Source organism: Nipponia nippon, unplaced genomic scaffold (genome assembly GCF_047370975.1).
Source record: "Nipponia nippon isolate SJK-2023a ecotype South Korea unplaced genomic scaffold, ASM4737097v1 scaffold_2, whole genome shotgun sequence".
Classification (NCBI taxonomy): Eukaryota; Metazoa; Chordata; class Aves; order Pelecaniformes; family Threskiornithidae; genus Nipponia; species Nipponia nippon.
In genome coordinates this window covers 53695319-53983676 of record NW_028262336.1, presented here as the reverse complement: position 1 = coordinate 53983676, position 288358 = coordinate 53695319, and the positions used below count along the sequence as shown (strand labels likewise).

General features: G+C 36.6%; 1 protein-coding gene across 3 annotated transcripts; it reads right to left on the bottom strand.

Moving 5' to 3' along the window:
• Positions 1-90679: 90679 nt before the first annotated feature.
• On the bottom strand, positions 90680-274446 carry NLGN4X (neuroligin 4 X-linked). 3 transcript variants are annotated; one of them, XM_087758100.1, is made up of 9 exons: positions 274249-274446; positions 247720-247899; positions 242902-242985; positions 218539-219384; positions 173691-173750; positions 169802-169954; positions 104936-105121; positions 102267-103056; positions 90680-94570 (listed from the first exon to the last, which is right to left on the bottom strand). In XM_087758100.1, exons 4-9 carry the CDS (start codon positions 219008-219010, stop codon positions 93721-93723), a joined length of 2511 nt encoding a protein of 836 aa, XP_087614226.1. In that variant the 5' UTR covers positions 219011-219384; positions 242902-242985; positions 247720-247899; positions 274249-274446; the 3' UTR covers positions 90680-93720. The 3 variants fall into 3 exon arrangements, with proteins under 3 accessions (XP_087614226.1, XP_009464865.1, XP_009464867.1); XM_009466590.2 differs by lacking the exon at positions 247720-247899; XM_009466592.2 differs by lacking the exons at positions 173691-173750; positions 247720-247899.
• Between the last annotated feature and the right edge of the window lie 13912 nt (positions 274447-288358).

The window sequence follows — 288358 nt, the reverse complement described above, 5'->3', positions numbered from 1 at the left end:
ATTTTCTCACCTTCTGCTGCTGAAGAGGGGGATTGAGTGAGCATCTGGGTGGGTGTTTGGCTGTGGGCCAAGGCTAACCCACCACCGGGAAAAAAAGCCCAGCATTGATACTAACAAAACAAGGAAGATAATCTTTGAAAAAGATCTATTTTTAAATGGTGTTTTAGACTCTACCCATAAAGATAGGATCTCACAAGGTGTCAATCAATCTACTTTCATTGGCTTCAATAGTCCCATACAATTTTAGAACACTCATCCAGCTTTTGCAAAATTCTGAACAATTGTACTTCAAAAGTGGAAAACAAAACAGAAAAATAAAATATTAGAGAATAAGTGCTACACTAGTAAATACAGAGTAAACTAACCTAGGCTAGCATTACACTGCCTATTTCTGATTCCAGTGGAAATCTACCCTCAGCACGATGAGGTTATCATTGACTAGAAAACCTGTGAAGACAGTAAATTAACCTCTGCTGAACTTTCTGCTGCCTTTATTAGATTGCAGTTGGCTCATAATCCATATAGTTTACAGTCCACTCAACTTTACATACATATTTTTGTGTGTGTATATATACACACGCATATACAAAATAAAAGCCCTTTTCTGTATTCCAAATATTTATTATTGCTAAACCTCCTTGTGAATTAAAATTAAATAGGTTGAGTTCAGTTAATTATTTAGTTACAAATATTTTTAGAAAGTGTATCTAAACTGTTTAGGAGATACTTTATGTATTAGATTAAAGTCTATAATTTGATTAAACTATGTAAAAGTTATTATTCTTATGTCTTAAGTTATGGATACCCTGTCCTTGAGATGAAAGCAAGTGTGTCAAAACTTCAGTATTTATACATTTTAAGCAATGCTGGTTTGACACAGTTTCCTGCCATTTTTTCCACTTCAGTAAATTCATTTCATTTCCATGTATAACCATGGAAGAAGTATATTCTGTGAAAGGTGAGAGACCTTCAGGCATCCCTGAAGATAAATCCATTGCAAAGCAGGCATATCTGGAATGTGCAATGATTCATTTTATAGTCCTCTTGCTAAAAATCAGGGTTGACTTGGTTTTCCCCTTATGATAGTATATACCTCAAAACTTTATTGATTGGAATAAATTGGCATTGCAGTCTTGTGCCTCTTTTGCTTTGTATTGTTTTCTTTGATGGAAACCAGCCGTTCTGAAGTAACCAAAGAGGTAGAACTGTAATCAACAATCCAGAGAATTTCAAACTGTTAAGGACCCTCCTAGCTTAAGAGCTTACCAACACACATTCCTTAAGCTCCTCTTTTATTCTCATGAAAAGTCATTAAGTGGATATTATTTCAAAGCCACTAAAAGAAGTCATTCAAATGTCCTCATACACAGAGATCAATCCAGTTACAAGAAAATACTCCAGACAGACAATATGAATGACTATAGGACAGAAAAGACTGAAGCCTTTGTTGTAGCAGTGGTAGCAGCTAAAGCAGGATCAAGCAAAGAGCAAGCTATTGCAATGTAAATAGAAATGACCTAAATACACAGTGAACCACAGTTTAGTAATATCGGCCTAAGCATATGATTTTTTAGTTATTTTTATGGTTGAACATCTCTTTATAGTTTGAAAATTGTGCTAAGGATTATTAGATGTTTTGTTAGCAGTTCTGTAGCACATTTCTGACTTCAGCTTACAGTATTCCAGTTTTCTCCAGAGGATGTTCACCTCACTCAGACAAATTAGGTAGTTAATTATCATACGAAATTTAATGTAAGAAATCGTTTTCCTCTTTTCTTATACTACAAACCACATTCTTTCCATTGTTTGGACTCCAGCACTCTAGCAAGAAAATGTATTCTCTCAGTATTTTTGAATCATGGAAACTGCAAATAATTGGGACTTGGGAAAATATGGGAACTCAGGACCCACAGAGTGATAATTATCCTCTTGGTTCTTCAGAGGGGGCATCTGCTGAAGATGGCAAGTTATCTGTTTACAGAGGAACAGTTTCCCACACATAAACATCTGTTGCCATTTGGCATGTTAAAGGTTACCTTAGACATTCATGAACTGTCACCGGGCACGTGCACACTGCCCTGGAGATCTTAAGTTACCCTGGATGTCTACTTAGGAGCAACTGAATTGAGCCCATTTGAAAACTGCAAGTTAGCACTCTAAAAGCATCGTTGGTATTCCTTAGCATTTGAGCAATATTGTGGTTATAACGTTCACAAGGAGAATTTGCCAAAAAAAAAATTATGAAAGTCCTTGACCCTCTATCTTCCTTAGAAAGAAGGATCTTTAAATCCTGTCCCCTGCCACTGCCTTCAGAGGTTAAATCAATTCCAGATTCAGACACTTAATTTCAGGTGTCTACAATAGAGGACTGGGATTGAGCTCAGTAATAAAGACATATAAGTGTGGGTATCTACAGATAAGATGGTGTCTAAGCCTATATTAGAGTCAATGTGGAGTAATTGGAGAAGTCAGCAGAGCTAATCAGAGGACCAAAAAAACCCCAAAACATCTGAACTGAAAAGCTGTCTGAATTCCCTGGGCTGGGAACATAGACTGTCATCTCCTTGGGCTGGGAATGTATACTACCATCTCAGGTAGACACACCTGGGGACATCTATGTCAGGGCACTGTGACGGCCTGCTGCTCTCAAGGGCAGTACACCAAGGGCAGCCATGGTAGGTCCTCCTTGTCCAGGGCCCTATCCCACAGCACCCAGCAAGCGAGCAGGGCTGGACTGGGCTGAGGGTGTTGACCAGGGCCAGTCCAGAGTCCAGTGCCTTCTTGGCAAGACCCATGGTGACAGGGCAGTGCCAAGGTCCAGGCAAGAAGTCATGTCCTTGAACTGGAACCAGGATCAACAGCACCCATGGCCAGAGCTAGATATGTAGCTATAAAATAGCTCAGATGGGGATTAAGCACAACAGACTCAACTTAAAATCTTCTCCAAATCAAAATGAGGGACACCCATTGGGGCTTCTTATCAGAGTTCTTCAAGGGGAGCCTCCACTGACAAGTCTTCCACCTCCTTCTTCAAAATAGCTTTTATCAGCTAGCTGCATTTGGGGTTAAATTCTATCCCAGATAACTTGGCTACACACTCCCTCATTCCTGTTGTTCAGCCAACACGCAGGCAGGAATGTAAAAGTCATAGCAGCAAGGGAGTGCAGGCTTACAAAATTCTAAATCTTGCCTAGGTGTTGGGGGATGAAAAGATGGGATTCTGATTTAAATATATTTTGTGTATTTTACGTTAAAATACTAAGCTTCCATCCACAATAATGGAAACATCTAATTTTCTTTCCAAGCCAGATACAAAGTACAGAGAGAAAAGAGTCACTCAGACAAACATGCATATATAACATTTTCTGTTGCCTCGGATTTGGGCTTCTTTCCCTTTACCACAGAAAAGCTTAGGCATTTATGTGAGCTGACATGGATTTTCTTGCTGGGACAAATGATTATATTTTAAATGATATTATGCCTTACTTTTTCTATACCTCACAAGAATTACATTCTCAAAGCAAAAAGGAAGAAACAAGTAGTATATTTTCATGTTTATCTTTAAGTATTTGCCTGAAAATCATTAAAATACCATATAATGAGAGATAACAAGAATTGCTTTGTATTGCAATTGAGCTGTATCTCCCTTTCAGTTTTCTACATCTTTGCCTCTGATGCCTTTGATTTGGGAGTAATGCAGTGTGACAAGATAGCCACCAGTCATGCCAAGCTAAGCTAGCAGTTTCAAATGGTAAAGTATTTTGCAAAACACATTTAAAAATGTATGCAAAGGTTCAGACACATTGTGCCACCTTTTATTGCTTGTAATCAAACTGCAGTGAGCAGAAGTGGCCTTCTATCCCCATATAACAGACTGCCATATTCCTCATAATAGCTTTTCATGCATCTATGTATAAGGCAGAAATGTCTTGTTCCGGAACCATTAATAAGTAGAAGATTGCCATTTCAAGATTTTAATCTTCAAGATCTTCATAATTTATAAACTTCATTTTTCTAACCCAGCAATCAGTGTGGATCCCATCTGGTGCTGTGGTCACAGATGGCCTTGACAGCGGCAGGTGCATGGAACAACAATGTGTGGTAGTTGAAGACAGCACTGCAGGTGCCCAGAACAGACATTGGCTCTTTTTTTTCTTTGCAAGATAATAGGCTCAGTGATTCCTATTGTAGTTGTGAGACAAAGATTAGGGTTTGCCTAATGCTTTCTTCTCATGTTCTTCAAATGCAATAAAGGTTGGTAGGGATATATAGTGGTGCTATTACCCTGCAACACTAAAGTTCTCTATTCTGAGTAAGTCCAAGAACACTCTCTGATCAGCATATCACAAAAGTTTTTAATAACCTTTTCCATTAGTCCTACCTAGTGGAACTTGTGCTTGGCTAAGGATTTAACCCTGAATCATACACTGTAGTCTTTATGTATATTATATTTAATATCTGGTTAGAATCAAACTTACATGAACATGTCCATAGGACAAAAAGTCCTCTAGCTTCTTTATTGCTGATAGCAATGTAATAAAACTGCTGTTGATATCTGTGTAAGAAAATAATGGATTAAAAAAAAATATACACAGTTCAAAATCTGATGCTGTATTTCATCTTGCTTCAAAACTCTCTGATATTGAGTAGGAAAATTCCATTCTTTCTTAAAACAAGCCTTTTCTGATTAAAACTTTTCACAGTTTAAGTTATTAAGTGAAAAAAAAAACAAACAAAGAAAAAAAACCAAACTAGAGTAATTTGGCTTATCAGACTGTAACTCATGTCTTTTCTTTGTCAGACTGCAACAGTTCAATACCACTAGTAATAGTGTTATGGTACACATTTACTTTCACTCGACAAAAAAACAGTTTTGCTTTGTAAAATAAACATTTATTCCTAATTATTTTTGTGGTGGGAAAGGCAACATTTCTTCACCACTCTGAGAGTGTTTACTTTTTCTTCAGACACTTAAACATTCATCAAGCAAAATCTAGTGCAACCAAGTCAGTCATACTCTAACATCAGCATGATGGCAAATGGTTTTATTCTCTGACATACTGTCACATTGCTCACAGCAATGAATTTAGTCAGCTTTGCAAATGGTTCTCCATAGAACATCTCCTACCCAACCAAAATTGACTGGTTTTGGGGGTAAGGGGAAGGAAAAAAAAATAAAAAACTATTTCCAAGAGTTGAAAATCAAAGATTTCAGCTGGTTTCTTTGTTTTCCAGTCTTTCTTGCCTGCAAAATTTACAGGAAAAGAGAGTTTTTTGTCTGTTACCACTGACAATTCTTTCTGTAAAATTTCTCTGTTTGTGATATTAGAACAACATCTAGAGAAAATAGAATGATCAGAATTTCAGAAAAAAAAAATAATTATAGCCTCACTAACCTATGTCCATGAAGATACAGTATTTATGAACTGATGGTTCAAATCAGTGACTGTGTGGGAAGTCTCAGTAAAACAAAATAATAAAGAGATTAACATTATAAATCACAAGTTTTAGAAGCCAGGCTGCCAAGGTTGCTGTGCATCCTCTTAGTTCCTTTGAAATACACAGCCTGTGTGCATGTAAAAACCGATATATTTTCTTGATAGCTTATATTCTTATATACTTATTATTTATTACCAAATGATTATTACTGATGCTAGAAAAGGGATGTCTTTGTCTGTATGTGTGTCTGTGTTGGGGAGCTTACATTTAGACCTCAGCTTGTGAAAATCTGAGAAGCATGGCTGACGATTTAAGCATTAAGAAATCAGATAGCCCCTCATTGTGCTCAGAGATGAAGAAGCAGTGTGCTTCTTCAGGTAAGAAGAATCAGTGGGAAAAAGAAAATGCAAAAGAGAATTTCATGTTGCTCTCCCTACTCCAAGTAGCAAAGGGTAGAAGAGCAAAATAGACAATGTGAAAATATTTCTAAACAAAATTATTTTCCTTTTTCTGTGCAAGCTCATTAATAATTACCTTACCTTTTTAAAAGCTTCCTGTAAAGAGATGTATTATATACATATGTTGGAATATTGACATTGCATAGCTGCAGATACCTCAGAATGTGTGTCCTAAGACACTTTACTAAGAAAATGGCAGTAGTTTTTCATAGAAACTTAGCCATTATTTTTAGACATTAAAGAATAACTTATTTTTAGCATACATCTACATTGTGTAAGGGTCTGAGTTTGATTATTCTATTCCTACATCTTCACTGACGAAGTCATACAGCATAATAAGAAAGACAGTCTAAGTTACAAACAAAAATCTGTAGGCACGCTGAACCTCATTTGATTCAGAAAATGTTGTTTAAAAAAGCTGAGCTGTTGAGAGAGTAAAGCCTCAAACTTCTACTAATCGGGAATTCAGCAGGAAAAAAAAAAGATAAATTAAACCTTAATTGATTGTTAAGAAGCTTCAACCTCAATGTAGCTAAAGATACTCAATAATTGTGAGAGCAGGAAGCTTGAAGAAACAAGTGTTAATGATTTAAGCTGGAAATGGCATACTGAGAGTGTGCTATGCACGTTATCTGAAATTTTGTATCAAATGTAACTAGTACTTTTTCATTTTACATCGGTCACGAGCGGTGTTCCCCAGGGCTCAGTGTTGGGGCCAGTCCTGTTCAACATCTTCATTGATGATCTGGATGAGGGGATTGAGTGCACCCTCAGTAAGTTTGCAGATGACACCAAGTTGGGTGGAAGTGTCGATCTGCTGGAGGGTAGGAAGGCCCTACAGAGGCACCTGGACAGGCTGGACCGATGGGCCGGGGCCAACTGTATGAGATTCAACAAGGCTAAGTGCCGGGTCCTGCACTTGGGTCACAACAACCCCATGCAACGCTACAGGCTTGGGGAACAGAGGCTGGAGAGCTGCCTGTTGGAAAAGGACCTGGGGGTGTTGGTCGACAGCTGGCTGAACATGAGCCAGCAGTGTGCCCAGGTGGCCAAGAGGGCCAATGGCATCCTGGCCTGTATCAAGAATAGTGTGGCCAGCAGGAGCAGGGAGGTGATAGTGCCCCTGTACTCAGCACTGGTGAGGCCACACCTCAAGTACTGTGTTCAGTTTTGGGCCCCTCACTACAAGAAGGACATTGAGGTGCTGGAGCATGTCCAAAGAAGGGCAAGGAAGTTGGTGAAGGGTCTAGAGCACATGTCTTATGAGGAGCGGCTGAGTGAGCTGAGGTTGATTAGCCTGGAGAAGAGGAGGCTGAGGGGAGACCTTCTTGCTCTCTACAGCTACCTGAAAGGAGGTTGTAGCAAGGTGGGGGTTGGTCTCTTCTCCCAGGCAGCAAGCAACAGGATGAGAGGAAATGGCCTCAAGTTGTGCCAGGGGAAATTTAGTTTAGATATTAGGAAAATTTTTTCCCAGAGAGAGTAGTTAGGCTTTAGAACAGGCTGCCCAGGGAAGTGGTTGAGTCTCCATCCCTGGAGGTATTTAAAAGATGGGTAGATGTGGTGCTTGAGGACATGGTTTAGTGGTGGACTTGGCAGTGATAGGTTAACAGTTGGACTCGATGATCTCAGAGGTCTTTTCCAACCTTAACAATTCTATCATTCTATGATTCAAACCTTACTGCAAAATATTGGGATAGTAGGTGATTTAGATGGATTTGTTACTTAAACTTTGTATGAATGTACTCTACCTTGAAAGTGGAAATAATTGACTAATCTGCCAGGAAAATCTATTTAAAACTAGACTGTGACATTTAGCTGCTCTTTCGGCAGTAAGTGGAAACATGCTCTGTTGATGTGAGACCATACCACAATCATGCACCTGTAAATTCTACATAATTGGGGCCACAGTCTGTATGTGGGTTGTTTTAAAATTGCTACATCACTAATCAGAAGTAGAAATTGGTTGGGTCTTGAAAGGTCAAAAAAATTTAGCATGAATTCACAATCTCTTTGTTCAGAAGAAAGCCAGGACATATCCATAACTCCACAGGTTTCTGGTTTAATTTTCTCTTTCAGTCCAATTGCTTTCCAAGGGGAATTGGCTTGTTGGAAAACCACAATCAGAAAGGGATGTAACCATTTAACACTACATTTAGATACTGCAAGACACTCCCACTTGGGCAATAAACCACCTGAAATGCAGAAAGCATTGTTCAGAAAAGGAATAGTAATTATATAACAAGGCAGAAAACATACCAAGGCCATGCTATATAAATCTTTATAGATACAGCTTAAATTGTATGTATTATTTTTGGTTGTGAGTCTAACCCTGTAATCATTTTTCTAGAGCATGTAACTATCTCTGGGTGGAGGATAGCAATAGAGATGGTACACAGTGTTTAGGACATGGGAAAAGGTGTGGGGGGATTGGAAGTCATGCCCCATAAGAAATTTATTATATGGCCTTAAACAACCACTTATAACTAAATTCTTAAAGATACTTGGGTACTACAACATCCAGATTTGAACCTTTAATATATAGTGCAGAGGTATTGAACCAGAAACCCAGAGGATGTTTGCAGCCTGATGAAATAATAATAATTTTCTCCCAGGGAATTTCTTTCCTTGGGAGAAGTAGATGGTTCTAGTATCAAGTATCCTACTTCCAGTTCCCTTGCATATAGCCTCACGTGAAATGTAGAAAAGAATGAAAACCTCCCCAAAAAAATGACAGCCAGCAGCAATTTGCACTCTCTGTGCCCTGTCTGTTTCTGAGGAGTGCCTGGGAGGATAAAACTGGGCTGGTCAATCAGTCTGTTAGTGACAGAGACAATCAGAAGGTTTTCAGACTGATTTTCTGCATATAAGCAGTGGTGTCATTGCATCTTTAAGGTAAATGTTACACTAGTCAGGTGTGGAGTTCTTACTGCCAGTAAGCGTGGAGAGTCCAGTCAAGCAGCTGGGGAAGGACAGCAACATTCACCCTTGGACAATGGTTGGAGAGATGTGTCTGCCTCCCCATAGAAATCAGGATTTCATTGATTCAAGAGAACCTGAACTGATAAGTCAGACATATGGTATTACTTGAAAATGCACAGAGATAGCATAGATTGCATTGCTGAGCGTTGCATTAAAATGGCAATGCTAACTGTTCACTTTTAATTTATATCTCTCACCAAGGAGAAAGGAATATATATTTCTGTCTTGATTTCTTATTTTCTTCTGGAGAAAATCAAACTCTCAGTTCCAGTAAGGATACAGACTTCTAATCAAAAGCCAGAAGGACTCTCAGATGCAGAAACAATCAGAAACATACATTAATATCAAAATAAAGTTCCTTGGTTTTAGTTGATATAAATTAAAAAAAAAAAAGAATCTGTCCATGAATAGTTAGCAAACAAGCAAAAGAAGCTTATTAAACATGTTCATTAAGAATGGATTGTGTATAATTCTTCCCATGGCTTAGAGATAAAAAAAGAAATGTATTAGTATATTATAGTAGAAGATCACTTCTGCTAATTGAAGTTTAGCTGTTGCTTTCCTCTGTTGTGTATGGTGAAAGAAGAGCTTCACTGAAAAGACACCAAAATTGCTAAGTTGGTTTTGGAATTTTTTGGATTTACGTTACCTCTTTCCTTTTAATAATTAAAAAAACCCATGTTTTTATCTCCTTTATCTGTATGAAGTTGTCCTACCTCCCAACATACAACTAACATAAAGTCTGAGCACCACTGAGGTGCTATCTAAACTGTTAAATTAGGGTTTAAGTGGCACTGATTTCCAGATCTTATGTACTCCCTCTGCACAGAGGGCGGGAAAGGGAAGACAATTTTACTCAGCGAGCTTAGAGTTTTACCCTGCTAATTAATTATTTCAAGATTAACAGACTTTTACTGCTGGCCACTAATCTTCCAACTGTGCAGCTTGCTTCTATGGCATTTGTCCTCTTTGCTGCTGTTTGTACAAATAAAATAATTTGAACTAATAATTCAAAATGTAGGAATGCATTTCCTACAGTATCTATACCTTATGTAGATCCAATGCAGTCTTCTGTTATATTCCAAGATTTTACACTGGAAGTTAAAAATTATGCAATGGACAAGAAAATGATGGGAATGATAAATTAGTCAGGATAGCTCTATATGGGGGGTAGCTCACTGTATAGAGCTCAGCGATGGTAATGATAAGGTTGAGTGCTTATGGGTAAAGATCAGAGGAAAGGACAACAAGGCAGATATCCTGGTGAGAGTCTGTTATAGACCACCCAACCAGGGTGAAGAAACAGGTGAAGCATTCTACAAGCATCTGGCTGAAGTCTCACGCTCGCTAGCCCTTGTTCTCGTGGGAGACTTCAACTTACCAGGTATCTGCTGGAAATACAACACAGCAGAGAGGAAACAGTCTCGGAGGTTCCTTGACTGTGTGGGAGATAACTTCCTGACGCAGCTGGTAAGCGAACCAACTAAGGGAGGTGCCCTGCTGGACCTGCTGTTTACGAACAGAGCAGGCCTGGTGGGTGATATGGTGGTCGGAGGCTGTCTTGGGCACAGCGACCATGAAATGATAGAGTTTTCGATTCTTGGAAAAGTAAAGAGGGGGGTCACAAAACCTCTACCCTGGACTTCCGGAGGGCAGACTTTGGCCTGTTTAGGAGCCTGGTTGAGAGAGTCCCTTGGGAGGCAGTCCTGAAGGGCAAAGAAGTCCACAAAGGCTGGACGTTTTTCAAGAAGGAAGTCTTAAAGGTGCAGGAGCAGGCCGTCCCCATGTGCCGAAAGACAAGCTGGCAGGGAAGAAGACCAGCCTGGCTGAACAGAAGGCTTTGGCTGGAACTCAGGAAGAAAAGGAGAGCTTACCATCTTCGGAAGAAGGGGCGGGCAACTCAGGAAGACTACAAGGATATTGTTAGGTTATGCAGGGAGAAAATTAGAAGGGCAAAGGCCCAGCCAGAACTTAAACTGACCACTGCAGTTAAAGATAACAAAAAATAATTTTACAAATATATCAGCAACAAAAGGAGGGCCAAGGAGACTCTCCATCCTTTATTAGATGTGGAGGGAAACATTGCCACAAAGAATGAGGAGAAGGCTGAGGTACTTAATGCCTCAGTCTTTAATAGTCAGACTAGTTGTCCTCAGGGTATTCAGGCCCCTGAGCTGGGAGATGGAGATAGGATGCAGAATAAAGCCCCAGTAATCCAAGAGGTAACAGTCAGCAACCTGCTTCTCCACCTGGATGCCCAGAAGTCTATGGGGCCAGACGGGATCCACCTGAGGATACTGAGGAAGCTGGCAGAGGAGCTCACCAAGCCACTTTCCATCATTTACCAGCAGTCCTGGTCAACCGGGGAGGTGCCAGCTGACTGGAAGTTGGCAAATGTGATGTCCCTCTACAAGAAGGGTCGGAAGGAGGATCTGGGGAACTACAGGCCTGTCAGCGTGACCTTGGTGCCAGGGAAGGTCATGGAGCAGATCGTCTTGAGTGCCATCACGTGGCACATGTGGGACCACCAGGGGATCAGTCCCAGCCAGCATGGGTTCATGAAGGGCAGATCCTGCTTGACTAACCCGATCTTCTATGACAAGGTGACCCTCTTGGTGGATGAGGGAAAGGCTGTGGATGTTGTCTACCTGGACTTTAGTAAAGCCTTTGACATTGTGTCCCACAGCATTCTCCTGGAGAAACTGGCTGCTCACGGCTTGGATGGGTGCACTCTACGCTGGGTTAAAAACTGGCTGGAGAGCTGAGCCCAGAGAGTGGTGGTGAATGGAGTCAAATCCAGTTGGCAACCGGTCATGAGTGGTGTTCCCCAGGGCTCAGTGTTGGGGCCAGTCCTGTTCAACATCTTCATTGATGATCTGGATGAGGGGATTGAGTGCACCCTCAGTAAGTTTGCAGATGACACCAAGTTGGGTGGAAGTGTCGATCTGCTGGAGGGTAGGAAGGCCCTAGAGAGGGACCTGCACAGGCTGGACCGATGGGCCGGGGCCAATTGCATGAGATTCAACAAGGCTAAGTGCCAGGTCCTGCACTTGGGTCACAACAACCCCATGCAACGCTACAGGCTGGGGGAGGAGTGGTTGGAGAGCTGCCTGTTGGAAAAGGACCTGGGGGTGTTGGTCGACAGCTGGCTGAACATGAGCCAGCAGTGTGCCCAGGTGGCCAAGAGGGCCAATGGCATCCTGGCCTGTATCAAGAATAGTGTAGCCAGCAGGAGCAGGGAGGTGATAGTGCCCCTGTACTCGGCACTGGTGAGGCCGCACCTCGAATACGGTGTTCCGTTTTGAGCCCCTCACTACAAGAAGGACATTGAGGTTCTGGAGCATGTCCAAAGAAGGGCAAGGAAGCTGGTGAAGGGTCTAGAGCACATGTCTTATGAGGAGCGGCTGGGGGAGCTGGGGTTGTTTAGTTTGGAGAAGAGGAGGCTGAGGGGAGACCTTCTTGCTCTCTACAGCTACCTGAAAGGAGGTTGTAGCAAGGTGGGGGGTTGGTCTCTTCTCCCAGGCAGCAAGCAACAGGACGAGAGGAAATGGCCTCAAGTTGTGCCAGGGGAGATTTAGTTTAGATATTAGGAAAATTTTTTCCCGGAGAGAGTAGTTAGGCATTGGAACAGACTGCCCAGGGAAGTGGTACAATCACAGTCCGTGGAGGTATTTAAAAGATGGGTAGACGTGGTGCTTGAGGACATGGTTTAGTGGTGGACCAGGCAGTTAGGTTAACAGTTGGACTCGATGATCTCAGAGTTTTTTTCCAACCTTAACAATTCTATGATTCTGTGATTCTAGGATGTCAGCCCACAAGGCGTGAACATACAAATGATCTTATTTTAGAACCTTGTAGGTTTTTTTAGATTGGTTTGTTAGCTGTAATTCAGGTGAGTTAGTATTTGCATCTGTGATGTCAGTTGTTCACTATATAGATATAAAAACAAAGATCTAGAGACACTGCTTGTATATAAACCCTTGTGAACTTTCTGCAAGTAGAGCACTTTATTTCAGTACATGGATGCCTTACTGCTGTCTCTGCACTGCACTGATCTGGACACTGCAAAACCATCCATTGTACTGTGGTGCACTCAAAACCAAAATGGACATAGGTAATTGTCAGCCAGGTTATAGGCGACAGAACAGAGGAAGTCATATCTACTTCCTCAGGGCACTAAAGGGTATACAGAAATTTTTCCTTTTATCTGTATATAAAATTTTTTAAGACCTTAAAGAACTTTGTGTTCAAAGTCATTGAAAGTGTTGAGATGAGGAGAGAAGAAATAACTTAGTGGTCCTGTTGTGTTATACAGCCTGGAAGTGGAATTATATATTTTTAAGCTTCCTTTCTTTGCTCACTGCACTTTTGAAAAAAATACCTAGATAGGTGGTATTCTGTCAAAAAAGCTAGGGATAAAACTTGATTTCTTCAACACATAACATCTGAATTTAAAGTTTTAGATAAAGCCTATTACCAAAGGAGGAATCCACCGTCCCATTATTGCTGCCACTCTGCTTCCTTGCTTCTGAACCTTACTCACCTCCTGCTGACTTTTCCCTAAGAGATATTAATTACATGCTGAAAGACTTCCTGAAAAGCTACCCACTGGGCTCTTCAGTTGGCCAGGTTTAGGTGGAGAGTCAAAGTAGGAAAAGTGGAAAGTGTAACTAAGCTTTCATTCATTCATCTCCTTTAAAAGGCTGTTGTGATGCTGAAACAAAAGATGGTAAATATGTACATTGCACATCCCAAGCAGTCAATAAAATATAAATGGCATTTTTTTTACATCTCATGAGTGAAAGGAAACTTAGGAATCATATATATTCTTGAGTGGCTGGGTTTTTTAATGTATTTCTCTCTTCCTGGTGCTCATAAAATGTAGGCAAGTCCATAGATTTTAAGGAGTCTGAACAGAGGTCTCTCTTCTGTTCTCCATTTGTCCCTGTTCTATCTGCCAGCCTGCTGGTGAGCAGTGGGACTATCAGCTCTCTTCCCTCATTTCATTGCTGTTCAGCCTAGCCTTCCAAGTAAATTTAAACAATAATGAAAGGGTTTTTTTCATCTTATCTTTTCCCACAGATTCATGTTTTATTTGATTAAGAGAACAAAACATAATAGGGGGTGTTGAACTCTGTAGAAGCAGGACAACAGCTGGCCTAACATTTTCCCTTACCTTATTTCAACTGAATTTTTTCTATTTGTTAGTCAATGAAATTTCACAATGAGAAATTCACCTCAGAATACTCAACAGCACAGCTCTGACTGAGAAGACCCAGTTTCAAAGCCACTTCCTACCTGATTAGGTCTTCCAATTTCAACACAATAGTTGTAATTCCTGGATTTCTGGCTTAAAACCAGAGCAACTATTCCTTGTTAAATCCAGGATAAGAAGTTAAATCTAGCCATTTGTTTTACGATTTGCTGTGCTTTTACTGAAAACAGAAAGAAAGGGAAAAAAACTTATTTTTATATTTCTCTTTAGGCAACCAAAATGAAAATTTTCAGATCAGGTGGATTTTTATCACACTGTAAATATCATTATTCGCACAATTCTGATTATGGAAAGAAAGTGTCTCTAACTTCTGTATCAAGTTGTAATTTAAAATTTTAATGTACTGGAGTATTCATTGCAAGAGAATAATAGGTTTGTCTATGTCCTGGTTTCAGCTGGGATAGAGTTAATTTTCTTCCTAGTAGCTGGTATAGTGCTGTGTTTTGGATTTAGCATGAGAATAATGTTGATAACACACTGATGTTTTGGTTGTTGCTAAGTAGTGCTTACACTACTCAAGGACTTTTTAGCATCCCATGCTCTGCCAGATGCACAAGAAGCTGGGAGGGGGCACAGCCAGGACAGCTGACCCCGACTGGCCAAAGGGCTATTCCATACCATACGACATCATGCTTAGTATATAAACTGAGGGAGTTGGCTGGGGGGCAGCAATCACTTCTCGGGGACATGCTGGGCATTGGTCGTTGGGTGGTGAGCAATTGTATAGTGTATCACTTGCTTTGTATATTATTATTACTACCACTGCTACTACTGCTACTACTACTACTACTACTATTCTATTTTATTTTACTTCAATTATTAAAGTGTTCTTATCTCAACCCATGAGTTTTCTCACTTTCACCCTTCCAGTTCTCTCCCCCACCCCACTGGGGCGGGGGAGTGAGCAAGCAGCTGTGTGGTACTTAGTTGCTGGCTGGGGTTAAACCATGACAGTCTAACAGATAGTATTCTTCCTTGTTAAGTAATTGTGCTCAGTTCCTATCTGAAATTGTCTAGTTTCGATTTGCAGCCAGTGGAATTTTTTTGCTGCATTGAAGATTCTTCTATTACTTTAATTCTGTTCTCTGAAAGTTATAATCTATGACTATAGCAACAAATAATCTTAGTCTGCTACCTTTTGTCAGCTTTTAAAAAGAGTATCAACATGTTTAGCTCTATCACTGAAGCTGACAGATGCAAAAGATGTAGAGAGTAACAAAATATATTTGAACTACATCCTTTCTGACAAACAAGCAAATCTCAGAAGAAAATTTTTTTAGTCTTCCGTGCTTAATTGTTCTGCTGAAAAAGGCAGAAAATAAGTTTTCTTACAATGCCTGTCTATTTATTTTCATTATTCCCTTTTTCTCCAAGAGCTGGAGAAGCCATCAGTATTTTTTAAGGAGAGACATCTTTTTGACATATTAACTTAGAGATCACATTTTCCTGTAAAAATGGAAAAGAATGGTATAGAAATATCACCAAAGTGAAGGTTCTTTTTGCCTTTACTGGTTTTGGTTGCATGTGTTGGAGACAATAGATTCATTCTGTCTTTTAACTATTATAATCTAATGAGGGAATTGGTTTGGACAATAAATGATGAAAAAATTTTAAACTGCTTTAAAAAAAAAGGGGGAAAAAAACCCCAGTGTGAGTGGAAACTGGTTTTGGGGAGAGGGACTCAGGATTAAAAGGATTGCCTGTTTATAGTGAGAGCAAATGGAAAAGAGGACCTTTACAGGTAGTCAAAGAGACCTGATAGAAATAAGCTGAATTGATGAAATCATTCCTGTTGACATTTTCCTATAGTTAAAGATTAATTGGTAAGAGACCACAAATGTAGTCCCACTGTATATCCTTTCTAGGACAACATACAATATTTTAAGGAAGATCTCTTTCAGTCTCTTCTGCCACGAATGTTTTACTTTTTTTGGAGTACTTAAGTGGTTACTAAGAGAGAAAACTGTTCTTTAGTGTAATGCATAGGTCATATGAGGTATAACAACAGGGCTCTTTTTTCTTCTCTGATGTCTATTCATGAAATGGGGAGTTTACAAGGCATTGTGACATGCACCTTCCTGTAGCTTCCAGAATATGGAATTAGAGCCTTAGTTATCAGGGTACTGCACTAAGGTTGTGACATTTGGCTTTCGGTCCCTACTTAAAGACTGCTTGCTCATCTACACAAAGTAACAGAGTAAAAAACCTTACTTGAGACAGCCTAAACTTAGGATATACTCTTAGACACTAGGAAATGCAGTATTAAGTCTCTTGATGCTGAGTTACATACTGAACTTCTTCCCCTTGTGTCCGTCCACTACCTGAAAAAAGAGAGTTTTTGCTTTCAACTTTGTGGATCTAATTTTTCATGCCCTTTGGATTTTTTCCAAGTATTTTAAGTTCAATATTTATTGCCAGGAAGAATGGAATGAACTATGATGGACAAAAGATTTTTTCAAGAAAAAAACCCAAACATCTGTCATCCTACATTATTTTCTCCTTAGCTTTATGATTTTGCAGTAAACTGAAAAGCAAGTTATTTTCAAGTAACAAAAATACTCTAATCCATTTTCTGTCTTACCAGTATGTTTCTTCTGCCACTGCTCAGAAGAAAAAAAACTAGAAGAAAAGCCAATACCTATTTTATGCCTCCCAGGTATCTCATCATAGCATAGCAATATGCAGCTAAAGGGGCATGACCAGTTTCTGCTTCCTTTCAACTGCTTTGGCACTGCAATGAGAAAACAGAGCTAGAAAATTGCACCTTCAGATGCATACTGAAATGGCTGTAATCCTCTCAGTACTATATTTTGGATTGTATTTTGTACTTTTTGTGATGATGTTCAGTATTTCTAAACATTTGGATATTAAATATCTAATATTAAAACATTATTTCCTGTGGATATTGTGATCTGGTTTATCTGGTTAATTGACCATGAAGACTTTATTGGAAATTGGATTTATTATAGATCTAAGTCCTTATGTGCGGTATGTTCAGGCCATGCTGTCTTTGTCTTGCATCTATCAAATCTATTGAATAATGAAGGGAATGATCAGTACTCAACTTGAAATATTTTTTTCCAAGGGCATGCCTTGAATTTCAGCCAGATTGAAATAGATGTATACAGTAGGTGGAACAAAGGGCAAAAACATTAATCATCAGCAAAGAAAATAATAGCACCACCACCCGCAAAAAAAAAAAGAAAAAAGAAAAAAAAAAAAAAAGGAGGAAGGTTCTCTTTCAATTCAATTCATAACAAAACCTGAAAGAACAGACACTGAAAGCAGCATAGCGATTCAACTTCTGTTTGAAGGTGGAAACATCCAAGTGTTGAAAAGCTGAAAAGCTCCTACTACCAACATATAACTATTAAGCTTATTAAGCTGCAGTTTTATGAGAAATACTTTTTTTAAACAATGTCTTTCTGTCCATCTTTATTTAGTTATGGTTACAGATGAATCTCCTCATTCAGTGTTATAATTTATGAATTATAGAAGAGAATTACCTCAGCAGCATGAGTCAAAAGATAGAAAATGAATATGATTCTGTTACAGGTTATTGCTGGTCAGTGTCTTTGTTCACTTTGATTTTTGTTTTCTAATTAGTGAAATGTGTAAATGTTTTCTGGGAGTTTTATCATGTTTAAAAATAACACAAGGCATACATAAAAGAACAAAGCAGCCTCACTTTCACAGATACAGTTTAGGATGTAATCAAACAGCAAGTTCTAAAAGAACACCTGCACTGAAACCTTGCCCACCTCCTCCTACTTATTCTTCTCTGGCAGCAAGCCTGATCTGGCCTGCCAGCTCTTCTCCACAAGCAAGGACAGCTGCAAGAGAGAAAGAAAGCTCATCTTCATCAAAACACTCTTTGAAGCTCTTCTGAGGATAAACATTCTTCATTTATTAACAGCTTAATGCTTTGATAAAAGCTCACTTTGTTAAGTAGTTTGGCTTTCAAGAACTGCTCACGTAGATATTTGCATGAAGTTTATAAGGACTTTCTGACAACATGGGATTGCTGGAAATATTGCTGAAGGCATAGAAATAAAAACAGAGACCATATTCCTGCTAAGAAAAGAGAGGAAAAATCAAAGGAAACGTATGTTCAGCAGGCTTTACCATTTTCTGAATTATCATAGTCCTCTCTTTATGAAAGTGTCATTATATGTAATGCTGAATAGCTTAGTGCTTGATTTTGAGTAAGTCAATGCAAAAGAAAGTTTAACGTGATGTATGCTGTCATAAGAAGGCAAAAATACAATGAAAATTTCAGACCTAGTGCAACTTAAAATCATGGTCACTTACATATGCAGGAGGAAAAGGAAGCAAAAGAAAAATTAATGCCTAGTCATAACTCATGTAACTAACTGGTTTAGGTCATAATTTCTCCTAACTACAGCAACAAGCGACTAAAATTCAGTACAATATGAATTCAGGAATAACAAAATCTTATATGTTATAAATCATTGATATATGTCTTCACAGTTGCCTTTAAAGTACTACTGCTGCCTTCTTATCAGAGTGAAGCTGAAAGGCTAAAACACCCCAAAGTGAGTATCCAATTGACTATCCAATGAGATATCCAACTGCATGAACTAAATCTTGTGATTTATCTTGATAGGAATTAGTTCCTAAATTTTTCATGGCAAACCCCCTTCACTCTTACCTGTACATTTCATGAAATATTTTATAGTGACACATTGCAAGAAAAAGCATTTATTTTGGTGGTAGACAGACTTTCTCATGTGAATCCAGATTAATTTTTTTTAATTGGAGCAATTTAGAATAACTCGTTTAGTGTATAGAAAATGCAGTGCCTAAAGTCTACAAGTTCCCAGGGATTTCAAGAAGCTTTCTTTGAAAGACATTCTGGTCTTGAGAAATGTTAATAAAAAAACATCCTTTTGGAAAAATTGATGTTACTTCTCCACAGCTGAAAAAAAAAAGAATTAAAAAAATTTCAGGACTAACTCTTTCTTTATATTTATTTAGTCATCTTCTATGCTTTTTTGCTTTAAGCTCTTTCTGACTGTATTTTTAAAACCTGTTTTAAAAATATAAGCATTTTAATCTTGGTCAGATTTTAGAAACTATTGACTGACAGCTATTCCTTTATATTCTAAGCTGGGTAACTGACCAAAGTAAGATCAGATAACAAAATACATGGCCTACCATTGAAAAAAACTGAGAAAATTAATTGAAGACCCACTATAACAACAGAAGAAATGGGTAAAAAATCTGTTGTAGTATTTTGCTAGAATGAGTCCACAGGAAGTCAGAGAAATTAGAGTCACAAAGATGATTAAGGACTGGAGCATCTTTCATGTGAGGAGAGACTGAGAAAGCTGGGACTGTTTAGTCTGGAGCGGAAAGGGCTTGATGTGGGGGGTTCTTTTTGATGTATATAAATTCCCAGTATTGGGGGGGGACAGTGAAGAATAGAAAGCCAGGCTCTTTCAGTGGTGCCCAGTGACAGAACCAGAGGCAATGGGCACAAACTGAAACGCAGGACATTCCCTCTGCACATCAGGAAACACTTTTTTACTGTGAGAGTGACTGAGTCCTGGCATAGGTTGCCCAGTGAGGTGGTGGAGTCTCCATCCTTGGAGGTAATCAAACTCCAGATGTGCACGATCCTGAGTAACCTTCTCTAGCTGACCTTGCTTGAGTGGGGAGTGGGACTGGATGATCTCAAGAGGTCCCTTCCAGCTTCAGCTATCCTCTGATTTTATGAAACACCTGGCATGAGAACAGTGGCTAAGGGCCAGGAAATGCTATCCATCCACCATAATAAAGACTGTTAATGGACTGAGTATCCATAGCAGTTGTTTCTGGGTGTTAGTACTTTGCTAATACTAGCATAAGTATGAATCATTTTGTGAGATTCAGCAATGTGATGAGTAAGTATTTACTTTTAGTTATAGTTTATTTATTTTATTGTATTTATTATTTTATTTATTTTATTTTGTTTTATTTATTATTTATTTTTATTTATTTCATTTATTTATTTATTTTATTCCCCCATCCTTGGAAACATTCAAGGACAGGCTGGATGGGGCTCTGAGCAACCTGATCTAGTTGAAGATGTCCCTGCCCATTGCAGGGGAGTTGGACTAGATCACCTTTAAAGGTCCCTTCCATCCCAAAGCATTCTATGATTCTATGATTTATTTCATCAGTGGGAACTATCTCAAATTTAAAAACAAATATATTGATTTGAAGAGATTTCTACAGAAATCCTCAAACAGATAAGACTTAGAACAGTTTATGACACCTAGGGTTTTCAAGATAAGAGATATTTTCAATTTATGTTGATGAAATTAATCTTGTCTAACCTTATACACGTTGCTGACAATTCCTGGTTAAATAACTCAATCACATCTTTTCAAGTATTTTAATAATGATTCTTTTTCTCTATTGAGTCAAATTAGAGTGATAGGTAATAGACAATAAAATAAAAAATTTATCCTGTTCCCTTCCCTCCCCTCCCCCATGCCCTTCCCCCAAAAAAACCATATTCACATTTTGTATATATGGAAAAAAGTGATCTTAGAACAGTTGTACCAAATTTACTTAGTTCCATAGATAGTAAACACTGCTAATGTCTGAAGTGTTAACATAATCTTCCTCGTAACTGAAGGATACTCACTGGGGTTGTAATAAGTATTGATATGAATGAAGCTTAAGTTTAAATTTTAACAGGCTAAACATTTTTTTTGAGAAAAAAAAAAAGAACTCATTAATTTCCTAGAAAGATTTCTTTATCTTTTTGTTACAAAATATAAATATTGATGAAGTATCTGATTTTCAAAACTACTACTACTAAAAAAAAAAAAAGTTTGTTTTATCAGCTAAAAGATACCCTCAGTGGAAAAATATACGGTGTCTTTTCATTCCTGGAAAGAAGTATCATACTTAATTTACAGCTCTCACTCTTAAAATATGAAATCTTGTTGATCCAGCATTTACACAGTTTTTGGGTCTACTACAGATGGAGTCAACTGTGTCAATAATTTAGCACACTACTTGTATTTTGTTAATGTAAGTTTTGGCATGAGTCCTGAGAGTTTCGTGTAACTGGGAAGAAAAATAAAGCTACTGAATTAATTTATATGGTAAAATTCTATAATCTATGTTTCCAGTCTGAAGGAAAAACTTGAAAAGTCTCAGACTTAATGCATTTTGCCCTGGAAGTAGTCAACATTTCTCACTAGACTACTATGTCTAATAATACTTTTAACTTTCTTTAAAATCATGTGGTCACAACAATTTTTGTTGTGTTTTATTTGTATTATAAGGACTGATGCAATTCAAAATTGGCAGTTCTGCTGTCAGTTACTTTGGGAGATGAGCTGGAGATATTTAGGTGTAAACAGCCAACCATTAAACTGTTAGGTATAACTATCTTCAACAAACACACAATCAACCCAGAAAAGATGTGTGAGGAAAGACCTTGAGCTATGTATTTTCACAAGATATTCCACCAAGTTAAGCTACAGTAAAAACCATCACCCTTTCCACAATATACTTCTTAAAGGGCAAGAAGTGTAAAAAATACTTGCCCTTTTTCAGATTTGCATCTCCCTGATCTTTTGGGCTCAGCTAACTACACAGATATGGGTTAATACCTTCTCATAATCATGACTCCTGATTCAGCATCAGGCTGCTTATGAAGACAAACCTACACAACAACCTTGTCTTTGTCACAAACAGAATTCTATAAGATAAGTATTTGAAAGCAGTGGGTTTTGAGGCATGGTAGCATGAAAAACTGTTTAATTGTACTTTATTTCATCAAAATCAAGATTTAATGAAAATTATAATTCTTCACAGTCTTTGAAACTAATACTGATTTTAGAAATAGACATGCACAGAGGTAAAAAGTAAATTTGGTGAGTCACCATTAGAATAAAAGCTTCCTACACAAGCTTAATGGGGAAACAATTGATGGAAATTGTTTAAAATCTGCTTAAAAATTAATTAATTAAAAAATTAAGCAGATTATAGCAAGCCCCTGAATTAAGAACAATCCCCTTATATCAAAAAACCCACAACCCAAACAAAACCAAAACCCAAATCTTTCAGTGTTTTACAGACTGGCTAGAAAACTGAATCTTTGAAATGTGGATATCCTCTGTGCACACTCCCAATATGTATGCATAGCACAATGTAACTTTCCAATAGCAGAAAAGGAGAGATTTTAATCCAAAAGAAAAGATATAAATATACTGCATAAACATTTCTATTCAAAATTTAAATGTTTAATTGTTTAGAATCCTAGTCATCATATTCTTTATCACCTCAAACCAACATATATTCCAAAGGTCAAAGCCTGTCATGTCACTTCCCTAATGTTTGCATTAATTGCAATTTTTAGCTTAAAAGTTTGCTTTTCAGATCATGTCACTTCAAAAAGAAAAGGAGCAGCTGTACCTTTAGAAAGTAGAAAGAGAAATATGAGAAATAAGAATGTTAGAAATAAAAAAAATACTTTAGATAGATAACAAGATACTTTTGCAATGCTCTAGAAGAATTAAATGAATGAGTTCTCTATACTAAACACTGATATTTCAGTAAGGAATACAGTGAGATGAATAAACAGACCTAATATTTATGTAGATACAGTTTAAACAAAATAAGAAATATCTCAAGAATTTTAATGTTCAAAAGACTGATGTAGCTGCAACCACAGGGTCAGACCTCTAAAATAACTGTACAAGCATCAGCTATCACTGTGATTGACCAGATTAATGATCCATGAGCCTGAATACTATACAGAATTGAAAAACAGAGTAATAATTATAAGACCATTCTGTGTATCTTTTCTATAAATATGAATTTTCATTATTTTTTAGCTATATTACTTTGAATTTTTTATATCTGTTATATAACTGAAATGGGATTTACAAAAAAGATACCTCATAAATTTAGAAAAAAAATATAATTTTTATTATCTATGAAGAATAGTCTGTACTATTCAAGTTAAACTTGAATTTGACTAAATAAGAGTGAGAGTGAGAGAAAGAGTAGAAATAAGACTGAGAACAACAGTATAATGATTACAGTAGTGTTTATGTTCTGTTCTAACTTCACTGAAATATTCCAAAGATCTCTCATTCATGTCCTTTCATACAAAATTTCATGGTCAACATTGCAAATGAAACTAGATTATGATACATAGGCTGTCTAATCTTGGTATTAAACAAAAAACCCAATTAATTCCTGTTACTTCCTGGTATTTATTTCTGTACACAAGGGGAGGGGGAGAGCAGAACAGGACTGGACCAGACAAGAAAGCAAAATGACAGTACAAGGATATTGATTTATAATTCAGTTAAGAGGATTATTTTTCACTCTATTTCTTTGAAATACAAGAAAGACTGGCTTGTGACCTTCATCCACACTGGACAGAGTATGTACATATTCAAAGAAATACAAAGGAAAAAAACTCATAGCCTAACTGAAAGCAAAGGAATTTTATTAATATATTTCTTTTTTCATTGTATTGCGGATGATCTTGGAAATCTCTTGGAAATCACTGTTACATGTACTTGCATCTAAATATTTCTGTTCTAAGTTTTTTCAGGTTTTTAAGTTTCCTAATTAACTTACGTCACTCTAGGAATCTTTTCATATCGTCTTTCTTCTGCCAAATCACTGCATCTGAAAATGTTATCAGTCAAGAAATTGCATAGATTCAACTTCAATTCAATTTTTAAAAATGCCTGTTTGATACAATATTTATATAGGAAATCTTAAATTGGTGAGATTTGCCTAGTTTTAGCAGCTCTGACATTCAATACATGAAATTCAGATAAAAATCTGCAGTAACCTCAGTTACTTGGGAACTGGGTTTGTATTAGTGAAGTAGAAACACAGAACAGTCAAAAAAATATTTAAAACATTCTTTTCTGCAGTGACATGCCTTGTAGAGTCTTAATAAATGTTTGAAGAGTCTTATATAACAATATTTTATTGCAATTGAAGAAAAAAGATGACATAATTTTTCATACAGTGTTAAGAAGTGATGAATACAAAAATAATAAAATACAGGTTTTGATAATGCCACCACATTTGACTTATCTTCCATGGAAAGGTCAGAGTCAGAGTATTTTGTAAGATTCAAATGAAGTCTCAAGACATATAGGGCAGAAAATTCAGTAGTTACTTGGTTATATTAAAAGGTTACTGGTTCATAGGCAGAAAACTTACCTTTAGCCTTGACATGCCGAGTGCACTGTCACAAGAGGTGTTCATATCTGAAGTTGCTCTTTTAACCTGTATTTTTTGTGGATGCATTAAGATAGGTAAATGCTATCAAGGAGATTAAAAAAAAGAAATAATTTTTAAAATATAAATAACTTCGAAAATATTTAAAATATAAAAAAGTTTTATAAATAAAGAAACAGGATGTTTTTTCAAGCCTTATATTTAAAAGTCATATTTCTGAAAGGTACTGTATCTATTCTTACCCATGTCTGACAACTGTAAGCTATGCAAGAACTGGAAAGTATGTTCAACCACTTGTTTATAAATATCTGTATTTTGAAATGTGGGATGTGAACTAACAATCAACCATTTAAATAGTAATTTTATAAGCATAAGTGTCAAATACATAATAAGATATTGGCCCTATAGGACTACAGTTAAATTAACTGAAAAATTAATTTTTTGAAATAAAAGCTGTTGAGTTTCTTATTATTAAAAATATTAAATATACATATTTTTAAAATTTACACAAAGGCAACCCCTGTTTATTTTTTTATTTTGCTTTGAAATAATTATTGTTTTTATTTAAGAAATGAACTGCTTCTACATCTATCTTGGGGATTTCTTCCTAAGCCCACAAATTGCTATAATGAGATAGAATTCTGATATAGTATTACTATAACATCAAGTAACAAAATCCCAAAGGAAACTAAATCTTATCTCTTATGACTAAAAGAGTAGCAAAGAAAAACCATGTAACGTATTTGTCATATGGTGTACAACATATAAAATTCACTTTTGTACATTGTGCCTGCAAGAACTTCATCATTCCTAAGTCTTAACACGGGGTCACACAAATATCTTTTTGCAGTTAGCACAAGAAACCTATTCCCCAATGTGAAGATTTGCACTGTACTACCCTGTCTGTTGTACTCTACAAGCCACTGCTTGGACTTTTAAGTTCAAGAAGGGATTCTGACATCCAGACAATGATGTCCCAGGAAGGAGTTTGGAGGTGAGTGAGGTGTTTCAGTCAATAGGGACAGAATTCAGCTGTGCAGACACAAAGTATCCCCTGCATTGGCACAGGATAGGCAAATGTGACGTGGGACCTGAGGAGTGCCATCTGAGATGCTCCAGCTACTGCTCCAGCAGAGTTTGGGTCTCTCACAGGCCCTATGCCATGTCTCTTAGCCCTAGAGGGAGATCTTCTATATCTAAGGTATCACATATGGGATGTGATATGTCATTTGTAGGCAGCTGAATCAAGTGCATGGAAACTAGAGATATCCAGCTCATCCAAAACACCTGTGCTTGATCAGCTGAGCAGATTTTGATACAACAATGGTGCTGACGTAGGCACATATACAACGTTAGGCACTTAACTCACACGTACATTGCTGACACATAATTTAAGTGTCAAAAAATTTAACTGAATACCATGATTCTAAGAAATCTGTATGGGAGAAGCTCAAAAGGAACTAGACAACAATAAATGTTTTCAGTGTAGGGTAATTTAAAGCAATCTATATGATAATTTTTTTTTTTATTTGTAGGGAAGAAACATCATGTCTGTATCCAAGATAGAATGGATATTTCACATAGCTTAAACCCAAGTTTTAACAGACTCAGACTTCAAAGGTCTAAGAGAAAAGCTTGTTGCTCTACAAAATTTTGTCAAGAATATTTGAAAACCTGGAAAACTTTCATCCTAAAAGCATTATATTAATTTTAAGGATGGTGTTTCTGTGTTTCTGCAATGTCCTGCAACACCCATATTGATGATTCTTGCCCTAGCTATTGGGACTCAGTAGATGCTTGCTAAAAAGCTAAAATAAAATGTTGTAATATGGCTGATGAGACATTTCAGTTGTCTCATTTCATGGCATTATGATATTAGGACACAAGATCTACTTCCCTGGATCAACAGCCTGGTCAAGTTTAGTTTCTGATACAGGATGTGTTTAATTGCTATAAAGGAAGATGTAGAAGTTATCGTATAACTGTTTTATCCTTGTCTCCACTTTGACCTTGAAAAACTAGTCAGAGCCTTAAGACATGAGGTTTTGTAGCCCTTATATATGTTATTGATTTAGCTCCTTATTGCAGCTGTAGATTTCCTTGATATTTATATAATACCTTTAAAATGTCATTAAATTCACAGTCGTGTCAAATTCCTGTGGTTTAACCATGCAATTATATGAATGAAATATTAATTTATTTCTAGTGATTTTGAATTTATTTTCTTGAAGCATCTCTTACCATTGTGTATGGAATAAAAAAAAATCATATGCATTCCCTGTTATATATTTGCTATTATGTGTATTTACAACATATCTTCCATGATTTGTCCAGCTTCTATGTCTCCTTTCAGTGCAAACAATTTCACAAATTTTTTTCAGTCTTTCTACAGGTCAAATATCAACAACTAGAAAGAGCTAGAAAATGAGAGAGAAGAATGCCAGAAAGAAAGTAGCAACAAGCCAATCACAAGCTATTACTCAAGGAAATCATACATCAATAAAATTATAGGCTTTTGCTCAACCAAAGCATATGCTGGTTTTGTGTACGAGAAATACTTGTAGCAAACAGCTTGATTTCATCTGATCTGACATTTCAGAGTCACTGGTAAAGTGCTTTCTAATCTGCCCAGCTCACTGGATACAGAACAGCATTGCAGAGAGAAGTAGGAGGCCAAAGCGGTTCCTTCACATCCCACGGTCTCTCCTTCCTCTTAACCACCCCACCCAAGGTAGCAGTGACCAGCAAATTAGTGACTGCAGTCAGAGCCAAGCAAATAGTCTTTCACTGACAGTGCCTAGAATTACCATAATAAGGCCAGTAGAAGTGACAGAGAAAAAAGTTGTCCTACTTCCCATTCCTCCAATAGTATTGTGATATGACAAGAAGTCAGAGGAGAAAGCTTCTCTCTTCTTCAGTTCCCGCTCATCTCTCATTTTTTTTCTCCTATTCCCACTAGAAAGCTATAAAACTACCAGTGGAATACTGTGCCTTGTACATATACCAGGTGGCTCTGGTGCCCATATCTCTGTCCCATTCCATTTAAGTGTTGGAAAATGTTATCCAGAGAAAAGCATTTATTGATCATACAAATCTGTGGTATGTTTAGTAGTACATTTGGTTTATACTATAGTCAAAACCATACATTGTTCTTTATGTTTGTTGGTTTTGTTGTATTTTATTCTTCTCTTATTAGAAAAAGATTTTTTTCTAATTGTTGAATTATTACTCACTCACCGTGGAATAGCTAAGGTTTACTAACTGTCCAACAGAAACAAAGAAACCAACCAACCACTGTATTGGAATCAAAGCTCTTTTCCATCATGAGATATATTCAGCCTACCATGGTAGTAGCTATTACTAGTACAGAGAGCTTCAAATCAGTTAGCCAGTTAATGAATTCTGGCAAAAAAGTAGACAAAATGCAATTCTGCATGTCAAAACCGCGTGACATAAGCACAGTCCCACTAATGGAAATCACCTTTTCTATTAGGGTCAAGAATTTGGAAAACTAAATTAATAGGAAATTTCAAGTCATGGAAGCCATAAAATGTGCCTGATATCAAACATTTTAGGAATAAGGAGTTTATGAATAATTGAACCACTAATAGCAATACAAAGGTTAATGCGGCTGGAAAGGTTAAACCAGACATTAAAAAATGGAACAGAGAGGGATTTTTACAGCATTCATTTCCTGAAGCTATAACAGAATAGACTATGTCAAAAGTCTGTAACATAGTTTTCCTTGTTCTGTGACAATGGAAAACAAACGGTTTGAATTTCATCTTCCTCATCTTAATATAAATCAGAAGCAACTGCATGTAGTCAATGGAATTTTTCTGGGGTAAAACCAGGAACACAATAATTATAGTCAAGCTGTTAATGATTCAGATGAAATGGCATAGTGGAGGGAAAAGATATTCAAGGAAGAAAAGAATTATGAATTTTGAATTGTAGGTAAGTGATTGTATACAAAAATAGTGGATGTCAAATAAAATTTAAAAGCATATTCTCATCGTATTTCCTGGTCATTTCTTTCATTATGCACTGGTCTTGTCTTTCTTCATTGAGTTATTTATTTTCTGTAGGGATTTATATGCACAGATCAGGATTTCTACTCCACAACACACATGTGCTGACTCCCACATACACTAGTGATGGCCCCTGCCCCTCTGCCACCACATAGACCCTGGGGAACTGGACGCTTACTCCAACCACTTGATATGCCAGGCCTAGCTGGGAGTCCAGCATTTGTGTAATGACTCCACTGCACTCGGTCTGCTGCACTGTGTCCAGTATACGGGGCTGTGTTTCTGCCCCACACCAAGGGAATATTTTTTTAAACTATTTTTTACTTTCTATATTAGACTGACGGCCTAAGCCAATGGTTTTTCTCATCACATAGCCCCAGGCCAATCTCTTTGACTTTCTCTATATCTAAAGCCAAAGAGCAGTTGTCACCAGGCTTTCTGTCACCCTCTGGTTTCCCTTCCCAAATTTGCTACAAAAGTATGAGGTTATGCATTGCACAATTTGTATGATGTGTCTTTGTTTTCCAGATCATCTAGATTAATATAGTCAGTTAGAGCTGGTAGGTGTAGTCAAGGTCTCCTTCACTGGGAATGTGGTTTTGGGTAAGCTTCACCCCATGATACTGTGACATTATGAATGGACCTTATACATACAGAAGAATTTGTGTTTGAAGTCTTCTGCAAAAAAAATACATAAATGCAGGTCTTTTCCTATTGCTTTTTACACATATAATTTACCCAGAATCCTTGTTTATAGTATTTTCTGTTCTCCACTCATCCAAAAATATTTAAAGAAAGAAAGTTCTATTCTGTTTGTAGCTTCTGTTAAAAATGCTTTTCTAAAAGTATTTTTAGCCTGAATTGCTTGATTTTTATATGAATAAATATATAGGAAGGAGAGGTACAATGTTTAACATGGATAAACTTCCTTCAAAATTAAGTTTCTATATTGCCCTTTCTGTATTTGCTTTAAATGAATCTCCCACCCTATTCCCACAAAAAAATGTTCTTGCAAATAAGAGAATAACACTTGGTTCATGATTTATGATACCCACTGATCATACTGTATAAACAGTGTGAATAGGCTACTTTCTACTACTCATTTATATGCATGTAAATTCCTATGGTACAGGTTAATTTGAAAATAACAGATTTAAGTATGATGATGTTATAAACTGCAGTTGGCTTTTCAAAATGTGTGCTATTCATCAGCATTTTGTGCATTCTGATAGCACTAAGGAGTCTTATAAAAGTTCATTTGCTACAATTATTTTTGGAAAGTTAACTCTTTTATAGTAGTAATTCAAAGGGGCTCATTCTCCTAATATATTTTCTTTTGAAAAAATTAAACTATGATTAACTGATAACCTTAAAAAAAAATCCAGCAAGCAAAAGCTATGACAAGAACAAATCTTTAAATTTGCTGTGGATACTGAGAAGATAGATCAAACATTCATGGAAATTTAAGGAATTAAAGGATATATTATAGAGATATATTATAGATATATTATAATATTATATATTATATTTTATATATATTATAATGTATATATTATATACATTATATCTAATGTCAGCTAATTTGAAAATGAGTGAATTTCTAATGTAGATTTCACTATAATTACAGGTTTGGGAAATACTGAATTTCACTTTGTACATATGTATCTACATATTTTATTATTTGTACTAACACAGCTATTGGTTCAAAAAAATTTTAATAATATAAAAAACCACAGGTCTAAATACTGAAAGGCACAATGAAAAAAAAGAAAAAAAAGACCCTTTTTAGTAGAAGAATATATGTATTCTACCCTCTGTCTGCTCTGTATTCTATCATCCTGAACAGAAAAGAAATAGTAGCAGAAAATACTCTAGTTAATCTACAAATAAATTATGCTATGGCTTTTCTATACTTACAATGAATAAGTGCTCCAGAGTACATGCTATATTAAGGAAGAAAGGTGGCAGCAACTGTCAAGGACATATTTTGTTTTCTATAAGCAAATGTTAATAATTTAAAATAGACATCAAAGCCTCCATTAATGCAGAGGTATCAGCAAGTGCCCTAGGAAAGCTAGAATAAAATATGCAATCAGGTAAGTCGCTACAGTAAGCACTGAAAGTTGAAGTCACAGAAAGAATGTGTCTCAGAAACAAGTGACAGCTAGGACCATACAAGCAACGTGCTTTGCCTCACTTGTTTCACTGATCTCGATTACACCAAAGGATTTCAAGCACTAACTCCCAAGTCATGACAGTCTGACTAGGTGATGTGACACTAGGTTCTCAAATAGGAACTCTTAATTCAAAGAACAGTTATGTGATCTATATGATAAGGTTAGCTTCTGAAGAGATCAAAAAGATACCAAAACCATGGGAGCTGAGGAAATCTGTTTTGGAGCAGAATTCTAAAGACTGCCAACCATCCTGGTGCTCTGAAACTTTTATAAACAGGGATGTTATCATCACTTGTTTTTTTGGCAAAATTATTGCTGACTTACATACTAAGACCTCCTTCAAAAGGACTTTTGCCATTAGAGGGAGCTGAAAGAAGACTTTGTTTCATCTCTATTATTACAAAGATGAGTAATGGACAAACAATACAGCGAGTGGTGAGTCATAACTTTTCATTTCATTCAAGATTATTTCCCTGGTGCTTCTAAAGAGGTATTCAGTGAAATTCCTAGGAAACTGCATGCCAGAGAATTAAAATATATGCTATTATACAAAGACTTCTGAACGTGCCGGAAGCAAACTTCTATCACTGAAATAATGCAGAAATATTTATCAGTAAAGCAGCTGAATAACTTGTTCATCAGTTCAGAGGCACTGACTGCTTTAAATATTTCATCTTACTTAGGCTGATGGAGGCCTAATAAGAACATGTATTCTATAAGCTTTGGGCTTTAATATCTAGAGGAATTAAGAAAATGCATGTGGTGCATGAGAAAGTTTTTCCTTTCTTTCTCTTCACGGTGCTTTGAAGAAATAAATTTGGTGCCACATATGCTCATTTTTCTATTATTTACCTTAACTTGCTTTCTTTGATCATACTCTGAATCAATGAAGTACATTTATTTAGTTTAATGGCTTCGAGATGTATTAATAAATAATATTTTATCTAGATTCCCACTTCAGCAAAATATTTCTCTCTGTTGTGTTAGATTCATTCAACCTCCATTTAGCTTGTGCAAAAGTTAAGAGACTACTATTATCACCTAGGCTTTCTCTTCAGTTCATGGAAAGAGTTATTGTCCTGGTGTCAGCTGGGATAGAGTTAATTTTCTTCCTAGTAGCTGGTATAGTGCTGTGTTTTGGATTTAGCATGAGAATAATGTTGATAACACACTGATGTTTTGGTTGTTGCTAAGTAGTGCTTACACTACTCAAGGACTTTTCAGCTTCCCACGCTCTGCCAGGTGCACAAGAAGCTGGGAGGGGGCACAGCCAGGACAGCTGACCCCGAATGGCCAAAGACCTATTCCATACCATATGACGTCATGCTCAGTATATAAACTGTGGGAGTTGGCCCTGGTGCAGCGACTGCTGCTCGGGGACATGCTGGGCATTGGTTGTTGGGTGGTGAGCAATTGTATAGTGTATCACTTGCTTTGTGTATTATTATGGTATATTATTATTATTATTATTATTATTATTATTATTACTACTACTACTACTACTACTACTACTGCCACTACCACTACCACTACCACTACCACTACCACTACTACTACCACCACTTTTCTATTTTATTTTACTTCAATTATTAAAGTGTTCTCAACCCATGAGTTTTCTCACTTTCAGCCTTCCAATTCTCTCCCCCATCCCACTGGGGCGAGGGAGTGAGTGAGCGGCTGTGTGGTACTTAGTTGCTGGCTGGGGTTAAGCCATGACAGTTATTCATCCACCTTACATTGAACACCTATTTTAGAAGAGGTGAGTGGTCACCACTGACTACAGAGAAAGAATAGGCTAAAAGATTAAAAACCTAACTTAAAAAGTTACCCAGATGGCTACACTTAGTTGGGAGATAAACAAAATTTGTTAACTTCAGCTGAAATACCTATCGTTGCTTTGCTGCATAAAACTACCTGCATATATTTCTATACCTTTGTCCCATAATATTTCAATGTTTATAATCTTTGATGTCACTAACAAATGCACAACAGAGTTTTCTGCTTTCTCAGTATCTGGTTACCACTCCCATAATTAGTAATAGATTATGATCCCAAATAGGCACAATCAATTGTAATATTCATAGAATCATAGAATGGTTTGGGTTGTAAGGGACATTCAGAGATCATCTAGTTCAACCCACCTGTCATGGGCAAGGACATCTTTCACAAGAAGTAATTTCCTAGTACAAAGACTATGAAAAATTCCATGGACACTCTTAAATGGCGATACAGGTTACAAGACCTTTGAAGCAATAGTAGAAACATTTTCTTAAACAAGCTTTCAAATATTAGCCAATTAGTTTCTTAAAGAATCATAGAATCATATAATTATGGAATGGTTTGGATTGGAAGGGTCCTATAAAGATCACCTAGTCCAACCCATCTGCCATGGGCAAGGACATCTTCCACAAGAACAGGTTGCTCAGAGCCCCATCCAACCTGACCTTGGACACTTCCAATGATGGGGCTTCCATAACTTCTCTGGGCAACATGTTCCAGTGCCTCACCACCCTCATAGTGAAGAATTTCTTCCTAATATCTAATCTAAATCTTCCCTCTTTCAGTTTAAAACTATTGCCCCTTTTCCTGTCACTACAGGCCCTAGTAAAAAGACTCACTCTATCTTTCTTATAAGCCCCCTTTATATCCTGAAAAGCCCCAATAAGGTCCCCTTGGAGCCTTCTCTTCTTCAGGTTGAACAACCCCAGCTTGCTCAGCCTTTCTTCAGAGGAGAGGTGTTCCAGCCCTCTGACCATTTTGTGACCTTCCTTTGGACCTGCTCCAACAGGTCCATGTCTTTCTGGTACAGGGGACCCCAGAGCTGGATGCAGTACTCCAGGTGGGGTCTCACAAGAGCAGAGTAGAAGGGGAGAATCACCTCCCTCGACCTCCTGGCCACCCTTCTTTTGATGCAGCCCAGGATACGATTGGCTTTCTGGGCTGCAAGCATGTATTGCTCTTTCATGTCCAAGTTTTCATCCACCAGTATCCCCAAGTTCTTCTCCATAGGGCTGCTCTCAATTTATTCCCTGGTCTGTATTGATACAGGGGGTTGCCCCAACCCAAGTGCAGGACCTTACACTTGGCCTTGTTGAAATTCATGAAGTTCACATGGGTCTACTCCTCAAGGGTGGGCACAATACACAGGTCATTCAAGGACCATTTCTCTGGCTGCTTTTCAACAAGCATATACGCCAAATAACAATGTCTGGCCATTGTATGTTTTGTGTTTGGAAGTACTTTGCAGACTACACAGAATACACACAGAAAAATATTCAGTCTTTTCCTTACGTTTTCTTAAGTTTAATTTGGGGGGGCAGGGGCAAGAATTTTCTTGTATTGAACAATACTATAGATTGGTATATTATTATTTTTTTAGCTAGAAGAACTATTATTTGTGATTTGGCAAAGGAGTTTTGATCAAGAAGATAAAAGAGCAGAATTTGGAGCTGAATATGTTTGAAGTGTTCCTCCAAGCTGTTCTTGACCTTCGTCTGTTTACTCATGTGTAAGGGATGAAGACTTCCATTGTTATTAGAATGGATTTCAGCACATATCTCAAATATCAACTGCCCATGATATACTCTTTTTGTTCCTGAATTTATAGCCTGTGTCACCATATTTTCTTTAATAACTTCTTCAATGGATGTGCTGTTACCAAAATATCATTTTTGAGCTTTGTACTTAACTGCTCAAATTGTATTTCAGATTACATCAGCCAGCTACACTGAAGGGGACTTCAACAGGGCATTAGACTAATCAGTTGTATTTTTCTATGAAATAGAGGAAAAATAATTATACCCTAAGAAACAGTTCTCTAAATCTCAAGTGGATGAAGAAAACACGTGAGTAGATGTTACTATATTTCAGATAACATGCAGTATTTTCAACCCAGGGCTTCTATTCATAAATATTCATACATATGTGCATGCTTGGGTCTGTCTCTAGGAGCATACAAGAAATCTATAAAAAAATGAATTTAGTTTTATTTTTAAATATGTATAAAATACAATCCCATATAACAATATATATATGCATGCACATGTACATGTGTATATCAGTATACACAGATGCACTTAAATGTACACATGGGCATATACCCTGCATACACATGCATTTGATATATGTATATTATATTAATATGTAGCATTACAGAAAACTGAATGAGCTCCTTAGAAACTCATTCTTCTCTCTGAACAGTGCTATTGTCCTAGAATGCCCTTGAAAATAGATGAAGAGATTTTCCATCTAAGATATAAAGTAAGAGATAAAAGGACATTCAAAAGAAAATCCAAACGATTTTGGGGGGTGAGGGGCAGCATTTGAAAAGAAAACTGATTCTGAATAAAATATGGATGAATTGTATCCATTTGAGTCTTCTAAAATAACATAAATAGCTCAGGAAGGGATGAAAAGCTTAACCTTTATTCTGACATGGTAAGGATCGGATTGGGAAATTCAGCTTGAATGCTACTCTTAATGCTAGAATCTCACCACTTGTTTGCTTTGTTTCACCAAAATGTTTAGAAAAAGAGGAAAGAATAAATGCTTTGGAAGCAGTCATTTCATATCTGTGCCTATACAGTGAAGGTATGAAATACAACAGCATAACCAACAGAAGGAGTTAGTTCAGATAATTGGAAGATATTTTTCCAAGGCTGATAGCAAATAAATATGATGGGTAGGAACAAAATTTTACCTGAGGTACACACCCTGAAAGAAATGAAGCTTTCCTCAGCCTAAGCTGACTAAAGAGGACAGCTCTGAGGAGGTAAAAACAGAAAGAGAAGTGCTGTATACCCTTTCATTTCTTAACGTGTCTTTGGTCTCAGAGGCAGCTCCAAATGAGCTTAACAAAGAGAAACCACAGGCAGCTGGATGCAATATTATCAAGGGATAAAGAAAGCAAGCACAAAAGCAACTGCAGGAATGAAGCAAGACCTTTTTGAATGTCTTGAATTGCCACTCACTGTAGCCATTTTAGGTCTTGTAAGTACTTTACAGTACTAAGTACAAAAATTTTATATTTTATCTTTGACTCCAGTAGTCCAGCATTGTTGTTCATCTAGAGTAGAAAAAGATTGACTATTTCATATTTATAGAAATGCCAATCACCTTTAATTAATTACAAGGAAGAAGAAATTAAAAAAAAAATCCCATATCACAAAGCAACACCTTCAGCAGTGCTCATGCTTCATGCTGCAAGCTAATTGTTTTCTCATGTTGTGGAGGAGACTTACTAGTACAGTGTGGTGGGAAATAGCTATTTATGACTATCAGATTTCAGCCTACAGAGTAATTGTACATTTCACAAATAGCAACACCAGAAAGTTAGTCTCCCCTCACCACTCAGTCAATGAATTTTTAAATAATTACTGAATACAAGGATTTAGAATAAATAAAAGGAAAGCTGAAAGGTGAATGAGAGATAAAAATGAAAGTGATAAGAGAATACATATTTCCTCTCCTAAACAACTATTAAGACATAAAGAGAGGGCTGAGGAAAAGATAAATATGGTAGCAGATGCAGAGCAGCATATATCTTATTAATAGTTCCTAGAAAAAAATTCTTCAAAGCTGAGTGTGCATTGCTATTTTCATACCAAAACTTGAAACAGAATGTTCTAATAATCCCCAAATCAAGCACTACCAAATCAGGAAAGACTCCAAATTAAGGTTCAGTTTAGGTCCAACTATGATCAGAGTGACAAGGGTTAATTTTCTCAGTTAATTGTCTCAGTCTTAGCTCCTTGCTCTAATAACATGGTATATATATATATAAAGTCTTTAACATATAAATTTGAAGTGTTGCTTAATTTTAAAAATATGAATGGATTTCTTATTATTTTTTTCCTCTCTTTTCAATATGTTAAAAATCCTGTGTTAAAATTCTTGTTGGTAACTACAGAGAGGTACTACATAATCCTTAAAACAACGTGTTCCTTTTTGATGGTTGTTCCCTTCTTACCAAACAACAGGCAAGAGTAGAGTGCCTTTGTGCTTCTCCAGGAGCTCTTTGGAACAGTCACTGAGAACCCAATGGAAACAGATAGCCCTCATGGAAATCCTACTCTACCAGTGATGAAACGTTCTTCTTTGCTGTGGAAACACAAAACAGAGCAAACTGTAACACCTTTAAAAAAAAATAAATTTAATGTTTTCCTAAACCATTTCCTAAACACCAAGTGGATAGCCTCAATCTGCCACATGTGAAATCAGAGGGAATTATCTATTATAAAGGGAATTCTCTGATGATAATTTTAATCCAGTTTCCTATCCCTCTGTACTTCAGAGAAATACATGAGGATCTTATCTAATTAGTGAATCTGATTCTGATTGTGCCGATTGTGTATATTCTTACATGATATAAGCTTTCCCTAATGAGAAAACCCACAAAATAATGTCAGGTTATAATGGGATTCATTCTCTGATGTTAGAGATTGAATCAGCTTTCCAATATTTTAACTGTATTTTTTCATTCCCCTCCTGAGGAGGAATATCTACTTCATATCTATTTATTTCAGACCTGAGCCTCAAAAAATGGTGGTGTAGCAGTATTTCTGTCACCCTCCATATGAATTATGAGAAGACAAGCTTCAGCTTCAGTGGATTGCAGGGCTTAGAGGAAGATTTCTGTAAAATAGTTAGGAGTTGGAAAAAATTTAGGTATCTGACAGAGACCTATAGCAAAATGTGAAAAAAAGGACAAGTTTAGAATAGAATGATGGCAAGTAGAGTATTAAAAATATCAAACCTCTCTTTTTTTCTACATTTTCTTCATGTATCTCCAGAGCTGTATAAAAATCACATTTTCATATGTTTTCTCAGAAACACCTATACTATTATGCTGCTTAGTGCTTTCATGGTTTAACCGTTTTAACTCCACTGATCAAAACTGTCTGGGCCTCATTTTCTGTGAAGAATTACTTTAAAACCATCTTGTAAATCTCAAATTTGTGCATATCCCTTAGTAAAATTAATCTGCAGTTAAAGACAAAAGATCATTTATCAGAATATTTGCAACAGTGAGCAAAGATTTCTATTAAATTGGCTTATATTTTATTTTGGTAAAATACGAACAGGAGAAGAGCTAATGTTGAATTTTGAGTAATTTTTCATTTAATTATGTATATTATAGTATTATAAACACACAAAGTACTAATGGTTTCTGCATATGCATTACTTGAAAGTAAAATGTTCTGCCCAGAGCAGATTGGTCAAGGGCTTATTTAATAATACTAAATTGTATTTATGAAGGATATATCTTTGTTCAGACATTCATTTAGCCAATGTTCCATTGCAAAGCAGACATGTTTCCTTCATGAACCTAATTAGATTATTTAACAGGCAAACAAAATCTCAGGCATAATAATGTTGTTGTCTTGAGCAACTAACTGTAACTCCTTAAACAGAGTGCATGGTGGCACCATACAATGCCAGCAGCTCATTACATTCCTACAGTCATTGCAGTGGGAACCACAGAGTTTGTTAACACCAAGTGCTAAAAGCACTTCTAGTAGGAAGGAGTGATTCTGCTTGAGAGGCATGAAAAGCAGTTTTGTGCAATGAAAGCACAGAAGCTGGACAGAGTCCTTCCTAAGAAATCGCTTGGAAGTATTTGGCCAGGGTCAACTCATGAAATTCAGCAGCAGTATGACATATTGACAGGTTGTGTCCTCTAGAGAGGGCATGTGAAAAATATGTAGAGAAAACATGCTTCATAATAAAAACAGAGAGTCTCAGAAGAGTGCTTCAATGGACTACTTATATGCTTTAATGCATGGTTAAGACTGTTGCTGAATAATGACCTTTACAAATGTATCCATAAGCAGGAGCTTAATATAGCTCAGTTTATGAATAGGAAGAAAACTTGGCACTGCTGCAATATGGGCTGGCCACTCAAAAGAAGGAAGAAAATAACTAGTACTCATTTCAATTTCATATAAGCAAAATCAATCCCGTTACATATTCTTGTGTTTAGACTCCATATTCATACACACTTTTCCAACTGATTTTTCACATAAATTTTGTACCTTGAAAAATTACCATTATGTTAGGACATTGAATACAACTGAGTTCCTTCCTCTTTACTGTACAGTCTGTCTTACACGTGGCACAGAACTCAAACAAAGGAAAAGGATTTTCATTTATATTATCAGACTTTGCAGCAAGCTGAAGAACTTTACAAATCCCTAACATTTTTACATTGTCTTTGTGAAGTGGGTTAGATCACCCTTGATATTTCTATTTCCTTCTAGTCCTGAAAGCTTCCTCAGTGTTGTTAAATATGAATTCATAGCTAAGAGCAGAACAATACAGATAAGGGAGCACACAGTCCTGATTTTGTAAGGTTAAATGCACTTACATAAAAAAATTAATTGAGCATCTCCTGTAGGAAGCTTTGAATGTCTCATACAATGTGTTCTGAGGAACACAAATTCTTGACAAGCAAAAAACCCAAAACAAAATCTGAATACTTGGGTAACTTTTTATCTGTTTTCATGAGCTTAAAACATAAGGGATAGACAAGCTTATCCTTTTTGGAATGGGATGATCACCTGTTTTGCTTTTTTTTCCTCCAAGGGACTGACAAAAAGAAAATATTGTATTTGTTTCCCTGGAGGAAGTCTATTTTTATGCACAGTACCAGTTAAGGAGACAGGCTTTATATGAAGCCTTCAAATTTGGGCTAATATGGGACATCAACAGGGGACAGTACTTAGGTTGGCTTTCTACATTAGTAGGAATTCTTCCCTTCTGAAACTGAATTGAAGAGCAACCAGAGTATAAATCCTAACATAGCGAGCCAGAGAATTTGTTTTAGACAAGCTTGGGATTTATATGTCTTTATTTGTTGACCTGTATTATATACCTTATGCTATCTCTCTAAAAGATGCTGGGTGATTCATAAATTTCCTTTGAGGAATCTTTGCCCTCATCATAAGACATATCTATCTGTGCAGAATGGTAAATCCCCTTGGTGGATGAATTGTTGAATTTTATGTTTTGGCATAAAATGACAAAAATTACCAGTTCTAATTACCCACTCACCTGAAAAGACGGCATCCTTAATTGGCAAGTTATATTAATCCATTTCTCATAAAATACGTGCACAAAACTTTTCTTAGATCATTTAAAAGGCACAACAAAACCAGCAAAGAAACAATTCAGAGCTGGATTTCCTAGGATGTAACTCTGCATAATGTAGGATTAATTTCAGTCTGGTTTTAACTGGTGACACATTCACATTGTCTAATCTTTTTTTTTTTTCTTTTTTCCCACATTCCACAAAAGAGCTTCTTTTTAATTTCTTGCTGTAGCCAGTAAATTGGAAATTTCCAGTAAAAATATTTGTGCTTAGGGAATAATAATTAAAGATCTATCCATGCTGGCAATCAGTTCCTAGGGTTGTTTTCATGGGGAGTTTTCTGTTGACAGAATGGCTCTAACTAGTTCTCTTCAATATATATAAGAATTGTTTATGAAGATGCTTAAGGAATTTATGTTTCCCTTATGAGCAGATATTCTACACAGCCTTCTTTTAGTTTATTTTAAAAAATTGTGGTGAATCCACAGTTTCTAAAGGTGTTTAAAGCAAAATTAAAAAAAAAAAAAAAGAGATATCATAGTGACTGTAATATGAGATCAACTGGATGGTTGAGTAATGTTTACTGCTTTACTTCTATGATTCTTCTTCCCCTTTATGAGGTAGCTCTGGCTGTAAGAGCCACAAGAACATCACTCCATAGCTTTGTGGTCCTGCCCATCTCCTTTTTTGGAGCACAGCAGGGCACAGAATTTGGCTAACAGTGTGCAAAACGATTCCAACAGGATAATGTAATGTTACTACAAAGGAAAGGTAAGAGATCAATGACAATCCTATTTCTTTTAAAAGTAAAGGATATGACTTTAGAACAGATTTGGTTAGTGACAATTTTGGTTTGATCCTGGGAAAAGGTGATCCAGCCTGGAGCTCCAGACTAAGCAAACCATATTAAGATTCGATATTCCAGTCGGAAAAATGCCTCCCAAAATGCTTCTAAAAGCAGTTCTACAGCACAGGGATGAACTGTAGCACATTGTTTTCACTCAGAGTGAACTCACTCTGGTCTGTCCAGATGCCTAGTCTGATCAGAGAAAAACAGATATTTAGCTAAATGGAGAAAGATGTTCTTACCATGTGGTCAGTCCTTCACAAACCACTCCAGCAACTCTAAGCCTTTTTCCTTCATAGGAAACCTATAGTCTACTTTTTTTTAATATCCTCTAGAAGGATCATGTTGTCCTTGATCGGACACAATCAGACGAGCTTTGCTGGAGCAGTTTTAAAAATAAATTTAGTCCTCAAAAAGTCATGATGAAATGTTTTTGCCACAGAAATGGATATAAAACCTGAGAAGGAAAGAAGAAATGTCCCCTCTGAAATAAGGCTAAGTAGTTATTTGGTGCACTGTTATGCAGGCATCCTAACTTCCCACACAAAAAGCACCTTGATATTAAATTTTCACATGTGAGCAATGAAGTAACTAAGTAACTAACTAACTAAATAAATAAATAAATAAATAAACAAATAGAAATATGCAGCTTTGATAACTTTCTATCCAGTAGAGGTAAACCCATTCTCTTTCTCAATTGCAGTCTACTGAAAAATGTTATAAACTCAGATGCAGCATGTCTATTGATGCCTACAGTTTTGTTTAGAAGGCACCCTGCAAACCTGGAACATACTTAATGGGCACTTCCGATGCAGAGCCAGTCCTTTGGCTTTGTGGATCAGCTAGTGAAAACAGGTGAAAATAACTACAAAATCTAGCAAAGTGTATAGGAAAAAAGAGCAATTAGAAAGCATGTCACCAACCATCTATTCTGCAGGTGCTAAATGCCACTCAGATGAAACCAAATGCAAACAAATTAAAGACAACAGTGTTTTCATTATCATAGAAGAGGCATTTACCTCATAACTGTACAGTGGAAACATAAAACATAAAAGCAAAAACAAATTTATTGTGATAAAAGATAAGAAATATAAATTTTCTGAACACCTTCCTCTATGACATCTGTTAAGTGATGGAAGAGCATGGCTCATACTCTTCTAAAGATATGTTCTAAAGTCACATATCCTTCTCCAGCAGCCCAGGACCTCTCCTGCCCGACTGCTGGAGACCAGCCCAGTGCCCAGGGACCCAGGGTCTCTGCCCAGGCTGGGGGATGTGGCTGCCACTTTCCCCTTTGCAGTTTCAACCAGTAACAAAGCAGAGCACATATCCCGGAGGCACAGACATGGATACACACACAGACACAGACACACAGACACAGCAAGGACATTGACACAGGTAGTTGCACAGACTGCCACAGACAAGGCACTGCCTTCAGCAGCACCTACATACAGGGCTCACATTAGACACAAGCACAGCCAACCACCTCCCATCTTCTTCTCTTTGGCTGGTAGAGACAGAAGGTCACTAGCACATGTGTGCCTGCCTTTTGGTCACAAGCAAACACTCACTCGTGGATGCCTTGAGTACTGGCATGGTCAGGTTTTATGCCTCTGTGTGTTTGTCCCTCTCCCTTTCATCATCATTCCAATTTGACAAGGTCCTTAGTCAGATAATCTTACTTTAAAAAATCAGCATTTCCACACTCCACATATCTTTACCAATTAGCACATCTGACCAGGTTTGTTCTCATCACTACCTCTCTTACCATCTCTTGGTCAGGTTTGTGCTTCTGTATGGTCTTGCTTATAGCTTCCTCTGTTTCTTATCATGCCTTTTTGCATTGAAAAGACCCTAGGCCATTTAGAAAGACTTTGACCAGATAGCCTTAAAGGAGCAGTCAGTCTCCTTCCACATACACTTACAGCATCCATCAATAACTTCGTGTACAAAATCCTTAAGTACAAATTTACACCTAAATACCTGAGTGCACATTTTACTGTATAGTAGACATTATCTATCTTATCCATTCACTCAGAGACCCAGCAGAGAGGAGGCAGTGCACTATCAATTTATATTCTATTGTATAACTCTCCTGGTTTAAGAAACGTAGTCACTTCCATTACATTATTCTTAGATGGAATTATCTTAAACAAGGACTACTACTATTTCAACATGTGAAAAAACTACACATGGAATATATCAAAACAGAATACATCTGCTGGCTAGCCCACATCCCTGAGATGTTACAAATTAGATAAACTGGAGTTCACTTTTGGATTCATCATCAAGCTGAAAGATTTAGTAAAGCCTGCCTTAAGGAAGCAAATCTACTAGATGCCACATTTCATGAAGCTGAAAATATATGCTTCCTTTAGTAAAGATCAGGAGTAGAAAAATATTCAATAAATTGTTTTTATTTCTTGCAATATAACAATTTCAAGTGCTGTTTTTCTTATGGAAATGGTTTCACAATTAGGAAAGGCAAGAACCAAGGTCAGTTAGCAGTTTGGTTGATCTTTAATTTAAGAGGGAGGGTTTTTTATCAACTCTTTACCTGATTTTACATTAGCTGACATGATAAGAGGAATTTATCATGAAGCTTCTTGCTTGGATCAATTTATTAGTATACATTTCTTACAAAATAACGTAAACAGAAATTATGTCGATCATCACTTTTTTCTGTGTAGCTATCTATGTTGACAAGAATCCAGGCAAGATATATGTTTATCCTCATTTTCCCTTACATACATTCATACATTCCTTTCTTTCTACAGAATGTCAGACTCAGGTTTTATTTTCTTTTCAACCATTCAGTGCTATAAATGTTACATGAACCACTACTGAAATAAAATAAATCATTATTATGTTAACATCAGATAAAGAGATTTGACATAATTGATCCTGCACTTCTATTAGCCTTAATTTAATGTTATACTATCACATTTACTCTCCATCCTTCTATCTCCAAATCAAATAATCTAAGCCTTTCCATCATTTCACTGTATAAAGCCCTTTATCCCATCCTCCTCACCAGTGAAAATTTGATTTATTATCTAAATTTTGTCTAGTTCTGAAATATCATTTTAAAATGTTAGATACAGCTTTTAACGTATGGATGAATTACTGACATAATAATGAAACTGTAATATTTTCCATAATACTGTGTGACATTTGTCTGTTTCTTAACATTGTCAACATCCTGATCATGCTTTCAATCAGTCTTGTTCACTGAATAGTGGTTTTCAATGGACTATTGTGGTACCTCTATTTTCTCTAGGAAGAATACAATCCCATCATTAGGTCTGAATGATTTAACTTGTTAGTGCCAATGTGCATAGACTGCTGGCTCATGTTATTGTAAGTGACCTTGTTCAGTGCAGAGCAATGAATTTATTTGTAAAGCATATTTCATTCAATCTTAGCATGTTTTTTCAGCAGTGGCTATATGCACCAAAACACAAAACGTTCTTGCCTAGATGTTCTAACAAACAATTCAGTTTAGAATTGCAAAAATTTTAACAATTCATATTAGTTGATATTTGGATTCTCTTTCAGGTAGGATTCTATTCTAGAGATGTTATTGCAATTCTGCTATAATTCAACTTTCTCACCAGGCCAAGGAACAAAATTGAGCCAAATAATTGCTGAGAAAATGAAATTACATATACGAACATGAAATTACATATAAGAACACTAAATTACATAAGAACACACATCTTTTTACTACTGTTGTGAATATCAATACATAATAGATATACATGATTCTACACAATATTTGATAACCAATTAATATCTGTACATATAAATGGAGGCAAGAGACAACTGATTGATTAAGGCACTATCATGAACAAGGTCTCTTTTGAATCTCCTCTCTGACCATTGACGGAATGTAAAGTATTTTGTGATCTCTGTAGATTACAAAAATCTCATCTATAATTTTAAAATAAACACTAAAGAATCATTTTAAACATTTCTGTTTTTTAGCCAGGGCATTAAAATCAGTATTTGTCTGATGTACTAACTTAAGAAAACAGGTAACTAAAATTGTCTGAATTTAAAGATTGTCTTTTTCTGTCCTTTTGTGCAAGTGCTACTTAAATGCATTAAAGTGTGTTCAATTCAGCTACAATCAAGAATGAGAGCAAAGCAAGAGTTTTTAAAGAATGCTTTTGAAAGTGGACCACAAATACCAAAATAAAACTTCTTTTTTTCAAATTTCAAACAGGTACAAAAAATAATAAGCACTTATGATATGAAAATAACCTACCTGCAAGACTGTTCTTTACTAAGTAGCATGAATCTATTTAATTACTTATTTACAATATTTCAAAAAATTATTCCTAAAGTGAAAGGAAAGGAAACATATTTATTTATGTTAAAATGGTAATTTAGACAGCAGTTTCCTTTTGTTGATAACAGCATGATTGCTTTGATTAAAGTAGTAAACCTCACCCTAATTAAGTAGTATTTGAAACATAAAGCTAGCCACAATCTTTTTTTAATAGCTGCAGGAATAGATATAGAGCCACATACAGACAAAGATCATGCTATAGCCTAAACAAAGATATTAAATGGATTAGTTTTGACTTATGCTTTGGTTTTATGTCAGAAAGAAATCCTGTCTATATGTATAAATAAGTATTTAGGAGTTTATTGTATTTTGTTAAAGTAAGTTCCTATCTTTAGAAGATCTTTGAAATTATGATTGATGAAAGAATCTGTTGTACTCTTTATTCTACAGTAGAAAGCTACTATGCCTAGTAGATTAAATCTTTACCTTTTCCTAACTACATCGTCATGTAGAATGCAGAAGAAAAAATTTGCTTTGCAATGCGTCCCTCCATTCTCTTGCTGGAGAAAATAATACTTTCCGGAACTTAGTTTTCTTTGATAACCAGAAGCAAATCCCTAAGTACATGTTATATTTTCATTTTTCTCTTTAAATGAGTAAAAATGTAAGTCCAAGTTTCTAAGTGATGATGTCTTTGTCTGACCAACCCAGATGTCTCAGAATACTTTTCAAATACACTTTTGCTTTTTTCTTCATTTTATGTTCTCTTAAAAATGTATTAAAATAGTCATAGCACATGCCTTCTGAATGTGATCAACATCTGGCCATTGTCAATAGATGATCTACTTGAATACCTGCAGGCAAATTCAAACTTGTTCTATCAGATTAATCATGCCTTAGCATCTTATGTCACTCCAAGATGCAAATGATGCTGGTAATTCCCACCAACTCACACAAGAGGACTCGGCTTTTGTTGCAACATTTAAGATAAATTGTCCCAGTTTTCAAATAATGCCCAAACTATATGTATAGTTTGTTGCAGTTCCAGCACAGTCTTCAGTCTTCAGCACCATCTGTGCTGTGAATTACCAGTCTGGCTTGTGCTTTTAGCTTGTCAGTCTAAGAGAAGAAAGTGTGTATAGAACTGACTAAGATCTTAGATATGGTTATTCTAACTTGTTGAATATCAGAGCCTGAACAGTGATGAAGACCACGCTTGCATGTTTAATTTTGTTTCAAGCTAGATGCGTCTTCTTTGGAGAAATATTGACAATTACACAAAATCTTCATCAACATTTGGTGCTCTCTGTGAAACTCTTGGTCAGAGACACTACAGTGCTAAAATAGCAGAAGTATCCAGATTTTGGTGCTATGCTGTCAATCCATGTTACCAGACTTGACACATTTGTCCTTATGGCAAGTCTGGAACAGGACTGCTATTTTTTTAATGCAGCTAGGAAAGACTTTGTCATACATATTAAAGTTATTTTCCCCTCAAAATGACCTTGTGTGAATTGGATCTCTTGAGCAACGTTTGGAAAATGTCCACATTTTAATAGCAATAATATTAAATGTCAGTATGGATGAGCAAAGATCATGTGGAAATTATTATGTAGATAATGAATTTACAGTTATTTAAAGAAAATAAATATCAAAGAATGAAAGGATTTGGTTTTTTATTATAAAGAACATTATTAGAAATAAATGTAGATGGCAAAATGGACAAATCAAATATGCCAGGCATTGAATTTGTCTGTGAAGACAATTTGAGATTTTTAAAAGTACAGCAGGCTGAAGATGGTCTCAAGTCAGGTAGGAAACAATTTGTCATTTGGCAGAGAGACAAGCTGAAAGTGCTAACAGATCAATTTTATTTCTTAGCTTTAAGATTGAATAAGAGTGTTCTCCAAGACAATGACATAGTTATAGCTTTCAAAAATATATTAAAAAATAAGAAAATAAGGAAAGTGAAGCACTAACTTCAGTGGTAATACTTTGAAATTGTAGGACCAAATATAACAATAACCAGTGTTAGTGTTTTCCTTGAGATGCTGTCCTGGTTTCAGCTGGGATAGAGTTAATTTTCGTCTTGGTAGCCGGTATGGGGCTGTGTTTTGGGTTTAGGATGAGAACAATGTCGATGATACACTGATACTTTGGTTCTTGCGAAGTAGTGTTAAGCTGTTGCTAAATAGGTGCTAAGTGGCGCTCACACTGGTCAAGGACTTTTCAGCTTCCCATGCTCTGCCGGGTGCATAAGAAGCTGGGAGGGGACACAGCCGGGGGTGGGGGGGGGTGGGGGTGGGTGCTGACCCAGACTGGCCCAAGCGTTATTCCATACCATATGACGTCATGCTCAGTATATAAGCTGGGGGAAGAAGAAGGAAGGGGGGGACGTTTGGAGTGATGGCGTTTGTCTTCCCAAGTAACCGTTATGCGTGATGGAGCCCTGCTTTCCTGGGGATGGCTGAACACCTGCCTGCCGATGGGAAGTAGTGAATTAATTCCTTGTTTTGCTTTGTTTGCGTGCACGGTTTTTGCTTTGCTTATTTAACTGTTCTAATTTATTTTACTTCAATTATTAAATTGTTCTTATCTCAACCCACGAGTTTTCTCCCTTTTACTCTTCTGATTCTCTCCCCCATCCCACCAAGGGGGGAGTGAGCGGGCGGCTGCGTGGTGCTTAGTTGCTGGCTGGGGTTAAACCACGACAGATGCCTATTTAAATGTAGCAAAGTTGCTTTTGGAGAGGATCCCAAAGATTGATCTATTGTAAGGTGAACATCTAAGATAAGAGAAACTACTTTTAAAATGCCTTCCTTCATAGAGTCTAAAAACACTGACAGTTTCACTGTAGAGGTCTGAATTTAAATGTGACATGTAATCCTCCAAATATGGCTATAAAAGTTTTGTGAGACATTTATATGTGAAGATAGGTATAAGCCAGTTAATAGTCATTGATAAATGTTGCATCTTCCATTACTTCTTCTACAAGTACAGCTCTTGTGGTTTTGCTTTAAGGGTCGCTGGATTTAGTCTGATCCACACTAGGGTGAAAGAACAGATTGCATTGGAGCTGTCCTTGTCATCACATTACCAAGTCAGGTTCCCATTTGTTTTTGTCTTCCAAGTGGAGAAGAGTCCCATCTTGCATCCTGCCTGATAGTTAGAGCCTGAAGAGTAGAAGTATTTTGCTGAAATTCTCACTGACTGAGAATTATGGACAACCCAGGTATTTCTTCCATGAGTTCTGCAATCAATAGTTTTTTGTCCAAAGGTGTGCTGTTCCTCCTTTGTTAGGCATACACTTTCAGAAGGGAACTCCACAAGGAAGACAAGCATTTCTTCAGACTTATTGCTGTGACTGATCTTCTGTAAGATTATATTGGCTATTTTTTGATTGTATCTCATTCAGTGTGTACAAGCTGTGAAAACCGCACAAGACTCAAAACCAACCCCAGAAGATACAGGCTTTATCTACACAGAATGGAGGTTTCTTGTTTGAGCTATCTGGATCTCTCTCCAGAAGAAATGATCTGCTTTCTAGATAGCAAGCCTCTATATTCAATTTAAAGTCTCTGCCTTGCTGGGATCAGGTGTTTAGATTTCAATACTGCAATATCAAAATACAGTGGAATAAATGTGGCCATATGTTCTCTTTTTGATAACAAGCTCTTTTGCACTAAATAACTAAACATTAAAATGAAAATATTTTCCCTTTCTTCACTAAGGTTCTGTGAAAGTAAGCTTTGGTTTAGATAATAAAGATGTGCAAGTATTCATCCCATTTCTACACAGCTGATTTTCAAAATCCTCAACAGAATAACAAGTCAGTTATCATCTTCTGGATCTGAAAGAAGAGAGGGAAAAAAGTTGGGTTTTTTTCAGAATTTTTCAACATTTTCATTCTTGACACATCTTACCATGCAATGAAAATTCAAGATACATTCCATGATCCCCAGTCATTTGAAGTAGAATGTACTTCTAATTCAAGAAGATTTGATCCTGTACTTTTGGAGAGCATTTTTCTTATCTAAATCTGAAGAGTTTAGATTTGCTGCGAAGACTGAATAATTCAACTATTTCATGCACCATTGAAAAACAATTAGTTGATTATTCAGATTCTTTTGGAATACTTTGCACTTCTCAAGTTATATTTTTTTCTAATAATTCACTCATAAAAAGATGTAAGTACTTAGCTATTGTCATGAAATAAGCCTGTGGCTTTATTTAGTCATTTGAAGGGAAAACCTTGAACAGGTTGCCATAAAGATGCCCTTTTTTTTTGGTAACCAAATGAGATTCTATATATTTTTAAAAGTGCAAATATATAAAACGTTATGTATGAAAGAGTTGTTTGGTAAGTATGAACAGATAGAAGAAAATTGTATTGGAGAACATGCAAAGAGAAACAATGTCATTAGCAGATGAATTTTTTGTCCCTGAATATCACCATCAATGCAATCTGTTGCTTTTTAGAAAAAGCATGTACAGACGGAAGAAATCACATGAAACATCTATTTTCTAAGCACCCACTCAAAAAATAACAAGACTGTACCATGAAAAAAAGTCACTGAAATTCCAAAATAGCAGTGAAGAAGAAAAAAGGGCTAATGAAGAAAAAAAACCTACATGAAAATACGAGGATTTAAAACTATTCTGAAGAAAATCTCATACTATCCTCTGCATTTTATTGGATATGAAAGCACTACTGTCTGGTATCACCTAATTGGAATACTGCAACAACAGTAGAATTAAATCAAAGACAACTTTCCGAAGTGGGAGATGTCATGCCCTGAGAGTACCCCCACCCCACTGCAGGGCATGGTGATGTGGCTCATGTCTCATTTTGGACCAGCTAGGTACGACAAAGACATTTTGGGAGTCAGAAACATCCACCTCCTTCCTGTCCTCACCATCCTTCTGATTGAGCACAAGAAGTCTTTAAAGCCACACAACCCCTTTTTTTCCTAAACTGCTGAGCCAGAAACAGCTACAAATTTCAAAACACCCTTCTATAATTAATCCCAAAAAGTTCTATTCACAAACAGATACTCACACACACACACTCAGAGGTAGGTCCCCACCGCCCTCCTCCTGGGGTGTTCTCCCATTATCCCTGTGGGAGAGGTAGCTGTTCCAGTGTCAGGTGAGCCCCCACCACTCACAACTGCCCACTGACCTGCATAGGGGGGAAACATCCCACAAGGCCCCACACATCCTAAAGGGGTCCCCACATGCTGCCCTGTGTGAGCAGCCCCTGTCTGGGTGCAGGCGCCCCATGGAGGGGTGCTCTGTCCAGGCTGGACTTCTCACAGTGTCAAACTCTGTTTGGCTGCTGCCCTCTTCCCACTCCAATATCTGTCTTCCTGTTACAAATGTTCATGCTTTTTAAAATATTTTTGTAAGCTGATTCCTTTATTTCAAAAGTCTTCTTGTAATTCCCTGGTTCCTGTTCAATAAAAATGATGATAATCTTCCTCTCTAGCACACAGTTTGAAGCCAACATACTGTCATGGTTTAACCCCAGCTAGCAACTAAGCACCACACAGCTGCTTGCTCACTCCCCCACCGGTGGGATGGGGGAGAGAATCGGAAGGGCAAAAGGGGAAAACTTGTGGGTTGAGACAAGAACATTTAATAATTAAAGTAAAATAAAAATAGAACAGTAGTAATAGTAATAATAACAATAATAATATAAACAAGTAATAATAATACAATAGTAATACAAAGCAAGTGATACACTGTATAATTGCTCACCATCCGCTGACTGATGCCCAGCATGTCCCCCAAGCAGCGATTGTTGCCCCCCGACCAACTGCGCCAGCTGAGCATGATGTCATGTGGTATGGAACAGCCCTTTGGCCAGGTTGGGTCAGCTGTCCTGGCTGTGCCCCCTCCCAGCTTCTTGTGTACCTGGCAGAGCATGGGAAGCTGAAAAGTCCTTGACCAGCATGAGCGCCACTTAGCAACTATGTAGCACTGCTTAGCAAGAACCAAAGCATCAGTGTGTTATTGACATTGTTCTCATCCTAAACCCAAAACACAGCCCCATACTGGCTACTGAGAAGAAAATTAACTCTATGCCAGCCGAAACCAGGACACATACTCACAGATATCTTTGGGTATTTCATTCACACACTGGTTGTATTCACATTCCTATTTAACAGCTGTTGTTATCCAGGCCATTTTACAAAGGTTGTTCACCCAAGAGGAATCGAGCTCTGAATTAGGGATGGCATTTGAAAAGTAGTATAGAAAAATTCAGTGAGACATCTTATGGAAGTAAAGAGGGTTTTTTTGTTGTTTGTTTTTTTTTTTTAACTCTCTAAGTTAATTTTACCTCTTCATGCTCTCACATCCACATATGGAAAGCATCAAGATATATGTGTGAGAGTGATCTGGCCAGGATCAAAACAGAGGAAGCTGTGTGCAAAACAGGATGAGGCAAGGTACCTGTTAAGAACTCACTACATATCTGGAGTTCTTCTTCATCGGTGACAACAAACTGATTTTCAGCTTCCTCCAGTCTTGTTTGAGTGGATGCTGCTTGGGATCATTTGCATCATTATTTTGTTTCACTCTTCCTAGGTTTCATGCAAAATTCCTGAGCTTCACAATTACGAATTCCCTTACAGAATCATAGAATCACAGAATGGTTTGGATCAGAAGGGACCGTTAAAGATCATCTAGTCCAACTCCCTTACCATGGCTGATTCTGGCTTTTTTGCCACTTCAGTCCCATTCTTCATCATCTTGATACCTCATTTTTATGTCAGTTTGCCCATCCTCTTCATTTGAATGAAATCACACATATGATGCTAACATATACCTTCTGGTCCTTCTTTTACTGTTTCTTCTGGTGCTTCACTATAGACATGCACAATTCTACATGCACATGGTAATTCATAGTTAATTCATAACAATCTTAATATTTGTTTTACAAATCTTTACAGTGGGATATTCTAGGCACTGGGCATTTATTCATAGGCAGTTAAATCACAGAATCACAGAATCATAGAAAAATTGAGGTTGGAAGGGACTTCTGGAGCACATGTGGTCCAACCCCCCTGCTCAAGCAAGGCCACCTAGACCATTACACAGGAGAATGTCCAGACGTCTTTTGAATATCTCCAAAGAGGGAGACTCCACAACCTCTCTGGGCAGCTTGTGCCAGTGCTCAGTCACCCTCACAGCAAAAAAAAGTGTTTCCAGATGTTCAGAGGGAACTTTCCATGTTTCAGTTTGTGCCCATTGCTGCCTGTCCTGTCACTGGGCACCACTGAAAAAAGCTTGGCTCCATCCTCTTTGAAACCTTCCTCCAGAGATTTCTTTTTTTATTTTTTTTTATTATTATTATTATTTTATTTTTATATTGATAAGATCCCCTCAAGGCTTCATTTCTCCAAGGTCAACAGTCCCAGCTGTCTCAGCCTTTCCTTATAGGAGAGATGATCCAGTCCCTTATCAAGCCATTGCTAAGGGATCAAGCCATTGCTATCCACAAAGCATGAAGTGTTTGGAAAACAGGAAGTAAAGGGTTTAGACCGGAAGACTAAAAGGTTAGGAAATTATGTTTCTACATGGAATTCTTAATTCATTTGTTCTATCCAATTTATTATTATACAGTAGTAGTGTAATTTGGTCACAGCTTCTTAACAAGAACATGTTAGATAGTTTCTCAGTCTATCACACAACAATTTAATTAAAACCATTGGCTAGTATTAAAATTAGTTGCTGTACAAATTCATGTAGATTTTTAGCCAAAAATGTAACTAAATATTAGAATAAATCATTAAGAATGTACTGGTTTCTCCATCACTGGATTGATCATTACTGAATATTAAATACATATCAACTTTCTTTTTTTTAAGTATATACCTTGGTTCAAGTACAGCTCTTGAGTGTGGAACATGATGTACCATAACGACATACTAAACTAATTGTACATTCTGACCATAAAATCCAAGGGGAAACATCCAAGGGGTAGTGTATACATGATATGACCCCATGTCTCAACAGGAGCAAAGAACTGACACTGATATCTTTGAAACATTTGTAGGAATCAGCTCCCCTCTTTTCTTGCTTGTCCAAGACCCAAATGCCTCCTCCCTGATACTAAACCAGTTCCATTCCTTGTTCTGTTTAATCTTTATAATATCCTTTTTTACCTGTTCTGAGACTCCTTATTTGCTCCTTCTCTGCCATCCATGCCTTAACTTGGAGAGAAATCAGGAGTCCTTGACTTAAAAGAAAGCAAAGATATATTTGGCTTTTCTTCTTATGGCAATATTCCCACTTCCAAAGTTCCAGCAGAACTTAATTAAAGCTGTTGCATTTCTATGAAATCTTTCAACTCAACCAGTACAAAATATCTAACAGAGCAAAAATGCCTTCTAGAAGAGAACTTCTCACCATAAGGTAATAAGATAGCATGTCGGGGCAAGGTTTTATTTCTCACAGAACTAAGAAAGAAGTACATCTACTCTTACATTCTGTGATACATTGGATACATTCTGTCTACTTGGACTTTAGTAAGGCCTTTGACATTGTGTCCCACAGCATTCTCCTGGAGAAGCTGGCTGCTCACGGCTTGGATGGGTGCACTCTACGCTAGGTTAAAAACTGGCTGGACGACCGAGCCCAGAGAGTGGTGGTGAATGGAGCCAAATCCAGTTGGCGGCCGGTCACGAGTGGTGTTCCCCAGGGCTCAGTGTTGGGGCCAGTCCTGTTCAATATCTTCATTGACGATCTGCATGAGGGGATTGAGTGCACCCTCAGTAAGTTTGCAGATGACACCAAGTTGGGTGGAAGTGTTGATCTGCTGGAGGGTAGGAAGGCCCTACAGAGGGACCTGCACAGGCTGGATTGAAGGGCCAAGGACAATTGTCTGAGGTTCAACAAGGGTAAGTGCTGGGTCCTGCACTGGGGTCACAACAACCCCATGCAACGCTACAGGCTTGGGGAGGAGTGGCTGGAGAGCTGCCTGTTGGAAAAGGACCTGGGGGTGTTGGTCGACAGCTGGCTGAACATGAGCCAGCAGTGTGGCCAGGTGGCCAAGAGGGCCAATGGCATCCTGGCCTGTATCAAGAATAGTGTAGCCAGCAGGACCAGGGAGGTGATAGTGCCCCTGTACTCAGCACTGGTGAGGCCGCACCTCGAGTACTGTGCTCAGTTTTGGGCCCCTCACTACAAGAAAGCCATCGAGGTGCTGGAACGTGTCCAGAGGAGGGCAACGAAGCTGGTGAAGGGTCTGGAGCACAAGTCTTATGAGGAGCGGCTGAGGGAGCTGGGGTTGTTTAGCCTGGAGAAGAGGAGGCTGAGGGGAGACCTTCTTGCTCTCTACAACTACCTGAAAGGAGGTTGTAGCGAGGTGGGGGTCGGCCTCTTCTCCCTAGTAACGAGTGATAGAACGAGAGGAAATGGCCTCAAGCTGCGCCAGGGGAGGTTTAGGTTAGACATTAGGAAAAACTTCTTCACCGAGAGGGTGGTCAAGCGTTGGAACAGGCTGCCCAGGGAGGTGGTTGAGTCTCCATCCCTGGAGGGATTTAAAGAATGGACAGATGTGGTGCTCGAGGACATGGTATAGATGGACTTGGCAGTGTTAGGTTAAAGGTTGGACTCGATGATCTTGAGGGTCTTTTCCAACCTTGACGATTCTATGATTCTATGATTCTATGATATTCAAGATGTATGGTGCTATCTGACTTCAGATCTTAATTTGCAATATCAGTAGCACCACAGATAAGGGGCATTATGTTATGAAATTTTTCCATTCCCTCTATATAGTAGCATGAAATTCAGCAAAGATGTATGGAAGGTCAGTTGCAAATGAAAACAGAAAAATCTGGCTAGATGATATTTTTCCAAAAATGTCTCAGCAAAGACTCAATGAACTGCAACAAAATGCCCTGAGGCTCTGTCTCATTGAATGTAATCTATTCTAGGCTTACAAGAACCCTTTTTGTATTAATCATTAAGAGATGAAGGGTCTCTGCAGGAGCCAGGGCACTAATATAGAAACTAAGACTAGGAGTGAGAGACAAAAAGGGGCACTAGCTGTTTAATTTGGAAGAATAGAGTTGGAAAAGAGGGTCAGATCTGGCAAAGGTAATAAGACTGAAAAGCCACAGAAAAGAAATGGAGGGTTATGTCATGGAGACACTGCAAAGAAATCTGAGGTAGCTTTCTGGTTGGATATCCTCTGTATCAATGCTAGGAGAATATTTTCTCATCCAAAATTAGGACTGGTGTTGTTTTGCACTTTTTTTTTTTTTTTTTAAGAATAACATTGTATTCTTGTTTGATGTCGTCAAATTGTACCCTTTTTCCATTATGTCTACACGAAGTGGATGTTATGTCAAGCTTTATAAATTCTAAGATCTTCAGCTTTGTGAATTGCTTACATTTTTGTATGTCTTGATTTTCTCCTTCTGCTGTGTTTATACTGCTTCACGTAATTAAATTTAATGAATTTGATCTTGTTAGTGAGATCCTAAATAATTTCATGAAGAACTTGTCTCCCAAATATGTCTTAAACTGAGCTAATATTCTTCTTTCAAATCCATTTTAAGCTAAGCTGTATAACTTGTTGTTATAATTAAGCTTTTATCCACAGCTATGCTGAAGTCTTATTTCAAGAGCTGCTACACAAGGATTAGTAATATCTTTCATCAAGCTGAGCTAGAAACTAACATTTAGTTTATTTTAACTGTGCAAATACCAGCCTTAAACATACCTTTCACTTTTACTTTTGACATTTCTCACCTATCTGTTTTAAAGATTTCTGAGACACCAGCAATAACCTAAAAACTCAATTTCTTGCTTCAAAGCTACTTGAATTTTCTGGTTTGTACTTCATGGCTACACATGGCACAACTGTCACTTAGAGAAAACAGCAAAAGAGGAACTCTAGGGACCAGTTACCTAATAAAACCCCCTAAAACCCACCACCACCAAAAAAACCCTGCAACTGTACTCTTTCCAGGATACGATTATTCATTCTGCACTGAAAAACTCTGATTTCCTGTTTACTAGGTGGGCTTTAGGTACTCTGATTTTGAGAGTATTGACACCAGAAAGATTTTTCTGTTCATGAATGTTGTCAGATATGTAGAGTACAAAATGTTTATATGCTTTACATGGAGTAGAAAATGTTTACAAAATGGTTGAGTCCTGGGGTTTTTAAGTAGCTGTTTGTGTGAGGGTTTTTTGGTCTTGCTCTAGATTTTTAAAGGGTTCAGACTCTTTGGAAAAAACATCTGGGCTTTTTTTTTTTTTTTTTGGTAGTAATTATCATAAGCTTTTCGCTGAATAATTTTATATCCTTTTCCCATAAAGAGGATATGTCCATATCAAAAAATTCCTTGGATACAGAGAAGCACATGCTTATTGAAGTTGGTTTTACATTTTTAGCACCTGAAATGTCTTTTGAAGAATGGGACAGTTAAACTGGAGGAGGAATAAGTTGAGATCTTAAAGGTAAAATCTGAATATATATCAGTGAATCATGCAATACTAGGGAGACATCCAAATATTAATGTTTCAGATATCATTATAATAACAGAGAAGACCAAAGTAAAAGCAAACACTAATAAAATAAACAAGCAGTGTCCCAGTTATGCCACTATTACTTTTTGCTATTGAAAACCTGTGAGACTGTGGGAGCAGTGTGAATAAAAATGGTTACTACTACTAGAATGCTTAGCAAATGATGATATCTTGTTAGAAAATGTATTTCTGATATGTGATCAATGATACATCAGTAAGATACCAGTACCTAGCTTTACCAGGTATAATCTACTCACTAACAACACGTCTTGTCAGAGAAGTGGAATTTAAAATAGAACTAAACAGTGTTGAAGATATCACATACTGCAGTAAAAAAGGATAAAAGGATTATACAGTCAAATTTTTATTCATACAAGTTAAACTCTAAGAGAGCACAAAGTATTATAATATGGGCTTCTTTGACAGGAAATGAATAATTTGTGACAAAAATGACTATATGGTTAGAACTTTTCTCTGAGCAGGGACAAAAGCAAACTGCAAAACAATTAAGTTTATAAAGACAAAGGTTAAAAGATACTTGAGCAGTTCCGCTTATGCTGTCTTAAATAAAGGTTATCCAATACATTTGAGAAGGCAGCACACTTTAAAATGGGGAAAGGGCGTACTTTTTGTCTATTCCAAAAAGAGTCTGTAGAACTCCACTTGCTCCTAGATGTCATTCAAGCATTAATTTGGCATAAATCAAAAAGGAATCAGATCTCCATCAGCTTTCTAGACATGAGTGATCAGATAGCCATCAGCTTTCTAGACACAAGAGTTTTTTTCTCAGGAAGAAGGAAGTTGAGGGACGGTTGCTTTGTTTCCCCTTTTATTTTTTTTTTTTGGGGGGGAGGGGTGGGTTGTTGGGTTGGGGTTTTTTTCCACAGCAGACACCTAACCTTTATCATTCAGGATAGTTAAGAAATGCCTATACCATACTTTGGAACAGCATGCAAGAACAGCCAAGTTAGATCTATCCCAAACTCTTGCAACCATATATTTTACTGTAGCACAATTCATAGTTGGGATCCCAAAAGATGTGTAGGCTGAGCTCAAAATCTTGTTTATGGGCAAAACCCCACACCTTGTATCTATGTAAAGCCAAGAATTTATTGTTACTATAATTGAAATAGTCTAATTCAAGAATCATTATTAGTCTATATCTAATTGTTATTCAAAATAATAATAATATTAACAACAATAACATAATAATAATAATAGTAGTAATAATAATAATAATAATAATAATAATAATAATAATAATAATAATAACGCAGTTAAAATTATTATATATACACATAGTTTCTACCTCTTTTCCTGGTGTTATGTTATGCTCTTGCTTTTTGTGCTCCTCTGGGTCCTAAGGCTGGTGGTTTTATTCAGCTGATGGTGGTGGGTGTTGCAGTGAAAGTAGTCCCAAAATACAAGGCCAAGATGGAAAAGGAGACAGAACTAGAGATTACTGAACCCCCTGTACAGTGCAACACCGGGGGTGGGGAAATCTTATGAAACTCAGGACATATTATGTAATAGTTAATGGGAGGTTTAAATGTAACTGCTACTGTCAGGACTTCATCTGTTAATATCATTCTCTGCACAACTGCAAGCAGACATATTAAAGAAAATAAAACTCTAAATTGAATAAGCACAAAGAAGAATTACTGGAACAAATGGCAAATGAAGAAGCTTTCATAAGAGAAATCATATCTTATGAACTTCACTTGTACAGACAGGCTAATAGGGAGACAATAGGCTTCCATGGCAGAACAATTTGTTTTGCCACATGACCGGAATAAAAATCTCATATTCAAGATAACTGTGTTAGAGAATTGCTATTTGATTTTTTTGGTTTGCTTTGTTTTGGTTTGGGTTTTTTTCTGTCCCAAATAAAGTCATGCTCCTTGTTGCCATGAGGCAAACAATACTCTGCTTTTGAAACAAAATGATAGCTCTTGGCAATGTGATGATCATAAGAAAATGATGCCATGCCTTTGAGAGTTATGAAAGGAATTTCCAACTAGCTACTGCAAACCAGCATTGTTATAGGATCTTTGTGATTCCTAGCTGCACTGTCCCCTCAAAATCTCATTAACATAACTAAAACTAGAATTTATTCAGTTCTCCTCAAGTTGTTTCAAAGGGGCTTATTATGTGCTTTGAGCACTAATGAGCACTATAAGCACTAATTCACCCATTCAGTTCAACAAAGCTGCAACACTGAGAGGGAGCACAATTACATACCACCACAAATTTCTTAAGTACTTCTAGAAAAGAGAATGCCCTTTCAATATCTTTAAAATAACATGGATTGATTAGTGTCTCAGATAAGTTCTTTTTATGACCATTTATCTTCTGTTATATTACTAAAATGTAAATAACAAGTTGATTAAGAGATACTATGGTTTACTTGCAGGCACGTGGATAATAATCAGCTAAAGTGTCTTGCTCTACTGCTGTTCCTTTTTTAGTTCATAGATGCACAAAGTAAGTTTAATCAACATGTTGTGCATTCATAATTAAACAGCCTTTTGCCAATTGCTTCTGTTAAATAATAGCTTTCTTCTTAGAAGAAGGCTTTCTTATCATTAAAGACTCTGTTGCCCTTTCAACTATTACAAGGCACTTTCCTTGATATTGGTAGGATTTTATCCGGAGGAATCAATTCATTCACCTATATGAAGGATTGTGCTTTACTTATAAGTAATTAATCATTATTAATTAATAAGTAATTACAAGTAATAGGAAAAAAGATGTAGAACCTGAAAGAGAAAAAAAGAGAGAGAAAGAGAGAGGGAGGGAGGAAGGAAGGAAGGAAGGGAGGAAGGAAGGGAAAAAAATTTTTAGATGTGTTTAACCTGTGTTTAACCTGTGATGCCACTCGGAGCAGAGATAATGATTGAAACTTTTGGCAATGAATAGATGCTCAAGTATTCCCTTTTTAGATGTGCAAAACAATACATGAGACTTTGCTTCGTCTGCCTGCTTTTGATAAAGTGAGACAGTTGTGTTTTTTTACACCAGTTGGCTAGCAATCAGCCATCATTGTTCCACTGCAAATAATTCAAATGCAAGACATTACACAGACCTATGGACTGCCTGAAAGACCAGTTTTATATGGCTTATTTCTGTTTTTTCCATGTTTCTTAACACACATGGGGATCAGATAAGGAAAATATATTGTATATCTCTTTCTTCCCAACTGAGAAGAAGGACTATACTATTTTGCTAAAATGTTTTTCTGAGAGTTTCATTTTTCTCTAATGTATTTATTCTTATCTTCATTTAGTAACAAATGAGTTACACTGTTTACTGATTTTATGTCCATAGTGTTTTGCCTTTTTGTGATAGAAGATTGTTAAATTACATTTCACAAGTGCTAAATCCATTAAGATTTCTTTCCAAAGTTGTGGGGTTTTTTTTGTTGTGGTTTTTTTTTTCCTTCTCTATTTCTTCTGTTTAGATCTAGGCATGTTACAAATCTGTTATGCAGTTTATTCTTTCATTTCTCTTCTGACGCTTCTTGCAAAATACTTTGTATAGTAGTCTAAAATTAATCTAATTATCTCAAAAACTTACTTTTAAAATGAGTGTTGTGGGTTGACCCTGGCTGGATGCCAGGTGCCCACCAAAGCCACTCTGTCGCTCCCCTCCTCAGCTGGACAGGGGAGAGAAAATATAACAAAAAGCTCATGGGTCAAGATAAGGACAGTGAGAGATCAGTCCCAGTTGTCGAAGAGGTGGCAGTCACTGACCTGCTCCTCCACCTGGATGCGCACAAGTCCATGGGCCCAGATGGGATCCACCTGAGGATACTGAGGGAGCTGGCAGAGGAGCTCACCAAGCCACTTTCCATCATTTACCAGCAGTCCTGGTCAACCGAGGAGGTCCCAGCTGACTGAAAGCTAGCAAACGTGACGCCCCTCTACAAGAAGGGGCGGAAGGAGGATCTGGGGAACTGCAGGCCTGTCAGCATGACCTTGGTGCTGAGGAAGGTCATGGAGCAGGTCATCTTGAGTGCCATTATGCCACAAGTGTGAGACAACCGAGGGATCAGGCCCAGCCAGCATAGGTTTATGAAAGGGAGGTCCTGTTTCACTAACCTGGTCTCCTTCTATGACAAGGTGACCCGCTTAGTGGATGAGGGGAAGGCTGTGGATGTTGTCTACTTGGACTTTAGTAAAGCCTTTGACATTGTATCCCACAGCATTCTCCTGGAGAAACTGGCTGCTCACGGCTTGGATGGGTGCACTCTACGCTGGGTTAAAAACTGGCTGGACGGCCGAGCCCAGAGAGTGGTGGTGAATGGAGCCAAATCCAGTTGGCGGCCGGTCACGAGTGGTGTTCCCCAGGGCTCAGTGTTGGGGCCAGTCCTGTTCAATATCTTCATTGATGATCTGCATGAGGGGATTGAGTGCACCCTCAGTAAGTTTGCAGATGACACCAAGTTGGGTGGAAGTGTCGATCTGCTGGAGGGTAGGAAGGCCCTAGAGAGGGACCTGCACAGGCTGGACCGATGGGCCGGGGCCAACTGCATGAGATTCAACAAGGCTAAGTGCCAGGTCCTGCACTTGGGTCACAACAACCCCATGCAACGCTACAGGCTTGGGGAACAGAGGCTGGAGAGCTGCCTGTTGGAAAAGGACCTGGGGGTGTTGGTCGACAGCTGGCTGAACATGAGCCAGCAGTGTGCCCAGGTGGCCAAGAGGGCCAATGGCATCCTGGCCTGTATCAGGAATAGTGTAGCCAGCAGGACCAGGGAGGTGATAGTGCCCCTGTACTCAGCACTGGTGAGGCCGCACCTCGAGTACTGTGCTCAGTTTTGGGCCCCTCACTACAAGAAAGCCATCGAGGTGCTGGAACGTGTCCAGAGGAGGGCAACGAAGCTGGTGAAGGGTCTGGAGCACAAGTCTTATGAGGAGCGGCTGAGGGAGCTGAGGTTGATTAGCCTGGAGAAGAGGACGCTGAGGGGAGACCTTATTGCTCTCTACAACTACCTGAAAGGAGGTTGTAGTGAGGTGGGGGTTGATCTCTTCTCCCTAGTAACGAGTGATAGGACGAGAGGAAATGGCCTCAAGCTGCGCCAGGGGAGGTTTAGGTTAGACATTAGGAAAAACTTCTTCACCGAGAAGGTGGTCAAGCGTTGGAACAGGCTGCCCAGGGAGGTGGTTGAGTCTCCATCCCTGAAGGGATTTAAAGAGTGGATAGATGTGGTGCTCGAGGACATGGTATAGATGGACTTGGCAGTGTTAGGTTAAAGGTTGGACTCGATGATCTTGAGGGTCTTTTCCAACCTTGACGATTCTATAATTCTATGATTCTATAATCATTTACCAATTAACATCATGGTCAAAATAGACTTGACTTGGGGAAATTATTTTAATTTATTACCAATCAAATCAGAGTAAGGTAACGAGAAAATAAAAACTAAATCTTAAAAACACCTTTCCCTTACCCCTTGCTTCTTCCTGGGCTTAAATTTCCTCCTGATTTCTCTAACTCCTCCCCACCCGAGCAGCACAGGGGGACGGGGAATGGGGGTTACAGTCAGTTCATCACACATTGTCTCTGCCGCTCCTTCCTCCTCAGGGGGAGGACTCCTCACACTCTTCCCCTGCTCCAGCATAGGGTCCCTCCCACAGGAGACAGTCCTCCACAAACTTCTCCAATGTGAGTCCTTCCCATGGGCTACAGTTCTTCATGAACTGCTCCAGCGTGGGTCCTTTCCATGGGGTGCAGTCCTTCAGGAACCAACTGCACCAGCGTGGGTCCCCTGCAGGGTCACAAGTCCTGCCAGTAGACCTGCTCCAGCGTGGGCTCCTCTCTCCATGGCTCCGCAGATCCTGCCTGGAGCCTGCTCCAGCATGGGCTTCCAAAGGGTCACAGCCTCCTTTGGGCATCCACTTGATCTGGCATGGGGTCCACCATGAGCTGCAGGTGGCTATCTGCTCCACTGTGGGGAGGTCCACCTGCTCCACTGCAGGGGGACAGCATGCCTCACCATGGTCTTCATCATGGGCTGCAGGGGAATCTCTGCTCCGGTGCCTGGAGCACCTTCTCCCCCTCCTTCTTCACTGACCTTGGTGTCTGCAGAGTTGTTCCTCTCATATATTCTCACTCCTCTCTCCTGGCTGTGGTTACACAGTTTTTTCCCCCCCCTTCTTAAATATGTTATCACAGAGGCACTACCACCGTTGCTGATGGGCTCGGCCTTGACCAGCAGTGGGCCCGTCTTGGAGCATTGTCTCTATCGGACATAGGGGAAGCTTCTAGCAGCTTCTCACAGAAGCTGCCCCTGTAGCCCCCCTGCTACCAAAACCTTGCCACACAAACCCAATACAATGTGTCAAAAGTTTGATTACAATTCTGTCATGGTTTAACCCCAGCCAGCAACTAAGTACCACACAGCTGCTCGCTCACTCCCCCCTGGTGGGATGGGGGAGAGAATCAGAAGAGTAAAAGTGAGAAAACTCATGGGTTGAGATAAAGACAGTTTAATGGGTAAAGCAAAAGCCGCGCGCGCAAGCAAAGCAAAGCAAGGAATTCATTCACGACTTCCCATCGGCAGGCAGGTGTTCAGCCATCCTCAGGAAAGCAGGGCTCCATCACGCGTAACGGTTACTTGGGAAGACAAACGCCATCACGCCGAACATCCCCCCCTTCCTTCTTCTTCCCCCATGCTCATATACTGAGCATGACATCATATGGTATGGAATAGCCCTTTGGCCAGTCTGGGTCAGCTGTCCTAGCTATGCTCCCTCCCAGCTTCTTGTGCACCTGGCAGAGCACAAGAAGCTGAAAAGTCCTTGACTAGTGTAAACTCTGCTCAGCAAGAACCAAAACATCAGTGCGTTATCAACACTATTCTCATCCTAAATCCAAAACACAGCACTCTACCAGCTACTAAGAAGAAAACTAACTCTATCCCAGCTGAAACCAGGACAAATTCTCAAATGGTTCTTGCATTATTTTAAATACTTATGTTTTTCTTTAATTTCTTTCCTTTCTAGTGTCATTAGTATTTCCTTTTTGTACAGGGTGACTTGGGATAGATTTTGTTGTTGTTTTTTTTTTTTTTCTGAAGTTTCACAAAAATACTAAGGACAAGGACTGTAACTCTGGGTAAATACCACAGTCACCTCCAGAATCCTGGTCTCTACATATCCTTTACCACCTGGTTTCTGGGTATGCATGGAATTTGGGTATGCAACTAGGAAGATTACAAAGTGCCTGTCAACTAAGACCTGAGTCTAGGTAATCAGTACAAGGACTCTAGGACATAACATAGCATGTTTTCAATTTAGATCAGTTTATGCATGCCCTTTAAAGAAATTTTCAGTTGGATTTGATTACTGGAGACCATCATCTAATGTTCTTTTTCTCAAAAGCAGGAAGGTTCATCAAGTTGTCATTATGAAAATAGCTTCCTTCTGCATACTATTTAATGTTCAGAACTATATGAAGCTCTCAAGCTAAACTTTAATCTCATAAATGCATTAGAACTTTTGTTAATGAAAGCACTAGAATTCTCTGCCAGTGCTCCTTCCTCCTGCATGCACACTTTTTATTCATAAGCTGCCGTTTGGATATAATACCTTTATTTTAGTTTTAAAATAGATATTTCATTGGAAAACCAGATAGATCTGATATTTATAACAAGTATATTGTATGTTTGTACTTGTTCTCTAGACATAAAGAAGATGTCTTAAAAAAAAAAGAAAACAGAATTCAGTGGAAGATTGAGAAAAAAAAATTACTATTGCACTGGTCTGTCAAGTAATATTTGCATTTTGTACAATTAATTGTAGCTCAAAAACAGACTTCAGCATTTGATGGTGTCTTCACTTACAGTCTTTGATATAGCTGGAAATAAAAAAACTAATGCTAATCATTTAAGGTTTTGTTTGTTTCTTTTTTGTTTCTTTTCTCAGATGAGTTCTGTTTAGTATCTACTTGAATAAGCCTGACTGACATGGTTTTAATTACAGTTCTAAAATTACACTGGACTAAAGTGGGCAAGCAATGTAAGTGGTTAGAATAAATAATGTACACCTTACACATTGTGCTGCTGCAAGCAAACAATTTAGGTGCTAACATAACTCAGCTTCTAGTTCAAGATTTGTTTTTCTCTGTTGTCAGGTAATCTTAATGAAAGAGCAGTAAAAAAAAAATCTGTGCATGTGAATTTGGAGTGCAAACAAGACAATGGTTATAACCCCCCATTATTTGAATGGAGTCATTTACTACTACGGTGACAAGAAATACTAAAGAAATCAGACTGGCTGGGGATGCTTTCCATTATTTCTTCTTTCTATCAGACATATTCTATTAGATTTAATAGAATCTTCTCCAACAACCAATTTACCAATCAGAAAATGGTGTTACAGTTTAGTAAATGTTTCTTTTCCTCAGTTAACTCATTTGAACCCTTTTTTGTGCATTTTTAAAAGTCTTTATCACACTTGCATGAAGCCTAAAAGAGTGAATAAGTGAAAAAGAAATTTTTCCGTTATTCCTATCTTCCACTGAAGCCAAACCACTAGCAAGCTAGGGCTCTGTGCAAAAACTACCACTTAGCACTAGTGTGTTTTTTTATTCAGTAACAGATTAAAGTTGCAGGTTTTTTTCCAGCTAGCTTCTACACCAACATACAGAACCTCTAATTTTGGCACTACACCAGATGTCAAAATGTCCCCATGCAAAGAATCACCCACTCTGCCACAGGGGTTCATGAAAAAATGGGGTTGAAGTTGCACTATTTCAGGGCCTGCATATGGCTCTTTTTTTCTCTCAATATCTCTCTAATGGGAACCAGGCTGTCAGAAGCATCTTTAAAACTATTTTTCTACATGTCTCTTACTCAAAAAGAAGTTTTAAAATACCAGGGGAAATTAATGTAAATAAGCACTGACAATATTAATTTACCTATCCCAAGGGAGGGTTGTCATGCAGTGTCTTTAGCTATATCACTAGTGTCAGGCATGGTGATACTCCTCTCAGCCCATTGGAGGATTCAGTGGGTCTAAGAGAAGAAGAGGATGGTAAAGAATGAAGTACTGTCTTTGCCAATTTGCAAGCCAGAATTCATTTAATCCTACTTTCCTTATTCTGTGAAGGCAGAGCAGAAGGCTGACACTAAGAAGGTAAGGTCCTGATGGCATCACCCTCTTGTCTACCTGTAAAATGCTCATCACATGTTCTAGTATGTGCCACTATCTGAAGTATAAAATTGGACTGAAAATGCAGGAAAAAAGGAATTTCCTGCAACCTCTTTATTTACTTGTCATTTAATTTTCTGTCTTTAATTGGCTTAAAGGGATTAATGAAGTATTTGGTTACATGGGTTTGTAATCTGGCAGTTTTATAGAGCTGGAAGGGATAAATAATTAGCTCTGGGAAACAGGTAATTCTAAATGCAAAAGCAAGATGCCCATGTAACTTCGTCATTATTTGGCACTCATGAGTCTTGGCAAAGAACTTGCTAACTTGCCAGCAGGCTTCAAGCCCTCCCTTTTGTAGTTCATAAGTGTGAAGCGACAAGAGAATATATCTGGATGGGAAATAATTTCAGAAAGTTCCATTATATACATTGTCCTCTGCGCTCTGGTGGTCTGCACAAAGAATCTGTGGACCAGTTAATCCAGCTCAGAGCTGGATTAATTCTAAACATTGAACATAGTACTCCTCTGTCACTAAAAGGCTCATTTTTGATCCAACAGAGTAAAGGAAAATGCTCCATGGCAATGGAGATAGATGCTTATTATAGGGAAGTGTTCCTCCCTTGTTGGTTTTCGAAACTGAACCTTATACAAACAAGCCATGTTCTTGTTAAATTATATTCCTTTTGATTATACAGGTTTGATCTCATAATTTTTATTGCTGCTTTTTTAATTGATAAATACATCTGCAATAGCACTATTTGCAGCACTATAATTTTTACAGTCAAGGTTTTTGTTTTCAAAGGTCCTCTATGTATTCTACCTGCACAAGGACAGGATGAATATATCTTGAAGTAGGTGAGCAGCACCTGTCAGCATAATTCAGTTCTGTCAAGTACTACCATAAATTTCATGCCTAATACATTGATATGTGATTTGTGTGTGTGTGTGTGTGTGTTTTATTTATGAAGAATTATTAAATGTATCTGTAAACTAGTGGGGAACCAATGAAGGCATCATATAAATATATATATCAAAGCTGCCATATATATATATATAGAATAAGAAATATTTTCTTTAGCTGTTAAAGATGCTAATAAAAATAAAGCAGAACTCACACTGAAGTGGTTTTACAGTCATTATAAAACATAGTCTGGGAAATTAGAATGTAGCAGCATTTTGGGGATGTTTGTCTGGAACTGAGGCGTCTAGAAACATTAAGTAGTGCTTTTCGTTTCAGCAAAGGGTAAGAACTGATTTGCATTCTTCTATGGCTCTTCCTACAAGCAGATCAACAAAGCAGTGTTGGCTTCAGTCCTGACAATTCTGGCTGACAGCCTCACTTCCCTGGCTGCATGGTGTGTGACTCATGCATTTACAAAGTGTATGAGGGATAAAGGGATTCATCCTGCACTCATTGACTTCAGTGGGACAGTATCAAACACAAAGACTCATTGAAACTCAATGGGACTTAGAATCTTAAGCAGAGCTGTACAAGCAACTGATTCTTTGGTTGTAGCACTGAATTTTTTAATTAGGTTTAAAAGGGAAAAAAGTGGGATGATTAGAAACATATCTGTGTTAATTTTCACAGAACTGTCAAAGGTCAAACAAAGCATTGCATTTGCCTTAGATAAAATTCTCCTTGTATAGGGGGAAAAGAAAACATTATTTTTTTATTATTTTAAAAGTTTCAAAATGGAAAAAGATGTTTCAAAAAAACCCAATATAAATATTTCACTTTGAAAATGTTGATATGAAACCTTCAATTAAAATAAAATATCTTTTTTCACTGAATCTGTTCACAAATAGTTTCAGTCCCTCCAGATTTCATATTTTTAAAATAAATAATTTACAGAAGAGTATATTGCTCAAACTCTTCATACTAGATTACTTTACCAAGTTGAGATGTACAGTTTTGTTTCCCTAGTGGAGATTACTTGCTTTGAGGAAGGGGTTTGTCCTTCTTCCAGGGTAGTCCCTTCCCTCAGAGATTCCTGTCCTTACCACATAGTTGACTTCTGAAGACATTACTGAATCATCCTGCCTTTTTAAAAACAAACATGCGCAAATTTTGTCTTAATTAATACATCAGGCTGTAAAGTGTGCTCATTCAGGATCTGTCTTAGATAAAACTGAACAGGCTATACAGCAAACAAGAGGTGAAAAAACTCAGGAGAAGAGAGGATGAACTAGTGACACAGTGACTTGTACTCCAGCTAGACTTTGAACAGCACTTTTTTTGTGAATCAGAGCCATTAGACAGGCATTTTAAAGATATTTAATGAACTATTCCCATTGATTAAAGTGGGATGTACCTACATCCATCCACAGTCTGGTTCTTCAGAGAGCACAAGTCTAAGTAGCTCTATAATTTAAATACATTAAACATTTTGGACTCTAGTTGAACCAAGTATTGTGTTCTGGCTTAGCATTGTCTCCCTCTCCTTCTCCCTCTCTGAGTTTCTTGTGTAGGAAGAAATAAAGGCTTGCAACTCTTCACCAGACTGGATGGGTTAATTTACAGAAGTCTTTTTATGACTTAGAGTCACCTCTGCCACTTTTTGCTTGGTAGCTGCACTTACGTATTACTCCTTTGAAAGATGAAAGAACAGAGAGCTTGTATCTGGATGCCCAGGACCTTATCTCAATCTCCTTGTAAAATTAAAACCAGTCAACTACGAAGTAAAAACTCTAAAAGAAGACAAAACACTATCTGTAATTTGTTATACAGATTTAGGTTAGACATTTAACAAGGTTTTTCCCAGGGGATATAAAAAAGATACTGCCAAGTTTATGAATTGACTTGGAACATACTTGTAGAGATTCTCTCTTTTCAAGCTAAGACTCTGATAGATAGCTATGATTTCAGAGTGTATTAGATGAAGACATACAGTGTTAAGGGACCTGTGGCATATTGCTAGTTTTATGCAAAGCTTTGATAAAAACAAGTACTAAAATACATTATTTAACTCCTTCATAGAACTTGGTTCAAAACAGTGTAAGAACAATTAGCAAAAAAAAAATTTTTAATTTTTGCATGCTGTAATCTTCGTATGAAATTTTAAAAGGTTAAAGACTGCTTACTATGTATGGATTTCTACATAATGGCCAATTAACTACTCGCATAATTAAGCAATCTGCTCAAAGTTCTCACTCTGATTTTTGAAGTGCTAATAAGACTAAATTGCTCAAATCCAGGAAAGACATTAAGACATGTGAAATGTTAATTAGATGAAGAAACAGGACTAAAAGGAGAAGCAATGTGAAATAGGGATTAAACAAGAATAAATAAATATTTCAGTCGTGAATTAAAAAAAAGATAAATGAAATTGAGACAAAATAACAGTATTTAACTTTATTGCCCCCATGATACAGTAGAATATAAGATTTCACTTATTTTAAGGTATGTTGCTGAGATAACACTGTGGCTTCCTATTTACTCTAAACGTTGGAAATACTTGGGATGTTCTGAGCTGCTGGGAGTGTGGGTCCACGTTGTCATGGACACTAGGGATGAGACTCATGTCCAGGCTGTTGAAACCTGAATTTACAGGTAAGATGTCTGTGTAAAGTGTCATTATAATCAAAGGTCTAGGCAATATTATCACTGAACGCTAAAAAGCTCCTCAGCTGACCAGTAAGCTTCTACTTTAGGATGAATACACTAGTTCTGTAAATTCAGCTGACTATGGACTAGACAATACCGTAAGGCACACAATCTAAAATGTACTGTAGACTCTGATGTTACAAGCACCTACATTTAAGCATCTGAATCTGAAGGAAAATTTCTATCCTATTACTACTGAGAACATTTACCACTTGTTCTCAACAGATATGTGCAGAAGAACATGCAATACTGTTAACAGTAGCCTTGACGTAGCAGATCACAGAAATACATGATTGGATTCTATTTCCTGAACATTCCTGCTTAATGCCTTTTGATACTTAATATATCTCTGTGTCCATGAGGCTGGCATGCATAAGACAAGATATATTGGAAACCTTCACACTTCCAGAATGGAGAACACCCCACGTGGTTGGAAAATACACTGGCTGTTTGCTGAAAACCCTTTTAGTGGGATAAAAAGAGGCACGGCTCTTTGCTGTCCCCAGAGGAGCACGTAACTCAGCTTTCCAGGGCTCTTCACTGGGATATGGAGGGAACACATTCCACTGTGGTTTGGACATTATTTTCTCCATGTTGGACTCCTAGCTGTCCCTTACGTGTTTAACCAGTTCAGCTAATGTTGTTTCCATTTTCTCCTCCAAACCATGGTAAAATCCATTTTTCTTCCCTCATACAGGCTTTTTTTTGCATTTTGTCCCTGTTCCAATTGTAGGTGCATGACCCACAATAGTCACAAAGCAATATGGAAGCTTAGACTGGTTTCTGTGTGAAAAACTTAAAATGTAATTTAAAGGGGATCCTGTTTTGGGGAAGAGGAAGAGGAAGGAGAAGAAATCAGTGTAAGAAAGACAAGCACAAGGAATATTTTGCCAGGAAAATGTCTGTTTTCAAATAGTTTCAGTTTGGCAAAACTACATTCAAGAAGTCACAGCTCCGTCCCAGGGCTCCATTCCCTGAATTTTTAAAAAGAAGTGCTTTAAAACAGCTTGTTATCATCCTTGTCTACAATACATCTGAATGCTCATCTCATCCATACAGAGAAGTTTTCTGCATGTTGTTCAGAATTTGTATTGAATACACAGGTTTTTCCTGTGCTTTCCTCTCAAGCTTAATAGTCGTGTTGCTATTGACTCTCAGGTGATGAGTTCATCTTACTACCTGTCTGCTGGGGGATAAAGAATGTTGCACAGAAATTAATGTTCCTGCAAGCATGAATAGCCAAATGTAGTAGCAAGGGTTTGCTGGAGTGGAAACAGGTTGGAAAGATTGGCAGTCTTTTCCTTGTATTGCTCACCCAATGCCTTGATCACTTTTACATCCTGAAAAAATAGCAAGTATGAATGATGACAAAATAGGAGATCAGTTTTTTGACATATTTTGGGGATACATGACAGACTGATCCCTAACGTACATGACAGTCTGAAAGATAAAAATAAGAAAAATGAATGTCAGGTAAATACAATTTAAGAGTAGTACTTCATTAGGAGAAGCTGCATGTTTTCAACACGCATGTTTTCAACATGCAGCTGATATCCTGGCAACATTTTTCTTACACAAATATTAGTAACAAGGATGACACATAGCATGATTAAGTATTAAACAAAAAACAAGCTGCTGTGTCAGGAAATTTGCTATGAAATTACCAAATAAAAAAAAAAATATTAAATAGGACAAAAAAAAAGAAAAGGAGAGCAACTAAAATTACAACTTTGGGGTGTTACATAAGTATGCTACATAGCACTGAATCAATGCTGTATAAGCAGTTAGTATATTTTGGTTCTTCCACTGAATAAAAATATATTAAAATACTTTTGATTTACCCAGGAATATTAGTAAAGCCCTATCGAATGTTCTTTCTGAAGCAGAAACACTGTAAGTTATGATACTTTCTTTTATTTGGAAGATCTTTTTTAATCAGAAATACACTGTGTTAACAATTACCACATGTTGATTTCAAAATAGCAAAACAAAACAAATAAAAAGAAATCCTATACTTTGAAACTGTTGTTTTCTACTTTTTATCTTTCCATCCCAGCACTTGGACAAAAATCAGTCAGTCCAGAATGAGTTGAAGGGGAAGATGAGGGGGAAGGTGTTTATCCATTTCATTCAAAAGACTTTTAAAAATTTTAATTATTACAGACTCAGTCCCAAAGATAACTTTTCATAGAAAGCAATAGGTTGAGTGATTTGTATCTTTACTCAGTAGAAGGTATCTACTTTATTTGTTTCAGTAAAGTTTTTTCTGATTTCTTTACCTGAAGCAACAGTAATGGGGCTTATATTATGTAATGCTAGTAGCTTGCAATGTAAAGCAGCACAATTCAGCAGCAGAAGCCCAACACAGTTTTGGATTGTTTTTGCAGAAGCATATTAAATATTTTAACACAGATGTCTACAGAGAGATACTCATCACTGAATAAGGACAAATTATGAGAAACTGCAGTGACAAGTAAAATGATGAAATGTAATTATGTGCAAGAGAAATGATGAAGAAAGACATCATACTGGTAATATCTATTGTTAATCTTTCAGTTCCCAAGGGAAGCCACTAACGTCCCATTGGTCAAGCCACATGATGTTCAATTTGACAATATGCTAGTAAATACTCTATGAGAAATAATGCAGGATGGATTCCTTAGAGGATCTAATAAGATGATTTTTGGTTTCATTTTCTCTTGAATACTTTGATGTTTTGCTTTGATATGGGACACTCATTATAAATTATTTGGCTAGCAGAATAATAGGAGAACATTTTCTCCTTACAATCTATGAGGGTTCCTGTCCCTTTAAAATGGTTCTTCCTCATGCAGAAACAGACATGAAAAGTTTGGCAATATCATTGAGAATTTTCCTTATCTTTGTGTTGCTTTTGCCTATTAAATCCTTAAAACAGATAAAATCAGAGGGAGAAACAACCAGAATATTTTTACTTTCTGCAAAAGTTAAATATTGGGATTGATTGCTTCTTTTATTTTGATTTGAAGACTACAACAAACAGTAAGAGAGGAAAATCCTTCTAATTGTTCAATTTACATATGATTTCTTAATAGTATATTGTATGGCTGTATAGTTGAAGGATATTCTGTAAATGTATATTAAAATTCTGAGGCCATTGCTATCTAGTTCCACAGAAACAAGGTTCATGTCCAGTCTATTTAAATTTAAAACCTCAGTTCAGATTATATGGAATATATTGTATTACTGTAAAACAAAGATACAGTTTGCATTTTCAAATCATGAAAGCCATTTGGTTTAACCTCTGACATTATTTTAGAGTACAACAAATATCAAGACAAAGATATAAGGATTTCTGATATAAATGTACAGATGAGTTTATAATACCTGTAAAATTCATCAGATGTTTCAGTTACAGACCTGTAACATCAATACACTTCCAAAAGTGCTATTTGCTTTTACATATTTTAGCTTTTCAGCAATACTGACAAGTGATAGCTTACTTTATTCAGGCATTATTTTCATTGAAGTAAAACAACATCACTTGTAGACATGGAAGTCTGATATAAAAAGGTTTACTTAAGATTTCTTTAGAGAAAATTAAGGAGCTGAGGGACATGGTGATGGGGAAGAAAAAGAAAATAACAGTTTCCCATTATCTAAAATGGCTGTTTTTCATCTATGGGTAAATGATGACATTAAGGTTGTGAAGATTTTTTTTTTCCTGTTTGAATAGAGGAATGATGAGTCACAGGATTAATAGCTTTAGTCAGTTGAAGGCAGGAAGCTGTTGTTGCTGTTCTTATTATTATAATCACAACTGATCTGCCAAGCTGTTATTGTCAGGGCACTGCATCAATTTAACAAATTTCATTAATGTCACATGGCATGTGAGGCCAGAAGCATGTAGATGATGGTAATGCTAATTTGAATTATTTGGGGAAAAAAAATTAAAAGAATGCAGTAGATACAGTAATCCTTTTATTTGCTTCTTTCCCAATTATAACTTTATTTTTGTCCTTTAATAAGGACAACTAGCAATGTTTTTTTCTGGGATTACAAAATTATACAGTTTAATATCATGGTGCTCAGGGCAGATTGCATGGCTTTGCTTGATTCATGGCCTTATCTTATGTTACAGTTGTTAATGGCCCAAGAAGACTTCATTCCCTGCTGGAATTAGAGCTAATAGATCTCTGACTTGTAGACTCTAGTAGTAACATTAAGAGAATTCACTGAAAATTCTTAAGGAAACAGCACAGGACAAAATTTGAGAACTATGGGTTAAGGCATTGCTTTCACAAATTCAATCTGCCAATGAACCTGGCCTTAGTGAAAATTAGCAGCACTGTAACATAGTACAGACTTTATTTGTTCAGGTTCTTGAAAAGCTCTTTGAGAGAGAAAGATCATCAGTTTTCTTCAGAGACTGCAAACAAGCTCTGGCGAGGAAAGGGATAGATCCTTTATAAGAAATGGACTAAATCCTGAAAAATCCTGTAGTACATGACTGAGAAAGGTGATGGATACAAATCAAGGAGGATACATTGAAATTCATGTTCATCCTTATGTTCTTTTTTCACTCTTTTTGCTCTCCTTTTTGCTCAGGTAAGGTAGTGTCTGTGTCAAAGTATAGTGCAGAAACAGTTCTTTCACAGTAGGAAGTAAAATAGTTTGGTCTCTTCCCTTCTAGGGAAGATGAAGTAAAAGTTTGGGTGAAGAAAACTGTAAAGGATTTGTATAGCAACAAACAAATTTTTCTACCTGCTGTTCATTCATACACTTTCTCTGTATTCTGCTACAAAGCATAAAGACCCCAAAGGCAAGCCAAGCAGTCTTCTTTCTCCTTTCAAAAGCATCAAGAAATCCAAGAGAGCTGCTATGTTCAAAACACCTTGTAGGTCCCATATGGGAATTTATTCTGTTTTTTCTCTAAAGAAAACCTTCTCAATAGAGATGGGAAAGGGGAAACATTTCTGTGAAGCTTTGGCAATTATAAAAAAACGAAGGTGTCAGGTTAACCAAGTCAAGCTAACCTCAACCATTCTATGATCCTGTGATTCTGTGAAGTCCACAGCAACAGTCTGTAGCAAAGAGTAGAGTATACGCTTCCCTAAAAAGCAGAGTATAAGTATTTTATTAAGGAGCAGTTTTCTGCTTTGAGGATTGTCAGTAAGAGTATGTTCAAGACCTGAAACACAGATGTGGAGAAGGACTGGAGAACAAACAGAGCAATTGCTTCCATCCAGATACAAATATTTTATCTCCGTCCACCCTCAAACCAGTTTTTTTTTTTTGAGAATGGAAGGTTATTTAGCAGTGTTTCCCACTTCTTTGTATAGCTTGATATGATAAAAGTCATGATCATTCGTTTGTTTCCTGCTGTGATTTTATATTTTGCTGGCAACTTAATTTGAAGGCAAACACCAAGGCAATTGAAGGGCTCAGGAAGAGATGATATCTTTTACTCCTGACAGAAGCTGACTTTAAAGAGTGAAAATTCACTGAAAACTTGCTCAAATAACATTAAAATAACAAAATGAGAAATAGCCCCCTTAAGGAAAAAAACCAAACCCAAACCCAAACAACAACCAATCAACCAACTCGCCCCCCCAAGTACTATATCGTACATGGTGCCACTTATAGTATAGAGGAATAGTCATGTAACAGTGAAAAGTTAAAAAAAAAAAGAGAGATACAAAATAATATCAGCACTGCTGCTAAATTGAAGAGAAAAATATGTGGCAAACACAGCCATTATATGTCTGGTCAGGCTGACTTTGTACCATGAAAAAAAAGGAACAAAAAAAACTTTATTGAAAGCTATGGAAGCTGTCAATTGAGTTTCATGTTATTTTTAGAGATTAACATGCATCAATAAACTACACATTTCTTGGAAAGTAGCCTAGCTACAATTGTCTCAAGTATAACAAATTATCTTTAAATTAAGACAAATATGGTGGCAGTGATGACACAGGGGTAAAAACTGATCTGAGAATTGCAGTACTATGCGAACCAGTATTTTCAATCATTTGTTTATACTGCCTTCAAAGCACAGAGTAGAGTACAAGCAATTCTATTATCTTCATTAACAGTAAATGGCTAACAACAACAACAAAGATATCTGTAGTAAAAACATACAAGGAAGACTTGCTGTGACAAATCTCCATCTGCCATAAATAGACAAAGCTCCATTCAATTCAATGGAGTGATGTATTCTATTTCAACATCACTGTCAGAAAAGGTACTGTTGGTCTTGCTTACACAAACTGGTTTCATTTTGCTCCTTTTGTTCTGCTCCTATATTAAGTGCTATTGTGGCATAAATGTCTATATAAAATCAAACCCACCTTTCAACTTCTGTGAAATAAGAAGTGTAAAGTGAAAATTTGCTCTAGCTAATGAGGACAATTATTTTTCTACACGTCACTCGTGTCACATAGGAAACACTCAAATTCTTGTTTCATTGACAATTAATTTATTGCAGATTTAAATAATAAAAAACTATCTCACCTTGCTCACTTTGACACAAACATACAACTCAGATTAATATAATGTCATATGTGATTTTTCTTCTTTTGTCCATTCTGAGACTTAAATTAATTTATTTTTCAACTACAATTTGATGAGATACACCAACTACTGCATGTCTTTTTCCCTTTATTATTTTGTGAGTTGTATTGAAGCTTTTAAGAATGTGCTTGTGTGTAAATCATAATACAATGTGGGTTTGTTAATATCACGTTATGAGTGTAATTGTGTTTCTTTGGTACAACATTTTATGCTTTTATTTATGTTGCTTAATTCTTTTGGCCAAATGAGCATGATTTGCTGATTGTGTACAATCCACAGGGCAAACTGAGTAAATTTCTAGTTCATTTATCTTGGCCTTCTTTATGCCTTATGCTATTTAAAAAATAGAAAGCTGATTTTACAAAGTATAAAAAATCAAAGTCACTCTGATTTCATATTTTTCAAAGATAACCACGTTTTATTTTTTTATTTCTGGAAAAATATATTGAAAATTTCAATACGAATACAGTTCAGTGAAAAATTTCTAGTATAATAAAAATTCAATCATTTTTATCATTCCCCCTTCCCTCATTTTTTTTTTAAAAACAGAGTAGGAAATTGTTACAGACAATTATATGTTATTTATATGTGAATTGAATCTAAATGGTGAAAAGTACACACTGATATAAGCAGGCATATATTAAAATCTAAAGTGACATTTAGTTTGTATTTTGTCTAATCTTGTGATTTTTGTCATTTCTCTCACGAGTCACCTCATTTTACTATGAATTAGAAAAAATCACAATTATGAATATGTATCCAACTAAGAGTTTTTCTGTATAAATAGGAATTTTTTCTTATACAAATAGAAATCTTTGATGAATCAACCAAAAAAATAAGATTTGCTAACACTGGAATAAATTATTCTTTGATGTCAATTAAGTAATCTGAACAGCTCTTTGAGAAAGAAAATTTTTCCTGGGGCTTCATTTTCTTTTCTGAATGTGGTATTTCTATAGTACTTTATCCAGCAAGGTGCTCATAACACTGGGTGTTGTTTTGTAATCATCAACATTGTTCCCAATCTTCAGTGTCAAATTATGACTCAAACTATTACATGACTTAAAATTGAAGACTTAGTATGTGAGTACCTATTCTAGTGATATTTTTTAATAAAAAACTTGGCTGCTGAATGTTTTTGGACAGATACAACTAAATCCTGCAAATACACAATAAATACTGTCTTAACTGTAACTTTCTTGCTATGGATAAGCTAAAATTCACATGTATTATGGATTTGGCACCAGCATTTTTTTTCTGCTTCTAACAGAGAGGAAAAACACACAGAAAAGACCTCAGTTTACAAACAACAAAGCAGCTGATACGCATTTGTCTTATTTTTAAGAGAGCATGAGTATTGTTCTTGGTTTAGCAGTGTTGAATTCAGTGGAAATGTTGCTATTGCTTTTAGAGGGAAGAGAGTTAGACCAATATGCACATCTGTGATTAAAGAATTAGTGGAATTAAAGCTTTGCAGAAGAACGCATAGTGCTTTCCGAAGTCACAAGATGGCACATAACACTTGCAGGCTTTATGTCTAAATGTCATTTGCCCATTTGACTTTGTATGAGAAAACCTGTTATGATAGCCGAGTGAACTAAGGGAAACACTTTCCACAACACTTAATTGTCTTCAAGAGTGAATTGTGATGTGAATGCTTGCAGTCTTTTCATGTTAACTCTAATTCTGAAATACATATTTAAATGTAGTATAAAAAGAAGGGGAGTGGGGGGAAGAAAAGAAGGTATTTTCAAAGTAGTCCAATTTAAGGAATTATGGCTTTCGTGCTCTTAGGGAGGAGTTTTCCCAACTACAGACTGTGGCCAAGAGAACCCTTGACAGACCATCACAGGGTTATTGACATGTCTTCATTGCATAATGTGCCTGTTCATACTTGAGGCTGTTATTCTTCATTCAGTCCTTTCTCTCTGGTATAGTGTTTCGCTGTTCCACCATCTGTTAGACCTTCTAGTGTTTGAGAATGCTTGTCCATTTAACTGAAATGAGAGTTGTGGTTGCAGGTGTACAAGTCAATGAATTCTTCTCCAACAAATGGTCAAGAGAAGAAAGGGTTGCCTTTTCTCCTCACAGGTCATGGCCTGGCACTGGGCCAAGGAGCACCTGAGGACCCATCTAGTACTCCCTTGAGGTAGTGGTGGGTAGACAGCGAGCAAGCCAGGACAAACCAAGTCATATACATTATGTCCAAACCACCTCTGGATGTATTCCTATGTCTACATTCATGCTCTATCTGGCTCCCCCCAGACTCAGGCTAAAATGCGTACCTCCATGTGTGTGCACAGAGGAGAAAGAAAGGCAGGACAGTTAAATACTAGTTACACAGCATAGCCTAGTGAGTGAAGCACTTTGCAAGATAGGAATCTTACATCTTGGAGTTTTTTTGTTCTTAGAAGTGTGACAAAATGAAATATAGTACAGGAAGCAGGAACCAGGTATTTCCTTGTCCACCTAAAAGTTCCACAGTTAAGTATTAGAAAGGAAAAAATATATATTTGAAATGGGAACGTTGATTCACAAAGTGTATCCTGGAATAGCTATCTTTCAGTAGGGGATAATGTAGAAGATATTATAACATTCTACAGCTTGAGAAAAGAATGGACTGTGATGATGAAGACACAATAAGGTATTTTGTATGTTTAGAAGAAAAACTCTGAATGGAACACAGCACCTTATTTTCTAGAATGAACAAAAGTTACTTTTTCATCTTCTGGCTGCAGTCACTCACCTTTTCCTTGGAAAACTTAGACTGTGCAGTTGTGGACTCACCAACCTTACCCACATGCCACTACAGCCCACATTTTACCAGAATAGATAAGAAGAAACTATCAAAACAGTCTGTATGTTCTAGAAAATGCCAGAACTGACATGACTGTATCATTTATAATGTGAGAATGCATGCATTTTGCACAATATTACTACATTTGCACCTTCTCACAGTATCTACATTTCACCAGCCTCTGCTGTCCATTACTGCTATAGCTATTATGTACACATTACACAGATTTATAACACAGAAATTACATACTTCTGAGTAATATTTCTCCAACAGGTACCTAAACGTAAAAGAAAGAATGCAAGAACTTTTTTTCAGCCCCATTGTTTATCTGTGGCTATTTTATTTACGTCTAGTCTTCTGTTCCTGTCTTAGTTGTGTATAATATTTTCTACTGGTTACCTATCTCCCTCATGATCTCTGTCATACACTATATTTCATTCTTCTGCTTTGTTATGCATGGCCATTATGGCACCCCTGTAAATATAAACCCTGCTTTCACCTATTCTGAGTTCTTATGTCATAGCTCTTTTGTATCTTTACGCCCTGTCCCAACAGCATTTTCTTTTTCATTGTGAAATCTCAGCACAGAAACTGAGCTCACAGAACGCTACTTCAGAGATACTTAATATAGGCAGTCCATGACTGTAGCTTCCATTTTCAATTCCTCTCCCAAAAATCCTTGTGGTCATTTCAATTACTGTTGGTGAAACAGGCCACTAGAAAACTGATTCACTGAGTATAAAAATTATAGAGAAAGCCTACTGGCCTGCCTTGCCTGCTCTGCTGAAGACCATGCACACTCAGATTTGTCTGCTAGATGAAGTCTGTGCGTTGCTGGATCACTCTTTTTGCTTGATGCCAGGGAAAACCATTACAGCTGTAATGCCATGAAATGATCCAGATGTTGGTGCAGTTCTTGTCCCACGCTGTGTACGCTTATTTCTTAAAGCCTCCAGGCTTTAATAATGCAACTCACTGTTCCAATCACAGCTCGGCATAAATATGATTTTTTTTAACCTTCTGCAAGTACATAAATTTTTGTGCTTACAGTAGTCTGAAAAAAATATTGGACATCCACATTAGCAATTAAATTTTCATTACGGAAAATTAATTCTTTACCTAAACACCAAGTCAATCTTGCCCTCTCAATTTCTCCATCAGTTTTCTCTATTGCTCTACATACTCTAGACTACAGCCTTTTATCTTTTCTGCCTCAGCATCTCTTTCTCCAAGCACAGTGCCATATCTGTTCTGCTCCTACCTCTTTCATAGGTGCCTCTTCTCCCTGGGATTTACTCTCCTTTTACGTCTTTCCATTCTTCCTTTTCTTCTTGATAGCTGGATGACTGCAGAGTGACAAACTGCAGTGACACTCTCCATTCTCTATCCCATTACTCTTTATTCTTAGGCTAGGTATTAGTAGAGCAGAAATCAGAAAACTATTTATTTATTCACAAGTGTGGGTAGCGTTAAAGAATGGTTGCAGTTGAACCAGGATGGAGCAGTCCTGAGCTGCTGAATGCTTTCTAGTCTTCCTCCTTATTCCCAGCCTGAGCAGCTGAACAGGAAGAAGGAAATCCACTTGCCTGGTGCAATAATCTTGTTCATTTATAAACAAGGAAGCGGTCAGGAAGAAGCGATTTTCTAAACCACTAAGACTGTCCTACTAATATCTATATTTCCTAAATCTGCAAATCACTGTGCTCTGAAGTATTTAAGTATCAGCTATTTAAGTGTGCAGATCATCTGATTTGTTGCTATTAAGTGCCATGGAAAAAGCTATTAATAAAGAGAGAGAATTAAAGAATATCTGTGTCTTCCAAATGCTTCAACAACAATAAAAGCATTTTCTTTATGGGAACATACATTTCTGAGCATCTGTTGAGAATGCTTTTCCATTTCATATTTGTAAATTCCATGTTCAGTTTACAAGGACTGTTTTCACTGCCTCCTTTAAAACAATGTATTATCTGCTTCCCCTTCATAATGATTGAAAGATGAGAAGCTTTAATCATTTCAGATTATCTTATTGTGATAGGGCATTGTGTTATGAAAAGCAGACGTAACAACTATGTTGACATCCAGATACAGAAGTTCTGATTTTCTTGGAATGTCTTATAATAACTAAATAGGTTTACTTTTCTTCTAATTAAATAAATATCACATTTTTATTAGAGGTTTTTTTTTTATATACACATAGATGCAATATAAATATTTTTGTTTCTTTACTATGGCTAATTTGTTTGCAAATTAGGGGCTACAAATAAGATATCTCAGAAATGTTTAAAGAACTTCAGGAAATAAAACATCTCCACAGCAGAAACTTTGTCTTTTGAGGGTCAAATCTTCTTTGCCAATACACAATAATTTTCATGATTTCATCTTTTATGTGAGGCATTGCTATACTTCACACTTTTCACATATACCCATGATTAAAGCCATTAAATAGTCTTACTTTTACTAATCACCTTGCTCAGTACTTATTTTGATTTCTTTTTTATTACCATTTCTAACTATTTTATTGAATATACCTCAAAATCAGTTTTGAGAAAATTAGTCTGGTTAAAACACTATAGTAAACAATTTTGCTCATGCATGGGAAATTCAGATATTCAGAATGAAATAATGATTGACATAATTCAATGTTCAATAAAGAAAATAAAATATTTTCCTCAGGTTTGAGGACATCCCTGTTCAATTTTATTGCTTGATTTGAAATTACTCTATGCAAATTGCACTTTTAGCCCCTCTAATCCTAAAATTTTGCATGGAGAGGTAGATTTGCTAAAATGAAACACAGGACATTTTGCTTAATCAAGATAATTTGATGTTCTGACTCCCTCGTTCACAACTGCATTAAGAACTCAATGCAGTTATATTACTTTAAGTTATAAGTTACTTTAAATTCCTTTTTCTACCAAATGTCAATGGATTTTTTTTTTTAATTAATGCAATTTCACCAAGAGTATAAAACATTATAACTCTACGTAAACAGCTGTTTTACTTTGATTCTTTAGACTAATGGGTGATTTTATATAAATTCTTTCTTCTAAAAATTTCACATTTATAGAAAGTCTTGAGAGCCTTTAAAAGTTTAAGCTAATGATTATTCAATAGATTAAAAAAAAGAAATTAAATTAGATTTAAAGAACCATCTTTAAAAACTTTAATCAAACTTAATCTCTATCTTGCTCAACATGGAGAATCTATTTTAAAAATCATCCTTTTAATTTGTATTTCTGAAGACCATAGAAGACTTGTCTTTAGACTACCACATGTCAGATTCAGTACTAGGTGCAAGTTTTATTTTCTCCAAGAGTAGGATGTCTTCTATAGTTTTGTCTTTCAGAAATACATAAATATTTTGGGTTGGTTTTTTTGTTTGTTTTGGTTTGTTTTTGCAAAAAGAGGCTGTTGCAAGATAACTTATGGATTGAAAGAGGTATGTTCCTACATGCCTTTAATTTGAAAAAATCTCAAAGTTTAGGCTTTGCAGTACATGATGAGATATCCTAGGAGCTCCCTCATTTGCTCTGGTATCAGAATTGTCATGAAAGTATGGAAAGCATGTGTTGTTCTGTGTCCCTTTCTTAGTTAACACAGGGGCTTGTAACTAGAATATCCAAGACTAAAATAATAAAAAGCCCAGCTTTGACATGAAAATCCTCACTATGTCTGGTACAGAAAACAAACCAGAAAACGTATTTATCTGTTCCTTTTGCACAGTGGAGTGACAAATCTGTTGTCCATGGTTGTAGTATTTACTTAGAAGATGTAAGCAGGGGAGAACTGTGCAATCTAACGCTGAAATTCGTAATTCATTCCTCCCAGATCTTGTAATGAAAACAATTACCAAAGTGAGTAAATAACGATTATAAAAAATAATGCTAAGCAGTTCCTAGATTTGATAATGCAAAAGGATTAAAATAAAATGAGGCATTAAAAAAATAAAAACCCTTTAAAGTTCTGAAGCTTTTTTTTTTTCTTAATTTTGTTGCATGTGTCCACTCCCAACATCCACAGGTGGCTGGCATTTTAGATCAGTGTTAGGAACATATAGCATAACACAAAGGTTGCATATTTTCCCACTAAAGTATTTAACAAAAGATTTCAGGTTCTAAAGTGGACAACAAGTAAATTTCAGTGCACTGCTGAATCCTTAAGCCACCAGGAGCAGAATTAGATTCAGTATTAAATGTGTGCGTGCTTTATTTAAAGGAAAAGAGAAAATAAATATCCTATTATCAGTATAATCTGCTGGGTGAAGTCAACAGTGGGACCTGCCCTGTCCCGTTTTCATAGTGTTGAGGAGAACTTAAAAATAAGTAAGTGTTTTGCAAATAGTTTTAGGACTTGGCAGTTTAGGGTGCATTTTGGGACTGAAATTAAAGGCACTGCACCGTGAACGGAACTTAGACAGCAGGATGAATTAGCCTTGATGTGGTGGGAAAAGTCTATCATTTTATACCCACAGGCCATATTGCTAAATTGCTAGTCTGTTAAATACAAGAAGGACAAGGACTGGTGCCAGGGCTGTGGGGAAGTGTCAGAGAATGGTTTGCATCCACAAATCTCAGTGTTTTGCTTGAAGGCATGGGGAGCACTGCTAGATCATATCTTTCAGTATATATCTTCATGCAAAAGGAACCCGGCTCACCTGCTCCAAGATTTTTTGTAGTGCACACAAAAGATTAGTTTGTGAGGAAAGTTTGATAAATGGGGATTGGGAGATTTCCTTTAACAGTATATTCCTGATCCAAACAAAAATACTAATGAAAACACACCTGGGCAGTCCAGTATTACTTCATTGTCCTGTGCACTATTTTCTGAACTTTTATTCTCAGTATTATGTGCTTTCTGGTTCTTTACTCTTCCTGGTTTCTGGTTTATACTTTTCTTCTTCTGAACTTCCTCTGAGTTCAGTCAATCCAGGCTCAGATCACTTCCCAGCTCATCCTCATCTGTCCTTGGTTAACAGCCACATTTCTTCTATATCTCCTGCCATCCTCCTAACTTGGCTTTGTCAGTTCTACATCACTTCTTTTACTCACATTTCCTGTAACCTCATTTTTCACAGATGAATGAGATTAATTCTTTTTCTCTGAGGAACTGAGGACTAGATTCTGCACTGGAACTATTGCAGCTGAGGAATTATTTTCACCAGGTGAGTGAAAATAGACAAGTTCTCACCTTTTGCATAGTTACACTTGTGTGCGGGTCTTCTGAGCAAAAGCCTGTATATATCTCTGGAAAAAAAAAAGTGTTTAAAAGGACCTGTTCCAAAATACCTGTGAAGTGCATTGGTATTTTTCATATTCTGTGACTTGTAACTAATTGAAAATACCTTTTATATTCTGACACTGAAAATTGGCAGTGAGGAAGCAGATACTAACCATATATATATATATATGTCATAATTATAGACCTCAGTTAGCAAGAGGTCCTACAAAGGTTCTGTATTTGCACATCAATCATCATAATGCCTGTTAAAATAATTGAAATGGTATATTTACAAAAAACCTTCTTTGCCCAAATTAAGTATCCTATAAAATTATATTGTTTTCATATTTTCACAACATTTCAAAGCTTGCAATGCAGAAACTGCTCTGAAACCAATTGCTAAAGTTGTGGAGGCATATAATAATCCCAGAAATAAAAGCAATACAGTTTGATTTTTTTTTCATAAATTATAATTTACTGCTTTATAAAAAAAAGATAAATGTTCTTGTTTACCTTTTTGAATCAGTTTGCATTTGTTTTATAAGTTTCTAATTCCTTCCTGAGGAAAAGAATTACAATCTTAATAAATGTCAAGTTGGATGACACTCCACCCCATCAAGAAGGAGAAAAATGTTATTATGCCTTAGATTTGTTTTTTTAACAGCTGGAAAAGAAAACAATACAGAAAGTAATAATTAGTCATCTGCTTCAGACCTAAAGCAACTGTTACTGTGAAGTTAAAAGGGACAGTGCCATCTTACCTACTCATAAAGGTATCATTTGGAAAATGTGAAAGAATTTACTTACAGTGATAAGGATCAGTAAGAATTTGACAGTTGTAAAAAGCTGTATGCTCAAATACGTTGTCTCTCAAACAACTTTACTGTCTCCTTCAGGCGATCATTGGGATGACTAAAATGTGTTGATTTTCCTGTTGTTAATTACTTTATTTTTAAGGAAAGCAGTGACGACAGTAAAACTCTACAAGTTCAGAATGTGTAAACCCCCCAACTATGCAAAAAGGCTTAAAACCAAATAATTCCAGGTGACAAATAAAGATGAGATCAGATCTTGAGTTCAAAATAGAGAATTATGGTCAGTTTACTACAAATGCACAGATCTGTGCTTTTTAGTGTTTATCTGTTCCTCCAGGATTACCTGCAGTCTCAAAATTATTAAGTGTAATTTGTCAGATTCATAAGGATTTTTGGAAATTGCTGAAGTGCTTCTAAACTGCAGTGATCTTATTAACAGAAATTATCTGCATTTTTGTTTTGTGGCTGGTTTTATCTCTCACATGGTACTTACTGAACAGATTTTTTCCATTTCTTATTGGTCATCTATTAGTAAACTGCTGAATGCCAAGGAAGTTTGTACACCTGCTCTGCAGAAGTCGGTGTAGTCGCTGAGATATTGTCACCACCCTGAGGAGGTATTTTTTGTTTTCAATCCATGTTAGTCCCTAGTTACATGGCAGCCTTCTGGAGGAAGAAACAGTTCTCCACAGGAAAATTCATTACACATTAAGATCTGGATGATGTGTTGGTAGCAGGAGCTGAAGAAAACCAGGTTCCTAATATAGGTCTCAGCTGTCCAAAGTTCCAGCAGCTTATATCTTCATTTTTCTTTAGCTGTGTGCTGCAGATCTGAGAGCTGTTGGCAGTTGTTCCATGTGTCCTTGGCATATGTTACTTCTCATCTCACAAACTTAGCAAGAAAAAATAAGTAACTTCAAACTTATTTATTGAAGCAGCAATTTATAGAGCTGTTGCAAACAAAACACCACATCCTATCTATGCGCATGTACACCTGATAATTTATCCTAGTGCCTCCATCAACACTCTCTTATTGTTAAGTGTTTGATTTGAAGATATAATGACACATCTGCAGTTAGATCACAAGATTCAAGCAACACTGAGTACTACTTCTGTTACACGTGCTGGAGCTTTAATTTTTGGTAACAAAATTTTTATTTGATTAATTTTTAACCACATTCTTACTGGGTTTCTGCTAAATTAATGGTGCAGAATCTACAGTCTGGGTAGTAGCATAGAAATTTTTTTATAAGCCCATTATAATGGGGGAGAGAGAGGCATTCAAGCCTCACAAATCAACTCAGCAAGTGACTGTTGTCGCATCTTCAGCAACTCCCTCACTGACCATTGCTCCTTGAGTGCCTCCATTGCCTATTTGCAGCTGACATCCCTACAGAAAACTGAGTAAGGAGTTTGGCGGGTGCTCCCTGAGTACTAGGGAAAGCTGGCAACACATTGCTCTTCTTCTTTTACTTCTGCCTGACTCTCCTTCACTGAGAAGAGAAAAAAATGCCAGTAATAAGCAAACAGTTCCTGTTCCTTGTTTCTTGGTCCCAGCTCCAGCTTATAGGGCCTCTAACATATATCAGCTGTCAGTGATTTTTGAGGGCCAGTGGTTACTGGAACACAGCATATTCCAGGGACCTTCGCTCTCCACGCCTCCCCACCAAGAAAGTGAGGAAAAAAGCAGATTTGGATCATAAGCCCTTTGTTGGCCTCTACATGCAAGATGGTTCTCCAGGCAGGACCTGTGCCTGGCTTGTACCATCATTATTGCCTATTTATTGAGTCTGGCACTTTGCCTTTCTTGGAATAAAATGAGTTGAATGTTTCTTTTGTCATTCCCTGACACAAGTGCACATTTTACCTTACTGTATTATCTACCATGGCAGCACTGTTGTCTGGCTAAAGTAGGACATCTTGGGACCTAATTTTATATTTCTCAGTACCCAGATGAGCTCTGTAGATTATGTTCAACATATCTAAATCCATATGGTATAGCATTATGACACAATATCTCTATTCAAAGTCCCATTATAATCTCATTATCTGCAGTGATTTCATATGACTAGTCCCTGTAAAAATGTATCCTTTGAGATGCTTGTCCTTTTTTCTATTGGCATTTCACACAGAAGAAATCCATCACATTATTTTAAGGTCATATCATATCACATCATATCATATTTCTTCCTGTCAAATTAATTTAGAAACAATTTGCATTTGATTCCTATTTATTTTAAACAATTCTTCCTGCAGTTTTTTTTGCTTATAGGCATTCTTGAAAGCACAAACTCCATTAAAAATATTTTTGCAATATCATCTTCATTTCCTGAAATCCACAAATTCCACTCTAGCTTCTGAAGTGAGATATCCAGTGAGTGAAGTGTATTAACCACTCATGCAGCTGCTCTCTATCGACCTGCAAATTGTTGTCTTTACGAAATAACCACCAGTGCAGGATACTAGAGCATGATCCTCAGTATTGGCAGTTTCTATTAATTTTACCTTAGGTCTTGCTTACCTTTGACATGATGTAATGAAATTTTGATGCATGAAAACATAACTGTATTTATTTCCCCAGATATGTGAAACAAGTCCCCACCAAGTGGAAGGCAGTATACCGTGAGTTCTTGTCATACAAGGCTAACTGTGCCAGCCCCATCTTAGTTTGCACTCATGGGAGAATCGGGAAATATGAATGGCTTAGTAAGGTTTTTATGTTTTGATGGTACAGTGTAATTAGCCGTATCTAAACAAGAAGTAAGAACAATGACCTTTCAGGGTTTGAGAAATCTTGCTGTGGAATAGAATGACAGACTAATTTAATTTATCCTTGATTAAAGATCAATATAGAAAAGAGACAAATGCCAACAGTGAATAATAACAATAATATAAACTGCAGAGTAACAGGAGAGCCTGGCTCCAAGCTGACACTTCCCACTAAGACATACACTTATGTCCCACTAAGACATACACTATGTCAAACCAAAGCTGTTGGGCTGGCACAAAGTGCAGACAGCCATAGAGATTGATGCATTTCAAGGATGATGAATACTGTCATATAAATACTCCTTCAGTGGAACTTTTTTAACACTCAAAGCAGCAAGGAAAATGTCAGGTGAAAAATGCTCTCTCACAGCCATACAGTACAGAATGGAACAAATCTGGGGCCAAACTTAACTGTTGTGACAGAAAAAAAAACACATAGAAACATATCTGTACCTCTCTGATGAAATAGTGATAAAAGATATGATACAACACGAAATGAGTGAGGGCTGTGAGTTAGGTACAGCAAAAAACATGACATCAGACATCAAAAGCTGAAAAAGAGAAGGTGGTCTCCAGAAATGCAATATTTTTAAAATAAAACATAGATAAAGTTCACTTTATTTTTGTGCCATATCTTTGGCTGTTGGAGAGAAATATAACTCTGCTGTCTAGTCTAAGTCAAAGTCAATATATGCCAGTTCTGTATCTGGCTTTTACCTTTCATTTAAACCTGGACTCTTGGGAATGGCACTACTCTGAAGCATCTGGATAACCTATAATCCCTGATAAAAGGCAGTAGAGGAAGAACTTTTCATGCTTTCAGTGCTTGAGGGTCTTCATGTAGGAGGGAAAACAAAAAGATGTCATCTATTTAATTTCTCATTTACATAAATGGATATTCCAGAAATTACTAGAACTGGCTGAAAATGTTTTGGTATTCTTTGTGGGGAAGGGGTGGAAAATGAAGTTGGGAAAATGCAGGTATTGCAAACATTTGTCAAATTTGAAAAAATGTAATGTACTTAATTTATTACATGCTTATTTTACATTTGAATTGTTGGAGTGTTAATGCATATGCTCCTTAATTACCACTATGTCTCAGGGGAGCTGCAGTTCACTTGATTTATGATAAAATTCTTTCTCTGGTCTGGACTTTGCGACTGGATTGTGTCTATGTCATCCCTGAGTGATCTGGGTTTCTTTACGACAGTAAAATTTGGATAAAGTAGTCTGGTGGGCTATAAAAGACTGAGAAAGCATAATTTCCTTAAAACAAAATTTTAGAAGACACAGTGAAGACCTTGGTGGCCACAGTGGAACACCAAACAAAATGGTTTGAATCAAAACTTCATCCCAAAGTGAAATGTTATTTATTATGCTACAGCTCAAACAAGATGTTTAGACATTTCCAAACCCCTTCCTTATTTTTCATTTGCATTAATGAAAGGTTAATATCTTGCTTTTCAGGCTAATTTGAGGTGCTGAGAAGCATTTTAACATATTATGATATTTAATACATAATATCATAATTTCTAGTGGGATGAAAATCCCAGTTTTTACCAGCTGCTAATGGCCTCTGGAGAGATTCAGGCTGATGAGGTTTGTGATGTCAAACAGCTGTAGATGAAAATACGAGAAACAGTTGACAATAATTAAATAATACAAATGTAAAACTACAAATCTGAGACAAGCACATAGTTGTCATGGTATTATTTCATATGATTTTTATGTGATATTAAATACCATTAAATTTTCATACTCTTAGCAAAGTCAAAATAGGAACATACTAATCTGCAGATTTATATTTCAGACAGTAAAGAAATAAAGCAACACAATATTTAGTTAGCATGAACAAACTTCTGAAGCTTTTCTTTTTTTTTAATGTGAAATTGATTAACTGAAAAGAAAGTCATTTACTGAGTTCACCCAGCAAATTAAGGTGAACAATTCACAGAAATGACACAATTGTAACCCTTTTTCTTGTGTATTAAGAGCAAGCTGTGGAATTTTGAAGTGTACCTGTAATTAAACATACTTGCTGAACAATTCTAAATCTGCAGTTTATTTGCAAAAGCTTTACATACAAATTCAATATTCAAAATTCAAGCTGCTTGATTAGGTCAGTAGGCACATAATATGTTTCTATCTCAGAAGCTTGATTCTTCATATCAAAAATCTCATACGAATCATTCAGAATTTGCTTTTTGCAAATACTCTTCAATAGGATGCTCAAAATTCATCAAACATTATTGTTAGTACCTCTATTCAGCAGAATCATATCATAGAATTAAAGAATGGTTTGGGTTGGAAGGGACCTTAAAGATCATCTGGTTCCAACCCCCCTGCCATAGGCAGGGACACCTTCCACTAGACCAGGTTGCTCAGAGCCCCATCCAACCTGGCCTGAACACTTCCAGGGATGGGGCATCCACAACTTCTCTGGGCAACCTGTTCCAGTGCCCCACCACCCTCATAGTGAAGAACTTCTTCCTTACAGCTAATCTAAACCTACACTCTCAGTTTAAAGCCATTACCCCTTGTCTTATCACTATGTGCCCTTGTAAAATGTCCCTCTCCAGTTTCCTTGTAGGCTCCCTTCAGGTATTGGAAGGCTGCTATAAGGTCTCCCTGGAGCCTTCTCTTCTCCAGGCTGAACAACCCAAACTCTTTTAGCCTGTCTTCATAGGAGAGGTGCTTCAGCACTCTGATCATCTTCATGGCCCTCCTCTGGACTCGCTCCAACAGGTCCATGTCCTTCTTTTGTTGGAGGCCCCAGAGCTGAATGTAGTAGTCCAGATGGGATCTCACGAGAATAATTACAGAGAGCAAACAATAACCAGCTCAAATTACTAAAATGTTTATGTACCTTTCCAGTGAAAGGAAGCCTGGTTGATAAATGGAATTTAACAGCATAAAAGAACAAACAATATTTACTTACTCAGCTTTTGAAGGAAGAATGATATTAACATACCTGCAATATATGTAAATCCCTTAAATATATATGAGTAACTTATATTGCTACTCCTACATATTTTTTCCTAACAAAACTCATTGTTTATCTAAATTTTAAATATAAAATGAAAGTATATTTACTTGTGGAGGCTGGATGTATTAGATTTATCTGAATTATTTTGATCCCTAATTTGGAAAATACATTTTTCAGCTGCTAAACTATACACTAATATGGAAAGCTGCTTACCTAAGCTTTTTTTTCAGTGCTACCGAAAATACTAACAGAACAATTAAACCATTGCTTCAATGGGAGTTGCAGTGCATACAGGTAATAAATATATGGAGCTTACTCTCTTATATCTTTATTGTCTGAGTTTCTTTCCTTTTACTGGCAGGCTTATAGAACTACAAAAGCCATGAAAACTCAACACTAACTTAAAAGTGCAACCTGTTACTTTAATATTTTTGTACTGTGTATCAAGGCATTGTTTACATTAGATAATGAAATGGAGATGGGGCAGAAAACACACCTCTGAAAGACTTTCTATACAAAAGGATGAACACGTAGTTCTTTGCACAAAGCATAGAAAATACTGTGATATTTTATTATTAAAAATGCTGCTGAAAAGTTTATACATATGTGTCCAGCCATATATATCTTCTATCATTACTTAAGGCAAAAAACCAAAATCGCAAAACAATAACAGAAGAAACCATTAAACCCTGCGTGCCTCTTAAGGTCAAGAATATAAGCCTGGGAAAGTACTTTTGTTTTTCTTTTACAGTTTGCAAAGTATATTTTGATATCATTGTTATAGAATTCTATGAAGACCCTATAAATCTCTTCCCTCTATAAATCATACATCAGTCCAGATGTATCAAATTATGAAATCAACTTGATTGTAATTACTTTTAAAAGCTAAAATCATTCACTTACAGGAACTTTTTTTTTTTTACCCAAATGTCACAAGCCTGACACAGTACTGTACATATTGCTAGCAGAAGACAATTGGAAGTACTAAACAAATACTGTAACTCACATTACAAACATACCGAACTGATTATGATGCCAAGCATCATTACCTTTTTTTTCCTTTTTTTCTTTTTTTGCTTTTTTTTTTTTTCTTTTTTTTCTACCTTTTTTAAGAGTTATGAACTGCTGCATCTCAGCTGAGGCATTACATAGGTGGTGGAAATGGCCTGGTATAGAGTCAGCATTAATCAACATTATGTGATGGATCAGTGAAAAAAATCCAGTTTTCCATTTGCTACTGGTTGTACTTTGGGGTTCTTGCTTCATCACATTCCAACCTGAGCATCCAGATCTTGTTTATAGCACATTTATTACAGATAAAGGATTATATCAGCCTCATGTTGCATTTTTATCATGTCATTAACTCTCTTATCATTTCTTTCCTTCAGAATCTGTTTTACTGCCTGCTACAACGAGGAGTTGTGCAGATGACTAGACCTCAGTGAATCACCTTATCTTTGATTTTATTTGTAGGGGTGACTATTCCAAGATATTTTATTAGGAAAGAAAAAGCATAGAAAGCAAGAAGAGGTACAAGGCATCTTGTGTTAGATACTTATGGGACATATGATATTGATGCAGCTTAATTGTGAATTAATGATAGAAAATACATCTGCGATAATCATGTCCAAATGCAGACCAATTTGTTCAAATATCTTTGGTTACTAACTCTCGATGATGGAGTAACTTTCAAAGACAAAATATAAAGCAATCTTCATCTGCAATAACTTATTTCTAGCTTTTCACATTCAAATCAGTTGTTTGAATCAAACTGCTAAGTTCCTTTGTTTGATAGCTCTGCTTGGCCCCTGGTTTCCTAGTGAAGGAAGGGCAGAAGGGAATAATCAGCTAAGAATTTTGCTCTTGCTAAGAGTGATGCTCTCTGGGATTTTCTGTTTTATTCAGTTGTGGAACAGCTGACGATATCTCTGCTTCCCTCTCTGTAATGCTCACTGACTATGGGACTGCTGTGTAATAAATCAGCAAAAAAAGTATTTTCTGACAGGTATGCTCTCAAGTACAAAACAGGATACTGGGCAGAGAAGTTCTTTACACACTGATCATTTCTGAACACTTTAAAAAACAGCCAGCCAACCAACCCACCATTTCCCCAGTTTCAAATTGTGGTTTTATTTCTTTTAGCAAAGCTAAGAAGGTGCTTTCTCAGCTGAGATTCTGCGGCAAGTGCTGGTGAGTATAGAGCTAGCTTTCCTCAGAAAAGGCTGACCAAAACACAGGCTTTCTTTGCTTTTGTCAGGGCACAAAACTCTTCCTAATGTATCACAATAACCAAGAACTACAAACTGGACTCTAAATATATATTATTGGATGTTTCTTGGTTCAGTTCAACAAGCTCAAAATAATAATTATTTTCTTTTGTGTTTTTTTTCTCCATTTTCCAATCCATTGCTGTGTTGCAATTTAACAAAGGCTAACACAAAATTAAATTATAGAAAAAAAAAAAGTTTCAGAAAAGAACAACAATCTCCTATGAATACTTTAACATGCACTAGTGTAACCTGTAAGAGAAAATATGCAGGTCACACAGACAGCTGTATCCTCTGCATGACACCATGGCCTCATATAAATGAAACATGTTAGAAAAAACTCATGTTTTTTGTTTACCACTAGTAATTAAGAAGAAACTCCTCCTTTGAGCTTGGAGGAAACAGAGGTGATATGACTAATGTATATACACATAGGTCACAACTGAATGCACAATCTTTCTAAAAGCTCTTTTCAAACTGAAAACATCAATAAAAGCTTTTTTTTTTGTTTTTAAACTCACAGCTATGTACATTTTTACAAAGTTTCTTTAAATATAGTTCAGGCTGGCAAGTCATCTCTTTGCACAGAACTATACGTATTTTACTGCATAGTCAGTCCTCCTCTTTTTTTTTTCATTTTTGTTTTTAATAATAAAATTCTATTTCCCCCATCTGGATTACAGCTTCATATGTTGGGTAAAAGCCCATGGTGACGTCTTTAACAAGGGCCATTCATGGTATGGCACATAAAGATTTTTTTTTATTATTTTATTTATTAAAAAAAAAAACAAACCAAACCAAAACACCTGTACAGTCACTGGCTCTGTGTTCCAGAAGACTCTGCTTTGCTTGTTACACTCAAAACACCATCTTAAGTGACTTCTTCTGGCCTCAACTTTCAATCAAAGTGGCTGAGATCTTAAAGCAGTATCGTAACAGCAATATACACTTTTCACATTTCACAGGGTTTGTAGTCGATCTTTAACATCAGAGAGTTTCTGTGGGAAGGATCAGTAAGAAAATAATGACTGTCCTTCTCTTTACTTGTTTTTACTTTAGATTTTGGCAAAGTGTTCAATGGATGGTATTACAACTTTATCCTCTTTTTTTTGTTTTTTTTTTTTGTTTTTTCTTTCTTCCAAGTGGCTTGTGAGGGTAGAGGGGGAAGGGTTGAGCTATACCCTAGTAGTCGAATGTCCATGGGGCAAATTTGTACTGTTTTGTCCTCCACTGAAGGTGTTGAAAGTATGCAAAGGCTGCATTCCTGTTAATGTATTTGGAATCATGGTTATGGTGTTGGGTGTCATTAGTGGGATGTCGTCCGGTGACCTTCTCAAAGTAAGCGTGTAGTCAGGTGGACAGGTTAGTCTTAGTGTGTCATGGGCCTGCAGTGATTCACACTCATGGTCATGTTCTAGCTGTTTCATCTGCAATGACATAATCTCTTCGTTTTGTATGTGTGCGATATCATTGGTTGTGTTTCTCTGGGGGCTAGGGCGCCTGTGAGTCTCATGACGCCTCTTGTCCTTCTTGTAATATAATGCAGCAAAAGCTAAAATATTGAGGAACAGCAAGGACGCCCCCACAGCAATGGTGACGCTCAGCTCCGTGGAGTAATCTCTCTTGTTTTCTATCAGAACTGTCGTATCCTCTGGAGCTGTTTTATGGGTGTCTTTTGAATGTTTGGGATTGTTGGCAGGTGTCATTGCTGGGCGTTTGGTGGCTGGCCACAATTTACCAGGAGAACGTCTTGTCACATAAGGAAATGATGTCATGTCAGGAGGGGGGACTTTAGTTGTTGTGGAAACATACTGAAATATTTCATTCAGGTTGTGAAGGTGTGGTACAAGCTCCAACCAGAAAGCAACTTTTGTTGCTCGGTAGTGATCACGAACTCGGGGTTTCAGGCCAATATGCAGATAAAGCTGGTCTTTAGGATTGTATTTGGACCAGGCCACTTCTTCAAAGCGGTTGGGTTTTGTGTGGATGAACTTTGTGTCCTGTGGAACAGGCTGGTTTGGATCTCTACAAAAATAAAAACAGGCAATATTATAGTCATTAAAAAAACAAAAACAAAACCCAAAACCCAAAAAAATCTCCATGTTTTAGTTAATGGTTTATCCAATAATTAACATAACCTAAAAACAGAAGTTAAAAACCCCTCCCAAACGTAACAACAGATGTTAATAAATAAATGAAAGAAAAATTACTGTAAAAACTGCTGTAAGTAGCAAATATGAATATCTAATCCCTATGGCAATGTTGGAAGTCCATGTGACCATAAGAATTTATACTGGTTTTGTATATCATATAAAAAACTTCAAAACATGAAGTAGTAGGGCTAACACATGTAACTGGGAACTATTTCCCTTTGTGTTCCTTTACTGAGCTCTCAGTCCCCCTTCGTTCAGATATCTACTATAGGGAAAAACCTCTGAAGTCTTTGTATGTCGCAAATCTTTCCATCATTTGCATTTGGAGATTACTATTTGAAAGTTCCGTGTGCTCATTGCTACTAAATAACTATGTTGAATGGCCATAGGACAGTGAGCCTTAATTCTGTCCCAGTTTGTAGGGATGAGAAATATATCAGCTGAGATCAACAAGTTTTATAATAGTTCAGTAGTAGTAGAGATAAGAGTAGGACACTACTCAGAGATAATTTCAAAATTGGTAACCCAAATATTTAATTGAAATTATGCTTTTCCCATCTTTTCTTTTTTCTTTTCTTCTTATAGATTCAGAATAAAGACAAACCAATGGCACAAAAAGCATGTAAATGTGGTTAATGTCTATGTATCCTTATAATTTTTTTACACCTTCCTCTTGGCATGAAAAAAATACAGAAATTTAAAATTACTAATACTGAGTTTAATATTTTGTTGCGCATGAGTTTGAATCCTGTTTTGCAGCAAAGCATATTTTCTGGGACTTTGTGCTATATTATACTGAGAGTACATGATTCATTTTCTCTGCATTACTCTGAGAATTTCCCATTCCCATATGCATTAATTTATCTCCTGTGAAAATCATTCTAATATTTTCCTTTTCTTCGAATATACTATTATGCAATGCTACAGGAATACCAAGACCCACTGCTACAGATTTTAAAGCATCTTAGATTTTTTCTTTTTCCATTTTCAAGAGCTCATGAACATGATTGCCTAGTTTAGCGGTCCTTTGCTGTTCATAAAGAGCTATTCCTTCCTTAGTTCTTAAACCAGACTGGTAATTTGACTTTAATAATCTCATGATTCCGGTATTCATCTGTTTACCTGAAAGAATTTATCTTACCTTTTTTGAGTGAAAGGAAGAATTCTTCTTCTATATAATTTTGGTACTTTTGTTTACTTATGCTTGTGGTTTTTGGTGTTTGAGGTTTTTTTGAGTGGTTTGTTGTTTTTTTTTTTTTCTGTATTATACTGTATCATATCTTTTCCATCACAATAAGATATAAACCAGGGGTTCCAGAACTGTGGCTATTTCATTTATCTATCTATCTATCTATCTATCTATCTATCTATCTATCTATCTATCTATCTTTTTTCATTTTATGTAATAATAGTTAGCCAATTGTGTTATTTCCGAAGAAAAAGATAATTGCTTAGTAATTGTTTACCCTAGTTGAAGCTAGAGGAGTAATATCCACTTCCAAGCAGTACAGCAGCAGATGTATGCTGCTACTTTGGGGGATTCTAGCATGCGTTCAAGAAGGAAATAAAAGTATTTCTTTTGTTCTTGAAGAACAGACTGAAAGATTTGGCAAATCCAGAGGAGAAGATATTGACCCAATTCAATATATCTACTACTACAGTACTTTGGGTTTCAATACATAAATTCCAAAGCAAATTAAAAATAAGCAAGATTACCAAAATACAAAGCATTTTTCTTGTCAGAAACTCAAAATCCTGCAAGAGTTACAGCACAAAATCCATCTTGTGTTCTCCCCACTTGCTGTTCTGACTCACAGCACAAAAGACTCTGGGAAGGGTCATGCAGAAGACGTATAAATTAAGCTAGCTCATGTAAACAAGTTGCGCTTGATACACAGTACAGGAAATGAAGCAGCTGAGCACTCATTTCAATGAGCCAAGCTGGACATGCACGTTTGTTTGTTTTTTTTTTTTTAATGCCCTATAAAAATGACAGCAGATGATGATTTTAGCAACTAAACATTTTTTAAATTGGCATTTCCTTCCCCTACAAACAGCTTACAAAACAAGTAAATACCAACCTCCCATTCCTTTCCCTCTCCTCCACTCTCTGCCTCCATCTCTCCCTTTTAACTGTATTTAGTTAATAGGCAATTATGCTGCTGCCTCCTCCAAACACAAGAGAGAAGATTACATTACATGAAGCTAGTCTTGTATTTCAGGATTTGTTTACACTGCTGTGTGTGAGCATGAAGCTGTCCATTGAAACAAGGAACAGAAAAAAAATCAGCCAACCCTATAGACAAGTTATATTTTTTGCTGAGGGTAACAGAACTCTACCATTGGCATGAACTCTAGGGTTGACCACTTCATAATTAAATAAATGGTCTGAATATTCTCTCTGAATTTGGAGGATAGATATTGAAATGATATTTTTTTTTCAAAAGAAAATGGAATAACTAAGTTCAGTCCTAAATAGACGATCTAATAATGCATGCATCTTGGTTTTACAGACTAATGATAATTTACCAAAAACATTCAGTGGATATAACTAAGAGGATTTTTACTTTCTTTGGCTCTCCTCCTATGTACACTGGAGACAATTCATAAATTCATAAGGTTACAACTTATGACATATTAAGTCTTTTTCTTGGGAAGTTAGGCAGTTTATCATATTATGAACATTTTTCCAGTATTATAGGAAGGCATAAAATATAGATGTACTTTTCTCCTATCAAATCCGCTGTTTGACAAAACTTTTGATCTGTTACTTTAACTTCAAATTTCCTTTTCCTTTTTTTAGCTTCTCACATCACCTTTGTGTTTCTGGACATTCTTGAGGCTCAAGTGTGTAATTACAGAACAAAAGGCTGCTAGGAAACCTTCCTGTAAAAACCCGCTGCAATCATGGTGATAAAAATATAATCTGAATAATATCTTTTCAGTTCCGTACTTCTTCCATTACTGGCTCTTATAGGGACTAGATAACTTGTTTTCCAATCCTACTAGTTGGCAGGGAGGTTTTTTTTTTTTTTCTTCATCCTATTGCTAGAACAAAATTGATTATTATTGTCATTAATTTTGCTCTCTGATTATTTATTTTCACCACCTCTAGAATTCAATTTAAACAGTTTCTCCATCAAAAAACGCCCCCATCATGAAATGCCTGAACTTGTCTTCCATATGATAGAAGACCATATGATAGTCTTTCTTGTCTTACCTAAGGTATTTTTTTAATTAATGTGCAGAATAATCTGATTTCACTTATCACTTTTTTCCCCCACTTTCAGCCTGCACTGATTTTGCTCAATTCAACATGTTGCTGTTTACTGATTTTTTTCTCAGGTGATGTAAAGTAAATGTGTCTGCAATGGATGCTCACTGAAGAGTAACACACACTCCTGTTCACAAGGTGAATTAGTAGCTGACCTGGAGGGCAAATGAAGGAACTGAGTATTTCATATCTGGTGATATTGGCATGGGAAGAATGATGGGGAATCTTAAGAAGTTTTCTGTTATCCTGAATTCCATATAGCATGTTGAAATATCATTCATCTTTTAACTACTTCTGCAACAGCATTAACTGTCACTCAGGACAATGGAACAGTTACGTTAATGCACTTAAAGTGTTTTATTCTATTGTGTCGTTCTCTAACTTCATTGAAGATAAAAACGTCTTAACAGTTACATGCTGTCTGTCTCCAAGACACTGATAGGCCCCTTGATCATTTATTTTCTTTCAGTAGTCCTCTTTTCTCCATATGGAGGAAAAAAAAAAAAGAGAGAGAGAGAGAGAAACTGTGGCATTTCTTCATGCTTCCACCGATTTTTCATGTTGTCACAATATTAATAATGGTACAGCCATTCCTGCCTGAAACATTGGTACACAAGCATATTTTTCCTTACCTCCTTTTCTCACTTATCACCAGGTCCCACTGTTGCCATGTTCCCAGGCAACTATTATAACAACTAAGGAAGACAAACTCTTTTGTTTGACTAACACAGATTGGCTACTGGAGACAGTTATTTCTTCAGACAAAAACATCAAGAAGAAATGCAATAGCCTCATAAAGGAGTTCACAGAGAATTGACTTGAAAATACACTTTAATCTTTGTAAGTTTAATTGTGTCTTCCATTAGAAAGCCAAACTGAATATAAAACGTAGACATCCTTAATAACTCAGTTAGGTTCTTGCTTCAGAATCAATGGTAGTAAAATAATTTAGGAGTATTTATCTGAATTACAAAGAAAACAAGGATACATCCTTTAGGCCTTTATCACCAATCTAGGTAGAGCTGGATGAATGGGAGTAAAAACAGAGTATTGTAACTCCTCAAATGAGGGTAATTTTTAGAAACCCTCTAATTTAGAAATTTAGAATTTTATTTTAGGTAATTTAGAAATTTTAGGTAAGTTAGAAATTTTAGGTAATTTAGAAACCCTCATTAGATGCCTCTAATGAGAGCATGGCTTCAAATCTACTCTATGAAATTTCAAATCCTTCTTCACAAGAGTGTAGCTGGCAGAGTATCTGTGAAGGACTGGCACACATCCCCTCATGTCGTTCACTCTCCCCCTGCTGATGTATCTGCGAAGGATGTAACATGGCCCTAACTATATTTGAGCATATAACATTGCCATTACAGTTAGGATAGTACTACTGGCAGCAGACTGAAGCTTTAAGTGTACCTTTTAATGAAGCTCTCACATATAATTTTGCACATAGTGGAATCAAAAAACATATTTTCATGTCATTTTTGTATCCCGAATGTAGTTTCTCACACCTACTCTGTAACAAATTGCTCTCCTATTTCTGAGGCATGTTAGAAACATAGTTTTGAAAAGGCCAAAATGACTGTTAATGCAAAAAAAAAAAAAAAGTCATAAAGGTAGAAAATGGAGGATTAGTAAAATGCAGCTTCCAGGTATTCATTTCAAGCATGGTCCTTTTGCCATGAAACTTTAATTGTCACCTCCTGTTTGCTAGCCTCAGTAACTGATTTCAAAGTAGAACACAATAAAAGCGCTGTGCCTTGTGCTGTGTCTTTGACACCTAGTGATTTTACAGGATTGACCTGCCCTCCAAACCCAGCCTTGGCAGTAGGCCCATTAAACAATGTGTGTTTTTTAGCAGCAGGTGGCATGTCAGTTAAAAGTCCAGCACAGTCCATCAGAACGGTGTACCACCTGAGCTGCAATTATACAATAAGAACCTGGATGCAACCTCTGTGGGAGAGTCACCAAGACTGGAAAAGTCTGAGAGACATTAAAATTAAATAAATAAATCTGCAGTTCTAATGTTCAAGGCTCTTCTACAGGGAAACGTGGAATAATAAAATCTTGCAGTTAACAGATTTTTTTCATATGTGTTGCCATGGGCACAAACACAAAGAAAGGCAAGTTCTATCAGAATAAGGATGGGAATGACCAATTAAAAAAAAGGGTGGAAAAAAAACCTCAAAACAAAGCCCCCAACAACAGAGTCTTGAACGATATCAATCTTTTTGAGAGTTGGAGGACCTGAGTGGGCACATGGATTCTAGACTGCATGTGGGAGGGTAGAGAGGAGAACAGTTACCCAGATATGTCCCCTGTTGCTCTAGGCTTGAGGTGTTACAACCTTCCCTTTTCCATTGGAGGCACCGAGGTGCCTGCACACAGAGGTGCAGAGCAAATGTAATGTTAAAATATTATTTTCTTCCAAATATTCTCTTGTACTATCCAAAACAATTAATCATTGTTCATATAAAGGAAGAAAAAAAAACAGTAATGCATCTTGGGTTGGTCTTTTCTTTTCTTTGTGAAAACTGAAATTTTACAGCCAGAGGTCATTTTTAATGACACATCTTTCAGACTACCTATAAAGGGGCAAGTTTGTAACAGAAGATATACACCACTTCTCTCTCATCAGCAGTGGTGAAGTTTCAGAAATGACTAATGGCTCTCCCAAAGCACCTGTCGTGCCTTTAGGTGTAATACGACAATGGGTTCATAACCAGAGAACTGGGTGATGGCATGCATAGCCTGCTGAAATTAGCTTTCAAGTAGCAACAGCTGGAAAGTGCTTGCAATTATGAGTAACGGTGGCAGCTGGGGCTGTGAGAAGCTCCTGTCAGCCTCAAAAAATTGCTTATATATGACTACAGGGAATAGTCATAAAGTAATTGTAAATAATAGTGAGACTGTGGAGATCTTGTATCTCCATAATAATTCCAATTATGTATATTTGTGAGGATCTGAAGTCCTCTATGTATATGTGACACTTCATCTATAAAAATAAAGACAGACTGATAGTATGATCATCTTTCTGAGTGTGCGGTACAGCCAGTGTGCGGCATTCTCTGTCCATAAACTAAGCTTTCATCCTGAGGTTTGTCCATCCCAGCACTGATGACTTCTTGTTGCCAAACACATCTAAATATTCCACAGTTCTTTCACTACTGTTACAGTACTGTGGGATTTCTGCATGCAAAAGTACCTGTTTATCTAAAATGCAGTGCAACAGAAGCTTTCTTTTTGCCTTTTAAATTAACCTGAAGCATTTGGTTTTTACTCAATTCATGCTCAAGGTTTTTGTTAAGACTGCAAAATATCTCTCCCTTGAATGTCATTTGGATTCATTAAAGGCTGCAAGACCTGCCGAAGCTTCTGAGTGTTTCACACTAGGTATCTCTGAATTTTTCTTATATCGCTGCATACCATTCACTGCAGTGCAGTAAAGCTGCAGTTTCCAGAGCCCAACCCTGCCAGTAAACATTCATTGGAAAGATTTACAGCCCCTTTGTGCCATAAGTATCTTTGTTTTAATTCAATACCAAAGACTCAAGGTTAACGAAAAAGACCTTGCTGCTCAAGTAAAACACTGCAGTGCTCTTTAAAGGAATGCTACAGGAAGAGGACAGAAATTATTAATAGCACTCACAGATGAAGCTGCTTTGAGGGTTCTTTCCTTGATGTTTACAACTCTATTTCAGCAAAACATTGATGTCTTTATTTTGTTTTGTAAGCAGAATTAATTTAAATTTTTAACCTTCTCAAAGCAAAATTTATATCTGAGTCTCTTCTTCATTCCAGTCAAGTACTTATTATTGCCATTATAGCTCTCAAAGGGAAAAATTTTTCCAGTGTCTGCCTTTCTGTTCCAATACCTCCCTGAGTCCCCATCCCTGTGAAGGTCACTAAAAACAATAACTTCCTTTCTTTTGCAGCAGATAAGTGCTATCTGCCTGACAGTTCCTTCTTTACGTAGCAGACGTTGCCTCTGATTTTTCAGTATCTTAGTGAGCTGCCTTTTCTCCGAGACATGCTTTGTTTTAATAATTGCCCTATTTTTTGAAACAAAAATACAGTGCATTATTATTCTCACTGAGCTACTGAAAGAAAATAGTTTGAGGGAACACACTAATTAAAAATCTATTAAATATGAATAAGCCCCAGTTACCTTCTCTCTTACGTAAATAGTGCTATAAAACTGCTGCAAGATCAGGGTTTGAAGCCACTGCTATGGGATACTGACTATTTTAGAAGTATGTTATCAACAAAAAAGAATGCTGGAGGTCAAACTTACCCAGTTTTGGCGAAATTAGTCCAGTATGTCATAACTACTGCACTGAGCATGACATCATTCTTGGAAAAGTTGCAGTTGAACAGTTCTGTGGGGCCAATCATAGGAATCCCAAACACATAAGGGACTTCATCACCATGAGCTGAATCAGCCCAGCTGGGTTTCATTTCACTTTGGCAATGGTGATAAAATGCATAGAAATATGTTGGAGATCCATACTGAGCATGCAGGTCAGCAGTAGCAACAGCTGGAGCAACCCACTGGTGGTCTGTAAAAAGAGCGACCAGGGTCTTCCGTCTTGTTTCAGGGTTTTCTTTGTCTGCCCAGTCAGTGTACATGAATTTAATGGTCTCTCGCAGTGTATCTTTCCCTTCTGGATAACCATACAGATTGTCCACAAAATTGGAGACGGAGAAGTCAAAATCATTAGGGGAAACACCATCTTCATTGTCTACAATGCCGTCCACAAATTTTAAACCTTCCCCTTGATTCACGCCCAACATTATATCATAGTTAAGGAATTCCCCTTGCTCCATGAGAATCTGAGGGTCATCTGGAATCACATCTCCATCTATCACAGGCCCAAAGGCAATGTGGTATGTGGCTGGAGTGATGGTCTGTTGAATGAGTTCTTTGTAATTCTTATTCCGAAGACATTCAACCAAATCAGTGGTATCCAGCATGTCGCAGCCCACTTTATCTGCCAATATCCGAGTGTACTTGGCAGGCTGGTAGTTCACTGCCCAGCTGGACAGGGCTGTTCCACTCTGTATGATTGCCTTTTGGAACAAACCTGCAGGTGCAAATTGTTTAAATGCAAATCCAATTATATATTAAAAAAAAAAAAAAAAGCAGCTTTCTCTAAGGAAAGAAAGCTTTGATTATACAATAACAAAAGGATGCATATACTTAAATTTCAGTTCATTTTCCATATATTCTACTCACTGCTTCCTTTTTACAGCATCTCTAATAGGCTACTAATTAAAATCTCTCTTGTTCTTGATGTTCACACACATAAAGCATGAAGGATTCAGGTTACTGTTTCAAGAACAAAACTCATGCTTGTACTGCAGTTTTCTTGCATCTTTAATGGGAGTTCCCTGGCTTTAGCACAGTGGTAGTTCTGTAAAATTTCTTTAAAGGAGTGGCAGCTACAAGCGATCATATCCTCTTCACCAGGTAAATGACGCTCATAAATGTGCTTTTCAGTAGTTTAAAGGTCAAATGAAAATTACACACTCTCATTTCCTTCACAGAAGCCATGCATCACATAATTTGAAAAAAAACAATTTAATAGGCTTGAGTTTTCTACTCTAACATATTTTTTTCTTTATCATCTTAATTTGTGTGTGTGTGTGTTAGCCCTTGCCTATATGTTGAATTAAAATATATTTACATTTTTTGGAAGAGAGTAAGATGAGATTCAATAGTTCTTTCTGCTTGTTTCATATTTACTAACATAAACGGAGCTGAAAGACCCAGTCTAAAGAGTTTCTTTGTGCCACCAAAGCACTGAAAAGCAACTGGAGCTTACTGGTGAATCTGTCCCATCTTTTTTTTCCTGGTAAAATCACTAAAATGACCTATTTTATACTTAAATTAAAATGCCTGGGCCTCTTCTGCACATGATTTCTACTGTCAAGCTCTTGAAATGTCCAAGGCAGCAAGAGCTACAAAAACATTTAAAGACCTTGAAACATTTATGGGAAAAACTGTCTGTGGTTGATATACCTTTGTGATGATTACTTACTGCACATGCTACAAAATTTCAGTGATGTGATTAGTTAAGTTTTTCATGGTTCCATCTGCTTGATTTTGGCATGGCTTACTCAACAGTTATTCACTGCACCGTATTTGTATCAATAGACTAAACTGTCAGGCATAATTCAATGTATTTCCAAATAGGTTGTATTTACCAGCAGCCTTGCTACAAGTGTTTGCTAGGACTTAGCCTTCTGCCATAGATTTCTGTCTGGTTTTATGTGATAGAAGTAGCATGGACTTATAAATACAACAGATATTTTGTTCTTGTCTTCTTTTATAAACTCTTTGTAGATTTGGTCTTATCACCAGGAATATTTATGGTTCAGTACTGGTGCTGTATATTCTTGTTTGATTTTTTTGGTTGTTGTTGGGGTTTGGGTTTTTTTTGTTTGTTTGGTTGGTTTTTTTTGGGGGGAGGTGTTGAGGGTAGAAATCCCATGGCTCAAACACTTACCAAAATCTTAAGAACTCTGTGTGGGATCACACAGTACTTGTGGGGAGTTAAATGCATTTTTAAATAAGGTTAAGTTACGTTATTATTAAGTAAGGAAAACATCTAAATACATGTTGGAAGTGCAGACAAGAGTGTGTAAAAAATGGAAAAGGTCATTGCCCTTTTCCATTTTAATTAGGGCAAATTCTTTGATAGAAGAGCCAGTGGAGACTGTTGATAAAGCTAGAAAAAGTATATTGCCCATGGCAATTCTTGCATGAAATTTCTGCTATAATAGCATTAAATTTTTCATATAAAAATATTTATGTTTACTAATATAAATCCAGAATACTAGCTAGTAGGTATTTTACAAAATTACAGACCTCATGTAATTCTAATTCAGCCTACCTTATATGGCCATTTTTGTTACACTATCATGTTTTAAAAAAATGTGCTTTGCTCAGAAGATTGTTACCTTCTGAATAGTGAGAGAGTGTCAGGAGACTGACACAGGAAGCTCCTGCCCCAGATCCAAAAATAGTAACTCTTTTTGGGTCTCCTCCGAAAGATCCAATATTTTCTTCAATCCAACGTAAAGCTTGGATTTGGTCAAGCAATCCATAATTGCCTTTTGCAGCTTGGTCCCCAGTACTTAAAAAACCTAGAAGGCAAAAAAAGATAATTTTAGTTCACCAGATACAGAGTTAGCTACAGGGTATCCACATATTCACAACACATCTTCCCATCTTTTCATCTTCTGGGCTTTTCTTTTTTCTTCTTTTTTTCAAAGGTCACAATCCTAGTTAAATGTCTCCAGTGCAGGCAGTGGAACTCATTCTGTATGCTGTTTGGTTTTGCTTTGTTTTTTCCCTACTGCAGAGGTCACGTTTGTGAAAAATCATTATTTCCTTTTTGAAATAATTCTATATCAATGCAACAATACAGACTGAAGATTTTAAACATTTGATAACTGTATGTGATTAAGGTACAAAAAGCTAGGACATCATTTTTGTGCAAAGAAGCAGTGAGATACCCAGTCTTTCACTGATAATAAGGCTCTTAAACACATTAATTTAAATGCTTCTTACCATGGACAAAAATTGTCCTGAACTACATAGTTCTTTAAATTATTGTACTTGTGATATGGATAGACATACTCAGAAACAGAAAAAGAAGGATGAAGAAAATAGTAAAAGGAACAGGAAAAAGGCCTAGGAAAAAATTACACTCCAATTTCAGAGAGGATATTTATTAGGAAGATAGCAGGTAAATCCTCAGCAATTCAGTCCTTGTCTCAGAGATTTTGTCTGAACAAATCGGGTTTTGTGTCTTTCCTTGGAAATTGCAGAGAAAGCTGCACTGCTATTTTTTGTTCCTGTACTGTGGTTATCAGATTTTAGAAACAAAGCATGACACAATTGCTGCTTGTCTTGCAACTGAGAACAAAATCACAGAAAGACTAGGACTGAGATTAATTTTGTTTTTCTGAAACCAGCTAAGGTGAAACATTACAGTTATCCATGCTGCCTATCATTCACAGTTAAGACCTTGTGCTATGTCCAAATTACCACATCAAGCCATGTACTCACACTCCTCTTTTTAACTCCCACAGACCTTTTCCTGTCAGACAACTGGAAGTCAGAAGTCTATTAGAAATACCTTATAGCAAATGGAAGTTTTCAGATGGACGTTGCTGATTTAGGCACCGCTGACAGCTGCTCATCAAGACAAAACAAAGAAATCACTTGGCTGGTGTTTCCAAGCTAATTATCAGTTCAGACAAATTTGCCAGAAGAGGGCCCCAGGACTCAGGAGATCTGTAGTCCTGGAGCAGTTTGAGATGAGACAGTCTATAATCTTGAGCCACCTTAGCCTGGTGTGACAAGACTTTCATGCTTCTAGGAACGACTGCAAGGGAAGCCTGAGGTCCCTAGGGAAAACAAGGCCTTGCAGTACATTTCACTTGCTTTGGCAAAGGGGAACAGATCACTTTGCATCGGCTGTAGTTATTTTTTCAGTGATAGGCAGAATGAAAATTCACAGGGTGGAAGGGATTCACAATATGGAGGAAGCAGAAGAGAAGGAAAGGCAAGAGAAAAGAAGAAGAAATTATATGTCGGACATTCATACCTGTATTTCCTTAATGTTTTCTATGGTAAAATTCCTACAAGGAGATGGAAAATCCAGCCTCAAGGTTTAAAAGCAAGATCGTACAACGACTAAACTCTAAATATGGAATTCTATATGGCCTATATTATGGTGGCATAAATTTCTGCATGCAATGCTAGGCATGATTGAATGGAATGTATTACCTTGCACCCAAAAGAATATTTTTCATATTTAATTAGTAATTATTAATAGTTATTTAATGTCAGCAAGTGTCTGATGCATCCCTGTATTCTTCACAAAGCAGTTGCTTCAATTGCAGTAGTAAGAATCATATCCTTATTGCTAAATAGTATTTGATACGGTTTTCTGATAAAAACGTCTCTAATAATGGCAAGCACAGTGGTTAGAATAGCAGTAACATCTTTTTCTCTTCTATACCAATAGGGAAAAAACAAACAAACTATTAATCCATAATTGCCTCAATTTTTTTAACAGATGTGTTTTTCTCATTTTCACATGCCTTTATTATCTTTTTAGGATTGTCAAAGAAAGAATAACCCACTTGCTGGCTTTGTTGCTGCAGCTCACTGCAATGTTCTATAATATTCTATAATTAAGCCTTTATTCAATCAGAACTATGACCTCCCTGGGAGAAAGTGACTGTTGTAACCTTTAAAGCAGCACGGTAGTTAGTATTCAGAGCCTAAATACATTTTAGCTCTTCTAGCAGCATCATGCTAAAGCTGGTTGATCTTTGTGATTTTGAATTCTTTCCAAATGTAAATGTGGAAAATCTGACTGAGTAAAACTGCTGTCAGTGAATATCTGATGTTAGACAAATGAAGATTTTTTTTTTGTTGTTTCCACAGTTCTCTGATGATTCTCATTAATTGCAAGAACAAATTTTCTTAATTTAAAAAATAATCATCATGGCAAAGTGTCAGGCCCACATGACATAAACTGTATTCATAAATCTGTCTTTTCTTGATGAGGATATATTTTCTTTCATGCTCTGAATACTAGATCAAAATATTTGTTCAAAGCCATTTCAAGAAATTCAGGCAGGGACTAAGTATTTGTCCAGAAATACACAAAAGAAATTTCTTTTTTTTTTTTTTTTCTGTGACCACTGTGAAAATTTCAGAACAGCATCTTCATGTGTCACCCTAAAATCTTGAACAAACAAGAATGCAGCTTTTTTTCTGAGATGGGGATTTATACTCTGTCCCATTTATGTATATGTTTTTAAGTGCAGTTAAGAATATTTCCTATTTTACAGTTTGGCATGATTTGAAGGGCATTCTGTGATCTGAAAATCCTTAGGTTGGGGTTTTGACAGAACCTGGAAATTCTTGTCACTAACCTAATGCAACAGAGAAAGGAATGGCAATAGTTGAATATGGAAAACAAAGACTTTTTTTTTTTCCCACATTAACAGTAATATTCAGTTCTTGACTTCACAAATCTATCTTTCCTTAAATAGTGATTTGGAAGAGTGACAACATGGCTCTCCCACTGCAAAATGCCATGGACAGCAACAGCTGAAAAACAGGAATGTGAGTGCATCCCATCTGTGTTGAGTGAAATATCCCGAATTGTCTCAGGGGACGTTTGGTCCAAACCTATTGTGCCAGAGCAAAAGATGACCACCAGCTGGACTGAGTAGTAACCAGGCAATTAGAGTCTTCGGAGGCAAAGGTCAGCTTGAAAAGAAGGGCAAAAGACGCATGGCAAAAAGTAGACAGAGGGAGGTGGGAAGAAGACAGCAGCTGGACACGGTTTGACATTGCAAGAAGTGGCCACTGACATCGCAAGCTCCCTCCAGCCTGAACAGAGCACCCTCCTGTGGGATGCCTGTACCCAGCCGGGGGCTGTCCATGTGGGCTGGCACACAGGGACCCCCTTGGTGTGTGTGTGTGGGGCCTCATAGGGTGTTTTTTTCCCAGTGTGGGTTGGTGAGTGCATGAGAGTGGCAGGAGCTTACCTGATGCTGGAGCAGCCATATGTCCCACATGGAGAATGGGAGAACTTCCATTCCCCCTGATGGGGCTGCTACTGACCCACGCAGCCTGGGTGTGGCTCAGAGCACACCTAGGTCTGTGTGTTTGTGTGTGTAATTAGAACTTTTTGAGATTAGTTATAGAAGGGTGTTTAGAAATTAGCAACTGTTTACTAACCTTTCTTAAGTGTCTAGTATTGTAGGTTATCTTTTGTACTGCTGATGTTGATCCTGAAAGTATAGCTCACTGACTGCTGGTTAGTTACATGTCATTAATAAATTAATAAACTGCTTTGATACTGATTTGATTTAAACCACATGAATTGAGCAGCTTTTCCATATGACAGTTTATTCTTTAAAAATAAGTAAAAATGCATCATTTCATAAGAGGAAACATAAAGTATTCTTGATTTGTCTTGCTGTATTACTTGTAATTAATCTTGCATGTCATTTTTTCTACATCCTTTCATGTAGAGAAAAGTAATGCTTCTTTAGATTGAGGTTTCTGAAGTAACAGTTTTATTTATTTTTCTCTGATTCTGTTAAGGGAAGCATTCTAGATGAATGCTTTAGTTTTAACCTACTAGATTAGCTACAGTCAAGGAGGAAGAAGACTACAAATGGAACTTATTGGAATTTTCCTTTTCCACAGCCTCTAAAAATGGATGGACTCATAAGCTACATGCTGTCACTTGCACAGTTTTGATAATGCAGTGAAGACACAAAGCTACACACAGATCTCCTTTAGATCCCACTTACACAACAGAAAATCTCTAGGTCTATCTTTATACTTGGTTTTCCCACTATGTCACAGAAATCTTACTGAGAGACTAAACAAACCCCAACAAACCAGTGGTGATATTTCCCCTTGACTACTAAAAAGTTATTTGTTGGACTCACACTGACAAATAGCAGTGGCCAATATCTATAAAATCCACCCAGGCAATTTACTTCTGTCCAGCTCCAGCTTTGTCTTGTGGCTGGAGGCCATCCCTATGTTAGCATGCCACACAGACCTGCAAGAGGGAGTCTAGAACAGAATAGTTGGACCTCACACCCACACTGTACAAATTTCACGTACTGTTTTTTACTACGACCTAACTCTTGTCCGGTCCCATAGGCTGAATGAATGACCACTGGTAGACATTTTGCATAAGGGGGAGAACATCTTCCAGCTGAGGTTCACCTGGAAGGGTCAGGCTGTACTTTACAGAACCTCTCTGCAATGTGAAACAATGTGCATGGAGGTGGTGACAATATTGAGGTTTTCTGTGGAAATGTACTCCTGATCTGAATTAAAATGATAGTGGGGACATGCTCAGGATCAAAATTACATTTTTCCAACCACGGAATTTCAATTTGCAAGGAGTAGGCTCAGGTGCAGCCGCATTTCATCTGTGGACCTTGTCCAGATATGCGAATAACTAAGTAGTATGCTTAATAACTATAAAGCATTTCACTTATACTAAATACAATATTGGAATATAATCTATCCTAATACTTAGACAAAAGTATTTTCAACTGAAAGTTATGCAGTGATTTATGGGCATTGGATAGATAGTTTGAGGACAATAGCATGAGTATGTCAAGAAGCGACATCAATCATAACGGACATCTTTGTGTCACATAGAGCTCCAGATCAGAGGAGATATGGAAGGACATATGGATCAGTGTTAACTTTAGCCACCTAAAAACTCTGTGTCTAACCTAATATTTTTCTGTACTAACCTGACAACTACTGTGGAGAAACAAAAAAACCCTCCAAAAGTAGCTTCAGCTTTTTAGACATCTAGCTTTGGATTGATTGAATTCCCATCAAAATAATTTTCTTTCTCTGTAGAAAAAAGACAAATGTAGATGACCAGCTTAGACCTGACACCTCCCTTTTAGGCAAGTTTAAGTGAAATCAGTCCCTGCCTAAAGTCATCTCTAGTACTGGTGGTTCCTGTTGCTCAGGACAGATAGACTGGCAAAAGGGTAGACTGCTCTGTCTACTGTTGAAATGAAAATACTGAATGATTCCCCTAACTTCACTCGAGTTTTCCTGGATTTAACCAGTAGAAAGTAAAGAGGAATTTGTTTCCATTTGTGGACATATTTCATTCCTCATTTTTGTTCTGAAGTAGCTGTACAGCTAAAGGGAGGTTTTATCTTTCAGGAATTACTAACCTAGCCATTGGCATGAATACTAAATTAACTTTAAAAAACAAGAAAAAAATAATTAAAATACATACACTTAGGAAAAAATAAAGACAAAGAAAAAAAAAACACTATTAAGTTAAATACAGTAAATTATGACCTGAGAGCTATGGCTTCGGCCTTAGAGATAAATACAATCACCAAGATAACTGCAATCTTGTAGCAAGTTGCATTTATTTTATTCCTATGTACTGATTTCTCATTCTTTTTAAGTTATTCAAAAAATAAAATACTGTGACAAGTTTCCTTTGCCATTTCCCACATAGTAATACCCAGTATTACATCACTGCAGGAGAAGCCCATTCTTTATCTTCATATTTTGGTCCCTGGGCCTAACCCATATCAAATCAATTTGATGGCTGGATGAAAGCCTAAATTTCAACTGTGAGGCACATTTCTTTGTGCCTTTTCTTTACTCTCTCTTTGTTTCTTTGCCTTTTTCTCTCTTTCTCTCTCTTTCCTGTTTGTTTGCTTACAAAGCAGTGGAAGCAGAAGACTAGACACTGACCTACACTTCTGCCTTCAGACTTTTTTCCACTGCTTCCTTACTTACCCCTTCCACATCATTGTTTAGCAATGACATCTGAATTCCTATATCAACATCAGGTTTAAAAGAAAGCTTGTATAATAAAGGCAAGTGTGATGGAAGTAAGTTGCCCGCTCTACGTTAAGAGTGGAACAGTGGTGACAGCACTCAAAAACACTTGTACTACATTATATTTTTCAAAAATATTTACTTAATTTCTTTTACTTTCTCAGTTTAAATATGAGCTGCTGTATACTCATTTAATTCTAATCTTAAAATTTTAATTTGATAAGCATAGTCACATGGATGCAAACATTGTTCTCTGTAGTACACGCCAGGCTGTAATAGATTAAAAGTTATTAGAAACCTAAGAGCAAGCTAGGAAAACTACAAATACAATAGATTCCCCCATTGTGATTCTTTGCAGGTGGGGTACGGTACTTCAGTAACTTTTTTCAATAGTAACAAATGAACAAATGAAAAAGTATTCCCTTTTCTCAAGGAAGAATATTTTGCACTACTCTAGTAACTCTTAGGACAGTTTTTTTCTGTTCTAAATTTATACTGCAGTAAATAGTATAAAATCTCCAAGTGGAAACAGACAAGGTTGATTTGGTGTGTGAAAGCCAGTATTTTCTTACTGGTTCAAAATAGTATCAAAATTTACAAATACAATTTGGTACTGGTAAATTGCACTGACTTAAAGATTTAAATAAAATCACAAAACAGAAAGTTAACCAGTTATATTTGATTTTTTTCCCATTTAAGGGGAAAAAAATATAAATAATGAAAGATTAAACCTCATTCTATCATACATTTTAGTAGCTACTACAATCAATTTTAAAAGTGCATCTTGAAATGAGGTACACTCGTCACCATAAATGAAGCACTTTTGCTTCTTCTTCTGCCCTTCACAGTTTTTTTTTAAAAACAAAGTGATTAATTTCTGAGACATAGTCCTTACATAAAAGGTAATGTCAAACTTAATAAGACACATTGAACAGCCAAGATATCACAACAAGAAATTAATCATCAGGAAATCTGTACAAAATCAACTAGCTAGTGCATTTTAATCCATTTGTCTCCTCCTTTTAAAGCCTCTGCTTTTTTGTCCGGCTTCACATTTATTTTGTGTTTATGCCTCGACTGCTGCCCAGACCTGTATAGACTGCTGCAATTTGTTTGTCAGGCAAAATTCTCACAAATAAGATTAATTTGTACAGCATCTGATCAGAAATATGACGTAAGCAATATAAATAATATACAACAGACTATGCTTTGAAGCATAATCATGTCTTTTTTATTTTCATTTGTGAAATGCCAGAGTAGGGCCTTTTTAAAACAAAGAGCAAATGACAAGCATATAGCAGAGTTTTCATATTTTCTAATAGCTTTTGTCTGTACGCATCACATTTACCACTGTAAAAGTGTACCTGCTGAACTCAAATGTTAAAGTGTTCAAATGTGAAGTGAAATCCATTGGGGATTACTGAGTACCTAGAGACCACAGTTGGCTCAGGAAGACCCTGAGATATAAATAGTTGGAGGATAGAGGAGTATTAGAGGGAATTATCATATAAGTTTGTCCTATGCTTACCCTTCCCTAACCGTCCCCAAACAGCCCTAACAGTGTCTGGAAACAGGATGCTTGGCTAGATTATGTTTTGGTTGAAATCAATATAAGTGTATATTCCTTTTTGTTTTGACTCTATGTGTAACTTTATTAGTACCATTTAAATTTTACTGCAAAGAGGGATGCAAGATGGAGTGATGGTGTCCTTAACACAAATTTAGCAGGAAGAAAAACATTGCTGAATTTTTCCTGCAGCATGAATGGCCCATGCAAAGTTGAGGAAGCATCACTGCTGCAGACTCACTCTGTGCAGAGTCTGAGACAGCTGTCTAGTGACAAAGACAAAGGGGAGGACTGTGGAGTGGCTATGTATAGGTCGGTGCAGAAATAATGTTACACAGATACTCCTTCATCCTGAAAACAAAACAATAATGCTTTTCCTTCACCTGCAAAATGGTTTGAAATTTGCAGGTGCTACTGCCAAAGCAAATTTTTTAATATTCAACAACTCAAGCAGTAGTATGGTCTGCTATTCTAAAGTAGTGGTCACAGAAAGAAATTTCTGCCTGCTATGGCTGCTTACCCTACCCAACTCCAGGTAACATTCATTTAAATTTTAACTCAAGATATTATAAGTGAAGAGAAAAATGTAGCGAAGACAACTCAGCTTACAGTTTTCATATGAGTCAATAGATTATGTTAAAATATAAAGGATAGTGATGTCTTTAATCTAATTTTCTAACTCAGGCTTAAGCAAGAGAACAGTCTCTTATGATTCTACCTTGATGGATTCTTTCAAATTACTTTTGTTGTAAAGACAAAACCTAAATCTGCTTGTCCAGAAAGAATATCTCTCTATTACATGCAGTACAAAAGAATAGGTCAGAGAGAGGGTGAAATGAGAATATTATTTGTTTCTGTGTTTCTTCAGTACTGAAACCTAAAGTGTGTTCTTTACAATTCAGGAGGATATCTAGTCTTAAACACATAAAAGCCTTTTGAAAAAGTCCTGGACAGCATATGTTTATAACAATACTTAGGGGGAAAAGAATGAGAAAAGAAAATAGTATGCATTTTAACAAGATTTAAAACCTATTTTTATACACATTTCTAAACAGTGAAAAGCTTCTTAGAGAACAAAAATTTATCAGAGCACTAGGAAGATCAACAAGTTTCCTTCACTTAAACTGTTATGATATTTCTACAATAGAATAGTTTTAATGAATTCCGTTTAAATTTGTACATGACACCTTAACTGCTTCTAAATTTGCCTTGTTCATTGTAAAATGCTCTGAAAGTATTGTGCAATGAGGTTAGGCCAATGAATGTTGTCTAAAGCATTAGAGATTGAAGACATTCTCAACATTCAATTCTATCATCATTATTCATGATTACTATCACATAACTCTATATGAAGTGTCACTGAAGAAGCTTTTGCCAATTGTTATGGATGTAGATTTTTTAAAAAATAGTAAATAAAGATGACAGCAACAAACATTGTAGAACACATTCATTGATCTATTGTCTTCTTACTTACTATTTATCCAAATATTCACAAGTTAAACCTGCCATTACACAAAATAGAATCAATAAAACAGCAGGTCCAATAAAAAGATTGCTGTTGAATGCATTATAAACAGCCTGATTTAAACCAAAACAAAACAAGCTAAAATCAATCAACTACTCTAAGAATGTCATTGCCAGTAAAAAAAAAAAAGAAGTAAAAAAAAAGTTCTGTGTGTTGGAGAAGAGACTGACAAATACCTGGTGTACTCAATAGAATCATAGAATCATTAAGGTTGGAAAAGACCCTTAAGATCATCGAGTCCAACTGTTAACCTAGCACTGCCAAGTCCACCACTAAACCATGTCCTCAAGCACCACGTCTACCCATCTTTTAAATACCTCCAGGGATGAAGACTCAACCAGTTCCCTGGGCAGCCTGTTCCAGTGCCTGACTACCCTTTCGGTAAAGAAGTTTTTCCTAATAGCCAACCTAAACTTCCCCTGGTGCAGCTTGAGGCCATTTCCTCTCGTCCTATCGCTTGGGAGAAGATACCAACCCCCCACCTTGCTACAACCTCCTTTCAGGTAGTTGTAGAGAGCAATAAGGTCTCCCCTTAGCCTCCTCTTCTCCAGGCTAAACAACCTCAGCTCCCTCAGCCTCTTCTTGTAAGACTTGTTCTCTAGACCCTTCACCAACTTCCTTGCCCTCCTCTGGACATGCTCCAGCATCTCAATGTCCTTCTTGTAGTGAGGGGCCCAAAACTGAACACAGTACTCGAGGTGCGGCCTCACCAGTGCTGAGTACAGGGGCACTATCACCTCCCTAGTCCTGCTGGCCACACTATTCCTGATAGAAGCCAGGATGCCATTGGCCTTCTTGGCCACCTGAGCACACTGCTGGCTCATGTTCAGGTGGCTGTCAACCAACACCCCCAGGTCCTTTTCCGCCAGGCAGCTCTCCAGCCACTCCTCCCCTAGCCTGTAGCACTTTGTCTTCAGTGAATGAAATTATTAGAAAATGAGGTTTTGCATAGAATTAATGCTTTGTACACCTTAGATAACGGCCATTAGCATGCCAATCAGAGTGCATTATTGCCATTGCCTACAATCCTTTTCACTCATTTGACCTGAAACATTAATTAGATACATGTCCACTACCTCTAACAGAAAGACACTTGGAATTGTATGTTTCTGTAAATAAATGAACTAAAAAACTAAATAAAAAATATAACACTGTTATGTTATCTAATAAGCATAGCAGAACGACATTGATTCTGTGAATTCAGTGAGGTCAAGGCAGATGATGCAACAGATACCATACAGGTAACATCCAGCTCATAGAGCTTCTTGCAGGGAGATGAGCTGAGTGTAGGGATTCAATGGATGGCAAAGAAATGGAATTAGGACAATGCTCATTCTCTGCATTGGCTGTATAGTGGGAAAAGAGTCACGCAGCACAAAAAATGTGGCAAGGGTCACTCCAGTTTGGGATTCATTATGGCCTCTTGCAGCTGTGTCTGTAACACCCTTAACACTGTCCTAGGCATTTACAGATCAGCACCATTCATCCTCCTCGGAATGTGCAGAACAGATGATTTGGGAAAAATCTTCAGTGATCAAAAAAGCCTCAAAAATGTCTCAGTGTCATGCAGGTAGCTGGCACAAATTGTGACTTCCAGTGAGCTGACCTGAGAGGAGAGTGGCCCCACTATCAACAGGAAAACAAAGGTGTGTTATGATCTCGTCTCCAAGCTGCAATGCGTGTCCCTCAAAGGAAGCTGAATTTTTGTGCCTCTGTTCACATTTTTTCTTGTGTTTCTCATTTTGAGCTTAAGACTGCATGCATAGTTGGAAGAACGAATGCAGCAAAATATTACAAAGCAGAGGAGTAACATTTATTGAACTAATATATCACACAAGAAACATCATTAAAAAAATATTTAAATGTGTTTAATTCGAACGCCCTACTTGCAGAGATAAGCACTTTGAAACGCAAAAAGTAGGAAAGTGCAAGGAAGATAAAGGAGCATCTAATAAAAAATATTTTCTTAATAGGTAGCCTGACATCATTAATCCATTATAAATGCCTATGTGATTTCAAATAGCAGACTTTTGAGGACTGACCACTTGGAAGAGGGTCATGGTTAACAAGTGATCATTAGCAATGGTCCCACTTGTCTCCTGCTCCATGGACAACTGTCTTATCCTCTCAAGCACCATTCTCAGTTGCAAGAAGCAGATATAATGAGTTACCTCATTGGGTTGTGTTGCTTTCTGTTCTCAGGTATAAACTCCATTCCCCTAAACTAGCAAACAGTGAATAACATTTAGGGAGCTTAGACTATAAAAGTGAAAATGAACTGTGTTTTTTTTCTTTTTTTTTTTTTCAGCTAGAAATATTAAAAGAAAGCAAAATATCGCACATCTAGAATACAGAATACTAGCTTCAGAATTAAAAGCCTATTAAAATTAATGTTATCCTTTTTTAGTTAGAATGGAAATAACTGTGTAATTAAGCAGATGAAAAGAACAAATTCCTCATTTTTCAGTTAGAATTTTTTTTTTTCATAATGTTTTTTTCAGAGTTTAGGGCTTTAAGGAAGAATAAATGTATTGCCATCTATAACAATAGCAAATATGTACACTTAAAGAGCAAGTTCTTCTTAAACATTAACTTGACAGAAAGACACTTGTCACAAACAGAGCACCTCATTATATGTCCACAAACTTCAGTTCAATTATTTGTGGCTGCTGCTGCTTCCTTTCTTATGGTTACAGAAGAAGAGCATGCTTACAAGCACAGAACTGGAATACAACAACTGTACCTGGCCCAATGCACCAGCTGTCATTCACTCAGCAGCATTTGAAAGGCAAGAGCTACTGCATCAGTGCCAGTTAATCTATGATGAAAAAAGCATACAAGTTGACCCTTCTTCTTTCAGGAAAAAGATTTTGTGTTGGTAATATTTGGCTGGCTTGAAGCCTGGACACTCATCAGTGCCCTGTGCAGGACCCATCAATTGGTTATGGATCAGTTCTAGCCATTGCCTTCAAAAACATACTTTGAACACTGGTGAAGCAAAATGCTCGTTGTTAAGCACAGAAAACAAGCACATATGGTACTGAGAGAAAAAGCTAAATTGACTCAGCACAAATAAAGCATTTTCACTATTTATCTACCTTCCATTGTAATTCTAATTTCAAAAAAAAAATCTACTAGTAAGTGAAACAAAATTCATAAACATTTATTTTGCATCATAAATATTGCTATGTTTAGGCTCACATAAGAGTTGAGCTTTTCATGATGTTGTGTGTAGTGGGTTTTTAAATCATCAGACTGTAAGTACATATTTTTAAGTTAATAGTGAATTGTTAAAAATGACCAGGAATTTTGCATTACTTTAATCTTAACAAATGGTTGTTCTGAGAAACTAATTACATTCTGACTTTTTTATTGAAAAGAGCTGATAATGCCCTTGCCTTATTTATTTGTGGTGCATACCATTATGAAGTATGGTGTCAATAACCTAGAAACGAAGTAGCACGCTGAAAGCTCGTGTAACATGCAGTAGGATTTTCTGAGAAATTAGACAAATCAGCTCTGTTGATAATATTTGACTAGAATTCGTAATATCCTTAATAATCTGAAAAATGATCAGCTCCTTGACAAAGCACTAAGGAAAGGGACTGGGGAGAAATGAACCTTACTACTCGCTAGTCTGACAGTGACTAATCACTGACAAAACCTTTAATAAAATTCCTGGGAGCCAAAAATAAAGTTGAAAAATGAGACTCTTATTAAAAGTCTTTTTATGCCACATACTCTGCATATATCTTCTAAAAATTATTAATAATTATACTATACAGACCCCTTTGAGAAAGGCATAGCACAAATGGTTTTCAACTAGAGTAAATGATTCATAATTCTTTGTCTTGATCCACTAGTTTTCTTGTATTAAATGTTCCCTTAAAATGAAATTTCCTATGCAACATCTAAAATGCCTGCTGAAGAACCCTGTCAGTGGATGTGGGCAAAGTATCCCACTTAAACAAAACCATGACATATTAAAGCAGTAGATTACATAGAATGTGTATCATTTTTTTACGCCAGAGAATATTGGCATATGCCAATACCAAGTTTCCGTTGGCATCAGTTTTTAAGAAAGCCTTAAAGAAAAATAAAATATCTTCTGGTTTTCTAGTTTTTGTTCCTTCTTAACATGCTCAATAAATGTTTAAACTAACTTTGTTGTTTAATCAAAGCTAACTGGTAAACAAGACTGCAAAGGTTATCAGTTCTGTTGCTGAATTTACCAAAATGGCAGTGTTCAGGAGGATCACATGTAGGTGTATCCTTTTCACCAAAGCCTGGTTAGCATGTAAGGATGTCTTAGATGTCTGTATCACAAAGTTAGAGCCTACAACCCTGCAGCTATAGGTGGGCTAACTAGGCTGTGATAAAGCTTAAACTTTATTCTTTCACTGATTTACAGGGCCCTCAGAAACCATCCCAATGCCAGAAGCCACAGATGAGAGTAACATTGTCACTGTGTCCCCATCCCTCACATGTCTCATACATGTTGCCTGTGCTGAATGGCCTACTAAGCAGCTTCAGAAATGGCTAAAATGAAATCTTTAAAAAGATAAAAGTGTTCATGCACTTCTGTCTCCGTCTACTGTTCAAAATAGAGCTTTAGAAGACTTGAATAATATAAGGTGGTAGTAGTTCAAGAATTACATGAACAGATTTCTAGAACTCCTAGTAATATACTCTTTTTTTTTTCGTGACTGCTGCCAATAGGAAAAAGTCCTATATGCAAATTTACTTTCTTTTTTATTTAAAGAAGTTCTTGACAAAACTAACTTTTCTAAGTCTTTGACACTGAATTCCACAGAATATATTACAACAGATTGTGTCAGATTGGTTTTGCACATCATGAATCCCCTGTGAGAAATAAATGTATTTAAGTAATGTGCCTCAACATTCACAGTTCTAACAAAGTGAACCAAATCAATTCTGCCGCACATCCAAACACATGGAATATTCTGAATTAGTGTTTCTAAGGAGGAGTTTACCATGACAGTAGAACTGTTATGTGCCACAACTACTCTTCTTAAAAAGAAAAAATCAAGTATAAACCCCTTCTAATCACTTCCATAGCCTCAGCAATACAATCATTTACACACAGAGATCCTAAGTATTTTAAAGTATACTTTGACGATTCTAAGTTAGAGCATTTCTAGAGAAACATCAAGCTAAATATCTATAACTATGATGTTTGCCAAACAACTTTCATAAAGTGGAGTGACAAATTTGGTGGGCTTTTTTGATAAACTGAGACATTTCTTTAACTTGAAAAAAAAAAGAGATTTGAAGATAATATGCTCAAATCAATGAAAACATAGAGTTGCTTCTTTGTTTTAACACATTATTTCATAAGTTTTCTACAAAGATCTGAATAAATTTGGAAAGTCATGATCTGTCTTGCCCTACTACGTTACCATAACAGGTGAAATATTTTTGCTATTTTGTACCAGCCTTGACCAATATCTGTTGATTTAGAAGATATATATACTCCTCATTCAACTTCGCAGTTCTTAGTTTTAAATTAAAAGTATCACTTTGAAGATTTTACATGGCATTCAGTTAGGCTCATTCTCAGTCATACTATATATAAGCATAAATCACAAATATATGATTATAAAAATATAATATATAAATAGCAATATAACCATAAAATAAATTGGAGGGGGGGAAGGGACTTGTTAAGTCAACTATTCTATGACACGTAGTCCTGATGGGAGATTGTCCTACTCATTGTTCACTTTTTACTTACCTGGAAGTATTTTTGTCTTTGTAGCTAATTATTCATGTCTTTGGTACCTTTCTTTGACTTTTTGTCCTTATTAAAGTTGTAATAACAGGTGAGGCAAAGTTTATCATTAAAAATAAGATGAAAGAACCAACATGTAAGTTTTGGACATTTTAATATAAAAGTCACCTGTTGGTAGTTGAGTTCATGCTACAATAGCCATCATTTCATAAGCATCACATAAACTTCCTTCTCTTAAGCGGTATATAATGGCTTCCTAATAGAATTACTCTGGGCCTTAGGGAGGAATTAGATTTTCAATTATTACATTCATAATTCAGAAAAGGAAGTGGCAATTATATTTGTTTAATTTAATCTTCCAGGTAATGTGGGATTTTCCCCACTAGTATATTTGTACTTGATTTTGGGTTTTGGTGCTTTTTTCTGTGCTTACTTCTCTAATTAATAATATATTCTTTATAGCACTAAATCATTATAAAGGCTAACAATAATGAATTATTATTCTCTAGCTTTAAAAATCTTTTTTTTATGAATCTCAGGATAAACTTACTTTGTTCAGCTTGATGGTTTTAGTTATTACATTGCTTATTTTTACGTATCCATGTAGTGATTTTAATACCATGTGAGAAAGCTAGAAACACTGGAATAAAGAAATTGAACTAGAATTGTCTTTAGAATACATTCTGGGGTTTCTAAATATCTTCAAATGATGCTCTAGCTCTTCATTTTTTCTTAAGGATGGATTCAGTTTTGCTGATTTCTGAGAGACCACTGGAAATCGTGCAGTGACAATCCCCTACTCTCAGAGGTGATTTTTGGGGATACCCTCTCTCTCCTCTCCCCAATGCATACTGCCAATGTACTGAAAACAACACATTTCAAAAACAAAACAACATGAATCCTTGATCAGTTGCTAGAAAATATTCACAACAGTATTGAGAATTTGGCTTCTCGGACAGAGATAGGAATAGTAGGAGGATCCTACTCACAGGGGGAATTTTTTTGCAAAGGAAGGTTAATCCTCATAAAATCTTCTCTAGTTATTGGGAGGAGAGAGAGAAAAAACCCCCACCTTTTCTAGAAGGCAAATTAAAACACTGAATTGCAGTCCTCTTCTGAATTGCCACTGAAGGAATCACTCTTCACACCAACAAGAGAAGGAATTTAATGGGACTAATCTCTAAAGGCACAGCAAGTGCAAGCTCAGCACCTCCTGATACCTGCCACCAGGAGCAAGCAAGGGAAGCGCCCACAGAAATGTATCAGATGAGACTCATCCTCCAATCCAGCAAAGTGTTGTTGAAAGAGCAGGAAAGGAAGTGATCACTTACTACTATCTAAAGAAACTAGGAGGAAGACAGAAATTACAGAGCTTACTCTTGGGAAGCAGCACAGGTCAGAGGCATGGCTCAAAAGATTGCTGCTGCCTGTCAAGGCTGCACAAGGTTGTGACAGCAGTTAACATGCTTCTCAAATTGACAGTATTTCAGATCCTAATTTGTACTACCACTTGTTTTACAAAAAATGAAACATGCTATCAAAATATCCCACGACTCTTATTCCTGGAGAATCAATCCAGCTCTCCTTCTGGCATTAACTGGCATGCATTAAAGCAGCAAACGCTCTTGATACACCCACACTCAATGTATCACTAGTAAAAGATGAGAGTCTTTACTAATTTCTACTCCAAATGTTCCTCAATGTTTTGAAGTTAACTCAGATCCTCTACAAAACAAACAAAGCTAAGAGGTTGTAGGGCTCAAAATCTAGCAAAACAGTTGTGAGAATATGATAATTATAACCCAACACTACCAGGCATAAATAATGAAGAAAGAAATCTATCTGCAGCAAAAGAAAATAAGGAAGTATTTTGTAAACAGTAGTATGACCATTCCAGACTTTAGATTGATTATTCAGGTCAGACAAAGTCAGATCTTCTGAAATGTTTCTCCATAGCAGAAAATGTATCTGAGAAGCCTCAAAAGCTTTGCTTAAATTTGGTTATAAAACCAAAAATATTTATTTCCTGGAACCATTCTGATGCCCTCAGATTCTTTAAGATAGTAAAAGGTTAAGACAGAAAGTCCTAAAAGATGTATTAAATATACACAAAAGCTGAAATTGCTTCTGGATTTGCACACATTCATCTTATTTTATGAAATGTAAATGTTGAGTACATGGACTTTGTTGTTTCCACAGTGTATTCTTCTGGTTATGAAACACGGTATTTTGGAGAGGAAAAAAGGGGTTAGAAACTGTTCAAAATTAATGTTTTGAATGTTTTGAAATAGTATTATAAAAATGATAATTTTCTATTTGTTATTTTCAACTAAAGAATGTAACAGAAGTAATTGTTTCTTTAGAAACCAGTTCTGAAGAGTAGGAGTTCACATTCTGCAGTTTTGGCTAAGCTCTTTGTGCTGCTTTTTACAGAAAGCCAGACATGATTGGTTGCTCCTATCCTTTGATTCCAGGAATTCATAAGCATGAAGAAAAGAGAGGAAAAGTGCTTGCACAAAATTAAATCATCTTCATACTTCGTATTTCATATTTCTCCCTATCATCATGTATTCAAGAACATAATCCTAAAATTAAGACTCTCAGTCCTCTGAAAGTTAGCAAAAAAAGTTACCATTAACCACACTAAAAGCACTTTCACTGCATGTTATCTGTCCCTAGATTATAGCTCAGCAGAAGAAAGAATATCTAGGAATGACTAGATAGAATATTTTTTCCCCCCCTCCACTCTATCCTGCTTGTAAAGAATACTGACAGTAAAGTGTTAAGTATTAAATAATCTGGGGAAAAAAAAAAGTTGTGAATTTGTTTTCATATTTGGATCCCCAGAAGTAGCTATTTCTGATCTGTCTGCATACAGCATTGACAGGAATGAAATTATTCTTCCCAATGAAGAGAAGCAAAAGTGAGGGTAACTTTGTACAAAGGTCTCTTCATGTTATGCTATTAGAGACAAAATTAAAGGACATTTTCATATTTATGCTTGTAGCTTGTTGAAAGTTTTTAGTAAATCTAATTATTGTTGACCTTTTATTAAAAAATATATTTTTTGCTTCTCTTTACCCTTAACAGAAGGGTAAACCAGTCATTTATTTCTTTTGCAGTATGTGTCTATTAAAATGATTATATACTCTCATACTGTACTATTAAAATGGAACAATTTTGTGTTGCCTAGATACAGAACAGAAGGCTACTTTATATAACTAATACACATGAACAAACAAAGCAATCACAGATGAAAATTATTCTTTATTCTACTATTTTCTTTACCCTTCTTTGCCCTTTTTTGTTGCCATCACTTCATATATTGTGACAATAAAAACATCCCACCATTTTCCCTTCTCTGAATGTTTTAATCATTCATGCACACAGCTTCCTTTTGCCTCTTCATCTTGTTGCCCCATGATTTTTCTAGCCTGTCTGAATAGTTACCCAGTTTACCAGAAAGATTAGAGTCTATCATCACTTGGAATATCTCCTTTGGGGCCGAGCAAGCCTGTAAAATAGGTTTCCCACATCTTGGGTGAATACTACCACGGTAAGATGAGAAATAGCTATTTCTATACGCTGTCTGCTCCTGAATGCAAGTCAGACTGATTCCTAAGGGGAAGGCTCCCAGTGGTGTCTTCTTTCTGTAGGATGGTTGCTTTGTCTTAACTTAGGAGAAACCTATATTAGAAAAAGTCAGTCTTTCCTAAGGTCTTAAGAGCTGTCTATCTTTCTCCATTGACTGCACTACTACCTTAAACACTATTTTTGTGGAATAGACCCTAACTGTGCAGTCAGGCATCTGCAAGGTCCATGGAGATAGTGTCTGAGTTGAGCATCCAATCAAGTACAAGTAACTAAAAGGCAGGGCTGCCAAATAAACATCTCAACATCTCTACAAATATATAAAATAATCTCTCCAGAAATAGTTTCCAGCACTTCTTACTATAGAATATTAAAAAAAAATGAACCTGTTGAGTACTTTTAGAAAGCCCCCCGTTTTAGGTCCTCGCATCTGTAAAGCCAGAGAGGGCTTTGCTTTTGCAAATGTATACAGAATGCATGAGGAGCAGTAAAACAGCTAGTGGTAATTGGTATTTGCCTAACAATTAGTGGAACTTTTAAAGCAGCCTGGATATTGTGAGTGTTCTTTTATGTGAGTTGGTGAGTTGTTTGTCATCATTTGCTGAATTTGTTGTATTATGTAAAGAGACAATTTTGCTTGCATGCTACTTTGGGATCAAAGCAATGACTCACAAGCACTATTTGTCTGTTTGTGACAAGTCTTTGTACCAATATTCTTACTGAAGATATCAGAGCTCCCAACAGGATGCAGAATTTTTATGGTGCTTTTTTCATTGTCTAACTATTTCATTGCAAGTCACCAAATATTTTTGTAGATGGGTCATTGAGCCCATTCACACACTTTTTTTTCCCTATTTTTATCCAAGATTTTTCATCACATTAATAGCCTCCTGAGAAAGAGATGCAGAGACGTATCATCAGAGCATGGATATATTTATATGTGTTGTCTAATACCAGAGCATGGTGTCTGAGAATGAAAGTCAGAATAAGAAAATACCCAGCCTCCTGGACAGAAGCTCAGTGTCTTTTTAATAAGTTTGCTTGATCTGAAATATTTAACATAAACACACACATATTAAAAAAATATAAAAAATTAAGCATAAATCTAAATATACATAATCTCCTTTCCAGTGAGAAGATAGACGGATACAAGGATTTTAATTTTCATAGGCTGATTTGAGAATTTTTAGTTCCTTGTTAGTTCCTTCTCTTGGAATCTCTGAGAGACATTGCCTTTTCATTACAGCAACATTACAAAACAGTAATTCATTTAAAATGAAAAGTGTTAAGTTGCATAACAAAGTGGATATTAGCTTTGCCTATGATTTCCTCTGAATGCATGCTACAGCTAACCCAGTTTTCCTGCTGTCTTTTATAGGGATTCTGTGTTACTTATTACAACTGTAGCTGAGGATTATTTTCACCTAATGGTGAGTCAATTTTTTATATAAAATGAGTCAATGTTCTGGGAAATAAAGAGAAAAATTCATAGACTGAGTTTGTAACATATTTCAGGAGGATTGGGCGGGGGAGCGGGGAATTCAGGGTTTAAATTGATGTTTGGTAGAGAAGCCCATATTCCTTTAAAATTAGTAATTTTTAATAATAGAAACAATGTACCTTAATCTAAATATGTTACTACTGTGCCATGAATATAAGACCATATAATTATATTGTTGCTATGCCATAAATGTTCACATTTATGTGTTCTTCCTGTCTGAAGTAAACAAAAAAAGACAAAAAGATTTGACAGAGAAATTAGCCCTTTCCTAAAAGATTATTTGAGAAAGAGAACTGAAAAAATAAAAACAATCATTATATTTAGATATAAGACACAATTATAAAGACAGTAACTTGTCAGACCACAGGTGTAAATCACTGAAAAAGTATGGTTCGAATCTACATCTTACATTGGATTTTAACTAATCTGTTACAAGAAACCAAGGGATTAGAGAAATGTCACAGAATGAACAACAGAGAAAAAAGAATGAATTTGTAACCAGCATTTTCAGTATCTGGTTATTTAATTTTAAGACAACAGCACAGACTAATCTGTTATAACTTTTAAGCTGAGCAGTTCATAGTGGAACTTACATGCATTTGCCTATTTATTAAATGCCTCACAACGTTTGTAAAAAGGACATTGCCATGAAAATGCAAAGAAATTAAATTAAATCAAAGCCCAAACCAAACAACAGATTCACCGGTGATTTAATAGGCCTCCTCTGTGAAGCAAAATAAAATGCTAAAATGAAGAATTATCCTAACCTTTCTAGCCTAACACAGCTATGATAACATGTTTTTGGTTTTGGTGGGGGTTTTTTTTGGTTGTTTTTTTTTTTTTTATTAATTTATTTTTGTTTTAAGGCAGAAAACCTGCTTAAATCCCAGTCTTAAAAATACTTATGGACAAGGATAGCTTTGCACACATGATTAGGTCTTCTGAAATCAATGGAACCACTCATATTCTTAACTGTTTGCAAAATCAGACTGTATATCCTGTAGGAACTGTTTCTCAAATGCAAAATCCAGTAGCTGTAAATTTAATGTTTACCATCTGCCAGCAAACTAGGCTTTATTTAAAAATAACAGACTGTGATGCACTTTCGACTAGAGAAGAGGTTTTTCTGTTACTTATTTCCCTGATTAGTCTAAAGCTAAATGATGTGAAACTGTCTTCTCCAGTTGCAACCACATCTATATTACAGGAGGAACAACTCCCTCAAATGGCAGCCTGTTTATCAAACCGAAAGGCAGAGTTAAGAAGCATGGCTCCTCCAGCAGTAACCAAATCTATCAGACCTCAGGAGAAGTACCATAGCACAACATCCCTTTCACAGTAAACTTCACCAGTATAAAAAATTTCACAGGTAAGTAAATGAGACCATAGGAGTTAAAGAATGAAAAACATTGCTAAGAAAATGACCCAAACTTGAAACTTCATAAATAAGAATGTTAGTATTAGATAAAAATTCCAAAGAAATATTGGAATTGTGATATGATGCAGAATATAGTAAGATATACATATATTTTATTATCATCTCTTATGTAAGATGCATTTTACATTTGATATAAAGAAATTTGTGATACTATTATGTTGCAATAGCATGAAGGAAGAAGCCATGCTCAGCCCTAGACAGAGGAGAGTCAATGGGAAAGGTTAATATAAAAGCAACAATTTGGAAGAGAACACTGAGACAGAGAAGTAATAGTACAAATAAATCAGGCAGAAATATTATTAACAACACATTGAGGGATTTGTACAGATCCCATTACAGATAAGGGACTATATCCCTCAAAACTCCAAGGAAAAAACCTCGCAAAACTACTCCATATGAATGTGAAACGGCAATAAATTAACACTTAAATTTTAAGGAGTTACAGACAAAGGGGAAAGAACCTGTAAGAACTTCCTCTCATCCATAGCAGTAGTAAAACATCACTTTCCCTAGTACACATAATTCTTAATTTTAACTATTATGATTTCATTTTAGCCCTTGTTGTTTCTCTTAAAACAATGCAGAAGGAAAGAATAGGTGGAATATTACATACTGAGCTTTGAGGCAATATGTACTGTCACTTTTAGGGGCCTTTCATGTGTCCTTTTTTACATCTCTGTCTGTCTGTCTGTCTCTCTCCCCTCCTAGTTATTCCCATGAAAGGCTGATGATTAGTAAGAACTGGATGACAGCTGAAAAATAGGTACTTTCCCAATTGTCAGCAGTGACAAAGGAAGAAAAAATATTAGGGAGAGCTTTTCCATCTGTCCTTACAGACTTCAATGTAAACGGCGCTGCCTACTTCTGTTAGGGAAGCCATACGATAAACTGAGAAACAGTTTTCACCTCAACCTAGAATGACCATTGCTGCTTCAGGTGTTTCTCTAGACACTTTTGAATACAATTTAGTCCAGGCACATAGGATTTCTTTCATATCATTTTATGTTAGGACTGATAGTTACTGGTACTTCTATGGAAAAGGGTGGTCCAAGTTTATCTTTCTTCTCCAAATTAGGCTGAGCAGGGATTTCAAACTGGCTCCCTTATGTAATCTCCCCACTTCTTCTACCTCCAAGAAAAATGATACCTTGGTATTTGTGTTTTAGCTGCACTGTTGACTGACTCTCTCCCAAAGAGTCATTTTGTACTTGATTTGCTAGTGAACTGTATTCTAAATAAATGGATTTTAATGAAAAGATTTACTTTTGACAGACCGGAACTTTCCAACAAGATAAAACTGGCTATTTGCAAATCAGGAAACAAGATAACAAGAAATATTTATGGTATATTGAATTCTCCTTTTGATTTTCTTTCCCACTCATCTCATCTATACTTTTGCATTTTATGTCTGTCTTCATATTCTTTCCAATAGCATATAAAAAATTTTGCTTCTGCAACGAAATAAATAAAACAGAAAATGAATGGCATAACAGCCCAAAACAAAAGATAATTTCTGATTTATGGTCAAGTTATACACTCATGAAGATTATTTTTGTATCTTTTTAGCGTATGATCAGATATAGATGGATTTATGATCATCAGCTAAAGAATTTCATGTTACTGCTTTAAAATGATAGCATTTATGACAGATTGGATTACTGCAGGTTATGCGTTTACTTATATCTGAGGGCTTTGAATCATTTCAATTTTTATGCGTATCCATATGCATGTTTGTGTGTTTTACTCAGCTTTCAAAGCCATGTTTTGCTAGTTCTGACACTATAATGTACTGTGGTAGAGATGAGAATCAGACCATAGCTATTTTAAGAATATTTCTTTGCTCAGCATGAAGTCAGCTTGATAGTTGTTATTAAAAAAAGGCTTGTTATTTCAATAACAATACATTTTGCAATAAGCAGACTAAAGTCACGAAGTAAAATACTTGTTTATGCCACTATCCTCACTGTCTTTTAAGACTTCTTAAAGAAAGAGTTGAGAAAAAGGAATGAAAGGGGGAAAAAAGGAGAACAAGTTTCTGAATGAGATGATCTAGGAAACCCTTTCTGTGAATAACTTTAGATTGAGAACTTAAAGAGATCTTACTTCTTAAAGGATTAGGCAGTATCTGAATATGGGTTTCAAAAATATCAGTTAGCCATTAACATCAGTACTTATCTACTTTAAATTACATGCCAAGGCTTCAGACAGATAAGTCAAACAATTGGTGAAAGTATAATCATCCCTCTATTACAGAAAGGACAATGAGACAGAATAGTGTAACACACAAGAAAACTGAACACTGGGTGGTTATATTCTTTTGAGAATAAATCCAAGGTCACGTATGAAGTTTGCAAATCTTTGGAAGTGAGCCCCATTCTCTCAAACTTAACTGAAAGAGTACCCTTCCTTTTCAACAGCATAAATCCCAAATCCATGCAAGTCCGTAGGAAGATGCCTATTGACTCAAGAAGATTTGGATAAAAAACCATAATAACAGATGCAGCAGTTTTCCTTCAGGATAATCTTCCTTAAAATCAATGAGAGTTTAATTTAAATCTCTGAACAAAAAAATTAAGAACCATTAAGTACTGGCAATCTGAATGCTGCTCAGAAACTACAGGAGTTATCTATCTATAAAGAGTTACCGTAAAATTAGCACAACTGTAGTCTTTTAAAATATGAAATTAGAGCTTAAACAGACTCTGTTCTTATTATGTAGAGCATTAAATATATTACGTGTCTGTTCAGCCGTCGACAGAAGACATAGGAGTGAAAAAATCTAAACTTTATACATTAAAATGTCAATGTCAGTTTGAAGCCCCATTAGCACTGGAAAAGTAATTTTTTGTCTTGAATACTGAAAAACATGAGTCAGTTCAAACTTTCAATACAGTTTTGATGTATTCTCAGTCATTTTGGCAAGTCTTTTTTGTTTTAATTCAAACGTTTTTTAACATAGCAACTGAAAATCAAATTGGAAATGTTATGTCTTAGATTGTTGTCTTCCTTTCAGATTTTTACCATCCTGCTCTGCTTGTGAGACTTTTCTTATGCATATAGCCTGAACACATACACAGCAGAGCGCAAAGAGGATACAGAGCTGAACCTTCTTCTTTACAGTGGGCCTCAAAATACTCAGGCAGTGATGAAAATGACATGGCTACCTAAGCTCAACTTAAGGTATTAAGGTATTAAAGAAGCTTAACCAAACTTAGAGACTTCAGGGAAGCTGCTAAGAGTAGGATTCCTCTTCATCTAACTTCACCAAGGTTAAGGACCTTGCTGAATCTTACCATTTAGGTTCTTCTTTTAGTCAGTCAATGGAAACTGCCTAATGGCAACTCTGCCCATTTTTTAAGTAGGCTAAGTGTTATGAGCCTTTGTTTTAGTCCTTCTGTGCTGCAGTTAATAGTAAGGGATTACTATCAGATTCTAAGAATTTCTGAAATGGATGGTTAAGTAAAATATAGTCACTTTATGCTAAATTCTACAGCAGCTACACACACAGGAACACTGTATGAGTATATACACAGTTATAAATGCAGAATTTATAAGACGGGTTTTTTACGGGTTCTCCAGAGCTCTCACAAAATCCTGCACTGGACAGTGCAGCCAAAGAAGCAGTATTTGTAATTTATATCAATATGTTTTGAATGATGTACCCTTTCATATTCTCCTAATACCCAAGCAAACTCAGTGGTAGAGTGGCATGCAGTATAATCAGTGCTATAAAAAGTTATCATTTTCTCATTGTCATGACTGTGTACCCAGGAATTCCAGAGTGTCGATATGATGTCTGGAAAAAGGAGAAAAGAACAAATGCAAGCAGAAGAAAAAAAAAAAATCTTGAGGACAATTGCAGTTCTTTGTGTCATCTAAATAGCTAAGAAACAAGAACCCAAGTATCCCTGCACAAAGATTGATTGGATGCTAGTTATATTCTTCAATATCTCTTTCAAAATAGCTCCCTCTGCAGACACATTTACCCTGAGATGGGAGTGGGGCTATTTGTTTTCAGTTGTGGGGTTTTTTTCCTTCATTATAGATTTATTATTTTCAAATCAACACAAGCTGTCTCATTTATGATGGTGGAAATACAACCTTCTCAAAAAAAATCATTCATGCCTTTTAAACCTGGCAATAAATTTTACTGCAAGAAAAAGATGATTTTGGAAGATTGTCAATAAATCTGCTGTGCTCAAGGCTAGACAAATATTTATACTATGTATGCAGATCATTATCAGCCACATTTCTAGTTCAAGTCTAAACGGACACTACAGAAGAATAATATATATGTTTAACAATAATGACATAGTCAGATGTCTGCTCCATTTCCAGTATTAGTGGTCTTTAAGCTGAGAAGTCATTTTGTTCTTGTTCAACTTATTTTCTTTGGTAAAAATACTTCTTTCTATTCCCACTTTATTTGCTACCTAATCCCTCATAAAGACTCATTGTCAGTTTATTTCTATATTTCACTTACTACTTCACAGAAAAGAAAGCAATACCAATGCCCTCTGATTCATTTTAGTATTGTGGCTCTCACAGAGAGGCTATTACAAAAACCTACATTATTTCAATTATTAAATAAATGTAAAATGGGCATGACTTTTAAAAAACAACATGCAGAGGAAGAGATACTGTTTTATTCTTACAGTACCTTTCTTAAAATATCTTTTCCACAGGAGACTCTTAAAAGCCTCCTGTAAACTATAGGTTTTGTCTCCTGTTGTTCAATAACTCTTCCAAATTCCCAAAAATATCACCAAAACCTGCTTTGGTAAATCAGTCCTTCTGACACTTAAGTATTATCAATGGATGTTACAGTGGCTGGATACCCAAACACTGAAGGAAAATGCTAATTTATAATAAAATATTCATTGCAGATTACAAATGAAACATCATTTCCATTTTTATTATTTCCATAAAATGAAACGTTATTGTAAATTTTTCAACAGAGATAAGAACAGCAAGAGATCAAATCAGTTCCCTCAGTACAGTGTTCTGATAGGAAAGGATTAATTAAAAGATCCCTACCAAATCAAAGATAAAATTCAGTATGCTGTTTGATGGTAGATTATGAGACTGCAAATGACAGAATGAGGCCATTTTGTTATGAGAAGAAGAGTTTAGACAGAGGAATATGTGATAAGTTTGACATAACTTATTTGCCTTATTTGTATTCTTTGCTAGGACCCAACCTTCATACAGGTAACAACTGAGTTATAAGTGAATAAGAAAACAATATCATCAGACTTGCTAGTGAGAGAGATTTTGGTCAGAAAATCAGTTCTTCAGATCCAACTTTTATGTATTTCATTGCATAAAATAAACTATTTTCTTTATGGCTTTCCTTCCAGTTTTAGTTCTGTAGAATACAGAATTTATGAATGTTTGTCTGAATAAATGTATGCAAATGAGAGAAATAGCAAAGTCTCTCAGCCTCTTTTACTGTGGACTTGACTTCTTGTCAAAAATGAATTAGTTGTAACTACAAGGAAATAAAGAGTATCTTTTCAACAGAGAAGAAAAAATACAAAATGAGAAAAACTTAAATGTGATTAAATCATTCATAAGTGAAAAAAAGTATGCTTACTGTTGTAAGTACAGATAAACATATAGTATCTTTCCCTTTGTCTTCTTTGTTATCTGATTTATATTTCTTTACCTCTTGTTTTTTGTAGCGTGTTTTCAAAACAGTATCTCCTTGTTCTTTGTTACTTTTTCAAGTATGTTATGTGCAAGCAGCACGGAGCCAGTTTTACTGGAAGCCATGTTTTGGAAACAACTAAATAACAAAGATTTATTATAACACTGAAAATCAATTGATAAACCATTTGAATCAAACCAGAAAATACCTGTTTGTTTGTTTGTTTGTTTTGGTAACATGCAGTAGCTGGCTCACCTTTCCATGTTATGTTACTCCATTACATTCCTACGCTATTTAGGAATGATAATCATTGGGTAGGTCAACAAATAAGGCAGAGCAGACACAGAAAAATACTGCAGATAAGAACTAGGTGAAACTCCTAAGATCACAAGAAACCAAACCAAAGCCTGCACTGCCTAGACACTCTCCTCCTATTTGTCATTCTCTTGATGCAAACTACTGGAGGAAGCTGTCCCCAGATGTAAAGACATTAAATGGCACATTTCTCCTCAGTATTACACTTCGTACAAGACAGCAGAGACAAGCCAACAAAGAAATCAGACTAGTAGAAGCTGCAGTTTTTCAATAGGATTTCTTTGTCTACATTTTTCTAAATCTTCTACCCAATTTTCATTTTTCTTAGCTGTCCTTTCTTTAGTATATTCACCTCAGCTTATCATCCTTCCTCTCTCCCTATTTCCTATTTCTTTCCACTAGATTATCCTCCTAAGAATGCCTTCTCTTCAAATAAATTATCATCCATTACTTTTTCCACTACCATATTCTTTATGGCCCTCTGTTATCCTCCTTTCATTAGCCTGTGACTGCCTGTCTAAAATAAGAATTTAGGAGAGAGACTGCCTACTGCTCTGTGTCTGTGCATTCTTTAACAGGGACAGGTATCATTCTTGTAAGTCCCACAGGAAGAAAACATGATTAATCCTAAGGGCAAGTGCTGCCTAAAGGGAGCACAAATATATCCCCTGACACCACCAAAGGTCACTCATATTTCATAGCATATTTCAGCCTACATACTACGATTGCAAAAGAAAAAAAACAACGAAACCCAAAGCCAAAACCCAACAAAAATCCCTTCTTACTGAAATTGAAGAAGGAATAATCAGTCCCTCTCCATTTTTTCAAAAGATTCACAAATCAGTTCTGTAGTAGCTATGAAACATGACGTTGGCAGTCATCCCTAAGAATATTGTGGGTCAAAGGCTTATATAGAAGGATACAAACACAAAGCAGAACAAGAAAATAGTAGTTTCAGACTTTGGAAAGTAAATCATATAAAGGATGAATCTCTCACAGGATTATTAGAGAAATAAATACACACATAAAAGTTTATTAAGTTCACAAGCAAACACAAAGGACAGAATTGCACTTGTAAGTTTTGTAAAAAATATGTAAAAATCACATTTACAGCAAGGGATAATCCTTGAAAAATCAGTAGTTTCATGATGTTTAGTGTCTGTGAGAAACAGCAATATGTATTCCTGCCTATAGCTAGAATGTATCATGCATGAATCTTGCATCTACGAGAAATCAGACTCAATTTTCAGAGATTATCAATGGAAATCTTTGTACCTAGCACCAAAATATTGCATGGTAAATAATACTAATAACATTAGTAATAGCAGTAATAGTAATAGCAATAGCAATAGCAATAGCAATAGTAAACTTCAATAGACTTTAAGTAGGCTTTATTTAATTCAGGAAAACATTTTGTTACTGTTTTCTATTAGATCAGGATTTTACCCACAATGTTTATACAAAATGCACGCAATTGATTTGACTTAGACTTACATATTTTGATAAGATTAGGAAGGCATTTTATACACTAGAACACTTGAAGGAGGATCTGTTTATGTGAAATCTTCCAAAAAAAAAATCAGTTTTTTTATCAATTTTAGATGTTATTCTAATCTTGCAATTCTTTCACGTTACAGCACAGAAAGTCCTTTAGATTGAAAAAGTCATTTTTCAGTTTCCAAATGAATTATTTGATCATCTTAATATATTGTGTCATTTTTTCTCCTCGACTAATCACAAAAGTAAAATATTCAAAACTGGTAAGTAGGTACATTGTCCAAAAGCTGAGCAGAATGAAAAATACTCATGAGTCAAATTCCAAAGCCACACTTGCAAGTTCAACAATTTTCTGCAACAAAAATGGAATATAAGTGCGAAAATGAGGTGTAAGTTCAACATTTCTTCTTCATAGTGCTTAATGTCTTTATTTTAAGGAAGGAGAAAAAACATTTTCTCTACAACTGAATATACATCCACTTTAAGTTTAAGGGAAGTTGAAAGTTTAAATGCTGACTTATTTCTATGGGTATATTTCATATGAGTTTATATAAGAAAATTTCGAGCATTTTTTTAATAAAATAGAAATCCTTAGCAATTGTTCACATGTTCATAAAGAATTTATAGAAGGCATAAAGACTGTTGATGTGCAGTGCTGTCTCTGAGGGGGAAAACCATACACCATTTCCTTTTATGTGAAAGATGGTAGCAATAGAGTAGCTGATTGTACATAATGATGAACAGTAGCACTGAGTAAACTACTCTGGTGGGAAATCCCTCTATTAGGAAATACCATTTTGCTGAATATTGCCAGCAGGTATTCTTCATGGATTCAAGGCATCAGACCAACATTCCGTGTAGGTAAATTAGTGACTAATGTAATTATTAATTATATTGGCGTTTTAGTTCAGTATTCTGATAAAGCAAAAGAGGTAATAATCTTGCATTCCTTAATAAATATTCTGATACAAATGGCTAAAAATTTGGCCAAATTGTCTGCTGGTGTAAATGGGAAATACTTCAGCTACATCACTGTAGCTGTTTTATTTTACATTGGCAGGGAATGTTGGTCTTTTTGCAATATCATAATGCAAAATCCAAAGACAAGCCCAGTATCCCGGTGTCAACATAATGCAGTGCTAATGCAGAAAATAAAGCTAATGTGTAGGGGTCAATTGGGGTAGAGTCTCGTGGCAGTAGTTGAGTCAGAGATCTTTTCAAAGCAAAATAAATAATACGTGGATTGTGAAACAACATAATGGGACCTCTATAGTCACATAAAGTGGAGTCAAAAATAATCTTTAACAAAAAAAAAAACAAACAACAAAAGCCAGGCAGATAGAGAGGGACATCTCTAACATACAAAGTGAAAGTATTATAAGGATTGTATTTCTGTTCCTGATATTTCCAAGAAAATGCCAGTCATTTAACTGATTGCCTTTCTGGGACAAGCCATGAAAAATTTAACAGAGCCAGTACCTCTGTTAGACAGACTGAACTCTGTCCTTCTAATCCACCCTCTATAATCCACTGGATGAACCTCTTTAGTCATCTTTAGTGTATCAATGGAAGCTGAGATGGATGTCAGAAAATTAAGACACTCTCTCTCTCTCTCTGATTCTCGGTTCTGCTCAACCACACAGGAACTGAAATCACATTTCCTACACTCCAGAAGAGTGCTCCAAACATTAGGCCAAAGAGTATTCTAGGCAAAGTCCTTCTAACAGAATTTGTTTTCATATTGACACTAAGCTGAACAAACAGGAATTCAAGAGGCATGAGGCAGCAAAGGAGACTCGCTAGAGCCAGAGAAGGAAATAAATAGAAAATGTTTTAAGGAGCTCAGTTGACTAATCCATTGGATTATATTTTTATGTAGGAATTAAAGTACTTAAAACCCACTGATTAACATTTTTAGCTGTGAAATAGACAGATTTCTTTACATCACTGTGGCTGGTACATTTTCCCGTAAATAAAATTTGGACTCTAAGTAGACCAGTCAACAGAAGTCTCAAAGTTATTCCTAAAAAATAATCACATAGGATCAAAAAGAAAATAAAAGCATCACCCTCAATGCTATCAGCAGAGGCCAATTTTGATAATTTTTGAAAGTTCTTGCTACATGATTTTGAAATCAAATATTATTTAAGATCCTGCCAGTCTATGTTTATGAAGACTATCTGAATCTTTATTACATCTGAATCCTTTTGCTGTCTAGACTGCATCTTTGCACTTTGGCAGAAAAATGATGATCTAGTCAGACAGTATGAAAAAGGCTCAGGACTGAATTTCTTTACCACACAGTGATTCTCTTTCCATTTATTTTCATCTGTTATTGCAAGGACTAAATCAGTTACTAAGTTGATGCTATCTTTAGAGTGGTCAATATCCTATCTATGGATATTAATACTAATCACACGAATCTGTTCACTCCAGTAATATCACAGAGCCTTTACATGTTCAGTACTTTATTAATTTCATATAAAAAAAACCTAAATTCAGATGTTGAGGTTAATATCTAAGATAGGTGTCTACACTTCCATTATAAGAAATACAGTTCTGAACAATGCAGTCAATGGCTTTGACTGTATCAGTTGGCTGGACAGATGTAGGCATCTACTTTAGTGAGATTAATGGCTCCCTTGACTCAACTGACTGGACCTAACTCGCATGTAAAAACCCACAGTGAAGACATCTAAATTTCATTATTTGAATCTAGACCTTAATTCGCCTTTCTCCCAGTAATACTAGGCTGTCTGCTAGAAAGATTTTTAGCTTTTCCCTAATTAAAGCCTATTCAATTTTTTTATTCCTTTATATGCAATTTGTTCATGTAAAAGAAGTTTCACTGTGTGTGAAATATTAATTGATTCAAAGATGATAAAATAATTCAGCTTAGGAAGTTATACATGTAATTGCCTAAAACAAAAGCTCAGCCAAAACATGAAGAAGGTATATAATATTTTTTTTCTCTTTTCTTTCAGGGTCCTTCTTCCCTTTCTAATTTGAATATAAATTTCAAAAGGCAATTTGAAACATTAGGCAATTTCCACCTATAATGTGCAATGGAAAAGGCACCGAACACAGTTCACAACTATTTATATCAACAAACTAACTTATTCATATCAGAAACACATATAGACATATGCTGCCCTTTCCTTACTACATTACTACACAGTTTTATACAACCCAAAAGATAAATGACACCTTTTATTTTACAACCTTTAATCTTTATTTTTAAACACATTTTTTAAAACATGAAAGTTTCAAAAACTGTCCAACTAAACTAACTTGAAAACATGCATAGCAAACCTTATATATGCCACTTATATTGTGAAGGTATCCTCATCATACAATAGTTGCACACAAAAACATAGCTTTAAACCACATGTATTTCTTTGAGTATTGTGCTATATAAACAGTGGCTATATATGTGCCAGGTGCACATGCCAACTGTACATAAGGAAAACAAGGAGATAATGAGATTGCAGAGAGAGAGAGAGGAGTATAAATAGTTGCAAATAATATACATTTTTTTTCCTAGTCTGAGCTAAAATCAGTATAGGCCATATCTTGTACCAGCATTGACTGAAAACCTTTAAGAGGTGAGTAAGAAAGCCTGCTGGTATTTTGGTGTGAAAACAAAAGAGGTAAGTGAGGTGCATTGCCAGAGTATTGCTACAAATTGGGCAGGCCACATGCACAAGCAGGTGGAAGATATGAAACAACATAATACTTAATGATGCAAAGTAGAGCTTGAATTCAGTCTTTAAAGGTGTGTTCATAGAGACATCACATTCAGCATGCTCATACCCTTTATAAGCAGTTGTTGAGCTCCTGTAAATCATGTTGGCTGCTTACAATGTTGATAAAAGTTTTTCCTGCAGACAAGGACTGATGGTGCAGATGGTTGTCTCTGCCATATGTCCTGTACTTGCAGACAAAGATGAGGATGTCTTCTAAATCAGGAAAATTCAAAACCTCATTATTATGCCCTTTAAGTAAGTAGGTGATGTGTACACTGATGCTTTTTTCCACTTCTTTCCCATTTGTTGACTGTCTCAAGAGTATCTTAGTGCACTGCTACTTTGCATAGCAAAGTTCTAGTTTGTTTGTTTCTAGTTTGAGCAAATTAAGTGGCACTGAGGCTGTAAATCTCATCATTCTGGAAATGCAGCATGTCACCCATTTTCTCCATGAGTATCAGGTACTTGCATAACTTTCCTCCAGGAATTTTATGGGTAAAAAATAATTGTCTTGCAACTGTGTATACATTTCAATAAATCTAGGTGATCATCCAACTTTATACAGAAAAACACATAGAGATTTATGAATCAAAACTCCATTTTAGTTGTTAATCTCAGCCAAAACTCTATTTATGTTTTGTTTTGGTTTTTTGTTTGTTTGTTTGTTTTTTAAAGCAAATTGTTGTGTTTGTGTTCCATAGCTTCATTCCTTTTTAAAGGCCAGTTGTCTTGGTCTGTGTATGCGCTAGAATTCAAAATAACTTCCCACTTGGAGAAAGGAGACAGTGTATGGGTAGAGTTTGAGTTCAGTCTACAGTAGGTGAAGGCTTTTAGATGAATTGAGGAGAACAGGATCAAAACTCAAGCATATTAAATCTCATGACAATATCACAGTAGCTTTTCTGGAAGAAACTATTTTATGTATCTAGGTATCTGATAAACAAAACAATAAAAAATTTCAGATTACTTCAATGCTGTTGTATCCCATAGATTTTACTTTTATTTATTTGAAATACTGCCTTGCATTTGAAGAACAAAAGGGATGGCAAAGTGATGTCTCCTTTTCACGACTGTAAGTTGTTATTTTCACCAGTTACTCTTTTTCCCCACTGGGCCATTACAAGATAAATCAGTGTTAGTAACCTCAGGAATTAAAAACTGTACTTAAGTGGTCAAAGTAACTTCACATGATTATTACAAAGCAAGTGACAAACTAGAAGACTGTTTCTCTAGGGAAGATATTTATTCATTATATGAACGAAACAACAGCAGCAAGTACAACCTGCCTTATATAGAATGCAGGTTGTTGAACAAGCCACGAGACGGCGAAATAAATGTTTCAATTCTTTTTTAGTCCATGTTTAATTCTTCACTTTGATTCTCTGTTCCCTTCTCCTTTCTTGAGCTGCTCCAATATGTTATGTATCAATTCAATGTAATAGTTTAATTTTTTTTTACACAAAACAGTTTTTGAGGTGGCTTACTCTAGAATATCTAATGTCATCTGAAGGTCATGCATGTAACATCTCAATTACAAACTGAAAATTGTTACATATTCATGAAAAAATAGGAAAATGGTGTCTTATGTACATCATTTTATTAATTTGTCTTATTGCCCTTAAATACCTTTTCAGGACCTTTCCGTTACAGTGAAGATATTCTCCTCTGCCATGCAAAGAGCTCTCTTATCCATTGGTTATACTGCCAAGAATCCAACTGTCTACAAGACAATTATGTTAATAAGACATAATTGCTAGCAGAGTGATGTGAAGAATAAACTCATTTCAATTTGTTGTTTTCAAAGTATATGAAATTTTACAATATTTTTCAATATTCTGCTCCTCTGGTATAACGTTTATTTGCCATGTAATAATGTAATTTGCCAGTTTTCAAAGGAGGAAAATGAAAACCCAGTATATGCACATATTTGTGTCCTATTCTGTCCTGGATTTAGTCATGTGGAAGGAAATGGTGACTCAGTCACCCCATTCTGACAAATCCTTTTTATTCTTTACATTTAATAACTAGGGAGACAGATTTTTCTTAAAGGTCAGATGCCATACACTGGAGCTACATCTTCTGCTGTCAAAGCTGTTAGTGCTGTCAGGTCTTCTCCATGTTTCTGAATTGAGGTGCAGTGTTCCCATTATATATTGTGTACATTGTCCCCTCTGGAAATTGTGTCAGGATTCCTTTCATTCAGCACGTCTTGCATTGTAAGCGACATGAGTGTGTGTGTCATTATGCCACTTCTATTTGGTGTTTCACACATATAATGTCATTTTTATCTCCAAAGTTTACACATCTTGTTACACTGTTCCTTCAACCAACCCAGGGAACAATACAGAGTTGAGAATGCTGACTAAGGATATTGGATAAATGTCATATAATAAGATTCTACACTCTTGGGAATATCATTTAATTAGTGCTTACTAGATTGCCAAGCATAGAAAGCTCTAAAATAACTTACAAAGCTTGTTTAATATGTTAGCATATTTTGCTGTTTTGTTTTGTTTTCTATTTGAAAATGACAAATTATTTCCCAGGAACAAAAGTTACTTACCATGATAATGAACAAACAACTCATTCCAGAGACTGCCTCCAAATGCATCAGAAGTAAATGCAAGTTTTGATTCTACCTTTGTTGTTGAACAGTTATCTGATCAATGAGATCAAACCAAATCCTTCTTTACAGAGCTCCAAAAGTTTAGACTACATTTCCAGGTTTCTTATTCAAGCAAGTCTCTACACAGTTCCACTTAGAAAATAAACATACATTATAAAGAAAGAATGTAAAAGGTATTCTCTGAGTTATAAAATTACCTCATAACAAAAATCTAACAGCAGAAATGATGTCTGTACATACACTGTAGTGTCAAGCAGTAACACAGCTCAGTTCACATTGTAAACAAAACAAATATTTCACAAGGCCATTTATGTTTTTTTCTCAAAGTTTTCATATTCTAAAATTCAGCAAAACATGACTGTTACAGGGGGAAAAAAAGCACAACCACCAAAACCAAAAGGATGCCTAAAAACCCCAAACAACAGACAACTCCAGTCTGAAATACTATTTTGATAACCCAGGAAATAGTGCAAGAAGTAGCACCTCCTTCCTATACCCCCAAGAAATTATTTCTTTTCAGACCCATCGCCTCAACAGGTGATTCTGAATCTTCTGCAGTCCTTGCCTTTGTCTTGCTGGTTACCCTGTACAAAGAAACTGAAAAGAGCTGTCTTCTCCAGTGACAAGCCTATGTTTTGAATTCCATTACACACAAATTGTAATCCCCTAAACATTTCAGGTCTTTTGGAGTCCGACAGAGTAAGGTTTTTCACAGTGAAAATAGTTGTTACCATTACTTGAATGTTGAGTCAAATTGTTGGTTGCCATTACTTGAAAATGACAGTGCTGAAAAAAAGAATTTTTTACTGTTTTTCAACAGCTGTAGTTTGCAAGTTTGTTATTATGTTTGTATTCCATTCAGCACATGAAAAATATCCTTTCTTTTAATAGACTTGCTGACTAGTCTGTTAATATGATCAGCTCTATTTACTGTAATTATCAATTTCTTAATAAGTTTCTGTAAGAACATTATTGTCCTTAAAAGTCAGTTGATATAATTTTAACTGCTTTTGAATTCCTTCAGATTAAAAAGATCAGGGTATTTTTCAATTTTTTTTTAAATGGTACTTTTTTCATTCCTATTAATTTTTTAAAACCTTTCAGGAAACAAAAATTCCTTAGAGAACTGAGATCACGTTTTGAATTAATGACAGACAAGCTTCATTTTTTTTTCCTTTAAACTATTGTCTGCTTGTGAAACGTTGCTTTCTAAATCACCGTCTCCTATCAAAAAGATGGCCAGAAACTTTGAGGAACAGTTTGGGTTTTTTGTTTGTTTGTTTGTTTGTTTGTTTGTTTGTTTCTCTTTCACCCTGAGGATGGTAGAATTACCCTTAGGAGACATTTGTACATGTGGCAGGAGTATAGAGGACATTGTCTTAGAAATTTCATTGCTTCTAAAGCATTCTAAGTATTTTTTCACAACCACCAGTAAAGGAATACCTCTTTCACCACAAATTTTATGATGCTATGCACACCTCACCTTCTACTGCTGATTTCATGTGAGTTATCTATTCTTAAAAATCTCATTAAAATAACATATATAAAATGGAACAACAAACTTTTATAGAATGTATTTGACTGTACAAAAGCATTTAAAATAATTATATTGTTAACATTAGTTCATGTAGGAATGACAGGACTGCAAAGAAATAAACAAACTTGTGGTAAACTCTTATTATTAAAGTTTCAATGACTAAAAGGCATGCAGCAAAAAAAGTGAAAGTAACTTCAAAACACCACAAGTGTTGTAACTAGACACTAGATTAGACTCAGCAGAACATTTTGTGAACAGTTCCCACCATCAATAGAAGACTTCAATTTTTCCTGATACTACAACACCCTGAAACGATTTTTTTATAGCCAAAAAAGAAGGGAAAAATAAAAATGTGATTCAGAAGAATGTCGCAATATCTCAGTGGAATGTTATTTGCGAATGTTAAGGTAGGATTCACCTAAACATATACACTTTCATATCAATGAGCTGCCAAGACATTCTTTGCAGTAAGTTCAGAGAAGAAGGCACTTCAAAGACTTTATTTACTTCCTAATTCATTGCCTAAAATTAATGAGATTAACTTTGCCTACCTCTTTTATGTGGGGAGGGTACATCACATATAGACAGACATCCAAGTTGCAGATGTTCCCAGTCTTCTTAATGAGCTGAGTTCCCAACTAGACTTCACCTCCCAAGTCCTCAAGAGGCGATATTGTTGCCTCATGAAGTATTCCAACTCCATAAATCCAAGCTTGTAGATACAGTTAGCATTATCCAACATTCAAGTAAAAAAATATTTCTAAATAAGAACATTTAGAAAAAAAGGTTGATATTTTGCCATTTTGAGAATCATGGAGGGCAGTATAAGTGATCTTCTGTTAGGACTAAAAGGCTTTGAGAATTTATTTTTCATTCCATTCTCATGCTTTGGTATTAAAATTTTGTGCAGATAGTCTGTTACCTCCATAGTCAAATTATTTAACAACTAATTTCTATTCATTCCAGTTGAAATTCAGTTTCAAGGACAAGAAGTGTAATCTGCTTTCTTCAGTTTAGTATCTAACTTAGGCCCTTTGCATAGATACAGAAAGGTGATCTAGTCTACCCATGTCAGATATGAGCCTTATCCACCAAGTATGGGAAATATCATGCAATGTTATTAAATACCATGCAATGTTACTGGAACTTCAGGCTAAGCTGTCCTCTTCTGAAGACAAGTATATTAGGTGGAATATTAATATTAATATGTCAAAGTGGTGATTTCAGACAACGCAAAGAAGACCTTGTTTCCAGAAGTGTCCTATTCACCAAAACATGTTGAATCCTCGCATAGTACTCTCCACTGTTCCTTTTCATCAAGCTGAGAAAATACGTGGCTGAGAATGCAAGATTTCAGAAATAGCAGAGAAAAAGAAGAGCAAGCCGAAATTTAGGGCAGAAAAGGGCAGAAGTCAGATTCAAATCCAGCTGAGCACAGAATTACTGGTTACATTTCCCACAATGCTCAGTACAGGTTAGGACCCCAGTTTCACTCTTCTGAAGTGAGTACTTTAGCCACTAGACTATCATCCACCACAATAACCAGGTCAAAAGAAGCTAGTTATAGTCCTGACCTTGTATAGCTTCTTAGGTTTCTCCAAGAGAGAGAAAACCTGCCTGTATTGGATCTCAGTGCAGCAAGTAGGTAAGGAGGTGACATCCTCCCCACCCCCTCCTCCCCCAATTAATCTTAGGTTTTGTGGTTGTTTTTTCTTTCTGTTCTTTCTCAAAAGCTGTCTGTCTTGTTTACAGTCAGAAAAACAGCTGCTGTGAGTCCAGGCTTGCTTGGGGGGTGGAGGTGGTGCTTGGTTGTTATTTGTTGTTTTGTTTGGTTGGTTTATTTTTCAGCTTCTGGTTTTCCTATAACCTCTCATGTTCCCAAGCACTGAAAATATACAAATACTATTCTATTTAGTGCTGCTTGACCTTTAGAGACTTAGTCCTTCCTTTTCTGACCCTTTCCTAACTTGAGTCTAGATAGACTCAAACCAGACAAATATTCTAAATCAGAGAATCAGAGAATACTTCATTAAAGATTTTATGTTTCATGTTAACATGTTTCAATAAAATAATTATGATAATACATATACATGGTATATCTTTTTAATAGAGTGATCCTCCTGTGAACTCTCAAAAATGTTAGGTAAGATCAGGCTTATTCCTGATAATACTAATTAAAAAAAAAAAAAAAAAGGCGTTCAAGGAGAGAAAATACCTTCCTACCTACCTTACAAAAAAGAAATTAGCAAAGGAAAGAAATAAATAACAATGCTTTCACAAGAAACAAAAATAATTCAAATCAAATTTTGTAGGTTTAAGAGTAGATCTTTACAAAAAACTAAAATGCCTCACTGGATGAATGAAGCTGCTATAATTGCATCCTTGGTTTTAGAGGTTGTTTTTTTTTTTTTTTCCTTTTTTTTCAACAGTGAATTTCCAGTGCAGTTTAAATGAACAGAGGTATTCATGAAATTGAAGTGGAAGTGAAACATTTTGCTGTATCAGAGCCAAATGCTCAGCACCTTACAGAACCAAGTGCAAAATTAATTTATTTCATTATTGAGCCTGTCATTTTGAAAAGAAAAACTTCATATATATCTTTATGGGTAGATCATCTGATAATATGCTCTGACACAGCTGATTATGAAACAGCCTTGGAGAGAACAAAAGGACTAAAGTAATCTTACTGTTTCTATATTAATATAATTTTCTTCCTCTATATGCGCCTCTTCTGGTTTATATTGAAATTTGCATCTGTCAGGCCCATGAGGGCATCATAAGCCCTGACTGTCCCTGCCCAGGACCCCCGGGGCTCCCCCCACCCTGCCCAGGGCCCAGGACCCCAGGTCAGCCCCCCAGCACCATCAGCCCCTGCCCCAGTGATGCCACAGCAGGGCCGGTCTCCAGCTCCCCACAGCTCTGCCCTGCCCAGCCATGAGCCCCACCAAGCTGGGCCCACCTACAGGCCCATGACCCAGCCCAGCCCTTGGCCTTTTCCCAGCCCCAGGCAGGTGCCCAATGCCCGGGGCTGGGACTGCCCCGGCGCCCCCCCCCAGCTGCCCTGTACCTGGCTGGGGCTGGGATAGGCCCTGGCTGCCAGCCCCTGCCCTGACGCACCATGGGGAGCCCCTGACATTCCTGGACCCTGCGGCCCCCAGGCAATGTTTTCCATCAGTTCTCTTGATGTATGTTTTTGTATCTACAATATCAAACATTTCTTGGGCCCTGCCAAGCCTGACAGCCACTTTCAATTTCTGTGTGACACCAATCTTTAAATGACCTTGTTGATTTTTCCCCATTTTATTAACTTCTTATAGAGTTGTCGACATTTTTCCAGAATTTAAAAGAAATAAATAAAAATCTGAATACAACCTTAAAAGTTCAGTGTATTTTAGACCAATCATTATTGTTTGGACAACAGTTTTCCTTTCAGTTACTAACTTAAAATAGTTTTCTGTAATCATGTCACTATATTCTCTCCGTTTTCTCTATTCTCTTTTTTTGTGGTTTCTGCCCACCATAGCTGCAAGGGAAATATATAAGCCTATATAAATGTTGTCTGTATCTCTCACCATGTTGTCGATGTCCTATAATCTTTCTCGCTCACTGTCTTTTAAGAGTTCTTATCTCTTACCCCCCCCCCAAAAAAAATCACAAATGAAGATCTCCTTTCTTTTCTTTTTGTTCTTAAGCTATAACATGCTAACAAACCACAGTTGGTATTCATAGCACTGAAGAAGACTCAAATAACCAACTTTTCCCTTGGTGTTTATACAGCATGTGTTCTCACTGGTAATTATTTAGTGTAGTCTTTTCTGCTCTGTTTGAAGGCTGGGATTACATTTTAGGACATAATTTCTACTAAGTAAGTAATGATCAATAAACAGACAAGAATTTAATAAGACAATTTAACAGAGAAATTAAGTATATATTGATTGTGAAAAGGGCATTTCTTTGAGATATTCAAGTGCAATTCACTTTAATTTGATCATGAAGACATTAATGAACAAACAAACATATATTCAAGTTCTTATTCATGCTTAAGGAACCACTACTTCAAATAGCCGGAGCTTTGTATAGACAAGGCTGTGATAGTTTTTGTTTGTCTGTTCCATGACCATAAAAAAGCTCTGTCTTCTAAAGCTACCACTGAAATCTCTACTTCTTTGCTGAAAATCTTACATGGAAAAACTTAAATTGCAAAATTTGATCCTTCAACTTTCTGTTAACATTTATGTGGGAAAAAACAAAATTCAGAAGAGAAAGTAGTTTATGGCAAAAAATACAGAACAATTCAGAATGTGCTTAGAATGCATTTTAGAACGATTACAATGTGTTAGTGCACTGACCATTTGTACGCCACACAAGGACCAACATATAGAACTGTTTTTCATCAAAAAGGCTACTCATTAATATCAGTGGGGAATGCGTGATTCCCCCTGAAACACACACTGCTCTTCAGATACAGGTTGTTGTTTTTATTCTTTTCTGTCAAGGTCTTTGATAAGATTTTTCTCTCCATGAGGAAATAAATGTGTGTTATTTCAACCTATTCCACAATAACAATCATGGCATTTGTAAAAAGTTACATACTTGTCTGTGTATGGAAGATAGGCAGAGAGATAAACAAGTGAAATTTGAGCCCAAAAATCGGGTACATGAGGATTAGAATCACTTAAGAAAACAAAATATTACTCCTGAGAAGTATACATAAAAGTAGTGCACCTGTTCTATTTTCCACATTCATACAAAATCTAGAACTTGCTTACATGAAACCTAGATTTCCACTATCAGAAAGTAAGTTTGAATATCCTTATCTGAAGAATTTTCAGAGGATTTCAAAACAGCTCATTTAAAGAAAAAGATAATACAATTTATATGACAATGTAATTAGAATATGAAAAATAAGCAAAGCTCTCAAACATAATTGAGCACTAGCACAGGCATGACATTAGAAAAGTTAATACAGATAAAAATATATTCATGTATAATGTGTTGTTATTTATTTATGCCTTCCTTTAAGAAAGCTGTTTTGAAAGTAAATAGTATTTATGTATTTTTAATTGGTTCTTTGTTCTTGGATCAAGCTTGGTTTTCCAGAACAGATTATTTTCTAAATACACAAGCCTGTCAATCATACCACCAGGGCTTTTACTAGGCAAGTTCACAGCCACCTTAATGATAACCATAGAACACAATCCTTCTGTCACAGATGATAAGCCTTCCCTTCAGTATACTCTTATAGCATTCATTCAGTTATTCTTGCTGCTCAGGCTCTGTCATATAAAAGCATTGAAGTTTTAGATAATTAATCAGTTACAAGAAATGCTTTAGGAGGCAATCTGCATAGTCACTAAAAGGGCATGATATTAAAACAATACATTTAAAAATATATCGATATTTAATAACTAGTCTAACAATTGGAGGTCCTTTTTTCTTAAGCCTCATCACCAAATCCAGCCTGAATTAAACAGGATAATTATCTAGTTCTGACTGGGTTGTATCTGCCTTTTCTTTCACCTGGCATCTGAGTATTTTCTCTGCTTCCGGCATTCAATTTTGCTGTCTTTCCCTTTTGATTTTTAATTTTTCTTTTTTAGAAGCCAGTCATCCCCTTGAACATAACTGTCCAGTCAGTCCATGTGCAAAATACACAGCATGCTTGAGAAAATGATTATGGCACAATGTGCAATCAGACCTTGAAACCATGTCAAAGGTAACCTTCAGCCCTATCGCTCTTAGGCAGTATTCAAGAAATGGTCTGATGCTCATACATATGAAAAAGAGTCATCTCTGACTAAAAGGATTTGAATGTGATTTCTAGGTTATCAGGAAGAACAAAGATACACAGCATAAATAGGAGGAATACATGAAAGCAGTCAACTTAAGGAAATATTACATTTTATGTCCCTGCATCAGTGGGTCACAGATTATTGCTTTATGTGGCATAGGTGATAGAATACACCAAGCAGAGTTAAAGAATAAAAATATCAGCTGCTTGAAGGAGAAAGGTTTTTTCTTTTTTGCATTGCAACTGGTATATCACCATTTTACATGATCTGAGTACTATGCAAAAAACACTACACACAACAAAAATATGTAATGAGACAGACCAAAGCACAGACAAGTCTACAGAAAAAAAGTACCACATTGTTTCAAAAGTGTCTTTTCTGTTTTTACAAGCTTTACATTCATAATCACTTTGATTGCATTTGAGTAATCATCTTTTGAGGGATGTTACATACAACCTACTTGGTACCTCAAGAAGACCAGGAGCAGTGAAAGGAATATGACAAAGCTAAAGTAGTATCTTTAAGAAAAAAGTGATAGAAGCAGCAGGTGATAAAGGAGTCTGCTGAACACATTTCAGCCCAGTTCGGTATCAAAGGGCTACCATTTCACAAACCTGGGTTGCACAGTTTCTGATACAGTCGTCATTATTTTTAGAGATACTGTGAATTTATATTTATTGTATTGAAAACATGTGAGAATGGAACTCTGACCTATTACTTTCATGATTGTTTTAAACTTCATGCTGTAGTACACCAGCTCACATTCATGTTCTCTTGCTTATGCCTGCTCTAATGCTTATGTGGCCATAGGTAAAATGGATGAGATTTCTGGAGTCTACAACTATCATTTGCAGAAACTGTTTTCAATCAGATCTGTGAAATGCTTTCTCTCAGCCCACAGCTGCATGTTTGCTAGAGCCAGTTAAAGGAAGGAATTTTACCTCTGATTTGCTCATTATACAGTTCAAGGCAAGTCCTCCTAGATCTCCATCTCATATCCTGATTTACCACTAATAGCGAAATGGGAGCAGGAAAAATACAATGTTCAAAGATTGTTACAGGGGTTTCAAAGTCAGCAAGTGCTTCATATGATCTGAAATTTTCAGACAAAATTATGACCAAGCCACAACTTTTAATTAAAACTGCATATAACAAAAAATAAAATACAGAATAAAAGAGCAATTATTGTATGTTAAAAGAATCAAGAATCAGGAGGTATGGCTTCACACAATATCGCACTGTTACAATTCAGGGTGGGGGAACCAGATTTTTTTTCCCTAAGCTAAACAGTAAATGGTGTTAAAAACATTCCTTGAGTACTCATATTTTTGGTTTATTCCAAATAGGGAATACTTGTTGGCAGTAGTAATTTCTTGGCCTTACAATATAACAAAATGTTATCCATCTTCAGCACTAGCACCAGATGCTTCAATTTAAGGTGTTACTTTAATCAGGAAATCTCCTATTTTATAGGACACAGAAAAGAGTCAATGCCCTAGGAAAATGTCCATGTAAGAAGAAATTTCTTGTAACAGCTGCTATTAGAAATGTTTGACCTTATTTTGTCTGTCACCAAAATTAGGGAACTGTGTAAAACTGGAAAAAAAAAAGTGTAAAAGGAGTATAGGAAGAAATTAAAATTCCAGTCAATAGGTTCTTCACTATTTCTCTGTTATTTTGGCTATTAAGATCCTCATATTTTAAAATATTTTAATAATCACTGTATCTGCAAACCATATTATTCTGCTTGGCAACATTATCCTATTCTGAAAGATAAAAATGTAAAAGATGTTACAACTTAGGCCCAGAAGAGATATGCCAAATGTTGGGGTTTTTTTTAACTAGTCCATATTTTCCAGAAGCAATGTGCTTTTTATATATTAGTGGATATTTATTAAAAAATTATATAATAGTCACACCTGCAATTTCTCCAAAACTGTGGATTTTCTTAATTAAAAAATGTATAAAGTAATGAAGGCTTATTATTTAAAAGCATGGTGATATTTACACATTTTTTATTAATTTTATAAATAAATCTCTCGGATTCAAATAAGCACCAGTGTTATGCATAACACTTTGAAAAATAAACTGCATAGGTTCAAGTAAATACTTTTCTATTCAGTAACCAAACAGGAAGGGGGAAAGGTAGAGAAAGATTAAAAAAAAATCCATTTGTATTAAATTAAAAGAGTGTATTATCTTTTCTTGACAAAAATTAAAAACCTCTTAAACTAGTTTCCTGTTGAATTAAATATTCCCATATGGCACAAAAGGTCACCTAGGGAACCTTTTAATAAAAGCAGAATAAACATACTGAAATCTTTTTTTTTTAGTGTAACTGACTCTGTCCATACCTGATATGTTGATCATGTTGAAGGTTTCTATAGCAGCTGCTTCTAAATAGTCATTGACTAATACAGAACGTACTAGCCTAGGATTCAGAATGGGACTTATTCTTGAATTCACCATTGATCTTCTGAATGTCTTTACAAAGTTGTTGCCTCTTGCTATGTTCTCACTACTTTTGCTTACTTTCAACGTTAGCATAGATATTTCCCTGTGAGGAAGCTCTGTAAATGAAAAGTTTTATCTGAAATGATGTACTCTGATTCCTAATCTCCTGAGCAATGTACAAAGTTCACAGATCTTGGCTTAAATAAACTTCTTTAAACACTTTTTTTGTCTTGAAAAGTAAATTTTATTTGAGGATATTTAATAATATTCCACCTCACAATCACTATAAAGCAATCAAAGTAAATATGTGATAACTTTAGGAGTGTCTAATGCTCAGAATTCTGGGTTACCCCATAAACTGTAGCTCACAAGGCATTCAAGAAAACTAAAAAGTAATTCTCATCTGCAAGCCCTGCTTCCCTGATCATTTTTTTTCAAGCTGAAGTTCTGAAAGCCCTTCCAGTACATCTCCTGTATATTTTGTAAATATTTCAGACTATTATCTCGCATGCCTAGACATGACGGGAACTGGGCTATTTCCTATACTTTAAAACAATCTCTGTATTCAGGATTCAAGTTACATGGACAAAACCCCTACCTTAAACCAATATATTTTTGAATATTTTTTAAGATTTTGTAAATGTCGCAATTGCTAAAGCACAAGTAGTTGCTTACAGGTAACTTAACCAAATTTGTTTAACATCTGCAGGTCAGCCTTGCCACTTGTAGGGTGTTGTCATTGTCAACTATTTTTGATTGATTATTCTATTTCTGGGAAGTATCAAGGAAAAATAAAACAGGAAACATGGAAAACAATTATTTAGAATATAAACTTACAGCACACTGAATTGGATGTAGTTCTTTGAATATTGGTATAGTTCAAGCTGATCCTGCAGTTGTCCTTACAAATTAAAAAAACAAGTCAGAAAATCCCAACTTGCTTACCAGTGTGCTGAGTAGAGTCTAACTTCTGTTATCGTACTCAAGTACAGGAACTTTCTGCTGAACCAGCCTGCTTCAATTACATTGTTAATACAATGTTCTTCTTATAAACAGAAAACTGCATAGATGATTCATTAGAATTTCCAAAGCAGTATCTCTCTATATATTATTTTCCTAAACCATCAATTCAGTTTCCCTTAGGCAGGGTATTTCAAAGTCATGCACACCGAGTACTGCCTTCAGAAAAAAAAAAAGTAGAAAGGGTAAAATGTCACCAGTTTACAACTTCTGAGGTAACTTGTCTCTTTATGTTTCTAAATGTAAAATTCCTCATTGAGATGACGTAGAAGATGTTTCCAGATATGGGAATTTTAATATCTTCTTCTTTTAGGTACCATCTTTTGACAGATACCAAGATGCAGGCAATTTGTCCTTGATGAGTCAGCTATACAGGTAACTGATTACCAGACAGAGATACTTCTTTGTCTGTGTGATTTGCTTCCTGTTATTATCTTTGCAAATGACTGAGTCACGTTATTAAAATGAAAGGAAGACCTTCTCTGCAGTAAGAAAAGATGTTGCCTTTTAAGGAAAGCCATCTGAAGGTGAAAACTGAATTTCTTAAATTGAAAGGTAAAAGTCTTATTGATTTAAACAGCAGGAGGATTTCATCATGAATGTGAGAAAAATTTGTCCCACATGTTATTGAATATATTGAATGGAGTTATGAAGAAGAAATAATAATTCAAGCTCTGTGTTATTTTAGCAAGCATGCACAATGGATTTTTTTCTTCTCTATAAATTTTCTCTTTCAGAAGACTGTATCTGAAGTATATCTCTAGAATATTTTCTCATAAATGTTGTCCATGTACACATCCTCCATGAAGGTCATAAGGGAGTGGGGGGCAAACTATCTAGTTGTAATAAAAATATCCCTTACAAAGATAGATATTTATTAAAAAACTTCATAAAGGAGCCTAAGAGATAAAAGAAATCAGCAACACTCATAGAAAAGTAGAAGGCTAGCTAGGCTTGATTCTTTCTTATCAGACACAGGCATGGCTAATTGGCTTCAGTAGGCACTATAAAGATGTCAGTAAAATTAGCTTACATTTCAGCTGAGCCTTGACTACAATCACACGAAAAATCAAATAAATGAGAGCCCATAGGTTTTTCACAAAAGCCCAATTTTTCTTTCCTGATAAAATAACCAAGCGATTTAAACTCTGCGCTTCTGACAAGCAGCAGAAACTTCCATACACCCAGATAAGTGATTCAAATGTCTTTCCATTAAAAACAGACTTTTAGCATTTGCAAATGAAGATGAGACCATTTCTGAAAAAAAAAATGGTGAGCCTGGCATCGTAGAGAGCAAGCAGATGCAAACAGTCATGAGCTCTGAGCAGGCAGTTTGCAAGCTGGGAGCTCTATTGTACCTTCATTATGAGGTGTGAGAGCAAAGCCATGGATCTGTTGGTGCCAGTCTGACTGATGGTACTCTCACAGCTCTTAGTCTTATGCACAACAGAAAAGAAGCTCATTTTTCTTCATCCTTTAAAAATTTCTGTGCCATTAACAGTTAGGAGCTGCAGTCACAGACAAGGACAGCCATTGCATTGGATAAACCAACCATCAGAAAGACGGTTCCTTCCCCAGAGACTTTATGATGTAAATTGCATAATCACACTCAGAGATCCTGGGTATGGTTGTACGGAGAAAAGCAATTATCCACCTATCACTCTACTACTATGAACAAACAGGTTTGCCCCATTTATCAACCTGTAAGCCAGGTTAGAAGAAAAGAGAAATCTTTTGCTTCTTTGAGAAGTCATCAAATGAAGCCATGTAATTCCTCCCAAGAGCAAGGGAAAAGCAGAGATGAAATTAGGACGTTATGAGTCATAGCTTGTTCTCACTTCTATTTTGGGAGCACATCATCTGTAAGCTACCCTTTATTCAAGGATATTCAGAATTGAATTCCTTGTATTTTTATCAAAGACTAATCCAAGTCCTTAATGAAAACCAATTGAGAGTCTAGGGCAGAATATGTGTTTGATTGCTCCTATTTCCCAAAGTAAAATAAAAATGATAGGTAGAGAGCGTGTGTGTGGGGGGGGGGGGGGGGGTGTTTGGTTGGGTTGGGGTTTTTTTCCCCTCTGTCCAAGAAACAGGAATTCTGGTGATATTTCTTTGGTGAAAGGAAAAGGATACAGAAGTTAAGAAGCTTCACAGTCATATCTCCTAAAAGTTTACAATAACTAAGTCATCAGTACCAAAGGCATAAAGCTTTAATGGCAAAATTTCTCCCTAAAAGATTCTCAACAGAACAACAGTTTCACTGATTATGTCTTGCTAGGACAAACAAAATCCTATTGAAAGTATATGAGCATGAAATTTTTGTCATGATTAATTAGTCTCAATCTGGTACTGATTGTGGCCTAGACAATCTTCTGTGTAAATCAATGTATTATTTGATAGTTTTCTACTGTTTTGAAATACATTTTGATAGAAATTCAATTAGTTATGGATGAGATTATAACAGAAACATGAGGGAGTTAGGTAGCTATTTGCTATTCAAACATAAAAATATTTTCACAGAGCATAAATATTTACAATCAGACATTATTTGTTATACATGGAATGTAAATGAAATGTGAAAAAGCATACTTATGATATTGTTTAAAAAGATAGTCACATACCTGAGTAAATGTTAAACACTGGTTTAACATTTCTAGCAGAAATGAAAACACAAATTTGTGGACCATATTTACAGATATTGGTTTTGGTTTTCTTTACATGTCTAAGATCTGATTTTATGCAAATTAACATTGTATCGATGAAGAAACCTATGCTCCTTCTGGTTTTATTCTCTTCTCTTAAGTTCTGCTGAAGTCTACAAGCATTTATTTTACTCTTTCCCAGATCCCAAAGGGGGTACTTAGTTTTAGGCAAAATACATAATACATTCCACAGATGGCATGGGAAATGGGGAAAAAAAAATAAAAATGGAAAATTCTGAAACAGTTTTTTTGCCTGTTATAAGCCTTCCCACTTTTCCAACAGTAATTTTATTAAGTCTTGCATTGCTATACATTCTCCTAATCGATGTAAGCTCTAAATGAACCAGTGCTATTGCAGGAGACCTGGCACTAATGAATGCCAAAAGAACTCATTATTTTGATTTCCTAAATGGAAGTCATCATTTTCAATGAGAAAGCAGAAATGAAAAGATGAAAAACTGATGGCCTATCTCAGCTGCTACCCTTTACCTGCAGATATCTATTGAAGAATGCACTTAACATCCATCACCAGGAAAAGCTTTATTCATTCAATACCAGTACCTTATACAGGCTTTTGGAGCTATTAAAGCGAAAAAAACATTGTCTGTTCTGAAATGGGAGCCCCAAAAATACACAGGGAGCATATTTTTAGCTCTGTATATTGTATATTCATATAGTGGCTAGTGCAACAGAGGTGGGGCTTGATAGGGTATTGTAAAGCAGTAAACATATTTTGATCCTTCAGTGCCAGTCAGTCTGTGGTTGCAAGGAAAGACATGTAGGTCTGAAATAATTCAGAAAAAAATGCATTTGTTTTGTGCTGTCCTTCCAAAAGTACATCTCACTGGCTGGTGCAATCATGCAACTTTAACTCTACAAACCATTGCAAAATGCTCACCTGCCTCCTCATGAGCAGCATACTGACATTACCAGCTACCTCACACACACTTTTGCCATTCTGTTTTCGTTATCAGACTCATTTCCAAGGGATGGTTAGATTGAGTTACGCTTTACATTTTTTTCCTTCTAATTTCTGTATAAAGTATTGCAACCCCCTGTAATTATGGAGGATTTAATACAAAATGAAAGATTTAACATGTATTCCTTTTAGTCAGCCAGAATCTTTGCAATAGGATTAAAAGTATGTATTTACACTTTTGAGGAAACTATACAAAACTCTGTTTAAGAACACAGATTATCATGTTTGTGGCTTCTTATGAAATAAAGTGATTAAATACATTGAAATCTCATCCCATTTCAGTTGACTTAAATGCACTTAAAACTTCATCCACAGTTCTTTTTCTATAGTAAGCTACAATATAAGCAATGTATGTATTATCATTATCAGCCTGATGCTCTAGAGTTGTTAAAGTCTGAGAATCTAAAAAATCTAAAAAATATAATGAAAATATTTTACATCCATATTGGTAATGTTTTAAATTACAGGTGGACTCTTCCTTTTCCCCTATACTTGTTCTATTATATAAAAGCATTTCAAACCTTTCACGTTCTTTTGACTGCCATGAATTCAAGTGTAAAGCTTCAGATTTCAGTGAATGAGATCCTTAAGTTCCAACCTGACAAGAGAACTTAATTATATTGTGTAACAAATTTTAAAAAGAAAAAAAGAAGTGAGAAATGGACATTATGGGCAATATCCAGTAGAGTCCTTATGATTTATCCCACTGCAGGATCTAGCCCATAGATATGAACAGCATTATAAAGGAAGTCCAATGCTCTGACTGACTTGGTTCTCCAAAATATGAAGAAAAAGAAAAGAAAACAATGAAGTCCCATCTTTCCATTCAAAGATTTCTTGCACAGATTCAAAAGTGTTTCAGTTTTCCCACAGTCTCTTTCCACCATTTTTTTCATTTCTCTTGTGGACATTATAATGCCTTAACTGCTAAAAAATGGATAAAATTTATGCTTTTGTAAGAGTTTTGTCATTGTTCAGAAGGTATAGGCAAATGAAAATACCAAGCAAACCTAAGCAGCATCTGATTTCAATAAGAGTCTTAATAAAAAACTTGACAGCTGCCAGTAGGCCTTTTCAAAATGTAGCTGGAAACGGGCTTTCGTGTAAGTTGCTAAGAGCAACGTGTCACTTTCAAACGCAAGCTCAGCTCTACATGTCTTATGGTATGCACTCCAGTCTGCACTGCGTTGTGGCTTACAACCTCTTTTAGCATTCCCAAAACTGCAAACTTTAATCAGATGAACTCCTGCAAAAAGGAATATTAGTTGCATAGGGAAGAAAAAGAACAACAGTGTGGTCAGTAAGTTCTAAGTCCCTGCCACAAGTTGCCCTGCACAACTGCCTTCTGGCCATCACAGGCTTAGATAAGCATGAAAGAAAAATCAACTGGATAATTTATTAAGTCATTCCTTTCCACAAGATTAGATTTTTGAAAGAGACTACAGAGCAGGCCAGCAGAACCTTGGAAGCATGAGCAATCAGTAACTTTCTTTTTCTCCCCTTAGAATTTATACTGAAATTCTGTAGTTGTGAGAAGAACAACTGTAACTCCACACTTAAACAGATTTGCCAATAACAAAGATGAAATGGAAGGTTTTATAGCAAGAGTTGTTAGTTTTTTCCTGAAAGGGTACATACTGTATTAGTTGTTGAAGGAAATTTGAACTTCACTTGAACTTTAAAATCACTTTCTTTTTTTACCAACTATCGTTTTTAGTGACAGTTTCTTAATCTCAGGTTATTTCAATAGCTTGTTATACTTCTTTTATCAACAATAAGATAATGACTGTAAGGCAATACTTTCAGGTTTATATCAGGTTATCACTGTCATTGAGTTAATTTCTGAATTTTGTAATAGTAATATAAAATCCACAAGTTAAATACAAAAAATGAACAATAGGTGCCAAGCTATACTCCAAGTTTTTAATTCACTCAGCCTACTTTACAGGTATATGTGAGGATGGAATTTGACCCTAACTTTGATCTCTTGCAAACTTTCAGGCAAAATCTCCACTCAGTACTAACAAATAGAAACTACACTTAAATATAGTTTCAGTCTAAAAAAAAAAAACCCAAACCCAGTACTAATATGGTCAAGATTTGCTACTTTTAAAGTACAAATTTTCACTATTGCCTATCTGTAAATTCTGAAATAATCATTCTTGTTTGTTTTTCTTCAAATCTTTTTTAAGAGACATATTGCTAATATGGAATGATTATCACCCAAATAAGTATAAAACAATGCCATTTCAAGGAAGGAATTAGGAATTCACAGAAGAATATAGATAAATCATCTAAAAGCATAATATTTGAAAAGTAAATGACACTCTGCAGGAAATTCTTACTTGTCAGTGTTATTACAGTATAAATAAATAAATTACTGAATTAATAACTAAAATAATATATGCTATGAAAAAATTGTCACATTTTCATAGTCACATTTCACCTCATAATATTGTTTTAAATTAATCTAGAGTCACACTTACCTTGATGTTGCCAGAAATGTTCAAGTGATGACTGCCATGCTTCCACATGTATGCAATACTAGGAAATGTAAACTAAGTAAACTAGAACTACCTCATAGTATGTTAACATTTAGTGCCAATAGGTCACTGATTAATATAAATATTTTAGAGTATTAGTAATGATATTAGGAATTCAAAGTATCAAAGGAAAAAATAGGGAATACAGATTCAACATTTCTTTACATAAGATTCAGAAAAAATGTCCTTTACATTTTATAAAAACATGTCTTTTGTATAAACTGATTAAGTATGGAATCTCCACAAAATGTACATGGATTATATAAAAAAAAGCCTTTAATACTAAAATATGTCATGAAAACAGAATTTTAACCATCAGTCAATGTGACAACAGTTCACCGATACATATACGTTTTATCATGTTCAGAAATCTTATCAAATAAGCTTTCAGTTACATAAAAATATAACTCACAAAAACGTGCATTGAGAGTTTCAAATGGGTTATAGCAATTTGAACAAGTTATATTTGCTATACAAGGATGATTAATATTTTCACTGTAGTTTATTTGCACAGGCAACCTCACTGACTGTTTTACAAAAATAGCTTTTTCATTTGTAACACTCTAAATGACTTCATCTCATTTTCAGAACTGCACATAACATGCGTGTATCAATACTTGCAGCATTTTGTGCATTTGATTTTTCCTTTGGAAGTAGCTAAGGCATGAGATCAGACTGGTTTTTCAAAGTATCAACATTTGATTGGGTTTCCTTCACATATTTATTATAATGATATAGAAATCCTCACTGTTGTCCACCTAAAGTTCAGGTACTCTATCCATATTTGAACAGCAATACAAAAAGTTGTCTCAAAAAGAGACAGAATACGTAACCGTTACTCATAATTTCTGAAGATGTTTATCAAATCAGGACACTCTTCTTGCACTGCCTAAATACCAGCACAACTATATAATTTCAAAAACCAGACCTCTAATTCTTTCACACACAGTAGGGAGAAACTTGTTAAAAGGATATATTATAAATCTTAGTTAACATAAAATGTTCTTAAAAAAAGCAAGTATGCTCAGAGTGATGAACAAGCATCAGCTCACACAGTGAATTACCAAAACTCAGTGAATTACCTAAAAATCATATCTTTTTTACGTCTCTTACATTGTCTTGTAGCTTTTTGTTCTGTTTGACTATATAGGCTATGATAAAAATTATTTTCTGAGAGCATACTTTACTTAGCTGGGTCAATCCATCAAGCCTGGAGGAAGCAGATTTTGGTGTATTTAGGTAAGAGGAACTCTCTGTCAAAAGGTTCTTGCTAAATTACAGTTTTGACAATCACATTTCAAGAATGTCCATACTTGCCCCTGACTACAGAATTATACAGAAGTTATCTAAGCTTGTTGCGAGTTCAGATGCGATAAAAGTAAGCCATATAAGAGCAGAACAAGCTATTAAGTGCAGTTGTGATTGTCAGACACACCATGTACTCATTCTATGAAAGGAACGTATCTAATGTTAGAAACTCTATGAATGTACACATAGCTTCTGATGACACTGTAATTTATGTACTTGTTGCTTCTGATGTTTGAAACAGAAGATGTAGTGACATGACAGTCCAGAACCAATGGGATATGGATGGAGTTTATCAGCTGCATTTGCACAAATAGAATTTCTGTGACTTAAAAATAGATTTAAAATAAGTGAAAAAGATAAGATTTACAAAAAGTAATTAACAAAGAGCAGAATTCTGATGTCTCCAAAGACATGTAGATAGCAATGTAATGAACACTTATGTGTCGTTGCTGGGAATTTAAGAGCTCTATTGAAGTAGAAAATCAGCTACGACAACTGACATTAGCTGACACAATTATTGGCCAACTAAGAAGATAGGCCAGGGACAAAATGGGCCAGGAAATCTTCTGCATGAAGCTTAGAGAGGTAGCTGAGGCAATGTAGTGAAGTTTGCATTGGCTTCAGCAGTGCAAACAGTCACTATAAGCTAAATTGAGCTTAAACAAACCTCCTTTCTTGTGTAAGCATGAAACTGATTTACTTAGCACACTCCATCTCCTGGGTCATTCCCATGTGTACTAATCTACCTCTGGCCTTTTCTACCAGCAGATCACCTTTAAGTTTCCTGTACTAGTGGAGTCACATGCACTGGAGATAGAGGAGGGTTGTCTGGAGACACAAAGGGAACAGATATCTGCATGTCTGAATTTAAAATACCCACAAAGGAGTCATTCTGTACAACAATTACACTAGAGAAGATAAAATTCAGCATATTGTAGACTATTGTTCCCTGCCAATATGAAAGAATCTGGCTCGCGAGGTCATATACTACTTACTTGCTTTGATACTGCTGAATAGAATAGAATAGAATAGAATAGAATAGAATAGAATAGAATAGAATAGAATAGAACAGAACAGAACAGAATAGAATAGAAAGACAGAACAGAAGAGAATATAGTTCAGTTGGAAGGGACCTACACTGGTCAGTCAAATCCTAAGCAGTTCATTTACAACATACACTGTTTCAGTGCATTGATGTTTTAATTTGCAAACCAGGCACTCAGTGAAGTAAAGAAAGCTAAGGTTCTCAGTAACTTGCAGAAGTACTGAGCCTCCCTGTGTACTGAACTCTGATTTATATTACACTGCATAATATGATCATTTATAGGGAGCTATAATTGCATGTGGATATAATTTCTACTAAAAGGAAGTCCAGCCTTTTAAGACAGAATACTTAAAATGGATGCTTATTGCCAAAAAGGGAGGTAGATAAGAGATAGACTATTCTTATCTGCATGATTGGGAATTCTAAGAGGAATAAAATGTTAAATTGCAAGCAGTCTTGGAAATGCTAAGTCAGTTTTACAATTTTGAACTCTGAGTGCGTCTCATTTACCGCCGTAGATGTTTCATTTAACTCTGGCTTCCAAAATGCCTGATTCATATTCTAGAATTCATGTCTGGTTTTCCCTTTAATAGCTCACACAAGAACAAGTTCGTGTTCGAATATCATAGCTTTTTTAAAGATTGCTTAAGATTTTTTTCTTCAAAGTTTATAACACAATGACTGAATTAAAAAAAAATGACTGCATTAAAAAAGACTGTGCTGGACTTTGATTTTATTGTTATGTGTTTGGGTTTTTTTTGGGGGGGTCATTTGTCAGATTTAATTTTTACTGTTACACAAGCTAAACAGGGATTCAGCTTATTGCAGTCTCACCATGAGACAGACAATTCAGGTCATGTCACTGTAAAACAATAATAATCATATATCCCTCTTCCGTATTTTTCCTGCCAACATAATCCTGAAAAAGGCACTAAAACAGTGTTTATAGCTAGGTTGGAAAGATGTTATTTCTTCTTAAAGCATATCCATGAAGACTAGGACTGTAGACAATGAAGAGGAATTGAGCAGTATCTAGACTGAATGAGTCAGGTCATTCAAACCATCCCATTTTCTGTAATACTAGAACATTCTTTGAATTAGGATATCTATTTTACCTAATCCTCCCATTCTGCTGAATTTCCATTATTTCCAAATAATTCCCTAAATAGTTTGGGAATTTTGAAAATTCAACTCAATTGTTGAATAACTTAAACTTTTTATAAAAAATACTATCATCCCACACAGTGTTCAAAGCATGGGGTAGGGACATAGCAGGATTTAGTACTTCTGCGTGTTACAGTATTGAATTTATGAAGGCACAGGAGCACTGCCTTGCACTGGGACAATTTAGCAATTTCCTCTAGCTCCAGCAGTGTCTTCAGTCGTCACTGTGGTGAAGTATGAGTAGGAACAGAAACTGCTGAGCTGGGCAGAGGCAGGATCCTCTCAAACCCTAAATTGCACAAGAAATTAAACACAGCACTGCAGCATTCCACTTTCAATAGGGCCCACTACAGTAAGTAAAAGGAAAAGCTAAATCTTTCTATTTTACTGTCCAAAAAGGATCCTATCCAGGGAATATATTTTGATAAATGTAAACTTATACTCAAAGGGAAAATATGGCCTTCTAAATAACATCAACAACCCATATTATTGCTGCATGCATGCTTGGGGGTCTAGAAATCTCAGGAAGAATAATTCCAGAAGCATTTTTATTCCAAGGATAGAGAGGGATAACTAAAAAGTTGGAAAGTTTTAGGCCCAGCTGTCTGCTATTTTGCCATAGCGCTACTTGAACACAGAGAGAGATGAGGTACTTATTTCCAGAGCAGCTCTGCAATCCTCCAAGACAGTGAGGAAACGTAGTTCTTCTGTATTCTGGAGTTACAGATAAATATTGTTCAGTGCACAATCTAAAGGCTTATATTTTAGCCAGAATCAAGAAGAAAAGACAGAGATGAAGATATTTGTCTCTATCATCCAGTAAAAATGTTTTATAGCCCTGAAGGTCACCGTGTTACAGTTACTGCAAGTAAAGCCTTTTTTCTGTCTAGGATACCTGCTTTCTGGTTAACTTGAGACTAGAAGTTTCAGTATCTCAGTTATAGCCAATAGGCAATCAGAATTCCACTTATGAAAGCTGGAGAAACCTTGTCTTTATCGTGCCTGCTAAAATCTGGTTTTAAAATTCAACGGGTGCAGTGTTGTGTGTTAAAACAAGATCTTTTCATATCATAAGTTATAGGATGATCACAAATTCCATTAAACGTAATTAAAAATGTTATATCATAAGACAGTAAAAGAAACCCATATAGTTTATATTCTATTACCTTGACAAATATTCCGTGGCTGTATAGATATTTCTTGAGGCCATACTCTGTGAAGTATAGTCAGTAATTAAGAGGTCCCTAAAAATTTTCATTTTCCCTCGTCTATGAAGATGTATTTCCAAAATCAAGGCTTTCTTAAACATATGTAATCACTGTCATAGATTTGCTCCCAGGATCTCAAACTGGGATTTGTTCCCACAGTTTAAACCTTGGAAAGCTGATGCTAACAAAGAGCAGTAGCAGTTGCCTCCTGCCGAGAGCAGTGCAAGGCTTGCAAGATCCCCGAGGGGTGTCTAAGGGAGTTTCTTGGCCCCCAGCACTCTTGGGCTACTGGTGGGGAAGGTACCAGCCAGCAGGAAATACGTCTCATGAGAGGGGTGGGCGAGAGTGTGATGGTGCCAGCTGTCCCTGTGTCCAGTTCAAACTGCGGGAAGCTGCATGTAACCAGACCCTGGGGAATGCCAGCCACGGGGAGCACTGCTAACAGGCTGTGAAAACAGGGACAGCGTTGTTTGGGAGTGGTGTCAGCAATTTGTGTGGCAGTTCACATGGCAGGGCACACGGGAAGAGCTGCCATCTCTGCAGTGATGGGGTTGCTGTCTGCTCTGCTCGCCCGCAGGCTTAGGCTGCAGCCCCTAAGGTCACCCCAGCTAGCTGATGGCTGTGCAAGCCTACCCAGAAGCTTGAGGTCTCCAGGGAATTGTAATTAGAGTTAGAAGAACAAAGTCTTTCAAAATAATTATCATTTTGTAAGTAAGTGGGCTATTTTTTCTGAGAACTATAAAAAGACTGTGACCTGCTGAAAGAAAGTGATGTCGGCCCATCACAACTGCAAAGCTGTGGCTGAAACGTGAATAGGCACTGCAGCCTGCCTATGCTGACATCTCTACCCAAACTGACGTCCCAAGGACTGAAATAGCTGTCCACACCTTAGGTTGCATGGAGCTCCAGTATCTGGAAGTCCTTCTAGCAGCTGAAGGCAGTGGTAGTTGCCATAGCTGCAAGTATGCCTAGCCGGAGGAACTCCTCAGACAAGTAGCTATGTTACCAGGGGAGCTCAACAGGAAACGCAGTATCCAGGAATGTGAGCAGGAGATCAAAACATGGTATTGTGCACTGTCCCAGCCTGAGTGACAACCCTGCCTTAAGGCTGTGCAAGGATAAGCCTGAATCCAACCCTGAGCTGTCTGACACAAGTAATTCACAAGATGAAGGAGACTGGACCCTTGTCTTTGCTCAGGGCAGAAGAAGAACCTTTCCCCACCCCCTGAAGTGCTCCTACATAACAGACACAATGTCCTAGGGCTGGACAATGAACAGCGTGTGAGCAACAGACAGGATCCAGGAAAAGCCAACCATGCAAACTCGATTCAACCACCCACCTGCATTAGAACCACTTCCACCAGAAAAGCAGATAAGGTATTAGGAATTGAAGATTCCCTACTGAGAGCAAAAGCACCCATTTGCCATGCAGACAATTTATTTAGATAAGTTTGCTACCTACCAGGAGTTCACATTCATGACACCTCTGAGAGGCTGCCAAGCCTGATGAACCCTACAAAGTATCATCTGTTCCTACTGTTCCATGTAGGGTCTATGGATACTGCAACAAGGCAACTTAGACTGTATGCCCCTCAGAGCAATATTAAAAGGATCAGGAGTACAGGTAGTGTTCTCCTCTATCCTACCAGTCACAGGAAGTAGTTCAGGAATTCAGGCAAATTGAACAGGTGAATGCCTGGCTGTGTAGCTGGTGCCATACTCGAGGTTTTAGTTTCTTTGATCATAGATCCACCTTTGACAAGCCAGGTCTCTTGGGAGCTGATGAGATTGATCAGACCAAGTGAGGCAAGAGCCTCTTTGCCAACAAGCTGGCCAGACTTTTAAGGAGAGCTTTAAACTAGATTTAGCAGGGAAAGGGGATAGAGCTTTGGTTAACAGGGAAGAGCCAGGGGCTGCTGATACATTAGAAACCAACAGGGGAACACGTATGAAATGCCCCAAAGGAATTAGGGTATTTTCCTCTAAAAAGGCGACATGGTCGCTAGCCCTACTGAAGTGTCTCTATACAAATGCATGCAGCATGGGTAACAAACAAAAGGAGCTGGAAGCCACTGTGCAGCCAGAAAGCTACAAACTAATCACTGTCACTGAAACATGGTGGGACAAATCACACAACTGGAGCACTGCAATAAATGACTATAATAAAAAATGATGACTATATGGTGAACAAATGACTATAAATGGGGGGGGGGGTGCCCTCTATGTAAAAAAATGGATTGACTACACACAGCCATCTTTGAAAAACTGCGATGAACAGGTTGAGAGCTTATGGGTGAAAATTAGAGGCCAAGCCAACAAAGGAAACCTCATGGTTACTACAGGCTGCCCACTCAAAGGGAGGATGTCCATGAAGCGTTCTTACTTCAACTACAAGGAAGCATCATGCTCGCAGACACTGATCCTGTTGGGGGAACTTCAATCACCCTGACATCTGCTGGAAGAGTAGCACAGCAAGCTGTAAGCAGTCTAGGAGATTCTTGGAGTGCATTGGGGATAATTTCTTAATCCAGGTGACAGACAGCCTGGCCAGAGGAGAAGCATTACTGGATTTGCTGCTTACCAATACAGATGAACTAATTAGAAAGGTCAAGACTGGTGGCAGCCTAGGCTGCAGTGATCATGCCCTGGTGGAATTCACAATCTTGAGGGATATGGGCCAGGTGAAGAGTAGAGTCAGGACCCTGAATTTTAGGAGAGAAAACTCAGGTGTTTAAGGAATTAGTAGATGGGAGCCTCTGGGAAACTGCCCTCAGGGATAAAGGAGCAGAACAGAGCTGGCAGCTTTTTAAGGTTTATTTATCTTAGAGTGCAAGAGCTCTCAATTCCCACATGTAAGAAAGTGGGCAAGGAAGGCAGGAGACTGGCTTGTCTCAGTAAGGATCTCCTGGTCAAACTAAAGTGTAAGAAGGAAATGCAGAGGCAGTGGAACCAAGGACATGTATCCTGGGAAGAACATAGGGATGCTGCTCAGATGTGTAGGGATGGGATCAGGAAAGCTAAAGCACAGCTGGAGCTGAATTTGGCAAGGAATGTGAAGAATGATAAGATGGGTTTCTACGGGTACATTGCTCAGAAAAGAAAGATGTATCCCCCCAATAAATAAGACAGGTGAACTAGTAAAAACTAGCATGGAGAAGGCTGAGGTACTCAACAATTTTTTTCCCCTCAGCTTTCACTGATAATCTCTCTTCCCACATCTCTCAAGTCCCTGAATCTCAAGATAGAGATTAGGGGAACAAAGTCCCTCTCATTGTAGGAGAAGATCAGGCTTGAGACCACATGGGGAACCTGAACATACAAAAGTCCATGGAATCCAACCAGATGCATCCCAGGGTCCTGAGGAAACTGGCAGATGTAGTCACTTTCCATCATATTTGAAAAGTCATGGCAGTCAGAGGAAGTCCCCAGTGACTTTAAAAAGGGTAATAAGGAGGACCCTGGGAACTACCAGACAGTCAGCCTCACCTCCATGCCCAGTTAGATCACAGAACAGATCCTTCTGGAAGGCATGTCAAAACATATGGAAGGCAAGTCAAAACATAGGGAAGCCTGGGAGGTGATTAGAGATAGGCAACATGGCTTCACCAAGGGCAAATCGTGCCTGACTAATCTAGTGGCTTTCTACAAATAAGTGGTTTATCAATGGACAAAGGAAGAGCAACTGATGTCATCTACCTGGACTTCTGTAAGGTCTTTGATATGTCCTCGCACAACATTCTTGCTGCTAAATTGGAGAGATGTGGATTTGATGGATGGACTGTCAGGTGGATGAGGAACTGGCTGGATGGCCACAGCTTCAAGAGTTACAGTCATCATCTCAATGTCCAAGTGGAAACCGGTAATAAGTGGTGTCCCTCAAGGGTCCATACTGGGACAATACTATTTAATATCTTCAGTAATGACATAGGTAGTGGGATTGAGTGCACTCTCAGCAAGTCTGCATACAACACAAAGATGAGTAATGCAGTTGATGTGCTAGAGGGAAAGGATGCCATCCAGAGGGACCTTGACAGCCTTGAGGCGTTCAACAAGGCCAAGTGCAAGGTCCTGTACATGGGTTGGGGCAATCCCTTGTATCAATACAGACTGAGGGATAAATGGATGAAAGCAGCCCTCCAGAGAAGGTCTTGGGGATATTGGTGGATGAAAGAATTGGACACAAACCAGGAATGTGTACTTGCAGCCCAGAAAGCCAAATGTACTTGGCTGCATAAAAAGAAGGGTGGCCAGCAGGTAGAGGGAGGTCATTCTCCCCCTCTACTTCACTCTTGTGAGACCCCACCTGGAGTACTGCTTCCAGCTCTGGGGTCCCCAGCAGAAGATATACATGGACCTGGTAAAGCAGGTCCAGAGGAGGGCCATGAAAATGGTCAGAAGGCTGGAACACCTCTGTTTTGAAGAAAGGCTGAGTTGGGGTTGTTCAGCCTGGAGAAGAGAAGGCTCCAGGGAGACCTTATTGGGGTCTCTCAATACTTAAAGGGGGCTTATAAGAAAGATGGAGAGTTCCTTTTTACCAAGGCCTGTAGTGACAGGACAAGAGGCAGCAGTTTTAAACTGAAAGAAGCTAGCTTTAGATTGGGTAGAAGGAACAAATTGTTTATGATGAGGGTGGTGAAGCACTGGAACAGATTGCCCACAGAAGCTGTGGATGCCCCATCCCTGGAAGTGTTCAAGGTCAGGTTGGATGGGGCTTTGAGCAACCTAATGCAGTGAAAGATGACCCTGCCCATGGCAAGGGGGTTGGACTGAATGATCTTGGAAGGTCCCTTCCAACCCAAATCATTCTTTGATTCTATGATTTATCTGGCTAATATAATCCCGTGATTATCTATGCAGTCTTAATAGATTTTCTAGCTACTGCTGTTAATGACACAATATAGACTGAAAGGAAAATAATTTAATATACCTCAAGAACTGAACTAACATTTTTGGTAAGTATAATAACATCCTGTATTCAGGTCCATTCAAGTGATATTTTTCCAGAGGAAAGAAAAAAATATATATAAAGAGTCTTCAGTAACTCATCATTGTGATCAAGTCAATGTATATTCCTCCATCACAAGATGTGATAATAGTGATAGAATTACACAGCTCTGTCATTAGTCAGGTTTGTATGTGTTCTTTTATGTAGAAATTTACAAATCAAGTGCAACTGAAACACACCAGATTTACAGAAATAAGTATATCTTTCAAAAAGAAGATAATCCAGAGTAGCAGAATTTGATACAAATATTGCCAATCTTCAAACTGTATTTCATAACAAGTATGTTACTTTTTTAACTTTTATGAATAATCATATTTGTTTTCCATATGGTTGTTTACCTGAAGAAGTTTGTATTTTCTCTTTCTTTTTTTTACTTATGAAGTAAGCAAAAAATACATCTAATTCACCTAACATCTTCCAATGTCTAGGCAGAACCTAATGCATTCTTAAGGATCATATTTACATTTCACCCCGGAAGAAAAAACAGAAATATGCTCATCAACCACAATTCCTCTGATTTTGAAGTGCTAAATGCATATTCTGAATATCTTCTGTTTTTCTCATTCAGACATAGACCTTCTAGAACAAAGAATAAATTCCATAGTGTCTCAAAAGTTACATTTGCCACTGTTGAGAAGCAGTATTTAATGCCAAATATAACACCATATTTTTTCCTAATCCATTTAAAATCTTCAGAGTTATTACTTTTAAGTTTCTTATATGAATGCCTCTGTATTCTGCCTTTTCTCCTAAATGCCACAATATAAAAATACAGCTTTTTGTCTTTTTTGTTTGTTTTCAATATAAATACATAAAATAGGAGTTCATCAATGCAAATATTGCATTTTTTCCTTTAGATTGATGTGAGGCAGCTGGTCAATGAAACATTTTAAACTACTTATAATCATCTGTATCCTTCAACAATTTTAGTTTTAAGAAACCAAGAGAAAACTTTTGAAGACATCCATTAAATAACATTTTTTACAGATAAATAACTATTACTAAGTTCCTGGGTATACAATTTATTTGACAATAACAACAATTTTTTTTTAAATAGTCTTGAGTACTTCACTTATATATTTACTTTCCTTTTTTTCTTGTTATTTTTTCTTTTTTGGGTGTGTTTCTGAGTACCAAGATTGCATGCATAAATATACCAAAATATCTTTCTATATTCCTGTCTTTGTGTTTAAATCTGATTCTAACATAGAAAAAATGCTCTTTTGTATTTAAACAAGAGTCAAAATCAGGGACAAGAAAAAAATTCTCAGTACTCTGATGAGCTAGATCATTGTTGAAACACATTAACCACATTAATAGATAGCTCAGCAAAAGAAGTTTCCTGCATTCCAAAATAGTACATGCCAAGACTATAGATCATATTTGCTACCAAGAAAAACAAGATTATAAATCTTTGTAAAAGCCATTCTAAAAAGGCAACACAAAAAAATTACTATATTTTACCTTGTGTATCTAAAATGCTGGAACTATGAGCATTCTAGCAGTCTATATGCTATTCTATACAGACTATATACTTTTTCATTAAGATTAAAAAAATTTCTAATGTCTGATATTATGAGCAAATTTTTAGCTTAATTTTCTATGGAAAAGTAGAACTTCAATAAATAAACATTCATTTGGAGAAAAGCCTCGTACACGCAAACATCCAGGAGTCAGAATCACAGAGAAGGCAGAAAAGATTTTTGGTCTCTTGTCATGGATCTAAGGTTATTTTGTTATTCAATCTAATGCTGACAGAAGAATATTTATAATGTCAAGAAGATGCAGCTCTTTTTCTGTTTGAAAGACAGAAGTATTAATTTCTCTCAATATTATAATTCATTATTATGGAGTTCCCTATATTTAGGAAGATAATTTTATATCACTCCTTGAAATTGCTTGACTCTATATTACCTGCAACATAAATTCCATCAGTGTGTATAGCCTGTTTTATCTGTATTACCTCTACATCTTCTGCCCTAAAAAACAATTTGCATGCAGAAATAATAAATACAGATAAGTAGTAACGTTTTCCCTCTTCCTACCATTGCCAACTGTTTTGAAACTGGAGAGTACTCATTCTTGATTAATTTTCTTCTTTTTTTTTTTTTACATGGTATCGAGAAGATTTTAATGAGAAAAGATACAAGTTCTCAAAACTTGTTAAATCACTGAACCAAGAGCAAATATGATATGATGACAAATTTAACATAAACCTGCACTGACATAATTATAAATATCCAGTCATTTTTATCTAAGGTGAAGGAAGCTGTCAAAAAGAAGGGAACATTTAGCCTAGCACAGTTTCCATAAAATATTGAACAGAATTCAAAATTAATATAATACAGTCAAATTATCCATCAGCAAGAATGTTTTAATAACAAAACTGGCACAAGGATCTATGATTGATCAGTAGATAAATTAAGCAATAAAATATTTCTATGCAATTGGTGATGAAGAAAAGAGTCACTTACCTAAAACCCCCAGCCTGTAATTGAGAGTGACAACAATGACATTTCCATAACTTGCGAGAATGCTGCCATCAATCATGTTGCCAGTACCCTCCATGTAAGATCCACCATGGATGTAGACCATAACGGGTTTCTTGCTGTTCTGATCATGAATGTCTGAAAAAGTTCAAGTAAGGAAAACATAATAAAGTAATAAAAACCAAGGAAATATGGCATTAGCAATTTATAACAGTGCTAAAACTATTCTTAATTATTTCCTATGTTTTCAATGTTATCACCACCACTTTAATCAGCTAGCTTACACAGTTCAGGATCATCCTACAAGCCTAATATTTATAGTTTGAATATCTCTCTTGGTTACTTCAAATATTATTTCCTCTGAAATGTTCTCAGAACACTTGAAATGCCTTCAATGTTATCAGGAATTTAATTTGAATATAAGCGCCTAAAAGCCTAAAGAGAAAAATCAAATTATATTATTATATTATTATAATTAATATAATGCATTATATTATATTATAATTAATTAATATATGTTAATATATAATATTATAATATAATTATAATATATTATATAATATAATATATAATATATAATTATATAATATAATTATAATATAATATATTATATTAATTATAATATAATATATATTATATTATTATCTTTAGAATATTCTGATTCAAGGATATGCCAATTTAGAAATATCTGTACATTTAATAATGAAATTACAATAATGATCCATACTTTCCATTCCTCACTGAGACATAATTGTTGAAATTATATTCCCAATAACTCAGTAAGAGATAATAATCACAAGAGATAATATCACAAAATCAAATTGTTCTGACAGAAGTAAACATAGTAGACTGTTCCTTCTTTCAAATAGCCTAGCAGTTAACAAACAAGGAGAATTCATGTGAATTCATGGCCCAGTTTTTTTGTATGTAAAGCAAGCGATGTCTTTCGTGTTGTACTTTTCCTTGTCATGGTAGCTAAGCCTTAAAGAACAGGCTTGAATTACTGCTCCTTAATGGTATGGCTGATCTTTTGTATACACAGAAAAGCTCTTGACTACTTTCAAACAGTCAAACACTTGGGTCTTTATTTCTAAAAGAAAGTTAAATGAAATTGATAGTAATATTTTCATACTTCGGAGTGAGTTATAAAGATGCACTAATCAATGATTTGGGGTATATTTAGGACTGGATTCATATCTCTTCCTCTAATAACCAAAAAGTTAAGACTCCTGACCCCAGTGATGGTTCAGACTGTGTAAATTAGGAACACATATTCTCTACAGAAACAGTGGGAACAGGATCTAAGCTCCTTTAAAAAGCAGAGGGCAATTCAGTGAGCTGCGGTTAGGTATATACACCTTTTACAAATAATTCAGTGCATCTGCATATGGAATAGGAGCACTTCTTTTAATCATATAGTACAACATACAAGGGAAAGCAGAGTCTCTGACTATTCAATCAGGACTGAAAAAAAAAAAAAAAGCTGTATTCTCTTTTGGGTAGGATAGGCATATATTGAACAGTGGAATAGGGAAGTGGTGGAAGCAAAAGCTGAGATAAATACCCAGAGGCAGGGGACCTCGGTTTGAAAGCCTTCCATAACTCTTCCCGCTCCTCATGATTGTTAGGAAGTACTCTAAGATACCAAAAATGTGACCAGAATGAGGCACCATATATATAATATTTTGTATATGTGGAACTAATTTGAGCATATTTAAAGGTAAAGTATGACTGGTCATATTCCTATGGCCCAGTTTTACTTTACTCATGTGTATTCACTACCCAAAATATCAAAAATTGACAGCTGAGTGCAAGGCTCCAATGTACACCTGTCTAGTTGTCAGAATTTAAGGCTTCTCGTAGAATCCTCCTTCTTTACATAAAAAGATACATACTTTACATGTTGTATTTTATGTGTTGTACTTGAGCAGCAGAACAAAAGGTTTTGTGATAAGATCTTTTTAATTGTTGTGAGTATAAGAGTAATGCAGCTATAAAACGTCTCATATAAAGCAATTAGGTACATTCTAGTGGATGTATTTTTTTTTATTCTCAGCATTTTCAGCAAAGTACATGAGTGTTTCTTCTGTGAAGGCTCAGTTAAGCCCTCAAAAAATGAAAGCAACAATTATTTAACACCATTATTTGTGTTACTGAATTACCTTTCCCTCCTCTCTCCAAACTCTTATGGCATGATTTGTTGTATTTAATCTTTCCCTATTACGTACTTCTACCTCAGAGTTGAATCTTTCACTGCTGAAGTCAATGGGAGGTTTCCTCTTCCCCTTCAGTGGGAACATGATTAGCTTCAACATAAACGAAATGAGGTCCATGCTTTATGTACTTAGATCTAAAGTGGATGCTCTTGTTAATCATTAAACCCTAACGTCTTATAATTTTTTAAGAAGTCTGAATAGTAATGTATTCATAATCTAATATCTATCTTAAGTTTTTAAAGCAGTTCTGGTTTTGCTTGTTACTTTTGCTCTAAAATTAACTACAGAATTTGGTGTAGCAAATGATGATACCATAATTTGAAAAAGTCATATGTTGCACAGAAATAGGAAGGTGATATTCAGAAAATAACAGTATTTTTTGAGTATTCTGCACAGCATTTTTCTGTTATAAGAAATAGTGTAATTCAACAATCAAGGTGGTACAGTAGAGGACAACCAGTGTGAATTTTTATTACAGTATTTTATGTATGGGTAGAGTAGCTACAATAGAGCTGTACTCCCAGAGAAAGAGGAAATAGTGTCCCCACGGCAGTATGCATGGTTTTAAGGGGAACACAGAGGACAAATGTTTCAAAGTTATTTGAACTGATGTCAGATAGAAGAAAACAGGAAAAAAGACATGGATATACCTTGGATTGGCCAAGCTTGAGAGGAATAAGAAACACATTGCTCCAAAAACAGACCAATAAACTACCCAATGTTGTTATCTTCTCAATTAATTTGAAAATATTTTTCTTAATTTGGTGAATATATAAAGTAAAATAAACTGTCAGTATAACTTTAATGAAAAAGAAGGGTGAGAACAGAGGAAGATTTCATGACTTCTTTCTATTTTGGTGCATCCTAAATAGCTTTGCTGTGCCAAGGCAAGAAAAAAGTATTTCCTTGTAAAACTTTTTTGGGGTACTTCACTGTGAACTTTAACATTTCCTTTCAAGGAATCCAATCCAACTCTGAAAGAAGTCAATGAAAATGATTGTCATTGATTTCAGTGGGAATGTGGTCAGAGTCAGAAAGAATGTATCTCAGAGGCTAGCTGATTACAGGAAAAAACAATAAAGCAACATCAACAGCTTCCTTTATTTTTGTGTTCTGAAATAAACCACATCCTGTGAGAAAAAAATAAATAAATAAAAATAGCAAAGACAAATCACAATTTAACTGCATCAATGTACAGCATGTGCACTGAGGAAACAGTGGAAGTGAAAGGAAGGATATATGTGAGTTTTTTCATTAATTTCAAACAGGTGAATTTACAAAATGTGTAGGAGGGAAAAGAGCACATGCATGTTTTTAATTTCCATTTTCTCAACCTAAGAAAGAATAAGGGGGGAAAAGTATGTGATTTCAAATAATATTTATGTTACTCACTTCACACATATTTAGGAATATCCTATACACCTATGTCACAGGGGAACTACAGTCATCTATATGCTAATTTGGATTTTAAAAATAAAAACAATGAAAGGAATTTCTAAAGAAGAAAATAAAGCACGCTGAAGTGTGCTTCTGCAAATAAGGGACTAAAAATAATTTTGAAATAACAGCAATAACAATAACAATAATAATTATTATAATAAAAATTTAAAAGTTTATGTTCATGCATCAGGGTTGAGCTTTGAAAAAACAAAAAATACCTTCATCTTCACCACGATCATTACTGGTTATATCATCTGCGCTTTTCTTTGTGTTGGCTCCTGGGATCATAGTGAGGAGGAGAATAAAGGGAAAAAAGAGAATTCAAAAACAGCAGGTTCTCAAAAATAAAAAAAACACTAGTACAAAAAAAAATGTAACAAAAATGTCAAAATCTGTTACATTTGAAATTGAAAAACAAAAAAGATGCAAACTGCACATAAACATAAAATGTCAAGAAGAACAAATTGAAAATATTTGAAAAAATGTATTGTGTTCTGTGACAATGCAGTTACTTCAGTTAAAAGTGATTTCTGCAAAAACAAAATTAATGTGCTATTAAAAAAGAATAATATAAATCAAAAAAGTATATTAAAAAAAATTACCAAACTATTGTTTCTACATAAGAAATGCAATGTATTTCATTCTGTTCTGTAACCTTGAAGAAATAATGCCTTCAGTCACTATCTTCAATGACTTAACATTTTATTCATCCTCATTAGGATTTATTAAGAATTAACCACAGCCTGAATTTTAGATGGAACCAACGCAAATAAGATTATCATTGGGTCTTACACAACTTGAATGGACCAAGACAAACCATAAAGACCTCCTTAAAATTTAATCTTGCTTCACATATGAGCAAAAAGATATTTAAAACAATAGACTGTAAACAAAGGTGTAACAGAGTTGAGTCGATCCCAGACATGAAATTGGTCCAAAATTAGCTTTGGTTCATATTATACCACATTTCATGTTCTTTAGAAAAACCTAGAAATTAACTGAAAACAGTTACTTACCATGATAAAGAACTTGCACTTACTTATTAGAAGATTTAGTAAAGAATACATTTTAATTTGTATTCAGTATGCTTTCCCAAAATACTTTTGAGGTGCATACATGCACACACACACAAACACACACACACACATACACACTCATGTCCATACTTGCCCTAGCCTGTGCTTACGGTAGCAAGAGGAAATAAACATAGTTTTCCCCACCCCTCTCCTTGGGCAATACTTCTGTTTTCTGACTGAAAAAAAAAAAGACACCAAACTATTCTTGCACCCAACATTTCATTATACTGTGCTTACTCCTGTAGGAAGTAGCCCTCTGTAATGTAAAAGGTTACTTGATAAAGAGTGAAACATGAATAGGAAACTGAATTTCTAATTTAGTTTAGATATGAAATATGGCTACTGAACAAATAAAATGGTCTAAGTCACAACTCTAACCACTTTTTTCCTGAATTCTCTTTATTTGTGTGTTTTTATTGATAAAATTTATTTATTTATTTATTTATTGTGTGTTTTCAAGCCATACGGAAAAAGAACATTATATTAACTTGTTTATACATGAGTTTGTGTGTGAAGTCTGAATATGTCACAGAGACATCATATTTAGTTAAAATAATTATTTTATTACTTTCTTTTATTCTACTATTTAAAATGTCACTATATCCCTCCAAATTCAAGGTTTCAAGTAAATCTCAGTCCATGATTGTAAGACAGAATGCATTTATTTGTTACTAAAGTACTTAAGATTTGTTAATATACATAGTTTTGGGTTCTGCACACTGGTTTGCTTGTCTTCTTGATACATACAATATAGATTTTCTATAGACATTTTCTGGAAACATTCTGTCAAAATGTGAAAAGCAGTGGCTGAGACTCCATCTCCACACAAAGACTGCATCTTCAATGTAGTTGTACGCAAGTTACTGTGTATGTAGTACAGGAGTGCATTCAATTATATGTATTCAGTACATGATGAACTAGGTAAAATATCACTGTCAATGAAATACAGATGTTCTCTAATCTATCAATTTCTTTGAGAAATGTTGGCTACAGTCTCTGAATCTCAGTCACCATCCAAGTTTTGTCCTTTTTTTAAATACTTTTCCATATTAGTTTTAGCTCAATGAAGGTTGAATCTTTTCTCAAGTGCTACGCAAATAAAATTAATTTTGTATTTAGATAAACCAAGTACTCCACCCATAAAGTCCCCTTAAACTATTTTTGATTAATGTAAAAAATTAATGAGAAATAATTATTCATAGAAAATAAATCCACCTAGACACAAGTTTGAGAGCACATAACAGAAGGAATTTTGATCTTAGTTCCCCAAGTGAGATAGTCTTCTAATTGTTTGATAAAAAAAAATCATTGTATGCCAAATATAAACTCAACTACCACATATCATTCCTATGAATTTAAAAATAACAAAATCAATGTGACCACATATACATAGTGTCTGTAGACAAAAACTGTATGTGCAATTATTTAGAATGTAATCCATATTTAAAGTACTTTGAGTGAAAGAAGTAGATATGTCCCAAAATGTTTTAGTTCAGTTACTCTCCTCCCAAAATCATCAATACATATATCAGTAACATATTGCAAGGATTTTCTCTCTAATGTGCTTCCTGAAGTGACTCTGGTTCTGTGTACTTCAGAAAGAACACAAGTGTAATGAGAATTTAGAAAATGTCACCACACCATCACTCTTATGATGAGACACAAAATATCACATAACACAGGTATGTGACATAAACATAAGGTTATCTGCAATATTTGAAACATTCTTTATTTCTTCCTTCATTCTTCACAGCTTGAAGAAATCATGGAGTAACCGATTTTCAGAACAACTTAATATAATTCTAAAATGTATTTAGTTACAATCTGAGTGGGAATACTGTTTCTCTTATGTGTTGTGGAACAATCTTTCATTTGTCTATTGGTAACTGAAATATATTTTTATAACTAAATTCTTAGGTTTGAGGGGTTTTTAAATTCATTTTGAGATCTGATAAAATGATTTACATGAGTTCTCAAACTGGGTTTCTGTGTTCCTACCACATTGGATTTTTTTCTTACTGTGGGTATTAGCCATAGAATCATAGAATCATTTAGGCTGAAAAAGACCTTTAAGATCACTCAGTCCAACCATTAACTTAACACTGCCAAGTCCCACTTAACCATGTCGCTAGATGCCACATCTACATATCTTGTAAATATCTCCAGGGATGGGGACTCAACCACCTCCCTGGGCAGCCTGTTCCAGTGCCTGATTACTCTTTCAGTGAAGAAATTTTTCCTAATATCCAATCTAAACCTCCCCTGAAGCAACTTGAGGCAGTTTCCTCTTGTCCTATTACTTGTTACTTGGGAGAAGAGACCAACACCCACCTCGCTACAACCTCCTTGCAGGTGGCTGCAGAGAGCGATAAGGCCTCCCCTCAGCCTCCTCTTCTCTAGGCTACACAACCCCAGTTCCCTCAGCCACTCCTCATAAGACTTGTGCTCTAGACCCTTCGCCAGCTTCATTGCCCTTCTTTGGACACACTCCAGCACCTCAATGTCTTTCTTGGAGTGAGGGGCCCAAAACTGAACACAGTATTCGAGGTGCGGCCTCACCAGTCCTGAGTACAGGGGGATGATCACTTCTTGCCGGCCACACTATTTCTGATACAAGCCATGTAGGTAATAATGTTGGTATGGAACTGTTTGAGGAGAAGTGTTATTGTTGGAATTATTTCAGTAGTTCCAAAAGCACCTAAGATACTCAGGAGCATTGTTTAGAAAAATTATATTGATCTTCTGAAAATATAAGCTTCCAGAAACATATCATCTCATACAGAGAGGAAAAATTGGAATTTTCCAACCCCGTTGTCTGTTTTTTGTTAAAAATGTTGATTCATTTGTTCTGAAATTTCTACAAGAAGATGGTATTCCCTGTCATAAAAAAAAAAAAACAACCTTGCTGTCACTCTAAGGTTAGCTTAAGATTGCACTTAAAGTCATTAATCTAGGAGACAGAATGGGAATGTGACTTGGAATCTCCCGTGGCTCAGAATTCCCTCCCTGCACCAACTGCTTATCCCACAGACCAGTGCTTCCCTCTGCTCTGGGCCTTCTTTTGGGGGTGTCCAGGGTTGGGGTATTTTTCTTCCTCACATGTATAAAAATCACAGGAGCACCAATCTTAGCCTTGTATTCCCATACACCAAGTGAACATTATCACTGTATTATAGGATTGGCCCTTCTGCAGTCTAAGAAGTGTTTACTTATTCATCCCACATGAAACATAGACAGTAAATCTTAACAGCAATCCTGGAACCAGCAGTAGAGCAGAGAGCAGGGCAGATAGCAGTGGTGATCTAGCATGTTAAAGACTGAATTCCAGGAGTATATCTATTGACCAGCCTAGGGTTTGACTGGAGTTGTTGGTTTGCAAAGTTTGTGTTTCAATTTTCATGCTGATGAAAAGTACCAGAGAAAAATATTTCAAAACATTAATAGGATGGAAAATTATATTCCAAATGGTCAAGGTGAGGAAATGTTTAATTACGTATATTAAATATGCTGTAGGTATTGTAGCTCTACTGAAGATTACATTTGTATAAAAGTTCATGTTTTAGAAAGTTCTAAGAGGCCTTACTGTTAATGACAACTAGAAAAAGATGTGACTTCATAACATATATATTAAATACCAGGTGACCTCTTTTCATTTGTCCTACAATTCCATTCATTGCTGAGTGAAAAAGGCATGGTGTAATTCCTTACTGAACTGTGTCAAGCCTCTTTTATAAAGGACTTGTGCTTGCCAGAAAATGTTTGGGTTTTTCTTAGGATGTAGCATGATAGTACAGATACAGAATAACGTAGGCATATATGAGCCAGTTCCAAACTAGTGCCAGTCAATGTAGCCATAATAAAGCAGAGTTTCATGTGGGCTACTTTTTTTCCTCCCTAAGAAGCTCTATGTGCAATGCAGTTGCAAACTTTAATTCAGTAAGTATCTCTCTTTAAAAGGTTTTAATTCTGAAACACTGACCCATGTGCTGATTAACTTTTAAAAAATACTTGATTTTATTTATCTATGGATGTAAAGTCACCTTGTATTCCCAGATTCATTCTCGATGCCATGCATACATCTATCACAAATGAAGAAGTCACCCCACTGTAAGCACATCCTCTGGCTCACATTTCCTTTGATAATGAATAAAAATCTCATTCAGAAATAGATTTTCTGGGGTTGCAAGTCTTCCCAGATGTATTCACAATTTACACTACATCTTCCTCCATTTAGATAATATATATCATATATATGTAATGAAGTCAGGTCCCATGCATGCAGTTTACCAGTGCTTGCATTTTAGGTATCCATTCTGAATCCTCTAATGGCAGCAAAAAATTATCAACTACTGCTTAAGCTGATGCCATTTCTTTGCATTTTATATGTAATTGCTCCATCTGTCACACAGTATACCTTTTGACCCCATTTAATTTTGGGAAAGCACTCAGTTTTCAGAAATCACACAGCACATTATTAGTTGTATGACCTCCCAGTTTCACATAGAGCATGCTCAACCTTCTGGAAACTTCCAGTTCAAATCAGATTAATACAGGATTTAATAGTCATCCTCTCAGTGATATGTCTTATTTATACAGCCATTTCAATAGATCTCTAAAGCTCTTGGTTTCCCATCCCATGAGAGCTATTATAATTTTACAATCAGCTCAAGTCAATAGTTCATTACAGTCTCGAGGGAGCAACAGGAAAGCAGAACTGTAGTTTCCTTTCCACATTTCTCCCAACACTGGTGGGTTAGCTTTATTTTGAGTTTCACTTAGTGCACAAGCCTTAAGTCATTTCATGTGCAAAAAGAGGGGTCTACCAGTGTGGGAGCTTGGCTGTCGTAATACTGTCCCTTGCTCATGGCTATAGCCAAGGCTCTCTAGCTACCTTTATAGCTGTGCAAGAAGTTCTCATTTGGCAGCTCAAGAAAGATCAAAAGAGGCATTTGGCATTTCAAACAAAAGTGGAGGAAAATGATTATTGAGAATTAAAGCTTGTCAAAGTGTCTTAGAAGTTGACTGCAGATCATCTACATTAGCAGAGATCACAAAGAAAGGCAACATATCTATATACCTGTATTTTTAGAAGCCTGTTGATTTGAATTGGAGAAAGAGAAATATATGCATATTGTCTAGACTTAAATAACCATTATTTCTTAATTATTTACTGAATACTGGCAACATGTGTGTGCATTTGTGTGTGGGTGTACACATATGTGCAAATATATACACATATATGTACATGAAAATGCTCTATATAGTTAATAGTCTTCCAGAAAGAACACAGGTTTATTTTCTGGCACTGCCTTCCCATAATGGTGTTAAAATGAAATTATAATCTGTCAAGACTGTGCATAACTCCAGCAAACAGCCACATTCAATGATTTCAAAGCAGTCCCTAGCCATAAGTTAGATGCCTTCCATCTCTCTCCTAAATAATATGAAGACTTAAATTCTAGGTAGTTTTTAATGTGGAAGCCAATGAAAGCTCAGAATTTTACTTAAATTTGCCTGAATTAGATTTGTTTGGTTTTGTTTTAATTCCTATATTATCACCAAATAGCAGAAGACACACGATTACAATGGCCATTATTCCGATACCATTAACAATAACAACAAAACTATCTGGGTTGCCACTGCTAGCTCTGTATAGCAGCAACATTTAACTAAGGAACATGAAACATAATTGAATTTGTGTTCTTAATGACTCCAGCTGCAACACACACACACACAAAAATCTCTAGAATTCCAGACCACAGTAAATGTGTAGATGCTGCTATGTAGCCAAGAAATATTTCTTTTCAAGAAAAGAGAACTAAATGACAATTTTGTGTCATATTCAAAATTGGATAGACTGTAAGAAAATGGAGCAAAAATCCTTACAGAGTTTTGTGTTCCATGCATATATATAATAAATATATAATATATAATAATATCTATAAATATTTTATATATTTATATATATTTATATTTATATATTTTTATATATAATATATAATAATATCTATAAATATTTTATATATTTATATATATTTATATTTATATATTTTTATATATATACATATAATATAAATATAATACACAGATTCCAGGGTAGGGAAAATCTACAAACTATCTGTATAGATGATATGTGACCCTGATCACTAGTTAGGACCAAAAAGACCTTACAAAAAATAACTACAACAGTTATCACTTAGGAGCTATGTTGTTACATGAAGTTTTGGCCTGTCCACATTCTGATTATACTATTCTGCACTCAGCAGCTAAATGCTATTGGCTCTTACTCCAAGTAAGATGCAAAAGATAAAACCTTAACTTATGTAACTTTGAGCAAATGGGGTATCTCTTCATTTTTGTCGAACTTCTCAAAGCTTCCTATATATTTCATTTTAGGAAAGTGAGCCATTCATTTTAAGAAGATTGGTAAATATAGATCTATGATAAAAATAAACACTGGCATTTACAGTGGACACTTGTCATAGTTACTAAAAGAAACACACCTAAAAGCTATTTCTTATTCTGTAAATATTTTTATTTATTTAGATTGTATTTATTCATCCTGGAAAAAAATTATAAAAGTAATAAGTTTTATCTTTCATCCTGTGTTAATCCATTTTGGTACATTTTTTTTTACCAAAAAAAAAATCGCTCTGAATAAAAATTACTGAGAATAATTTTTAAAACTATTCAATTAAGGTTTAACAGATTGCTTTTATTGATAATTATTAATAGGTAAATCATTATTATTTTAGAAGATTAATAGCCAATATAAAAATGAGGTAGCTACATAAATTCAGTAATATTTTTAATAAGGATTTTTGTTACACAAGTTACAACACATCTAGAACTTAAAGTCTTCTAAATACAGTACATTGCTTGACATAACCATCTATAATGGCTCAAAAGAAAGAAGGCATTGTGCAGTCTATCCTTTCAGTGACCTCTAACAGATAAGGGGAGTGTTTCTTGCACTTCCAGTGTAACTGAATCTGCTCTATTTGATGGAGGACTGGACTGAGCCTGCAATGCTTACTGATTGAATAATGAAAGACTCATTAAAAAGCATAAATCTACCATATAGTTATTTAAATTAATTCAGACAGAAACACATATTTTTCTGTACAAGCATCAGGAGGAACGCTGCCAGTATGAAAGTGTGGCAGTGACCTCAAATAGCTTACATTTCTCTGCTAAATTGGTGCACTTCATGAGGTGTGAATGTAAAAATGCCAGCATGTCTGAGTGCACAATACTGCTATGTAGAAGCACAGCATTTGCTTTCACCCATCTCACCTCCCTCATCAGCAAAGCCATTTTGAAATTTGGAAAAGATACCTACATGATACTTTCTTGAATTACCACATCCAAAATATAAGTTTGTTATACTAAAATGTTTAAAAATACACTCTTGCCCTTTGTGTTACATATGCTGGCTCTATGCTGGCAAAGCTCTTAGGCACATAGTTTTAAGCATATGAGAAGCCCTTTTGACTTCAAAGAAAATACCAGTATTCATAAGCCTCAACACTGTGATGAAGCTGCCTTCAGTCCTGTCTGAGGACTGAGAACATGAGTAAGTCTACAGTAAATACTACAGTAAAGATCCAAGAACATGAAAGCCCCTGTAGGATATATAAATCCCACTGCAAAGTTTGTCCAGAAGTATGTGTAATATACTGAACTGGAAAGTCAGCAGGTGTAAGATATGGGTAGAGTACAATTAGCTGCAGAGGGGCACAAGGTTGTTAGCATGATGGTTATACTACAATTAAGTTCCCAAGAATGTATAGGACTTCTAAATTAGAAGGCACAAATCAACATTTGTTATTAATCAAAATTCCCAAGCCTAAATGTAACTACAGTCTAGGTAATCTAGGTAACTAAACTTTGCAGAAAGAATTCAGTAGTGTTGACCTAACACTACCTATAACTAAAGGGTGAGTACTTTCAAATAAACCTGAGAGGTACGTACCTATGTCCAGTTTAAAATGAATGTGAATGAATGTGTAAAAAAAGTGAATTAACAGCCAGTTTTAATAACTAAAGGTAACTGTTACACCCTCTCTCCAGACAGCTGAACAATGCAAGCACATACTCTGCATTTAACAACTGCTGGTGAAGTCGTTTGTGCAAACTTTCCCTTTGGGCATGTATAGGCACCACTGGAAGCTGTGAGCTGAATAAACAACTCTTAAGAATACCTCTAATTATTTGATGCAGCTATTTTAATTCTTCATTTTGAACACAAGCTCAATTTGCAGTTGCCTTTGGAGAATTCAGGAAATAATTGTGTTTGTTATTTCAGTGGATCCTGTGAGAATGTAATTTTATTCCATTGTAATAGATAATATAATCTTTTGGCACCATATTAATTTCTAATTTTGACGTTTACTCGATCTCTGACATCTTGGGTTTTATTTGGGAATCATGGAAGTATTAGTTACAGGTAAGTAGGAGGTCTGTATAAGATATCCAAAGGAGATAATTGGTTTTTTGGGGCTTTTTGGGGGTTTTTTTTAGCACATAATCCAGTGTTTTTAATTTCTTCCCTACTACATTTCAATGACATCTTCCATCTACATACAACAATGTATTAGTTCCTACTGGAATTAGCAATATGAAACCAACTAAACAATTACACTATCAAACAACTAAAAGGTTAATAAATGAGTTTAAAATTTGTTAAATTTTAATACTTGTTAAAATTTGCCCCTCTACTCTGCTCTGATGAGACCCCACCTGGAGTACTGCATCCAGCTCTGGGGTCCTCAGTACAAGAAGGACATAGACCTGTTGGAGAGGGTCCAGAGGAGGCCACAAAAATGATCAGAGGGATGGAGCACCTCTGCTATGAGGAAAGGCTGAAAGAGCTGGGGTTGTTCAGCCTGGAGAAGAGAAGGCTCCGGGGAGACCTTATTGGGGCCTTTCAGTACTTAAAGGGGGCTTATAAGAAAGATGGGGACAGACTTTTTAGTAGGGCCAGTAGCGATAGGACAAGGGGTAATGGTTTTAAATTAAAACAGGGTAGATTCAGACTAGATATAAGGAAGAAATTTTTTACAATTTTTTACAAGCAACCTGATGTAGTTGTAGATGTCCCTGCCAATTGCAGGGGGGATAGACTAGATGACCTCTAAAGGTCCCTTCCATCCCAAAGCATTTTATGATTCTATGAAAATTAAAAATTAAAAGAAAAGATGGGATAGAATATACTATAGCTATTTCAGGGAAAACCAGATCTAAGGTGGATATGATGAAGAGCTTTATAATCTGAAATATGAATATTTAATTTTTCTAATGCTTCCAAAAATAGTACATGCACAGAAAAGATTTTTCCTAGGATTGAATAGCAGATGCCTAGGAAATGAGATATAAGCTGGAAAGGAATGTTCATTTAAACATTTTATTCATTTTTACTAAGTACTGAAAACGTACATGACTTTGCTAAACAAAAATTAGTGTCCTTGTCCCAAAGAACTTATGCTGTGAGAAGATATCAAGGGAAATACTGACTGCCAGGTCTTCTAAATAAAACACACAGAAACCATACTTTTAAAGAATAAAATCTTCCATTCTACTTTTTCAGTTTTTCCACAGAAGGATAGTTGACGACCACAAGATATTAGGATTGGGCCACTTAGAGAAAGTGCAACTCTATCCAAATATCAGGAGATTGATTTAGAGGCTAACAAGCAAGGAGGTCATGAGCAGACCTCTTCCCAGTCTCACTAAGATCCTGGAAATTAAATGGAGCAGACCTAGACTTGAACAAAAAAAAATCTAGAAACAGGACAGAAATTTCTTTTATGTTCATGTTATCATTTGTGAAGTTTGGCACACAAAGTTAACGCATGCAGCATTAATGAGGGTTAAGCAGGTGTAGGACTTTATGCATAAAGTCATCAGAGGATTTTAATTTTTATGAAACTATACTAGCAACAACTTTAAAAAAATATATTCAGTCCATACTAGTTGGACCTTGAAAACACAATATTTCTGGCAATACTTTTCTGCACTCAACTTGGTAAGATTTTTTGATATTTTCACAGAAAAATACTAGGGAAGAGGGATGAGAAGGGGGAAAGCACAGATGGAAATTGCAGCATTCCATATTATTTACATTCTAACTAACTGCTTCAAAGCATAAGTTCTGAGCGTATTATGAAGCTGTGAGATTTTATCTACAAATGTTAAAGCTGAACAAGGATTGTTTTGATTCATACCTGCTATGTAATTATTAATTACATTAAGCTAGCATCAAAACAGCTGGTCAGAATCATGATTTAAACTTTCAAACTTCGGCACCACAGCACTGATCTCACTAGTATCTGATCCATCTAATCTCCATTACTTGATAATATTGGTTAGTTGGTTTTGATGCATACTATGTTTGTGGATTATATCTGTTCTGGTGGAATAACCTTTTCTCTATCAATCAAAATTAATGAGAATTCATGTCTCATTTTGGTTTCCATTTTGCAATGTTCCAAGCATAATTTAAGCTCAGTATTTTCAATGTTGGGGTTCATGCTTTACTCAAAATTTAGAAAGGAAAAACAGTAGCTTGTAAATTAACATTATGTGACAGAATTAGGAAATCAGAAGCAAATAATAAAAAGTCCTGTATGATATAGTTACTATATGGCATATGCCATTTGGTACCATACAATATTATGTAACAATATAATATCAATATAATATAATATGATTTTACTATTCCACCTGAATAAAGACATGTTAAATTTTGCATTTAAAAGGAGTCATGTATGAACTCTATAGAATAGTATGTGCAATGATACAGCTTATGTATGCAATTACTTCTGAGAAATCAAATTCCAGTCGTCTTTGGCTAAATATAAATAGTTCTCCTGAAAAAGAATAGGTCAAGCTTTTCTTCTTTTGGTTTATTTAAGCAATATTATAGTATGTGTGCTGATGTTACCTGTTGTCATATGTACTTCAGTTCCTACAGGAAAAAAAAATTGAACTTAGTACTGCATTTGTATTCAGCTGTAAAAGAGTTCTGAATGTTTCCTTGTCTCAATCAGTACAACTTACAATTTAAAATACCTATCATCTATTTGAGGAAATTAACTATAATTGGCAGTTTTGCTAAGGAAAATAAGCTACAGAGCTTAAGTGTGTTGAAGGTCACTGACAAAGTGAGTTAGCAAGGTTGTCTGAAGGTAGAACTGACACAGCATCAGTCCAAATTATACCTGCCTGTATGTTGTCGTTACTCTGTCAGTCATATCAGTGCTGAAATACACTTACAGGAACAAAACAGAAATACTGGCACCACAGCCAACTTCCCTACCACTAGCAGCAATAAAATGAAGGTATCAGATTTTAAAAAAAAAGCAAAAAAGATTGCTGTGATCAAATCTCTCAAGGTATTACTTCAGTTTTCTCCTGGCATTGATGAAATCTCTTGTCCAAGCTCAAAGCCTCCTGACAAAGACTATATTGTGTAGCAGTATGAACTTACTCTGTGCCCTTGAACTCTCCCCTGCACTCTAAAGAACACCCAATTTCTGACAACTGTTTTTCACCTGAGTCAAAATTTGAAAGGAATAAAAGCACCAGGAGAAAGGTGATTTTTGTAGTAATTGTTTCTCTGTTGGGAAACTGCCAAACGGCAAATTTTATTAGTTTCTCTGTCTGTGTATGTGGTTGTACATGTGTGTCTGTGTGACATTTGCCATGTTCTCACACTCTTTTTAACCTTCCATGCCTGGATCTTTCAGCAACCCAGGAAAATGCTGAGAATGTCCAATGCATTGTGTTTTCGTTTCAGGCTCCACAGTGGGTAATTTTATACTTCTTACCAACAAACCTTGATAAAACTGGCCACAGAAAGTGGAGGAAGGAAAAGAAAGAAAATTAAATGAGGCAAATCATGCTTGACTAATCCAGTGGCCTGCTACAATGGAATAACTGCATCATTGGATAAGGGAAAAGCTATGGATGTCATCTACCTAGACTTCTGTAAGGTCTTTGGTATGGTTCCCCACAACGTTCTTGCTGCTAAATTGGAGAGATATGATGGACAGACTATTAGATGGATAAGGAACTGGCTGCATGACTGCTATCCAAAGGGTTACAGTCAACAGCTCAATGTCCAAGTGGAAACCAGTAACCAGTGGTGTCCCTCAAGGGTCCGTACTGGAACCAATACTATTTAATATCTTCATTAATGACAAAGGTAGTGGGGTTGAGTGCACCCTCAGCAAGTTTGCAGATGGCACCAAGTTGAGTGGTGCAGCTGACACGCTGGAGAAAAGGGATGCCATCCAGAGGGACCTTGACAGGCTTGAGGAGTGGGCCCATGTGAATCTCATGAAGTTCAACAAGGCCAAGTACAAGGTCCTGCACCTGGGTCAGGGCAATCCCCAGTATCAATACAGACTGGGGAATAAATTGATTGAGAGCAACCCTGCAGAGAAGGACTTGGGGATACTGTGGATGAAAAAATTGGACATGAGATAGCAATACGTGCTTGCAGCCCAGAAAGCCAGATATATCCTGGGCTGCATAAAAAAAAGTGTGGCCAGCATTACTGAGGGGTGTGTTTTTATTTTCCACGTTTTCTAAAATCTATGACACATTAGATTTGGCATATATTTAATAATTTCTGCAACAAAACTATGATGGGACATTCTACAAAATTTGCATCTAGAGTTCAGTGCAAATATCTTTCTATATTTTAGCATTTCAATAAACCTTTGCTGTCACCCACATTTTAACTCTGTTGATATAATTTTCCTAGTGATCAAAGTGCATTGCCCTTCTCTGTTCCATATTGACTTTACCACATTTCATTTTAGTATCTCATTTCACAGGTCTCTAGATGGCTTCCCTCTTCCCTTTATTATGAATTTCTGTTGTAAAAAGCAGCAATTCCAGTAACAACCCCTAATTTGTGATTCAGATTCTTGCCTTTGAAAATAGGTTCCAAATTCATTAATATCAGCAGTATAGTACAAAACAGACCATTAAAATAATTGATAATTTTCCCTCTCTCAAGAGTAGCTCACAGATTTCCACACCAAGAAACTGACATCACCTAACAAGTTATTTTCTTCCAACTCTTTCTTCATTCTTTTACTTGTTATTACAACCTCTAGCATCATCCTTTTCTTCACACTAGTTAGCTTTCCAAAATGATGCTCTTCTTCCTTACAAGACTTTGATCCTTCTTTTCCCTCATTCTTTTATTTCATGGTGTTCTATTTTTTCGGTTAACTTTACCCTAGGGTCATGCTTAACTACCCATAATACATACTCTACTACCCTAGACTATCAAAATTAATTCAACCTCATGTTGCCTTCAGTTATTGCCCATCTTTAGCATTCAGTAATAACTGAATGCTATTTCAGTTTCTCTGATTTCATATTTGTTACTCTTACTTTGTTCTACATTTACTCTCTTTTTCTTATCTACGTACCTAGTTTTATAAGAAGCAACAAGATAATACGCATTTCTCTTAGAGTACCCAAGAATTAAACATACATAAAAGAAAGTTACAACAAGCCATATTTTGATAAACTGAAGTGTCAGAAGAGTAAACGTTAGCACCTACATCCTTAGATGCATTAAGGATAGACCAGTATTATATTCTCAAAAAGGGTTTGAGGATAAAATTATTGATCTTCCAGTGAAATACTTCAGTGTCTAATTAAAATAAGCTACTATATTAGAAGATTAGTAGGAACAGATAATATGCATATTAAAATCAAGAAAAATAATGTTACCATAGCCTAAGGAACAGAGCAATTAAAAGGATCATAAAGCATTCAGATACATTGATAGAAAATAACCCACAGCTGTCTTTAAAGAAAAAGCATCACTCTTTGATGTGCTAGAAATCTTAAGGCCTCTCCATAGAATACTTGATAAAAGAAACTTGTGGATAAAATTTATTCGGGTTTTCAAAAAGTCTTTGATAAACCCTTTTTTGTGGGAAGATGTTGAGAACGTAATTATTCACAGAGAAAGAGGTGAAGTAATGTCATGGATTAAAAACAAGCTACAGAGAGTATGTTAAGTTGTAACCAGAGGTCAATTTTCAATGTAGCAAAAGATTAATGGCGTAGTGAAATATTCTCTATATTAATCTGATGTTGTTTAACATTCTGTTAATGATCTGGAAAAGGGAATGAATTATGATATTGTACAATTTTCCAGTAACAGAAACTACATAAGCCAAGGCCAGAGACAATATGAATATCTTCAAAGATAGTTTATAAAGCTAGATAAATGATGGATAACACTTAAGGTGCTACTTTTGGAACTGAAGTCAAACATACATCTAAATGCCTGTCAAATATGACCTATTCACTCTGCAGTCAATGGAGATAAAGAATGTCTGCCCCAGGTTAACATGAATTGCGAACAAGATGTGGTTTTTCCTCTTTTTTCTCTCTGAATAAAAACTAAGCTTAGCACAGAGATGGAGGTACCTATACAGTAGTATGTTTAAAAACTAATAGTCATGCACAGTGGAAGCAATAACTTGAGCTAGATGATACACAATTGTTAGATTCCAAATTATCCGTAACTTCCAAAGAAAAAGGCTTGGGCATTACTCTAGTCATAGCAATGAGAACCTTAAAAACATAGCCAAATACAACACTCAGAATGTCAAAGCATGCCATAATTCTGAAAATACAGTAATTCTGTACATTAATGTTTAATAACCAGGTATGGCAGGTCTTATCAGGAATGATACATTCATCCCCAGTTTCATTTTAACATAAAACATAGTAAAAATAGAAAGTCTTCCACCAGTATTCTATATTGCTGGAAGACAAAAATGGTTTTGTATGAAAAGAGATCCAATTAGAACCCTTAATTACATCTAGAGAACAGAAAAATAAAAGGGATACCATTATTGTATTTTTCACTTATAGCATGTATGAAGTGAGACTTAACTTTTCTGTGTACACAAGGAGTGTTGAATTCCTCTAAATAATTGAATATATTTAAAAGCTATTAATCTTCAACAGTTCAACAATGGTAGATACTTAAAAAAAGCAATGAAGTCATAACACACAGAAATACCATACATCTATTAGCATTTGTATTAACTTTTAAGCATGTTACACCATATAACTGACACCAACAACTCAACAAAAGACAAAACAGATAGTTATGTCTAATGTTATTGAGATAAGCAGGACTGCTTTATGTTGAAAATTAAGCTTATGGGGCAGAGATCATGAATTGTGTGTTTCACAGCATAGATCAGCCACCAAACTATGTGGGAAGAAAATTCCAGTGAAGTTTAGTTGAGACAGAAGTCTCTTTCACCATCAGGTTTCCTTACTCTGATGCATGAGAGAGCTGCCAGTTTGAGAGAAAAGAATAGGATAAAAATTTTTGGTGTGGTCTCATGCAACACTTTCAACTTCAGTTTTTAATGGTGTCATGGACTAAATTGACTTTTGTAACAACATAGTTATTCAACATGTGACAACAGTGAAATCAAAAGCAGTGCTAGAGTGATATTAGAATCGAAGACAGGACTTGTTACTGTCCCTAGTCCCCACCTGGAATCGTAGAATCATAGAATCAAGTTTCCTGAAAGGTTTTTTTTTTGTTGTTTTGTTTTTATTCCGCCTTTAAAACTTACTATACTATTTGATCATATTCTCTTCTAACATTAACATCATAAAAGAAATACTGTTTTCTTAGGTGATAAAATGTGGGCCTCTGTTCATCTTTAGAAAATTATGCGTGCTTCACAGTTGTCTTAAAATAGACTTTCTCAAAACATAAAAGCCAAGCACACAATTACTCGTACACAAGTACACAAAAGAACTGCATCTTAGCAGGTTAAGGTTAAATCATATTTGCAGTGTATGTGCCTGCTAACTTACTTTCAGAATGGACACAGTAATAAAAGGAATACACGAAGATCTGTCCTGAAAGAAGCAATGGCAATAGGAAGCACAAGGGAAATCACCCTAACATCCACACAGAAGACAGGATGAACTGATTCAGAGCTGCAATGGCATTGTAAAAAATGCATCAAGTTGCAAAAAAAAAAAGAAAAGCTGTGAGCCTGGCACTCCTTCTGACATGCAACTGGCAATGCAAATCAAAAGTATTTCAACTGTGTAGATTTAGCTACAAAATTAGAAAATTGGAATAAATTATTTGTACCCTTCAGATCTGTGAAACATTTTTAAACATAGCATGATTATTTTTTTTTAATTTTCATCAGAAATCTATGATAACTGACAGAGAGCAGCTGTACCTATATGTACATAGAAAAAAATTAACATCTGCCTTTTAAGGACTGAGGCTACATTAGCCATAATTAGAAGGGAGACTATTAGTACAAGTAAGAATAAGAATAAGAATGAGAACAAGAGATGAGCATTCACAGACTGGCAACAGGGATGGGTTAATAATTACTAGATGAAGAATGACAGCACTTCCCTGGGAAGGGGCGGAAGGACACAAGGGAATGCTGATGTTTCTTTAAATCTCCAATGTATCACGACGCTTACATCATGCTGCGTTGGGTTACATCATGTTACGACTAGTGATGTAACCCGTCGCAATGCAATGCACACATCGCATTCAAACAGCACTTTTTCAGCTTGTCCACATGATCACCATGGCCAAGGGAGGTTTGATTGTGTTAATTAAAATTATTTTATTTCTATGGTATTTCTGGTTGTTCATGAATAGAAAATTCCTTGTTTTAAGAAAAAGGAACACAAATAGAACTAAAATGTATTCTAAATATATCAACCAAATGTGCAGAACATGCAGATAGGTTTGGTCTGATGATGATATGAAGTCACCCACATGAATATATTACATAGTAAACTTAGAAGCAAGTAAATCAGGGGAGAAATATCAGGTGCTTCACTCTCACTATAAGCATGTTTCCTCTTTAAGGATAAAATACATCTTTCTGTTCAGTCAGAGTTTATTTTTTTTTTATGAAATGTGTTAAATAGAACTTTAAGGTAGGCTTTTAGGTTAAGCTTTTCCTATATGTCATGGGTGTAATGCTCTTGTACTACCAAACCAGGCTTCGGCTCTAGGTGAAGAAATTATTTCCATGCAGCAGCAGGCTGCTGAAGGTATCAAAACAGGCCCATCGCCAGTGTCTCCAACGCACATGCCGGAGTCTGTAGCAGCTAAACTGTGGTGGATGGTGGAGCTGGTGCCCAGCAGGCTACTCAGATAGCTGGGACAGCAGCAGCAACTGTGATTAGAGCCAAATATTGCACACCAACTGTAATAATTTGCCTAACTGATAAGATTAAAACCAAGCAAGCCTAATCTTTGTCTCACCTTGCACCTTCTTTTCTTTTCTTAGTCTAGCCTTGATGCCAGTCCCTAGTGCTTGAGCAGAAGCATTTGGATTTAGCTATGGGCTAAAGGGAAGGGGATAAAACCAGGCTTGCTAGGGATGAGCCTAGGGGTGGCATGCCTTTGTTGCTGAAGAGATCTATAGCCCAACTGAAGTGCATTTACACCAATGCACGCAGCATGGGCAATAAACAGGAGGAGCTGGAAGCCACTGTGCAGCAGGAAAACTATGATGTGGTCGCCATCACGGAAACATGGTGGGATGACTCACACAACTGGAGTGCTGCAATGGACAGCTACAAGCTCTTTAGAAGGGACAGGCTAGGAAGGAGAGGTGGAGGGGTAGCCCTGTATGTTACGGAGCGTTTTGACTGTCTAGAGCTCAACGACAGTAATGATAAGGCCGAGTGCTTATGGGTTAAGATCAGGGGGAAGGCTAACAAGGCAGAGATCCTGGTGGGAGTCTGTTATAGACCACCCAACCAGGATGAAGAAACAGGTGAAGCATTCTATGAGCATCTGGCTGAAGTCTCACGATCGCTAGCCCTTGTTCTTGTGGGAGACTTCAACTTACCAGATATCTGCTGGAAATACAACACAGCAGAGAGGAAACAGTCTCAGAGGTTCCTAGACTGTGTGGGAGATAACTTCCTGACACAGCTGGTAAGCGAACCAACTAAGGGAGGTGCCCTGCTGGACCTGCTGTTTACGAACAGAGAAGGCCTGGTGGGTGATGCGGTGGTTGGAGGCTGTCTTGAGCACAGCGACCATGAAATGGCAGTTTTCAATTCTTGGAGAAGTAAGGAGGGGGGTCAGCAGAACTGCTACCTTGGCCTTTAGAAGGGCAGACTTTGGCCTGTTTAGGAGCCTGGTTGAGAGAGTCCCTTGGGAGGCAGTCCTGAAGGGCAAAGAAGTCCACAAAGGCTGGACGTTTTTCAAGAAGAAAGTCTTAAAGGTGCAGGAGCAGGCTGTCCCCATGTGCCGAAAGACAAGCTGGCGGTGAAGAAGACCAGCCTGGCTGAACAGAAGGCTTTGGCTGGAACTCAGGAAGAAAAGGAGAGCTTACCATCTTCGGAAGAAGGGGCGGGCAACTCAGGAAGACTACAAGGATATTGTTAGGTTATGCAGGGAGAAAATTAGAAGGGCAAAGGCCCAGCCAGAACTTAAACTGACCACTGCAGTTAAAGATAACAAAAAATAATTTTACAAATATATCAGCAACAAAAGGAGGGCCAAGGAGACTCTCCATCCTTTATTAGATGTGGAGGGAAACATTGCCACAAAGGATGAGGAGAAGGCTGAGGTACTTAATGCTTTGTTTGCCTCAGTCTTTAATAGTCAGACTGGTCACCCTCGGGGTTTTCAGGCCCCTGAGCTGGGAGATGGAGATAGGAAGCAGAATGAAGCCCCAATAATCAAAGAGGTAACAGTCAGCAACCTGCTTCTCCACCTGGATGCGCACAAGTCCATGGGGCCAGATGGGATCCACCTGAGGATACTGAGGAAGCTGGCAGATGAGCTCGCCAAGCCACTTTCCATCATTTATCAGCAGTCCTGGCTAACTGGGGAGGTGCCAGCTGACTGGAAGTTAGCTAATGTGATACCCATCTAGAAGAAGGCTTGGAAGGAAGATCCGGGGAACTACAGGCCTGTCAGTCTGACCTCGGTGCCAGGGAAGGTCATGGAGCAGATCATCTTGAGTGCCGTCACACGGCACATGCAGGACAACCGGAGGATCAGGCCCAGCCAGCATAGGTTCATAAGGGGCAGGTCCTGCTTGACCAACCTGATCTCCTTCTATGACAAGGTGACCTGCTTAGTGGATGAGGGGAAGGCTGTGGATGTTGTCTACTTGGACTTTAGCAAGGCCTTTGACACTGTGTCCCACAGCATTCTCCTGGAGAAACTGACTACTCACGGCTTAGGTAAGTGCACTCTCCACTGGTTTAAAAACTGGCTGGACAGCTGAGCCCAGAGAGTGGTGGTTAACGGAGTCAAATCCCGTTGGCGGCCACTCAGCCGCAGTGTTCCCCAGGGCTCAGTACTGGGGCCAGTCCTGTTCAATATCTTCATTGATGATCTGGATGAGGAGATTGAGTGCACCCTCAATAAGTTTGCAGATGACACCAAGTTGGGTGGAAGTGTTGATCTGCCTGAAGGTAGGAAGGGTCTACAGAGGGATCTGGACAGGTTGGACCGATGGGCTGAGGCCAACTGCATGAGATTCAACAAGGCTAAGTGCCAGGTCCTGCACTTGGGTCACAACAACCCCATGCAACGCTACAGGCTTGGGGAAGAGTGGTTGGAGAGCTGCCTGTTGGAAAAGGACCTGGGGGTGTTGGTCGACAGCTGGCTGAACATGAGCCAGCAGTGTGCCCAGGTGGCCAAGGGGGCCAATGGCATCCTGGCTTGTATTAGGAATAGTGTAGCCAGCAGGACCAGGGAGGTGATAGTGCCCCTATACTTGACGCTGGTGAGGCCGCACCTCGAGTACTGTGTTCAGTTTTGGGCACCTCACTACAAGAAAGACATCGAGGTGCTGGAGTGTGTCCAAAGAAGGGCAATGAAGCTGGCGAAGGGTCTAGAGCACAAGTCTTATGAGGAGCGGCTGAGTGAGCTAGGGTCGTTTAGTTTGGAGAAGAGGAGGCTGAGGGGAGACCTTATCCCTCTCTACAGCTACCTGCAAAGGAGGTTGTAGCGAGGTGGGGGTTGGTCTCTTCTCCCAAGTAACAAGTAATAGGACAAGAGGAAACTGCCTCAAGTTGCTTCAGGGGAGGTTTAGGTTGGACATTAGGAAAAATTTCTTCACTGAACGAGTAGTCAGGCACTGGAACAGGCTGCCCAGGGAAGTGGTTCAGTCGCCACCCCTGGAAGTATTTAAAAGACGAGTAGACATGGTGCTTAGGGACATGGTTTAGTGGTGGACTTGGCAGTGCTAGGTTAACGGTTGGACTTGATCTTAAGGGTCTTTTCCAACCTTCAAACAATTCTATGATTCCATGATTCTATTTTATGATTTTTCCAGATAACTTCTATTTGAAAATGTGATAGATATTTGAATGCACGGTTATAGATTTTCCTTGTTATAGACCACAGTAAGTTTGTTATTTCCCACTTTGCTTTTCCATGCTGTCCCTTGGGAAGCACTCTTTTTGCTAAATGTTTAAACATAGGAGAGATGAACGGCACACAAAACCATTAACTTTTGTATGAATCCCATACTCCTTAATACTCAAGTTTAATGGAGAAATGGCCATTAACGTAGGATGCAAAAAAACTGGCAACAAGAGTCTGATGTCATATGCCAGTATACCCTTGTTTTTTCTGCTGCCTGATTTGAGCATAAATTATGTCTAATATACTGAACAAACTGCATTTTCACTGTTGTTTTTGTTTATGTTCAGTTAATGTTTCTGCCATTCTGCCTATCTTTACAAAAGGTATACACAGAGGTGTATAGAGTCTTGCTGATTTTCTGCTCTGCTCCCCACCTCACACACTTTGCTCATAGCTTGCACAAACACACACACATGCACAAACAGATAATATCACTTTCTCTTGAAGAACTTATTGTAAATGGAATATTTTTTAATGTTGGTCTCCAATTTAGATGTGAATATGCATCCTCTTCTATTGTCAGTTATAGTCATGAAAGCATTTACCATTTCTTGACTAAATCCCACACTTTCTGCACCTTCTGTCATCTGCTTATTACTGTCTTCTTGCTAGAAGCTAATTCAACTGCACATGTGATTTCTCCAGAGCTCATCTCGGACAAGAATGTGTCAAGTTAACAAAGAAAGACTCTTTAAACTGTTTAAGCTAAAACACTGTGACTGAAATGGGTTAGGAGACAATCATCTGAGCAGCTTCACCAGCAGAGGCAGCAATTGCTGTCTTGGAGAGTGACAAGCAGTGCTGGTACAGCAGCTGGTACAGAAGTATCCACTTCTTCGAAATATTTAAGCAGGTGAGAAGTCATTAGCAGAGAAGGAATAATTAAGAATTTGCTGGAGAAAGATAAACAGTAATTCAATCTCTAAGAATGGAGTTTGAAAACAGAGTGGTATTACGTCATCAGGAAGCAGGAGCTACAAGTGATAAAAGAGAAGATGCCGACAATCCTCAAGACACTCAGTACAGCTGATTCTCAAAAATATGTGACTCCAAGTTGCAAAAAGAAATATTTCATTGGATTTCGGTTCATATTCTTCCTAGTTCTTCTCCTTTAATGACAAGACATACTACACATAAATCAAATCAAATACCCCTATCTTAAAAAAATACTAATTAAATGCCTGGAATGAGATCACAACACAGTCAAAGTGACTAACTATGATTGACAAAAGAAAGACAAACACATTTCTCGGATGGGGTCTTGATTCTGGTACTTCAAAAAAGTCTATATACGTATCAGGCGTATAGTCCCTCTGAAATCAGGTCAATTTTGAGTCGGTTTTACTGAAAGTAGAATAAGAGTAAAGAGTTACATCTTAAATGACCCATTCTAAAGGGAAAAAAAAAAAAGTAACATAAATACAGTGGTGTAGGCAGAGTAATCATATTAATATGTGTAGGTTTACATGCAGAATACAATCTTTAAATGACGTGTTTGAACAACAACCAATTTTTAACCCTGCTGTGTTAAAATAACTGAATCCCTGAAGCAAAAAGGGAAGAAAATGGGGACTGAGCTTGAAGGGTGTCCCTAAGGCACTATACCTTCCAGGGCTCCTGCTGGGACAATGCTAATCATGCATCAGCTTTCACTCAAGGCTTTGCCTGAGGGCACAATCTAACTACAAATAATTATTCATACCATTGACTCCAGCAAAGACTCATTCTTTTCTAAAGCAAGAATGTTAAACTCTGAATGAGGTCAGAATCCCATAAACATTAAGTAAGTTGAAAAGTCTTCCTTTGTATATTATGTAAAGCCTTTAAAGGAAAAATTTAGGTTTATGGATGAACTTGCTCTAAGGCTTATGCTAAAACATGTACATTTCCTTACAATTAGTAGGACTGTTTATTCTGGAATTTTCTACCACCTTAGTGAAAAGTACCATGTCCTTCCTGCACACAAGCAGCAAGGATTCATGACATGACAAGCTAAGTTATAATAATCAGGCTTCTGCTAATGAGGAATAAGTAGAGTCTAGCAGAATGAAAACTTCAGCAGTTTGTCACCCACAAGAGAAGTCATTGGCAAAACCATGTCTTGGTTTATGAAGTGTGTGGCATCATTTTTCACATTTGCAATGAAAGAAACAAGTGTAATATAGGGTCTGAGAGTAGACTCTATGATGCAGAAGTTACAAAAATGCACCCTAGCATAAGAAAATCAATTCTGAGTATATGTGTATTCTTTTTTTTATTGATGTAGAGCTTCACAGATATTTGTTTAGAGTTGCATTCACATATTTGCAAACTAACCACAATGTCAAATTCATTTGAAATTTAAAATGAAGTACATAACTAGGTGAGATACAGCATGGCCATGTGGAACTTAATAATGTTTTTAAAAGTTCCAGTCTCATGGAGTTCTGACCCCACCACAAATTTTTTTGCATAACATGATTTACTATCTTGAATGCTGTAGATTTACTCTTTTCACCTCAACTATTCTGAATATAACACTGAAAATGATTTACCCTAAGTCATTACATTGTCAATATTTTCACTGCTGTAATACTGAAGTCCTAATCCCTATTTTAAACATGACAATCTTACTGTTTATTGCACTTGTAGAAATGCATCTTCATATAAGCAGCAAAAACAACTTCTGCCTTTAGGATAGGCACAGATTACATTCATTAACATTATGAAACAATATGTCTTTTTCCACATAAATTATTATTATTATTTTGTGCAGATGGAGTGAGGTGAAGACTATTTTATCGTATTCATTTGCTGTAATAAGACAATATCAAGAAAAAAGTAGACTTTAAGTAGCCTAGGAAAAATGAACTACAAAAGGACAAAGTTAGTACATTAAAATCCTGTCTTCTCAGCCCTCATTAAATTTAGCATCTTCTCTTTTCTGAAATGGATTCTATTGTAAGTGAACGAGTGTGTGCTTGTGGATCTTAAAAGTTCTAAAAGGGTCAACAGGTAGCAGAGAGGCAAATACGTTACATAATTTTTGGTCCTTGCTTTACCCTCAGTACTACCAAGCATAATGTGAGCTTTGCCATAAGACTTGTTAGGATCACTCTCATATTTAGTCTAAAAACATTGTTAGAATGACAAACCATAAGTATGTCAAGGTACTGCTTGTTCCATTGCTTATACACATACTGCAAATGGAAACCTGGAAACGATACAAAGGAAAGCATGAGTTTAACAGAGAACTATAATCTCAAGTCCACCTGCAATTTAAAAGAGAAATAAAAATATTAAATTTCTACAAGAAGAAACTACACATCTTGTGCTGCTAACTCATTACTTCTGGTAGTCCATCCAAATAAATGGCATACCTACAGATAAGTTGAAATTATTTTCTAGAGACTGAATTTTGAAGAAGCTTTTTTAACAGCAGAACATGGTCTCAAAAATCCACAACAAGCTACACCATGTTGCTCATATAAGTTAATCTTAACAGTTCCAACATTAAAGTCCCTTTCCAAAGTTGCCATATATGACTGTAAGAGAATATGTAGAAAGCAGACAGCAAGTCCTACCAACAGGAGCTCAATTAACAGTTAAGGTAATAAAAAAATGAATGATGTTTATGTGAAACCTCTGATGAGACCTTTATTACTCCCTGATGTGACCTTTATTACTCCCTGATGTGGTGTATAAAGGAAGAAATGCTTGTTCTTCTTGACTGCCTTCCTTTATCGCCTAGTTTCCTCAGACCATGCTGCAAGACACTAGCTTCAATCTTGTTCCCTTGGGAATTCATTCAGGAAACAGTGTGATGGCTATGGGCCAAAAGCTGCTGTCAAGTTTACTTTTGAAAATCCAGGATAACTTAATCAAAGTCCATACATGGCACACACGATTGAATAACCTGCCTACAGCTAATATCTAATACCTGGTTGTATTGCCAGTGGTGGGCAGGAATTGAACAGAAAACCAATAACTTATCAGAAACACTAGAGGAACAAGAAAGGTAACCATTCAAACAAACTTCAGTATAAATGATCACAGTGGAATATTTTCATGCTTTATACTGTGTTCAAAGGCATCAGAAAGAGTCAGAGAGAAACAGAAGTCAGAAATCCACGAATGAGTACATAAACTACACGTCCAAATGAACTGGAAACCTGCAAAATATTAATTCCATGAGAAGAAATGATGAATATCAGTAAAGAAATAGATTCATTAAAATAACAAATAGAGCATACATAATGACACTTTCATTATTTTTTCAAAGTATCCTGAACAGCTATACAGCTTCTCACCAAAATCCAGATGTGAGGTTTAAATTTGCCCAGAAAAAGTAAACTGCATATTGTTAGATCTTGTAGATTCTGTGATGCATGCCAATTCAAAGTTAAGGAAGTTATGTTTGGTTTCTCCAGTTTATAGCTAATGTAACAACTGTGACAACTAGCAGTAGCTCCAAGTCCAGGCTCCAGATTTCACATCCTTAACTGTTTCGTAGTTTTTTTCCTACACACATCAATGGCTCTGTCTTTGTGAAGATGGTTTAACTCCTAATTAAACTCAAAGTGAGATTTCTGTTCTCTTTCCATATACTACATGTTAAATTACTAGGAATAGCCTGAAATCCATGTAATTACTCACAGAAGTAAATACTTATGACGTAATACTAGAAAAAGAACAGAGAACTAGAGAGCAGAGAACTAAGCCCTAGTTATCTACATATACTTAGAGGCTGTCAAAATTTTGAATTTCAAAACGTAACTTAGGCCTCTAAAAAAAAGAAAAAAACTGAGCCTCAGTGGACACTAAAGAGAGGAAGCCTCTCCAGGAAGCAATTTATACCACCAGTGACAGGCAGGATTTCTGAGTCCTGACTAAGTAGTTTATTTCTAAGACGTGTATCTACAATTCTCTTGTAAACAGAGTTTCTACTGTCCAGCCTTTTACTTAAAGAAGAAACCCAACCCTATAGGTTACATCACCAAGTGGTACAGCATTGACTAGATAGAAAACTGAAAAAAAATCTTTGAAACATAATACTAAAATGCAGATTAGTTTTCAGAAGAGTAACATGCTTGAAAAATAAAGAAGGTTACATTAATAAATATATAATCCAGGCAACACACAGAAGGTTCAAATACAGGGAAAAATAAAATGGCTTTAATGAGTCCCTAAGAGATTATCTGCTATGTGTGAAGTAGCAGTGCACAGAGATCCCTGAGCTAGCACCAAACAGGCTTATTGGCAACTAGAAGCAGAAAAACTATATCACATTCTTCCTGCTCAAGCTAATTAGCTCTCATAAGTGGCAAGAACACTTAGTTTAGGTGGAGTAACTCATTATGTTCCCCACACAGCACTGCACACTGTAGATATATAGGTTTATTTGGGGTAAGCTTAGGGTAAGCATAGGAATATTTTAAAGAGTATTGTATTTTATAGTGACAACATTCTCTCAATGTTTTGCCTATAGTAGCTGAACCTCATCTCTATTATATTCATTCTCTGAAACACCTTATATTTCTAAGGGCTGCTTTATATATATATAATTTCACATGACTATTAGTCTCTTTAAACAAAATGAAGAAATTTAAATTCTCCAATTAACAAACAGATTCTTTTCTTTTTGATGGCCTCTGCTTTGAATATTTACCAGGAATTTGGTACTATCAAATAACAATGTTTACATGGGGGAGGGGGGGAAGCAGGAGAAAAAAATCCTTTTTTTACAGCATTACAAATGTACAATTTTTGTTACAATTTAATGAAACAATACAGTGGTACCATAATGGCTTTCTTAGTCAGGTATAATTGAGGTAAATGTAGTATTAGTTTAAATGAATAGTTACACACAGAGTAATCTGTTTCTAATGACTCTCCAATACTGCCAAAGTGAATCACTACTATTTACAAGAAATTAAGCTATCATTTGGTTTATTTCATTAAATGAAATATTATTTTTTCTAATTATTGTGAACAAGAAAATTCCAAATTAAAGCAGATTAGTTCCTCTCTTTCCATTGTAAAAACAAGCTGCATTATTACAAAAATTTAGTCACAGACAAATATAGTTCAGAAGCCTAAACTTGCACTACAGTGCAAGTTCATTATTAATTATGCAAGTTCATTGCATGCTCATTAGACTTAGGATTTATTTGATATACTTTGAAACAATATGGTCTTAGCATAGAATAAAAATCACTCTGTACAACATTGCTTTTTCTTCTACTCTAACATTATTCATTTCAATTAATTCCACACATGTTGCTTTGACCCTGTCAGTAAAAGAAATACATTGCATGTATTTCCAATAAATGAAGCTGAGTGGACACAGCAGCAACAACAACAATAATGTATGGTCGCAGGTAGATTTCTCCTTTGATGCTCCCCTTTGAGTCTGCCGAATGCCACCTGTGGTGTCCCACACATGCTTCCCACAGCCCAGCTGAAAACTTTCTGGTAGGAATAAATTGTCTAGCCAGATTGGTAATGGGAAGGTGATGCTAGCCATCTAACAATCATTTTCTGAATCATTGAAAACAAAGATACTAAAAATGTGCTTTTAAAGTTTTAAAAAAAAAAATCTAACTCAACATACATAAAGTCTCTACTATTATATTTTATATTTTGAAGCCCTGTAAGTCCAATGACTTGCATTACATTAATGCACACCATAGACAGATACATTCTTGATATAAATAATAACCTTTCACTTTCATTAGGATATTGTTACAAGGTTGAATTGCCCTTACTGATAAAAAATAGAAAATTAAATTAAATTAAATTAACAAAATTGGGATGCTTGAAGTATTTGAAGTAGTCTCACTTCAAAAATCTCAGCCTTTGGTTCTTGTTATGTCTTTTCTGTTGTATTAAAGAGTCTCTTTGTACTTGCTGTTTTTTCCCCATGAAGGTACTTAAACACTGTAATAAAGTCACTTGTAATCTTTTTGGTAAGCCAAACAGATTGAGTCCTTTAAATCTTTCACTGTGAGGCATTGTCTCTGGCTCTCAAGTAGCCCTTTTCTGCATTCTTCAGTCTTACATAATTTTTAAAAATGTGAGCTCTATCAGTGTCCTAAAAAATATTGAGATTGAAAACACCAACTGAAACAGTTATTGTATTTCACAATAATTAAATATTAAAATAATGATGACTAGAAAAAGTAATAATGTTTAAAAAAAATGCAATAGCTTCCAAGTATATCAAATTGGAATGTAAATCTGACAAGTTACAAGGCTACTAATATAATAATTATTGGAATATACTAATTATTGGCAATGTGTATGCTTAAAACAAGGACTTCCTACCTGGAGTTTATTCTGCTTATTGTGAAGCAAAATTTAGACCTACCATTGTCAACAAAAAAGATCAGTACCAGCATTATATGCTCTGTGATTGTTTAAGCAGAAAATAATTGGAGGGGAGGAGTAAAAAGATAAATTGTATTTGTATCCAAATACAGCAAATTGAAGAATTCATTAAAAAACGACAGAATAAATTAAATTATAGAAAAGCCTTCCTATAAGCCAGCTAAATTGCCATACAACTTGGATGCTGCTCCACAAGCTTTGAGGCTGTTAGTCTGCTAATTTAAAAGGTTTAAACCTACTTATTGCTAATGAATGTGCTATGCTGACAGGTCTAAAGACAGAAATATTATATTTATCTACAGGATAGGTACAGCAAAAGAACATAAGTATGACTGTACTACGTCAGATCAAAGAGTGGAGTTTCTTTCTTATAGTGAGGATACTTGAAACAGTAAAATGACACTTGCATTTTATTTCCAAATACTTATTTCCAGTTACTTACATATCCATGCTTGAAGAAATGGAGGTAAAAGAAATAAACAAAGAATTACTAAGCTAATTAATGTTAACTAAGGAACTTATCAGTTTTGTAAGGGCATAAGTTTGTGTTTCTTTAGCAGTCCAGTGAAATCTCAAGCATACAGGCTGATACAGAAACCTCCAGTGAATACAGTGCTGTAATTGTGCAATAGGTAAGTAGGCAATTACACGTGATGATGCAAAAACCTTGATAGGTCTTTTTTTTTTTTTTTCTTTAAACAGGAACATCTATCTGGATAGTTAGAAACAGTAAAGAAAAGGATGAATAGGTGGCTACTGATGGGCAACAGATAGGCAAGCAGCCATTGTGTCCAAAAAAGTACAGTACTTTTATTTTCAAATGCTCCAATTAGAAATACTGGAAAAGAAACCAATGAACTGAGGAAAAAGAAGTCCACAAGATAACAAAGATGTAACAAAAAGCTTTTTAAAAGTCCAGGAACTACTGACATTCCTGTAATAAAGTTCATATGATGTATCAATGAAGGAAAACAACCAAACAAAAGAAATGTCTAGGAGTACATCCTGGGTAATATCACAACTGGAGAGAAATGAGAATGAAAAATTCAAGAGACAGAATATGCAAGATGCTTAAGACTACAGAACATGAGAAGTTACTAATTACCAGGACATTAAATGCTCATTAATAGGTTTTATTTATATATGTGTGTATATATGTATGTATATAGACACAAACACACATACGTATATATACACACTTGGGATATATTAGATTCTAAGAGCTTGCTTATGCAAAAGCCCATTTTAACTGCTCTTGAAACGAATACATTTAATCCAATAGAAAATCTGCCTGGACCTCATTTCCACTTATTGCATTAGAATTAAACTTTTCAAGTATGATACAAATTCTTTACAAGTCAATGTTGGCCTATCATACAAGCTGGCTCCAAAACTAGTCTCTGTGCAGGTAAAACCCTGAGAAGACATCTCAACATAATCATAGTATAGATTAGGACTTTTCTAGAAAACACAAATATACTTATAACTAAACAAAGGACTGTTTTTGGCCTACACTAAAAGATGAAAAAAGAACTACCAAATATGCCTATTCAGACCTGTGAATAAAAGTCCAAAAAGAGGGAAAAAAAAAGTTAAGGGTTGATGTAGAAAAGTACCTTATTTGCAGAGGAAGCAGAAGACAGATATACTAAAGGGAGCATAGCTAAAAAATAGTGAAGATGCTGTGCTATTTAGAAAAAAAAAGATAGGAAAGGTAATAATGAAATGTCTGTATGCCATCATAACTTTTTTTAACCATTTACGCTTCGGTACCTGTACTGTTATTTCTGGAAAAATGTAGGTTTTCTTTACCAGCTTAGATCTACTTTGCCACGGCCCAGTCTCACCAGAGAGGATGAACGATGTTTTCTGTGTACTCTTTGGACTGGTAGGAATTTGGGTCAGGCCTTCCCAATGACTATAAAAATTACCGACTTTTTTGGTGGTTGCTGATGTTTTCTCCTTCAGCAACCTTGTCTAGCAAGTCAGTCCTGCTCAGTGAGGTCCAAACTAGAGAAATGTATTGTCATGGCCATTTGCTAACTGTTAGCAGTTCCCCGCTTTGCTAGAGCTTTGGATCGCTCCCGAAAGATACTTGGCTTTCTCCATCATTAAGCCCAAGTATTTAACTTGGGAACGCTGAGTGACTTGGCTGCTATCAGATATTCCTTTAATGGATGTTCTGACAGCAGACTGGGCAAGATCCAACCTACCATCTGCTGAACTTAAGAAAACAAATACAGTGCTTATATTTTATCTAACAGAGCATACAACTCCCCCCTAAAATCGTAAGGAGAATGCTCAATAGAATTTTTCCTTCGAGGGAGAATTGAGAGGTCTACCAGCTTTCTTAAACTAATTTCCTCCAAGCTACAGCACTGACAGCCCTCTTCAGAGAATAAATGAACACTTTATTTTTCTTTACTCATTTCTGTGGCCAGCAACTTTACCTATGAAGTGTAACTTTTCAGCAAAAATGTAGAATTTGTCCTTAGCTCTCTTACCTGAGAGCTTATCTATGCTACCCTGTTGTGCAGTAGGGAGTACTGAAGTGTAAAGCAAATTATCAGAATGTACAGGTAATTTTATAGGAAACATCAATCAAATATGAAAGTAATTTTCAAAGCAATTATCAGGCAAATAGATTAGTGCTTTTTCATTGTTCAGGAAAAATTCACAAGAGTGTATGTACCTTCTGGGTTATAGGCAAGCCAACATATTTTTGGAAAACAACACATAAGGCTCTTAAAACTATTTCTTCATAAACTTCAAGAACTATCATAGGCTATACATGAGAGGCATCAAGGCTGCTGGAGTATGTCACTCTCTGTGTTGCTAAAAAAAAGTGCTAATAAATGCTGGTCTCAAAATTTCCTCAAAGAACATAGCAAATCACAGGCACAATCTTCCTGTGATGTCCAAATGACCAAATTCATATTATTGATAAGAAAACAGAAAACTTTGTTAATTCACTTGATCAATATGTCATGTGGGGGTGGAAGGAATCACCCTTGTTTTATGCTGATGAACATACAGGGTGCTAGCCCTTGCTATTTTATTCTGTTTCAGCTGAAGTTCACATTACTTTCAGATATGACTAGGATAAAATTACCAATTACATATTCATATGTCATCTTGATTACTAGAGCTGACACATGTTTAAATACTCAGGGTGTGAATCATTATCATTACAACACATTAGATAAACTGTGGCTGTTCATAGTATGTGTACCTTAAACTCACAATAAACATAGGATAAAATGCGTTAACTTAAGCATCCTTCATTAATGCTTAATCTAGGTTAAAAGTCAGGGCATTTATAATAGACTAAGAATGTGCATTTGGTCAACTCATGTAACTATCTCTTATACTGTAGTAGCCCAATTGTGTCTGAACTCTTTTCAGACATTCTTAGTTGTGGGGAAGACAAAGCAATGCGCCTGCCAGTAGAGAGGGAACGTGTCCACCATGGAACCATTTAGACTTTGAAATCAAATCAAGCTTACAGACAAGGTTACAGCTAACTGATCAGAGAAAGCAAGCTAGGGAATACACAACCAAATGCTGTAGTAACAGAATGGGAACAAGGGAAAGGTGTGCTATTTTCTAGTAATAACCTCCTCTTGGGTTATGTAAAAAACATTTTCTAGTTCTACACAAAGTAAGTGTGCTGCATGCAAAAAGAATACAACGTCTTCGAAGAATTAAGCTCTGAAAACAGAAGTAACAGCCACAGGAAAGTGAAAATAGTCATCACAGGTTAGGGTCTTTGGTCTACACAGTCTTAGCTGACTGAAAAGTGCATTAAACAAGTTCCATGCATAAAGAATGTATCTGGTGTTCCCAAAGTGCTGGTCCTAGCGTACAAGTACATATCCCATTAGGTCCAGTCTCAGGAGGGTGTTTGTAGGTCATGTGAAGTATTCATTTCAGAATGATCTACAAGGGTTATGCCAACTAGGTCATAGCCAGCTGGCAGATCTGCTAGAGCAAACACTTTATATTGTACTCAGGAGTAATTTCTTTATTAGTTGAGAGATAATGAAGAAAATTAAAGGACTCACAGAAACACTCCAAGCCATTATGTTGCATCTGCAAACAGCATACTTTCTTCTAAAATCCATTTCTGACTTCATGCTTTTGGTAAGCTTTATGAGAGAAACTTATTAACTATGAATCACATATTATAGAATAGAATCATAGAATCATTAAGGTTGGAAAAGACCCTTAAGATCATTAGCAGCAGCTTTTTTTCATTCATCGGTAATTTAGCTGATCCCTTCTGAGTTTAAATACATTACACTAGCAGCTTATATGACTTATCCAACCACAAAGTTTTTCCCATCTTTCAGTATCTGAATGCCTTAGGATCCTCTTCTGGCATAAGTCTTATTTCCTGTATGTCTTTTATCTCTTGGAAAAATTCTGTCTCCCATCTCATTTCTGACTCTACTTTGTAGAAATTGAGAGTAAAGAATTAAATGTAAACTTTGATAGCAAGGCTTCACTCTTCTATCAGTAAATAAGTCAGATCATCTTTTAGATGCCCTAGTTTTAAACCTCTCTGCTGAATTCTTTAAAATCGTCATGGTACAATGGCTCCCAAATCGATTGCCCTTTGGACCTTCCAGAGTTTTGCTTAGAGGTTATAATACAATGCAATGATATGCAAAGTGCTGCCAGTAAATGAGTCACAGAGGGGAATAAGATAAAGCCTAGAAAAAACTATCTGCACAAATAAAAGTAAGAATGTAGTCTTTTAGATTGTAAGTATACAGGAAGTAACTTGAGCCTTTTATCACCCAGAGGCATTTCCTTTCTGCAGTTGTTTCTAACTCTAATCAGAGAAAATCAATATGATCTTCATTTTCTAAATGGACAACCAAGGCACAAAGGCAGGAGATAGATAGTCTGTCTCACATCTCTCTCTGTTAGAAATGCCCTCAGACTACCTCAGTCCCAATGTATCTATGCAATATAATTCTTTTGGTAGATTAAAAAAAAAAAAAAAGGAACAAAAACCCAGACAATTTTCCTTCATATCTCTGTATTAAACAAGACATCTGTAATATATCTGTACAAGAAATGGAGAAATTGGAAGGTAAATTCGTAGGTGTTTGTAATTCCAAATAATGCTTACAAAAGAAATAGAAAAGTCCCAAAACAACAACAAAAAAAAGGTTACTTGTGGTAAAATAACACATTCACTAAGCACCTCATCAAGAAAAAGATGCTTTAAACTAGCTCCACTTATAATGCAGAAATAACTGTTTTATCATCTGGTTTTAGGAACTAATGGTGACTGTCTTATTATTTCTGTTGAGACAAAGCAGGAAAAAGATCACAGGAGAAAAAAAAATAATATAGGCAAGCAAATCCAAAAGCTATTTATTTGGATTTTGAAAGAAGTCAGTTAACAATCCCAATGCTAAGCCATCCTGATTTACTGTAGTAGATATGCAAAACAAGCATGGTAAAATAGCATGCATTTAGAAGTTTGATACAATATTAAGAAATAACATATCTGGAAGCAGCACTTACAAATGGCATAAACTATTAATTTCCTAGTATTTTTAAAACCTGATACATGCTGGTACCTTCTAAACTTATTATTACTTACTAACTTCTTCAATTATTTAGGAATAATAGAACATTATCTTAAGTATTACAGGCCACATTTTCAAAGGTGCTAAAAGCTGAAAATGACTGGTTGAACTAAAGCAACATAGGTGTTATACAATGGAGATCTTTCACTTGCTTCCTAGATGCTCAGGCATTTTTATAGGCTACTGTATGCATTCAGAGAGCTGACACTTTCAATATCTGAACATTAGTCCCCTCTTGAGTCTTGCAATATCCTAAATACTTCTGGGCGTATTTATACAACGGGGTGTGGGACGAGCATTTTATGATTATAACCAAAATGCAAGCAGAGCTGTTCAGCTAAAAATGAAAATGAAAACATCAGCAACAACCAACAACAACTAAATCATGAAAACCCTAATGTGCCACCGTAGGGTACATTAGGATCCTCATGTACTACCCTACAGCCCAAATGCAGCTTGCCAGGCGTAGCTGAATGGCCCACTGAAGGAATCCAGCACACAAAGACTAAGACACGAGAGAGAATCAGGCTTTCTCTCTTCACCTGATCCATTCACATCCAGTGACTGCATAGCTAATTTTCTGGTCCACCTATGATAGCTGTTTCCCTTCCAAAAAATATTTAAGAGCCATAACTGATGTTCCCTCACCTTTTGCTGCTTCTTGTGTGTAACTTTGGTAAAAAAAAAAAAAAATAAGAATATCTGGATAACATCTTTTGTGGAAATGGAAACTGAAGCTACATCTATTTTACGGTATTTACTTTCAAAGTGGCAAAGGTATTCACTTATAACATGAGCAAAGAGACAGTAGCAAAAGTCAGTAATAACAAGTGTTTGCAAGGAACAGTGAAACTGAATAAAGAGAAAAGAAATACGGCTTGAACAGCGCTCAGCAGTTTATTGTGAAAATGGCTACAATTAAGAATAAAAGTTTACCTACTCAATCCATCTACTATGGTTTATTTCTGGGAATAAGACTGAAGATATTATAGATAATCCCTTGATAATGAAAATAAAGAATAAACCACGCAGCATGATTTTTAGAAACCTTTCCCATTTTTTAAGTTCATGTTACTGCATTTATTCATATTCAGTTCTTTCCTTAATCTGTTTTCATTAAAATATTCCCACTGAGAGACTGTCATACTAAGCTGCTCTCTTCTGTACAATGTTTGTGTCATTTTCTTTGACTTAAATACATTTTGAGGTAATTGTTAGTCACAAAGCATAGCAATTAGTCCATATGGATGGTTTTACACATCATCACAGTAAACATCTGATTTGATCCAACTCCCAAGGACACACCCTAGCCATCAATTGCAACTGAGCCTATTGCACCAATTCCTGAAGACAGCACAAGATCTATTGTTTAGGTAGAGGGAGTCCTGATGATAAAAGCATCTCAAATCAGCAAGACCATAAATGTATCAGTCCTTTTGAATCAGATACATTATGCCCGAAGGCAAGACATTTTGGACGGGAAGCCCTCCAAAAACTGTGTAATTTGGCACTTTGGTTGACTTAATATAGCTTAGTTACACTGCTAATTCCAATGCGATGATAGCATAAACTTTAAACACTCTGTACTGTCACTGAGGATGAAACTTCAGTATGCTTAACATTTTTGTCTCAGTGAAATAAGAGTATGCAAAATGTACTTGGCATTTTGCATGATTCAGTTGTGTAACTGTAACACAAAAAATGGAGAGTCAATGGCATCATTGAAAAAAAATCTGCCTCTATCTAAATTGAGGTATAAATTAGAAGAACAAAATTATTGCTGTTTTTGTAGTAATGTTTCTTCTAACTCACCATAGAACTGAACAGATCAAATTCTCTATTTTGGAATCAATTCTCCTATTGAATGCCTTGTAAGAATTTCAAAGCAAGTATTATTAATTGCGATTCATTTACAAACTGGTGCCTTCTCAGTATGCTTCTCATCTAAACTTTTATTATTTTATAATAATTAGTTTTGTGTAAGTTTGTCAGCGTGAGGGCATGTTTTGCTTGGATAGGTTTTACTCCATATATAAATTCCTCAGTCCACAAAAACAGAACCAACACTTGCAATGTTAATAACTTTCAGCTTGGGAAAGGTGGATAGGATCCCTTCCTATCTGTTTAAACGGCATAAACCAGCACCTGTTTGCATGTTTTACTAATGTATTCACCAGTATAATTTGTGGCACTCTCAATGATGTTGAAAGAGAGAAAAAATTGGTTTGCTGGTAACTTGTGCTCCCTCTGCTGGCAGAATAAAGCATGAAGAGCAAGCGAAAGCATAACCATTGGGGCAGTATTACAAATGCAGAATTATTATTTGAAATTTCCTAGCCACACTAAAAATACCACATAAAAGATAATTTGAGTCTAATTTATTTGTAAGAGGATGAAATGTATATATTTGGATTGGGTTTTCATTTGCCCTACTGCATATTTACTAAATCAGACAATGTATCCATGATTTCCAGCTATGTTGGCTTGTAAACATTACCAGTGATTAATCGGGTAGTCATTTGAGTCAGCACAAAGTAATTTCTCTCCATTAGATTAAATATGTCACACCCTGTCAATTAAAAATCCATTTAACACCAACCCAGCAATAATAAGCATTTTGGAACGAGGCACCAGAAATTCTATTTGTGACTAAAATTCCCTATATATAGTGTAGGAATTTGGCTTAGCATTGCAAATAAATTTATCCTTCACTATAAGTTTGCCTACAGCAAGAACTGTAACAGATAAATTTTCCTTTTATTATAACATTTCTGTAATGGATTTTTAACATATCAGCACCAGAGAGCTGTAAGCATTAGTTCATTTTCATGGTTTTATAATAATTATTTCTTATTGTTTGTCTCTTTGGGCACCAGGAGCAACATCCACATTAAAAAAGCCCTAAACCCTAAGCATATAAATTCATCCATATTCCCTCAGATGATGATAATATCACAAACACAAATGAAATATGCTGTCTTTAACATCCTTTTTTTTCTTCTTTTTTTTCTGTTTGGATTACAACTAATACATTCAGCTAAAACAATCACAAAATGTGAGCATATGTAATTGATTATATGCCATTCTGAGAATTTTAACTTTATCTGGAGTCATGAGCAAGAAGCACTGACGTTAAGATTTGAATGCTGGAGACATTCTTTCACTTTAAGAAGGATGACAAACCAAAGTAATGTGTAAAAAGCTATTATGTTCAGGAGAGATTTTTGTCTTTGTTTCAGTTGTCAATGATTTTTGTCAGGAATTCTGAGGAGCAAATGATGAGCATTTGCTTTATTTTGAATTTGTGTTAATTTCTTTTGTAAATACCTAAACATTTCTAGAACAGAAAAACATAGTTCCTTGGTTCACACACTACCTATGACTATCACATTGATGTGGGGACAATTCCTTGAAGTATTTCCACAGATGAGGACTGATTTATGAGCCTTGTGAGTTAGTTGAGCTACTCAGCAAGTGTCAGTTTGTCTGAAGCTGCAATTAATCTGCTAAGTAAGGGAAACTGAACCAAATTTTAAACAAAAGATACAAATAACTTCCAAAACTTTCTGACCTATGCAAAAAATACCTGAAGGAATATCAGTGAGATAATAAAGCTTTAATAGGAAATCAAAGCTAATACAAATGGTATGGCCATGACACTACTAAGATCTGAGCATATTCCACACTATTCACTACCCAGAAGTCTGCTGAGGACCCACTGCACTGTCCTAGGACAGATGCACTAGCTCAGTGTTAGTAGGTGTCATGTTGATTTATATTTTGGCAGAAAGCAAGAGACATATAGTGAAAAGCAGCAGCATACCAAGACATGTTTTGCAAGAATGCAGAGGGAAACTACATTAAAAAAAACCAAAAAAAACCCAACAACAAAACAAACAAACCCACACCAAAAAAAAAAGCCTAAAAACACCCTGAAGAGGCAAGTGGGAGTCAATGGGCAGAATGAAGTAAAATCGCCTGTCTGATCTGTCTCATGACCCATATGACTAAAGACTGTTTCTTTTGCGTCACTGAGCCAAATGGCACAGCCTCTACATCTCCAAAGGCACTGTTCTTTGACTAAAAGGGATGATAACATTAATTTGTCGTTGCGGAAGAAACATTAATTCATTGTGTTTTAAAGAACATTCCTCCCATTCTAGCAGGTTTTTCAACATGAGGCAATGATGAGACTCTAGGAAACTGTGCCAAAAATCCTGTTCAGATTAGATAATGTCATATTGAATGCTGAGCCTTTTCGCTAGGCTTCACTGCATATTAATTCCTGAAAAGGCCATTTGGGTGCAATCCTGTAAAGTGCCTGTGGAATGGGCGAGTCCTGGAGGGAAGGACAGCATTTTGAAATCAGCAATTAAATCTGAATTTAGCTCTAAGGACTTAAGAACTTTATTTCATCTAGATTAGAGTCCTGTTCTTTGGTGTCAGAAGGTATTTGTGACTGTTAAAAGCAAGAATGCAAAATAAGGGCCTGGATTACCCACAGCTTTATCCTGGTAGGCAGAGGGTAGTCAGACATATGCTTTCTTTTTTCTCACAGATGCTGCAATATTTCTGGATTAGGAGGAGGGGATATATTGGACCCTGACAGTGAAAGAATTGGCTTGAGGTGCTCTGACACAATGGGAAGTTTATCTTTCACAATGGAGAGTGATTTTCTCTCTGTCGCTAAAAAGTTTATGTTCAACTGGGATTATATGCAGTAATTCCAATGTTACCATTTTATATTGTAATTGTTATCTATTATTAATCCTTCTCACTTTGGAAAGTGATACAAGCATTTTACAAAAGGATGCGTCTTATTGTGTATAATTTTTGTACAGTATAAGCTGAAATGAATTTAAATAACAAGAGAATTTTAATAATGAATTTGTATTTTTCCCAAGAAGACAAAGAAGTGCCTGAAAGGGTGGAGGATAAAAATAAACCAACCATTGACAAAAACTGTGACAGTCTTGAAACTGAGAACACACTCTTCCTATATTCTGTTTTGTCTCAGAAAAACATTATTTGTAATATGAAACGGTTCAAACATTATCATCTACTAAAAAACCCACTCCTAAATATGTTTTAAAGCAGATTTAAAATATTTTTAACATATATAACTAAATTTAATTAATTTGCTTTTAAAAATACTTCAGAAAACAGAAGTAAAATTCTGCGTTCCTATACCAATTATACAAATTATAAGTGACTTTAAAAAACACATAATAAAGATTTTGAGGAAGAATTAAAACTATAAACAAGTAAACAAGAGATACTGGATTCTTAATTTCTTAAAGCTATATACATAAATCCTGAATTTGATTTCTTAAGTAGCTACCTACATTTACAAAAGTACTGAAGAAATAATAGAACAATTGCAATTTTGAGATTACCTGATAAATGTCGGATATGCATCTACCAAAACTTGAAACTACATAAAGTTTAGGAGAATCTGTTCTATAGAAATTCAGGTTTATTTGGAAAATAGGTTACTATTATTATTATCACCTACTAATAATTCAGCAGAAATAATGTTGTACAACATTGTACCTGTCTTGTACACTATGTTACTATTTCTATGTACGGACCCTTATTCCTCATATTAATAAAGAAGCCATTGAATAGCTTACTTTTCTTTATTCCATGCCATCAAATAATTGTAAAGATGGCACTCATCTCTCTACTGTTTTCCCCCGACCCGCCCCAAAAAAAGGGAAAAATAAATTTTTATTAATTACGTTTTATCAGTATAATTTTGATAAAAATACTTTTTCCAAGTTAAAGACACTACAATGCAACAACAATGACAAGGAGAAGCCTGCAAATGATCAGTTATGTACGAAGCAGACATTTGCCTAATATGAAGAAGTGGCACAGTATGCAAGCTATAGAAATCATCTAACACACATCTTCTTTATCAATCAACTTTGTTCAAGCTTTTCATTTCTTTATTTCTTAGTCAAATAGATACAGTCTAAAGATGCAGGTACATTTCCTTCACATCACTGCTCAGAGAAGGAACACTGTTGATCTCTTTGCTGTTGCCCAAAACTTTTTCTTCCTGGTAGCCCACAGTTAAATATACCACTAATCCTGGACAATATTCTCAGTTTCCCTAATCTAATGAAAAAATCATGACCTACCCATTCAGCCTTAACAATCATGGCCTACCACCTTTTATTGTCATTTCAGCTGTATTTATTGTGATGTAAGTGAGACAATAGCTTAGAACATTTTTAGTGAGCAAATCTCTGGAGATGCTAAATACTTCATTAGTTAATTCCTAACATATATAGTGGCTGAGTAGCTACCCACTTGTGTAAAATGTACCCTCTGTCCATACACCAAACTAAGTAAAGTATATACACTTACTACTGATCATGCAAAGACAACAAAAAATCATCTATTTTCTTTTCTGTTTTGATCTGAACAGAGCAGGTTTTAAACAAACAAAAAAAGATTTGTTTTGTTTTGTTTTGTTTTTTTTTATCTTGCCTTGTTATTAATACAGTTTTGAAGTTTATCATGAAAGAAATCTAAATTAAGGGTCTTTTCTCTTTGTTTTTTTGTTATACTTTTTTACCCAATTATGATAGGAGTTAGCAATCTCCTTCAGCATCCACAGATTCAAATGATAAAGGCTAGGGATTAAGCATAGATGATTAACAGTCTGTGTCCTCTTCAGTCTAGCATTTCCACTGTGGATAAACCCATATTCAGACAGAAGTTATAATAAACAGACTATCCTCAATATCATTTCCCTGGATGACCTCCTCAAAACTGACATTCAAGTATTCTTGTGGAAAATTACAATTTATAGTAACTGGAAAAGCAGACAAGACAACATATACCCACACAAATGATTCTGAAGATCAAGTAAAATGTTTAGAAAGCAATTTAGATAAAATGGTAATTTTACTATAAATATTTTATTTGTTTCAGTTCTGAGTATTTTCTTATGATTATAGGTTTGACATATAAAATAAAAGCAGCTTGCTAAATTTTATCTTTATTACTTGTATTGTGTATCTTTAAAATAACTGCATTATTATTTATACATATTATGCAAAAAAAAAAAGCTCAGTCTATTATAGTGGTTGCAATTCTTTCCCTTCTAAAGGCAAAGGAAAACAAACACTGAAATTCTCCAGCTACACTAGATTGTCTGAAATATAAATATTACTCTAAGGAAAGTGTCAGTACAAACCATTTGTCCAGTGAACAACAGCAAAAGAATAAAAATCCACATGGACAGAATTGCAGAAATATGCTATTAGGTATGTGTTTTGATTTCTATCATAAATAATATTTTCACCTAAGATGAAAAAAAAAAGCTCCTAAAAACAAAGATACTTTTTTCTTTGTAGGAACTTTTTAACATGGAAAGTTCTGACAGGAGTCTGATGCTATTTGACATTTGAAATCCAGAATCTTAGGGGTCAAAAGAAAGGCTATGATCAATACAGATATAAACTGTGTAACAGGGCATTTTAATTTCTTTACCTAGGTGCTCCAACTATTTTAAGGAACTATAGAATTTTATGTCATGTAATGTCAGTGTACTTCTTTAGACAGAAGCAGCAACATTTCAAACTATTTTATTATAAATAACTAATCTTATCATCTACCCAGTTAAAGGGACTGTATTCTACTCTTATTTCCATTAGTTTACACTGGCAGAATTCCAGTAAAGTCATTCTGAAATCAGATGAATGCATGTGTGCATTTATTCTTCAATTCTTTATTCAAAGTACATGATCAAAATTTGGTTCTCTCTGACCAAACCATGCAAGTGATAAGAAACAGGCCATGCCATATAGTGCAAAAAAAACCCCAACAAAACAAAACAAAAAAAACACCAAACCTGAGCTGCATTTTGATTAGTTATTCACTACAATTGGTTTAAAGTAAGCACTGCATGTGAACACAGTTAATTCATTAGTGTTGTTCATCAATTCTTTTCACTGAAGTTTAAAAAAAGATAGCATAAAATGATTCAGATAAAGTTTCATAGTTAGAACATTAATTGGGTTTTGATGATTCCATCCACCTTTTCTTCCAGACACAAAACAGTTTCAAAGCCCTTTTAAATAAATCTGTACTTGAGAAAGAATTGAAAATGTGAATTTAACTCAAATTCACTCACTTTGAGATCTTACTTCAAAAATAAATTTCATGGTCTGTCTTCATAACAATGTAGCTTATTTTTGCCAACTAAGACTCATGTAATGAAGCATAATGTGTTTAATCAGATCGTATGGACTACAATTTAAGGCTATTTATGTTTAGTATCATTTGGAGACACACTAACTTAGGAGACGTGATCTGTAGGTCAGTTCTCCTTAATCATCTTTATGAGCAGAAGGCTGCATATTTTCCTCACCAAAAAAGCCACACTGAGTTATATTTAACTAATGATAAGATACACAGCAGACGATTAAAACATCATGTATCCCATTTATTCATTTTTAAGTTTCTCATTCCCCATTGAAACCTGTTAAAAAATGCTTGTCATATTGTACAGGAACAATCTTGCCTCCATCTCACCACTGACATCAAACCTTTTCTCTCATTATTCAGCTACATATTCTTTTATGCATGGGTTTATTTTTTGAAGCAGATATATAAAAGAAAATGGATTCCCTTCACATGTTATTTAGTGTAAAAAATATCTAAAACCAGGAGGAAGAGTAAGACATACACTTTTTGAGGAATTAAGTGGACCTTAAATTAAAAAGGTCTACAACAGGTAAAATTAAATATATCGGTCCTTTCATTTTTTAATCTAACAACAGATACCATTAGCTATTACACACAAGACAAGGAATTTTATAAGTTGTTAGTCATTCAGCACATGGTATTTTATTATTATCCATTTGATATCAAATATTCTTTTCCTAGACATTTGTATATATTTTTCCAGTTCTAATTTCCTGTCTTAATTAATGGATGAAAGTTCTTATTACTAGATTGGAGGAATGTATGAATTTATTAACACTGGGCTTTAAAATAAGACTGGGTTAGCAGAGCAGATATTCCTTCAGTGAGAACAAATAAAAACTTAACCTGAAACGTTTTCTTAGGGCAAGCTTACCCTAATGACTAATTAAAAGCTGCAGGATAAAATGCAGAACATCATAAACAAATTTGGGAAAGAATTATCTTTGTTATTATCCAAGGAGTGAGATGCAGTGCAATGAGACTGGAAGAACGGAAGAACCGAGTGGAAAGATCTGCTTCTTCATCTACACACATGCACACACACATGCATACACATGCACACACAGAGCCCCATACACGCAGCTTTTCTTTCAGAGCACTTTTCATTTAAGCAGCTTGGTAGTATTTATGTTTGCAGAGCTCCCGGTATTCCCAAACCTTACCCTTTATTTTTAGCTTTCAGGTTTTTGCTTCAGCTGATGAGAACAGGAAAAGAAGGTGGTGTGTTTATTGCTGGCAAAGAGTTTGGAAATTCTGAGTAAAGAAGCCAATCAAGGCAGAAAGATTATAATAATCAAAGTACAAAATTTGCATATTTAGAGTATGGTTACTGAGAAATAACAATGCCTTGGTTATGCAAATCAAACCCTCAGCTAAAGTGAAGGGATTTGCATATCTGGGAGAAATCTGTCACGTTATGCATCGGTAACTACATTCTAAGTGGCTGAATGAACTGGCTTTTAGCAGAATATTAAATATAATTGCCAGTAGAATTTTTCTATTTCCTTGTGTTATAGAATAAACTTTACTCATCTGGGGCCTGATGAAAACAGGTCTTCTTGTCTATAGGACGCAATACGATTCAGAACCACAAAAGATACATTCAGCCTGCCATAAAGCTAGAATTTTTAAGATTGAGATCATGAAAACATTCCAAGAGTTGTGTGTTACCAATTGTGTTCATCCTTTTTGTCTATAGAAGGTTGCTTAAAGTAGCCCTCTTGAGAGAGGACTGCAGAAAACAGATGAAAGTTTAAGGCCACCTGTTCCGCTCTGAATGTTTCCTTCATTTTAAATTTAGTGAATGAAGAAAAACAAGTTGGACTGAAAGATTTCATAGCTAAAAATCCGTGAAAAAAACTGCAGACTGAACTACTATAACAACTTTCTATGATATATTTAAATTAAGCGGAGTTAACAGTAGGATCAGAAGTATTATAATAAAACTAAAGAAAAAAATAAGTAGGGAAATTCTCCTATAAAAATTAGTACGTGGCACTATTTGTACTTCTGTTACTTCTGGTTAATATTTATTTCCCCTTTCCTCTCTTGTGTATGATGCTCAGCTGTAGTTCAGATGTAAACTTAAGGCTGGCTGACACACCCTGGCCACTGCCTGCAAATGAAATTGCGGTTTGGCGTCACACTGGAACGTGAGAGAGAATTCATGCAAGCATGTTCAATCTACAAAGTATTACTTAACATGCGTGTTCAGAGACATGATCCATTTCCACAGATAAAACATGGAGAAAACTGAGCAAGATGCTTTAAAGACCTGGCTACTACTCATGTGCAGAACTGGTGAGTGTGATGCAGTGTGGTCCTTAAGAGTACTTACCATCCTCTGTGGGCACATAGATATTCAAATACAGGCAGTCTTCATTTTGATCTTGAACATATGTCACCACAGTATCCAGATTGGCTGTAAACCAGACTGGCAGCATGTCGTTGAGCAGTGACCTCTCATCCAGGTACTGCGGGCAGACGGCGGCAAACTGTGTGGCATTACGGACACCCGTCCAAGACGACGGTGGCTCTGGGGGCTGAAATCGCCTTTCTCCAGTTGGAGGAGAGGCATAAGGAACACCCAGGTACTGCTCCACTGGACCAAGGATCTCATTGGGTAAAGGGGTTCTTAAACCACGTATTTTGCCGTAATTCGTGGTAACAACTGGGTATTGTGCTTGGCCATCAATGAGAGTAAATCTTATAGCCAGTGCAGTTATCCACAGAAGGAAGTTAGAATTCAACATGACACACACTGGAGTGAAGATCAAAGGCAGCCATAGGAGTCCCATTGGTTTCGACATTATTTAAATCAACATCAGCAGGGCTCTTTTTTCCACAGCCAGGAGAAAATTAAGCAGTCAAGGAAAATGAACACTAATAAAATAAAAAAGTAGTCAAAAGGAGATGAAGTGAGGGAAAACGTAACCTTGTTCAGGCAGCGAAAAACCAAAAGCTGATGTGTGGTAGGTGCCTCAGCTGACTGGCCGTAGACAAATCCCAATGTCAGAAGAAACAAGGGAGTGTTTGCCCCTAAGGCCCATCCCAGTCTTCAGCATTCGCTTAATCCTGGCAATGCATGGCACTTCCCAGCAAGTAGTGCAGGGAGAGATCCACAGTTATTCCACTTCCCCAGTGAAATGGCTCCTTCCAGTAAAGTCCAGCCCACTCAGTCAGCCTGTGGCCAAGAGAAAACAAGCAATTCAAATCAACAGACACATTCATACTGGCATAAATCTAAAAAAAAAAAAAAAAAAGAAAAAACCAAAAAACACCAAACAAATTCAGACACTACTTCCACACCAAGGCCCACAAATGTTTTATTTATATTAGGCACCATGGTTAGCTACGTGTTTCCAAAGATACATAAGGTAAGAGAGCTGAAGCCACAAACTTGTCAGAGGTTATACTGCAAACCAAACATTTCTGCTCCTGTATATGCTTCCAAACCAAACCACAGCCCAAACGTTGCTCCTTTCAGGAAGGGTATCACATTTAGGTGCTAGCTCCAGGGTATTTTCTGCCCTAAATAAACAACATCTCCCTTTTAAGCATATTTGCACTCCCACAGCAAACATTCATTAAACGTTTTGCTGCATTGGATAATCTGTTATGATATGACTTCTATATATAAAGTATTTTTCACAGATATGCCTACTCTTCTGTATGACAACCTAATTTATCTCCATCTAATTCAGAAATTCCAATTACTGTAATAACATTACATCAGTTCAAAACAAGTGTGAGAACAGTTAGTCAAAATTAGATACAAAGTTATTGGGTTTCATATCTGTTTTCTTTGTTCTATGTCTGACAAAAAGGAACAATGGAAACTGAAAAGAAAAAAAAAGCGTGATACAATCTCTCAAAAGTCAGATTTTGACCTACATAGTGTTACAAGTATGTAACGTTACCTTCTTGCATGCTCCTACTTTTAATTTTTCGGCAGAAGGCAAGTCATACAACAATTCTGTTAATTTTTAACGAAATACAAGTCACATATATTGCTAACAATTACAAGTAGTAAAAATAAATGCACAGCACTTGTTAATACTTACATTCTTGTCTCTGTACAAAGAAATGGAGGAGTTCCTTTTTACCCATTATTCAACTCAAAATGACAGATAACAATTTCACAGCTAAAACAATCCTTGTTATAGGAAACTGATACTGATACTTTACATTTGATAGGATGAACACACAGTTGTATATAAAACACATATAAGTGGACTATGAGGTCCTGTTTTCAGTCAGGACTCTGTCTCATGAAGATATAAAATCATTTTTCAAGAGCAGAAAAAACCAAGGTAAGTAGCTATTGACAGTGATTTCAAATGACCAAAAAAAACCCCAAAGCTAATCCACAAAAAAACCCCAAGCAACCCCAAAATAACCACAGGAGAGAGACATCTATGCTGATGCTTTTAGACACAGAAAGGCATCTGAAAGAAAGATATTTCATTCTTTCAAAACTCCTGGAATTCTTCCATGACTTCATTTTAGCACTCGTACGGCAAAATTTTTTGAAACCCTGAACACCAGAAGCCAGAAAAATATCAGAAATGTATTATTTATGGTGAACCAAAATTTCTATTGACATTTTCACTGGTAGATAATAGGCTCAGATGCTGCCTCCAAAGGACTTGCAACTTAAGCATAATTTCTGAAGGACAAATCAGTAACACCTGTAAATGTCATGTCCCTGGGGGCACCTCTAACCCTTGCAGGCCCTGCCAAGCCCCACCTGGCACCTGGCCCCACCCTGCCCATGGCCATAAGACCCCATTTCAAGCCAACCTGGGGCTATCAATCCCGGACTGAGCTATGCTGCAGGGAGCCCTGCACCCAGACCCATGCCCAGCCTGGATCTTGCCCTGACTGTGTCCCCAGGTCAGCCTTGGACCTGACTCCTTACCCTGCCTGGCCTGATGATCGTTTGGCAGTGGCAGGGTCCTGTTACCAGTCCAGCCTCGATGGGGTGCTTTAGGAGGATGCCCCATCAGTGAGAGTATTGCCCTGCCCGCTCTGCAGTGCCCACAGCTCCTGGCTCATCCTCCCCATGGGGCAGCCCCACTCCGGCTGCTCCCTGGCACTCAAAGTCGTCAGCCAGCTACCTGTCACACAAAATTCCTCCTCAAGCACTGCCTTCCTTTCTGATGTCTGCTACTGTCTTTAACAACAGAAGTCAGCAGCAGGCTATTGATTTTGGGTAGTGCTCATGCTCATGTTCTCCCCCATTCTGACTGTGGTACACTTTTCTGACCATGCAGCACAAAGCAGATTTTCCAGTTGTACCCAACTGAGGATTTAATCTGTGCTCAAGGAGGAGCAACAGATCCTACTCCCTTGACACACAGACTGCAGAAGTTTGTAATAACATTATAAGAAAAAGAAATGTGGAATAAAGCACTGAGAAAACTGACAAGGTGGAGGGAAAGACAGTGATGCAGATGATGAAAAATGGATAGAGAAAAAACTTGTCTGGGCAAACAGCAAATGAAAAAAAGAGGAAAAAAAACAAAATAAAATGGGAATAACAAATAAACAACAGTGAACACATTATAAACATGGAGAGAATGAAAAATTACAACATGAAGGAAAGTGGAAATCCTCAGTTGATAAACATACCAGAGATAATATACAACTTTGAAAAATGTGGCTTAATAAATAATATTTATCCATATTAATTACAGGGTGTCTTTGGATCAATTATCTGGTTATATGCCGTTATTTTGAATAGAGTCAAAGGACAGGAAAAGGTAAACATTCATCATTGACCTGATTGTTATCTAGGAAATAAGTCCAACAACAGTTAGCTTTTGGGTATTAAATCCACTCATACAATGTATTATCCCTTGTATCTTAACAGGACCATACACAAAGTTTGCATTTCTGATTCATGCACACATAAACATTTAGATTTTAAGGACCTTGAATCCATAAAGAAACACATTGTTGGCTAACACACAGACTATAGCTAGTTCTCTCAGCCCCACTGTCCAGCCTATAACAGACCTGCAGCCTTTGTCAACCAGCGCAAAGACATAAACAAACAGCAGATAGTGACAAGTGCATTAACACAGGCAAGGTATATGCCATAAAAGAGCAATTATAAGATGGTTAGTCAGAATAAAACCTCTATTTATTGTAACATGTTCTGGTTATTAAAAGTTATTGTTGTTAGCCAGTTAAATGGCAACAGAAGCAATCAAAGAGAAGTCAAAGAAGATCTGAAATAACATACATTCATACATGCCTTCTTTATTGGCAGAGGAGTGTAATTTGAGGATAATGGGACATTTATGGCCTTTGAAGTAAATGCAGATTGAAGTTAACATGGATGTGCATCTACTAAAAACACTGCTTGTACTCGATTATAAATCTATGCCCCAAGCCACACTTATAGATGCTTAAACAGTCTATGAATCAGGCCTTCAGGGCTAACCTGATGGTTTCCAGGATCTGCAGTTAGCACTTTTTCAACTTGAGCAGATGAGTTTGTCAGTAGCTCTATACTAATTCTGTACTTGCTAGGGAAATATGAGACAGCTTAAAAGCCCTCTTTGCTCCAGAGTAGAATAGCAAACTCCAAAATGATTTCAAGTTTTTTTGACCTGCTTGTCCAGGTCATGGACAGTCATGAGAAAACCAAACACAAATACAAATTATAGGAGCACAAGAGACTGAGGACTGCACATATTTCCTGGGGTTTCTCAGGCTTTATCTAAACCAACTAGTCCACTACTGTGCACCTCAGCTTTCAGTCGCTGACCACCTTCAGTTTCTGTTCCCCCCTTCTGCTCACATTCCTTGGGGCAAGGTTTTTGATGTGTACATAGGTGTCATCTCAATACAGAATCAGGGTTAAACACCCACATCCCCCTCTTTAGACATGTGCTCTGAAAGCATACAGTCGGCTTGATTAGCTGAATCCTAAGCGTCACTGGCTAGTCACCAGAACAAAAATAACAAATAATGTAATCAATAAAACTTCAGATTCTCCTCATAGTGGTATTTTGTACAGTATTTAATGCATTTCACAGAATATAGGGTTTTAAAAAATATTTCATTTACCAAGAACATGAATCGTGGCTTTTCTTCCTTTCCTTCTCTTCTTACACTTGAAAGATATAATTTTGAAAGTTATGAAGTAAAGTAGTTTGATGGCGGGTTTTTTTTTTGGGGGGGGGTGGTTGTTTGATGGGTTTTTTTTAATAAAAGTAATTAAAAATATTATCCTGCTTTGTGTTTTACGTTTTATCCTGTTTATGTAGTAGCAGGAGACTGTAAATAAGAACTATCCAAAGCATAGCAATTAGTGAATATGCCTACACTATTGATTTTAGCAATACACATGTATAATTTGGAACTTTAGCAGAAAACTAATCACATAGTTGTTTTCTGTAAAAGTTCTTCCCAAAGCATGTTTAAATGCACCTCTACCTCAAATTCAGCACTGAAACCTCTTGTCACTATATTTGAAATGTTTGCTCAATAACAAAAGAATATTTCTTCCAAATATCAGTAAATGTATACTGTTTTTGTCTACCATCTTTCAAATAAAAAAACAGTTATAATTTCTTTAGTTTGTTTTTTTTCTTTTTCCCCCAGGTTCTGGGACTATTTTCTTGATACACTGAAATGCGCTAAGCTTCATTCTTCCTCATGCTATATAAAGTCATTCAGAAAAGTCAGACAAAGTCATAGTGAACAACACAAAGGAAGATCCGTCATGAACTATGCGCAGTTTCTGGACTGGATTACTTAGAAGGTTGGTGGGAAGGTTATTAAGTGGAATTGGCAAATCATATTTATTTTTAAATCTCTGAACTGTAACTATAGCAATGCCTGGCTTCAAATTAACATGAAGTAGAGTCTCATGAGAAATTATTTTTCCTAATAGAAGCTATATGTTCATTTTGTTGGACTATTGTAAGCACAGATTTCAACAATGTATTATTAAATTATTATTAAGAAAAACAAACAAAAACCAAACAACAAAAAAAAAGCAAATCCAGACTTATAATAACCTTAAATTAGCATTATAAACTTCACTAGAGATTATCATCTGAACTACATATCCACATTATTAATGGATTAACCAAGTTATATGTCAGTATGATTTCTGTGGTAGTACATTGCTGTTCAGTCACAGCAATTGAGGAGGTAATAGGGATTGGAGGGGCTTTTAGTGATTCAGAATACTGTAATTTGTCTTTTGCATCACCTTCTAATGTATCTCTTATTAATTCACAGTTAATATTCTCTTGAAGATTTAAAGATTAAAAATGAAAGTAAAATATAAGTGATACAAATTTAAAAACTATGATATACCCTTTCTTAAAGTGAAAATAAATGCCAACTATACAAACGTCATTATAGACCTTGAAGTTGGTCTTAGATTTATGGTTGGAAATAACTGAGGACAAAGGTAATAATTTATATTATTTTTTTAAAATATGGAAATAAAGCATGGAAAGCCATACAAATTATATATAAACATTAAATTAACCATTTTTTTTTTAAAATAACATGATACATTTACCCTCTTATGAATTTCTTCAGTAAGTCTCTCAGACAGGCTCAGACAATGTCAGTAGATCCCTCAGGTTAGAAATTACAATCACCATTTACTTTTCAGAAAATGGTCACACATTTATTTCATATCATTGCTTCTTGCCTGCAGCTACTGCTCTTATTCTAGATTTCTAAGTGTCATACACTATCAAAAAGAACAATGGTATTATAAGAAAAGGCTGGGTGGTCCCTATATTGTTTTTGAAAACTGCAATTCTTTCAATAACGAAAACAATTTGAAAAGCAAGTGGAGGGAAAGAAAAAGCGTGATCATCATTCCTTTTCAAGAAAAAACAAATACATTTCTTAAGCATTCTGTAAAAAATCAGGTGTTTGGATCTAATTATAAAAAGCTATTGTTGAACTATCATAGATATGGTCTTCCCTTATATTTTTCCTGTATTTAAAATGACAAAAAAACATTATGGCCAGAAGGACCCATGACTAACTGGAAATGCTCAGTTAAGACAGTTGCACTTATCTTACTGACTTTTGAACTCTAATTTCGACTGGTATTACATGAGAGGCATGGAAAAATTTCAGTGGTTAGACAATTTTCATGATACTTTCTGCTTCTTGAGATAAATTGATAAAGATTGCAAATAAAGATGAGGTGTCAATATTAGGAGGGAAAAAACATGGCATAAACTGTGAATAAACATAAACTTTAAATTACTAATTATCCCAAAATTCCAGGTGTGTTCTACTCAGATCAAAATTTGACCATTCATGATATGAATTTAAGCTTCTTCTGACTGAATGGACACTGTAGCCATCCAAATGTCTGAAGCTATAATGACCACGGACGATGATCACAAGATACATTTATTTATTTGATAGTCTTTGTTTAATTGTGGCTGCAAAGTCCTAAGAAAACACTACTCTTCAAGTATATATTTTAAGGAAATGTACAAAAAAATAGCAACAGTACAGTCTAGCACAACTAGCACAACTGCTGACTTCATTTCCAGCTTTTACTTCTGTTATGACCTTGTAAAAGAAATGTAACGCTCTCTGAGTCTCTCTATATTTCTTTTCTGCCCCTCTGTTTTCTTAAATTCAGATGTGTTACTCCAAAACAAAAGGTTATAATCTGAAAGAGGATGTTCAGCCCTGACATTCTGTAAAGCAATAGCTCCTGTAGAGTAAAATTTCTTATGCCTGGAGTAAAAAAAAAAAAAAAAAAACAAAAAACAATTCATGGATATAAAAAAAAAAAAGAAAACATGCATACAAAAATCACTATTTTATATATTTTTTTAGATTTGCAGAATAGACCTTTATAATTTGAATAAACCTTCAAAAATACCAAAGTTTGTTACCTATGACCACTGCAAGACATAAAAAATAAACATTTCTAACATGGAATAGGTCTAACATCTGTCCAGTAAGAAAGGTCAAATGACTGTAAATGAAAATTCTTAAGGGAATCTATCAGGTTTTGTCTAAACATTAAACAGGGAAACTCACAGGTCTCATTCCTCTCTTTCTGTCTTCATGATTAAGCCTATCCATGCTCCCTTCTCAAGGATGGAAGAAACTAAAACTCTTGTCTGAAACAACTGAGAAACTGAGGGACTGACTATTAGGCAATTCGATCTCTTGAGGCTATTTAATGATTAGAATTTGATATCTTCCTGTTGTCATTCCAGTCTAAGAAGAGGAAACATTTCAAATGTTACAATAACCAAAAACAGAGTGGGAAAAGCAATTTAAACCAGCTGGGCATGTAGCTCCCCCCACCCCAATATATTATATGGCAAAAAAAACCCAGTTGCTGCTCTATTGTACAAATTCCTAGAACAATTACAGAGGAGACACAAGCACAACGTTTTCATTGCATTACCTAATTCAGTTACCAGGTGGTGATACTGCCTTCATTCGTATGATAATGTCACAATTATGCACTCATCCTGGAAATGGGAGAGTCAGAGTGACTACACTCATTAACCTGAAGAAGTCTAAACCCACACCTCCCATCTTTCAGTTTACAAACATTAGATTTCAAATAAGACTGGGATGGCTATGAGGACTGCGTAGAGCATTGTCAATCCTAAACTTAAAGACTTTTGTTCTGAGAGTCTTACCCTTGGACTATGAGAAAACTGTAACTTTGCAGCCTCATAAAGCTGAAACTCCCCCAGATAGGTATTCTTATTTTCAAGCAAGCCTTATGCAGTTTGTAGGAGAGTGATTTCATGAAATACAAATTGGGACTGGGGATTAGCTTTACTACACTATCACATCATCAAGCTTTTTCTAACTTACTCTTCCACATAAGTAGTCTTTCTTTGCTAGAAAGTGGACAACTCCACCAGCAGAAGAGAAGAATGGCCTCCAACTGCTGTTCCTGTGCTGCTCTCCTCCTTAACTTAATGGGTTTTCTCCTGCTAAATGCTGGCTTGAGCCCCTTATATTTAAGAGGAGAGAGAGCAAGACAAGTCTCCACAAAATGTTATAAAAGATGGATCACCAGAATCACTCACTAGATCTTGGGAGACAATAACAAGGCAACCATTCCTATGCTGCCTGCTGCCTTCCCCTCTCCCCACCAAACACTGAGCTTAAAAACTTGCCTAGAAGAGAGTCCATGTCATATACTCTGCTTAATGTCCTGTCTATGCTGAATTCATAATAAAGTGTGAAACTCTTAACTTTCTAGTTAACATAAGTACTGGGAGTTGTGAATTATATTTTATACTGTAGACCCCTAAAAGCTAAGCAGAATATTACCATACAGAAGTCCCGCTATGGATTCAGATCTTAGGCCAGTGTAGTAAGCACTGGAGTTTAGGTCTAAGCAGTAAAATAAACAGGGCTAGAGCATGGGTTCCAGCACTGTCCTGCCACAGTATTCCTACTGTGTAGCTGTGTCACCTTCCAGCCAATGCACAGGCATGACCAGGGAACAGGACAGGCCAGAATTTCTCCTCAACAGACAGTATAAATAAGGCAAATTTTTTTTTTTTAATTTTTTTTTTTTTTTTAGGTAAGAAAGATTTTCACTATAGACATGCAAGATGTGCTATGCTATGTGGCCTCGGGGCGGAGAACAGGACCTGGACCATTTTATTTACTAAGACATATAGCCACATGGGCAGAACCAGACATATCTTTCCTTCCCACTGATGCCAGAAGTCCAAGGTTGACTGTGCATGCTTTTATGTAGTGTACAGGCTATCCCTTTGTTGCTTAAATATGGAAAATGAGAAAAAAAAATAGAGGTTATCTTCCCCAGAAAATTAATGAAATATGGCTGCCATCTGACATCAGATATGTTGACAAACCTCTAATATGAGAAGATGTACACAACAACAAAAACAACAGCAAAAGTGGGATTAATTTGTAAAACAACGATAAAAGCTGACTAAATACTAAGCAGAATCCAACAACAAAGTCTAGAAACCTAAGAAATAGACTTCTGAAATTCTATACATTTGGAAATGCAAATTCTAAAGTTGTTACACAAAGTAGCAAGAAGATATACTACAAAGAATAATTCCATACAAACAGAAGCTTGAAAAAGATGTCTCGATATCAGTTACTTGGGTTTTGGGTTGGTTTTTTAATCACTAATTTTTCAGCATTATTTATTTATTGCCATAAAGGGCAGCAGGACAAGAACAGAAAGGTAGGCTGGGATGGGAAAAGAAAAGGGTATAAAAATCAATTGTTTTGTAGGTAATTTTCTATTCAGTTAAAAAGTCCTCCATTTCCAACCCCACCCTCCCTAAATGATAAAAATCAGATCATCTTTCATGGTCTTTTAACAATTCCAAAAGAAATATCAGAATTACTAAGAGAATGTTTTTATCTTAGGTAAAAAAAAAAAATAAATTTCTCAAAGTGATCTGCATGGCAGCCCCTATCATTCTACTACATGTATAACTTCAAAGCCATCTCACATTTAGTTAATTATATTTTCTTGCATCAAAGGCTTTTCAGAACTCTAACGTAATATATCGTATTTGCCTTGTTGGGTGTAGAATAGAAAAGGAAAGCCAACAACAAATGCAGAAATTGTCATTTCTCTCTCTGCTCACCCTACCACTCCCATTATTAGAAGGTGTCCATCTTTGCCTAGCACAATTAAAAGGTACCTCCTCTACTTTCGACACATCATTAAAGCTCATGTTCATCTCACTCACTCTGTGTGAAAAAGTTAGATATTCTGTCTAAACCAGAGGCATACACTTCAGGCAGCAGTTCTTCCTACTTTAATGTAGGTATTTGACATTAAAAATTAGTTGAAGCCAACCACCATGAAAAGATCCTGAAGATTATGTTTAAGGGTCCAAGTCATTAGCCTAGATTAGACAGCTAACTAACTGATAGCTCAAGTACAGCACAATGATTCCTTCTCTCACCTCTTACCAATATATACAGAATTATCTCTATAACCTCGATACACAAAGTTAAGAAACTTGTAGATTTCCTATTAGCTTCATACATGAACCAAGTCCTCATGACTAAAATCAGGAAAAGCATAATTCTCCTTTGAGTTTCTAATAGTTTTTGTCTGTTTTTTTTCACTAGTTCTGCTGATGGTTGATTAAAGATGATGCAGCATCCATTGGTAAGAAAGTCCATATAAAGAATTTAGACTAAACTTAGGCTGTTTTCTTGCCTACTATTCAATTCCTTTTATCCTCCAATTTACACTATTGCTGCTATTATTGTTATTGTTGTTATTATTATTATTCCCATAACCATCTCTGTGTTATTTTGAAAACTCTGCTGCATGGTATCTTCCCTGAAGCAAAATCATATCTCAGTGAACAAGTTTATCCATTACTTTTCACCATCTACACCTAACATTAGTCTTTACTAACAAAGAACTGATGGGTTTGAGGAAAACTAATATTATGTTAGAAATGTATCGTTATTTTGCTTCTGTCTCTCAACTTGACAGAAAACACATTTCCCATGACTTTTCTGATGCAATGACTACTATTTATGAATGACTTTCTAACAGGACCCATGCAACACTATTATTATCATATTATTTAGCACACTCTACCTGTTTTTACAGGACTGCAAATCTACATGGGTACTTTCAAAATTACAGACAGATCGCAAAATGAATTATATGATTTTTCACAGATTTTTTTGACCATGTAACACATACGTCCAGAAATACCCACACTAACTGCACTGTAAATTCATAGATGGTACAAATTTCTGATCACAGCTAAAAAAAGAGAACAGGAGAAGGAAAGAAATTACACTAGCACCTTTCATAATGAGAAGAAATAATCTTTAACAATATGATTTCATGACAAAACTTTATGCTCCACTACATCTCCAAGACCTGTCTTATCCTTGTTCTCCCCTGCTTGAAAATGTGTCCTCTTATAAAAGTATCTTCCATCCTTTTCCTTTTTCGCACATGGCCTTTGCAGTCCCCTGTCTAATTCTCAAATCTTTCTCACAGAGTGCACACCACTAGCTTGTTCTTTTCTCCAAATCATAATCCTTTCCTATGGTTCTTTTCTTCTCCCTGGTCATTTGTTTCTAGCTTCCCTTCATCTTTTTATACATTTGTAAGATACATACAAGAACATATATGCCCATCAATTCAATCAATGTCAAATTGATTTTTATTTTGTAAAGGGAATTTATTTAACTTAATTTGTAAAGGATTTCTGGGTTTCTTTTTTTTTTTTTTTCCCTTTTTCTTTTAACATATCCATATGGATGATATTGCAGAAACAATAGAATAGAAGACAATTTGCAGCTGCCAAATTAACTAGGAAGAACTGAACTATTTTTTCCTGCCCTCGGTCAATTGATTTAGGTCAGGACTGAAAAAAAAATATACCTTATCACATGGCGGGAGTTACGGCTTCCTGAGTGCTACTGTTATATCATCTTAAGAAATCCCACTAATAAAACATACTGACCAAAAATATCTACCACAAACTAATGCAGTCAATTAATAGAACAGATGGAGGTCAGGGCAGACAATTAAATCCCTTTGACAGAGGAGAAGATTATTCTAGCTCATATTGGAGATATGTCAATAATTCCTGTCTGATCTGACTTATACTTTTATTCTTCAAAATAATTCCTTCCATAATGCCTTCTTTGGTATGAGAGAGAAAGATCCATCTTCTAAAGGTCTTGCTTGCTGCTGTGTATGATTATTTATTTTTAAAGTGGTGGGAAAGTGCACGTATTTTATCAGCAGTATTTTTACTGATTCTTAGAACAAGAAAATCAAATACCCTTTTTGCTTTTGTTTAGACAGCTGCTACTCTCCTTGAAGTCTGCATCACCAAAGGGATGATGTAACTATGACCTTGGCAAGTTGTTAACCACTTTCTTTTTGGAATTTAATATTGTCTACCATATGCACTGGAGATAACCATCCAGGAGTCCTGATTCATTATTTCCCTGACTCTGATTTCCTGGCATATTGAAATCTTATAACAATTTCAGCATATTTGTAACAATTGTCTTTCCTAAGTTCTTGCACCAAGATAGTTGTATTTCTGTACGTCAGATCTAACTGGCAACACTAGAAACTGTAAGTGCTGTTCTCATATTCTAGCAATATTGATTACATATTTCATATTTTGAACAAAAAGGGTTGCACTACCAGAAACTTTGAGTTATTTAATTTTCCTTGGATTTTGCTGATTTTCTGCCTATAAATTTCAAATGTTAAACCATATCATATGTAAAAATTGTTCAGCTAAGGATTTAAATGAAATTTTCCATGAGACAATTTTTTGCAAAAAAACTCTGCATCAAATGAACCCCTATTTTTTTTTTACTTGGGAAAAAAAGTCTGATGTTTCAGTCCAGAACATCATATTGTAACAAGTACAAAAGTTTTTATACCTCTTTAACTTAATTTTTAAAAATTAACTTCTAATATATTGTGGTAATATTTCAAAGTTAACAAGCTCAGAAACTTGTTGCACTAATACTATGCTAATATTTACAAGCACTGAAAAATCTACACTCTAAAAGACAATGGAGCTGCCAAGACAGTGATTTTTTAGTGCTATTGCTGTGATTGTTCTGTCCCAGCTCCAATTTCGATAGTGGAAATTCTAATAAGTTAATTTTCTTTGTCAAACTCATCTATTGAAAACTCTTGTTTCGTAAATTAATAAGCTCAGATGAATTAATTTCTGCACTATCATCAAAGCTTTGTCTTTCAGATACATGTTATTTAATAAATTCTACTTTCAAATTAATTTACAGTTTATGCTGAGAATAACAGATCTGAACTTCTTTTGCCCTTATGTAGCTTATTACCTCACTGTTTACACTTTCAGTTTTAGTTGTTATGGCTTCTAAGTTCATGGAAAACAGATTCTAGTTCTGCCATTGGTTGAACTTTGTATTGTAGCTTCACACCATTGCACTCAATCAGTTGTATTTCACTAATACTTAATAAAAAATCTGAAATAAAAATTATTTCAGTAGCCTTTAAAATATTACTTCCATTTCATTTGGTCAAATAAAGTATATTTCTTGCAATCCCCTTCCTTTAAACAGAATTGTCGTAACAATAGTTCTGTTTAGTCTCAGTCTCTAATAATCCATCCCCTAACTTTTCAAGTGACTGATCATCATTATACAAACTTGTAATATAACTTTTTGTTTGTGTCTCCCTCCTTTTTGATGCTTCCAGGTAATGAAAGTGAAAGGGACACACTGTTATTTTAAATCCATGGGAAGAAAAATTAAATTGCTGTTAAATGAAGATCACAGGATGATAGATTGGTTGAGGTTGGAAGGGACCTCTGGAGGTCATCTGGTCCAAACCCTCTGCTCAAGCAGGGACACCTAAAGGTTGTTGCACAGGACCATGTCTAGATGGCTTTTGAGTACCTCCATGGAGGGAGACTCCACAACCTCTCTGGGCAACCTGTGCCAGTGTTCAGTCACCCTCACAGTAAAAACGTAGCTCCTCATGATCAGAGGAAAAAGAAAAATTCAATATGTAACACTTATCCAGATAAACTACTATTTTCTTTAAAAGTAAATTTATTGAAAAGATTGGGACATATGCAATAAATACTATTTTTCACTCATGACAGGTGTACCATAATCACTAGAAACAATATTCACATTAATATTTTGCTAGCAAACAATAGCATTCTAATCGATTTGTTGAATACCTAAATTATCTTTTTATAAGAATTCAGTATCAGACACTTCTTAAAATAAAATGTCATTGAAACAAGCCAATCGACTATCATTCAAATGAAAAATAAAAGAATTGTATTACCCCATGGATAGCTTGCATTTTCAAAGCAAAATGACACAGAAATACTGCATTTGAAATAAATCTTTTGAAAACTGAATTATAGCTAAATTAAAGTTTGTTTATGATGAGTTTATGTTGTGATGTGATTTTAATTAGCATGCATTGCAGAACAGAAGTATTTCTTTAGAAGTTTTATTATATCTATAGGTTTCACAGTTTTAATAATTATCCTAATAGATCTTCAGGAATGCCATTACATGAGTTTGGATAGCATTTAGATCAGCTTCAGAAAAGCAAACCTGGGCATGGAGATAACTTTTGCTTAAAAAAAGCCCTCTTTTTTATTCCTTGAATTAATAATCTGTAAATACAGTGCAAGTGTTTTTCCATGCAATGAAAATTAACTGGTAACTTTAATTAGAAATTAGCTATGGTAATAGATATTTTTTGTTATACCATTCCTTACAAAGTAGGTGTGCTTCATTTGCCTACTGATTGCTATATGTGTGAGGTCTTTCCATCCTTTTCTTAGATTTACATTTTAGGTCATTCTATGTGTATGTGTGTATTTTTGGAGGGATGCATGACAAATGGAAAGAGTTAGTTTTTAGAGCTTTACACAAAGCTTTGTGTATTTTATATTGAAAAATATTATTAAATTAGAAATAGCTACAATGAAAGAAGGGAATTCAGATTATTGAAACATTTTAGTAATATTTCATAATTAAGACAAAGTTATGCGTTTTGAAAGGATTCTTGCACTATAACTTTATGTGCAAAAGATACTAATTTTAAAGGCTGTCTACTAGCTGTCCAAATACATGTCTTCTAGTCTAATATCCTATTTTGGTAACATTATTTTCAAGTAAGAGTAGACTGTAACTCAGAATAACAGTTAGATTGCTCATTTTTCATGGATAATTTTCAAGGATTTGCATCTCATCTTTATGAACCAAATTAATGACATGTCTACCCAAAAGAGTAGTCACAGTGATATGACATAGCATAGGAAATATCACCTACTTACCTTTAAAGAAAAGCAGAAAGCCTCAGATGATAGAAGCAACACAATTTTTCAGTACAGTTAACTCTGCTGACTGCAAACTACTTCAGAATTAAATACATGATTTAGTTCCAGATAAAAGAGCTTTGTTTCCACCAGGGAGATCCAAAACACAATTTGAATAGATATTTGGTTGCAGATTATAAATTTCTTACACCAACAAAAAATGCAGATTTTTAAGATTATAACTATGCACCAAATTTTGTCAGTTATTTGTTAAAGTCATATTAAAACATAAAAAATGAAGCTGGTTGTGCTGACATTCCATTAATAGTTGTGTAAGCTTTAAATCCATGTTCATGCTGTGAGCACAGATGGGCAAATCTCTATCACCATCAATGCAGCTGCAACCAGGTGAAAAAGAGAATAATATTAGTTCACACCTGTTCAGGAAAAGTAGACACTATAATGCCTGAAAACAGACAAAATCTAAATTTTAGTTGACCTGAATAGATTCACCTACACACAAATAATTCTGAACTTTTTTTCAAGTAGTGGATAACAATATTACCATATTTGTGTTGTGTTCTTTTTCTTTGGCTTTTTCCTTGGGAAAGAAAAATGGAATGCAAAGCAGTATATATGAAAGAAAAGGTCTTTTTTTTTATATTGAACATTGTAGAAAGAGTATTTTAGATTTCAGCTTCCTTATTATCAGAATCTAAAGAAAAATGCTGTATATATGTATTTTGTGCACAATGTCAACAGAAAATCAAAATACTGCTGTAAAATGTACAATACCAGATATCTTGGTCGAAATTGGCAAGCAATTAAAGCTAAATGTATTTTATATTCACATATACAAACAAACACATTTACCTTCAGGATCAAATAGTGATTTTCAGTTCTAAGACATTTCTACAAGCAGATTGGCTTTCTGCTGGCAAAAGCATTTTATTTTTTCTTTTGAAAAAGAAAGAAATATGCCATCATCTTCCCTAGTCACTCAACAGCTGTATCAATTTGTTTTCAGGGCAGTGATTAGCATAATTGTGGTGGATTACTTGCATTTGGCACAGAACAGAAATAATTCAGTATTTTTCATCATTAGAGAACTATGCTACATTTTTTCCCCAAGCTATGCAATACTAGGATTTTTAAAGATACTTAATAAAATGAAGTATTCAGTCTCAAAAACAAAATCCAGACTATTTTGCTCTCCTCCAGCCTTCTCTGCAACACGGGCATTCCCAAACTAATTCCTAGCAGTACAGAACAACTGTGTCTCATTTTGTCAGCATTCTCTTCACCTAGAAGACTAAGACCCCTGAAGACCTCTTCAGTCCTCTGCTTCTCATGAGATGCACTTCCAGAGGGTTGAGGTTAAATCCAAAAAATCTGGGGTAACGAACACAAGATTTATATTCAGAATGGGATCCAAACAGTCTTCATGTGACTTACTAGTTAATCTTAGAAGTGCATAAACTCACAGAGACCCTCTCTTTTGCATTACAATGCTCTCTGAGGTCCAGAGCCATACAAATTTTGAGGTAAATTTTAGATTAAATCCCAGTAAATATTCTAGTCACTTGAAAAGCTCACTGAAACCACAGTTATCCCTAGACACACAAAACTACGCTTCTGTACCTGCCCAGATGTCCAGCATCTCACAGATGTTTGTTCTCAGATCAAAAACTAGGGGCAACTTTCAGTTCTAGATAGTAGACACCTATTTTTTTGCTAAGTGAAGTAGTCTACCTGTGAGCTAGGTATCTAGCAAATCAATAGGCATCTAGGCATTTTAGTTAATGCAATCTAGAAACATATCCAGAACATGGAAATATAGGTGCATAAGTTTGAGTATGCAACCATTCTGCAGAACTAGCGAATATGACATAGGACTTATGGGACACCCAGGCCCTCTGGAGCAGTGCTGGAAGTTTTATTCCTAAAACTGTAGCAGAAACCTGTTTTTAAGAACCCAAACCTCTCTCAAAGAACCAAAACCCTTAATTCTCCTGATTTGCAACCTCGCACCATGTCTAGAGCACACATCCATGAAATTAGCTGAAAATAGCCATGAGAGCATTATTCAAAAGGGTTTCAGCTTTATATAATTTCTTAAAAATTCAGAAAAAAATAAAAATAACTTTGTGATTCTATCACTACCAATTTTTCACCTATTTTATCCCCAAATTCCAGTTCCAATGATGAGCTCCCTATGGTGATACCTATAGTGTTACATGTGTGTTAAAACTGATCAGTTATGTATGCACTAGGCCATTTACTTTAATACTTTTGCATGTTTTATAAGCATGCATATATAATCACTGTATGATATTAGACAGACAAATCAAAGAATCATAGAATGGTCTGGGTTGGAAGAGACCTTCCAAGATCATCTAGTCCAACCTCCCTGCCATGGGCTGGATGTAGTGCTCCAGGTGGGGTCTCACAAGAGTGAAGTAGAGGGGGAGAATCACCTCCCTCTACCTGCTGGCCACGCTTCTTTTGATTTAGCCCAGGGTATGATTGGCTTTTTGGGCTGCAAGTGCACATTGCTGACTTACATCCAATTTTTCATCCACCAATATCCCCAAGTCCTTCTGTGCAAGGCTGCGCTCAATCCCTTCATCCCCCAGCCTGTAATGATATTGGGGGTTGCCCCAACCCATGTGCAGGACCTTGCACTTGACCTTGTTGAATGAACTTCATGAGGTTCTCATGAGCCCACTTCTCAAGTCTGTCAAGGTCTCCCTGGATGGCATCTCTTCCCTCCAGTGAATCAATTGCACCACTCATCTTGGTGTCATCCACAGACTTGCTGAGGGTGTATTCATTCCCACTATGTCATTGATGGAGGTATTTAATAGTATTGTCCCTTGAGGGACACGACTCATTACTGGTTTCCACCAGTAACCAATGTAGCCCTTGGTTTCATAACCTTCATTTAACATGTATAAAAAGGATTACAGGATATGGTTGTCTCCTGTTCTAGAAACTGAAGTTGATGATCCCAGAGAACATCTTCTGTCAGTTGTTTCTAAAAGCAACTTAAACTGCAGGGTGCAGAGCTCAAATTAAGTCATGGGGACTCCAGGAGGATGCAAAATTTTGCTGTCACACAGAGCTATTCCTTTTATATAAATACTGAGGAAGGTAGCTGCTGAATGGCTAATGGGAAGGTAAAGGGATATTTAGTTAAAGATACAGATGGTCTTCCCTGGACATACTACTGAATTTTCCAAACAAAACAAACATAACATATTGCAGTCTTGTGGTTAGTAATGATCAGTGTGCTTTGAACCTTGATAGCACAAGGACAACTTCTTACATGTAATTCATTTACACTGGGACCTCATGTTCAAAGGCTTTACTGTTGTTCTTAGAAAAAAACAACATTGAGGTTTTTCGAACTCTTTTTGTTTTTCAAGAGTGTCATAGTTTAACCCCAGCTGGCAAGTAAGCACCACAGAGCTGCTCGCACACTCCTCCCCAGCAGGATGGGGGGAAGAGAATTGGAAAGGTAAAAGTGAGAAAACTCGTGGGTTGAGATAAGAACAATTTAATAATTGAAATAATAATAATAATAATTAATAATAATAATAATAAGGTGATGAAAAGGAAAATAACAGAGAAAAAGAAAACGCAAGAAAGACAAGGGATGCAAATGTAAACAATTGGTCATCACCAACCAACCGATGCCCAGCCAGTCCCTGAGCAGCGGCCCCCCCGCCAACCTTCCACCTAGTTTTATTGCTGCGCATGATGTCACATAGTATGGAATATCCCTTTGGTCAGTTGGGGTCAGCTGTCCCAGCTGTGTCCCTTCCCAACTTCTTGTGCACCCCCAGCCTACTCGCTGTCGGGGTGGGGTTAGGAGCAGAAAAGGCCTTGACTCTGTGTAAGCACTGCTCAGCAATAATGAAAACATCCCTTGCATTATCAACACGGTTTCTAGCACAAATCCAAAACATAGCCCCATACCAGCTACTAGGAAGAAAATTAACTCTATCCCAGCCAAAACCAGCACAAAGAGTTAAAAGTTCCCTGTAAAACTGATATAACACCACTACTTGTTGTTCAGTACAGTAGATTTAAATTACATGAGTCACAGTGATAAAACATTTTCAAGTTCAAGCATTGCAGATAGTAGTAAAATTTACACTCCAGTTCTTTGAATTGAACATGACTCAACTTTAAAAAACGCCTCTAATCAATCAAATGAGCTGCCTATGCAAAACACAGTGTGATTATTTTCTATTTCACTTTCACTTGCTTACTCACAATCATAGAATCATAGAATCATTAAGCTTGGAAAAGACCCTTAAGATCATCGAGTCCAACCGTTAACCTAGCACTGCCAAGTCCACCACTAAAACCATGTCCTCGAGCACCACGTCTACCCGTCTTTTAAATCCCTCCAGGGATGAAGACTCAACCACTTCCCTGGGCAGCCTGTTCCAATGCCTGACTACCCTTTCGGTGAAGAAGTTTTTCCTAATATCCAACCTAAATTTCCCCTGGCGTAGCTTGAGGCTGTTTCCTCTTGTTATGATTCAGTGAACTCCTGTTAGCCATCCAGTCTGCATAACATTGAAATTGCACAATTTTAACAGTTCTTCATTATTGTTGTACAATGCTTTACATAATGTAATATTCAAATTAATTTTCTGCAAAATCAACTGTATTTATGGAATTGTGACTTAGGTAAGAATAGTTTATGCTTCTTAAAGATTTAAGGCAATCAGGACTCATACTTTTATTTTCCAATGGACCTCACCACTGAAATTGTACTTTAACAAAAAAAATCACTAAAAAACTGTTAAACTATATCCTCAAAACTTTTAGTAAAGCTAATGATTTTAGGTAAAAGTGTTAAAATTATTCAATTACATTGCCACCTGAAAGTAAATTTAATGACCTGGGAAGTTTTGGTGTTTGTTATTTCATATTTGAATATTTGCAAATACTTCATATTTCCATTTCTCACTTAGGCTCTTCAGAAATCCACATATCGGTGGAGATCATTAGAGTTTACCTACATTTAAGTACTTTAGGTCAGTCATACTGAAACACATAACTAAATATTGCAATAAAAAAATGAATGCATACATCACTTCAAATTCAAATGGAGGTAAGGAATCCTTCATATTCATTAAAGAATCTGAACATTTTGATTCCAATATTCACAGAAGGTCTAATGTTGAGTGTCTCTATCTTTAATGGCAAACACACTACAATATCAGTGATGTAATTAATTTGTTAAGGTTGGCTTTACCAGTAACATCTCAGCGCAAAGCAGCTGATGCAACTTAATTTATTTTTTCTAGATCAATTGAGTCACAGTTAACTACATTGGATTTAGGATTTCAGAACACTCTTCCTGGACACAAATTTATAGATGCATAGAAAGATGTTGGACATCCTGCAACCACATCCAGACAGACTCTGGTTAAATCCTCGTTAAATTCCCAGGCAGTAGGTGATCAACTCAATTTACTCCACCTGAATTGCTTGAAGAGGATGCAGTTTCCAATTTGGAAAGCTACTGAAATGTTGAGTATCAGCCTCAGTTAATTAACATGACCAGACCATCAGTTCTGGGATGTTCAGCTGATAACTTCATTAGTTGCCCCTGCTTATCAATTATGTTTCAGTATGGAAAACACACCTGCCATCTTTATAAATGGAACAACTTAAAATATAGTTCTTTCCTTCTTTCTGTTTCAAAATTAAGAGAATCAGTGGGAAGAGTGTACACTGTAGACAATGTCAGCACAACCTTTATATCATAGTACAGGTCTTAGGAGTCTACTTAATGGATTTCAGTCCATGCTAAAATTATGCTAATACTTCACCAAGAGAGAAGAAATGTGAGGAGTATTTTTCTCGCATCTAAGAGTGTAAAATACAGTGATAACCCGAAAAGAAAACTAGACATAAGAGTTGAAGGCACTGCTTAACCAGAGGCTGGACTGCTCAGCTGAGCACACTTCCATTTACAGCCATAAACTCTGACAAGAGGAGGCAAAGCAAAGACTTCTCAACAACACTGAATCCTGAGAGCTGAAAAGTAGGCTGAGGAGAGCTGACAGCTCTAAGAATAACAGTTATATTGTGCCCTGATTTTCCTCAGAGAATTAAGAGCTGATCCATTTCCTAATACTCCCAAGACTAGAGCTGGAACAATTTATTCCTGCCTTCTAATATGAAGGCTTTATTATTTCCTCACATTTATTATCATAAATGATACAAGACAGAAGGCTTGATCAGAGTCTGAGAACATGATCAAGAATCTGACAGTATGTGGCTACATCAAAGAAACTACACAGCATCCCACAGATTACCACAGGGCTCCATCTGCACACTCAGCTGTCAGGTTGGGATTTTAGACTAAAATCCCACCATTTCAACTAGTTTATACCTGTTATGTAAGATCAAAATCTGAGGACAAAGCATGGGCCATTTTTTTGCTTTCATTTTTATTACTATATTGTGTATTGCCAGCAAGCACTTTTTGCATGCTCTAAATATAAATTGCAGTTTTCTCTTCTTGAGAAAGATCATTGGTTTATGTTGAAGAACTTTAGCTGGAGTTCTGGATGAGAATGATAGCAAGAAAAAAGTAAAAGTGATCAAGGTATGTGGGTTTCTTTCTGTATTTATCTTAAATATGAGAGTAATATATAACAAAAGTCACAGTTACAATCTGCCGAAGCTACCATATCTAGTTATTTTTTTGAACCAACACTGATAATGATACAAACCACTCTCAGAGTTCTTCTGTTCATCCAAATGGATCCCTACTGTCTGCCACAAATACATCTTCAAAGTTAGTTTGGCTTGGGTTGTACACTTTCCTGAAAGCCTTCAGATCCATTTCAATTTGTCTCTTGAAAAACTTCTCATAAGAATATAACCTTCTTCCAGACAAAGTAACAAATTCCTTAATACATATTGGCATATTTCTGTTGTGTATTTTTTTAGTACCTTGGAGTTCGCAGTTGAACATGTATGTTTGTGGCTACATGTACTTCAGGAAATTAGCAAGCAGAGAAGCTGAAATACATTTGATGCAGATTTATAACTTCATTTTCTACTCTCCTGGGCTTTTTTATGTATAGTCCAATTATCACTTCACATGAACAAGGAAATTTTCAAAAGGCACAGCTGGCTTCTGATGTCCCCTGACTTGCAGTGGGAGTTAAAATACAGACATCAACAGGCTTTATCTCACTTTTTCTGCTTTAATGTTGTTTGCTTCTCTTTCTTCTCCTTCTCCCTGACTTTCCCTCTGTGCATTATGAAGAAGAACAAACAAAATGCTGAGAAAACAGTGAAAACTAAAATCACACCATCCCTCAGTTTCCCCTTCAGACTCCTCTCCCCAGGTTCTGTGGGTACTGTTCTCAGGGTACTGTGACAGATCTTGAGATGAGGCTTTCTCACCCTTTTTGGAACATGGTTGTGGCTAATTCTAGTGCAAAACAGTGTAAATCTACCAGAAATTTTTAGTTCTAAAGGAATTAAGTGATTATTTTGACTTTGACTTCAGCTTTGTATTCTTTATATCAGCCTTGTATTCTCTACATCAGTTACTGCCTTTTTCCTGAAAAAAGTCATGAGTTCTCTGAGGAAAGTAAGTAATTGAATACTATGTATGGTATTCATGCATATACTGTTCACTATAGTAACCAGTAAGAGTTCAGCTATGATCATGATCAGCATGGATGCTAAACTATTAAACAGGCTCCTGCTCATAAAGTGTTTTTTATTCAATTACATTTAAATTGCTACAAATTGGAATAAACATAGTTCAGTGATGCAAAAATCACAGTTTTCAAAGCTGTTATTTTCTTTGTCTGATTTTTACACTTCACATAATGGTACCCTCGGATCTCATAAATAACCTGTCATACTTTGAATTATTGCTTATTCACAACTTTATTATCACATCAGATATATCACTATTCCTTCTCCTTGAATTTAGGACCCAATGATAATACTAAATTGAAACGCCATTCTACTGTAGCTAGTGCAATGATTACAGAAAAAGTCACATCTGCTTCAAAGTTCATGGAGCATATAAAGTGAGAAGAAAAAACTATGCATCAGAGAATCTTTTCTGGTCATTTGTAAATGTCTTTCCCTTCTCATTAATCAATGTGTCAAGCACAGTATGAAAGAATGGTAATTAGTTTAATCACAGGTGTTTTATAAATTGGATATATTCTATGAATAGATTTCTAAACAAAACCCTTGTCACATGTTTCATATTGATATCATACAAATGTTTATATATGTGTGTGTATATATGAACATACACATATACCTATGTGTGTGTCTGTGTGTACACTATATATTAAAGTATGTTATCTCATATTTTGCTAATAAAATTAGAGGAAAAGATAGATCTTTATGGTTACAATATGAAACAGTAACCAAGTCCCTTTATTTATACGGCCCGATAAGAACTTTGGAACCCAACCTTGTTTTGCAAACTGAAGACTGTCAGCTCTATCTGGTACAGTGTGGCCTGGAAACCCCAAACCTTACTGATTAGCAGTGTCACAATAGCCAGGTTTAATCCCATATCTTTTAACTACAAAATGACTGGTATCAGTCAATATTTACAGAATTGAAAAATAATAAAAATTTATGCTTACCGCAAATAAGCACATACACAGCACTAATACTTAGAATGTATTGTATTCCATGTCTCATTGTATGAACATGGGGCAAACAAGCATTTTAACTGGATGTACATATTGCAAAGATATATTTCAAACACGTTTAAGAACACTAGCAACAGACGTGCTCTCTTTTTTTTTTTTTTATATTGTTACAGAAAACAGAATTGTTCTGAACATACTTTTAGTACTTACCACTGTGTCGTATTTTTGAGAAGACTTCAGAATTCCCCCATAGAAGGCAGCATGATGTCATTTTAGTTACAGCAAAAGTTTTTCCTGTTAGGAAGAAATATATAGTGCTCTTCAGTTAATGATGGAAAAAAAGGCATACTTATAAGTCACAAATGGTGAAAAAAAGTGACTCATTAAATCACCTGTAATGTTGTTTTTCAAGATTAAAAAAAAGAAAAATCATAATATTGATACTCAGAGAATAAATACATTGATCATAGTTATTGATTTCTGTCATAAAAATTATTAGCAATATTTTTTCTTTGCAGATTGATCACTGTTACAAAACTAGAATTGTCTTTAAACCTGTATACCACAAAACTATACATTTTGGGAAAAAAAGCTAAGGCAAGTACTTCAAAATAAAAGAAGAAAAAAAAAAATCACCATACAACCCTTGGGTTTTACATTATTCCTATACAAAATGATTCTGTAAACATATATTACACATATTCAAGTATAAAATATAAAAATTCAAATATTCAAATATATTAAAATATAAATAGTCAAATATTTTTAAAAGCCATTTGACTATTATTTATTCTTTCCTATGGGTAAATCAAAACTGTAGCTTATACTTCAAATGACATTTAGATAGACTATTTACACAGACTAAACACCAATATTTACCAACAGTCTCTTCTGTCAGGACTATCTTGAGACACTGCAATTTAAAACTCAAACCTTAACAGTATTAAGAAAGTTATTTCAGGTAATTTGCATAGGTTGCAAGACACTATTAGCTGAAATACTTCTCTCAAATCTCAAAGGCCAGCAGAGTTGGTTTTATGGCATTTATAGCTGCACGCATTTTGCAGAGGAAATTAATGCATTGCTTGTATTTTTTTTCTGTCTCTCTCTTAAAGTACCAAGGGAAATCATATCATTTATTCTTATTTTCATTAAGTTGATCAACACAGAGAAGCACTTTTTGTGAAAAATACCATTTCAAAACAAATTACAGGAGCAAGGGTGAGGCAATCAAGTATTTCTGTTAGCTTGCTAATGTGTCAAGCAAACTTATCATTTCTGAAAAATCGCACAATGCATTTGGCCACAGTATAGTGCAAATTAACATTGTAGAAACACTTCTGCAACAAGCTGACAAATATGTTCCACAAACCTATATGGCTTTCAGGGTCCATCTGCATATTATTCATCAGTAGGAACAGACATGACTTCCAGACAACTGATAAAGTATGGACTATCATCACAAACAATGTATCTATACACGCACACACATACAAACACATTCTCTCTAAGTATATGTATTTATACTAGATTTTAAGAAATTAATTTTTAGCAATAAAGATGCTAAGGATCATAGCACTGAGTTTCCATCATGTATTTCTGAAAATTTTCTCATACCATTTAAAGAAAAAAACATCAGATTTTAACTTCACTTTTGACTAAAATCAATGGCGTAATTGTGTCATGGTTTAACCCCAGCTGGCAACTAAGCACCATGCAGCTACTTGCTCACTCTCCCCTGGTGGGATAGGGGAGAGAACTGGAAGACTAGAAGTGAGAAAACTCACGGGTTGAGATAAAGACAGTTTAATAGGTAAAGCAAAAGCCACACATGCAAGAAAAGCAAAACAAGTAATTCCTTCACTACTTCCCATCGGCAGGCAGATGTTCAGCCATCTCTAGGAAAGCAGGGCTCCATCACATGCAACGGTTACTTGGGAAGACAAATGGCATCACTCCAAACATCTCCCCCTTCCTTCTTCCTCCAGCTGAGGATGCTGAGCATGATGTCATATGGTGTGGGACATCCCTTTGGTCAGCTGGGGTCAGCTGTCCCAGCTGTGTCCCCTCCCACCTTCTTGTGCACCCCCAGACTCCTCGCTGGCGGGGAGGTGCAAGGGGCAGAAAAGGCCTTGACTCTGTGTAAGCACTGCTCAGCAGTAACTGAAACATCCCTGTATTATCAACACTGTTTTCAGCACAAATCCAAAACTTAGCCCCATACTAGCTACTATGAAGAAAATTAACTCTGTCCCAGCCAAAACCAGCACAAAATGAAATCAGGGTTTAACACTTACTTGCTACTGGCAGATTCTGCAATCTTAATCACACTGAATAACTCTCTCATGAATGTTTTGACTCACTCCAGCCAAACCACTCCCTATAAGTGCAATTCATTGTAACAGCTGCAAACACAGACCTGGACTCTGTGTAAAGACGGTGATTATCATTATAAACTCGAGATAAATACCAGAGGATGGCTATCCGAATATACATCTGAAAAGGAGAAATTCAGGAATATGGAAGCAAAGCAAAATTCCTTATGAATAAGCAATGTGTGAAATACTAGCTAAACTGTGAAAGTGTCCATCTGGACACTTGCTGCAGGGGAAGCCTGCCAACACTGCAACTTTCATACACACCCATTGAGGAATCAGATGTTGAAGTTTAGGGCAATCCTTATTCCAAGCTATGGTAATGTCTTAAATCTCTCCACATGACAGTGGCACTTTTACTGCAGATTTTACTGCTCACATAGACTTTGACAGCCATTCCAATTCTCCAACAGTAGTAGGTGATTAAACCTAGGATATAAGAAATAAGGAAGGATTTAAGGAATGGCTGGACAGTAAAAATCCACGAAGGCTAACACAGCTTCCCTTCTCAGTTATTTTAAACTTGTATTTCTTTATTTCAGGAGCCTTTATAGCTTAATCCCTGCTACAGGAAGAGAACAAAACTCACCTCGGTTTTACTGGTAAACACAGGGATTGCATTTACTGTCTCTCCATAGCACCAAAACAGTCTCCAGCTTTAAAGGACAAAAATGAATGAAGAAGGTGCTATTTGTGAACTAGGTTTTCCAAGTTTATCTTTGTACCTATGTGTTTGTCCTTTTCACCTTCAGTTTGTCTTAGAGATCTAACTGTCCTTGCCAGACCGATTTTAATTGTAGATGACTAGATTATAGTTTAGACTTTATATATTCTAGTAAACCACACTGTTCTCTCTTGTCCATTTACAGATCATGTTTAGACTTTATCTCCTTAATAAGCAATTGCTCTCAAAAAACCAACTGCAAATACTGCACTTCTTTTGTATCAGGAAGCATGGGCACACAGGTTAAAAGACTAGTAGTCCAATTCTAAGACAAATATAGACATCTTCTGCATATGTTTGTCTTTTTTAAAGTGTAATTTTATCTCTATATTTGTGACAAATGATTTCTTCATAATTATAAAATTTTAACAAAAATGTTAAAGGAATCTGGCAGTCCTTCTAAGCATATTATCCTGAAGTCTAACACAGGTTTTCTCACTAGTTCACAGACTCATAGGTAAGTTATATCTAATGGTGCTATAATGACCCTAGTTTTAATGTTACTTAGTTTAAGCTTACTTAATTGGCTTATTTCTCAGAATTATCACAACAGCCTCTGATTTTATAGCCGACACAACAACAAGCAACTAAGGCTGATGTTCTGTCTTTGTATTTACACAGTTATCTTAGTCTTTACCTGAGAAATAAAATCTCTGTCTCGTAAAAATTTTGTTTTGTTTTGTTTTATTTTGAACATGATGACCCACTCTCCAGCTATCCCCAAAACCTCTGACAGTTCTTGGTAATATCCAGATATAGGCTAAAAATATTTGTTTATTCTTTGATGCTCAATTTCTTTCATCGCAATGACTGGACTACTGTAGTTTACTTCAGTTTGAGCAGATAGATTCATGAAGTCTCTCTGCGAAAATGTACTATTTTAAATGCAGTCTTAGCATCTTTAAATACATTTTTAAAGCTGTAACTTTTACAGTGTTTACATACTTTTCCCTATTGATTCAGTTTCATATCAAGTTCTTTCTTTTGAACATTTGAATAATAAGCTCTCCCCATTGCTAAATTCAAGAATTTCATATATAGCAACACATTCTGTAGCAATTACATTTTCAAATTTTTTGAACTATAAATAGAAAATCACTGACTAAACAATAGGTAAATGTATCTGGGCAGTTCTGTGATGTTCTCTCATTATCAATACCCCAGAAGTCAGAATATCAGATAAGCAAATGATACTATTTATTTCAACTGTTCATTGCCTGGATAGTTTGGGAGGAGGGGGGTGTTCAGAAGAGGAAAGCCAGCTAGAGGTAGATCTCACAGCAGGAAATGGACACAGACCAGCTAGAGGAGTATCAGACATATGCAAATGAAATCAACTTTTTTCCTAATTTAGGTACTTGAAAGCTGAATAAATAAATCTGACCTCTGGCTTCCTTTGTATTTAGTGGGAAAAAATAGACATTCCGAATTGTAGAAGACTTATTTATCTCCATGAGTCAAAGAGTGTGGGCTTTAAGTAAGAAAACAAACAACGCACTCCACATATACCAACTGAGATAATGTTGACTTACAGATATATAAGAAAAGAGTGGCAGTATCTTATTTTCTTTGCTTAAAGCAAATGTAAGTATCAAATAACACAAAGGCAGTGAAATGTAACTTCTCCTTTGCTAAACATGCAGAAACTCTCTCTTTGCCTAGAGAGAGGAAATTCACCAAGAAAAAACTCCCATTTTGGGGACCACTTTTCAACTTTAATCAAAAGCAGCACACCAGAAGAAGACAAGAAGCCTCTCATCCACACACTCCCCCTAAATGAATATATTCCAAGTTGTATTCCTTTTCTTCAAGCAGATCAGAAAGATATGGTGGAAACTTTGTTGCTTCTTTCTCCCTCTGACATAGAAGTTTCCTCACGATTCTCTGCTCATCTCTTTCTGCTTTAAATAGTTAAACCTATGAACCTACCTGTGCTTCTGGTCTTGATTCCTGCCTGTCCCATAAGGATCCCCTTGTGGTAGCACACTCAAGAGAAAGCAGGAAAAAAAAAGACTGACACTCCTCTGTCAGTCAGAGGTAAGGGACTGTATCCTCAGCCGGAAGCAACTAGAATATCCCACAGAACAGGTGGGTGGCTTCAGTGAGAAACTAAAAGAAAAAGAAAGAATGGGAATGTATGAATCTGTGGCAAGGTCTACAAGGTCATGAAAAACCCTAGCAGAGACCAGAGATGAACAGAGAAAGCAGGCAGAACAGCATAACACAAACAACAACCAGAGACTGCTCTTCAGAGAAAATGGGCTGCTACCAAACATACAACTGCAGCAGCAGAGGAACGATAGCACAGAAACAGAAAGGCTGAGGCCATGTTCACAGGATGCAGACCAGGGAGGAGGAATGAAGCTGTTTGTAAGGCATGATGGCAGGTAGGAACAACTGATGTGAATTTGCAGAGGTCCCTATTTTTTCCAAAAAGTACTAACATTTCTTGAAAAATCTTGCTTTCAAAAGCATTTAGATACAAATCTTTCCTAATAAGACCAGCAAAACACAGGTTCATTTCTCATGTGGGCTGCATCAGAATCACCATGAACTACCTATCAAAACAAAGATATGTGTGATACAGCAGATAAGACAGATTAAAAACTCCTTATCAGAAGAATGAATGAGGGTAAATATTTTAATAGTATATTATACACATTTCATTAGAAAATTTGAAGATTTTTCCAACACCAACAAATGGAAATCTAAAGGATGAAAGGATGACAATACCAATACAATGAGGTTCCAAAGAAACTTAATAATTACTACTACAGGTCAAAAACCTGACAAGGTCCAGAAGAAAAAATAGCTCAGGGGAAAAAAAAAACAAACCAAACAAAAAAAAAAAAACACAACAAGCAGTCTAGAAACAAAGATGTTTGTTAGACTCAGTTTAATCAAAACAAAACAAAAGAAATCTTCTGAAGAATTTGCAACCTGCTATAAGAGGTCAGGAAGAATTAAACTCATGAAGCCTGAGCCCAAAACAGCAACACACACAAGAGAAATGCTGATGATGCAGAAGAGAGTGATTTGCCATGTTAAGAAATTCTGAATGGTAAACGGAACGATAAATCCCCTTAGGGGAACTCCAGGCCAGGAAGTAGCAATGCCAAGAAAGCATGTAGAATAAGACATAGTAAAAACAAAGAGCAAAAAAAAGGCTAAGTCTAAGGTCAAAGAGAAGGGGAGAGAGTGCCAGTCCTATGTCAAAAGAAAAGGTTGATTCTCAAGTCAGGGATAAGAGAAAGGCCAAGCCTGAGATTAAGGAGGAGGAGGAAAAGGAGAACAAGATACAGCTAAAGGAGAAACAGCAGAAAGGGGAGAGGAAAAGACCAATCCGAATAAAAAAAGAAAGATTAAGGACAAACCCAAAGTCAAAAGAACAGAATCCAAAGAGAGCCTCAAGACCATGCTGAGACATACTGAAATTAAAGATCAGTTGGAACAGCAAGAGCTCCACATAATAACCCTCAAGCCTGTCAACGTACAGCTTTCAGAGATTGTAGATAGGGAAGCAGATGAATAGAAGACAGAATAATCCACCCAGTGGCATAAAGTTCAGATCATCTATTCAGTCCTCACTTCAAGAATATAGTTAAGTCTCCTTGGGCCTTTTAATATTATTTCTGTGTTTCTGAAACTAACGGCAAGAAATGTGCCAAAAGGCACTGAAACAGCTATTACAGCAAGGCTCTCACTATGCTCGAGGTAATGTTGACTATCTGTGTCACTTCCAAGTTATTACTAGTAAAGCAATTACCCTTGATGAAATCATATATGCCTCTCTGTGCACAAGCAAGCTCTGATAAATATATCTGCCTTTCTCCCATATGATTTTTTTTTAAGAGCCTAGGTAATTCAGGAAGAAACTCTCTTAAAATTTTCATAGCCAGAAAGACTGGAATGACTGAAAATTCATTCAATGAAAACTCATACATGAAAACTCTCTCATAAGTGAACAAGTTTTTCTCTTTACTTTATACAAATGATGTGTCAGATATTATCATTGTTGGTGAATGCACAGTCAAAATATAAGCCACTGAGCTATTTTTCACTCACCCGCCCCCCAAAAATGCAGTGTAAGATGAGAGAAATTTCAATCCTAACCATTAAACTGAAATCAGCGCATCAAAATCTGTCTGCACTTAGGTCTTTGCCTATCTAGCTGCATAAATTTCCATTCCTATGTGTTGTGGTTTAACCCTAGTTGGCAACTAAGCACCACACAGCTGCTTACTCACCCTCCCCCCTCCAATTTATATACTGAGCATGATGTCATATGGTATGGAATAGCCCTTTGGCCGGTCGGGGTCAGCTGTCCTGGCTCTGCTCCCTCCCAGCTTCTTGCGCACCTGGCAGAGCATGGGAAGCTGAAAAGTCCTTGACTGGTGTAAGCACTGTTCAGCAACAACTAAAACATCAGTGTGTTATCAACATTATTTTCATACTAAATTCAAAACACAGCACTATACCAGCTACCAGGAAGAAAATTAACTCTATCCCAGCCAAAACCAGGACACTATACAATCTAAACATCTTTCCGATGGATAGGACATGCACAGGGAGGCTATTCCAGGTCAGTGTGATATAACTGAGAAGTTGCCAGAGATAGAAGGCAGTGGCCCTGATTGACAGCAACATCGCCAGAAGTTCTGAGATTTCCTTTTCTTGACAACTGAGGTCTTACTCATTTTCACCTTCACAGTGTTTCCCAGTTCTCCAGAATGAAAGTAAAATGTTAGTAAATCAAATCATAGAATTCGACCAACCTGTATTGCACCTCCAAAACAAATATTCACAGAAATCTTTTCAGCCTAGCGTGTCCCCGAGGGCACCACCAGCCCTGACTGTCCCAGCCCAGCCCCGTGGGGCTCCCCCCACCCCGCCCAGGGCACAGGACCCCACATCAGCCCCCCGGTGCCGTCAGCCCCTGCCCCAGTGACGCCGCAGCAGGGTCGGTCTCCAGCTCCCCACAGCCCTGCCCTGCCTGCCCATGGGCCCTGCCCAGCTGGGGCCACCCACAGGCCCACATCCTGGCCAGGCCTCAGCCAGGCCCCAGGGAGGTACCAGATGGCCAGAGCTTGGGCTGTCCCAGTGTCCGCCAGCTGCCCTGCTCCTGGCTGGGGCTGGGACAGGTCCTGGCTGCCAGGCCCTGCCCTGCTGCCTTCCATTGGGAGCCCCCAAGGCTCCTGGCCCCTGGGATGCCATGACACCATGTTTCCAAGTTCAGAACTGCAAGTGAACTGTTCATGCAGAAAAAGAATCCATCTTCAACCAGAGCCATGATAAGAGACAAACACGGAGCACCTCCTTCTTGTGGCAGCCGTCATTCCAGCTGTAACAGAATCACCAAAATCCACATCTCCTAAGCCCATGATATATTTTTCCCCAGCCACCTTCATGGAAACTATGTGGATTAAAAGCAAACAAACACACATACAAACAAAAACCCACACCAAACACTGCAGCAGAATAAACACACAATCAGACAAGAATGAAAACAAGTAATTACCACTGAATTTTTTAATAACATTCCCCTATTACTAAAGCTTTTCCTATTTCCCCACCCAGACTAACTAAAACCTCTGAGATAAACCTAAGCACTAAATTCCTTAACTCCAATGAGTACTCAAAATTACAGACTCCACAGAGACATGAATCTTACTATTGTCTCTACATCTCTTCTCTGGATAAGCCTTCATTTTTTGTTATAGCCTATATTCATGTCTTTTTACATGACTGAGCCACATGCTTAAGACCTATACCTGCAACAGAGGTGCTGTCTCTTAAAATGTCTAATTCATAGATTAATTATGTTGTGAAAGGGGTTGTATCTACATTTCCTTAGAAGGCAATGCTCAGAAAATTTGTTGCTAGAAAGTGTTCAGTGTAAAGTTTGCTGCTTCGGTTTCAGCCCCTTAGAAGATGGTCTTCTGCATCCAGAACCTCAGAATTTTTTCAAAGTATATCTGCTGGTTAAATGACTGATGTTAATTCTCTTTACAAACCTTGCTAAACTTTGAGATTACCTACCTGAAATTTTAACACAAGAACTTGCCTTAAAATTGAACAATCAAAAATGAAACAAAAAAAGAATGGCTTTCATCCTAGTAGAAAGCATTATATAAAGAAGGGGCAATAAGGTTACTGGTTCCATCTCTCTGCATTTTGCATTAAATCATCAGGTGAAAATAAATGTCTCAAACTGCAATAAATATATAGAGGTGGTCATCGCTGGACTACAGCCTCAGACCATTTAGACATAATTCCCTTTCATTTACCTTGACATTTTATCTCCTTCCCTATCACTTGCCCCTTCTTCTTCCAAAAGTTATTTAATAATTTGTTTTTTCTAAGTAGTATTTACCTGTGTAGAGATTATCATCACAAGCTAGGGGCAGACATAATCACATTCTACATAGACCTACAGACTAAAACCAACACAATTTAAACTGCAAGGAATGTGTTTTTCCAGCCTCCTTCCTTTTCTCAAAATGATTGGTGAAGAAGAATGAACAATGTTATCACAAAAATAACTTGTGAGGGGGTTGGGGAGTAGAGAGCAATGAACCCAAAGTACAACAGCAATCTGATAGGATCATCTTATCAGTCTTTAAAAACAAACAGTATGGCTAGAAGCATTCAAGTATTGATTAAATAGATTTCTCTAGACATCTTTTCTTAATTCAAAACTTTAGGTGATGAAGCAACTAATCCCAGAATCCATTTCAAGGCACATGGAGGACAAGGTAGTCATCAGGAGCAGTCAGAATGGATTCACCAAGAGCAAGTCATGCTTGATCAACTTCATAAACTATGATGAAACAACTGGCTTGGTAGATCAGGGGAGAGCCGTGGATATTGTCCACCTGGACTTCAGTAAGGCTTTCCCATAAAAACCTCTTAGAGAAGCTGATGACGTCTGGGGTGGATGAGCAGACAGAGGCTCAGGGGGATCTTATTAATGTTTATAAATACCTGATGAGGGGGTGCAAAGAGGACAGGGCCAGGCTCTTTTCAGTGATGTCCAGTGACAGAACTAGAGGCACTGGGCACAAACTGAAACACAGGAGGTTCCCTCTGAACATCAGGAACCACTTTTTTACTGTGAGGGTGACCGAGCACTGGCACAGGTTGCTCTGAGAGGTTGTAGAGTCTCCCTCCTTGGAGATATTCAAACACTGTCTGGACATAGTCCTGGGCAACCAGCTGTAGGTGTCCCTGCTTGAGCAGAGGAGTTGAACAAGATGATCTCCAGAGGTCCCTTCCAACTTCAGCCAGTCAGTCATTCTGTGCATCTGTGATGTGTAAATATATGCACCTTTTTCATGAAAGACAGAATACACCATCAAAATGAGAGTCTTGCTTGATTCAAAGATGCCAGACTCCTGTTGCAGAGGTTATAGCAGATGTTCAGTGTTTGGTTCATGCCAGTGAATCACTTCATCAATTATTCAGATCATTATTTATCCTTATGGAGCAGTATCATTTGGTATTAGCAACTGAAGACCAGCTTGAACTATAATCTCCCACATCTCAGGCGAGTATCTTGGTGCAAAACTGAGCAAAAGCCTGATTCAGGTCAAGTAGAACAGGAATTGCTACAGGCCTGTATCTCCAGGGGTTGTTTTGTCCTCAAAACAGACAAGAGAAGAAACATATTTTAACTTTTTCTCACTTGATTTAAATCATGGTATAAAATCACCTGCCTACCAATGGAAAGTCACAGAGTCAGAACAAGGGGAAAGAAACAGCTCCATCTTCTTCCTGCACTACAAAGAACTCAATGACATGAAACAGGACATAGGCACCCTTACACCTCTCTTAGCCTCCCTGCCAAGAAGAGAAAAGCACTTAAGTCTCTATCTGGCAACCATAGCCTTGTGAGTAAACACAAAGACATTTGAAACCCACAAGACCATGTTTCACATGACCATTATGCAAACTCTAAGTTTGCAGCTTAATGGCTCTGTCTCTACTGCATTCCCTTAGGCCTCATTCCCACAGTTGTCTACATCACAATGCGTCCTAGTAAAATCACAGTTCCTTTCCTTTTTACGTATGGGGGGTTTCCTTCCAACACATAAAATAACTGTAAGTAGGAGTAAACAGGAAGAGACAAGTAAAAGGGACTACAGAGCAGTTCCAGATCATGGCTCAACCTGCGGTTAGCCCGTCTGCCCCAACTGTTCCAAATCCTACCCCAGCTTGCAGTCTGAATACAACCAGAATGTACTTTGGTAACAAAGAAAAACAACAGAAAATTATGGAGAATTTACATCTAAGGTTCCCATTTCTCTTCTCTTAAATTCAACGAGGAGAGAAGTCTTTTGCTAGAAACCTTGCTTCCTCTAATTAAATTCCATTCTGGCTTATCTGGGCTGTACTTGAAACTATCAGTTTTCCCTTCTCTCACTATCTGTTTTCAGGAAAGTTTTGGCAGTTTACCAAAATCATAGTATATAAAAAAGCAAATATTTTAAAATGTGTTTCCTTTTTTACAGCCAAAATGTGACATAACAGCAATGATGGCAGCTGCCACCAGCATTACTATTATATTGGGATTGCATGAGGAGACTAAAAGAGAAGATATCTTGTCTTGACAGGAACCTCATGATCAACCCCATTCCCATTCTCAAGAAGCAAATGAGGCAGGGACAGGGGGTGAGATGGATCTTTTGCAACACAAAACTAAACTAGGTTCCCTCTACAACTGGGACTTGGCACTTGCAGCCCAACCTCCCTCTTCGCTACCAGATTACTCTACTGTCAGCTGAACAATGTGAAGTCCTGTAGCTCAAGCGGCAACAGGCCATGTTGAGTCTTGAAAGTTTGAATTTAAGATGTTTTGCAGAAGGTGTGGTAAATGTTGTACTTAGCATTGTATGGGTTTTGGGTTTCTTTTCCTATAACTTACAATATTATGTGAAGGATATACAAAAAATCAACAGAAAAGCAAAGTCATAAAGTTGAAAGAACATTATTCGTTTTTGCAAAGTTTTGAATTCAAAAGTTGAACTGAATTTACCAAAGCAACCTTAATTTGATCCCCTTATGATTTGAAGTTATTAAAGTATATAATCTGAAATTAAATTACCTGGTTTTTAACTTAACATTCTGGATGCACAAACTGGAATAATTTGTGTTTTTCCTAAGCAACCTTAAATATGCTACTTTCTAACTTCTGAGTGTTTTATCTTTTTCATTTGAATTATACTTGTAGACTAATATAACATAAATAACAAAGCATATCACCATTCAACTCTTGATTGCCATTTGCTTTACATCCTCTACAGTGCAAATTATTTTGCTTATTTCTCTCTCACCTCATCTTCTTAATTTGCTGGATGTGCTAGAGGCAAAAAAAAGAGGTTACTATATGCCTATCAACCTTCTGAACATATGCCATGGTGTAATAGTTTTCCCTTCATCCCTCTCCTTTTTAATATTATCTTCTCTTTTAAAACTAATGGCTCCCTATCTATACTTACATATATACATTCTTATCGTAGTAAACTGATTCACAAGTTCCTTAAATGAATCTTAGACAAGTAACCGTTGAGACAAGAATTTAGTAGAGAACTCTAGGTGCCTTCTTTGCACTTGATGACTTGAGGCTGTCTTCAAACCACATATAACAGGTGAAAATGTGGCCCTAAACCCTTTTGACAAGTTTGACGTATTCAAAAGATATTTGTGCAATAAATGCATTTTGTTTAATGTTACTACTAAAAATTAAGTCAAATGCAGAAAGTTAAATTCATTAATTATAACTTAATCATTCATTATAATTTTATTGTGTTAAATGAACCATGTAGCAAATGTTAGATAAAGGTTAAGAGTAATGATAGATTCCTGGAACACCCACAAGAGAAGCATGAGCCCCTGACGTTGGATTATCTCAATCCTCAGCTAATCAACCACTCCCTGTACTAACTGAATCTATTAGATTTAGAATTCTCCAAAATTAGCACCAGACAGTGTAGAATAATTAATTGAACAAGATAATAACAAACACAATAGTAATAAAAGCCCTTAAATTTCCCCAGGGCAGGAAATCAATATGTTGGTAAATTTATTTAAACTCCATTACATGAACTGAGTAAGTTGCCTAAAATGTTTCCAGCGTCTTGGAATATTTGCTGAGGATTCTAAAGCTTCCCAAAAGTCTAATAAATCGTCTCTTTTCTCCCATCAGAGCAAGAAATTAAAAGATTTCTCTCACTGTAGGGCTATATATAAGGTCATTGTTCTCTATTTAGAACATTCTGGTTTTGGCTAGACCTAGCTTGCTCAAGGCTGTCAGTCATCTTTAGATCTCCTGCCTGCAATAGCAACTGGTTATATCATATGCTGTTGATTACAGGTCATAACAAAAACAAATTTATGATTATCATGAGTCCAGTATCTCCACTCTCCTTCCACTTACATGGTTGAGAAGCCAATTGCTTTTCTCTGTCCTGCTGTTACTTGGAAGAATAAAGATATTCAGGAGTGAAGGAGTTATGAATATGTCAGTCTTTCAGTATTTTAGTTCCTAAAATCAAAGAAAGACTACAGTTGCTTTGAGCAGAAACTAAGAGATTTATCCAGAGCCCTTTGAAGTCAGTAAAAGTCCTCATGAGATCAGTAGACTGCAGAAGTTGGTCCAAGTACCCTTGTCTCATATTTGCTGTCTCATACTTGGCTGCAGCCTATTGGACACATAATTTTGGGAGGAAATTATGACAGGACATAGGTAACTACTGTACTCAGTGGTAGCTGCTAATGGAAAATTATAAATCACACCATGGTTGTGACAGCAATAACTATCACAAGGTCTCAAGTACAGCATTAAAGAGAAACATATTTTAGAAGTCTCTTGCACAAAAGCAAAACTGCTTTCATTTTGCAAACCACAAGACAAATTTTACCTCAAGAACCTGTAAAAACTGATGATATACCCTGAGTTATATAGAGAAGCAACGCTAACTCTGACCAGACTGGTATACCACATGCTACATTGTAGTGCTGTGCAAAGACAACAGTTCAGGTCCCAGAAGCCGAATGTCAGAGGACTTTCTGCCTGAGCAAAGCACCCCGCATCTGGAGGGCTGAACAGCACTGCCCTGTCACTGTACTGATACATGTACTGAGCCCAGCTCTCCAAGTAACTTGGAGTTACGCATTGCACAGTGCTGCAAAATATTTGTAGAAGTACTGCTCTGAGTACACACAGACTCCAGAAACATACATGTGCTGTCAATATTAATATGGAACATAATGATAAAGTATAAGCTCACATCAGGCAGCTAAGGGGCTTGATTTTCAAAAGCTTTGAAAACCTACTACCTCAAAAGATCCCTCTGGTGTCAAACCACTGCAGCAATAAAATCCTTGTCTTTCTTGAGCACTGCAAACTCCGAATGTTGTGTATGTGTATATTTCAAAAAGTAATTGCCTATTTGTAGAAAATTTTCTCACTATAGGTAACTATGCTAACAAAGATATTCTGCATGCAAGTAACCATTCTAAGTTTTTAGAAATACACTAGATCTTCCACTAATACATAATCTATATTACAAATACATGAAAGCATTGCAGTTTGCAGTTCTTTTTCATTCTTTTTTTCTATTAACCTGTCTAAGATGCAATTGAAACTCATAGATGGACAAGTGATAAATGCCTTTATTGTAGTCATCAGCTGGTTTTAGTTAATAATTTAAGTATTAAATCCCCTTAGTAGACAATAGGATACCATGGCAAAAGCTTATTGTTGTTGATGGTTTTGTTTTTTAGTAAAGCTCTTTGCATTACTGTAGGGAAGGCCTTAATTTTTTTTACTAATATTCTCAGAAGCTAAAACTAAACTTGAGATACTGAGAAAAAATCCTATCTATAGAAAACACAGATCATATTACTTTGAAATGAGATTCTTGTTATGTAATCACTTTCAAACATGTGAATAGAAATTGTCACTATCTGTTTATCTATGCACAAAGAAATGCTACTGTTTCACTCAAGAATCCAACTGGAATGTATGCCCTCAGAAAAACAAACCTCACGAGCTGGTATTCAAGAGACAGATGTTCACAGTAAATGAACCACTACAGATGGTCATTTTCTTTTTTAGAATTTGAGTTTGCATTTGTTTCAATTTTTTTTTAAATCACTCATTTAAAAAAAAAAAGCTATTCATAAAAGCCATTCAAGATTATCAAGTGGGTACACACAATCTTTTGTTTGGCAATAAAAACCACCAAACATTTAAAAGAACAGAAGAATACGTATACATATACATATACATATACATTTTTATTAGAACTTGAAAGTTTATTTGAAAAATAATTTTTTAACATGACTTTCAATTAAAAAAAATCCAAACATGTCTAATCCTTTAGCCCTTTTCATGTGAGAAATATTAACTGTTGCTGCTGAATTGAGAGACTTGTGCTGCAACAACCACTATATTAGCTATTCCCTTGTACTCTTTTGTAAAATTTTAAAATAGAATTGAAATATTTGTCATTAATTAGAGCTATATAACATGTTCAACCATGACTTTAAATAATGAAGCTAGTCTTCTGCTTCCAGATTTTCATGTTGCATATTAATTCATAATACCAAAAAAATTGGGGGTTTAGAACATTCAGGATTATCTAGAAATAGATACTGCTGTTTTTATTGCTGCTTTTAGAAGTTTAAATTTTATGTCTTGAGTTAAATACATTTAGGCAGGCAACTCACATGGAGATCTTCCTTCTGAAATACTTATAAAATTTCCAGTGACTATATTGTGAACTTAGTCTTCTAAATGTAAGTGTTCTACATTGCACTTCTCCACCCCCAAAAAACTCAGCCATCTCCACTGTTTTCTGCTTAGCGAAACTTGCAAAGAAATAAGAGACGGTAGTGTGAGTCCTTAAACCTCAGCCACAGTAAAACATATCTATTATAATTATTTCCAATAGATGATATGCCTACTATAATTTTTTTCACCTCTTCTAAATTCAGAGTAATTGTAAACCCTATGAAATACCTCCACACATTTTTTCAAGAGTATGTCTCACACAGAATGTACTTGTAGACCACCAGCCTATAAAATACTCTTTCTTTCATCCATAATGATCTGCATCCATCATAACTGAGTAGCTTCTGTTTTTCACATATGACTAAAACCACTGAACAAGCTATGAAAAACCTGCCAGCATGCAAAAGTTCTAAAAGGACAATAGTCTGACCATTCAGGCCTCTGATATGTGCAGTAATAACCTCAAATTAAGGCTAGAGCCTAGACTATCAATGGCATTCAAGCATATCAGACATCCAATAATCCCACAACTTCATAAGGAAAATGTATTTGAAAATGACACAAATGGTCAAATGTCAAGAACTGTATTGCCATGAAAAGAGCAGTCCTTTATGTTAAAAGGAGACCAGTAACTTTATATAACAGAAATAATGATAAAGCACAATTTTAAGGGATCTTTGCTCCAGAAATAACATGGGTGTCTCAGACAAGGCCTTAGAACAGGAAAGCCAACAGCATATAGTCTGTGGAACAATGTAAACTGACCAAGATCATATTTACATTCATTGATCAGGTTTCACCTGATCAAATGAATTTATTACTTAGAAATATTAATCACAACTGCTTAATCTCATTCTAAAGAAGACCTTAAAAAAGGTAAATTGCATCCCAAAGACCTTATTTCTTCCTAGAAATTGCAATGAGAGCCTAGAATAACTAGTTTGCACACAACTTTCTACGATTTGAAAGCAGAACTCTGTGGTATGCAAGATGAACTATCCCACAGGGGATTCAAGCAAGATCTTTCCTTAAAAACTTTAGAAAAATCTTACCAAGTATCTGCATACACTTTCAGTGATCCTACCAGACAGATAATCAGGTCAGCATCTAATAATACCTAGACTGAAGGAAGAGTAACAAATGTTAAGCTTAGTTATAGTTTTTCTTAGTTACAACCAAAACCCACTGCATTTCCAACAGATTCAGAACTATGATACTGTTTTTCAGTGGCATCTGAGCTAAACTAGTGGTATAAAAGCCTGATTTAGGAAGTCAAGGACACTGGCAGACAGACAGAGCTCTCACTGGTCTGACAGAGACAACTCTGAGAGAGAGAGGCTCATTCACCAGGAGGGAAATCACTGACATCCAGAGGCTGTTGGTGTCTCACGCCAAAATCACCATCACCAAACCAGGTGTAGAAAAAAAATTCAGTGCGAAATTTTTGTCATACAGCTCAGCACATGTGAGAATGAATTGATTATCTAAAATATGTGGACCTAAAACTCAAAATACATTCCTTCCTAGCTCTCCTAGTTTGTGTACTATATTCAATAGGTATTTGATAAAAGTTTTTAAACACAGCCTTACTGAACACATATACAGTTCACAGGGGGAAACAGTGTAGCAACCCTGCAAGGATCTTTCATCAACCACTGATGAGTGAGGCATATGGTAAAATAAAATAGGTTTTTTTTGTTGGGTATTTCAGGGGTTGTTTTTGGGGACGAAGGTAGTGGTGGGTTTTTTTCCCGGTTCTTATATCAGAACAGCCCAGAATCTACACAGTCACAATTTTCCAGCTTCTTCAGTTTGCATCAGCCAACCTCTAAAAATAACTAGTCTGAGACATCCAGACACTGAACAACTGATCTCATGATCTAAAGTAGTTACTTGGACTATTAAGAAACTTTTGCATTCCTTCAATGCATAGCTTTTTCAGGAAAGAAAGGCTTAAAAATGTGATGAAAAAAATCTGCCACTGTTGAGATTAGTTTGGAAGCCTGAATCAGTTGGTATCCAGCTCAAGAAATTCTGTGAGCATTGCTGTTTGCCACTACAAAAGCCAAGATCATCAAGGATAACTCTGTACTCCCTGTTGTTGTACCTCAGTTTCTAATGAATTTAGCCATCTGATCCTGCAACATCATTCCTCAAAGTACATCCTTCTGAACGTGGCATTTCTGGGAATAGCACCAAGATATGGCAGCAATCACTGTATATGTTGTTAATGCCTGTGGCTAGATTTTGTATTTTGGAATACCTCGAGGCATTGGGTAATGTGGATATCAGGCAATTCTTGTGCTGATTTACAAAGTCATAGTGCATTTAAATGTACCATGGCAATTATTGTTTGATAAATTATGTAGTCTTAGGAAGAGAAGACACCCTTCCTTCCAAAGGATACATTATGAAATACTAGAAGTTATAAGGGGATACAAAGTCACTTCATACTTTGAAACAGTGTACAAACAAGTACTGGTTCTAGTTATATGTATATAGCAAAACATAAGGTAAATTCTTTTTTGTTTTGTCTTAAAAGATCACTAAATAGTTTAAAAATAAAGGTATTATACTGATATGCTATGCCTTTTCCTAGAGCAAGGTAAACAAACAAAAAGACCCTTGGAATTCTCTCTACTCTCACTTTTTGAGGAAAAGGCAATATTCAAAATTCTAAGCTATGTCTACATGATCCTAATTTTCATATATCTGATTTTAAGCTTAAGTGACCTAATAGGAATTTTTGATTCCTGAATGCTGTTAAGGCATATTTTGCCTTGAGTGTGCTAGCACTTCAGCCTTAGGAATGCCAAGGATCTACAATTTGCAGCTCTGTAAGCTTTCCCCTAAGCTATTAAGGCAGTGTTTTGCAGAGCCTCTGTAACAGTATTTTTCTTTTTCCCTTGATGTTCTCAGACTCTAGGTCTTGTGTTGTTATTCTCACAGTCTTGCAACAGCAAAACCCAGTAGTTTTGTTATGGTAGGCACTTGTGGAAACAACTACCACTATAGTGAGAATGGTCCCTCTTTTGCCCACCCTCCCACACCAGCTTTCCTTACCTTTTGTTTTGTAGACTTTAGTTTATAACAGATAAAACCAAAATATAGTGTGCAGCAAAATAGGTAATAGTCATTTAAATACCTAGTAAATATTGTCCAATAATAAATTTTAATAATCAATGTGCAACACTTGAACCTAAAAATTACTGTACTCCAATCAGCATTAATAGCATCAAGAACTGAAACAACCCGTGGGAATTTTCACATGGCCTTGAGTGTACAGTGTGAGGGGAGAAGCATGGCAAAAAAAATCATCAACCTTGTCATCTTCATTGTTTCCACTTGCTGCACCAGACAAAAAAAAAACAGAGAAAAGTGCTCATCAGGGACTCCCCACCATTGCCACTGCTTTTCCTGGACTGCCACTGGGGAGAGTCTGCCCTTCTCCTTCCTCTCTCCCATTTGGTTCTTATTTTTCTTGTATTTTCTGCCTAAAGAAACATTCTTCATTAGACCACACTAATAAAACTCTGTGTATGTAAGCCTGTCCCAATACCCTTTGTGTAACAATACTTATGAAGGTCTAGAATGAGAATTCTTTCCGATGTCTCTAGGCTGCCAGCCCAAGAAAAAAGAAAAAAGTTGAAGTCAATTTACCACCTTCAAAATCATGGTGGGTAGGCTGGAGTGACTCCTGGGATGACTTTAGTCACATCCAGATCAGAGAAACCAGAGGCATTTCCCAGTCTGAGTGCTGGAGCTATATCCTGATTCTGTATTTGGGCAAGGCTCACATTCTCACCTTCTTCTCTCCTTCCCAAAGTGGCCATCTGGTGCCTTTCTGAAGCAGGATTGAGTGGTGTTGCAGGTTCGGGGTTTTCTCAATCTAGATACCTGAAAACCATTTCCCCTCCTACAGAACATAAGCCAAATCAAAACTAAACAAACAAACAAAAAAACCCAAGAAATTAATTCCTTTGCTCCTCTGTCCCTCCTCAAAAAAACCCTATTCTCAGAGGTATATGAAAGACACTGGCAAGCATGTAACAGTCTAGACAAAGTCTAGATTTTTTATCTTTTTCTGATCTATTCTATTTATTTTTTGTGGAAAAATGTTCGCGTTTTTGCAAATAAAGACAAAATATTGTTCTACAAAAAATTGAGTTTTTCAGCCAAACTTTTTATCAGTCTTCTCTAGAAAACTACTTCTGGGCTGAGATATCTCCTTACAAAAAATTCAGTGCTTATTTATTCATAGAAACTATGTACTATAAATAATCAATCCTGGTGCATGTCAGAGCAGAAAAAGAAGTTGGTATAAGGTAATAAAGTAGGTTGTAGTGGATTTTTTTTTCCTCCTCCATTTCATTTTTCATCCTCCTGTACATGAAACTTCTACCTGTCTGAACAAAAAATCTGAGTACATACTGGAAGTTAGCATGGGTTCAGAATTTAAAACATTTCCACCTGACTTTAAATTCTGATAAAACAAAATCCTCCTGTTTAACAAGAATCATCTAAAGAGGACAAATAAATTTAAAAGAGAGTTTAATCTCTAAAAATCAGATGTTTAAGTTCTATGCCTATTTACACATAGTAAAATGTGTGTCATGTTCAAGAATCTCATTTTCACCACCTCCTGTCATTCACCTCTATCCTTGTCTCCACTTTTCAAAGTCACAGTGTCAAGAAGGTTAATGCAGTTACATGAATTTGTGGTGGACCATTTCACTCACATTCACTAGGGCAAACATATATGGCTGGCTGGTAAACAATTTAGTCCACAGAGAACAAGTTCTTGTTAGCTGAAAAGAGATCCCTGCCAAATTAATACATTAAATGATGAGATGTTAGCTGAAAAAAGAGGAGAAAAATCCTGGAACCTGACTATGTTTTTTTAAGCACTAAATTAATACTTCTAGACACCCAAATATTAGGCACAGTGCCACTGAAGACAATGGAATAAACCAATGTAAAAACAGTGTTAATGTGATCTTAGTCATGCTTGTAATCTTTTAAATATACAGCTCACAGCAAGTGAAGAAAAATGGCTCTTAAAAGTGACGATGTATGCACTATGTCCATGTATGTGTATAGGGGAATCTTGTTTATTGAGGACATGAAAGGAAGGCTGGTACTCTGCATACTCTGAGGAAAAACTGATTTCTTCTGGCTGCTTTATATATCACCAAAGATCTACTATTTTAAAAGTCAACATTTTGGGGTAGGCAGAGGTACATCAATTCTATTTTGTTTTAAAAAGTGATTAAAGAAAAGATTTGTAGCTATGGAATATCGCTTAGATGTGAGGTAATAGTACAGCAGCCCCTGCACAGACTCTTCAACAACTATTACATTAATATCTTTGAGTGATGTATATGAGTAGGATGAAGATACATTTTACTCTAATTTTCTTTCCCTCCCCCCACCATGTAGCAGTGACAGAACCATCAAAACCCACATAGTTTGTTAAGACTGCCTTTATATACTCCCAGGTAAATTTCTCCACATTCTGCATGCACTTCTCTGCAAGACTAATTTCTCCCAGGAACTGCAGGTTAATAGTAAAATTTGCCATACTGGGGGGGGGGGGGAAGGCAAAAAACAAACAACAAACCAAAACAGAAAAAAAAAACCAACCTATGTATTTGAAATGAAACAGAAAAGATGACTTATTATAATTCTCGGGGAAAAATGGGATAAAACCAAACAAACAATCCTAAATAGAAATATATTCAGTGATGATAGCACTGGATATGATTTCCTTAAAAAGCTGTGGTGATATTTTAATAAATGCTTTATTTGGACAAAAAAATATTTAAAATTATTATTCAGAAGAAAACAGACTCAATTTCAAAGAGTACAATCTAGATCCCTACAGAGTGATGATGATACTAAGAATCATATTTTTACCCTGATCCATATAGTGAACTTACCTCTAATATATTGCATTCCCTCAGACTAAACAAAACTCTCATGTCCAAAAGCATCACCTCCTCTTATAAGTCTGCCTTCACTCATATCCCACTATTATAAGCTCTCCAGAATCCAGAATTTGAACTGACACTTAGTACTCTATGCTCTATGCTCTAGTATGTCTGCTGTCGCTATATGCCATCCCTGTATTGCTACCCTTTTCTTACATTCTCATATTGTTTCTTTAGTGAGCACCCTGTATTTGTTTTGAGACTCTGCCCCAACTGCAACTGACTTCTTACCTCACCCCATTCACTCTTCTCCATTAATATTCTTTTTCTGTGAAATCTAGTCCTGTTAACCTTCCTTTGTAACTGGTAATCTGTCTGCAACTCACTGCCTGTTTACAATCTCTGACGAGGATGGGCATCTTGAGGTGATGAGAAATAAGAGAAGGAAAACACCACACCAAGTTAGGGATGATGAATAAGAGAAGGAGGGGTTGAGTCATTTAGGAAGCATCCTCATCATGCACAGAGGAAAAGGTAAGAACTGGAACATGCAGTCTCCTCTTCTTAGACATAATTACGCTCAGTGCTCAGCTTTCAGGCATTAAGAGGTAGAAGTGCTGTTACAAATGCCATCATTGCTTTTAAGAAACCCATGAATTTTCTTCCAAAATGGAACTGGACCATCTCTCCATCATCCTTATTGATGCCTCTGGCTCCAGACAGTATCTTCTCCAACTTTATAAGTTTTGGCTCCTCTTGAATAAACCAGCTCTACCTGGTTTCAGAAAGCAGTGAAGTATCAAGCCTAACCAAATGGCCACCCTCCAGGGGCAAACGGAAACTAAAATCTACCACAGAAGGATGTTTCTGTGAAGTGTTATGGTCCAGTGATCATTTACTCATATACCAAATGCAAGATTTATTTAGCTTTCCATTCTTATCTAGCTAAGAGCTAAGAGAATTCAACACACTACCACTATTAAAACTGCTCCCATCTCCTGTCCTTTCTACAGCATTGCTAATAAAACTTCTACATTGCTAATATAATTTCTATTGCCAAGATCCTAACTACATGCTCTAATTTCGGTTTTCTGAAGCCAGAATTCTCAGACAAGATTGATTTGGGCTGGAGGACAGTTCACTAGAACATCTTATTTCCAAAGCAAATAGGGAAAGGAAAATACAGATTAACATTTCCAAGGAGAAATATTTATTTGCTATACTATAGCGCAAATGAAGATGGGCCACCTCTTATAGTGGGGAACTACTTTTGCTTCTGCTTGCATGCCACTCCATGACGATAACAACTCCATGTAAGATAATGGTACATGCTAACTGCACCATTAACCCACTGCATTTCAGTAACACCTAACCTCTGTACCAGATCAGGGCAGACAAATCAATGCAGCGTACCTTTCACAGTCCAGTAGTATAAAAATCTTACTGATCTTTCTAATTTATTCTGTTCTTTAAATATAAGTGTCAGCTCGCCTGCATTATCAAATTCCTAAGGCACTGTATCTGAAACACTATCTATATGTAAAGGTGACATCAAACCAAACACTAAGCATTTCTCTTCAAAAGTCATAATTCAAACAGAGTTCAGCTACAACATCTTGAGAAAAAGAAAGACATAACAAATGCAAGATTGAACAAAGTACTGTATTTTCTTAACCTGTTCAGATTGAAGCAGTAAATCCACCTATCCTGCACTATAACTTCTGCACCTGAACTAAAGCAAAGTATTATCACAATGAGCATGAAATTATTATGCTAGCTCTTCCCTAAGGAGATCTCCTCCAGCTCCAAGGTTAATTTCCAGTTATGCCAATTGCTATTATTTAATCTGTCAAAACCAGTGGATCTGCATCATCTATCCCCCAATTCTCCACCTGCACATTAGAAGCTACACATATGGAACATTTCTAATTCAGGCAGCAGACCTACTGCTGGTTGTGTTAATACAAATTCACAGCCACGGACACCACAGCTCATCTGTCCAGCTGTGCATAATTTGCAGAAAGTTCTATTTCCCCTCACGCCATTGTGTACTGAGAACTTACCTTTCTTTGCTTTCATGTAGATGATGCAAAATGCAGTGGGCAGACATTATAATAATTACATCAGTGATAGAGATATCTTTGGCTTGGGAGACTCCAACCAACAAATCAGTGACTATGTACCTAACTGAGAAGCAACACTTTGACTGATGAATGTTGTCTTGAAGTACTGCATTGAACTGTCTGCTCTGAAGTTTGGGTGAAGGGAACATTTCATACAGCAATAACTCACTAGCTGCTTCCTCTGGTTGTTGCTGAAATTTTTTTCTTCATTTGCCTGAGACATCCCATGAAATCCAGATACAGTCCTATTACTTTACAAAGTTCAGAGAGTTTTGGTAATGGCAGATGTACCGAAGATTTACATGGACATCATCTCTCCTTCCACAATTCCTCTGGAATGCAGGAGAGGATTTTTGCCCTTTTTTGTCACAATCACCTATAAAAAACATTGAAATCTATGATCTAAAAACAGTACAACTGAACATCCAGGGAGATAACACAACAGTATTACAAAATTAGTTTGGAGATAATGCAAAAACTGTCTTTTAGCACAACCACAAATAACAAGATGACTGCATGGAAAGGTGTACAAACTGGATGTGTGTACTCCAACAGTTTGGTTGCTAACACGTACCCAGCTTCTGTTGAAAAGTAAATCCAAGAAACTTCAGGAAGAAATCACAGATAGTAACAAGTCTGTACAACCATTTGTCTTTATAAACATAGTCACCAACAGAACATGAGTTGAGACAGTACATGCTCCTGCATCACGTAGGGTACTTTTCTAGTGTGCATAATCATCCACACCTATGACAAGCTCTTCAAGGAAGGAATGGAGATGCATTATTTTTCAGAGCCCACTGCTTTCTTTTTTACTTTTCAAAGGTTTGAAAGCAATTTCATTAGCAGAACTTAACATGATCTTGGCAGAAATCTTTTAAGCTGTATGACATTGACAGTTCTATGCAAATGCTCCATACATTTCTATCCAAATACCACTTACTCACAAGACCTGACCAAAAGCCTTTTGAAATTAACAGGAATCTTTACACTGAATCCAACAAGACCTGGCCCCATGACACTTATCTATCGCTGGTCTGCTAATCTCAGTCCCATTACACAAGTCTGTTAATATTAATGGTCGATGCTACATCCAAAAAGAAAAAGAGTAAAAATTTATTCAATGTTAGAGAGCATATGGCTTATATCTTATATGGTTCCATATGAATAATATACTAATTTTGTTTATTTGAAAAGACAGATCTTGAAATCTTTCACGGCAGATCAGAAAAGGTAGAATCATATCTCAAAGCATAAATATACTCCCTATATAATTTTTAGGTAATTTGCAACATGGCCAAGTGCTCAAAAGAGATATTTCATGGATAAGTGATATAGATTGGTGGAGTAAAGTAGTAGAGAAAAAGGAAAAAATGTTTTATTTCTTTTCATAAAAGGAATTTTCAGATGTGTAATTATAATATTCATAAATTTTGAGTAATTTTCAGCTCTTTTTAATAGCAGAGTTCTGTGTAGTGTCTGCAAACAACTTTATTTAACAGATGAAAAACTTTGTAAGCTTAAGTTTTATGGAAATCTTAAAAATTAAGTCTAAAATCAGGACTACAAAAGTCAGCATGAAATGAAGATATAGAAATAGACACGAAGAACCTGGTTCCGTTCCAAATTCTTTATTTCATAATGAGGCTAGCAGCTTTGTCCTTGGTTTGTTACATTTGGATGGATAGGAATTAGGGCTTTTATATATCAAAAGTCAAAAGTATGACATATAATGTAGTATTTGTTTATAGGTATTTGGAGCTGATTACTGCACTGTCTGTTTTGGAATAAAAAAACCCACCAAACAGAAGAGTTATTGAAGTTTGTCCACATACTTTCTACCAGAGTTCAAAAGCATAAAAGCAATCCTGTTACAGAAAATACAACTAGTTTATATGAGCCCCCTCCATAGTATTTCTAAACAGTTTTTGAAAGAAGACTTTTTGCCATTAGACTGAGTGTTTTTTCACTAAGTGAAACTGACTTTAAAACATAAAGACATAAAGAAATTTAATCGCCAACCCAAAGATATCTGACAACAATATCACAAGATACCACATGATGGCACTGATCAACATGGCTGGTCAGTCTTACTTGGAAAGACCATTAACTTGCCAGCAGCACTAGAGAGCACAGTCCCAAGAATTTTGAAACCTGTTCCTTCCAGGTCTGTACTGGGCCTGTAACTGACCCAGACACTACAGCAATAGGCGTTTTCAAAATAATCAAGCCATTAGACCACTTCAAACAACTGTCTGGGACAGAAATCCTATTCATGATTGTCCTCTTCCATTTCTGGCTGTACTAGACCTCTCCTAAATGACAGTGACTAACATCCACTGCAGAATTAGCTATAATTGACTGTTGGCTAATCTAGGAAGAAAACCAAACATTTTATTCTACAAATCTCTTATGTAGTTACATTATTATGAAATTATTACATTCTATCTAATAAAAGAACCATTCTTTAGTACGATTCTCCCTCGATCTGCACAATATTTAAAAATAGTCCCTCTATAAGCAATGAAAAAGAATTCTTTTAAAGGAAGTTATTTGAGTAACAGTAAATTATGACAGCTATGTACTCCTCTAGTTTTCAGAGTGAACTGAATCAGTCCACTGTGATACTGTCTCAAATATTTTTTTCCAATAAGAGTGCCATTCATTTTCAAAGCTTACCTCTCTTGAAAGGCTCAGCCTCCCCATCAAGTCACAAATCTCAGTGAACACATAAATAACAGAAGACAGACAAGCATTGACAATCCTAACCCTCTACTGAAGCTAGTCAGTGGCATGCACTTACCGAAATACGTCCTATGACACTAAGTGGTGTGTGGGCTCAACACAGAAGACAGCCAAAAGAAAGAATCATACATTGTGACATCAGTGACTACAATTTATTTTTAGATTCCTACAGTACAAATCTGAGCATTCCTAGCTAGGGATCGTTCCAGCAGCTAGGGATCGTTCCAGCATGTGGTCATGCATTTGGTTTGAATTAGCTGTATCGTGGTAAAGCCCCACTGCAGATCTCACAGGAAAAGCCAGTGTTCTACAAGGGCTGCTTCTATTCAGGTCCTCATGCGAGCTATACATGCAAGCCATAAAATAATCTTGTTTCATATACATCTTATTTTTAATATAAAAATTCACCTCCACTAGTTTACATGGGTTAAAGAGGGATGAGTTTGCCTGTAACAACTCCAGAATAATTTCCTACCTTTCAAATTCAACCACTGCAAACTGTCAAAAATATAAAAAAAAAATGTATTTTTCAGTTTTCTCTTCTCTACCTTTACATCCATTTTCAAGTTGTGAAAAGTTGATTAGCATTGTGCCTTATCTCACTGCAAATAATTGCCCAAGGGTATTATCACTAAAAGTTGGGTTTCCTCCACTAGACAGCAAGGTGTTTTTTTTTTCTTTGGTGTTTGGGGTTTTTTTAGTGGTACTTTTATTTTCTTTTCTTTCAAATCCAATCTGAGGACTACTAAAACAAATACAAGGAGAAGTAGAGAACTATTAAAAGGTGACAGAGTTGAGTACATAACCCTGTCAGGTGTGAGAATCGAAATGGCTCACAGCATAAATGCTTTACAAACATTGCTTGAGAGCACCTGAGTTCAACCGTGACAAAGGATAGCTGCAGCTGGACATGAGAGCCTTATATTGATCTGTGCAGCTGATGTTTATGTTTTGGTTTTATTAGATTATTTTTTTTTAAAGACTCACAGCCTTATAATTCAGTGCACATAACTAACCGGTCTTACTCATGCAGAAGAGATCTTCAGTCTCCATGACAAGTCTTCAAGTGACAGAATGACTAAATTATATGCTGGTTATAGCATGATGCTTATTCCTGTCCTACCCAGGTGGAGCTGTTCTTTACACTATGTGATTCAGCCATCAAATAGCAGCATGCGTGTTTGAAAGGCCAAGAGGAGGCTGTATTGAGAACCTGTCAAAAACAAATGTGCAAACCTCTACACAGCAGTCAGTGAATGTCCTTTGAATCACTCTTCTATTTAAAAAAGCCAAACAAATCCTTGTTTCTATACGATATCTTTAATACAAAGCTTCAGTTAAACAATTTTCTTTCTGCCTCTTGCCTTCATCTCTACATGACAGCTCTTCAGCTGAAGGATGCCTATTAAGATTGACGTTTTTATCAAATGTAAAAATTGTCAGGTGAATGATCTGCCAAGGAGCATGGGATCAGCTAAAAAGATAAAGTCTTGGTAAGAATAAAGAATATATAGGATAGCACAGCATCTCCAGTAAACCTACAGGTTTTGTCACTTGTCCTAATTTAATCCAGCTGGCCTGTTTCTTTCGCGTCGAGGCTTGCTTTTGTTTGCTTGCATTGTGATGCCTTTAAAAGAAATGACACTTCATCACTGACCACTGCACTTTGCTGATCAAGAAAAAACATCTGGAATTTTTGAATTTACAGTCTACATGCTTGTGACACAGCACTGCATTTTAAAACAATACTAGGCAAGTAATCACTCCCTCCAGAAATACAGAAGGAAGAAAATGTATTTTCTTGTCTACATGAATGTTTTCCAGTAGAGACCAAACCTAAGGGCCATTAAATTCAATTAAAAAAAAATAAAAAGAAAGAAAAAAAAAGGATTTAAATTAGCTGTGAATTAGAATCCTCTTAAGGACCAAGATGTTTTGGATGCCAAACTGAATTTCAGTTTTAGTACCTGGTACAACTTAATAGGTTGTACTTGCACACAGCATACCAACAATAATTGCATGTATATGATATACAGGCATATGAATAGAGAAGAGAGAGAGCAATAACAGCTGTATTTATGCACAAAGGGGTAATAATTTCAAGATTATAAAAATGAGTAGGTCAAAATTAAATTTAATTTTCTATTATTCTTAGAAAATTACATACCATCATAGATCTCACTGTTTTGAGTTACCAGAAACCGTACGGCATGTTTTCATGTTCTCAGTCTTTAATGATTCATTGGAATATGATTCATAAGACAATGCATGCAACCCCCTACTCAGTAGTATAAGCAAAAAATATTTGAAATGTCCTGCCTTAAAGCACATCTATACAGGTGCTACCTGTATAGAAGTCTACATAGGTGATATTAATAGATCTAATATCAAATGCATATTTTGTAAGTAAAATTAAAATAAAATGCAGGGTTCGTTTGACATATGAAATCAACTCACTTTTACAAAGCAAGGTTGTGTTCTTATCTAGGAATTAAAATTAGTGGAAATAATTACTTCTTTTCTTAGGGTGACAGAAAAACAGTTTATTTCTTTAGTTTTAACAGAGGATTTATACATGTAATAATTAATAAACTTAATTTGTGTCCCATGGAATGTGGACTATTGGCCTTCCAATTATGAGATATCTAAATTAGCAGTTATATTTATGTTTTAGGAGGAGAAAAATATCAGAGATTTCCATTTTGGCATAACTGCTTGTAAATTCATCCAATTAAGCTTTGTCTTCTGATCACCTACTTCTAAACGTATGCATATATGCCCTTAACATTATTAATCATTTAAAAACAGAATTCGGTCTAGAATTGTATAGGTGTTTGCTTTCAACACTGATCAAAGAGCTCTTTTTTCTTTTTTCTCTTTTCTTTTTTGGTGGTGGTTTGCTTTTAAGTCCAAAACATCTAAACTTGCATATGCGTTTCTGCCATCCTTATGACAAGCAGTACCTCCCCAAAGCCTATGGATGCGAAAAGCTGAACACCAGCACCTTGTACCACAGTTTGAACGGCTATCATCCGTCTCTGCTGCCTGCATTACCAAGGCCATTACAGTCCAGGCTGGCACGCTCGATCTGCCCAGCCAAGCACTGAGGTGCTCCCCAGCCTGCCTTTGACGGAGTTTTGCGCCCCTGCCTCCAATCCCGCACGTCTTCCCGCCTCCCCGCTCTCTCCCCCACCCAGGTCCGGATTAAAAAAGAAATAAACCTCCCTCGAAAGCCCCGCTGCGGCCTGCCGGGCTCTCCCAGCGCTACGGGGGCGGCCGCGCCTCCCCGCCGGAGGCCCAGCGCGGACACCGAGCGCCGGCGGGCGCGGGACGGCCCCGCGGCGGGGCGCGCGGCGCTGCGGCGCGGGAGGCGGCGGACGGCGCGGCTGGAAGGGCCCGCAGCGCCACCTGGCGGCCGCGCCCCGCCACTGCCGCGCCCGCGTTCTCCCGCAAACTTCGCTCCCCCCCGCGCCGAGCGCCCAAACCGGCCAAGTTTCCCGGCCGCGCCGCCATCTATTCTTAGCCCCGCTCAAGGCACGACGGCGGGACGCCCCCCCGCCCCGACCCGCCACCGCTCCCCGCGCCCGCGCATCCCTCCGCAGAGGCTGCGCGGGGGCGCGCCCTGCCCGCCCCGCCCGCCCCGACCCTGCGCGCCCGCGGAAATGTGTGTGGGGGTGGCTGGGTTGAGCGGCGGGTCCCCCCCTCCCACCGCTGTCTGACGGGCGTCCATCAGGGCCGCTGCAGCGGGGCCGCCCCCGCTCCCCGGGGCGGTTGGGGGCTGGCGGCGGCCTTTCCCATGGGGAAGGGGCAAAGCCGCGGCTCCCGCGGAGGCGCCTCAGGCCGCCAGCCCCCGCCTCGCCCGCCCCCGCCCCAGCTTTGCAGAAGAAGCCGATTTACTGTCGAGCCGGGGGGGGAGGGGGAAGTGGTGGTGGTGCGTGGCTTTTTTTTCTTGCCCCCCCCCCCCGCCACCGCCACCGCTCCGCGCACGCCGGCTCTCCCCAGTGCCAGTCCCCGCTCCATCACGTGCGGAAACCCATGCCCATCACAAAAGCGGGCATTTTACCCGAGTCCAGAAAGGAAAGAAAGAAAGAAAGAAAGAAAAAGAAGAAAAGAGAAGGGGGGGGGGCGGGGGAGAAGGAAAACCCACCATGGAACAGCTAAAGCCAAAGCGGGTGAATCGCTTAATCCAAGAAGAGCCAAGATTTCCTCTGAACAGCCGCCTCCCTTGTTCTCACCCCCCACTCCCGTCCCCTTTTGCTTTTTTGTGGTTGTGGTGGTGTCGAGGGAAGTGGTTAACCAAAAACCTACGTGTTGGTTTTGTGTTTCCCTGAAAACCACAGGCGCACACAGAGCATGAGGTACCGCTCCTGCCCCTCTCCGTGCTTGCAGGAAACTGTGGCTTCGCTCTTTCTCTCTCTCCCTGTACTGCAGATATTTTTCCCTCCTCTCCACACTCTTCTGTTTATTTGGCTGTAAGGCAGAGCTACTTTGTAAACATCTCACACAGAACCCCGGAGCCTTTCCAAATAGCTGATTGCAGCAAAATGCCTCCAAACAAATTATGGTGCAAGGGGGATATAGGGGACGAGACCGAAGCGGATAAAAAAGAAATAAATTTGCATAAATATGCATATGTGACAACGAGATCGCGTATGATGGTGGAGATGGCAGAAAGAAAGTATCGCTTTATCATGATGGGAAAAGTAAAAGCACAGACGACTGCAGCAAACTGCTCGCCCTTTGCCAGAGTACCAACTGCAACACCTCTCCCTCTCTCCCCCACCCTCGCCGAAAAAAAAAAAGGGGGGGGGAAGCAACAGAAAAATGAAAATGAACACTCAAACGGCGAATCCAGTACTCCTACCTTAAGACTGGAATAGCTGCAGAAGCATAGGGGTCTTTTTTACACAGCCAGATTCTTTCAGGAAATCCTCTCGGGCTATCATGCAGCCGGGATTATTCACACACGGTTCCTGCTCGCCTTTTTGGAATCCAACGCGATTCGCTTCTCCAAAGGAATGCAACGACCACGAAGGGGGGGGGGGGGGGGGGATTAAAAATAACAACAAGAAAGACAACAACACTGGATTTGAAGGAAACTCGTGTTCTCGGTTGTAAGCGACCTACATTCAGGCAGAAAATTCATTGCAATCAGTGCGAGAGGGAGAGTTGGGTCTGCGAGTAGGAGCTGTGATTGCCTATGCAGAGACCGAGCCGGGGAGAGACTGATCTGCAAGGCAAGGCGAGCTGGGAGAGAGAGGAAGAGGGGAGGAAGGGGGGGGGGGGGGGGGGGGGGGAGGGGGCCAGGCTGTACCAGGCGCTCTCCTCCTTCTATTGGACCAAACTGAATGAAATTTACACAGCCGGCAGCCAATAGCTCTCCGCAGTCAGCCCCATCACTACAGAAACCGTATCTCCATCCACAGCCTCTTGCGAGGAGCGTCGCATCCCCGCGCGAAGCGGCGGTGGCAGAGCCTGGCCGGAGGCCTGTGGGGCTGAACAGGTGGGCATTGCGCACATGGAGAAGTAAACGTGTGTGTGTGCGTGTGCGTGTGCGTGTGTGTCTGTCGGGGGGGATCACACAATTCAGACTGTTGCTTTCCCTGCTCCATGACCATACACAGCAAGTGCAGTCTTTGTTAACCCTTTAAAGCTGCAGTTTCTGCAGTACCAGCCTGTTGTTACCATATTCACCCATATGCATTTACATGGAGCTAACAGTATAACTGCATACCAACCACTGAAACATTTTGTTCCTGTTCCCCTTCCTCCCACACAAAAATTGCAAAGTAGACATTTGCCCAGTGCCCAATCATATCAAACAGATTTTTTTTTTCATAAGCAGACCAGTTATTTAACATCCATACTTTAGTTAGCTAATCTCTGTTGTGAAGGTCAAGTGTAAGGGCTGAAGAGGGGGCCCAGTGGTTTTTGCTAAGTACTACAACACAGGGTCTCTGATTCACTTCCTGTGAATAATTTCAAACTGAGAGTGGTGTAGCAAATATGTGCTCAGGCCTCCAACAGATATGTCTTGTTTCACTCCACAGCATGTTCCTTTGGTAATTTAATAACAGCACTTAACATTACGCAGAGCATGAGACCCTGAAACGAGACCAGGTGAGGGTTGGCCGAGTTCTCTGAGAACAAAGCAGAGAACAAAATAAAGGGGTCTGGAAGATCTTTCTGTAATTTGAAACAAAAATTGTATTCATGCTTTGATGAGACTTCCTGACACAAGACTTAGATTAGACTTCATAAGCCGAGTTTTTGACATTTTCAAATGCTGAAAAAAATAAAAAAATAAATTGGCAGCTCTTCTTTTCTAGATGCTTTGCTTATACCACCACGTCAGATCCTCAGAAGAGAGCAGATAGATAGTGCTTTATTTTCTCAAATCTGAACTCTGGCTGCGATTTTGGGCTTATCAATCACTTCTATGGTCTCCTGTTTCAAGTGGTAAAGGAATATATACTATCTGATTTAAAGATACCATCTAGCAGACAACAGTAGGCCTGTTGTGTGTCTGTTCTTATATGGTGTTTTGTTATATGGTATGAAGGACACTTCCTTCAGTGTCACTTAGGAAGGCATGTTTTGGTTTTGAATGTTGTAAATCTACGTACGGGTGTAATTCACTGACTTAAAACATTTTAAGCGATGCAATAGCTACATTAAACTGTTAACTTATTTGTCAGTGAAATAATTATTTTAATATTACTTAATTATATGTTTTGCCTTACTTATTTTAAGTGACTCTAGCAGCAGATGTTCATGCAAGTGAATTTTACTGCTTTTGTTATTTTAATAATGCACCAAGAATGTGCAACCAATCATATTGCTTGACTGAGTGAACATTTTGACACATTTAGAAAAGATGTCATCTTGCACTGCCATCTGTCCCAAATTTTGCAGGACAGTCTTTGTTTTGATGAGTATGTCATGCATGTTATAAGATAAATTCGGAGGATATTAAAATATGCACTAGTTAATCTGAATAATGATCTCCCACCTGTGTTGCAATATCAGGAGGCAACTTATTGCAGGTTACCAAAGGATCATCTCTAATGTTTGCACCTAATGTTTGCAACAATGACCCAAATATTCCCAAACACAGCAATAAAGCTAAACTTTCCATAAACTCTACACAAGTATATGATGAAATGATTTAAGTAAAAGGCATTTGGTCAGAACAGTGGAATGCACTATTTTCTTCTTACAACTTTCAAAAAGGTAAATGTACAATTGGAAGCTGTGGCTTATTTGGGAGGATATCTTCAGCGATCCACTGCATATTTATAACAGCAAGCAGGAGTCCAGGAGCAATCATTCAGAGAGAAGAATGCCACTTGCTAAGTAACACCATCACTTCTTACAAGGAGGCATTGTATTCTAGTATTAACCCAACTTGACTCTACTTGTAAACAGTGAAACCTAAAGAAATCACAGTACATGACAGTCTGACTGAAGACAGGCCAAACTCTGCTGGGTTCCATCCCATGCAACCTCTTTTTGTGTCAGTCAAACTGAGGCATGATTTGGTCTCCCATGTCCAATCACTGTAAAATTTCCACAAGTTCATTTCTAAATCGGATATAGTGTGTTGCATACTGATGCTCAAACTAATAGCAAGAAAGTATAACTGTTTAACAAAGAAAAGAAAAGAAAAAGTGCCTCACAAATTTTGTTTGTTTTGTTAGCCGTTCATTCCAAACAATTCATATTAAAAATGCAAACTTGAAGCAGAACAAGAGGGGCTTTCCACAATTGCATGAACAGCAATTGACTCTTCACCCCTCCCTGTTGTCTGCTTGGTCTTCTTACTCAAATATCCACAATGCCAAAAGACTTCCATTCCCCTTTATTCAAGTGTGAACCAGTACGGTCCTAATACACTTTATGCAGTTGGAATGGGATCTTTCACTAGCTTCATGGTGCAAAAGGCTTTTCTTAAGTGGACTGAAACCCACAATGAATCTTCTGCTCAAGTCACTGGATGAGCTCACTTGCTGGGTACAAGGGTGATAATACATAGCAGGCATAGTTCTTCATAAGACTTCAAGTAAATGAGAACTGCAGAAGAAATTCATGCCAAACTGCAGAACAGAAAGGAATTAAAAGGAAATAGAATGAGTCCACCAGGTCCACCAAATAAACAGGAAAAATCAAGAGATCATTTTAAAATGAACATGCAGTAAATTAAGATTTGAGGCAAATAGTGAATGTTTCCTAGTTGAGTAGCCCCAAAATGCTATATACTAAATTTCAAGAAAGAAATTTGTTTCCTACATCGCTTTTCTTCTTACAGTTTGCTGGTAAAAGAAAAAGTTGATCTGTACCTATATTCACATAAAATTACACAGATTAACAAAAATACCACACATAAAAGTCACATATATCTTTTCAAATTCAAAAATTTTCATTTGTAGTAAAATGAAATGCTCACTGTACTGCTGTTTATGCTATATGCCAGCTAAATCAGAAATATACCGTAGAGTCCCACCTGTGTGGCCAATATGATAATTTCAGAATAGTGTACTGTGAGAACAAATACTGACTAGAACTTCCCAAAGATATGATGTTTGCCATGATACATGCCTGACTTTTTAGTTACATTCTAATTGCATTCTCCTTAGCATTTTTTACTACAACTTTTAGTATTATTTTCTCCTTTTGAGAAAGGTCCAAACCCAAAATATTGTCGACATAGATAACAGTACAGAAAGATCACTTTGCCTATTTAGGTCTTTTTCAGAGAGCAAAATACAGGAATTTGTAGTTATACAGCTTCTGAGATACAACCTGAAACTTCATGAGGGGGATACAGACACTGACTTTAACAGAGCCAATGTTTCCATCCTGGAAAAGTGGAAGCAGTTGCTGGGCTCCGGACTTCCTTGTGTAAAGTCAAAGCTGGAAAAGACCACTATAATTATCTACAGAGATCTTTCATATCATTTAGGCTAAGTGACTCATCAGTTTGTTTTTTGTTGGGTTTGGTATTTTTTTTTCCTTTTCATAAATCCATCTAGTTACTGTTGAACAAAAGTATGTAAGTTTTTCCTTAAAAAAAAAAAAAAGGTAAATATTTCACATTGTGCAAATTCTAGAACATCTGAGTAAATTTTACCAGTACATACTTACTGTCAAAATCACATTCCTGACTTGTAGTCTTACAAAACTGAACTTCACTTTGGCTTTGTCTATTAAATTAAAGGGCCATTTAGTATTAACTTCTTTTTTCAACTTAGATACTTTACAGATCATAATTAGTCAACCCTCTAACCTTCTTACTGTTGAGATAATTAGATTCTATTTTGTTAGTCTCTTACTACAAGGCAGGATTTCCAGACTATGATTCATCCTTACAAGGCTTCACCATTTACCAATATCCTTTTAAAACTGTAAACTCTGGAATAGGATATGGAATTGTCATTGGAGTCATATTAATGCATTAAGGCATATTTTACACTGAATTCTCATTTTTATTTATACAAGGATCACACTTGGTCTTGGCTCCTGTGTGAGATGGGAACTCGTGTTCCTGGTTACTAATCATGATTTCAACATTTTTTTCCCTGATTTACAAAAATGCATCCTCTCATCTTGAAGTGTGACCTGTGTTCTCAGTTTTAATACACATATCATTTTATAAAGAGACCAATTTATAATGTACAGATGTTTCCTAACATCAATGGAAAACTGTTTGGTTGTCATTGGTATTTTTCACTATAGATAGTGTTTGCAGACTTTTCCTGCAATTATTTAATGTTTTCATCGAGATGCTTATTAAGATCTTACATGCTTAGTTCTTGCTGATTTTTTTCCACAAGAGAAAGAGAATAACGATGAAAAAGCTAATACTTTGTTGTGTAAAGACCCTCCCTCTGTTATCAATGCGGTTGTCTAGCTTTATTTCACACACAAAAGAAAGTATCTTTATGGGTTGCCAGTGATGACACTGAACTGGAAACTGACTCCAGTTCTTGCATACCCTCTCTTTGCATTCATGATCATTCAAAACAATGTTCTTCCTTTTATCTGAAACTATACCTAATTAAGTAGTCAAACTCCTGACCAATATCTGACAATACCAGAATAACAGCATTTCTATAATGTAGTGTCTTTAATCTTCAAAATATCACTCAGGCACAGATAAGTTAATGATGAGATTAATTTAATGGTTATTCTGATGTTTGGAAACTTGTGAAAAGATTATACAGCGTATTCCATTGGAATATATTCTGGACAGCTCAAAACTTGCTCTGCCCATGTACTTTGCCCAGAAACCACAGCATCTAATCAACACAGCACAAGGTCAGAGGTGATATTTATAACTATAGTGAATCAAGACAATCCCTATGCATACTCACAGCCTATGTCCCTATTGCCATTTAGGTCTGCATCTTTGGAGGACAGACCGTTGTATGTTCTGTATTAGGCATTATACAGGTACAGTGCAATCAGGCTCATTGAGTGCTATGGTAGTCAAAATGATTAATAACATTAAAAAAGCTCCTGCTGCAGGCAAACAGACAAAACCGTGTCTTCTTCAATAATAAGCCTAATTATTCCCTGTGCTATATAATTAGCCCATTTTTAAGGGTTTATATGGTTAGATTTTGATTCAGATTAATACTTTTGAGGTAATTCCATGTACCATTCACATAAATGCTGAAAGTGCAGTTTGCCCTACATACCCATAGAAATCTTGATTGGATCTTGACAAATGTGGTCTGTAACTTTCGTTGATATGAAAGACTGAGCTAACCAGAGGCTAGTTATCCACCCCTGCTTCCATTCTCTTCTAGATTACAGACACAAAGTGCCTGGGAGTCAGACCTTACAAGCTCTGTGTAACCTTTTTAGTTTTAAAGTGCCACACAGACTGATAAGTTATTAATAGTAGAAAGAATTATTTATAGCATAATTTAAGGATTACAGAAAAGCATATGACTAACACCGTATAAAAGCAGTTTACCAGTATGTATGTGCACCTTAAACTTTAACTGCACTTGAATAGCACAGGAAGGAGAGCAGAAATATCATTAAATCAAAGCAAAGAGAAATGAAATGCAGTCCCTAAATACTTAATGCTAATGTCACAGCTCACATTGATTCACAAGTCAGCTCTCTTCAGCAACTTAGGTTTCATCTACAGCCACAATGTTAAGGATCTGGATGTTCAAAACCAAACATAATAGCTCTGCAGGTAACTCCTTTGACAACTGGTGGTCTGTAAGATGTTGCTCATTGACCTGTGAACTTCAAAAGAACACTATAGCTGCAAGCTTCAAATGGCAAGTAAGTTTTCTGCAGAAATCATTCCTGGAATTTGTTAGAAAATCTTCTGCTTTTGGACTGCAAAGAGAGATAATTAGAAGATCAGAAGTGTTGGAATTATTTTCCTCTTTGCAAAATAATTACATAAAAGATGGTCTCAGTAATAGGTAGTGACACCTATTTCCAAAGGCCCTTCTCAATGAATTATACCATTCATGCTTTTCCTGGCCAAAATAATCCTGTTTCTTCTCCTACCCAAACTACAGTTTCAGCTGGAATGTGGAGAGTGCTTTCTGCCTAAACTAACCTCTATTGTACTGCAGTCTTTTGAGAGTATATTTTTGAAACTCTGCAGACTGAGGAAGGCATTGAATCCAAGTCTCCTAACTTCTCTCATTGAATGCTTGAGCAAAAAGAGATATTATACAGTGACCAGGCAATTCTGGAAGCATTAATGTCTCCCACAGTGACTTTCCTAAGAAGATCTGGATATGCACAGATATTCTTTGAAAGTGCCTCAAGTATCAAGCCACTTACAGGGCCTGAGTGTGAGATCCCCAAGCTATGAGAACACTGTCAAGTTCTACCTGTCAGCTGAGCCACCTATTCATAGCATGTTTGTTAGCCCATCCCAAATGTGGGGCAATTTTCTTCACACAGATTTCAAGTAATGTGGTTTACTTTGTAATTAAAAGAGCTATACACAAGCATGAGAGAAACTAGCTCCAGCTTTAGCGCCATACCTCTGCCAGAGATCATCATTCCCTGAAATTAAATCACCAGAAGAAAAGCTTGCATATGTGTTAACCACTTCGTATAAGGCAACAGACTAGATTAAATGAGTAGTGAATAGGAGTTTAAACTAACCTGTAAGAGAACAGGAATATTTGTTCTGCCACGCTGGCTGCAAGGATGGTCTTCAGCAGCAGAACAAGCGCAAACAACTTGGGATAGGGGATTAATGTCTCAAACTATGGCTGTTGCAACTGTTTGCTAAGTGAAAGAAAATCGGACTGCTAACAGAGCACACAAGCTCAGCCAATGGGAGGTAGCTCATTAAGCCACATAAATTTGGTGACATTTGTTTGTATTCCCACAGTTAATGCTCTGGGGGTCTGGCTGGGTTTAGGAAGAGTTAGGTACAAGCTGTTCATGCTGAGAAGGTCTGGGAAGACAAGAAAGAAACTCCCAAATCTAAACGGGAAGTACCTCATGAATTTAGGTACTTAGATTACAGGCAGTAACTTTTGAATAACAACTTTACAGGAGTCTGATCCCCTCAGAAACACTACTTCAATTTGTGAGCCATTTAAAAAACAAATCATCTTAATTTCAGATATGAAAAGGCACAAGATCAATTGGCTTAAGAAGAACAGTTTGAACAAATAACTGACATAAATAAACAGATGAAAGCCACTGAATGGGTTAAATTTGTTATGTCCAAGACACTGCCAAATCTTCAGCTAAGAACAGGAAGTTTATTGGCAATTTTCTGAAAGAGGAGGAATCCAATGATAAAATGTGAGCCATTTGTCTTCCCAGCCATTAAAGGAAATTCACTTTAAGGATGTTTCTGGAGTGGCGGCTGCTGCTGCTGCTGTGCCCATTATAATTTATCAGTGTGTCTGCTACTAGTATTATCATCAGTAGGGGCTCAGGTGGACTTCCATTAGCACTATCAAAGTCCTCATTGGCAAAATATTCCACTGACATAGATAGGATCTATCAAAAGCTTTTAAAGCCTCATCTGCCATGGATATTTTTTCTACTAATTATTTTCAGCAAGTTTGTAAGATAATTCCTCAGGATGAGTTATCTAGAGAAAAGCAGCAATAACAAACATATTTAATAAATAAAACTGTGTCAGTCATCATCATGTTCATTTATTTATAGGTCATATCCTTCTCAGCCTTCATCTTCTTGTGTGACATTTAGAATATAAACTCTCTGGGAGAGATATTTTCTTATTTGTCTCGACTCAGGTCCTAACTTCGGTAGAGGTCTTTGGACACCATCACAGTACACATGTTTAAAACCAATATGGATATATACATTAAATGTAACTAAGCACACTTATTTAACCAATGTTGCATTAGTGTTATAGCTCTGCTGCTTTCTTTGACTTGAAGCTGTGTTAAATTCATGCCAAGTAATGAACAGTCAGGTTTGCATAGTTTCTTTGTCTTACATGTCTACACTTGTGACAGCCTTGGAAATGGAGGGAGGGGGAAGGATACATCTAAGACTAGACAATCTAAAAAAATCTCCTAATTCTTTGTCAAACAGCAACACAGACAGTGTGCTCTACAGGACTGTAAAAAAAAGATGCATTGTTTTATCCTGTTAAAAAAGGTGACCTGCGCAAAAATGCCATCCCTAATGACTGGCTTAACTGGCCATGACCTGCCCTTCCTGACCTCATACTAGTAATAAAATTGTAATATTAATTGATATCTTATTTGCATTAACAGTTATATTTATTGCAGTTTCATCCCATGAGGCTTAGTACAATCACATAAAAAAGGCAGTGTCTACCCTGAAGCCTTTATTACATGTATTTAATATGGGAGGCAACAGGTCTGTGCAGCAGGCAGAAGCAGAGTTGCATAAGATTACAGTAAAAACACTTTTAAAAAGTGGTAAGCAACTATCACAACCATCACCCACAAATTTATTTTTAACAAAAAGAGTGATTTACGGCTCTCTCTTTTCCTTTCTCCCAACATATCATTGCCCTTTTTAGCACTTATTATTTCCTTGTATGGTTGTCAGTCATTCCATGCAGCTGACAGTGTGAGTGGAAACAATCCGCTATGATCAAATGCAGTTACTGTCTCTCAGCACCCCTTGATCACTCACTGGACTCAAGAGAGTGAGGTGAAGGTGGTAGATTTCTATCACTATTTGACATGACTCACAAAACACTTTATAACCAACTTCTAAAAGTGCACTCATCAAGACCAAAGGTGGAAAAAATTGCCGTTTGCCTCTTTACTTCAACTAAGTCAGTTAAGCTAGCAAGCTGGGAAAGAAATGCTGTGTTCTGGCAAAGGTTAACAGAGTGTGCATATAATTTTCCTACATGTTTTGAATAATTGTTATTTCAATACTTTAAAAAAGCTTGTCTCCTGCTTTTTTGGAAAGCTATTTTTAAGGACGATAACTTATATAAAGAATTTCTTAACTTGGATTCCTTGAAATGTAAAATAACAGCTAGCATTGACACTGTTGCTGCTGTGTCTCCACATAGGTTGACCTTTGCAGTTTGGGAGATCATACCAAATACGGTAATACTGTAGTGGCACTCTATGTTAGCAATGGGTATTATCATCAAATAATTTGAGAGGACTCCAAAGCAAGCCGCGGCTTAGCTCTCAGTGGACTATATCGTTACTCCTACTTAACCTGTGGAGTGAAATCAGCATAACTGGGTTTTTAGGTATCTACAGGAGTAATAAATAAATAAATAAACAGAACCAATCAAGTTGAAGCCCTGAGGTTACATGAAGTGAGGTGTGACTTGATAAGGTCACATAAAATTGAAAAGAATGTAAGTTCACTTGCAAGTTTGGTTTGGAGGAAGAAAGTTTTTAAATAACAGCTGATAGATTTGAACAATACAAGCAGCTATTCAGAAGGTGGTTTCTAAGTGTTCTGGCTTACAAGATCTGATTATTCAGGAGGTTATTACATACAGCTGTCTGTCCTGCCACTCTGTGAGGTGCTGCTATATCACAGTGAGATCAACAGAATCGGTAGCACATCTGCTCCTCAGTTTTCAGAGTTTACCAGTTTTCTGTTAACTGAGACTAGCATTCACTGTTATAAGTGGCAAATTTTGTTATAACAACAGTTTACAATGGTTTACCTTTCTACATTGGGCTCTGAGTGAATAAGGCAAAAAACTCCCATTTATGGATCCCTTTGGATTTGACTCGAGTAGCTGTGGGAGCATTACATTGTTATTGTAGACACGTTTTAAATCATTTGGAATCCAGGCTTTGCCCCTCACAAATACAACTTGCATCAGTCTGGCAATGTAAAGGAATTGAACGATATCTTCGGGCAGGAATATCTTGATGCAAGCAAACATTGACTTTTTGCCCACTCCAGACATCATGATGGTATATCAGAGGTGGAAGGGGCTTGAGCAGTGGGCACTGAGTGATTCTTTCTGGCAGAGCAGTTCCTTGGGCATTTCTGTCTGTCAGTGAAGATGACATAAGCCCTAAGGCCGTACTAGAGGCCAGCTGGATCCAGCTAGCACCCAAAATCCAATTTGTATGTTGAACATTGTGCATGGTATGGACATGCCATGTGTGTCTACTGTTTGTCTCTACTGAGTAATTTCAGCCATAGGCAACTTTTCTGTTCAAAACACAGACAAGTTAACCAAAGATGATAACTGATTTGCTCGTTTGCCACAAGCTAACACATCTTCATGATTTTTTTAATGGTTTGTGCTTTCTAATCTCCCTAATCCCAGCTGAGAACTCAGATTTGTAAACAGTGATATAAAAATAATCTTATTTGGAATCTGTTGCATTTGTCAGTAGATGACTAACCTAATAACACACAGTAAGCAATAGATGTGAATCAATTGACCTAAAAATATTTAGACTTCCAGGCAAAAGGCATATTCTTCTGATAGGTTATACTTCTTCTGAGTATGGGAAAAAAAGAAAACTAATGATATACCTTACGGTAAACATCTGGTGCTAGCCGGTAAACAAGCTCCAACCTATAGGAATCCTATGGATTATTTGCAAGTCTGAAGTATTGTGAAATACTTGATCTAATTCCATCTACCTTTTAGTATTTAACATTTATTTTATTGTGTGTTAGTCAAATATTTGTTAGAAAGTAGCCAATGAGAATCAATTAGCAAAGAATGAAGAATGTTAGAGTATCAAATTACCTTAAATAAAATCATGTAGGATTATCTGATAAACTGATATTTTGGGAAAAACCTTGGCACTATTAAAGCCAGTAACAAAGGCAAGTTAGTGTAAAAGAGGCTGGGATTTCACCTCGCACTGAAAAGATGAAGAAAAAAGGGAAATATTTTAAAGGGATACTGTTCCTTTTTTTCGTCACATAGGCCACACATTGACACATTGGGTTGAAAACCCACTACTATTTTCTATAATTGTACCTGTACTAAGTAATCAAGACTGTGATGATATTTGCTCTGCATGGTTTGTGCCTAATGAAAAGACAACCCTTATCCTAAAAATTCTGTGATCTAACACGCTAATGCAAAGAGTAGTGGAAAGATTCCCATTGACTTTAGCACATATTAAATTGTTCCCTAACTATGACTGGAATGTTTCATCATTTAACGGTGCATGCTTTGGAGGTCCTGCGAACGTGGAGAGAGAAAGAGGCCTTTCTTTCTCCCAAGTCATGAATAATTATAACACTTCAAATATTGTCACTTGTTCTTTTGTTGTGACTCTCAAAAAATATAATAGTTCTTTACACCAAAAAAAAAAGTCCAAACAAAAAAAAAGAGAGAGAATATACAAATTAGTATCTATAACACACTATAATTCATTCTGGGTATAATAAATGATTTTCCACCAGGCATATTTTCCTACCTTTTTACAAAAATTAAAAGCAATAATAACCAACTACTATTCATGATAAGGATTCAATGATACTGAAAATAAATACGTCCCCAGATCCATAGGTCTTTGCTCTGGGATGCTCACCTAATCAATCTAAGGTAAATCTATAATTATTGCTCATGTAAAACAAGTGTCATGGTTTAACCGCAGCTAGCAACTAAGCACCACGCAGCCGCTCGCTCACTCCCCCACCGGTGGGATGGGGGAGAGAATCGGAAGGGCAAAAGGGGAAAACTCGTGGGTTGAGATAAGAAGTTTAATAACTGAAGTAAAATAAAAATAGAAGAGTAGTAATAGTAATAATAACAATAATAATAAAAACAAGTAATAATAGTACAACAGTAATACAAAGCAAGCAATACTCACCATCCGCTGACTGATGCCCAGCATGTTCCCCAAGCAGCAATCGTTGCCGCCCCCCCGGCCAACTCCCCCGGTTTATACACTGGGCATCACGCCATGTGGTATGGAATAGCCCTTTGGCCAGGTTGGGTCAGCTGTCCTGGCTGTGCCCCCTCCCATCATCTTGTGCACCGGGCAGAGCATTGGAAGCTGAAAAAGTCCTTGACCAGTGTGAGCGCCACTTAGCAACTACTTAGCACTGCTTAGCAAGAACCAAAACATCAGCGTATCATCGACATTGTTCTCATCCTAAACCCAAAACACAGCCCCATACCTGCTACCAAGAAGAAAATTAACTCTATCCCAACTGAAACCAGGACAGCAAGTTTAGTCTTTTAGTTTTCAGCTGTACTCTTTTCCGTTATGAGAAGTTTCCAAAAGCTCAGAAAAAGTATCGACAAAGGAAAAGAAACAATAGCATGGTCAGATCCATTCAGTAGGTCCTGGCTGTGGCTAATGATGGTCACGAATTGAATATCAAAAATCATAAAATACCATCTTTCACTGACTTATACTATATAAACATACTTTTTTTTTTCTTTGCTTTTGGCAATTGGTCTCTGCTAACTGGCCATCATACTTAAAATCGAGGGAATTAGAGAGAAAGGTTCATGACTCTTATTAGTATTCAACATATATTTCCGATACTGCAGGCTTTCATTGCCAAAACATATCCATGGAAAATGTTGTGATGTCCTTCTCTAAATGCTCCTGGAGTTCAGATTTAACCAATAAACATATTTCATCATCTAATCTTAGTTTTAAAGCAAATATGAATGACCTTTTTAGATGAGTAGGTATTGAGAATTTTGGTGTGTGTAGTACCCCTGGCATTCCAGATGACAGCACAGTGCATGTCACTAAAACACTGAGATAAAATAAAATTCCAGTTATTTGGCCTGCTCATTATCAGAGAGTTGTACTGTATGTTAGCAAATAAGTTGTCCCTGTACGTTAGGGAGTGTTTTGATTGTCTAGAGCATGACAATGGTGATGATAGGGTTGAGTGTTTATGGGTAAGAATCAGGGGGAAGGCCAACAAGGCAGATATCATGGTGGGAGTCTGTTATAGACCACCCAACCAAGTTGAAGAGGCGGACAAAGTATTCTATAAGCAGCTGGGAGAAGTCTCACAATCACTAGCCCTTGTTCTCATGAGGGAGTTCAACTTACCAGATGCCTGCTGGAAATACAATACAGCAGAGAGGAAACAGTCTAGGAGGTTCCTGGAGTATGTAGAAAATAACTTCCTGACACAGCTGGTGAGGGAGCCAACTAGGGAAGGTGCCCCACTGCACCTGCTGTTTGCGAACAGAGAAGGACTGGTGGGTGATGTGATAGTTGGAGGCCATCTTGGGCGTAGCGATCATGAAACGATAAGTTTTTGATTCCTGGAGAAGGAAGGAGGGGAGTCAGCAGAACTGCTACCTTGGCCTTTAGAAGGGCAGACTTTGGTCTGTTTAGGAGCCTGGTTGAGAGAGTCCCTTGGGAGGCAGTCCTGGAGGGCAAAGGAGTCCAGGAAGGCTGGACATTCTTCAAGAAGGAAGTCTTAAAGGCGCAGGAGCAGGCCGTCCCCATGTGGCAAAAGACCAGCTGGCGGGGAAGAAGGCCAGCCTGGCTGAACAGAGAGCTTTGGCTGGAACTCAGGAAAAAAAAAGA

Coding starts and splice junctions, on each gene's coding strand:
- NLGN4X (XM_087758100.1), bottom strand. CDS start 219,010: ATGTCGAAACCAATGGGACTCCTATGGCTGCCTTTGATCTTCACTCCA. Junction 173,751..218,538: donor CTATGTGCCCACAGAGGATG/GTAAGTACTCTT, acceptor CTATGATCCCAG/GAGCCAACACAAAGAAAAGC. Junction 103,057..104,935: donor ACTCTCTCACTATTCAGAAG/GTAACAATCTTC, acceptor TTGCACCTGCAG/GTTTGTTCCAAAAGGCAATC.